The 288,358-nt window shown below is 42.2% G+C and overlaps 2 protein-coding genes and 1 non-coding gene across 9 annotated transcripts; all 3 read right to left on the bottom strand.

Moving 5' to 3' along the window:
- Nucleotides 1-166,946: 166,946 nt before the first annotated feature.
- IARS1 (isoleucyl-tRNA synthetase 1) lies at nucleotides 166,947-251,626 on the bottom strand. Its single transcript, XM_041490009.1, has 32 exons — nucleotides 251,472-251,626; nucleotides 250,822-250,978; nucleotides 250,256-250,375; nucleotides 247,374-247,456; nucleotides 239,537-239,654; nucleotides 236,840-236,987; nucleotides 235,570-235,657; nucleotides 231,737-231,797; nucleotides 230,104-230,199; nucleotides 225,555-225,677; nucleotides 224,020-224,111; nucleotides 219,502-219,600; nucleotides 209,090-209,216; nucleotides 204,265-204,338; nucleotides 203,202-203,396; nucleotides 198,338-198,424; nucleotides 197,579-197,662; nucleotides 193,972-194,119; nucleotides 191,173-191,293; nucleotides 187,409-187,500; nucleotides 186,996-187,073; nucleotides 186,488-186,609; nucleotides 183,808-183,910; nucleotides 183,608-183,691; nucleotides 179,607-179,781; nucleotides 178,600-178,703; nucleotides 178,220-178,315; nucleotides 177,262-177,438; nucleotides 173,685-173,796; nucleotides 172,639-172,764; nucleotides 168,219-168,362; nucleotides 166,947-167,298 (listed from the first exon to the last, which is right to left on the bottom strand). The coding sequence occupies exons 1-32, from the start codon at nucleotides 251,624-251,626 to the stop codon at nucleotides 166,994-166,996; spliced, it is 3,894 nt and encodes a 1,297-aa protein (XP_041345943.1). The 3' UTR covers nucleotides 166,947-166,993.
- A 2,268-nt stretch (nucleotides 251,627-253,894) lies between these two features.
- Nucleotides 253,895-260,584, bottom strand: LOC121365652 (isoleucine--tRNA ligase, cytoplasmic-like). 7 transcript variants are annotated; one of them, XR_005957046.1, is made up of 7 exons: nucleotides 260,522-260,582; nucleotides 258,802-258,889; nucleotides 256,060-256,179; nucleotides 255,410-255,566; nucleotides 254,844-254,963; nucleotides 254,268-254,441; nucleotides 253,895-254,163 (listed from the first exon to the last, which is right to left on the bottom strand). XR_005957046.1 is itself a non-coding variant. In XM_041490014.1 (6 exons), the coding sequence occupies exons 3-6, from the start codon at nucleotides 256,176-256,178 to the stop codon at nucleotides 254,047-254,049; spliced, it is 513 nt and encodes a 170-aa protein (XP_041345948.1). In that variant the 5' UTR covers nucleotide 256,179; nucleotides 258,802-258,889; nucleotides 260,522-260,583; the 3' UTR covers nucleotides 253,900-254,046. The 7 variants fall into 7 exon arrangements, 6 of the variants coding, with proteins under 6 accessions (XP_041345948.1, XP_041345950.1, XP_041345949.1 ...); XM_041490014.1 differs by lacking the exon at nucleotides 254,268-254,441 and having other exon boundaries at nucleotides 253,900-254,163; nucleotides 260,522-260,583; XM_041490016.1 differs by lacking the exon at nucleotides 254,268-254,441 and having other exon boundaries at nucleotides 253,904-254,096.
- Nucleotides 258,128-258,261, bottom strand: LOC121365654. The gene has a single exon (XR_005957047.1). It is a non-coding gene; the product is annotated as a small nucleolar RNA SNORA84 (small nucleolar RNA).
- Nucleotides 260,585-288,358: the final 27,774 nt, after the last annotated feature.

Raw genomic sequence — 288,358 nt, 5'->3', positions numbered from 1 at the left:
TAATTTCTACAAAGCCCCAGGAGCCCTTCTGAAATGTGCTGTGCTGACAGGTGGATTGCCAAACCACATTAGGACATTTTTGACCTTTTGCACTTTCAAATCAGTTGCAGTAAAGATATTGGGCATTTTGCAAGAGGAGCTCTTCCCAAAGAGAATTCCATAAAGAGTTGCTTCTAGGAAAATTTCCTTCTAATTCAGAATATGAGTGACAGGACTACTTTAGAAAAAGGTAAAAATCACAAAGATGAAATTTTAGTGGCCTGTTAGAAGGAGCTGTTAAATCCTGGATGGCAGAGTTACTCCAGATATATAAACGATATTATGGTGAATAATGTCTTGTCTATCAAAATTCACACAACCAGACAACTCCAGCACCAAACAATTTCCAGTCTAATGTACAGCACCACCTTATAAATTCATTTACCAAACAATCAGAGGTAGAAAATTAGTAGAATAATCCCAGGGAATGTACTTAATACATGGAAAGAATAATTAAGGTCTCATGGCAGAGTAGTTTTTTCTTCATACTGAATTGTTTTGGTTCCCTGTCCTCAATTTGAAGGGAAATTAACAGGTGTGATGTTTAATGAAGTTCTATAAATACTGTGGATTGCATTGCCTTAGAGATCCATGGGACTGGCATTGTAAAATTACTGGCAAGAATTCCTTGGCTTTATTAAAGCTTTATTAGGATAAAACCTTTCTTTTACAGCGATGCAGGACTTATGTGGGAATAGCTCATTTCTTGGTGGTAAAGCTGAGCACAAAGCTGCTCCTCATTGACCAGTCCCTGCTTTCCACCCCGCAAACCTTAATCCCTGCCCACCCAAACTCTGAGGAGTTCAAACTTCCTTTTGTCCAGGTAGAAATCCCCACCCAGAGCACAGGAGCACACCAAGAGCGTGTCAGGCATTCTCACAGCGTGGAGAAGACAAACTTCTCCACTCCCTCTTTGTTCACCTCTCAATATTTTGTCAGAACACAGATTTCCCACACCAAACATGTCCCAAGTGGAAGGAGAGCTGTGAAAAGAACTGGAACATAAGAAGTACAAAAGGAAATAATTCTGACAGGATTTCTGCACAGACTTGGAATCCCATCTGCTCACAGAACAAGTGAATATTCATCACTGACTGGTCAAACTGGGCACGTGTAACATTGCAGGACTTTTGCCTGGGTTAAATTACAGCTCCAGCCTATAAACAAAGAAAAAAAAACACTTCCAGCCTATTAAAAAAGAAACCAAAAAAAAAAAAGCCCTAAAAAACACTGTACAGAGATGAAACAAAACCCTTAAACTGTATTATTCACAGCTTGCATGAAAAATATGATTAAAATTGTATTTTTATACATGATTTCTTCCTGCATTGAGAAATATGGATTATTTCTCATTAATCAACAAGGAACCAAGCCCAGTGTAACAAAGTTTCATTAAACTCACTGCTCATTCAAAGCTGCAATAAACTTTTTTCAATACACTACTGCTCTTTGATTGTATATGAGCAAAAGTGCATTTTGTTTCTGTACTTCAGAAATATTCATATAAATACTGTCACAGAATTTCATTTGCTCATAACACCGAATTTCACAGACTACAGAACAGACTGGCAGCGACTTTAAGCCAGAAGCCACTGCCACGAAAATGACACGACTGTTACTCAGTGCAAAAGTTTGATCTCTTTCTTTTTAAATCCCACTTTATAAAACATCTGACTCCTCTCTTTGGAAAGTGACCTTCTCTGGGTGTCTTGTAGAGCTCTAATGGCAGACCTGTGCTCTCCCTTCCTCCTCCATCCCCCCCAGCCAGTGGCAAACAACCCCAAACCCCTTTTGGGAGCAGATCCTGCTGCCTCAGTGTGTGAGAACACGAGCACAGCCTCTCTCCTGCCTGGCTGCAGTTTTCATTTCATTGGAGCTGGTTTGGCTGATTTCCCCTGCAAACATCTGTGACTTAAAGCCAAGTGTGATTTTGCATACTGCCCACAGGATTTCCTCCGTTTCCCACCATTCCTCATTCCTGGGATCCTGCCTTGTTTTTTCCCTGCTGTATTTTTAAAGCCTGTTCTTCCCAAAAAGATCCCAATGACAGTCTCTTGCTCAAGTGTTATGGATTTTCATTTAAATTGCTAGGTGGAGGAGGGATATCAACTCCCATTTTCCCATGCATTTCATGTGGAGCTGCATCCAAGATGATGTGAGTACCCCCAAAATAGCTGCTCAAAATGAATCATTCAAACCAGTTTCCAGCTCCTAACAGACAAGGACTGAGCCACCATCACAAAAACTTAAAATGTCATATAATGAGAGAGTGTTTTGTGAGCACAACAAGCATTTTGTAAGCAAAGTGAAAAATAAAAATCTAAATTATGTGCTTTTTAAATTTGTAGCATGAATATTATCTGTTTTACTCAAATTTGACCACAGAAATAACAAAAGTCTCATCATGTATAAAACTGATGGAAAAATAAATAACACCATCACAGGGGTCAAGGCTTCTACAGCAAAATCCAAGGATTCAAATGAGCCTCCAGATGGGAAACAACTGAAGCTTTTCACAGGTTTAAATCTTGCTGTACCTTGGGGCTGCTGCTGAACTCCAGCAGTGCATGTATGAGCAAGCACACCAACCCCCCTGTGTATCCACACACACACAGAGCTGCAAAAAAATCCAGTGCATTACAGCCCTTTTTGTATCCTCAATATTCAAAGTGTAATGATGATTTGGAGGGGGTTTCTGTTTCTGACATTTTTCTTTCAGATACAGATTACAATAAAAAAAAATTTCACATTCTCTTTTTTAAAGTTTACTCTTTACCCATCCATATCTTACCAAAATTAATTTAAACTCCATGAAGACAAGATAAAAAATTCTCTGATCCTTAATAACCCCGTTTTTGAACTCCTGCAGACTCCTCCTTTAGCCTTTGCAATCCCAATTTGCTATCCTTTAGTCTGAAACACTACAACAGTTGGGCTGGGGCTGTAATTTGATTGCCTCGGGCTGTTTTTTTCCTTCCTTCCTTCTTTCCTTCTTCCCTTTCTTCCATTCCTTCTTTCCATCAGAGGACCCTGCCTTGGGCTGTTGAGCTGCACCACTCACCCTTTGTTCTGACGAGGTCTCATTGGCTGCCCATTCACCAGATTTCCCAAAAAAATCACAACCTGGTCTGATCTGTTCACACAAAGCAACCCCGCTACCCTGCAAAATCCACCAACCAACCTCTCTCCACAATTCCCTGAATCATCTCTACAAGGGACCCCCTCCCAGTGGTTCCAAGCTCTGCTTTAGATGCCACTTCTGATCCAGAAAGTCTGGACATGGAAAAAGAAGTTTCCTTGTTAAACTCTCACCATAGGAAAGAACCTGCTGCTAGTTCTCCTCAAACTTATTTTCAAGAATGCTACTTGATGGGATTTAGGACAAATTTTAAAAGGCTTGTGAGGAAATGAGGATTCAGCAGCTCCCTGAGTCTCCCACACTCCATGGCCATGTCATTCCCCCAGGAATCACACTGAGGGGACAAATGTCTGCAGGCCAAAAGGAAAAGTTCAGTTGAGATGGACACTGATTAAATTCCCATTTCGGTGCTCTTTCTCCAGCACCACTGACAGAGAGGCTCACAGGGGAGAACCACCTGCTCCAGCAGGACTGGGCACTCTGGGGACCTGTGGGGTGATGGAGAAAGGAAGGATTCCTCAGCAGTGAGGTTTGGGGAAAAACAACCCAAACCAACCAAACAACAACAATCCCAAAACAAAACCCCAAAGGAAACAACCAAACAAACCCAAAGGCCATCAGCCAGAGCAGCCCAGAAGGTGACAGGAGTACCTGGGAGAAGGATGACACCCATCGGGGTCATCCTCACAGCTTTTCCAGAAGTGCCAGGGATCATTTCATGGCCAGGCTTTTAGGGTTCTCCTGTCTAACACCAATTTCTACAGACTAACACAGACTCATCTCCCTCCAAGCTGGAATTTATACCCAGCGGCTTGGTAAGGTTAGAAAGTGTAAAGATAAAAATGCCAATAAAGATTATAGGAGATGATTCTTCCCTTTTTCCCTCAGCACTCCCCCAGGCCAGTGCTTTCCCAGCAGAATCTGCTGGATCATTGCATCCCAGACAGAGCAGCAGCTTCACCTACGGCGCCGCTCCAGCTCTGTGCAGAGCTCGCACCAGCTGCTCCAGCAGAGCTCAGCACAAAGACACAAAACCCTTCCTTCCCTCTCCTCCTACAGTGTTTAAGCCACACATCTGCAGTTGCCAAGTTCTCTTTTTGATGCTGGAAATTTACATTTGCCTTCATATACACACATGCTCCTTTATCACACTCTGATAAGCTCAGTTTTTTTCTCATCCCAGATGATGTTGGTACCTGCTACAGAGGAGAAGCTGGACAGCTGCTCCTGCAACAAAAAGTGTGGGTTTTTAAACTGAGTTCATACAGACCCATTTTAATGGACAAAAACAAGATCCATGTTTGCATTTATAAAGCCAGGAGATTGTGTAATTTATGCTGTCTTCGTTTTGGGTCTGGGCAGAAGGATTCACTGCACATCATTCCCAGAAGATTTTACAGTGAGTGGCAAACCTCTGCTAAACGTTGTCATTTATAAAGAGATACTTGAAATTACAACAGATTCTAAAACAGAGGTGTAAAGTTGCTGCAAATAAGATTAAGAAAATGTTCACCAAATTCAAACTATAAAGTTATTATATTCCAGCCCAGCTCAGGTAAGTCACTGATCCCAGCCTTGGCATTTCCAGTGCTCTTTCACTTTAAGGAAAGGGGGGAAAAAACACGACCACAAATCCCAAATAAACCCTACAAAACCCAGCCTTCCACCACATTCTCAGACTGGATTTAGCATCAGCTCAGGTCAGTGCTGGTACCAGAACTGGCACTAAATGATCTGGGCCAACAGAAGCTGGAAGCAGCAATTTTCATATTTATCAGATAATCAAGTTTTGCAGGACAAGTGATGATGATGTGTAAAAGTTCCATAGCAGCTAATCAAAGACAAAACTTGAGGAAGCAGCAAAAAGCTCATAATGAAGAAATATATTCCACCACAGGTGGCAGGAAATTGTAGCTACTGATAACAAGTGCTATGGGGCTCTGGCAAAGAAAGACAATCAGCATAAGCATGAAGGCAAAGTAGTGATAGCACCAATAAAAAAAAAGCCTCAGAGCACTCTCCAGAAATCTATGGTGAGAATCAAGTGACAAGTAATAAATTTGCATTTTCTGTAAGACCTTGCATTTAAACACATTCTTAAATACTTTGTGAGCTTCAGGAGCTGGCTGCAGACCATGTGTTGCTTGAGAACATAAAAAGCAAAGCATCACTTCACTGAGCACTGAAGCATCAACATCTGCAGGGAGAGATTATGGAGAAATCTCAAACGAGATTCAGGAAAAAGCTGCTCAATCCATCCAAATGGTGCAAAGGATGGAGAAACCAAAGAATTCAACGTTTGGGGGTTTTTTAATCCTAATTTTATTCCATTAAGATTCCACTAGGTTTTTTTGCTCTTGTGTTTCCACTGTTGTATTTATGGGGTCCCTCGTGGCAGGAAGGGATGATGAATCTGACTCCACGTTCTCAGAAGGCTAATTTATTATTTTGTGATACTATATTATATTAAAGAATACTAAACTGAACTGTACTAAAGAATACAGAAAGGACACCTACAGAAGGCTAAAAAGATAATAATGAAACTCGTAACTCTCTCTCCAGAGTCCAACACAGCTTGGCCCCAATTGGCCATTGAGTCAAAACAACTCACAGCAGAACCCAATGGAACAATGTGGGGAAACAATCTCCAAACACATTCCAAAGCAGCAAAACACAGGAGAAGCAATGAGATAATTATTGTTTTCCTTTTTCTCTGAGGCTTCTCAGCTTCCCAGGAGAAAAATAGTGGGCAAAGGGATTTTTCAGAAAATATGAATGCCACATTCCACATTGTATTTTAATCTATGCCTGTGCCTTGGAATATGACAGGGACAAGTAAAGGGCAAAGCAGGAGCCTGAAGTCAGGGCCAAGCCTGAAGCTGGCCAAGGTGGTCCCATCCTGGAGCAGTCACAAACTCCTCTCCAGCTGCATTTGAAGAAATTCCCAGCTCAGGGAAAGCTACACAGGAAGGGCAGTGGATCACAGAACCCTGCAAAAGCTGGGCAATGGCAAATACCCATTCAGGATAGGTATTAATACCCCTGGCTTAGATGAATTCTCCAGGGGAAAAATGGATTGCAATGGGAATTGATTGGCTCAGCAAACAGGGAATTCACCCACTGTGCTGCTGTGGGAGAACACAGCTCCTGAATTCAAGGGAACTCCAACAGCCACGACCAAGAGCAGGCAAAACACAGAGCTCAAAGCTGCTGAGCAGCATCTGTGAGCTTAATGCACATTCCAATAAGGACCAGGTGAAAAAGGAACTTGTGTTTTGTCTAAAAGGAGCTCAGGCTGATTTACGGGCAAGGTGAATTGGAAAAGAGAGGAAAGAACACCAAAGTCAAGGAGAGACTTCCCAGCACCTAGGAAAGCAATAAAATCAACTAGGGGGAAAAAAAATCCCCTATCCAGACTCTGCTGGATTTATGCAGTTCAGTTTCTCCCTTAAAAAGGGAAATTTAACACGGAAATGCTGGAGAAAGTGGAGGAATCAGCAAAGCAGGCTCAGGTGGGGTCATGTAAGGAAAAATTCACTTTTCCATGGGATCAAAAGACTTAAACTATGCAAAAAAGGAAATGCTTCTCTCTGCCTTTCAGGGCTGAAATTGTTCAATGTAGAATACTCTGAGTGTCAAGAAAGGCTTGGCACATATCCTTTGAAATAGAGTGTGAATAAAGACAAATGTTAACACACTCCTTGGTGAGATTTGATTTCTACATATTAGCATTTGAATTGTACCCAGCCCTCCGTGCATGTCACATTAAGAAAATTCCCATTTCTGTGCTCTGCAGAAAGAGAAACCTGCAGAAATGTGGGCTCCAGGAAGAGCCAGAAGCCAGTAAAAATCTGGGAGCACACCTACAAACCTTGTACCATCAAAGAGCCTGCCAAGGAAAACCCTAAAGCACAAACACACACACACGAATTTCTCTTCGTGGGCAGCAGCTCTTTATTGATCACAAGCAATTTATTGATATCAACAAGGATTGCTCCAAAGTCAGGAGGAATTTCTCGTTTGCAGCTGCTCCCTGGAGCACTTTGTCTTTCTTCAGAGAGGGAAATGTGTCCAACAGCACCTGCAAGGAGCTCCTGATATAAATCAAATACATTTCTTCCTGTCCCTTGAGCAGGCACTGAAGTCTCACCTGACTTTCCCCCCCCAAAACTGCTCAGTTCCTTGGGACCCTGGGGAGCACAAACACTCTGTTCTCTCTGCCAGAGCAGCCCCTGACACTGAGGCTCTTTGCCATTTTTAGCAGTTAGGTCACACCAAGACAGGTGAGAATTGCTCAAATCCCAGGGTAGCACTCATTAATTAGAAAATTAACTGATATTATGTAATAACTTCATGTTAATCCATCCAAGAGATGATTTGAACCAAACACACAATACAGAATTCAGCAGGAATATGCTCAGTTTTTTGGGGTTTGTTTTTTTTAATTCCTAATTTTATTCCATTAAGATTCCATTAAATTTTTCTGTTCTTGTGCTTCCACGTTGTATTTTAATCTGTTGCTCAGGAGTCTGGTGGGATGTTTAGGCAATAGAACACATGGAGAGGTTTGCACAGCCATGCTGGGCAGCCTCACAGGGCCACAGTTCCCATCACCTTTAAAACAGGAATAAAAATCCATATTTTTCTAATGCACTTCAAGATCTACTGATGAAAACCCCATGCAAGAACTCCTGTCATCTGTTACCCTCTCACTGAGTATGGATATGTTGGAATATTAACCTTCCTGACCTCTGAAAATAACATAAAATTGAAATGAAGCAGTAATTGTATGATTATAAATGTCACTAACATCAGACAGTAGAGAAAGACTAATTAAAGGAAGTTTGCTCTTCAAAGGAGGAAGAGTTCAGATTCATTCACAGATATTTATATATTTAATTTAGTTGTGCAAAGAGAAAATGAATGTACAGGTAGCTGTAGGGAAGAGCTCAGATTCATTCACAGATATTTATATATTTAATTTATTTGTGCAAAGAGAAGATGAATGTGCAGATTTTTGTAGGTACAGATCTGCTCTGCTTCTGCACAACCCCTCTGAAGGAGCATCATCACATTCACAAGTGCCAGAAAAAGGAACAGGCTCTTCTTCCCCTTCAAATGCAGGGACAGAAGTAGCCCAGAAATGCATGGATGGATGGATGGATGGATGGATGGATGGATGGATGGATGGATGGATGGATGGATGGATGGATGGATGGATGGATGGATGGATGGATGGATGGATGGATGGATGGATGGATGGATGGATGGATGGGGCTGTCTCTGACATCACACCTGCAAACCAGGCTTTGCTGACATCTCTCATTGTCTGGGATGAGCTGCTGGATAATTTGTGCTGGGGATTGCAGTGAAGGGAGCCCCATGCTTTGCTCTTTGCCCCCAGTGGAGGTGGCAGAAGTGACAAAAGCTGTCTGCCAAAGGTTCTCACTACTGGAAAAGTTTCAGTGGCTTCCCAGTGCCCTGAGTTTACAGGCCAGGAGTGGAAAGCAAGTGCAGCTACACAAGATAAAACCATTCCTTCAGCTTTCCATCACCAGTTCCAGCTGGCATTTCAGGGCTGAGCAGCTCAGAAACAACAGCACAGCCCAAAGTTTCTCATTAATAACTCCAATAAATCACAGGGACAACAAAACAAAACCAGGAAGGATTTCACATGGGAACATCTTTAGGAGAGGACAACACCTGCAGCTGCCTTTGAGAAGAGCAAATCCTTGTGAGCTCCTGAGCTCAGCAGACACATTCCCTGAGCATTCCCAGAGCACTGGGACCTCCTGGCTCTTGTCTAAAGCTCCCTGCCAAGGTCTGACCACAGCAGGTGCTTCGTGTTCATCAGTGCAGGCAGCAACACCTTCCATGTGTGCAGCCTCAGCTCTGGCTGGGAGGGAAGTTAAACTGAGGAATCCAGGGATTCAGCCCATTTTATTCTGGAATGGGATGGGAGAGGCTGAAGGCTCTAGGAAGGTTTGTTTTGGGGGTTGCAATTTTTTATCTCTACAAGCTCACTGAATTGTGTGGTTGTGCCTGGCAGCTTGCCTTCCACAACAGGAATTGAAACTATTGTATGGAGAAATAGAGAAAATTACAGTATTTCAAACTCTGTTTATTTCTCTGAAAAAAAAAATGAAAAAAAAAGGGACAAAACCTCGGGAGGCTTTTCTTTTTTTAATAGCTGAATGACTAAGAAAGTTCCCTCTCTAGTAAGTCTGTCTTCGCTTTTCAGTCTCTTACAGACATTTAAATGTCTGACAAATAGATTATAGACTACTTGTTTTAAGAGTTTTGGGAAAAATGAAGCTTGAATCTGTATTACTTTGAAAGGCAAGCACAATATTTGGTCTGCACAGCTTGTGGCACCTATTAAAACCTTCATTAAAGCACCAGTGACAAACTGCTGCTGTCAGGGAGAAGTGATGCCGAGCACTCTGCAATATTTGATGGTACAGTTGCCCACACAGTCATTATGACCATGTTTTCATTCTGCTCTATACTGAAAAAATATAGGCACCCACTAGAATATTTTGATAGAAGTTGGGTTAGTTTTAGCTAAAAGAGCCTATCAAACATTTACATGGAGGTGAGAACTGTAGGTGCACTCATCGCCTGAGTGGAAATCTGTCTGGAAATCAGCAGTGGAAAAGAGAGAAACCTTTGAGTAATTTCTCCCTACATTTCCATTACATAATATTTTGAATGCATTAAATCCGTGCAAGTGCCACTTTGTATAATATAATTATTTTTATTAACTTCCTAACACAACAGTTTTTTTCAGGTTTTTCAATATACTGTATAGAAAAATTTATCTAAAACAATTTTGTGCAGTATTCTGCATAGCAGCTACCCAGAACTTAGAGCTCCAATCTATGAACAGCTTCCTTCATTACCCACAAAAATCCAGCAAAGCCTTTTAATCTGAGTTATTAATTTCTTTGTGCTTCTGCTATCAAGCTTTAAGTCTGCTCCACACACATCATAGGAGAGGGAGAGTTCTGTGAGCAGACACCCAAAGCAACAGGGTGCTCTTGCTGTCCTTCCTAGGTTTACCTGCTGAAAAAAAGAGTGTGATTCTCACTCTTCCCTAATAACTTGCTAATAATCTCAATATTTTTGGAATATATTTATTGTTGTCATAAAGCAAGTTTGCTCAGACATCTCCTTGCAATCAGAAAAATGAATACTAAGCTTATACTTCACTCTACAAAATTCTATTTTACAGTCAATACTTACTAATTTTTCTTTATTGGTTCTACTATTTCATAAGCCCAAAATGTACTTGCTGGTGAGTGCTATTTTCCCTTTTTTCTCTAATAGTTTGAACATTATACCTCATTTTCCCTCCTTGGTTAATGAACCTTCATCAACAAGAGAGGTAACAAATGAAAATACAGATTGTACATGCATTGTATCACCACTTGCAAGTTACTAGAATCACTTGCTATTCAAGAGAAAATTCAGAATAAATACCAGCTGGTACAAAACAGTGGAATTTTTATACAATCAGTGGCAGTTGGGCAATGCCATTTTAACAAGATTATGAAGTTCAGCCAACCCAGCCTGCCTGGCTTTCAGTGCAGTTCTAGCTAAAGAAAAGCTGGAGATAATGTGGTGCTGTCCCATACCTAATCGCACTGGCTGGATTCCTGCTCACCTGGGTGGAACATCCTCTAAATGTATGCCTTCCAAAATGTAATCATTAAACCCCCCACCACCTGCTTACAGAAATTAAAGTCTCATCACTGCTAAGGCAGAGCATTTTCACACAAGTGAAAAATGATAAATTAGATTCACACTGCACCAAACATGGTGACAAATGTATCAGCACTCCACCTGGATCTAATAATTTTATTAAGTTGAGCTTATAAAACATAGCTCATTATATAGATCAAAAAAATAATTAAGCCATGCACTATTACTGCTGGAACTTCCATTTCTGCATCCCCACACTTGCATTCCACACTGTAACTGATACTTTACTTGAGAAATTCTAGTTTGTGAGTAAAATTGAGGATTTCCCTTATGAAGAACAAATTTATAATTGCGGGGAAAAAATCCCTGTCTACATTAAGTACAGAGGAATCATTATTTAGTGCAAAACCTCAGGGTCTGGGGGCTGTGGGAGAATGCAGAACTCTGCCAGAGGTACCTGTCTGCAGAGGAGCCAACTCCTCCTGCACCACTTCCATGCTGGGATTCAGCATCTCCTCACACAAGCCACCAGCAGTGCGCTCCAAACAGGTTTGTCACATTCCCTGATCCCACATGTCACATAGCACAACGTACAGAGACAGCAGATTGATCTTCCTAGCCAAGGGAATCTCTCCTTAAACAACCCAAATGAACATTCAAACTATCCAAACACATCTCAGTTCCATATTACTGGCTTTTATAGGACTTATTTGAGGTATAGCAACATCCCTTAAATATTCTTACTCTAACTCAGGTCAGTTCAGTTTGTGTAATTTACCTGGGACTTCCAGGACATGGACACCATTCCTTTGTAAATCACATTTCAAATGTATTGTGAAGGTTAATGCATAACCCAGTGCTCCAGGACCACACAATGCACCCAGAATTCCTCTCCCCTCATGTCTGTGGAAATCAGTGGGAGCTGATTTTGTGGGGATGGAAAGACGGAGCAGCCCAGGGGAGAAGCACTCGGAGGTGCTGGTGGCTGAGAGGCTGGACATGCCCCAGCCGTGTGTGGGACCCCAAATCCCCTGCCCTGGGCTGAGCCCAGCGTGGGCAGCAGGAAAGGGATTGGGATTGTGCCCCTCTGCCCGCCCTGCAGAGCTGCCCCAGCCCTGGGCAGCACAGGAGGAGCTGGAGCTGCTGCAGAGCCCAGAGGAGGCTCCAGGGTGAGCAGAGGATGGAGCAGCTCTGCTGGGAGGAAAGGCTGGCACAGCTGGCATTGCTCACCTGCACAGGAGAAGCTTTGGGCTGAGCTCAGGGTGGCCTTGCAGGGACTGAAGTTTCCTTTCAGGAAACATGGAGAGAGATGATTTACAAGTGACAGGACAGGAGTGAATGGCTTCCTACTGCCAGAGGGCAGGGTTAGATGGGACATTAGGAAAAAAATCCTTCCCTGTGAGGGTGGGCAGCCCTGGCACAGGGTGCCCAGAGCAGCTGTGGCTGCCCCTGGATCCCTGGCAGTGCCCAAGGCTGGACAGGGCTTGGAGCAGCCTGGGATGGTGGAAGGCGTCCCTAAACATGGCAGGAGTGGAATGGGATGAGCTTTAAGGTCTCTTCCAACCCAAGGCAGCCTCTGATGTAACTCTGTGATATTTAATGCCAAGGGATGCACAGCCTTGCACTGCCCCACACAGGGCACTGACAGTGAAGGAGGAACACACGGAACCTGCCTGCTACAAACAGGAACCTGTATAGGGTCCAGTCTGAAATCCCAGTTTCCAGACCCTGTCTACCAAAGAAAATATGACTTTTGGAACAGGTTTCTAACCAAATATTTATTATCAGGCTATACCACCAGGTGGCAAGATTGCAAAATAAAGGAATTTTTTAAATTGTTCCTAAAACCCATTCAGACAGGGCTGCTTCAAGGACCCCTGGCTGGGCCATGGTGATGGTTTTGGGAGGACTTGGGCAAGTATTTAACACGTACCCACATGGGTCTGTAAAATAAAGTATTTTAACTTTTCTCTGTCACTCCTTATGTAGTCAATAGTCAAATGGAACATGAGATTTCCAGTACATGAAAAAAGGAAATTGTGGCCACCAGCTGCACTTCTGTGAAGAACTTCATTTTCCCACTGTTTTCATCCTGCTCCCTCTTTCCCTGATAGCCATTTTAACCTTTTCAAAAGAGCCTAAAACCTGACATGACTGCAGGGAACCACATAATAAAGGGAATACAACTCAAAAAGATTAATGAAATTACTTTGCAAAGAGAGAGCAAGGACTTTACACAGAGTGTACTTACAATCATTTGCATAATTTTTCTCCCATATATTTTCATTTCTTGGGTTATATCCCAATTATCTATAAACCAACACACAGTTCTAAGTTCTGCACTAAAGGTGTGCCATGGACACATGGGCTCAGTTTAAAGGGCTGAATTTTTTAATATGTTATTTTAATTCAAAATTTAGGGAAAATATAAATCTGCAGTAACAACTTGGGAAACTCTCTCTCTACTGCCTTGCCCCTAGATCACAAAGGACACCATGTGAGCACCCAGTCCACATGATGTGATTTACTTCTATCTATACACACACAGATAGGCATATGGCTAAATAACAGGATATAAAATATTAGTAAAGCTAATACTGGTGACCAAGCTGGTGAGAGACTCTACCTGACCCTGAGATATGCAACATAAAAGAAACAATTATTCCAGAAATAGTTTGGGGACTTTTTCCTTCCATTTGTAGTGTTGCACCTGCTCCACAACACACAGATACACTTCACAGATGCTTAAAATATTGTCATTATCCCTGGAGCTAGAAGAAATTAGGTAGGTGTAAAATAATCAGAATGTCAAGCACATTAAATGTCAAGCATAAATAAGAACCAAAATTGGAATCTCTCAAAGATGCTGGTACTCCCACAGTTGGGCAAAAAGTGTTAACTTCAATAACTGCCACCATTTGGGACTTGTATTATTATACAAACCACAAAATTCTCTGCCTTAATGGCATCAGCTTGAAAGATGATTTGGCATTAGAAAGTAGAAGTAAATGTTGCCCAAAACATCAAGAAAACTTCCTACCCCAAAATAGATTTTTATTTGAGACTCTTGAATTCAAACACTCCAGGGTATTGAAATTAAAAGAGAGAAATAAAAAATCCAAAAGGCTTTGCAGGAGAAGGGAGGGATGAGTAATACACGAGCCTGTGTTACATGAGATGGCACCAAAAATATAAACTGCAAAATAAACTGCCAAGTTATGTTCCTTCAACCAATAAAGCAAAATAACTTGTTCAATCAACTTTTAATTCCATAATCCAATCATCATGAAAATTAAAATCAAGCACTTTCCCTAGTGAATATATACTAACTAAATATTTTAAAGATACCTAAAAACTAAATTAGATTGGAAATTCTTTCAAGAGAGATTTGCTTTTATCTAAATTCATAGCATCCCAGCATAGCGTCAAGTCCAGAAATCTAAACTGTAGTTAACTAAAATTTAAACTTAAAAAAAAAAAAATTAAAACCCACAAAGCACATTATGCCATACTTAGAGAATAGCACCTATTGTGAAATGTACAACAAAACCCACACAAGCGTTTTGGGGTATTTTGTCTGGAATCAACATCTCCTTTTCTTTCCACGTTACCTATTTAAATTTCTATTTGAACCACACTACCAAAGCAGCTTTACAGGACATTCAGAGCTTGGGAATGGCTTTGCTTTGAGGGCTTCAGGTGGGATATTTCCTGGGAAGTGTGTGGCCCTGGAGAAGCCCATGGAGAAGCCCACAGAGGAGCCATGACCCCATCACAGAGATGTTCACATGGCCAGAACACCACAAAATACTGAGTGTTTAGATGTTCACGTGCAGGAGATTGACACTCTTGGACAGAGGCAGGATGGAAAGTTTTCTCATCCTTTCAGCCTTGGGGCAAGAGCTCTTCTCTTGCTGGGAAGAGCTGGAGCAGAATCAATGGAACTGACGAGGGGATCAAGAGGAGCAGGGCTGAGGTCAGCAGAGCACTTGGCCTCAGCCAGAGCAATCAGCCCAGGGGAGCAACAACGTGGATCTGATTTGCAGCAAGAGAGCATCAGGCTTCAAACACCTCCCCAGAACCTGAGGAGGGAAAACATCCCAGGGAGCTGAGCTTTAAAACTCCAGCCTTCCTGTAAAGCTCCAGAACCCCCCACACACGTCATAGCTCACCAGCATGTGCTGTGCTGTGCTTCAGATTCCTGGAGCCTGAGAGAAAACACTCAGACTCACAAACTCATCCAATTTTACAATGAATTGATAGAATTAGGGCAAGACAGATTTACTGCCCTGCTTTAAGGAATCAAGGCTCTCTGCACTGTTTAGGACTTGCTAACATGCACTGCTAGGATTACCATGCCAGTTTAAGCCTCTGCTCCAAAGGCCAAACTAACAAGAAAATACAAAGTATAAAGGTATTAATAACTGGAGTTTAAATTACATTGAAGGCTTTGTTGGCTTTCTTCTTTGCCTTATTAAATAGTAAGAAAATAGAAAAACCAATCCAAAATTTTATAAGTAAAATGAGGCAATGCCATATAGGTGAGCACTCTTCCTTGAGGTCTTCCTAAAAATAACATTTTCTCTTCCTAGAGAGTACTGTGATCCAGCCACAGACTCAGGCAACTGAAGTACGTGTTCACATTAAAAAAAAATAATAATAAAATCAAATCCTCTTCATGTTCAAGAACACTCTCTAAAGCACTTATTCTATAAAAAGAAATCTGAGAGAGTACATACACCTGATTTATTTCAGGAACCAAACAAAAATAACAAGAGTGCCACCTATCCTTCATTAGGAATAACAAAACTTCCTGTGGACTGACCTTGCTGCTAAAAACCCTGCACAACAAAACCTGACAGCTAAGAACATATAAAACTCTCCACCTGGGCAGAAACTTGGGGGAAAAAATGCAAAGGAGTGTTGCATGGAAAAGAAAGATTAAAATGAAATACAGGAGGATGGGGAGGACTTGAGAAAAATAAATCTGTTAGGTATCAAAAGTATAAAATCGAAAATATTAAACCCAGGAAAACTCAAGATGTTTTAAAGCTTGAGGCCACATTTTGGATTTCAGTAATAACTTTATGAAAATAAGTTTGTGTGCAACATGCAAGGAGCAAACTTGGTCTAGAAGTACAGAGGCAGCAGCTGCCACTGAACAGGAGACAGGGAATATTTATTCAGTGCAGACAACTGGAGCAGCAGAGAGAGGTGGGAAGGTCATTATTTTATCTTTTTTTAAGTTATAGAAGATAGAGAAGTATTATATACTATATTGTATAGTAATATATTCTATACATTGCTCATACAGATGAGCAGTCCCAGCACCTATACCAGGAAAATAAAAAGAAATTATTGCATGTAGTGATAAACACATAAATATATGTATTATATAAAATATTTTTAAAAAAATATAAATATATGAGATTATATGTCTATAAATATAAATATATATTACATATTGTTTTATATGGTTTATTATTTTATTATGTTTATACAAATATAAACAAATATAAAAATATTTAGGCATTATAGATAAATATATTTTATTAATGAAAAAGGAGAAAATTTTTACTTTTTGGCAAAGAGAAGTCATGGTTCACAACCTGCTACATGTGATGAGGGAAAATCCATATATTTGCATCTATTAAAATCCAATAGATATTTGCAGGCTTTCCAAACTGCATCCCACAAAGGGAGCCACATGAAAACTAAGCCACTGTGAGAAAATAGAGAGGGCCTTTGCTTTTCAGAAAAATCTGGTGAAGATATCTGGTGAAGCAGAGCTCAGTTCTCCCTGCAGAGCTCTCCAGGGAATGTGAAATGGAAAAGGGAACAGCAGCAGAGCCAAGGGAAGGGGCAAAGTTCTTCCTCACAAGTGAGGAGGGGCAGCCATGGGGAAGAGTGAAAAGACCTTTCCATCTGCAGCTGGGCATTAGGGCAGGAGATTAATTTCAACACAAGTCCCCACAATACAATAAACACTTGAAAAAATGAATTTACTACATTTACTGCTCAAATAGGGGAGCTCTGAGCTGATCCCCTCCCCAGAGAAGTGAGGCTGGGATAAAATAGGGACATAAAACACGGCCTTACATGGGACAACATCCCCCCCCCATTTTCACACAACCACACAGAGCAAAAAACAGTCAAATATTTGTCACCTCTCCTATGGAGACAGCCTGGAGAAGGCTCCAGGGAGAGCTCAGAGCCACTCCCAGTGCCTAAAGGTGCTCCAGGAGAGCTGGAGAGGGACTGGGGACATAGGGAATGGCTGCAAACTGACAGGGCAGAGTTAAACTGGATATTGGGAAGGAATTCCTGGTATGAGGGCGGGCAGGGCCTGGCACAGGGTGCCCAGAGCAGCTGTGGCTGCCCCTGGATCCCTGGAAGTGTCCAAGGCCAGGCTGGACGGGGCTTGGAGCACCCTAGGATGGTGGATGGTGGAGTGAGATGATCCTGCGGGTTGGCCAGAAATCTCTTGACGATGAAGCAGTATATTTTAAATCGAGTGGACAGCCAATGCTGACAGCTAAACAATAATCTGCAGTAAATTTCCCAGGGAATTGAGGTGTGAGACACCAAGCTCCAGGAAGCATTGCTTGCCAAGCAGATCTTCCTTGGAGACATGATTTACAGGATAAACAAAATGCAGTGTCATGTTGGAAAGTAATGGAGGTTACCTCAAACCTGTCAAAATTCACAACTTCAACCTCCCCTAAAGTATTGCAACTGCCTTACCATACGAAAAAGGTGGGAAAGAGTCCAAATGAGTACTGCAACCTCTCCAAAGAACACAATGTGAACTCAAATAAAGATCATTCCCTCAAGCTCCCCAGCAGAAGCTCCACAGTGAGAAGTCCTTCTGGATTGATTTACCCATAAAACAGCAAATGATGGTTTATCTATGGAGGGAGCTTTGCTCCAGTGGTTTATATAATATCAGTCCCTAAGTATAATTATAGCTATATAATCAATCAGGGACTGCATGTTGTTTTACTCTTGTACAGCTCTGTTTGGAATCACATCCAAGACATTTAAAATTGTACTCCAGTTACAGCTTAAAAAAAAATCTGCTGTATGGTCTCATCAGAGAAGTTTCAGAAGGATGCTATTAATAAGTATTGAGACAAATACAAAGAATGGCAAAAAAGCAGAAGTGTGAAAAATATTTCCCATTAAGATGTGCATATGGTTTCACTCAAAACAAATTTTCTTGCAAGAAACATGTTTATATAACAATATTAAGTTGTTACATTACCAAACTGGCTGTAAGTTTATAATGGGGCCATTTTGATTTAGGCACTGTAAAAATTTCAGCTGGAAGGCAAAAGTTTCAAATGTATATGGAAATAATGGAAGTAAAGTCCTGGAGGAAAACTGTTTGAGAGAAAAATGATAAAAGACAAAAGAAACAAAGCATTGTTTCTGAGCTCCTAACAGATGACAAAAGCCCAAGGAAAGAGGGGGAGATTGGGATTCAGCGTCTACCTCACACAAAGATGTTTAAGACAGTTCCATTAATTGCTGCCAGTGCAGTTAATCTTAAATTCTTTCTGCAGACTTTCAGTTTTAAGTGATTTTAAGAAGCCCATCAAGCAGCAGGGCCCACCTGTCCCCAGGCATTGTTTGAGCACCCAAGTCCTTGTCAACCTTACCCAAACATTATTTGAGTAGCCAGCTGCAACAGGATTTTTAAGCAATTTTTAATCCAGCTCCATGCTTGGATGAAATAAACAATTTGTATAGAAAATTCTGTTGTAAATGTCAACTTCTTTTCTTGGCATTTACTTGCTTTTGGGATCTGGATTAGCTTTCATGCTCAGCAGGACTGAAGCGGAACTGATACGCGATAATGCTAAAAACGTAATAATGCAGGAATTTCTGTGAGTGAGCATTAACAGGCGAGACTCACCCAGGGAAATTACCCAAACTCTGTGAGTTTAACACTTCTCACTGCAGCAAAGGAGAGACCAACACAGGCCTCACGAGTCTCCCCATCCTGTGAAAGCTGGGAGTTACTTCTGATGGAGGAACAAAACTCCCACAGCAGGCAGGACGCAGTGGGGCTGGTTGGGTGGGGAGCCCTGGCACAGGGTGCCAGAGCAGCTGTGGCTGCCCCTGCATCCCTGGCAGTGCCCAAGGACAGGCTGGACAGGGCTTGGAGAACCCTGGGATGGTGGAAATTGTCCCTGCCTATGGATGGGGTGGGATGGATGAGCTTTAATGTCCTCCCAAGCCAAGAGCTCCAGGAAGCTCAGGGGTTTGAAAAGGCACCTCCCTGCTAGGACAGGTAAACCCCAGAACCACGTGCACATGCTGGTGTTTAGCACCTGCCCCGAGGAGCTAAGCCAGCTTTGTAGCAGTGTAATTCTGCAGTTTGTGGCAATTAAGGAAAGAGCAGGTGGGAAAATGAGACAATGGCTCGGTAGCAGGAATGCTCTTGGAGCCGTGGATTGGAGGAAGCACAATGGCACACCCACACTGCTCAGGGCAGAGTGACACTCGTCTTTGGGGAGGCAGGGATGCTGAAAGAAAAGCAAAAGAGAGAAAACTCTTCAGGATGAAAAGCTGATGCATGAACCCTTCCAGCAGGTGTTCAGTGGTGGGAGAAAGACAGGTGCTCTCAGCATTGTCTTCTACCACGGGTAAATGAGATTGCAAGAGTATTTTTAATTGTTTTCAGAGATCGAGGGGATAAATATGAAACCAGTGTAACAACTTGTTACTCTGGGAAACAAAAGGGGTACATTTTTCAGCAGCTATACGTGTACATTATCATTTCAGAAGTGACACATTAAATATGGATTATTATGCTGGGAAGGAGCAGCACCATCCTGCAGCACCATCCATATTGAAGCCTTGCAGGAGGGCGTCTGAGTAACTGCAGTCAAAAAATCATAAGGAAAAATCCAAACCCATTATATTCAGTATTTATACTTGTTTATGACATTCAATATTTACTCTTTGCTCTCTGATTTGAAAATATCAGATGCAATGCTTATTGCTTCTTATCTAGCAAATACATAAGAATAAAAATAGATAAGATAAATCCCTCAATAGCACCCGAGCTGATAAAGAAAGGGGACAGACTTTCCATATATATAAGAAGAAGCAGGCACAGAGTTCAAAACTCCTCATCTCCCTCCAACTCCAGTCAAGGAAACTGAAAAGGCCACTTGGAGGAGGGAGTCCCACAGCAGCTGATTGCATTGCAGGAAGGGTTTGACACCATTTCCCTGGAAAAGCAGGGCACTCTCCCAGCCCTGAGCAGCAGCATCCTCCCAACGAGCCAAGAGCTCTCTCATCCTCACAGAGTGAGCCCAGAGTCACCCTGGCTGTGGTGCTTTTCCAGACTTTGTCACCATGGGTGTCTAAAGCAGCACATCCTGGACACTGCAGCACCAGCAGTGTGTGAATAAATGTGATAGATGAGTCTTAAAGGTTCTCTGCAAAGCTTCCTTGAGACCAAAGCAGTTTTCATTGTCTCCTCCCTCTTTGCAGCCATTTCTGTGTGCTCTGCAACCCTTCTTTCCCTCACACAATTACCCAAAGTCACCAATAAAGCACAAACTGCTCAGTGAGCTGCTGCAGATTGCTAAATGATGGCCTTGCACAAAGCTCATCAGCCTGACTTGGATATTGCAATCACCAATAATAATTTAGATATTTCATGCAAAATGCCATCCTATTCCCCTCTCAGAATTACCAACCTTCAAAATCTCCTTCCTAAGCCCATCTGAATCAGTCAGAAATAATGGGTTCATTTCTTTCCAATTAATTCAACCTGGCTTAGGAAAAAAAACCCCAAATTTTATTTGCCTCTGAAACAGTGGCAGTTCCAGATTTGTAGTACTTGAAAGAGCCTCTGTACAAGTAATAATACTTGCCCAAGTGTCTATTCCTTTAAAATTAGCACCTAAAATTAAAAAAAACATCTTCCATATCCTGCAGGATTTCCTTATCTACTTAACTCCTCAAGGGTTTGCTGTAAATGAGGTGAAGAAATCTAATAATGGGGCATATGAAAAAATAACCCTCCTGACCTTGTTCCAGGAGGAAAAGATTTCTGAAAGGTACATGCAAGGTACAGAAAGGCACACTGAGAGCAGCAGTGGGAGGCGTGCCAGCTCCCCCAGGCAGGACACAGCCCAGAGCTGTGCTCATGCAGGGGGCAGGCAGGAAGATCCCCAAACCATCAGGTTGAGTTCATCCCCAGCTGGCACATGGAACACCCACTTGGTCCAGCAAAAGCAGTCAGAAAAAGGCTGCGGCGTTGCCCTCTCCCTTGCAGCCTGCTGGGAAGCTGCGGCTGCCTGGCCAGCTCTGTCTGCTCCGTGGCTCCTGAGAGCAGGGGGACTCCAGCTCCAGGTGGCACAAACCGTGACTCCCTGCCTTCCCCAGGGTGTCCATCCTTGTCACACAGCACGGGGATATCCCTCACAGGCAGAGTTCATCCCCAGCTGGCACATGGAACACCCACTTGGTCCAGCAAAAGCAGTCAGAAAAAGGCTGCGGCGTTGCCCTCTCCCTTGCAGCCTGCTGGGAAGCTGCGGCTGCCTGGCCAGCTCTGTCTGCTCCGTGGCTCCTGAGAGCAGGGGGACTCCAGCTCCAGGTGGCACAAACTGGGACTCTCTGCCTTCCCCAGGGTGTCCATCCTGGTCACACAGCACGGGGATATCCCTCACAGGCACTTCCAACAGCAGTTCAAGGGCTCGCTGCTAATCCTTGAAGCAATCCCAGTTTTACAGAGGAAGTTTTGACTGGAGTTGTCAGGCCTACATTTCTCTGCAAAGGATTTAGAGCTGGGAAGGAAAGACAGGAAGGTCATGAAGAAACACTTCTCTGGTGAAAGTGAACCCAGGCACCAAGCAGCCATTTGGGAAGCAGAGAAAACTGAAATTAAATTGAAATTCCTCCCAGTGAGGGTGGGCAGGCCCTGGCACAGAGTGCCCAGAGAAGCTGTAGCTGTCCTTGGATCCCTGAAAGTGTCCAGGGCCAGGTTGGACATTGGGGTTTGGAGCACCCTGGGACAGTGGAAGGTGTCCCTGCCCCATTCTAGCATTCCATATACTCAATATATTCATGCTACAAACTCCCCTCCTGAGCAGGAACATCTCAATGCCAAGATTTGCCCTAGGAAGGAAAATTCTGCTCAGTAGAAACCTTCTCCCATCACCATTTATTGTCCCTAACTCCATTCTGCTCTCAAAGTTTGGACCCAGAGAAGATGGATTTCACATAAGAGTGAAAGCTGGAATGGAAACAGCTCTTTGTAAATGATGGATCTGCATTACACCCTGAAAATTCTTCTTGGAAAATGACAGACAGCTCCAGCTACAGTCTGAGGCATTGGATGGATTGTGTGAATGCTGCCAAAGTGCAGAGAACTCAAAAGGTCAGGACAAAGACCTAGAAGGAAGACGAGGAGGCAATCATATTACTCCTCAATTTTCAACAAAATGAGAATTTCTAAAGTAAATATGATGCATTATTAATTTTCAACTTAAAGACTCTGCAAATACTCAGGAAAACAGGCCTAGTAATAAAAATCGCTTTGCTCTTCAGACCATTAAAGCAACCAAACTCTGGAGTCCTCCTTCACTGCTGCCCCCAGGGAACGCTGGGCTCAGCTTTGCTGGCAGAGCTGTGTGGATTTAGTCCTCACTGCTTAAACCCTGCTCAGCCAAGTGCAGCCCAACAGCCTCGTCCTGGCAGCTCTGACCATCCAGAACCACGAGTCAGGCTCTGTCTAACCCTAACACTCACCTGGAGAGCAACCTAAAACCTTCATCATTTTATTCAGAAGATTGTCTTAAAATCACTGTTAAACTCACTTAATGCAAGGATTATTTTTTAATGTGCTCCTAATTTTCCCTTATCAAGGCCTTAGAGAAATATTTCCAACAATTGTACAAATATAAGCATAGCTTATTTAAAACCAGAACAGACTTGACACAACATTCCCATCTAATTGCAAGTGGCAGGAATAACCATCATGGAAAGAAAGCAAGGCTTGGTTTGCTTATCAGAAAATAAAGCAACTCACCAAACATCTGAAAACACAAAAATGTGTTGGGAATGATACGAAAAAAATTATCTTAATTGAAAAATAATGGCTTGTCTTCTTTGCATCTTTTAAAAGAAAATTCAGACAGCTCTGCACTCACATTGAATCCAAATATAATTGCAGTAGATCATGATGGTTCTCACAGCAGAGATGACATATCAGTGGCAAGCAGACCCTGATGTGGATTAGGATCAGGGGGAAGAGCAGAGCTCTCCCCTGCACAGCATTTTTCATGCACACTGTACATCCCCACAATCAAACACCACAGTCACCTTGCTGAATAATGAATAGCAAAATGAAAAGAAAATTAAGGAGCAGCAAGCAGAGGAGAGAAGATTCAAGCTGACATTTGCAGTGAGAGGAAGTCACTGAGAGGTTCCCAGTGGCTGCTCCAGATGGCTGCAGCTATTTTGGCCAGACTACCTGGCCAGGACAGAGCTGCAGTGAGCTAAGCACAAGGGGACAGGAAGAAGGAAAGGAACAAAGGGAAAAAAAACAAGCACTGAAAATGGGATTTGGAGCCTGCAGGCCACCTGATTCTGGAGCTTGTGAGTAAGAGAAAGTTACAAAATAAAATAGCAGCCATTTAGGAAAAGGAAACCAATTACCACTCGGGATTAGACAGAAATTTCTTTTGGCCGCTGTATGGATTCATTATCTCCCCCATGCCTGGCTTTCTATAAACATAATTAAATTGACAATTTCTTATGAGTAAATCTTACATGTGCTTTAGGCCACATAAAGCATCTTGCCATCTAATTGTATTTTTCATCTGTACTTTCCCCCATCGACCTCCCTTACAGAACTGGGAAGAAAGGAAAAGCCCTTCTGTATAGATTCATCTTTTTTTTGTTTGTTTGCCTCAAGGTCCAATGCATATTCTAGCTGTCAAAAGTGATTTCCCTGCTCACTGAGCAAATATTCTCAACAAGGATTTTCTTTTTTATTTCCTACTATTAAACAATGATTTTACAGACACAGGTAATAGAAATGCAGGCAGGTCAGAGTGCATCAAAGATTTATCTCTGGGCAGGAAGTCAAGTTTCATTAAATATAAAAATGAAGTTTATGTAAGTGGAATGCAGGGTTGCTGCAGTTGGCTTTGGGACATAGGTGACAAAGTTGCAGCAAAATGATGAAAAACACAACAAAAGCCAGTAGGAACCTCACATGACCTCAAGCCTGTATGGCGGGTGAATATTCCACTTCCAGAAAACTGTTTTAAACAATATATCAAAATGTATTTAAAGACCTGAAACTGGATTAAGTCTTAAGTCCTGATGCCTGGTAAAACCAAACCTTTTGTACTCTCTAGCACTGGGCATAAGATGAGAAATAAACCACAAAGTAAAAAAATGTCAAGCAAGTGCAGAAATGGTGTAAATCAGGTTTGTGGCTGGCACAAGGTGTGAGCTGTGTGCCAGTGCAGAAGGGAGCCCAGGGCAGAGCTGGCAGCCAGACCCAGGGATTTGTCTCCAGAGTGCCCAACTCACCCCCAGCACAACCCAAGGCTTTTCCCAGGGCTGTATTTAGGGGCCTGAGTGGAAACAATGCCAGGGTTCTCACAAACCTGCTGGAGCCCAAACACAGCCTGGCATAAAAAAAGGGTAAAGCCTTGGGTAGCTCCTGCCAGAGCAGCTGATGTCCTGCTAAGAGGTCTCCTGGTGAGCAGGCTGATGGTGGAACAGCATTTACAGAGCTGAAAAACCCAGCACATCAGAGTTTTAAATTATCAAAGCAGATAACAAGGACCAGAGGATTACTGCAGAGGCGAAACTGAGCTGGAGGATATTCCTGTAAATGCAGCCAGGAGAAGCTCAATCACGTTTTCATTTAGGAATTCAAACACCCGTGGCCTTCAGTAGTCCTTAGAAACCCAATACTGGGTACTGGAGGTATTTAGGTCCAAATAAGCACTGATTACCACTTCAAGAAATTCCTGTATTTCTTATTCTGAACACCAGGCATCAGCATCTGATGTAGCTGAACTCCATTACTTGTCACAGTGTGGGGTCCCCACTGCAAAACCCCACTAAACTTGATGTATTTTACAAATGCTTAACGTACATGAAAGTTAATCAAGAGAGAGGTCTTTGCAAAATGTCTGAAGCTTCTTTAAAATCCTTGCGATGTCTGAACAGTTGTTGTGAGTGAACTGCTAAACAGAATTAAAATTCACACAAGATCAGATACCAGGAAGGATTATATTCCCTAAAAAGGTCGAATAGAAAACTCTGAAATATTTCAGGCAACTGTTCCCATGTTCATTAAGCACCAGGACAAAACAATAAACCAGACTATGGAAAGCAAAGCATCAGGAGAGTTTAGGAAATTGAGGATGGAACAACATGAAGACAAACAACTTGTCCAGGAACAGACATTTCTCTCACATGAACAAACGTCCAACCTCCGTGAGGTGATGCAATTTGGAAAATGTCTGGATGTCAAAAGATACCAATAAGTGGGAAATTGGGTGTTTATTTAATGGATATAAGAGAAATGCAGGCAATGCCATCCCATCACTAGGAAAATAATGGTCTAAATACAAGAAGAAGGAAAGCACACACCAAACATGGATAATTCATGGCTGCTGCCAGTGTGTCAGAAATGTGAGTATAAAAATATGGCTTTCTGTTTCTTTAATTAATTAAAATAATTAATCCATAAACAAAAACCTGAGGGGTTTTTTTGTTTGTTTTTTTTTAATTAAGCCATGTCTTGGGGTAAACAATTTTAAATACAAAACAAAATCAAATCGGGTTTGTCAAAAGAATTATAAGATATCTGTGTTAAATAATGAAAAATAACAAGGCTTCATTTTTTCATTATTATCAGAAAACATGAAGTGGAAACTACAGAAGAAGAAAAAGTTCCTCCCTGATAAACAAAAGAATTATTAGTAGGATTATTAAAGGAATCCAAATCTGTACAGAAAACAATATTTTGCGATTAAAGTACAGTGTGTAGTTTAGAGCCCATGGATAAGACAACAGAAGATCTGGAATAAGAACAATATATAGGAGACTACTAGACAAGGTCCAAGCTTTCAATGCAAAAACAAGTACAATTCTGATTTCCAATATTGCCAAGATTTCCTGATTATTAGGGAAGCTCCAGACCCTGCATGGCTCTTGCTCCTGAGGACACACAGCTCTGCACTCTGCTGCCACAGCAGTGAGAGTCCAAATAAATTAAGTCAAGCTAAGTTAAAAGTTCAGCCAGACAGGAATGCCAGTAATGAGAAGCCACTGAGAAGGGACCATGAATGGAGAATGGTTGCACAACAGAGAGGAGAAGAAATCAAGAAACCCCCTCTGTGACCGGCTGAGCTAATGAAGCCTCACTTGCTTCTCTGCTCTCTAATTGTATGCAAGATTAAAATGGAGCTTTCTTCCCAAATTAGTGACGTCTCAGGAGATCTTATTCCCCAGCAGCTCTTTGGTATTCAGCAGGGATCATCAGCCTTTTTCTTAGGGCTTTCTTTCCCTCAGCCTGGTCATCTGCTTTCCCTGCTGGCAGGAGCTGCCTGCTTTCTGTCTCTACCTGCCTGCCAAAGAGACTCACACGGCCCAAGGACTCAAGAGTTATTGAAGTGGGGGGGAGAAAAAAAGGGATGAATGCAGAGACACACCAAGAGATTTGGTCTGAATGTTTCCGAGGGGAGCTACTGCCAAATCTTTGCAGCTCCTCCTCAGTCACTTCAGCTTCGCAGTTTTGCATTTTCCCCTCTCCTACCCCCACTCAGAAGCACCAAGTCAGAGAAGGAAATCTGGGTTTTGGGAATGAATCACCTTCTCAACACTTCTCTTCATGAGACTCTTTCCTCTTTGGAAACTCAGCAAGAAATCATACATATGCAACAGAAAACCCAACAAAGTAGATTTATTTTAAGCCCAGGAAAAGGGAATTAAAAGACAAACGCTTTGCAGGAGTTAAAACCGAGCCATTTGCTGATTATTAGCAATGAGGACAAAGAAGGCAAATGGTCACAATAAACTTGTCAAGCCTTCCCAGCACCTCCTCGTGGGGGAAGCTACCCTACTTTCCAGAGCAGTTTTCCTCAGACTCATCACTTTCTGCAAACAGATGGGAAGCTGAAGATAGAAAGAGGCATAGTTTATGCCTAGCACCAAGAGGAGGGGAAAAAATTATCTCAGCAGGAGAGTCTTTTAAAAAAAGATAAAATCAGCAACTGTCCTTCTCTTCAGAAACCAGGGAAGAGGAAAGTGTTGAAGACAAAGGATCACAGGCTTTTCCTGGTTCTGCCCATGTTCGGAATGCCAAGCCCAGCTCCTCCAGCCTCTTCTGCTCTCCTTGCTCCTTTTCCTAATCACCCATCACTGCTCACATAAGAGCAGCAGGAGAAAAAAAGCTCCTTCAGAAGTCCAGCATGAGTTCTATGATCAAAAAGGCTTCCTCATTCTCTATAAATTGGAAGTATGTTTTTGTTTTTTCTGTAAAATCCAGAACATTTCAGCTCATCCTTAATCCTGAATTCCTATCTGGATTCGTTTCTTCACCAAGCAGTCAGGATTTCCCTAACTCAGAGATGGTAAAACTCTGTAATGATCCAGCAGCAGGGCAAATTCTGGGATACACATTGAAATATTGTGCAGTGAAATGCTGGGATGTACACTAAAATAGACTCTTTGATGCAGATTGGAGTTTATAATTTGCCATTGAGACCTACAGATTCCCTGAAATTGTGATGATACAGTAAAAATGTCACTGGTCTTAAGTCACTTAATGTTTCCTTCCTTTCCATCACTATGGACATGTGAGAATATTTATCTGTAGTGGTATTAAAAAGGAAAAAAAACTCAAACACCATCCCCACAACAAATCAAGCTGAACTAAACACCTTTAGATTGTGATACTTTAATACTCCAGGAGGGAAAGACCTTATAGTAATTCAGCAATCTTACCCAGTGCTGGAAAGGACAAAGTGCTAACAATTTTTAGCATCATTTGTCATCATTTTCTAGATGCCAGCACACGCTCCACTGACATTTGCACGTGTTTGTGCATGCATGTGTGCCCTTTTGTGTGGTTACATGAAAACGCACACACTTTTTGGGGACCGTGGCACCAGAAACATTAACATCACATTATCTACACACAACTTTAAATTCGGATTGGAACCCAAACCAAAGAATTTGGGAGTGATTATTTCATTTTCCTGTCAGTGATTTACCAACTAAATTGAGCAGGAGAGAGCTGGTTTGCTGCAGTGCTAACTTTCATTGAGGAACACGAGTCTTGCCCAAACCCTCAGCAGGCAGAAGGAACAGCATTTGCACAATACTGATTTTAGATTTTTTTAGATTTCTCCCCTGTGAGGGTGGGCAGGCCCTGGCACAGGGTGCCCAGAGCAGCTGTGGCTGCCCCTGGATCCCTGGAAGTGTCCAAGGCCAGGTTGGACACTGGGACTTGGAGCAACCTGGGACAGTGGAAGGTGTCCCTGCCATGGTAGGATGTGGAATGAGATGATCTTTAAGGTCCTTCCAACCCAAACTGTTCTGTGATTTCTTTTTAGTTCCAATTTCCAGAGCCAGCTGAGAGAATGCAGAAATTTTAAAAAATTATTGTGTGTATAATTCTTCAAGGGAAAAGCTTCCATTTCTGTCTTCCCTAAGAGAAAAGAGGTCACCAGAATCAGGGTGAGAACATTTCCAAGGAGGTTTGCCTTTGACAGGGTAGGCATGGAATTGCATGAGTGATTCTTACACAGGAGTGTGAAGATAATAATCAAGCTCTAAAAAGGCTGAAATTCACAGGAGGTCTCTACATATGTATAAACCCTGAAATAATGAAGGATAAAGGCTTAGTGAAAGTATCAATGCCTCTGTTATTTCTGAATAGATCCCAGGTGCTTAACAGAAAAACAGAATACAAATATAGAACCCCACACACCCTGTTACACACAAAACCAGAAGTGAACCAGAATGGTTTATTAGAGACATCAGAATATCATCAACTAATTAAGTGCATCTTCTCCCTTTTGGGAAGATAACTGCAGCCTCCGTAGACTTGAGAAATCTACATGGATTTGGATAAATACAGAAAATGGAACTTGAGCTGCCTTTTTAAATGCTGAGTGATTATAGGAGGGGATTTCTTTGGGGTTTTTTTGGGTCCATAATGTGACCATAAAAGAAACTGCACCACAGCAAGTTCCCTGCCATGGGCATCAAGTACCATTTCATCTTGGAATTTCATTAGACCACTGAGTGAAGCACTGAGTGAACAAATCAAAGAGAGGTATTTATCTACAAGCAGTGCAACAGATTAAGTTACCATCAATTACAGATATAAAATAATGCAGACTAGTCTACAATGTGGTTTTGTGAGCTTCTGTTTTGCTGGAGTTCAATTTTGTACTGTTCTTATAAACTGTTCTGTAGTGTCATCATAAAGAAAATTTAAACCAGTTTCTCTCATTTCCCTAAATCTTTCTGACTAGCCTGATACATGCCTTGATTTATAAAGTCTGTGGTTATTTACAGATTTGCCCTCCATCATTCTGAAATGAATTTTCCTTGAATGTTCGTTTCCTGGCTGAAATTTTCTAAGAGAAGTAATACAAGGAGAACTTTCAAGGATAACCTTGACTATGGAATAGTCAGGGAGCCTTTAGTTCAGATGATCCTTGCTCAGAAACTACTGGCACAGTGATGAAAACAGTGAAAGAATTCTGGACAGGCCATCAAGAAAATGCTAAATGAGACTCAAGATGAGCGTCCTCATAGTGAAGACAGGCCTCCCATCCCAGATTTCCTTTGGTTCCCCTAAAGGTCTCTGATTTCTAACTCCCTATGATTTATCACAACGATTACAATGGTTTTGTGAGTGGCTGGAACTTCCCCAGAAATGTTTCCAGACGCAGCCGAGTTCCCCTGGTGCAGAACGAGCTGTTGACAAAAGCGATTGTTAACGGGGAACCCATCTGCTCAGCTATCAGAGAAACCCCTGCAAGCAGCAGAGCTCCTCGGCCCTGGGTCTGCTCCCCCTGGGCACCCAGGGCTGGCACACGGGCAGGTGCCAGGGCACAGCACAGCTGGCACCTCCAGGCTCTGCTCCCTGAGACCTCCACACTCCCACCGTCCCTGTGAAAGCTGACCAAAATCCTGTGGCTTCCCTTTTTGCTCCATTTAAAGTTCATGTATTGTTGGGCATTCAAAACAAGCCCAAAAACTGAGGGTGTTCCATTCTCCCTTGTTAAACACAGGAATGGGCACCACACAGAATTTTCCTCTCTCAAACCAACCCTCAGCCCGTGACAACTCAGTGCTGTCTGGGTGGCAGGACTGTGACAGGCACTGAGGGTCAAGCTCCAGCAGCATCATGATTAGGTTTACAAAATTATTCCTTATTAAAATTATTAAATTATTTCTTATTTTTAAAAAAGTGAGAAAAGCCTGAAGTGGTTTCATTTGGACAAAAAAAAGGATGCTTGATATGCAGATGTTGTTTCATTTCTGATTAAATGAAAATTGAAGGCTATTAAGGTGGGAGTTGGAAGATAAAGTTAACCCGAGTTACCAGCACCACCAACCTAAGATGATTTCACATAAAGCTTGAGGAAATTTTATCAAAATTATGAAAAGAAGATTTAAATATTGAAAAAAAAACCAACAAAAAAAAAAAAACCTTCTTGTTAGCTAGTCTGCCACACCTTATGTTTCAGTGCTTAGTTTATATGTTAGCAAAACAGAGGTAATTAAGTTGGCATTAAATTCCAGTACATAAAAGCTGCTGAAATTTTCATTTGCAGAGATGTTTAACCATCATTTTCTTCACACTTTAAAAGTGAATATAGACAGTCTGCCTAATGTCCTCTTATGTAACACGCACCAAATGCAACAAAAAGCAATATGGAATAAAACATATCTATTTTCAATTTTACTTGTATTTCATACATAACACATTTAACCTGACAAGAAGAAAGGTAAAAAGAATAAAAGTCATCAATTTGAAATAGTATTTTTTGGTTCTAATCTTTAAGCTATGAAAGAAAGTCTAAGTCTCCATGGAAAATGGTCTATTACTAAAAAACAGAAAAACAATATTCAGATAATAAATCCTGAGCAATAGACGTTTTAGCTGCTAGTAGGTGAAGAAATACTGCTGTCAAGTGACTAAAATAAGCATTCAATTCTCTAACAGTCTGAAACATAACAGATTTCACTACAATATCAAAGTGCACTTAGGTACATGAAATACATGACACAAAGGACATCCACAATCACATTAGAAAGATTTTTAAATTTACAGTCCCAATAATAAACCTCCTTTTTCATGTGCTTGATAGAGAGGGCAGATCTATGGAACTGCTTCTCCTCTGCAGCTTGGCACAAGCCATTCCCAAGAGGGAGAAAAAAAGAGGATATTGGGAAGTGCTGTTTAGATTCTGGTGAGAAGCATTTTTGTCTTTAATGTAGTGACCCTGCATCACCAGAGGCACATGCAAATTCCTAACACCTCTGTTTCCTTAAATAAATGAGAATATTCAGTATTGCTATACAATAAAAAGGCTTTTTCCACTACTGAACTTGTATGTCCAGTTATGGGGATTGTAGGACAAACCATAAAAAGCTCCAGCAGTTTTGGCTCCTGCTCCTGGTCTGGGGAATTTGCCTTTCTGTCAGGAAGGAGGGCGCCCGTTTCATCTGGCCAGGACAGACTAAAGAGGAACCACAGCAAACTCCCACACTGCTGTTCCTGTAGCAACACCATCCCCACTTGGATCTTCTTAAGTCAAAGCTTGTCATGGAAAAATGGATGTTCTTTAGGACATGATGCATAAATAGACATTTTCTACCCATTTCTACACTGGAGAAATACCTGCATTGTCCATAGCATTTTAATATAAGTCTGCCTACTGCCTTAAAATTCTTCAATAGATTTACTACCAGCTACCATACCTGGATTTGACTTATTTTAATCACCAGCCTCAAAACCAAACTATTTTATTATAGTTGGACCTGTCACAGCCTCAACATAGCAAGAACTAAATGCCATGTTTTCAGCCAGTCAGAAAATTCTCTTTAAATAGAGAGATGATGATCATACCAGAATACATCATCAGTTTTCATAGTTCAAAATTCCTTTGTGTTGGTTGCAGCATATTACATGGCAAAACAAGGGGAGATAAGTATATTTAAAAAAAAAAATATATATATATGTAAGAATATATATATGAGTTAGGTCTGGAATAGAGTAGCCAAGGAAAATTCAAGAAGACACGGAAGCAAAAGGAAGCCCAGGTGTGTGTTAATTTGCTATTATTTTACACACTCTCCTGCCAGCCCATCCTGTCTGAAAAGTAAGGTGGCCTCAGGACCAACTTCCAAACCTGTCACAGACTAAAGACAACTTGACAGCTGACAATTTACTGCCACTAATTTTAAAAATATCACATAGATCAGCTCCAAGAAGGGTACCATGACCCACTATAGGATTGCAAAAGGAGACATGAAAAAAAAAAATCTAAATTCTCTCAAAATGTATCCCAAAGTTCCTTTCTCTATACAATAAAAAGCTGCCAACTTCTTTCTTCTTAAATTTTTTTCTTCTTACTTTTGTTTCTCCTTTTCTTTCTTGGCTTTGGATATTCAAGAATGGCAAAGAAGAAAAGAAAAAATATTAAACCACATAAAAATATCATAAAAAACCAATAATAATGATTTTAAAAATATAATTTTAAAGCCAACTAAACGATATTTGTAATCACACTTGCAATATTCATTTTCCATGCTGGATCTCCCAGCACTGGTGTTAAGATCCAACCAGCACTTGGATTTCAACACCACTACTGGTCCATGCAGGCATCTGCAGAGAGTATTTTGAAAAGAACACGTATTTGATTCTGTCTGTTGCCTCAGGTTGGAGAAGACAGGATGGTGGTGATAATTCCATTAGAAACATCAAGCTTCCTCCTGTGAAAATCTAATTTTTGTTTGTAAAATCTTGAAAACTTACTCAATAAAGAAGTTGAAGCATGCATTAAATGCTGTTGCTCATCTCAAGGCCTGCTATGTACAAGCTCATTTGCCAATCCTCCCTCAGGGAGAGGGAAATACAGTTCAAGAGGTGCCAAAACAACATTTTCCTGCACTCCTAAGAGGGATGGCCAACACGTTTGGGCCGGCTCCCTTCCCTGGGTGACTGGTAAGGACCTGGTTGAGCTGTAATTACTGCTGGCAGCAGGAGCTGCTTCCTCCTCTCCACAGCTTTTGGAGAACCAATCCATTTCTTTCCAAAGGTTCAGGCCATAAAAGTGAATTCCAAGTATCCCACCTCCTGTTTTATGTTCATTGTCCACGTGCACGGACGCGGTTCCGGAACAAAATCCTGACGTCCCGTTGAGGATCTGTGGCTGAGTCACAAGGCACAGGAAGAAGCTTTAGAGGGACTGCTTTGTCCCTGGGCTGTTCCTACAAGGATTTATGGCAAAAGCAAGCTGCTAAAATGGTAATGGAAAAGGGAGGAATTTAATGTGGGACATAACCTAGCAGTGCTATAACCACGCTGTAAAAATTTCAGCAGGAACCTTTTCTGTGCAGACATTTCGAGGAGCCTTTTTTGGGTTCAGATATTTGCTCCAGCTGAAATATCAGGCACATAAAACATCGAGACAACACCACCACCAGAAGGATAATTAGAGATTTGGAAGAAGAGCTTCATCAGTTGTCCATTTAATTCTCTCTCCTGGCTCCAAGAGTGGCAGTACCAAATGCTCTGGAGCAAAAATGCTCCAAATAAGAGGAATCAGAGCAGTCTGCAATCTGGTAAAACTCTTCCCCGTGGAAAGGTTCCCTCAACTCTTCTCTAGCTCTTCTTATAGAATATAAACAAGTCAAACTTTAATTACTGTAAGCTTTCACATACTAATGGAATATAAGGAGATTTAAAGACATTTGGAAAGCAGCAATTTGCTTTGGAGTGATGTAATTTTACTTAATTGCTTCTAATTAAAATTATTCTACAAATGTAAAACAAAAATGTCTATTAATTCTCTGCATAAACTAAATTTAGGTATCAACTCAGTAGCTTATTCACAGTATTTACTATAATTACTGCAAGACTTTTGTAACTTTGATGATTTAAAAGTTTGGAGGCTTGATACCAAATAATGGTTTCTGCTGCATAAAGCAAAATAATCTTTCAAACTCCCAGTGCCTTTGTACTTTGACTGTGACTCACTAAATTTACATTGTGTGAAAGTACATGTAGGAGTAAAAGCACTTATGTATTATCAAGAAATATGACATTATAATCCCATGAAGTTACTACTTATAGAAAAAAATAAAACTGTTCCCATTCTAGTCCACACCTAAGTGTAAAGTGAATACCTTCCATTAATTTTACCTTGGATTAACTTTAGAAAGAAAAAGGACACTTAATATTTTTTCATGTATTTTAAACTTCACTTTTAACACAAAGTTTTAAAATCAGCCATGAAACATAAAAATTGGAAATATCTTTCAAAAAAAAATTAATTCATCTGAAAATAATTATTGCATTTTAAACTATCCTGTGATTTGTGTCAAATCTGACAAAAAGTTGCCGCCAAAGTTGGGGTGGAAAATTAAACAAAAAAAAAAAAAAGTGAGATCATTCTGCAAACCTTTATATTTTAGAAATAGACTAAATTAAGTCCAAAGACAGTTATTTTTTAAAAATTTCTCCTTTTCATTTATCTTCCTTATTCTCTCTCCATATTTTTGCTGCCTAGATTTTCATTTGGTTCTTCAAACAGCCCAACAAAGCAAATGCAACAGGGCCAATGTGACACTTTGAGGTGAAATTTGCTAACTTGAGTAAAACCAGTACTAAATGCTATTTTCTTCCTACAGATAAGCCATTCTCTTTTCCAAATTCTATACTAATAATCCACAGTCAGTGCATCACAAGAGAGCCAGGCCCGATTTATTCTGTTGGGAGATTGCATTACCACCCAGTAGAGTTTGCCCCACTCACACCTGAGTATGGACCTCTAACAACAAACAGAGAATCAGGAGGAAAGAACCACGCTCAGAACTCCTCTTGCTGTTGGGAATCACAGAATAGTTTGGGTTAGAAGGGATCTTAAAGCCATCCAGTGCCACCCCTGCCATGGCAGGGACACCTGCCACTATCCCAGGCTGCTCCAAGCCCCGTCCAGCCTGGCCTTGGGCACTGCCAGGGATCCAGGGGCAGCCACAGCTGCTCTGGGCATCCTGTGCCAGGGCCTCACAGGGAAGAGTTTCATCCTAATAGCCAACCTAAATTTCCTCTCTTTCAGTTTGTACCCATTTACTCTCTGTCCTGTCAGTCCAGTTCCTGACGAAGAGCCCCTCTCCGGTTCCCTGTAGCTCCTTCAGACACTGGGAAGTGCTGGGGGGTGTCCACACAAGCTTCTCTTCTCCGGGCTGACAGCCCCAGCTCTCCCAGCCTGTCTCCTTAGGGGAAGTGCTCCACACCCTTAGCAACATCCTGGCCTTCCCTGGACTTGATCCAACAGTTTTTATGTTGGAGGCACCATTTGAAGACACTTCCAAACCATGGAGCGTGGAAATCCAGACCCTGGCTTTGTTTTGAAACTTGCAGAGGGGGAGGAAAACAGATTTCTCTTAGCCAACAATTTTGGCACTCTATTACTATTGTTTTCCTCCAAAAAAGCCAGTTCCAAGAGCCTCCTAAGGAAGTCCCAGGCTGCCACCTTTGGGCCCAGCTGTGTCACAGAAACATCTGTGCAGTGCAGGGTCAGCACTTCACCGTTTCAGCAAGGTGGAATCTCTCCATCCGTGCAGGGGCATTTCCCTCTGCCTAATGAAGTTCAAGCCAAATCACCACCAAAGCCCAGAATGAGATTGCTGATGTCATGGCAAAGCAACAAGCAAAATAAAATGAAATTTTAGTGGCAGCAGCACCCAGGAAACAATTTCTCACTAATTTACTTCTTGCTTCACTGTGTGGCACTGACGGCATCCCTTCACTGCATGGATGTCATGGGAAGCAGTTGGTTACACATTTTTAACCCCGAGCTCACCAAGTCTAAAAACAGACTCTTAATTAAGAAAAATCAGGGAAAATAGTCTTTAATAAACAAATGGGTTACATGAATACAAAATGAAGAGGGCATGTTTAAAAATTGGCCAAGATCAAAAGGAGGAATAATGAGTTAAATTACAAAAACAGTTATTAAAATGTCTGTTTTGAATATCTGAAAACAAAAACCTTGAAAATGCACTTTTTCCAGAGAAAATTCTACAGTGGCAGAAAGAGATTCCCAGTGCAACTTGAAGTTTTTTCTTAAATTCAGCAATTCACTAACAAATCATCATTAAAGCCTTGATCCCCAGGGCATCCTAAAAGCACTTTTGCAGCATTAGTAATAGGCCATTTAATTCCCCCACTCTATTTCTAATTTCTAATTAGGCTTTAATTCATCATATATCTTATCCTCTCTTTGTGATAGCCTGTATTTTTAAGGAAATGGGAATTTATCTTTCTAAGATAAAAGTTTTTACACTCAGGATTGCTGGATCATGGTGTTCCTTCTGCTTGTTTGCCATCTCCCTCAAACCATCCTAAAATAAATCTGAGTGTTTATTATTGAAATATCCTGTTTTCCCTTATCTGCTTATGCTGCTCAGCTGGCATTTTAGAAATGCAAGAATTGGTGACATTCCATGTATTGCCACCTCAAACCACATTAAAAAGTCTCTGTCCCAGCAGCCTTGTCTTAAAATAACCTGCAATAATTTCACCATGGAACACTGATTAAACATCTGGTCTCACTGCATGTCACCCAGACAAGGGATGGTGCCAGGGCATCCTTGTCCTGCTTGGACTTCTCCTACCTATGGATTGCTGCACTACTTGACTCTCTAAAAGTTTCTACAGCTTCTTTTATTGTCAAACTAAAAAAAAAAAAAAACCAAAAAAAAAAACACAAAAAAAAAACACAAAAAAAAAACACAAAAAAAAAACACAAAAAAAAAACACAAAAAAAAAACACAAAAAAAAAACACAAAAAAAAAACACAAAAAAAAAACACAAAAAAAAAAACACAAACCAAAACCCATCCCCAAATCAGCTGTTTTTCCTTGTGATCCTTATTCCTTATTCTTAGCTATAAGGTTATCAGCATGATACATCTAACTCCAAGGTTTCTTTGTGATCTTAAGCAGAATAGAAGACCTGGAATGAGGGTAGAGCAAGTGGAGTAGAGCAGAGCAAGGGGAGAATTGGGGTGAGCTGGCCTTAGAGCAGAGCAGACCCGAATTCCTGCACCTGCAATGCAGCACATCCCAGCTCTGCCTCGGTGACTCCAGCAGCAGCAGGAATCTGCTCAGGGGGAGAGTGATCAGCTGCACCTCAGGAATTGCTCCTGCACCCACAAATGCTGTCACTGGGGAGACATTTCAGCACCCTCCCAAGTGCCTGGTCTGGGGACAGGAGTGAGACCCCAGGGAATGCTATTCCTCTGGTTCTTTGTCAGTGGGAAGACGGAGTTTATATCTGATGCCCAGCAGATTTTCCTGTCGTGGTTCGGTTTAATTTGTTTGGTTCTAAATATCAGCAAAAGATAAGAGTTGAGGGGAAAAAAAAATCATCTCCCTGATGTACAGCAGAGCCTGGGTGGGGCTGCCAGGTGACCCCAGGCTCCGATACCGATCCAAGGCTGAAAGCACTGCTGCACTGCAGGGCTTGCATTTCCAATCCCCCCAAACCCTCACAGCAACGCCCGCACCCAAAATCAATCCAGTTCCCTCCAAAGTTGATGCTTTCTGAATGAGCAGCATGCACAGACCATGCTAAGAGAGAGGCTGCTTTTCTTTAGCCTGCTGATCTCATTATAAGCAAATACAAGGGCAATCTAATTTTATCGGCCACAAAACAAAGAGCGTGTTTAAATTTTAACATCCAGCCAAAACCTCTTCTGCTTATAATTTGAGTTTAAACTTATACAGCATGTTCATTACCATAAACAATCTGCAAAATGGCCAGAAAACAAACTCCCCCCCTTGTAATCTGCCATCAGAAAACCACAAAGAAATAAACATTGGCATCTCAGCTTTGCTTTCGCTTTGCTCTCAAGACTTTGGAAAGACCAGCTGAGAAGTTTTCCTTCCAAATAAACTGAAAGTTTTAAACAAACCAAAGAATGCTTCCAGATGTTTTTCTTTCAAGCATATCTTAATAAATGACCCTGAATAAAGAAAACTTCAAGGTAGATAAATAGTGTCTTGGAGGACAATGAATTAGGGAAGGGCTCTAAGTATTACAAAATTATACTAATGTTTCATCTCAATTGATTTTGTCCACCTAATCAGTAAAATCAACAATAACAATTTGACTTTCTTCTTTGTGAAAGGGAACAAAATACTATTTTAAAATATGAGATAATTTCAATTTAATAAATACTACATGTGCAGATAATGGGATTTCCATGAAAAATTCAAAGAGCATTGCTCTTCGTCATTAAATTCAAGTTAATCAGCATATTCTGCTGCAGATTCAATTAAAAACCAATATTCTAAATTTATTACTCAGTTGTAAATATCAATTCAGTTTCCAAGCAAAACAATATGAATCTGCAGTAAACAGCTCAATCATTCTGGAAGTTGTCTAAACACCAACCCCAACAGCAACAGAGAAAACAAACAAGAGAAAAGGCACAACAGCAACTTCTCCAAAATCCAGAATACGTGGTACAACATATTGTACCTTAACAAACCAAGAGATCTGACAGAAAGTGGTGATAACCAACAGGAACAAAGACTGCTATTTGGTTATCAAACATTACAAATTATTGTTTTAAACAGATGTTCCTTTTGAATGCCATATGGGAGATGGGACAGGTCTGTCAAAGCACAATCCTGATGGAAATCTCCTAATCAAACCTGACAGAAAACCAAATCAACAGCTCGACAGCCAGGAACTGCAGATGCCTCATTTCCTTTGGAAAAGCAGCCTGAAAGGAAGGGCTCGCTAACAACAACCACATCTCCTCCAGAGGTGGTGGCAGCACCCACAAACGACAAGATTTTATGGGAAAACAAGGAATCCAGAGAGCACAACCCCCGGAGAACCCATGGAGATGGATCCAAGAGGATCATCTGCCTCCCCTCCCCGTGTGACTCCCTCAACCCCCTCCAGGGTGTCCTGCCTGCTTGGAGAGGAGTCCAGACAGCTCCTGGGGGAGTGACCTCCCTGGCATGGAGGGAAAAAGGACAGGAGCACAAGGATGGACACAGAGAGGGCATGGAATGAGGGCAGGCTGGTAAAACCTGATCAGCTTAGTCCCGGCTTTCCAAACCCAACAACTGCCCCAAAGCTCCGGGCATGGGGAATGGCCAGGTTTGGCCAAGCTGGAAAAAGCAGGAGCTGAGGGAATGTTGGAGAAAGAAGGAGCTGAGGAAAGGTTGGAGAGAGCAAAAGCTGAGGAAAGGTTGGAGAGAGCAGGAGCTGAGGAAAGGTTGGAGAAAGCAGGAGCTGAGGGAACGCTGGAAAGAGCAGGAGCTGAGGAACGCTGGAGAGAGCAAGAGCTGAGGGAATCCTGGAGAAAGCAGAGCTGAGCGAAGGTTAGAGAAAGCAGGAGCTGAGGGAACCCTGGAGAAAGCAGGAGCTGAGGGAACACTGAGCTCCATAGCCTGAGGAGACCCTCAGGACCATCAGGAACATCGCTTCCAGGTCTGAAAGGTGCCCTAAGTAGTTACAGACTCCACTTTAATGTTTCCCTCTCGTCTCCCATAAGTTCCTGTTCATTATTTTCATATTTTCTGTTTGGCATATAGAAATAGGATAATACCAAGTTTGAACTAAATTTCTCCATGACTATAAAAATATATTTGATTAAACAGATGTCAGCAAAATTTTATGGAGTGAAAATTGAGTAACAGATGGTGAGGTTTGTGGAGTTCAAAGAGGCTGTATTTTATTAAATAGGAAATTTGAGGAAAAGAATTATTTTGCTGGAAATATTGATGCAGTGTTTAGGCAAATGTAAAAGCATTCTTACTTGATAGAAAACAGTAAGTTTAAAAAAAAAACCTTAAAATAGATATATTCATACCATGAACCTCACTCAGACCATTAAAAGGGGGACTTTATTCTACCTTCTTTTTATTGACTAGTACACATCAAGATTCTCAAAGAAAAATAATGGAAAAGAAAAAAACCCAGCTACCAAACCAAAAAACAACAATGACCTTGATTAAGCATCCTGAGCAAAAACGCATCCTTTGTATGATACACAAATATTGTGAAAACAAGTTTAGAAGTACAAGACTATGGGATAATAAACAGTTATACCAAACTTACATTATAAGCATTAAACAAAATTGCAAATAATGGCTTATGTGCTGTGGGCAATGAGACAGAAGGATTATAACTCCTGACTGCCATTAATGTATCACCCCTATTCCAGCTTTACTACTTGGAATGGTAGGAGAACATTGCCACCAGTGGAACATAGACAGAGAGTCAATGAAATGAAAAGAACATCATAAATGTAATTATTATTGCACAATATGATTTCTCTCCCTATTCCTCTGGCTCTCAAGTCTTTTCTTCAAGCTGATATTTTAAACATTTTTATTACATCATTGGGAAAAAAATTCAAAGGGCAGAAGTAGTTTCAAATTCATGACCAGGCTCCTTCTGCATCAAAGAGAAAGCTACAGTACCCTGTGGAATAGCAGGCAGGGAGCAGCCTCAGATGTCCAGGGGGAAAAATTGGAGAAATCCAATAGTTCCAGAGCACTCAACCATGCTGAGAGCTGCCTGTTGTCCAATCCAGCCTTGTGTTGGATCACAGGCAGGAGACCCCTCTGATTCCCCCACAGGGGAGGAATTCTGAGGAGGAGAGAATTGGAGCTTTCTGAGCTGACAGAGCCTCTCTCACCTGCAAGAGGCACCAGCCCCTGTGGCCAGAGCTGCACCAGCACAACTCAGCTCCATCAGAGAGCTCTCCTCCTCCCCCCTCCCAAAAACCTGCTGGGAGCTGCTTCTGCTCTGCCCTCCCCCAGCACAGCCCAGGGTTTGGTGCTCCCGTGGATCGGAGCTGTAAGTGCTGATGCCACCAGGAGTGAAACCATCACAAACACAGAACAGATATTTCTGAGCTCCTGTCTCCATTCCTCAGTGACATTTCCCATCAGGTGTTTGGCTGTGCTGTCAGGGCTCCTGATGTGTACAGCCCCAGAGCTGTGGGAGCTGCTCCATCCTCACAGGGAGAAATGCTGCTGCTTTCTCACAGAGTGCTGCGATGAACTCAGCCCCCCAGACTGTGAATGCAGAAGCACAGCTTACAACACACCACTGTGTATGGTTTATTAACTAAGATCATGTCTTATTAGTGGGTTTAAACGTTGATACCAGCACCACAAGAAACATTTTCCCACTAAGACTATATTTTAGGAGAGAAACAGTCAGATAATGTTTGGCAGAGTGATAAAAGAACCAACCAATCCAAGCCTCCACAAAGCAGAATACCCTCCTCGAGTTTGCACTTCAGGGCTCTGAACAAGCCCAAGCTCTTCAGGAGCAATGCTTAGCTTTACAACCCATCCATCCCTCCTTCCTCTCTATTGATCCATTTATCAGTCACTTCCAGGTATCCTGGCTGCTTCACAGGCTCCAAATAAACACATGAGATCGTTCCTGGGTTATATTACTACCAAAGTAACTTAGATCACGTTTAGCACAGCCCTCCAGCCTTCCCAAGGGAGAACTGATTGGATTCAAGCACGTTGAAAGCACATATATGTTGTCTGAACTATTTTCACATGCTTTTAGACCTAGAAATCCTGTATTTAAATTAGCAGAAAAAGGAAACATTGTAGGTGGGTGTTAATTACTCCTATTTACAGGCTTTTTAGCAGTTTCCCATGTTGGTTAAAACAGAAGCTGTATCTTATTTTCAGTGATTCAAAAATCAAGGCAAGAGACAGAAATTCATCAGAAAAATCAGAGGCTACTTTTCCAGAGATATAAAAGAAAATGCAGCTTACACATCTCAGGCATCAGCTTTTAGATCTATCCTTTATCTTCCTAAGGCAAACATGATGATAAATCTATAAAAAAATCCTGAAATAGTCATTAAAAAACCTCCTCTTAATCTTCAGCTGTTCAAGGATATTGCAGTTTTCAAAAGAACTCTTAAGCACAGGACATTTTGGGGTTCGAAGTATTCAATGTTAAGGGCATGAAAAATATCACTCAGAATGTTTAAAAGGGATTTCAAAGCTTGACCCAAGATGATAACCCTGGTTAAGATTTTCATTTCTGGATATTTAAGATAAAATGGCTGAAGACTTATAGAGAGGAGAAACCAGTTTTACAGCAGCATTTTAAGTTGTGATAAGATTCCTAAATATAAATGCCCAAAGCTGATGTGCCAGAATGTTCACCGGGTATTTTTTAAAGGAAGGCACAAGGAATGATCTTAAACCTATATTTAACCTCTACACAAGAGGCATTTCAGCATTTAGGGAGATCTGAAGGAAGGTCTTGTTTTCATCAGATCATCTTTCTTCAGCTTTGGAGGAAGAAGTGCTAATTTCCATTCTTCCCCATTTTCTGGCGTGCTTTAGGACTCATTGTGGATGTGGGAAAAGAAATTATTTGACCTCTTGAATAGAAGGAAAAGGGAAGTGGGAGGGTTGTGTCTGGGGAGAGATCTCTGGTCCCTATTCCATATCAACACTCTGGGGCCTCAGGGTAATTTCTCAGGGCCAAACCTGACAGCTACCAGGGAGGTTTATTGTGAAATGAAATGAGGAAAAGTACTCTTGGGATAATCTTATGGCACCCTCTTTTTATTCCTGCAGTGAAAGGCAGGAAAAGTCCATCTATAAATACTAAATCATTTACAAATGAAGTCAGAAAAACAAAAATTATGTCAATATATGTAACTCCCCCCAAACTGGATGAACTCAATTAGAATAAAAACAGCTTGTTAGAATCATCATTCTAAGGTGCTTTTAAATACCTCTAAGATAATTGTTACCATACTGCAGTCAGAAGTTCCTGAGGAGCTGCCTATTGATCCCTTTCAGGGACAAGTTACTGTTTAGAGAAAATCTCATGCCCACTGTTGGTACTTTTTTGTTAGTATTTTCACAGAGAATGCTAAACACTTTTTAAAAAATTATTTTGTTGACAGGAGGCTGCTCTGTGCCTTGGGAATGCCAATGGGTCCCTGAGTGGGGCCAGGTTACTGACACAAGGGTGACAAGGACACAACGAGGGAAGTGTCTCCCCAAGCACAGCCTTGCACTCAGTGTCTTCTTTAATGCAAGCTGAAAGCAAACTGCTCCAGCTAATAACCAAAAAATAGAAACCAAATAGTTAAGACCTGTCTGATTAATTGCTCTACTTAGCTAATTTGATAAGCCCTCCATCAGTTTTCCATGCCTCCTTCATTGGCTTGATCTTCTCTGTAAATTAATCTAATTATGAACACCTGCAATCCAAAGCCCCATCTCTGCAGAAGTTCAACAACTCTTATTTATACACAGTATTTCTTTAAAGGTCAGTTCTGAATCCTGCCACAAGGAGCCAAGGAAGGGGCACAGCAAGGGGAATATGCAGTAGAGGAATCACTCTGCCTCAGCCATGCTTTATTCCCTCTGCATTCAGCAACATAAACTGCATTCTACAAGAAAAATCTAATAACAATTTACAGCAGACACAAGGTGACAAACAAGTCAAAGTCATCACAGTCTCCACATTGACCAGATCAGCCACACACCAGGAGGGGAATGGTAATGCCAGCTCCAATTCAGGGTGCCATGGGATCCCCAAAGAAACCGGGGACTGCACAAGGAAAGTGCCTACTGCAACCTGATGAAACTATTTCGACAAGTTCAGCATCACCCAGAGTGAAGATGTTAGATAATAAAAGATTAACAGTGGGTTTGTGGTGTAGATGTGTGGCTCACCCTTGATTCCCTAAAAAGCCTTTTTTATTTGCACAGTTCTTCACACAGGTCAGAGCTCTGCCAACAGAAGCCAATCACAAAACTTGGGCTGCAGTATTTTCAAAAGTATGGACTAGTAACTGATTTTAAACCAATTGTATTGATAGTTTTAAGTTATATATCTGATTGTATTGATAGTTTTAACTTATATATCTGATTGCTACTTTATCCTCATTAATTATTGTGAATATAAATTAGAAACAAAAGGAAGCCCCAGGCGGTTTTATCTGGCTATAAAGATTTCTTGCCACTGGATTTGCAATTCCTTTCACAAATTATTTTGTAGGCAGAATTTTTATTACTCTGTTTTAATCATAATTTTCTCCCTCTCAACGTCATTACAGAAAGATTGAACATCATAAAATGGTATTTTTCCATCAAAATCAGAAAAAATTATAGTTCAATTCATCTGGGGCTTTGTGCTATCCTTGATAAAATGTATTTCTAAAGACAAACAATAACACTGTCGATTTGCCTGACTCAAAAGCTATCTGCATTAGTAAAATTTAACTGTAAGCCCTTGAGATGCCAATGGCTTATTGCATTTGTTGTAAAAAATATTTTAGCCAAGCTTGGGGCCTTCTGCAGTAACTGTGGCAAGAAAAATTAGGAAGTTGTGCTTCAGAGAACATCTGCAGAGCTTGCAGGGGATCCCTGCTAGATGGACCTCAAAATGAAGGACACTGCTATCCTACCTCAAAATACTGGTCCAATATTTTAAATTTGAGAATATGAGAAAGTTATTGATGGAGTCATTAACTGTGTCTCTGGGGCTCCCAGATTAGTTAAATTCAGAGTCAGTGCTAGATCCTCACAGCATTTCCAAACCTCCAGCAAGAACCTGCAGAACTGCTCCAAATATCACCACGGACAGCACGCTGTGGAAAAAAGGTCATTTTTCCATTACATGGAAAAGCTGCCAAAATGTCAGAAAAGTATAGAAAACAACACCAAAAAAAAAAAAAAAAAAGTAAAGAAATGCTGGCATTAAAAGCCCTGACAGATGTTAAGTTTTTGTTCTTGCATCATCTCCCATTGCAGAGCAGCAGAGCACTGAGTAATTAAATGTGATGAGTTGCAATGTATTTAGAAGAGTTAGGCCATAGTGTTCACCAGCCAGCCTGCTTCTAAGTTTGTTAACAAAGCCTCAAGAATTCTTCGAGGCTATTAGAACATAAATTGTACTAAATTAAGAAAGAAGAGGCTGAGAAACCAAATACCAAGACCACAAGAAATAGATAACAGCAGACTGTGAAGCACCTGTAGAAGTAGAAACACCTGTACAGTAGAAGACTGTAACCAGTCATACACTCTGAGAAATGCAGGCAGAAAACGAGTAAACAAGACAAAAGCACCAATCAAAAAGTGTGTACTTAGTACTTTGTAGAATCTATAAATATGTGTATAATGTAAAAAATAAACAACCTCTACTTAATCATATTAGTCAGCTGTTTAAAAGCCCTAAATTTCCCACAAGAGTGATGTGCAACTGAGCAAGGGCTTGTCCTTGCCACGATCCCAAAGCTGCCCAGAGCCCCTCACCAGGGGCTGCTGGAGACCCTGCAAGGCAGAGGATTCCCCTGGGAAGTGGGGATGGTTATTGACACCCCAGTGGATGTGCCAGGATGGAACAATTCCTGCAGGAAGCCACAGCACATTTATGGCTCTCAGCAACACCAGGAAGCTCAGCTGAGCGTGGCCATTGATTATCCCATAGCTCAATAGGGCACATCCCAATGGCTGACTCAACTGAGGTGAACTGGGGAAGAAGACTAAAAATCTGTGTTGTTAAAACCTTGGCCACTCCTCTGACATCCCTAATCCCATCAGTGAGGCAAAGCAGTTTATTAACTTCTGCTCTCAGAGGTGGAGGTCACCAAGCAGCTCAAACATCCTGAGGCATGTAAAGGAGAACTTAGAAGAAAAAAAAATTAAAACAGAGAAAAAAAAGAAAAAAAGAGCATTGGAACCACATGAGGATTGCCTACTCCCACTTAAAAGCATGAGGGAAAATAATCAATTTAAAAATATGTATCAGTAAACCCAGAAATACAGAAGGTGTTTGCTACTTGACCCCTCAAAAAAAGGAAAAAAAAAAAAAAAGAAAGAAGAACACAGTAGGAAACCATTTGATAAATGTGAGGCCTAATCCCAAAAGCTGGTTTATTTTCATATCATTATAAAAGGGGCAATCTGCTAATATTTGGAGGAGAAGGGAAAGAGAAGGAACATGAGATGCTGAGGAGCAGCACAGGGGCTTCTTTTGCCTATACAAAATGAGTTTATGAAATATATTTAACTGAGTTATTTTAAGAAGTGCCAAAAAGTTGGCAGCCACAGAGAATTCCTTAGCGTAGCTAAAGAGCCTGAGGGTTTGGAGCCAGGACAAAATGGGATTCACTGGACCCAGGCTGGGCCTGTTGTGTTGCTGTTTGCAGAACTCCTCATGGGAGGACCTGTCAGCAATTCTGATGCCACTGATTACTTGAAACTACAAAATTGGCCCCATCCTGCCTTACCTGCAGTTTTGACCATGACCACTGGAACTTTGAGGCCATTATCAGCTCCTTCACAGATTCTTAAAACTCTTTTTGCACCGGATGTTGTAGAAAACTGGAGATTTGTCACTAATTCAGCAAAAATCAAAGTCTAAACTCATTTCCATGTGTTTATGATGATTTCAAATGATTGGTTGCTAAAATAGCATGCTACCCCTTTGATACAATAATCCCTGGAATGACAACACGGACAAGAGGAGGAGATCAGGCTCACCATGAACATAGCGCGCCAGGCGATGAGATCTTTGTGTCACAGCATGCAAGGCCTGATAAAAACAAAGAAAAAAAACAGTTTATGTTTTGTAAATTTAAATAATAATGGTTATAATGAATGTAAAATCAAAGAGAAAGGTACAATCATTGAAAAGCAGCTGGTTTCATTTAAATCCAAATGCGTTTATTGCACAATTAATAAAATTAATCTTGTGTCTTTTGTGTTATTCCATAACAGAAAATTTAAAAGTGAGTCTTAAAAAAAATGAAGTCTAACACACCTTCAAAAAATAAAATATTACACACCTTCCAATAGAACTGAAGCATTAAATATTGCCTAATTCCAGAAAAATCCAACTAACAATGCACACAAAAGCTGTCACGGTTTTTTTTGCCACTTATTTTGTAGTAGCATTCAGGTCTACAAGTATTCCACAAAACTGATAACCTCAATTTTTCTCAGTATCAAATATCTTGAGGGGAAAATGTTTACTAAATAAATACAAGCATGAATGAGGGCACATGAAAGTTTTCCTCCCTTCCTGTTAGAGATGAAAACAAACATCTCTTCCAAGAATTACATCAGGACAAACACGCAGGTGTCACAAATCTAATGCCAGGACGAAATTTTCAACAAAGAATCTATTTCAAGCCCTTCTGGGGGTGATTTCACGTCAGCAGAGACAGAATCCTGTGTGCAGCACATCCGTCAAGACACAACTTGCCAAAGCAATCAGTTCAGCAGAGCCCCTCACGCTGCTCGGGGAACGTCTCCCTCCCAAACCAGCGGATTGATGCAGGAACACAGCAGTGCCAGCCCTCCCAGAGCTTCAGCACACAGGGATTCAACAGCAATTGCTCTCACAACTCCTCAAAGCACTTCAGAGCACGGCAGAGGGATGCGCAAACAGAATGGACCTTGTGCTATTAAGAGCCAAAAAGGAATTCCCGGAGTCTCTGGGTTCCGCTGCTCAACTGCTCGGACAGAAATTAAAAGGACAACACGACTTCTTTGGGAGCCAAAGCTGACTTAGGGAGGTGATACATCATGAATTAAACTGAAATCTGGCCAAAGAAAAAAAAAACCCAAACCTAACCCACTTGATTGAAGTGCCATGTAAGCACTACAAGTGATAAAAATACCTCGCTCCCATCCTAAGCTGACAGAAGTGCTTGCAGGAGTTCCAAGCCAAACATCTTGTTCCACCACCTGGGCTACCAACATCTCTTTAGCACATTTATCCCAGAGATTCCCCATTGTGGGAACACATGAAAACAGCTAGGAACCAGAGCTCTTACGTTCTGAATTGCACACGCAATGCTGGAGCTGAGCAAACAGCAAGTCCATCTTCTCCAGGAGGTGACAATGCAACCCCTCTACTGGATACATACCAGTCCCAAAAACCAGCAGGTAACTCCAGGAATCAAACAGCAAACAAGGAGACACAGCAGGGGGAAATACCCAAATGCCAGGGCTTTGGAATACAGCAAGCCAGAACATCTCTGCCAGAGGGGATGGAAATGGTACAAAGACAATTAACTGAGTGAGAAGGGGACTCCCAGCAGGATCGATGCAGGCAGGGATGGGAACACTTGGCTCTGTCCTGACTAAATCCCACTTCCAACACCTACCCTTGGAGGCCTAAGCTGTAAAAACTGTTTGTGCACAGCAGCACAGGTGTGTCCTTAAAACTCTTGCCTCTCTTTGCCTCAGCAGTACAGTTGTCCCACTTCTGTGAGATTGATTTTGAGTATAAATTCAGAGGATAATATAAAAGTGCTCAAACACTGGGGTGATAAATTAAAATAAATGCCTCATCAGTATTCTCAATATATTTCTCTAACTCTGTAAAGACTCAACATTTTCAGCCTGGGAAGGATAACAAAACCATTCCAGGAGTAATCAATGCTACTTTTAAACTGCATTTTTACTTTAATCAGGGATTACTTAGACCTCGGCCAGATCAATATTTATTTATTCTTTCATCTGGCTTTCCCCGAATTTTAGAAAATTATAGTTGTCAAAGGTAGTGCCTATTGCTGTAAAATTCCCTGAGAAGGAGTTTGATGTAAGAAAGCCAGTCACTCATGAAAAAAATTAAAGCCATACAAAATTTATAATTAAATAAAAACCTTTGTGCTTCATTCATTTCCCTAAATAGCTTAAACCCTTGCTGGAGCAGAAATTCAGTGTGCCTGCACATCAGTCATTTGCTGCAGCTGCCTAAAAATATGAATTACCGTAAAGAAATTGACAATCAAAGAATTTGCTAGAAAGAAAAGAATCTTAGTGATTTTCAAGACTTGTTTTGATGAGGGAAAAGTTTCACCTTCCCAAAGTGAAGATGGAATTAAAACACAAATATGTAACAAAGTTATAACAAAATTGATGAATTCCCATTTCTCCAATATCCAAAAAATCTGGAAGAGTCACATAGGTGGCAACAGCTGGCTCTTCATCAACAAACCCATTTCCTGTGAAAAGGAAAATAGATTCTCTTTGGGGTACAAGGCCATGGGGGAAACTTGATTAAGTACTACAAGAAACTTCTAAAAGGGGAGGGAAACAAAAGGATCATTTCTCTGTCTGTCAGTCAGCTCTGGGATGCTCAGCTGCTGCCAAACATCCTGAGAACTTTTTATTTACTTTTAAAACAAATTCACAGATACTTCTCTTGATATCTGGGGCTGCTGGAGTGGTTTACAAGGTAAGGCAGAGCAGTCCCAGCCTCTCCCAGCCCAGAGCTGCAGCCCTGCCAGGTCTTTTCACACAACCAGAACCCAAAGTGAGACAAGAACAGAACCACAACAGCTCCAAGCAGAATCTGATGGTGACTGTTTGCTTCATTTTTCAAATGCTGATGACCAAGGTCTAGCAAATATTTTATCATCCCTTGAGAACCCACGTGTAATGCTGCAGTCAAACATTTTAAGTCAATTTTGTGCACTGAAATGGGATCATTTCCCCAGGATTCTGTGGCAATTAGGAGCAGCACTCAGTAGGGTTATTTTTAGCAAGTGCACCTCATTCACACATTTCACAGTGCTGCTCAGGGATCACTGATCTATATGCATGACTGCAGTGATAAAATCTGGCAACACTCTTTAATAACTGTTTCAACTGTTCTAGGCGTGTTTCGAGCAACATACAATTATTCCAACACCTAAAAAGAGCTTTTCCACTTGCAGGATTTTCCACTACTCAGTATGTGCACCCTTGCAGTCGGATAGTTAAGATTTTCCATTATTTCCTTTATTTGATTTGCACCTTTTCAGCCAGTGGACAAAGGTGTCCCTGCCTGTGAAGGGGGCTGGAACTAGATGGTCTTAAAGGTTCCTTCCAACCCAAACTATTCTGCTCATAAAACCCATCCTAAGACGGGATTTGCAAAGGCTGGAATGAGAGATTCTTATCCTGATGCACAAGTTCATGAAAGTACAGCTGAAAATTATGTCGTTCATCAGCACATATTTATATAAATATTGAGAATGATCACCATAAGACCTGTTTTTGATGATTTTGTTAAATTTTAATGAGAATAATGTATTTCACATGCATGACACTGAGCAAAGCCCAAAATTAAAACTGTAGCTTAGTCAGTTTTGCTGTGTTTTTCAATTTACAACAAATTCCAGAAACATGTTCACTGCATCACCACTGAATTTCTTTCTATTTTCTAAATGTCCTCAAGTGGTGCTGCTGTACAGTACCATTTCTTAAGACAAACAAAACAAATTGAATTTATTGAAATGAGCATGGATGGGGATTCTGAATCAAGCATAGCACTTTTGTTAATATAAAAGGTGGCAGAGCTTTGGGTGAAGCAGGAATAAATAAAAGTCAGCTGTGTTAGGACATCTCCAGGAGGAAAAGTGTCCTGCTGGCCATGCTTCCACCCTGTGCAGTGCCATAGACCTCAAAACCCTGCTCCACTTGGCCCTGGCATCCCAGGACAAAGTTTACTCATGTTTGAGGATGGAATGAGTGTGGCATTAGCAAAAAGCCCATCATGAACTGTCAAGCTGCAATTCAGGCTGGTGGAGAAATGAAATCACAAGGGCTGAAAGCCAGAGACAGGACAACAGGAGAGAAACCACAGTGATACTTGGAAAATGCATCACAAATGATGCATGGAAGGAGCAGTAATCACTGCTTTTAAATTAAATGGTCATTTTGAGGGCTTTGTATTCCCCTAAACCCCCTGCAATAGTGGCACACACCTTCACCACAACTTCAACTGCTCCCACCTTTCATAAGGGCAGCATTACTCAAGTTTAGCTCCCAGTGTGAAATGCATCTCATTCTCCCTAAAGTTCTCCAGGATCTCAGTATCTGTAATTACTGCACTACAAAACACACCTGACAGCCACTGTGGCAGCTCTTTTTGTCAGACAGACAGGCAGCAAAGCCTCTCAGGGGCTGTGCCACATCCACTGCCAGCTCTCATCGGGTGGAGAGCTGAAAATCAGCAAGGGATGGCTTCCCTTGTTCTACCAAATGAATCAAAGATGTTCTTCTGAAGGGCTCTTCTGACCCTCAGCCAAGTCCTCACTGGAAATGGGAGCTGGAAACACTGCCCCACGGCACTCAGATTTTGGAACATGCAGACCTTTTATCAGACTTACAGACATTAAAATAAAAGTGACCCCCCGGGCACCTTGGAGCTAGAAAAGGGTTGTAGGCCCCAAACAGACAACACAGCTTTTCTTCTTGGTGATGGACATTCTGGATGGTTATTTAAAACCATCCCATGTGTTCTGGTTGCAGACCTGAGGTGACTGATGCCCTCCCTAAACCAATGGCCTGGGCTGGTGGGAAGGAGGGAACAGCAGAGCTGAAGGTGAAATGTTCCTGTGCAAGGTCCCAGCAGCGCCTCTGTCACACAGGGGTCCTGACTGACACATCACAACGTGCTGGGGGCTTCCTCTGGGGAGGTTTGGTCAATGGAACTGTTACTCTGGTGGAGGAAAGGGGCAAAAAAATTTTGGGATTGGGTTTTGGCTTGGGGTTTTCTGTTGGGTGGGGTTTTCCCCTCTTTTTGTATTTCTTTACCTTGTCTTTATTTTAGAGGTGCAGAGTTGGAATGATAAAAAAAGGTACTCATCACCTAAGAAACTTCAGTGACTTCAATCCTCAAATATTTCATACAATGACTATTCTGTATGTTAATTTAATTTAAAATTAAATTTAAATTAACATAAAATACATGAATGAGCAACTCTACCAAAATCATACAAATTTCTTTAGGTACAGTGTGATTTAGATGTTGATCTGCACTGTCTTTTGTGTGGTTAGTGGCTTAAGATGTGCTGGTGCATCTGTTTTATCCTAAGGCCATCTATTATAGATTTAGAACAGGAAAAAAAAAACAAAAAAACATGTAAGGGTCTTTCAGACAATAAACATTTTGTTCCCTAGAGGTATTCAGCTTCAAAATAAATAATGAAAGAGGGATTTAAGATTTTAAGTGCTGGAATCAAAGCCATGTATTTCAAAGGACTCTGGGTGATGTCCAGCCCTCATTTGCCTGCACACTGCTCATATCCCAGGGGATGGGACTTTTGTCCTTCTGAAATTGTTTCTATTATAAGAAAATGCAGTAGCTCAAAAGGCCCAGTAATAACTTTCCCTCAGTCATATTAGACATATATTTTCTAAATATTCCCTTTATTTCTAACAAATGAGGCTGGATTTGTAGCAGAACTCGACTATCAAAGAACATGATACAATTATCATCCAGCTTATCTGCAAACTCCTTCACAGTTTCTATTTACCAGCTCTTCATAAACCACAGTTATTGCCAATTCCTTTAATAATTTGACTTTCTGATTCCAGGGGATTATCTGGGCCAGAAGAATCCCCACACAATAACTCTGTGATGTTACAGAGCTTTACAGCTGTATTCAATAAATGTGAATGTTTTCTCTCAGAGATCCGTTCAGGGATCCAATAACACTTTTGGACAGTTAAAGGCTGTGCAATAAACACCCCATAAAAACTGATTCAAAACCAAATCATCTTATAAAATCTGAGAAAACATAAATCATGTTTGAAAAACAGGGGGGTTATTAGGGAAACCACATCTTTTCCTATATCTGAAAGCAGGAGTCAAGAACTAACAAAATTCTGCTTTTCCTGCATTCCCAGCAGTGATCCCTCTCTGCAGTCCCTGCAGCAGGCAGGAGATCTGTCCCTGCAGAGTCCCAGGAAATGGGATTTCTGTGCCCTGCTTTGGGAGCAGCAGTGCCTCCAAGCCTCCAAGGCAGAGGCTCCCCCGGGGGATGAGCAAACCCACAAAGCAAAGAACCGGATTTAGCCCAAAATACAAGTTGCTCACTTGTCCCAGAAAGTGACAGGTTTAGAGAGCAGAGGCACCAACAGGTATTTGCTCTTAGGCAGCATTTGGAAATGAAACTGGCTCTGGGAAGGAGGAGTCCATCATTCTCCCTCAGCGGCCTTAAACTCAGCAGCCAGGAACAGTTCCATTATCCCAACCCTGTGGAGAAGCTGTTTCAACTCATTTATAACCCTTCAACATCTTCCCAAAGAGCAGAGAGATCACACCAGAGTCCAAATACTCTTTCCACTGCAGCCATTATGAAATAGCAAATATTTCTCCCAGCTTCCTTCCTGTACCACTTGCCACTGGTACTGCTGAGCTTTAATTCCTCAACTTTCTAATGAACATGGCCCCATTCTCCCCTTAATATATGCAAATGTACTACAAGAATTTTCAAAGCACCGAACAAAACTTGATATCAATTTCTAATTCGAAATCTCTGCAGCAGCTCTGGAAATCTCAGCTTCCTCTCTGTGATTTTGTTTAAAAAAAAAAATCCACGTAAGTGGTCACAGAAATGTGTATTGTATGAATGTATTTTTTTAAATTTATTCATGAAGAAATATTTTTAAAGGCTGCTTGGTGACAGAGGATTTAACACAGTGTTATGCAATAACTGGTTCAACAGCTTCCCCCACCATGTACTTTTCTCTGCATGTAAATTTTTTTGAAGTTATTTCTAAGGCAATAACTCGATATCGAAAGTTTAATTTCAGAGTGTGACAGATGACAAATATCTTCTCCCTATTTAAGTGCTCCCCCCACAGCACTATTCTAGTCTGTGCAGAATATAAATGGCCGACTGAAGGCAAAAAAAAAAAAAAAGCCAAAAGCATTTCTCGAGGTTTTTCATTAAAATCCACGTTTAAGAGAGAATTAATGAGGGGGAAAGAAGTTACCCTCCCTAAATGATGCTGATCAAAGTACATTTCTTCAGAAGCTTCAAAGATTTGCTGAGCAATACATCACTCATATCCCCTCCCAAGGAAAAAACAAATTATGTATTGAAAATTTGGGTGAGCTACAGTTCACTGTAAATACATTTATGACACTGCAATAAAGGAATGCTGCGTGTGCACAGGAAGGAAAATTCCTGCCACGTTTTTCCTGTAAAAAGGACTGTGCTGACTTTAACACCACAGTTCAGTGTGAGCTTAGGTGCTGAACTTGGCCACATCTCAAAAGCTTGCAGAGCTGCAAGGTTTAGTGTAAGAAAGATGAATCAGCCTTAAATTAACCCCAGAGTGTGCAGTGAGGCTGTGAACCTCCTCAGAAATGCAGAGAGAGGTTTCAGCTCTTTCCCTGCTCACATGCTCTGCCAGCAGGCACCTGGGCTTGTGCTGGTACTTTTTCAGGTGTTAGAAAACAACAGGAATTTTCCTTTTTGTGCTTCTTTCTGCTCCTTCATTCTCAGGTGCTGCACACAGGAAAATAACTTCATTCAAGAGAAAATCTCCCTGGAGCACCAGAGAAAGCTGTGTGTTTGCTTTGAGTCAAGCCCAGGAAGAAAAAGGGCTTTGGTTGTGCTCCCATCTCATTTTGCTGGGTAGCAGAGTGAGCATCCTGCAGTGGAAAGGGCACATCCACAGCCAAGGCCTGCCAAGGGCTGACCTGCAGCTCAGCTAAACAGCCCCTCACAGGAAAAGAGCTATAAAAACACAGATTACAGCAGTTTGCCAGATCCCTACCTCAAGCATGAGCACCTCACTGGGAATTCAGAGAATGAGCAGCATCCCCAGCATTTCCCACAAAGCTTTCACTCTTCTGCTTTTTATTTCATCCACATCCCTTCCTTCAGGGGTGGGTACAAGTGCATCCAAACATCCTGGCTCTGACAGAGGGTTTAACACCTCCCCGGTCACACAGCTATGGTTAAACTGCTTTTCTGACAAAGTTTTATCTGCAAATTCATTCATTTTCTCTATTGAGGTCTTCCAAAGCATCAGCAAAATACGGTGACAGCACTGCCAGGCAAGGTGATTTATGCAAAGATGCTTTCCAGCATTTTCCCAAACTAACTTCAGTGTAGTTGTGATGGCTGGTTTGCCCATCACTTATAGTAAGCACACACATTAATTATTCTTTACAAATTGTTATCAATTACACATGTTACAACTTGAACTATTGCAAGGTATCTTGCCAGGATAGTCCAGTTAGTTCCACAAGTTAAAAAGAAAAGGTTAATTTACATTTTCTCTAATTAAATAACATACTGAAATTATTTCCATGTCACATCCAGAAGTGCTTCAAGGTGAATTCTTTTGATCCAAAAGCAATCAGGACATTTTTTTCAATTCAAACATAATGAGATGCCAGTGAAAAAACTTCCTGGTGGTTGACAGGAACCATTCCTAAACTGTTCCTTTTACCTTCAGTGGATGGACCTGGGAAAAAATGCTTACAAGGAAAAATATTGGTTTGTTACTGGGATTTTAAGCTGTGTCAAACTATTTCCTGCAAGACTGTCCTAAAAGAATTCCCCGGAGCACCCCAGGGAATTGACAGAGCAGGTGATTACAAGCTGTCTAAAGGCAGAGCAGGGCTCTTTCAGCACGGTGTGAAGACGTATTTTAAACCATTCCTTAGCTCTCCAGCCTTCTCCTGCACAGCTTTCCCCCACACCATTGTCACAAAAAGGCAGCACTGACAGCTCTCCAGGCTCCAGCAGGAAGCCACCCACACACGGCTCCAGAAAAGCTCTGCCTGGATAAGCTGGGCTCCCCTGGCCTGGCCCAGGTGATGTCCCTGCTCTGCCCAGGGTGGTGGCACTGGCAGGGTCCCCTCTGGGCACCCAGCAGCTGCCCCTGGAGCTGCCCCCGAGCCCGGGATGCAGGAGCAGGGTGGCTGCAGCTCCCTCCATCCCGCTCCAGCTCCTCCCTGGCTGCCCCCAAACGCAACCTGCTCTCTGGAGGTGTTCCCAGTGTGTCCCAGCAGCCAAAAGTAGGACAACTGTGCTGCTTCCCCTCTGGTGGGGGTTTGCTCTACTGAAAAAGAGAGGAAAATGGGAAAAAAACAACTTCATTCCTCAGGGCAGTAGCACAAAAGAAGATTATGCTACCTTAGAGTTTCCCAAAAATCACCTTATCTCAAGATACCCATCAGGCACCACTATTTTCACAACCATCAGGATATATTTCAGCTTAAATTTCCTCTGACAAGGGGGTTTTACCTCTGTAAAATGCCTTGGTTTAAAAGAAAAGTTCCCTTATTATAGATTAGGGAAAAAAAACCACACACACAAAAACCCAAAACCACAAACAGAAAAGCTCAGAACTGCTCAAGTTGTTTAAGAGAAAACCATAAATACAAATTGCTATGGCAAAAAGTCACAAAATTTGGAATATTTTCAATCTGAGCAGAATTTCATAATTAGTCATCACTATTTTCACAGCCATTAAAAGACATTTCAGCTTAAATTTCCTCTGACAAGAGCTTTTTTACCTCTGTAAAACGTCCTGGTTTTTAAAAAAGTTCGCTTATTATGGATTAGAGACTCTTGGTTTTACTGACTGCCTTTCTGTGCAGAGAAAACTGTAGTTTAGGGCACATAGCAGCATAAACCATTTTCCAACCACATGAACAAGTGCTTGAGGAAATACAGAATAAAATGATCCTGTTTTGAATGTTCTAACTCTGTAATATATTTGTCTTCTTGTTCTGATAAAGTATGCATGTTGACAAGAGAAAAATGGAAGAGAGATCCAAGGGAATAAAACTCCTGCCATCAGCTACAGAAAATGTAACTTGATTTCTCTTGTACCAGAGATTAGAGATATTAAATGCAAATAAATGCAAAAATGCTACTCATAAAGTGATTTGGAGGCCTTCAATAACCTTTTTTGGTAAAATGTGTCATTCACAGAATAAATGCAGATATATCACATTGTGAGAGGTGATATAAAGAATTGTAAGTGACATATTGCATTTCTGAGGGATTTTTGGCCCTCATTTGAGACCATCAACATCGAGATCCTCAGAGGCTTCAGCATTCACAGAATCTTAGAAAGGCTTGCACAGGGTGCTCAGAGAAATTTATCAGTGATGGTTAAATGATGAAAGTGCTTTAAGATTACTGCAAATCCCACTTGATGACAAATATTTAACTTTACACAACAAGCACCCACATGCCAAATTAAAGAAGCTGCAAACCCAGATAAAACTTCATTATTAGTCTTCACAACATGGAGAAATGAGACAACAAATACAAGCTGGCAAACCATCAGAACTATTTTTCAGCAACTGCAGGCAAAGGTAGAAATGCATCAGGCTTGTAGCAAGTGGAATAAACTGGAACCAAGAGCTGCCAAAACTCAGCCTAGAACCCCTGCAGAAGTTGCTTATGTTGGTATGAGTGGGCATTACCTATTATTTATGAGTAATGCCACCATTATTATCCCAGGTTTTCCCACATGGGTCCCTCCAGATGACAATTCAAGGCCTTTCCCCAGTGCTGTCATCATTCCTGCAGTTAATGAGCCCTGGGAGAAGCCTCACTCCCAGGTACCTCTAATCCCTGGAATGTGCAACACAAGCGAGGTTTGGTTTTGATTCACTGCCTGAACTGAAAACGACTCCTCAGACACCTGCAGCACTCCCAGAAAAGCCATTTGTGCAGCCTCTAACAGGGCTGCAAAGAGACCCCAAAGAGCTGTGACACCACTGCAATCCGCAGCTGAAAAGCAAGGCACAGCCCTTCTTCCCTTCCACCAAAAGTCATTTACTCCTCTGTAACCCTGCTATCATTTCCTTCTGGGAGCTGGGAAATATCTCTGTGCATCATCCTTGGCTGGGAGCAGTCTCACAAAGCAAAAGCTGCCCAAGAGCAGGATGCTGCTGGTGGGTTCTGCTCCCAGAGCCAGAGCAGCCAAGGAGCAGCACTCACCAGCCGTGCTCTGTGCTCAGCAGCAGGAGGGAATCATAGAGAGGTTGGGGTTGGAAAGGACCTTAAAAATCACCAAGTTCCAACAAGTCCCACCCCTGCCATGGCAGGGACGCCTTCCACTGTCCCAGGGGCTCCAAGCCCCATCCAGCCTGGCCTTGGGCACTGCCAGGGATCCAGGGGCAGCCACAGCTGCTCTGGGCACCCTGTGCCAGGGCTGCCCACCCTCACAGGGAACAATTCCTGCCCAATATCCCATCCAGCCCTGCCCTCTGGCAGTGGGAGCCATTCCCTGTGTCCTGTCCCTCCATTCCTTGTAAAAGTCTCTTTCCATCTTCCTTGTGGGCTCCTTCAGGTACTGGAAGAGCCCAGTTAGGTCTCCTGGCAGCTTCTCTGTTTGGTTTTGGGGTACAGCCTTAAAAGAAAAACCAAACCACGAATAGAAAAGCACAAAACTGCTCAAGTTGTTTAAGGGAAAACCATAAGTACAAATTGCCATGGTAAAAAGCAACAAAATTTTTAATATTTTCAATCTTAGCAGACTTTCATAATTACTTGTTCCCTTAGCAGTAAATCTCACTCCCAAACAGAACCTCCTATATTGTGTTAAGTGCCAAGGGCTCCAAAGAACATATTCCCCCAAATATTTCTCATATGAATAGCACATTATATTTACTATTTGATACATTTATAGTGGCACACTAAATATACACTTATGAAACAGGCTGGATTTATTTCCAGCATATAAAAGGCCATAAAGTTTTCCATCCATAGGGGACCAAGCTAATCATAGCCCATTCAACCATTGGACTCAAAACATTTCTGTGAGACAGTTTAATTATTTCCCACTGAGGACACATGGCCCTTGTCTCCAGGTAAATCTCCAACATGAGTTTAAGGAGTAAAAGGGTTAACAAGGACCCAGGTATTCTGATAAAAAGGCATATTTCTTCACCAGTCCTATTTCCACAGGCCAAAGGAATACATCAAATTTCCCACCAGAGTTACACATAACAGAATGCCCCGCATTTCAAAGCAAGGATGCATTAACTTCATTTACAATTTCTCTACTCCCATTTTAGGTACTTACATATTTAGCCTAAGAGTGGACATTTCGTCTTGCTGCACTCCACTCTCACTTCTTACTCTCACTGCTTGAGACTGAGCTTCACTCATAAATGGACAAAATGGACAATTTTCGGATGAGCAGGGGAGAAGGTGATTGTTTGGGGTTTTTAAGTAAGTCCATTTTCAACTGTCTCAAAATGACCATTTCAAATCAGTAACAAGCTTTACAGCAGGCTTGGTGTTCATCTTTCCATTTACTTGCTTTCATTCCCCTTAAACTAGCAAAATAAAAAGCTTTCAGGGATTTCCAGAGTGACCCATACTCATTGCTACCAAATGGAAAATGTGGATTTTATTGTAGTATCCTATAAGCAGGGTCCTGTTGCAGAGGAATCCTGCATGAAGTACACATTTTCCCTTGGAAGTGGAAAAAGGAATTTTTTTTCCTCTTTTTAAATGAAATCTGCTTCCTTACAGTCCACATACCTAATTTGTGTGATGTAATAATAAACGTTGCTTTCTCAGAGAGCAAGTTTATAGTGAAAATAAACTGTTCTGGAGCATCTGAAGATGCTTTTTATCATTCATTACAATATGCTGTGGTTTTAGAGCCTATGTGAACATAATATAACCAAACCCAGCACCCAGGTTTTCACCCCCACTGGAACACAGGAGCTGTGACAGGGGACCAGGACACAAAAGCTCTCACTTGAATGGCAGCACAGCTTCCTCAACACTGATATTTGTGACTGGAAGACACAGAGATTTGGGACCAGAAACCAACAGGACTCATAAAATTGTTGGAAAACACTTCCAAGGCCATTGAATCCACCTGTTAACGCAGCACTGCCACGTTCACCACTGAGCCGTGTCCCCGAGTGCCACATCCACACGGCTTGATGGCATGATGGATGATCCAAGCACAGCCCTGGCAGCCTGTTCCAGTACCTGGCTGCTTTTTCAGTGAAGAAATCTTTCCCAATATCCAACAGAAACCTCCCCTGGTGCAACTTGAGGTTATTTCCTCTTGTTCTATCGCTTGTTATTTGGGAGACCGACCCCCACCTGGCTGCAGCCTCCTGGCAGGGAGTTGTGGAAGGAAACTGTCATTTATGATGGGGAGGCTGCACACAGAGAAAAAGCAGGGATTCTCAAAGCAGCAAACTGTTCTCCAAGCCAGTAATTTCTAATTCTATAGGACACGGATCAATACCCTTCAGCTTTACGAGCTGATTGGCCCGAGTTATTGTTCCTGCTGCACCTTTAGTGCACAGCAGAGAGGTTTAAATCAAACCCAGGGAACAAAGGAGGGCTGATGTGCCCGTGGGGAGGTCTGGATGAGATGCAGGCTCTGCTGAGTGCCTGCAGCCCCCTGCTCAGGAGCGCTGAGCACCACAATGGAGCAATCAGCAATGCACAGGCTGCCACCAGCAGCAGGTGACTCACCTTGCCACCCACTGCAAGGGCTGCACAAGGGAGCTTGTCAGGCAGTGAAGAAGATAAAGGAAAGAGGAGAGCACCTGAAATCTCAGAATTCCTTTTGGAATACCAGCATTTGCATGGATCACTGCCCTCCACAGAGGAACACGCAAAGCCTGGGTGGTTTGCACACAGCCCAAAGACAAAGTAGTAGCACGAGCTCCTGGGGAAAGTTGCTGAACAGGGAAAGGGAAATGGCAAAATTAAACATTATCTTAGATAATCTGGGCTGAATATTGTTAAAATCTTCTTTCAGCTTTACAATCACTTGCTCTTTTTTTTGTTGTTGTTGTTGTTTTCATTTCAATGGCAGCTTGCAAATCTCACTGAAGTGCAATAAAAATCATAGTGCTTCATGAACATAAACTATTAAAAAAGCTACCATTTATTACTTCAGTGAAACAAGAAATGGAAACTCTAATGTATCCCATCTGTCTCAATGGTAATGAGCCCATGCAAAACTCATTGCAGGGTCAGAATCCAATATTTCCCTTTGGATCATTCAGTGCAAACGAAGTTCATGTCAGCTCTGGTTCCAACAGCAGAAGGAGGCAAAATGAGCTGCAGCTCCCAAGATTTTGTTATGCTGATCAGATATTTCTCAGGGTTTGAAGACTCTTTGGTGTACAGTCTGATTTCACACCGTCAGAATTTGGACTGAGCGTGTTTGCAGCTCTTGTTTCTCAGAATGCTGCTCCACCTGCCTGGAGAGTTTCTCCCGAGGCACACGGGCTTGACTCACTCTGCAGTGGGAACACTGTGGCAGCCAAGACTGGTATTCACTTCAAAATTCAAAGTACATAGCTTTTGCAGAGCATTTTATGTCTTTATAAAGCTTTTTTTAAATCTAAATGTACATTTAAACACGTAGTTTACTAACACTAGATGGAAGCTTTTTTGAAATAAAAATAGTAATTTTTGAGTTCTGAAGATTTGATTGCCAAAGCTGAATGATCAGTAACTACCTGTGTGCTTATCTTAACACAACTGACAGAGATCCAAGCAGCTCCATCTAAACATCTAAACAAAACAAAAAAAACCAAAAAGGAAGACAGAAAACCAAGTAGACAATGTTCAACATCTTCCTTTAAAAAAAATAACAAACAATAACAAAAAGCAAAAAAAAAAAATCACCTATTTTCCTACACTAGTTGACCATAAACTGATTTTGAAACTCAGCTCCAGCAGGCAGGTTTACAGAGCCTGAAAGCAAACTGAGTATTATTTGTTTTCCTTTGCAGCGCTGCAGAACCAGCAGCCGGAGCAGAGCTGAGCTTTGGCTCAGGTTGCTTTGATCCTGGAAAACCAAGTTCTGCCAAAACTGTTCAAACAGCCCTGCAGGCTCAAGGCTAACAAGCAAGGGAGGCTCATCCATATTCAGCAGAGCTGAAGGGCTCTTGTGCTGGGAGCCCAGAGCAAACCTCCACAGATGCTTTCGTGGCCCACACCTCTTGTGATGCAACCACCCACACTGGGCTTGCATGATAAGCACCAGCATATCAATGTGTGATCAATTAATTTCTGAGTATTTAATATGCTAAGGAAAGGGCAGCTAACTCCCTCACTGAGATTAAGAGACTTTTTATCACCAGTGGCAGCTACAGGTACATCTGTGGTCCTGCAGCTCAAACACAACATTTTAAGCCCATAGGCACAGGCATCCACCAAAGCTGCTCACAGAAGGATGATTTATCTTTTCACACTCACTTCCTACTAATTTTGTTACTGACATACCAGTAATTACTGTTTCTAAATGCCTTCCCTACCTTCTTCAATTTTAATTATACTGTGTCAGCACCTAAAAATGTACAAACCAAGCAGAAGACAAAGAAGATGCATTTCCTACAGAGGTTACAGAGCTTTCAAAAGAAGGAATACAAGAGCAAGGCCCCAGTAGGCAGAAGTCACCAGCTTTGCAGAGGGAGTCCCAGGTAGTGATAAAAATAAACTTGAAGTTTTGAAAGACTGAAATAGAGGGCAAAAAGAGAACTGCACAAGAGTTTTCCTGACTCTTACTTGCCATTCTTCTGGGACTCATTTCTTCCTAAGAAATGGCCAAAGAAAAGGTTTGCTTGTCACACCAAATAATACAAAAACAAGGCTCCCAGTCAGCTTATAAAAGTTTTTTCTGTCCTGTCCCCTCCAGCACTTCTACCACATCTGTATTACCCCCCAGCGCCCATTCCAATAACAGTACATCAGAATTTACAAAGGAAGCAACTTTTCCCTGCAGACCTCTTTCCTGAGGAGAAACACATCAGTGAGGGATTTATCCCACATCCAGCTCCTCCTCCAGCCACCTTCTCCACTGCTAAAGGAGCAGGAGACACGTGCAGGTCCGTGTGATCTGCAATGGTTTATAAATCAGTGCAGAACAATCTCCCTGTCAGGGGTTCCTTATGAGGGGGACATGAAATAATGCCTGAGAAGGATTCTGGTGGATCAATAACAATTTGTCTTTAAAAGTAAGCTGAGGTCAGAGAGCCAGAGCCACGAGGAAGATGGAAGGCCATGATTCAAGTTTCTCTGCTGTGGTTGAGTTCATGAAAAGCTTCTCCATCAGATTCTCACCTGTTTCCCACCTCCAGAAAACAACATGACAAGCCAGGGACTCTGACAGGGCCCTTTTGGGAGCCTGTTTTCCCTCTGCCTGTTAAATAAGGTTGCCTTCCAGTTCTCTGCTATTAAGAATTCATTCCCCTTCTCGTGTGAGAGGGAATTACCTAATTCATCACAGCTCAGCCTTACTCTCACAATAGCACCTACAGTCAGGGTCTGTGTCTGCAATGTCTCCTCAGCAAGTTAACCCTTCTCCTCCCAACCCTCACAGTCTCAGAGGAAAAGTCACTAAAGCTGTGAAAAGAAAGAGCTGGAGGCTGGATCCAAAAGGGAACTAAAATCCCACTGGGCAAGGCACAAAACCTGTGCCAGGTTTTACCTCATTTCTTCATTACCTCATTTCTGCTCCCCAAGTCCTGTTTTAAGGACACAGACAGGATCCCTGTGGACACAAATCAGGATACTTCAAGAGACAAGATCCACCAGTAAAACACACAAGTGTCTGCATCTAGAGTCCCTTCCCTGATCTTAGGAACTTCTGGGAAGGGGCACTTCTTTTTGTAAGGGTTTGTAAAACCTTCCACACCCAAGGGAACGTTCCTCAGAATAATTTATCAGATAAAAGGAGCAAGGCCTCAGCTATTGCCTTCAGCCCTTGCTAATGCAGCTCCCACAGCTTTGTTCAGTGCCTTGTTGACTTCCATTTATCTGGAAGATAAATGGCATTGTTCTTACTGAAGCAAGGCTGACACATGAAAGACACTGCAGAGAACTGCTGTAATGTTGTTTTTTTGTGCCATCCACCTAATGGAGGGTTGTACATGTATTTTACAAATAAAAGCCAAAACTGGTTCTTCTGCTTCCCTCTACTTTACATTCTTCCATGTCTCACTAAGGAGCTTTTTTACCAAAGAGATCTCTGCAGATCACAAAGCAACATTTATAAGCAAAGTGAAATTTACTGCTTTGCCCACCAGTGACATTCAGTACTTACACTGTTCATTACTTATTTATAAAAGATTCCTGAGGAAAGAGGGTAAATATTTTGGTCTAATGCCATTTAACATCATTTTAAAATTCTGCTGGTATGGTAACTTGTTGGCTGTGTTACTTACACACTAATTGAGGACACATCAATTACTTAAGAGAGTATACCAAAAATATCTTGCTGGGAGACTTTCTGTCATCTAATGAAGAAAAATACTATTTTTTTTTCAAGCACCACAATCACTTTTTAAAACACAAAACAAACCCCTGTCTCATTAGGAGTATATTATACAACAACAATTTAAAAGCCAACTGCCAGTTTCCCACCTTAGTTCTTACAACAAGGAAAAATTAAGTATTTCTCAAAGCCTGGAGATAATTCAGAAAATGTTTTAGACTAGCATCATTTTTGGGAAGGGTTTTAGCAGCTAAGATTTTAGTAAAGTATCAATTAAACTTTTCTCTATCACACTTAAAAATACGCAGAACGAGCTCCTGCTCTGACTTCACAAACATCCCAACAGGACAGGCTCTAGAAATAAAGCTGTTGCTGCCTTAGAAAAGTGCAATTTTCCTGCAGGCTTTCAGCAGTGACACACAGGAAGTCAAAGGCTTTTGCTGGAGGGTTTTGCTCCACAACAAATCAAAGCAGGCCCCAGTTCTCATCTCCCTCAGGAGCTCCAAAGGCAGCTCCATTAACATTCAACACACTTGAGCTCAGAAAAGGGGAATTTTGTATAAGTATTAATTATGCAAATTAAATAAGTATATGCTTTTAAATATATCTAATGTATGGAAATGACCCACAGTTATATCTTCACTTGAATTATTGTCTAATAATAAAGAGCTGCTGTTGCTGCAGGGCACCTTGCTGCAGGTACAGGCTGTGGGGTGGCATCTTCACTGTGGCCAACATTTCCAATGAAGGGAAAAGAGAAAGAAAGGGGAGAGGAGCAAGAACATTTTCCTTTGCTGGTTTGGCATCAAACCTGAGATAAAACGAGCTGAAATCTGTGTGTTATTGACCAACACTTGCACAAGTAGCTGTGATAAATACAGATATAAATATTCTCTAGGCATCATGCTGGAGCACATTCCTGGGTTTTGGTGTCTGATTCACACGTTTGACCTGCAGCTTAAACCCCACCAAGATGAATCTGCTGCAGATCTGATGGCAAAATCCTGCTGAGAAGGGGAAGAAAGGAGAAGAAAGGAGAAGAAAGGAGAAGAAAAGGGCTGGTGGAATGGAGAAAGGAAAGGACTGAATAGTTGAACACTTTTTATGAGAGAAATAGGAGACTCAGATCATAAACACCTTATTCTGTTGAGAATTCAGCTAAAGGCACTGGAAGTGGCTTTATTATCCAATGACTGGTATTTTCCAGTCTCTAACCAGACCTGGGCAGAACAAAATCTATGATGAGAGAACATAATTGAACTCAATAAATATATGTTTGAGGAAATAATTCATGTTTTTCCCTTAAACCCCTTAATGGCACTGAAAGAATTTTAAAACTAAAACCAAAACAAACTACTTTTAGTGACTCAAACTAGATACCCTTTCTGGAACACATAAATTGATTAACCCATCATACTGCCATTAAAAAAAAACATAATGGAACAGCAAAAAAATCTGGTTTAAAAGTTTGTTTTTAAATTACCAGTGGGATAGCTCCTTTTATTTACCTCTTCCACTTTCAGGTACAGTTAATTATAAAACAAAAAATGCAAGCATACATAGAGAAACATCTGTTTGGGATGACTTCATTACTACCACCCTGACTGGCTCTATAAAGCTGTGCCACAAGTGTCACGTTTTTGGCATTTCTTGCCATGCCAAGCTCACTGTTCAGCAGGATTGCATGAACATTTCCTTGCCTTGCTGACAAACTCTCTGCTACCAGGATGCCACACTTGGTGGGTGGAAAGCAAATTTTTTTTCTTTCACACTCTTCTGGTGATAAAGGCCAAAATGAAATTTTTGAAAATTCCCCTTCTGTTCCTCCAGCACCATCGTTCCTGAACTTCATGGTCCAATTATCCTGCCAGAATTCTTCTCCTTCCAAGTTTGACAGCAGCTTCCTCTCCATGAGCAGCATCCCTCTCACTGCAGCAACTGTCACACAGCTCCAAGGCCCAGGGATGTTTGATCAGCCAAAATAATTTGACAGCAGGAGGAGATACCTCATTTGTTGGATGAAGATGTGCTGTGGTGAACAACACAAAGCCTTAGATGATCTTCTCCATCAAAAAGCACAATCTGGGGGATTGTTTCTCATCCATGAATAAGAAGATAACTCATTGCTGTGACCTGTTTCATGTTTTTCAAACAGTTCTTTCTGCTGAAAAAGAGAGTTCTTTCTCAAACATTAATGTTTCCTCTCTTCCAAAAATCAGGGAAAATGTAGTGAAGAAAAAAACCACCTTACTTTACTCAGGGGGAGAAAAAAGAGCCCAGTGCCTTAAAGCAGATCTGAATTCTTGTTGATTATAAATGTCACAATACCTTGGCTGTTACACAACTGCTAGGAAAATGAAATGGCAATGCTGTGGGATTACTCACACGGAACAACCAATCACCTACTCTCTGAGGGAAAATATTAAACTTAGTTGTAAGCTAAATAAAAATGTGTTCTGAGGCAATAGTGCATTGATGTAACAGCAGGAGTGAAGAGACACCGTTGGAGGTATTTGTGTGGATTTCACTCTGGTTCAGATTTGCTTTTACATCAGTTAGGCTTCCAAATGTGTCCATGAAATATGAGACCTCTGTCACTCACACGGACCATCAGGACAACTTCTGAGAGGAGGAATGCCAGGTACTAACTGCCTTTGGCAAAGGAACCTCCTGAGCAGGACAGTCACAGCAAAGGGGCAGGGGGAGGTGAACTTGCAGCCTTGCATCATTTTTCCCAGTGCCTGGGAAAAGCCTTTGCTTTGTCTCTGACATGGATTGCTAAATCATTGCATCCCCACACAGAATAAAACTGGTGTTCCCTGTCTTCTCCAAGCCATGGGGTTTAAGGTTCACCTGAGCTAAATTACTCCAGGCAGCTCTGGCTCCAACACCCGGCCCCTCTCCAGCTGTGTGACACTTTGGATAATTGACTCCCAAAGCAGAATGGAACAGCACAGTAACCTAAGCCAAATCTCTCAGTAGCCAAAAAATCAGCCACTAAACTCTGTCAACATAGAGCAATAACCACCCCAGCTGTGCACAGGCACCGAGCTATTGGGCTGGCCAAGAAATTTTCAGTTTGAATTTTGCCATGACGACAACCCCTGTACGGAGCAACAAATGACAGACAGGCCCTTCTGACCCCACTCACTTTTTAGTTTCAGTGAGGCAAGGTAAAAAGTTGGGCTGTGCCTTTCACACACAACCCATCCTTCTTCCAAAAGAGCTGCAAGGGTCCGCACGAGCAGGAGCTGCAGGGGAGGTGGTGGAGCATGAGCCAGACCTGGGACAACCTGGAGAACTACCCAGGGGTTGCCTTCAGTTTCTGCACATGGCTGTAAATGTTTGGTGATGCCACAGAAAAAGTGGTGTAGGACAGCACAAAACTACAGTGGGAACAAAATTGAGGTTTTTTTGCTTTCATCCTTAAGTGTCTGACAGAAGGCTCCTCAGAAGAACAGAGCTGCATCCACCCTCCTCAGCACCAACAACAAATTCCAGTTTGAACTTCTGCTGAGGGTTATTTTGCCAGAAAAAGCAACGGGCTTGCCTTGTTTGGTTTGCTTTTGTTTGGTATGGGGTTTAAGTCAATATGGGCTGCAAATAGTACAGCAAAGAAATTAAATAGTTCTAAAGGAAAAGGAAAGCTCTTTAAAAAGCCAACAGCATTCAAGGCTCTGACTTTACCTCAAGGTTCCTTGAGCTGTCTGTGAAATAACAGGGCACGAGGGCTGAGGCTGACAGATAGATCCACCTTGAAGTATTATTAAACTCCAAAGAGCTGCCTCAACAAAGACATTTCCTAAATGAGTACAACCATTCCACTGATGTGGGGTATCAGATCATACAGAAAGCCTTACACACTTCAAAGGGAAAAGCTCTTCATGTTTCCTCTTATTATAATAATAATAATTATTGCTTTTCTTATAAGATGTTTGGAAGTTGCAGGTATCTATGAAATTTCAAACCTGCCTGTTAATAGAGAGGTGCTCTACACCAGAGAGGTAAAAGCAGTTCTAAGAGAGGTCCTGGAGAAAACACCTGCTTTATGAGAGCTCTTCAAAGATTTATCATCTCTGCTGGTTTTCTCCCTGGGTTAAAACCTCAATGTTACATCTCTAGTACAGATGTGTAACACATTTCAGTTTTAAAGGTGGAAAAGAAAACTGATGGAAATTGATTTTAAACTGTTCTCAAGCTGACTTAACTGAAGTCACCAAGGCTTTTAAACAAGAGCAACAACAACAACAACAAAAAATGAACCCAAACAAAACAACAAAAAGGCTGATTCACCAGGAAAGGTATTTCCTGATCAAGCACCACTGAAGTATGTTCAGGACACTCACATTATTTTTTCCTCCATCAGACTCTTTTTCAAAATGCATAACCAAGTCTAATATTGAAGCACTTCCATGATCACTGTGAAGAAGCTGATAAAGTCCAACTTGCCAAAATCAAACTGGAAAAGAAATCTAGCAAAACGTTGAAAGAAACAGTCACAAACAATTATAACTGCTGGAACATGTAATAATGAAGGAAAGTAACAGGCTGACAACACGACAGAATTTAGAAAAAGCAATTAAATCCTAAATATTAAACTCTCTTTGCCTCTACATATCTTGGGATGCTTTGCAATTTCTGTTCAACAATATCAACAATAACCACACTCAAGATAAAGGTTTATTATCTGAGTTCTACAGTCAGGCACCTGTATTTGGTACCTGCATTGTGACATGTTCCTGTTTCCATATGCAAAAACCTGAAAGAAACAAGGCTGCACAATACTTTCACATAAATTAACCTCTACACCTGGTAAAAATATTACTTCAAGTGCTAAAAAACCTTGGAACTCCTAATGCCTAAAGCACTGAAAAGTTTAGAAACTATTAGAAAAAATTGTTCATATAACCATAAAAGATTTCCCAAAACCTCTCAGCTTCTTGCTTTACTCAAAGCAGTTCATGTTCACCCTTGCCTGTCTCTTTATTAAGAAAAAAAGTCCAAACAAAAGCCACTAAAGGAGCACCTTCCAGCTGGGACTTTTCCAGTGACAACATCAAATATTCAGAGCAGTAATGCTTACTGTGTTACATTTAGCCTGGTGCAAAATCAAGGTAAAATAGCAGAAGGTGCTGAGCAGGTGAGTGTTTAAAAAACTTAGCCAAAATTTCCAGAAGCACATCACTTCTGGATAAAAGGGTGTTTCTGCACAAATACCAAAGGGTTTGGGTTCTCTGAACAAAATTTCTGTATGGTAAAATGTCATTGGCAAGGGACAGAACTCCAGTCCATATGATTCTGGCTTTTGAACCTTTTCATGGAGTTAAATCCCTTGCAAAATAATGAATTCTGAATAACTGGGAATAATGCTACTTTTATGCACTTCAGTCACACACTCTACAAGAAATAAGGTGAAATTATTGTGATTCACAGCCAAGATTGAAGCTGTCACCTGCCCACTGCCTTGTGTCACTGCAAGTGGCCTCACAGGTCACTCCTGCTCCAGCCACCCAAAACAAAGCTGTGCATGGGACTGAATAATATGATTAGAGACCAAAAATTAACATAACTCAGCTAAGTCAGCCCTGATAGCACAAGTGTTGTCACTCCACCCTCATTTATTGACAGGATTTGCAAAAGAAGGAACAAAAATTTTTTTACAAGAAATTCTGGAAAACAGAAGACTGATATTGCAAAACTTCCCAAAGGAGAGGAAATCAAAATAGTTTTTGAAATATATGATAATCAGGGCTTGGTTTCTAAGAGTCACCAGTGGACACTCCAGGCTTTTCAAAAGAATCAAGAATGGCAGGCTGAAAGCAGAGGAGGCTCAGGCTCTGGGAGGTCCTGTTGGGAACCAGGGAGCCCTGTCCTGACACCTCCAACCCAAGCTCCCAGCTGGGACCACGGCAACGCCATGGAGGCTCCGTGTGCCACTGCCAAGCCAAGCTGGGCCAGCAGGAAAGCAGCAGTTCCCAAAGGTCTCCTTTATTACCCTTCCAAAAAGATACATTTCCACAAACACTTGGGACTACAATGAATTCGAATTTTTCAGCCAAAAATGTTTTGTCACGAGTCTCCTCCATTCCTGCCACCAAATTAAAAACCATTAAAAGAATGAATTTGTTGTGCAATTCTGGCCAGCTGGATTCTTCCTCTGCAGCTATTGCAGAATTCTTGCATGACTTGGAGCCAACAAAATTTTTCACTGATGCTCACGGATCGCGTGCTGTGCATTTTGTGTACCCAGCCTGAAGCTGCCAGATGAACCTCCCAGCAAGGTGGGGGTTGGAGCCCAGACCAGGAAAGGTCTGTCAAGACATAAAAACTTCTCAAGGGGCTGACACCATTGCAAGTTAATGCTCTTGACAAGGTGACACTGTTAGGCATAGAAACATTAAATTCTCTTTCTTGGCTACCTCGTGGTTAAAAGATGAAGAGAAGTGTGCTGTCACTGACCTAGTGACATCCCAGCAGAGAAGCCCTGGTTCTCTGGCTCTGGTGTTGCACAACGGCCACACAGCAGAGCCATGCCAAAATACAATTAATCTAAGAGAAAAATCACAACTCAGATACCCTCCCCAGACCCTACTAGAGAAAGTGTTACTGCAAATTCCAATGATTATCCCTTGCTGCTGAAGTCATTTCAGAAACAAATGAGTTCCTTTCTTTAACACCATTGACTGGGTGTTTGCAGGAGGAATCGATGCAGGTATGGCTGTACCTGCTGCAGGCACAGAAATAGCTCAGCTACTCACTCACTCCCCAAAGATTGATTATTTGCCAGGCTCAGGGTAGCAGAGTGTTTCCATACTGTGCATTTTACACAAATCAAGCTTCCCAAAAGGTCCTCCAAACCAAGACTGGTCTCCCCCCAGCCTCCTCCCATGTACCACCCAACCAGGAGCACAGGGAGGCACGCCGAGTAATTATTGGGAGAAAAACTTAATCCACCCCATCCCAAAATATTTACTTCAGTCTCTAACAGCTTTGCCATTAGGGAAGGGATGTTAAGTGGAATATAAACCATTATGACACACCACAGTTGGGTGGAACAAGGATTTGAAAAGATTAGTCTTGATTCTGGCAAGCATGAAGTATGGGAGTAATTAGTTATTATCGGGTAATTGGTGTCAGTGAGACCCCACCTGGAGCACTGTGTCCACAACTGGGGCTCCAAACAAAAGCAGGGCATGGAGCTCTAGGAGCAGGTCCATGGAAGGGCCCCAGAGATGCTCAGGGAGCTGGAGCCCCTCTGGAGCCAGGCTGGGAGAGCTGGGGGGCTCACCTGAGAGGAGAAGGCTCCAGGGAGAGCTCAGAGCCCTGCCAGGGCCTGAAGGGGCTCCAGGAGAGCTGGAGAGGGACTGGGGACAAGGCATGGAGGGACAGGACACAGGGAATGGCTTCCCACTGCCATGGATGGGATATTGGGAAGGAATTCCTGGTATGAAGGCACTGAGGCCCTGGCACAGGGTGCCCAGAGCAGCTGTGGCTGTGCTTGGATCCCTGGAAGTGTCCAAAACCAGGCTGGACACTGGGGTTTGGAGCAGCCTGGGACAGTGAAAGGTGTCCCTGCCCATGGCATGGAGTGGAAGGTGATGAACTTTAGGTTCCTTTTCAATCCAAACTGTTCCAAGAGTGCTAACCTCACCTGGAAGCTACAGCTGATGCACAAAACTGCAACACATTTCAAAACAAAGATCTTTTCTCTCTTTGTAGGGGTTAAATGGATCTCCTACTTGAAGCAAATATGATTTTATTAAAGCATTTAATATTTGGAGTAGCATTTACGCTTTCACCTTATACATAATACTGACATTCCAATAAGACAACTGAAAGCAACAATAAAAAAAGAAATATAACTGCATTTACTTATCTGCACTAACAAAGAACAAAACTAATGTTGCCATCCCTGACACTCCATAATGTAATTTTTAGTGTATTCCTTTGGTTTTAAATTAATAATGATGCTTCCTTTCAGGAAAATGTCCCCATATAGAAAATAGAATTTTACAGAGATTTTCAGATATTGAGTCTACTTTCACTCTAATTTACATACAGGTATAATAATAGACAAACTTGCCTATAACAGTAATAATCAAAAATGCATCAGTGTGTGTCTGGGATCTCTAGGCTCGAAATCCAGCTGGGGATCCTGGACAGAGCATTTGACTCCTCCCTTGGAAGAGGACAGTGCATTTTGATGTAACTGCAGCTCTTTGGAAGTGTCTGAGACTAAAACACCACAACCAGTGGCTGAGGATTGTGCTGAAGAGCTCAATCCCTGCTCCAATTCCTGCTCAAGGTTCTGCTCACAAACCAGCAGCTCCTCCCTGATGCTCCATCACAACTTCTGCAACAGAGGGGTTCCTACCCTCAAAAGACCTCTCAACTTCTCCTTATTCCCAAACTAAGGTGGTCTGAAATATCAAGGAAAACAGTTTTTAAAAAATGGAAATTTCTCTCAGAAACTCTAAGAAATCCATTTTTCATGAGCAGAAACCCACGTTTTCTGTAACAAAACATCTTTTGGAGAATGTTTTGACTTTTGAGCAACAGCTGCAAGCCGGGAAGATGTGAGGGTTTAATTCTGGGCTGCAGTATCTGGGGGGAACACTGGGTAACATTAGCAACTGGATTTTACACAGATCCTATTGTGAGTGCTCATTCCCCAGCAAGCTGGGCTCCCTGCTTCCTTCCTGGCCCTGCTTTCCAAAGCCAGCATTGCCATAAGGAAGAAATGAAGAACGGGGTGGTACTCAACCAGGATGTTTTTCCATGAAGGGAGTAACAATGGAGCTATTTTTACTTTTATTCATTTAATAAAATGTTGGTAATTAAGAGAAATAAATAATCAAAACCAACTACCTTCAATGACATTTTAGATGGGTTAGAAACAGCCATTCTCCCTCTGCTCACTTTATCCTAATGGTAAAATTACAGATTCTGTCTCAGGAAGAGTACACTGTTTGGAATATTTCCTTTCACCAAGTCAGATTTTAGACAATACAATAATAATTTTATTTAACTTTTTCTTTTTTTTTTTTTCTTAATGAGAAAGAAAACAAGATTATGGACTAAAAGACAGCAGAAATAGGGCTGTGAATGCAGCTAGGCTGTGTTGTGATGCTCATGCTGCTGTGTCCCCCCCAGTAGTTCAGCACCCCTGGCCCACAAACCCCTGGCACAGGGAACAACTCTGCCCTGCTCCACAAGATCTTCCAGTTTTTCAGTGATTGAGTGACTCATTTTGTCTTTGTAGACAGGAGTGATTCCCTATTTCTCAGAGCTATTGAGACAAGATGTCACAATATGATGGGAGTCCCATAAATTCTGGTGCAAATGGCACAAAATACAACAGAGTGCTAGCACACTTCCACTCCAGGATGCCCCAAAGGATCGAGCTCTGTGCTGGAGAATTCCCTAAGGAATTAGTTTCAGTTTTCTGCAGAACTCCACTGCAGGAAATTTTCTCTAATTTATTGAGGTACATGGTCCAGCTTCCTGAAAGGGACGGATTGAGCTGGAGACAAATTCGCATCCATTGTGGACCAGGCCTAACCTCAATGAAACCCAGGCCTCCTTCTTAGTCAGAACCCAGATACAATTCTCTTGTTTTAAAAACAATAATTAAACCCTCAACAAACATATTCTACTCATTTTCACATTGCCAGAAGTCAGAACCATTCGAGTGCCTCCTGCCAGCGAGTCTGCCTGAAGCCATTGCTTTTTGTGTGGGTTTTAAAACACAAGTGTCCTCTTCGTCTCCCCAGGCCTACTGAATAACCATTCTTTTGGAAGCTTTTGAATTTGTCCAGAAGCTTGCCTTTATGCAAAAAGGATAGCTATGAAGAGGTCTTTTACCTAAATGAAGCAGTCAAATTATCAAAATTATCTGCACACCCATTTTATGTACTTGGACTGTTGGCATGAACGGTCCCAAACACTTCTAGGACCCAGTGGTGCCGAAAAGTGTTGTGTCACATTTTTCACATTTCAGGCTGATTCTGAAGTTACTTCAAAAACTATACTTCCATATTATGTAATGGCCCCTTTTTGAGACTTTTGATGTTTATACCTACAATACAGAAAAAGAAAAAAAGCTCATTTTTCGGATCATCTTTTTGATGCCTTTGGCATCGCACACTTTAAACGCTCAAAGGACGGCGTGGCAGAAAAGCTTAGAGAATGTGCAGCCCTGCCACGGCCAGGAATGCACAGGATTAACACAAGCACTGCTAAATCATGCCTGCCAATATGTTTCCAGGGGAAACAGCTCTGAACAAACTTGACTCAACCTTCAGCAGTTCTGTTGTAAAATGAGGTCCTCCAAAGACAAAGGACGAGCTTTAAAAGCAGCTAAGACAGTCACCTCTAAAAACAGCAACTCAGCGCTCATAACTGACCTTCTTAGACTTGTTTGATAAATTCTTTTGCCTCTGGATGCCAAAAATATTTGGATTCAACACCTAAGGGTACCTGCTGTCAAGGAAGAAATACCAACAGCTTTATGAAGTGCAGTGTTAAAAGGGAATTCTCTGAATATCTCCTAAAGCTTCAGAGCAGCGAGTAAACAACCTTCTTTCACTGCTTGAAAATCCAAGGTACAATCCCTGAATTTGAATATATTATAGTCACTGACTCCATAAGAAACTTATAAACAATTAGAATCCTTAAAATCTATTTCAACTAACTGGTATTTGTTTAGCTTGAGACAGAAAGGCAGCAGCACACCACATGCACACGCACATGATGTGCAGAGAAAGGAAGAATATTTAGTGAGAAGAAATTATATACTTTGGAATATATGGTACAAGTATTTTTTCCTATCAGTTACTGATGAGACATGCAATTATAATATCAGTGGGGATTATTTTTCCCCTCAAAGGGGAAAGCAATCAATGGTTTTCCAACCAGATCAAAGCAAGGTTCATATGTTCCAATGTTAGCATTCAACTTCCCCAGTAAGAGACAGGGAGGGAAATACAATTTATGAAAAGAGAACTGAAGAGGTCAATTTGACACCATATTTCTGTGAACTGCACTCAGAGCACTCCCAGCCCAGCGCACCTCCTAAAAAGGGTTAATAACAGTTCTAAAGTGCTAGCAGACAAGTTTTAAGCCATCCAGTGCTGGTTTTATCCAGCAGTATTAATAACAAATACATGAAATACATATTACCCACAATGAACAGCAGTTTCCAATGTTCCTGCATTTCAAAAGAACAGGGAAGAAATTGTTTTGGACAATAAGCTAAGCCTTCACAGTTAAATCTAAGATTTGTGGGAGAAGCATTAGCTACTGTACAAAACTGGAGAAGGCTAAAAACAAAAACCAGCATATGCCAATTAATCTTGCAGCATGACGACACAGTGCTAAAATCAGACCACTAAGACACAAGTGTAGGCAGAGAAATAATTTGTCTTCTGTTCAGAGGCTTTTTTTCCTTGGGGGAGGGAAAAAGGAGAAATAGATGCAAGAGCCCAAATAGAAATTTTAAAAAAAATATCTTCCCATGCCCTTTTTCATCCAAGGTTGGAAGTATCCCACAATCTTCAAAATAAGTAGAATGTGCTAGTAGGAGCTAAATTTAGTTGCATATGTTTTTCACAACATATGCAAGTACCACTGCCCCCCTTCCTCCTGGGGGCACACACTTTGCTAAGCTGTGGTGCGCTCATTAATCCACTCTCACTGCAAAACTTCTGAGGAATATTCCATCACAGGGACTGAGAACCCATCTGTGATTAAGCCTCGGAACAACACTCTCAAATCAAGAAAGCAAAACCTTTCTCCTCAGTGTCCCCATAACTTTCCCACCCCGGTGGGAATCAGATCAGACAGAATTGTGGTTGCAGCTGTGGCTGAGACAGGGCACAAGCACAGCACAAACCCCTGTCCCTCTTTGCAGGATGATTGCTGCTGCAATTCCACTTCTCACTTGGCATGGACAGTTTTCCTATTCCATCACTGAACAGAGAGAATTAGTATTTACTACTGATATTTGCTTTCTGCCTTCCAAGGATAACAACAACATAATAATTCATTCTCCCCTATATTCCAGGATGTTGTTCACCATCTTTTTTTAAATATGAAATTTGAATTCTACCTGTAAAATATTTCAGCTGCATTCATCAACATTACTAGAGTTACAACAACGCTAAGTTCTCTCTCTTTGACTTCTAGATCTCCTTACCTCTTTGTGATTTCCTGCTCTTGTTCCCTGTGTTAATGAAATAAAGCGAAGTTTCACCTTCTGGAAACCCTTCAGTGCTGTGTCTCAGCACAGCTACAACTGTCTCAAGGTTTCAGTACAGCATCACCTTCCCCTGGAAATGCTGACACAACCAAAGGCAGGCAGGCACAATTCCTTCAAATAAACCCTTCAATGGACAGTGGGGGTTGAACTTGGTAACACCATCGTGAGGAAGAAATCAATTTAAACCAAAAGTGACTTTCAGAGCTACTCAAGAAAGCAGTAATTTCACATCATAGTCCCACTGCCATCACTGAAAAATCAGCTTTATTGTCTTTACACAATCATGGTTTTGCAAGATAATAATGAAAAAATAGGCAAATCAGAAGTAGCAGCAACTATGCTTACCATTGTCAGGTCCTACAGGTTAAATTTGAGGGACTCTATAGCAAATGCAGAACAGAAAGGGTACTTGATTAAGACTAATTTTAAGCAATATTCAACATAATACTCATCAGTGGCATTGCACACAAAAATAGCATTTGAGAAGATCAGACCATAATCCTTACTGGTGCTTCAAAATGTTGCTTATAAGGCAAAAAATTCTGCTCTAAAGAGAACAAAAACATGCAAGCAGTGAAAATACAGGTAGCACTGAAAGGCCTTCAGGGCTGCCGTCCTGCAGGCAGAGCAGCAGCCCAGCAGGCAGGGAACCCCTCCTGACCCAAGGATTCTACCCCAGACCTGCAAATCTGTGCTCAGGAAAGAACATCACTAGTAGCACTTTATGAAAGGCCAGAATTTAATGCTGTAGAGCAGAGGTGGAGCTGCTTTCCAGTCATTATCCAAGCTAGAGGAGTTCATTTGTTATATTTGTAAATTCTGCAAATTGTAAAATAATTTAGCAGGGCCTCATCTATAAGTACAATACTCACAACACAGCTTTCACAGCAAGGTTGGCACAAATCTCTGCCTGCCCCTTTAGGTCAGTTTGTGCTGTTTTTTTCCTTGGATCCTTGATCTCAACTCACAGGCCAAGACACCAGAAAAAGTAAAGTGAAGTATGAGGGAACACTCAAGCTTCCAGGCTTGACTCAATTCTCTCAGCCTGTTAAGCAAAGCTGATACAAGTTCACATTTTATCCACAAACCCTTCCCCTTTCTAAAGATCCTTTCCCCTTCCCATTCTCTTTTACACATTCACTGGAAGTGAAAAAATGTTATTAATGACTTCTGAATGCTCCCAGTCAGACCAGGTTTCCCTGACTTCACAGAAGTGCCCTGTAGATTTACAGAATTATTTAGGTTGGGACAGACTGTTTCCATCTCCCTGCAGTGAGCCAAGGAACGAGGCTAATGTGCAAAATGTACCTGGGAGTGTGGGGAAAACAACTAATGCAGAAAAAGCAACAATTTCTGCTGCCTCTGTGGCTCATACAACACATTGACCAGAACAAAATTAACCATGTCTAAATACCAATTTCTAATTGAAATCTACAAATTGAGAAGAGTTCAATTCTCCAAATGCACAGTTTGGGGAACACCACCACGATCAAATCCTGCCTCAAAGTGTCAGACACAAACCCTCCTCAATTACCCAAAGTGAAACCAGCCCCATTCCTGCCAGTAATGCCCATTAAAACTTGCAGGTCTGAGCCAACAGGACCCTCCAAGAACACTTGCAAATAAAAGTACATTTTCACCCCACATCCAACAAATAAGACTATTAAATTTGTGTCCTTTATGTTCTAGTAAGGAAAAAAAAAATGCCCAAGTAGGAAATTACAAGGAATCAATAGGATGGTGTAATTCTTGAGGAAATATCACTTATATTGCAGCCTAAGCTGGGTGGTTTTGGGGTTTTAGATTTTTTTTTTTTTTTAATTCAGACAACTGCAAAATTTTTTGTTTTGAATATAGCATGGTACAGAGTCTGGCTTAAACACAACTTGTCTAACCTGAAAGTTGAGATGAATTTTTACCTAACATGACCAACAAGTACATTTCAAAAACTCTAAAACACCATTATTAAAATAGCCCTGTTGGGAAATTATTTTTCAATGTTACATTGTATTTGTAGGCAAAATTTTATCTGCAGATAAGAAGCAACTTCTACATTTTTATGGGTTTTGGTGTCTGATGTTCATAGGTCTCAGACACTGGAACAGAGGAAGCATCAGGAAGTTTTTGAACCCAATACTGACTTCTTTGCAAAAGAGATTTTGGGAATTGTGGGAACAGAGGAGCATCTCCAAACAAAGAGAGTTTAAGAACAGCCATAAATAATTTGCTGTGAATAAAGGAAAATTAATCTACATGTATATACACATCCAAAATATTCAGACCGTGTGTACACAAGCACCCACAAACAACGATAACCAAAGCTTCAGGAAAGAAAGTAAAAGTTTTGTCTCAGAAAGGATGAGTTGAAAAATAAAAGTGCAATAGCCATTCAACTGTATATTTTGTTAAACCATTCCCAAAAAATCCTTTCTAAAAATTTTATATTCTAGTTAGGAACGTCACACTGAAATTAGTCCTGGGCTGGATGAAAGGAAACTCTAAACATTAAGATAATCATTGCAATTGCTTTCAGAGAACTACAAGGGAGAACAGTGAAATCTTTCAATATTCCTAAGAACAACCAAAAATTTTGAAAAGGAATACCCAGAATAGCTGCTTCCACTATTATTAGTTTTAACCAAAACAGGGAGTTGATAAGGTTATGTGATTTGTAGACCAATTAGGGTAAGTTCAAATGGGAAATGTTAGGGGACAGCAAATGCTCGAGAACCTTCATTTTGAATAATGCTGACCACACACAACCAGCCCCAGACTTTTTTCAATACTAAATATTTTCAATAATAATTATAGTTAAGAAATATTAACACCATTAACTAAGAGTAAATACATCCCACACACACATATCAGAAAGATTTTGACAGAATAGATAATTTTTACAGTTCTTACAGTGACATCCCAGGGAGGTGAAAACCAAAGGAATCATCAAATTTCGATGCCCTTTAGCTGAGCAGCAGATCCCTGATCTTTCCTCACAGAGAAATGAAAGGTTGTGTAAAGCAAGGAGTCACTGCCTAGGTCTGCCTTGCTCCAGAAGCACCTTGGAACAGCTTCCCTCTTCCCAATGCAGATGATAAGGAGCAATAGATATTATTTATATAAAATTATGGATAAACACTTAAAAACAGCTATAAATCTGCTTACTGAGCGATCTATCACTGTTTATCAATTCTCTTTATTTCCCTCTTCCATCAGCACTCTTGGCAATTTATTTCTGACAACGTCTTTAGGAGGAATATGTCACTAACAGGAACAGGTGGTAACTTATGGTGAACCTATCCCAAAATGTAATTTAGCCTGAAAAATCCCACACACACCTTTATTATTACTGGGGAAAATGCCTCCTCCCAGAACACATGGACAGATGAAAACATTTCTGCCTCACAGGACTGATGTACATCAAATATATGGAAAGGACTTATTCCTTTCTGATACATGTTGACATAATGTACATTTAAATAGCTCCAAGATTGCTGGCAATTCCTATTTGTGTCCACAGCAAACCCAGAACACTGATTTTATTTTTAATTTTTCTTCATTTGATTCATTGGTTGGGGTTTTTTTCCCCAAACTGTTACCCTCCACCCTTGCCAGACACTAAATGCTGAGTATTTCCTGAGCTCCTTCAGAAAGTCGGAGGAAAAGCACTGAAAATTCCAAATGGGATAAAAACCCTATAAACATAAACCAGTTCAAGATTGCTGCCTCAGAGAATTCCAAAGGACAAAGGCAATCCACTCAGAGAAATGCATTTTTCATATATATTTTTAACTACTGCAAAGGGAAAGTTGCACATTTTATTTAATGTAGGTTGAACTCGCAACTCTGAGCATTGAATAAAAACCATAAATAGAGCTGAAATTGAGTCCTCCACGTTTCAAGCATTGGTCTTCTCACTGCTTAGTATTCTCCATGGGTGAAGATCAAGCACAGCACTCGAGAAGCCATTGTCTGCAGGACTTGTACAAGAATCTGCTGGGAGCTATTTTGGGTTTTACAAAAGCCTCGGGAGCAAAAGGCCACCAGGCAGCTCTCGCCATGCTGCTCCTTCTCAGGAATGCAGAGGTATCGAGAGAGCTACAAGCAGGCTGTCCCACCTGTCCACATTTCCACCCAGCTGATGTGTTTTCTTCACGTTCCTAAGTTTGTCTTTAAGATAATTTGCTGAGCATGAAATAAGAATTTTTTATTTGTTAACGTTTTGCCAATCATTGCCTTTGTAATTGCTCCAAACTGAAATCCCCAGGAAAAACTCCAAATATTGGGCACTTGGTTGCTCTCTCCTCCTTCCTGTGCCTCTCTTTCTCCACGAGTCCCTTTCCTTTAGATGCAGCACGCGAGCAGGATTATGCTTAATTTAACAAGACCTCTGAAAACAGATTTTTCACTTTGTCCTAAAGCACAACATGCAAAGGCAAAAGGCCAAGTCTAAGTCACATGAGAGATTTTAAATGTGAAAGTAGTAAACATAAGGGTAACTTGAAATAAATAGTTTACCTTGAGTCGTTAAGCTGTCTAATTAATTTTTGTTTGACATTATTAGTATATAGCAGCAAGCAGCCATTTAAGCAGCTGCTTAAACACAGATCATACAAATATATGAGTGTAGGCTAATGGAAAGAATGGCATATTTATTTAGATTAAACATTCCTGAATGATTTAAATAAAAAAATGCTCAGCTCACGAGAACTGTGTGGCTTTCTGAAATATGCTGCAGAAAAACCTGGCTTGGCTGCTCTGCATGAGGGAGAGCAGCAAATGGAACGTGGTGAGTCCAACCAAGATTGTGAATTTGCTGTAAGCTGTTAACAGACCTCTTTGAAAAGACTTGCATTAAAAATAATTCCTCAGCTTGCTCCTTTTTTAAAGTACATAACCTTTTTTTATTACTCAGACTAATTTTCATCACCGAAAGGCATTGCAGTTTGCTTTGATGCTGTGTAATGCTGCTCCTTTCTGTTAAGTGGTACATAATTATATTCCTCCCCTTCCCCCAGCAGAGATCATAAATTCGTCATCTCCTGACAGCTTCAAACAATTCAGCTTCAAAATATGCAGGTGAGGCAGATGGGTTAGAAGTCATGTGAAGCTGTTAAGCTTTCAGATGACAGAGGGGGTCTGAGTGTTATTTAGTGCTTAACTCCCAAGCTCTGAAGATCTGAGGAAAGTGTCAGAGCCACCTTTGGTTACTCCAATATCTGGAGACAATCCACTTAAATCTAAGGCAATATCAGCACTCCATCCTCTGACCTTTCCGTGCAGCAGCAGAGCCCCGGCAGTGTGAACAGACTCAGAGAAACTTCACGTGGATTTGCTGTCTCATCATCTTGGCTCATCTTGAGTTTTCAAAGCGAAATAATATCCAACTGTTGGATGCAGCAGCACTTCTCAGATCTGCAAAGAACATTCTAGAACCCAGAGCATGCCTGAGGGCTGCCCTGTGTGCCCACGCAGAGCCTTCACAGGAAGGAACACGGTGCCCAGGTCTGTAGGGACCTGTCTTTGGGCACAGGGAACAGGCTCCCCTCCTCAGGGAACATTCCCTTCCTTTCCTCAAACCCTCCCCCAAAATGATGGCAGCTAAAGGGGCCGTGCAGGACGTGCCAGGCGAGGTTTGCTCACCTGGAAAAGCCAGGCTGGGAGGACCCTGAGTCCTTCCCCAGGGTTTGGAGTGGCTGGAGCTGTGTCCTGGTCCCAGTCCCAGCCCTGCCCAGTCCAGATTTCCAAGTGCAGCTCCACTCTCACCTCTCCCCCCAGCACCACCCCACTGAAATCCCCCTTACCAACTTTACTGGGGATGACTTTTCCTGCTCTGCTTCTCGGAGCACAGGGAACCACTGATCCCCATCCTCTTTTCAGAATCCTTTATTTAAAGCATCCTGTTCCCAGCTGATGGTTTTCCAATTCTCTCAGGGTTTTCTTCCTCACAGAGCACTTTCTCAAAATATTTAATTTTGAAAAAATAAAAAATATTCTTTTTTTTCCCCTTATCCACTCTACTCACCATAATTTCTCCTTTGCTTTAACTTCTCTTTGTCATTTTTTAAGTGCTCAAATTAGAAGCTAAGTGGGCCTCCATGAGCTCTGAGGGTGAGCTCAGAGCTGGTGCACATTACAAAGGTAACCCCAAACATCCCAGATTAAAAAATCTGTAAAACACAATCCTGTCATGTTCAAAGTCTGCTCTGATCCTACACGCTACTCAAACCTCCATTCCTTCCCATCTACTAAATTATCTCTTATTTTAGATTTTACTTGTAATAGTAAATAATACATTTCCCTTTTTATTTGTTCTTCAACGGTTTTGATTAATTCCACACCTTTTTGTAAATATCTGTTTTAATTCCACTACTGCCCTGCAAAATGCTTCTGTAGTGCCTTTATCTGAAAGCGCTAAACTTTGCAAATGTTTGGTTTGTTTTTTTTCTATTCTAGTGCCAACCTGTTAGTTAAAAAATTACACATAAGAATCAGGCCTGAAGATATTCTTGAGTGACCCATTCCAAGGAGGGAATGAATAACTGAGAACTCTAAATATTCTTTTAAACTGCCTTAATTGTTTTGCAGTCATTTCACCTAAATCAGATTTTTCTTCAACAGACCACGTCAAATGCCCTCCTGAAGCCACATTTGTGTTTCCCCTCTTTTGGTATCCCTTGCAGAGCCATACAGGAGGTGGGTTCTCAGTAAAACCTAATGAAATCTGTCCTCTCTGTCCTGCAAACTCACTTTTTAAAAACCTGTTCTGAATCTTTCCAAATACCCAGTTAGGCCCTCTTTACCCTCCTACAAAGCAAAGTAATGTTGCTTCCCACCCACCCACAGCATCCAGCTCTCTGGTAATGCTTCCTCCTAACAAATTCTCCGTGTCAAATGGCAGTAAATCATACATTACTTTAAAGAATTCCTTAAATAGCACAGAACGTGCTCTCACTGTGCCTGACCAAGTGGAATTCATCTAAATCACCCAAATATTTTCTAGCATGTTCTTACCTTCAGGCATGCAGTACTATTTTGAAATTGCATAAAGCATCTGATTCTAGATAATCTTTCCTGGACTGGTTAAGGAAACAGATATTCCATGCTTCAGCTTTGTCCAAATCATCTGCTCTTTTCTCACACTCACTGGCAGAATGAGACACCTCCTTCTCCGTGGGCCTAAAGACAGCAATCACTCTGGTTCGACCAGACAGTGCCCATGGAAAAAATCCCAATTAGCCTCTCCAGCCTTTTTAATTGGAGCACAGTTTTCTCAAGTTAATTAACAGCTTGTAGGAAACCAAAACCGTTGAACCTAATTTTGAAACAGATCACTATAACTCAGAACAACTCACTGTCAGTTAAGTGCCTCTAATATGTTAATTTTGCCTTTTGGCAAACATTGTCTGCAGCTATTTACACTACATTGACTGAATGAAATTTCACTTTCTCCTTTTGACAAGCTAATACACACAGAGTTTCTAGAAATATCTGATTTATTTTCTTGAGGATCTTACAGTAATCTCCCATCAGGTCCTAATGCAAATGGTCCCCAGCAACCTGTGTGGAAAAAAACACCCTTACTCAGGTATTTCTTAAAGTATCTTGAATTTATGAAGCCAAGACAGAAATTTCATGATTAACACAAGTTATTCATGGCCAACAGCAACAGAGAATTTCTTTTTCCTGAAATTCTTACACGCTGAAAATTCAAGGACCTGTATTGAAATTATTAATAAAGTTAATACTGTCAGAGTTCAGGAAGGTTTGTAATTATTTAGTGTGATGGGTCAGAACAATTCATAATGTGTTTTTACCTGCTCATATAACTACTCTGTTGAAAAAAAAAATACACAAAACTACAGACAAAACCTTAAAATAATTCAGATGGTATTTACAGATCTTTCAATACCACAGAACATATTCTTTGCTCAGACAAACTGCCCAACAGACAAAAATTCCAGGCAAGAGCACCATTGCAACACAGTTAATTCATTTAGAAAAGCGTCTCTAAGTGGAGCTCTCAGGGTGCTCCAGATCCACGCTCTGAACTCTCCCAGCAGTGGGATGGAGCTGCAGCTATTTAAGCAACGTTTGGCACTTCAAACAATTTCTTATCAGAGACAAAAATCAGGGGTGTCTGCTTCCTGCCTGCCTTTTGCATCTGACTTCTGAATTTACAGCCTGGAGCCCTCTATCACTTGTACTTCAGTTACAAATCATTTCCTAAATACTACAGAATAGTTTTAAATCCTGGCAAATTATCTCAAGTCTCTCAGATCCTCCCCAGTGTGAGGAAGGCTGGAGTCTCATTCTCAGCAAAGCCAGAACCAGCAGAACTGTTGCTGTGCATGGGGCTGGAAATTCATCTGTTAGCACAAAAAAACAGACAATTCAGATCATTATTTTTAAATTATCAGTCAATCTAAGGCAAACTGCTCTAGCACTGGCAGTGCAGTGTCAGCTCCTCTCTCAGGCCTCACCCTCCACTACAACATTAATTTGGTTCCAAAGGATTGGAGCTCAAGTGCTTCTTCCATGCTGCTAAATATTTAAATACCAGGGTGCACCCAGTTTTTGGAAATTTATTAAAATAAATAGTATTTATTCTTTATGCCAAGTTTGGTACCCTGTCTTAATGTGGTTTGAATATCCACTCAGCTATTTTTTGCTGGCTTCTTTGCTAAGGAATGAAACTGAGCTACAGTAACTATCTTCAGTTTATCTGCACTGAATATACCACATCACTGTAAAAACAGGGTCTTTTAAAATGTGCAATTAAAAAAAAATCATTTTAAAAACCCAACCTTGCCAGCATTTTTTTCATTTGTTCCAGCATTCATTCCAACTTCTGTGCACTAATAACGCATTCCCTGCACAGCAAAAAGTGATGTCCAACCTCAGCAGACTTTTTAAGAGGACAGCTTCAAATTCAGAATCAGAGTAACACTTAGCATTTAGTCAGACAAGAAAATCTCTTTTCAAAAGCATTATAAATCTCTTAGAGCATTTTAGTCTGTGCAGCTGGATTTCTATGGAGAAAGAAAGTCATTATTTATTAGCAAGTTAGATTATAATATATATAATTTGAATTACATTAAATTCCTCCCAATGTAAAATGGTTTTAAAAGAGAGTATTTATCTAGAGTACATAAAGGAATAATCCATGGATTAATTCATGTTCTATGTGCCTTTTCTGGTCCCTTCTGGGTGGATAAAGGAGCTGGTTTTAACCAATAACTGGCAGGAGCCTCACAGAGTAAAATCCATTTGCTTAAGCTTCATATTCTGAACTATGGAGTTTAAAAATGCCATATATTGGTAAGGATGCTGCCATGGAAGCCCTCAGGAGTTTTGGTTTCTGTCTCCTGAAGAGATTTGTACAAACACAGAGCACTCAGTGATGTACAGGTGTTGTGGCAGCTGCTGCTGAGCTCGAGTTCCCCGTGCCCCTGGTCCCTCCTGCACAGGGGACAGAGGGGTGTCCTGTGCTAGCAGTGGATTTTATCCAGGGTCAGAAGTGAAAACCCAGTGGGGAAATCCACAATTCCACCCTGTGACACTACAGAGGCTGAAAATAGAAACCCAAGCCATCGTCACCACAGGCAAACCCAGGGAGAGGGATCAGCTCAGCGAGCCTGAGGACATGGGGCAGGCACAATGAAACTGTGCTTCTCACAGCTTTGCTCCTTTCCATCAATCTTTATTTCCAGCTGCATGAAATCCCCAGAAGCACATAAAATATTTTAGGACTCTCTCTTCCAGACTGTCAGAAACAAGAGGAGAAAAGAGAAATGCCTCTAAACAGATTTTCAGGATAAAAACCATCAAATACATGATTGACTACAAACTATAATATTTTATGATCTTCCCCTACAGCTTCCCAGCAGGAGCTATGATAATGCTGTTTCCTTTTGAACTTCACTGGGTTGGAACCTCACAGTGAATGCAGCTGCAAGGGTTGGAAATACAAACCCAGGCTGTGCCATCCTCCCAGCCCTGCTCTGAGGGATTTCATTACTCAATAACCACCCCTCAGTGGGGACAGAAATTCTTCCTCTGGCCTTGAGGGTTGAGCAGCCTTGCTGTCTGCAAGGTTCTGTGTATATGGTTATCAGCGTGGTGTGGAGTTTATAACTTACAGGATAAGACTCCTGAATCCTGAGATAAACTGCAAAAGGAAAACACAGAGCAAACAGAAAATAGATCTTATGGTTTCAATGGGAGCCTCAACTAATGGGCATTCCTTTTGAACAGAAATCCTCTGGAAATGAGGAAGCACATGAGAGAAGTGGCTCAACACACGGAAACACGGGACAAAATCAACAAAGATCAAAATCAATGAAGAAAATCATTGAGAACACCCAGTCTGACAGCAAAGCCTCACGGTCATCTTTGGTGAAGATCTGCAGACTGTGATTCTGCAGGTTCTTTTAATGTCTTGCAATGAATAGAAAAACACTGAAAACACTGCTTTTACCAAATCTGAGCTGGAGCAGGAAAAAAAAGAGGCAGGAGAGAGGTGGGGAGGGATCCAGGGAGGGATCCTGGCCTGATCCTGTAAGCAGTTTGTACACAGCCCTGCCAGGTGTAAACTTCACTTGAGTTTAACCCTGACACACCCAAAACGCTTTTAATATTTCAGAGCTGTATTGAAATAAGCACAGACACCGAAAACTCAGTCAGCTCCCTCAGCTCCTCCAAAAAATAATTAATAAACCTTCTGACGATGATTGCAAGTGATTTTAAATGGACAACAAAAAGTAATAAACCTGCAGGTATGGAACTGTCTCCAAAGGGAGCCAGTGCTGTGCCAAACTGTGAGTCATTAGATTTGTTTAGGACTCGGGTCAGAAGGTCCTTTAACACCTCCATCTATGTCCAAATACAAATACAAAGTCATTGCAAGCCACAGTTTTCCCCATTTTATGCAAATAAAGAGATCAATGAAATCTGATACAGAAAACTTGAGAAAAATGGGCTCCCCTTTTAGTGCCTGAACAAAGGATTTGGTGCCCAAGGACAGGAATTCCAATATTTACACCCTTGGTCATTTAATAGCTGAGCACCAGAGAGGGATTTGAAGCTACAGTTCCCAAAAAAAGGGAACAGTCAAAATCTAATTTTGCTATATATAAGGACATGAAAACCAAACCCTGCTCTGAAAAACCCAGCCAGAGACATCCAGGAGAAACCAAGCTAGGCAGTCCAAGTTGTTCATTTAATAGCAAACTGACTTCACAGAGCACATTTCACTTCACCATAATGTGGTAAAACTCAAAGATAAATTTGGATATTGTTAGCAAAAAGAATCTTAAAACCTGATTAAGGAAAAGCAAAAAACTTCTTTTATTATAAAGTAAATGGGGTTTTTTCTCCTGAACTGGCCAAGTTCAGGCTGGATTACAGTTTTCTTCAGGTAGAGCACACAGAAAGCACAGACATCCCATAGTCTTTGGGATTAATTCCCAGTGCTCCCGCAGCTGCCAGCGAAGCCAAGTGAGTGGCAGCAGATGATGAGCAGCTAAAGGGTGAGGCAGGAGCAGGGGAAGCCAGGGATCACATTACACACATCCTGACAGCATCAAAGCATCAGGTGCAAACCTACACAAACACAAATTACACACAGAGCCTGGCACTGCAGTCAAGCACGAGGCAAGTAAATATTTGACAATTTGAAATGACAGCCTGTGAAACAGAAAAGTATCTGAACCAAATGTAGCAAAGCCCCTCTAATTTCATTGATAATGAAGGAAGGAAAAGCACTATTTAAATTACTGTAGGCAGAAATGGTTGCCACAATTTAAGTCCTGTAATCCTAACCCTTGCCAGAAGGCTGGCAAAAAAAATTCTACATTCATGATTTCCCAGATAAAATATTTCTGGCCTTTTACCCTGAAATATTTCAGTTCAACACCACCTAATTCCAAACATTTTCAAAGCCCACAGTCTGTTTGTCCCAGCATGCAGCGACTTGAGCTTGTGATGGTTCTGGCCAAAGCAAGAGGGGGAAGGAGCACGAGCTCCTTACATTAATTCAGTGTTTAAAAATAATTGAGCCAAGCAGAACTCAAAGTGGAGAAGTTTCCTGTTGTCTCTTGATTGTGGGGGTAAGACCAGCTAAACATCCACGGACAAAGACACCAGTGCTTGAGTTGAGGTTATGAATTCCCACATGGATTAAGTACTAAACACACATTTGGGAAGGGTAAGGAAGATTGCAGGCATTTTTCTCACCATTTCTTAAGGGAATTTGTTAATGCACAAAAGGTAAGACAGTACTGTGGAAATCTTAGCAAAATACAGTGCCAAGCATTAGAGTTCATTGAATGATAGGAGATTTTTCAGAAGCCCAGGAAAAACACCTCCCAAAATAGCTGATTTTGATGAACCACACAGAATTCCAGACACCTTCTCTTCAGCACCATCCCCATTTCAGTCCCACTAAAATGGTGGGAAACTCTCACGTCACAAGCTGAATTTTACAGAATTATTGAACTAACACACATTAAAGAAATGGATCCTAAAGCACAGTCTGGGTGAAAAGGCTCCTTTTTCCTTCAGTGTAATGGAAATACAAGCAAAGATACAATTATGTGCTTGTCAGCACCTCTCTAGTCAGAGGCATCATTCCCCATTGTTCACAGAAGGAAAATCACCAGCACCACCTGTACCCCTGTCACTGCTCATTCTGTCAAATCCAAGGGAATATTCCCCCAGCATTCCAGAAACACCAGGCTCCTTCCAAGAATTATGGAATAATGGCAAGTCACTGATGCTCTGTGTAATGAGAAATAATTTCCAAAAGACAACGGGGAAAAAATGGGAAAGAGAACAGCATCAAGATCCTTCACATCATCCCCTGCTTCCTGTTTAGTATTCACCACACCACGGTGCCTAAATGCCTATCAGAAATATGTACATCAAATTAGAACCTCCAATTAACACTTCATACCTAAGTAAAGCCAGCACACAAAATGCATTTTCATCTGTAAAGGGAGGAAAACTTCCTTTCATATTGCTGAAGAGGAGGTTGCAGCATCCTCCATATCCAAAAAAAACCTCATCTGAATTGTAACACAGAATTAAGACATTCTGTGGAAAGGAATTTAAACCTCCTTTATGAGTTTTAAATAAAATACCTGGGAAATATGCCAGGTCTTAAAAATATCTTACAATGTAAGAATGTGGGGCAAAACCAGACAGGAAAAAAAATATCATTTTTTAAAAAATACTATTTTACAATCCTTTAAGAGAAGATTGGTGAAATTAACTTTATCTGATGGAGCATGTTTTGCAGATATTTGGTTTGTGCTCTTAATTAATAAAAAAAAATATTTATGCAACTAGTTCTTAAACAGTCAAGGAAGATAAACTGAAGAATTTTCAGCAAGACAAATTCTGCAGACTGGAGGTGGCCAATCAGATTTCAGGTGCAAGGCACAAACCCAGAGGAAAACCCAAATGTTCACAAAAGTCACATTCCTCTGTGCTGTTCTAAACATTATTTCTCATTGAATCTGGAGCACTCCAAGAGCAGTCAAAGCAGCCCAGAACATGAATATCCCTAAAAGACAAAAAAGGTTCTACCTGATTAAACCAAAGAGTATCAGAGGGATTTGGAAGAACATACTGCATCTATTTCTGACTGCTTTAAAATTAAAGACTCAAATTATATTTGAAAAATATTTTCAGATGGGAAATATTTCAGCAATATTCTCTATGTACACCCACCCCAGTGAAGACTGAAACTAAACACTGCCCACTGTGCCACAGGCACTGTGCAAAACCACAGGTTCCCTTCCAGCTCCCCAGAATTCCAATCCCATAGGACATCAGGGGAGACCATTCAATAACAATTAAGACAATTAAAAACCACCAACGTCTTCTTGTTAGTGCCCTTACTCTGTTTTGGCCACTGAGAAATCAGGAGGGATGGCACAGGGCTGGGTTTAATGCCCAACAGGGGAACAAGTTCCCATGTCTGTACAGTCCCCAGAGCATCAAGACCCACTGTTTACCTAAAATTTCAATTTTGCCCCCTCACTAACCAACCTTGGAAAGGAAATAAATTTTTTTTAAAAGAAAATACATAAAAAATTTTACCAGACCTTTATAGATAGTAAGAAAATAAAATATATCTGGTCTGGGGGTTTGGGCTTATAAGTATCTTGTCTGTGAGGAAGAAAGGATTCCTTCTGGTGTTTTTCTACCAGGTTGGTTTCTAAGTGACTGAGGTCACAACTTCTTACTCATCCTGGAATCAGCTTTTCAGTTCTTTGCCTTCAGTAAACTCCCAAGAGCTCAGCTTGGTTTCCATGCCCTCGATCTCTCCCTTTAAAATGGAAATCAGCTTGGGATTTCAGCCTTCCTCCTGACACAGGCAGGACCATCTCAACATGCCAACAGAATCATTATTAAATACAAGGTGCTGGCTGTTCACACAGGGATGCATCTTTAGCTCTCGTTTTCCAAGCTTTATGAGCTATTCAATATTTTACTAGAGAAAGGGAATTATGGTTTAAATCTTGGTGTCCTTCTCCTTTTAGCAACCAGCAGTGACAAATCTGTTGTACTCTTCCATGTGTTCCTGAGCATGTCCATGTGTAACTCAGAGGATTCCCAGTCTGCAGCTGGAATTCCTTGTGACCTCTGCCCCTTCACCAGAAAATGTCCAGCTCACCTGGCTCACTGAATTCCCCTGTGATCCTCAACAAACAAAGTTCTCTGGTAATCCCAGCTCAGGGAGAGCAGCAGACGGGGATGCCTTAAGGAATTGTCAGTGTCTGCAATGTCCCAGTTACACTGAAGTTCCTCCTCTGGCCATTGCAGAGCTGGCACTGCACTTCAGCCCTTCTCTCCTACCCCTAAGGACACTTTCCATGGGATCAGTGAGGAAAATATCTCCGTGGGGGTGGCACAAGGGAAGCAGGAGCTGAGAAAGCATTAAAATATGACGCTCTCCAAGTCTCCAAAGAGCACATCCTCAGGATCTGAGTAGGAGACTATTCTGCTAAAATTACATTGAAAGCTCAGGCTTAGAATTAAAATAGGTGTAATAAATGGCTTCCTCCATGCCAGATAGCTCCTTAGAACCACAATAAATCTGCCATTATTGTCATTTTACCCTGTAATGGAGAAGAAGCTGAGCCCTGTCACACCCAGCTCCATGCCTGAGCTCAAACGGGTCTTTCTCCAGTGGCAATGGTTCATCAGTCCCCACTCCCTGCACACTCCAGGAGAGACAGCAACTTATAACATTTAACTGAAGGCTGAAATCCCTTCACACTCCAGGAGGTCAAATTAAAGTCAGTCATTTATACAAATCATGCAGCAGGCAGCGAGTGGCTGCCTGTTAATTAAAATGAATGGCTGCGTGGGCAGGGGAGCAGAGCTGAGCACAGGAGGCAGCACAATGTCCCCTCCACTGCCACAAAGGGACACAGCATCAGGATACCCCTCCAGGGAGGCAGGACAGCAAGAAAAGCAATGTTCAGTCACACTCAGCCTTCAGGAAACACCAAAATCCCTCCCAGCAGCGGGCTGGGAGCCGCTGAGCCCGGCCAGGCTGTGTGACCTCAGTGTGACACTGCCAGCCCAGCTCTGCTGAGGGTGACACACACAACACGGGCAGCACACACACACCTCGCTTGGCATCACTGCTACAAATAGCTCCCAGACTAGCAGGGAGCTCCAACACCACCTGAAGCCACCCCAAATATGAGCATTGCGAGGCTGAATTAATCTTAATTCCAGGACAGTTCTCTCTGCAATGGCAATAGGAGCAGGCCTGGGTAATTCCCAGTTGTAGTTTGCGTGACAAGGTGTGAAAGCCACCACATAACTGGAATATTTTTTAAAGGATGTAGAATTAATGCAAATTTTTATAAGTATGCAACCTGTGGTTAGGAGGTGAACCACCAGCAGCTGGGTTGACCCCATCCTGTTTTTCAGGTATTTTAGCTACAGCTTCATCTCCCTAAAACCCAGTGATGCAAAGTCAGTGAGAAGTGCTGGACACCATCTAGGGCCAAGGCAATGTCCTACAGGTACTTTTGCTGAAGCCAGACCTTCTTGGTAGCTTTGCCAGCAGCTCTGGGGCTGGGTCAGAACACTCCCAGGTGAGCTGGCAAGTGGCAGTGCCATCGCTGGTCACTGACCCCGTCTCTGGGAGCTCCATATTGCCATTTAGGCTTTAATATTCAGCTTTCTCTGGATTTTGTGGAGGGTTACCAGCTGCTGGCTCTTTGAAGTATCTGCCACAGGAGAAGGGACAGGAATGGATGGGGTCTCATGAGGGAAAGTCGAGCAACTCTTAACATTGAGCAAGAAACAGAGAATCTCACTGGGCAATTTTTGTTAGTCGAACCGATTTCATCATAGAATCACGGAATGGTTTGGGTTGGAAAAGACCTTAAAAATCAGCTCGTTCCACCTCCTGCCATGGGCAGGGATGCCTTGCACTGTCCCAGGCTGCTCCAAGCCCTGTCCAAGCTGGCCTTGGGCACTGCCAGGGATCCAGGGGCAGCCACAGCTGCTCTGGGCAGCCTGTGCCAGGGTTCCCCCATGCTCCCAGGGAAGGATTTCTTCCCAATATCCAGTCTAAACCTACTCCCTGCCTTTGTGAAGCCATTCCCCTTGCCCTGCCACTCCAGGCTGTTATAAAGAGTCCCTCTCTGTCTTTCTTGTTGGCTCCTTCAGGCCACAATTCAGCCACCCCTAAACTTCTCTTTTCCAGGCTGTACAAACCAAATTCTTGTCTTATTTTGAACTAAGCATTAAAAGCACCATTAAATTAAGTCAATAAAACAAGAAATACAAGAAACACAAATTCTTCTCCTCCTAACTTATTGCAGTATACAGGCACTGCTTGCACACAGCCATCTGTCAAGCCTCAGAGTACAATCTTTGGGCTAACATGGTCCACCCAAAGATAAGTTTAATTATGACAGAATAAATCAAGCATATCTGTTAAAGGAGGAAAAATATATCAGAAAAAAAGTTATTTTTTCCTACTGAAAAAATAGCTCTGGATAGATATATCAGCTGCACAGCCCTGCAACCTCCTCCACCTCAACTGCAGTGTTGGCAGCAGGCTAAAGGTTCTCAGCTAAAGCAGCAGATTCTGTCACTGCAAAGCTTGCTTTGATTTTGGTCATGAAAAGAAGTTTGATCCAACGGTCAGTGAAAGGGCAGCATTACCATATTACAACAGCCACAGCCACATTTCTCCCTCTCGACAGAAATAAACACAAATCTTGCCTCACATCTCAGATTCAGCTATGGCAAGTTATCATGTTCTGCATTCCTTACTTGCATCCACCAAGGGCTCACGCATATCAGGAAGACACAAGATGTCAAAATGCAGGAGTAAAGGAACAGGTTTTTCTAAGGAAAATATCATAAAACATCTAAAAGCTTTAAAGAAAAATGAATCTTTATTTCATCCATATTTAAAACAATAAAACAAAGCAACCAACCATAATCCTCTCTATGTAGTGCTTGACCTTGATGAATAATTCCCATTTCAGAAATAAACAGGAGAAAAAAGTAAGAAGATTGCCTGATCACCTAATAATTGTCTCTGTAAATCCCTACCAGTGTGGCAGTGTGATCCCAGCAATGTTCATTAATGTCAAACACAGGTCTGGGAGCACAAGTGCAGGGTAAGGAAGAATTAAATCCATTTAATAGTGCTGTGCATATTCTGATGAATGTTTTTAAAGAAGCTAAACAGTGCAGAGGTCAGTCAGAAATAAACAGAACATTAAGTAAATAACCTCTTAAAATAATAAGATAGATGAATTTATTAGAAATACATCTTAAAATAGATGGCTTTTCTGACTACTGCACTTGCTTTCCCTGGCAAAGGAAATGGGAATAATTAATGGATTTGGCTGCTTCTCTCCAGGGACAAAGATAATCAGTCTGTGGGGGAAGGCCTTTATCTAGCACAGAGATAGTGCTGGAGCAGCAGAAGGAAGAGGGGGGAGAGGTGTTGGAGATCTTTTCCTGGCACACCTTCAGAGTTGCTTATCAGCTCTTGCTGCTCAAACTAACTCAGCTCCAGGTATCTGAAAGGCTGGAACCTTGCCAACAAAAATATTCTTTCTTTTATGAACCAGAATGAAAGGGGGTTGTCCCTATTGTTATTACAACAAGCAAAACCTCAGAATTAATCCAGAAGCACTAAACAGACTCCTTGTTCCTTTCTGGCAAACGCAGCTCTTGAAAGCAAGGATCTTTTTTATTTTTTGTTCAAGTATTACTGGAAGGTGTTCCTGCCTGTGGCAGGGGGTTGGAACCAGGTGATCCTTTCTGGTCCCTTCCAAACCAAACCTCTCCACAATTCCGTGCAGTTACAGTAGGAGCGCAATCATTGCCTGACAACACAAACTGCAGGTTCATCAGAATTAAATGGGTTTGGGTTTCAGTTATTTATTTTACAATAGCTCAGTTCATTATCTACTCCACAGCTGAGTAGTTCTTGAAACACAATCCTCTTTTTCAGTGCGCAAGAGATGCAAGTTAAATCATCCCTGCAGTCAGGGAGCAGTGTGACTGAGACCTCCAACCTTCCCACCTCTTCTAGAGCCCCAAAATCTGCACAAACACCTCTGGGAGTGATCATTTCAGAAACCTCATTCTCAAGAGTTCTGCCTTAGGTTTCCACCTAAAATTAACGTTGTCTTCATTTTCCGGAACAAACTAACAGTGACTATTTATATTTATTTTTTTTTTTTTCCAAAAAGCTTCATGATTTAGGATTAAATAATTGCATCAGCCCAAAATGAGCTCGAAACTTACCCTTCATGTTTGTGATTATCTGGCAGAAAAAGAGGAACATAAAAGAAGGTGGTGGGGTTTTTAATACATTCTTAGATAATCACATGGCATTGCTCAAAATAGCATGAGTTGAAAACCTCTGAGAACACACAGGAACTCACAGCTTTCCAAAGCCATTTTAAGAAAAATTAAAATACCTTGAAAGGAATCAGATTCTCCAGGAATGTAGAGACCTCCTTCCTTGGAGGAGGACAGAACTCAGCTTATTGAAATCACTGTACAAGTGGCCTAGAACCCAACCAGAAGAGCTACAAGTGGCTGAACAAACACCACCATAAGGAGCCTAGATTTCCACAGGAAGTTAAACACTTTCCAAATTACCATCTAGCTTTCCTTTGTGAGGTGGGGGGGAGTAGAGTGTGACAGTATTTCATCTATCACCAGAAATAATCTGTATTCCCACTGTCAATCACACGGTGCTGATTAACTCATTATTTCAAATCAGCACAAACAACGAAAAGCTCTTAAAAAAATCTAGTCCTACTGGTTTGTCAGAAATATGGTGACTTAGACTAATGTGGAAAAGAAAACAGACACATGATCTGACTGATGTAAACAAGTGTTTACTCTGGAAAGGTCAAGTCCTCACCTCATACAAGTGTGAGAACCAGCAATGGCTGAAAGCACCATAACATTGGGAAAGAAAACAGAAGGGGAAGAGGGACTGTTCTCTGGGGCTCAGTCTATATCACAGGGTAAATTCTGCAGGAAAACAAGCAGAAAGCAAACAGAAATGCTCAGCAACACCTTCTTAATCAATCCAAATATACAAAAATTATCCGTGTGATCTTGCTTATCTCTGACCCCCATTTCATACAAAACATTTTGCTTCTCAGCCTTATTTCAGAAGCATGTGAGGAAAATCTCTTCATTTTCTTAAGGTGCAGTTGATAATTTCATTAAACCTATTGTCTCCAACGCTTTCAGGAGCAGATAAATTGTTTAGCACCAGGCAGCTAAAAATCAAAGTTTAGTTTAACATTTATTCTTGTAGTACATCATAACTACGTGCTCAAATCTCCCTGTTCTTCCAGTGAATGTTTCAGCAATTAAATTCCAAATTACACCTACTTTTCTTTCTTTTTAGAAGTAATTAGAACAAGAGGAAAATATCCTAAGTAAAATAAAATTTCAAGTCTAGGTCTTGACATGAATACATTGGTTCATTTTGGGCTAGAGAGAAAATTGATTTCTGACCTACATAAGGATGAGTTCTGGACAGGAATGTCAAACCATCCTCATAGAATTCCTCCTGTCAGCAGCGTGATTACATCAAGCAGTGTGCAATAGTGAATATGATTTTTATTCCCCAAATGTCCCTTCTCTGGTCCTTCTTCCCCTTTCCCACATGGAATTGTCTCAGTTGCAGCAGAGCTGCTGTGCCACAGCTGCAGAGCACTCCAGCTTCCTGCAGGGTCAAGGTTAAAATTAATTGGCTGGGCTTGTACAGGTGTGGAACACTCTGGGCACTGCAGCCTGGCCAGGTGACACACCTGCACACCCTGGGCACTGCAGGTGACACACCTGCACACCCTGGGCACTGCAGGTGACACACTGCACACCCTGGGCACACTGGGCACTCCAGGTGACACACTGCACACCCTGGGCACTGCAAGTGACACACTGCACACCCTGGGCACTGCAGCCTGGCCAGGTGACACTGCACACCCTGGGCACTGCAGGTGACACACTGCACATCTCTGGGCACTGCAGCCAGGCCAGGTGACACACCTGCACTCCAAAGCCAAGGAGCCACCAAGTGTCCCTCAGAGCAGCTGCTGCTCCAGAGCACCAACCAGACATTGCTTGCTGAATAAACATGAAGGTGTATTGCATGAAATCTGGAGAAAGGATATTGTTACACCCCCGGCACCGTTCTACCTTCTGGGCTGAAAGCAGCCTAAATACAGTCATTGGAAAGCATTCCCTTCCCAGGACTGAAATCATCTGGATTTAATGGCCAGCTCAGTCATCATTAAGTGCTTTATGAAACTTGGAAGCAGAGGGACAAAGTTCAGCTCAAACAACCCTTCATCTCCTCATAAGCTGGGTAAATATTCCATTGCACCAGCTGTGCTCACGTCCCACTTGCTGCACTCCCTGAAACACCAAGAGGAGCTGCAGTTCCCAGATTCCATCCTCATTTTTCCATACCCATCATAACGTCCCAGGAAATGCACACACCCAAAACAAGAACAGGAGAGGGCACAAAGCCCCTGGAGTTCAGTGGCTGCAGGAGATCCCTGGGCAGGAGAACTGGAGAGGGCAGCAGGCACATCCCAGCACATCCTCTGGTCTTTTGGGGGAAGATTTAATATACACACCACGACAAAGTAAACTCCCTCAGCAGACTAAACAACTGGTGTGGAGGTCTCCCCTGGCAAAAATTCCACATCAAACTAAAAGTTGTTTTATACGTTTCTGTTGTAATGAAAGCACAAAAAAAGTTAAGTATTTGATATTGCAGTTAGAATATCGCAGCTGAAGTCAGGAAAATTAGTGGCAAAATGCAAAGTCATTTTCAGAGTAACAAAAACATTAACACTCCCCCCTTTAATTTTTATTCTTTTTCCCTGTCCTCCTGCCATCTCAGGCTTTTCAGCAGACATTTCACGTCACATTTTAAACAATATACTTAGGCTGACAGTTTTGTGAAAACTGAAATAATTAATTGTTGGCTATTGGAAATAAACTACTGTGTTGGAATTTATTACCACATTTGGAAATAGCTGTATATGGCCTTTGGTTGATGTCCAGCAGATATTCCAGTACCATCAACCCCCCTCTTTGAATCTCCAATGCTTTTCTGGCTGCCTCATGTCTCATCTTGATTCTACAGAAAGTTTGACAAAATAAAGCAAATAAAGAAATCCCTCCCCATCCCTAATCTCCAGTTTTATTTCACTAAAATACTACTGGTTTGGACCAAAGAAACTACTGTGGGAAGTCTTAAAATGGTTTTCCCCCTTACATTTCCAATATTCTGATTCTGTTAAGTGAAATTATTCTGTGGCCTTCAGCCATTCACATGTGAACATCAACCTCATCCAGTGGGAAGAACCAAACTCAGCCACACTTAGGGATACTTCACCTTTCCAAGAGAATTGGAGATTAGACATTAATGGAACAGGTGTAAACAGCACAAATATTAACTGCCATTTACCAACACATCACAAATTATTTGCCCAGCTTGCCAGAGAGCTCCTGTGATCTACCACAAAACCCCCAAAAACTTGAGCATTAGAAGATGGGGGGCAAAAAAATACACAAAATACAAATGAGCACAAAATACTCATCTATTTGTGCCATGCCAAAGACAAACAGTTTGGCTCTAATCCAACAAAGCATTTCATTGTATGAGACAATCTATTGCTAAGCATGACTTCAGCTCCTGGGTGGAGCATTTGGGATCGTGCAGGGCACTTCCATAAATATATATTTTTAGTGCCTACTTTTTAATTTCCAGGAATAATTAAGCAATTGATTTCAAAATAAAAAACATTGAGAAATCTGATATTATTACCATAATTATTTCTTCCAAACACAGTTTCAGGAGTGGCAAAGCTTTGTGATACACAGGCAGGTTTTGAGTGGCTATTAAGTGGTTTGATTTAGGGGTTTTTGTGGTTATTTTTCCTCCCCACAGAATAATTCCCAATTCCACACAGCCAGTAAGACACATCTCTCCACTCAAATTTAAAAAAAAAGCCAAATCTATTTCAGTACAAGTTTATTCAAAGTGTCAGTGGCTACAGGTACTTATTTGGAAAGCTCTCCTACTGCATTAAATTTCCTGGGAAAATTACCATCTCAAGGCTGAGAAAAGCTCAGCAGAGCAGCCCACCTCTCTCTATATATACATCTCTCCATAGCCCATCAGAAACCAAGACAACTTTCAAGTCAGGATGCAGAATCCTGTGCTATATGCAGAGCTTCCTTGCTGCCTTCTGCATGCAAATTCACTGGCTATTCTCTATTAATATTTCCAATTTCCATATGACCTATTATTCTGACAGCTAAGCAAAAGGCTGAAGGACCAACAACGGCAAAAAAAAAACCAAAAAAAAAAAACAAAAAAAAACCCAAAAAACAAAGGAGGGAAAAAAATTACTCCTGTGCTGTTAGCAAAGGCTCTCTCTAAAAAAAAAAAACCAACCCAAAAACCAATTGCCTATACATATACACACGAAATGATGTTGTCTCCTGAATATTTATTCTGTCAGCACACACAGTTTAAAACAACAATCCCATAAAACAGCAGGCATTTGCTTTTCTGGCTGAGATGGATCCAACAAAAACAGGGAAAAGAAATTCTCAATTTAAAAAATACTGCACAACTGGTACCATTAAATTTGTTTATTAGAAGTCTTTGAGGGATTAACAGGGAAGGAAGTACCAGGCCAAAATTCACAAGAACATTATAAACGTGTCAATTGTATTTTGCATTCTGCTGCCACTCATTTATTCAAGAATGCAAGAGGAAAAAAATAGTTTTTGACTGAGGCATTACATCTAAATAATAATTTTTAAAAAATATCCATTTTCAAAGGTATTTTCTGCCTTGATTGACCAGCTTTCCTTTATATGGTGTGTGCCAGTTTAATCCTACCAGTCTGCCTCAACAACTTTCTAAAATAATTCCCCTCCTTACTCAAGAAGAGCTCTGTGAGTATCACACGTTCCCCGCAGTGCCCTTGAAATAGAGCCTTGCTATTCCATCTGAGCAGGAAACCCAGAATATCAAAGATCCAATCTCCACAGACCTAAACTGCAAGGGAAAAGCAAACACTTGGGTTTGCATCACTCTGATCCAAGGGAAAGGGAGAGCTTTGAACAGCATCAAAGGCATTCAGATGATCTCTTGCCACTCGGAATCTTTGGGCAACTGAAGTGAGCACATTTTAAACAATATTTGGTGTGTTAATGTTCATTCCAGAGATGGGCAGGTGACAATTTTGTGACACCTGGAGCACTGTGTGCAGTGAGAGCTGGAGCCAGAGCTCAGGGAACACGTGGGAGTGGAAATGGCAGACAGAGCTTGGCTAACCATTCACCTGCAGTGCTTCTCTCCTGCTCTACAGCCAGAAAATTGCTTCTAAAATAAAAGCACCAAACCTTCCTCATGTTCATCTGCCATTCTCACACTTCAGGCCAGAGAGGAGTTCAGACACAATATTCAGTAAAACAAAGGACCCAGCTAAACCTGCACTAATCCAAGGTGTCTGTCAAGAAGCATCCATGCAGCACAATTATCTTAAATATCAGTTACCATCCCCAAAATGTACTACTACTGAAACTTGACATTTCCAGGAAGGAAACTGCTTAACTAAAATTGTTCAGCTGAAATATATACACTGTCAATACAACAAGTTCTCTGCTCTGGGAAGATGCCAGTTCAATTCAATCATACACTGCTCCACTGCTGCAGGAGATTTTTTTATTTTCCTAGGGGAACAGTAAATAAATAAGCTCAAAGCTCATCCTTAAAATGTTGCTGGAATTTCTGTATCTAGTTCCATGACTATGAGCTCTGTCCTTCTCACTAGTCCTGACTGCACTCCACTGTTGGAAATACCATTTGTTAGAGACATTTGACAGAGCATTATTCACCCACATTCATTTTTTAACTTCCACTGTGCTTTATAAAAAGAGTAAGTAGATTTTGACAAGGGATGAGATGGCACATCTATTGATCCAACACACACGTCCACTCCTCTCTAGTCTTCTCCATTCATAAGAAATCTTTTCTATTCTCAATGGTTTTTTTACAAGTCACCTTTGCAAAGAAAGATTTTAAACAATTGCCTTGTCATACTTCATGCACACTTTTAGAGATTTTCTATACATGGCATTCCTTTCTACAAGGGATTTTGAAGAAATGGAGTTTTTTCCTACATGAAATAGTAAAAGCAGGTGACTCAGTCAAACTCTAAGACATGAGGTCAGAAAATAAAATATTTTGAGCTTTGTATTCCAATAGTGATTACTGGGAGCTGGTCAGACCAAAATGCTGATGTTACAGCCAGAAATAGCAAAACTCTAAACAAGAAAGGTGATCCAGCCTCTCCAGTGACAGAACACTCCACGTGTAACGCAGCTGGAAATTTACTGCCTGGTGGTTTGGAACCTGAGGAGTTCCCACCACAGCTGACTTTGGCATTTTCATCCCATTGACAACACTGTGGCTAAACAGTTACCAAACACAAAAGGACAGGCAACAGATTGGCCCTGCCAAAAGAGCCTTTGTCAAAACAGCTTTTCAACAATACACACAAAAAACTTAAAACTTGGCAGGGGAACATAAGGAAAAAGTGAACATTTCTATTCAAATGTCCAAAACCCCAAGAATATTCATTATTCCATGATGGAAAGAGAAGCAATAAAGAAGTTTAAATTAGTTAAACAATGCACAGGCTTCAGCCAATTAACTCTCCAAAATGAGTTAGCAGCATCTATTATATTTTATGTTAATATGCATTTTCTTCTAGCAGTTCCTAACTCCACTCAATGTCAAAGCTTTCCCAGTATCTCAACCAAGCACCACAAGAAAAATACGCTCATTACTACAAGTATTTCTTTGCTCATTCTCAAAAGAACATGGCCAGGTGCAGCCTGTGAAACAATTCAACATGCTGAGCCCTTCCCTTAAATTCTCATTTCCCACTGCCTACCTCAGCACCAGAACTGTCCACAGAAAATCATCCCGCAGTTGCTAGCAGCCTTTCATAGAAGGTATTAGCATCTTAAAAACTCTTGTAGGGAAAAAAACAAAATAGCAACAAATAAAGAAAGAATAAAATATTTACAAAGGTATCCTTTCACTCCTGTGAATTTTTAATCACTGAATAATAATGCAGGTCTTAAAAAGCATTGCCTGATAAAGGATCACTGCCCACTACAGAGCCTCTCAAGTGTCACATCTGTTAAAATTTCATGGAGGCAGAAGTTTTAATGATGTCTGAAAAATATCTATTTTTAAACACCAAGTTTAAATGGAAAAAGAAAAAAAAAATTACTAAATAATTTTGAAAAAAAGGCACATTCAGAAAAGGGTGGATAAAATCCAAAGCCTCAAGAAGTGGGTATTACAAAAGTGGGTGTTACAAAAGAACTGATGGAAATGTCCATTGGTGACCTACAACTCCAACAACAGAACTCCCATCCTGCAGCACAGCAGCAGAACTCTTCATGCAGAGACTGCTGGCGTCAGCTCCTGCTGCAGAACCAGCAGGAGCTCTGTCTGTCCACAGGGACAGGCTTCCCTGAAAGACATTTGTTTGTCTCAGCCACTCTTGGCACTAAAAATGAAATCAAGGACTTTGTGATGGATGTTGACAGGCTGGGAGAGCTGGGGGTGCTCACCTGGAGAGGAGAAGGCTCCAGGGAGAGCTCAGAGCCCTTCCAGGACCTGAAGAGGCTCCAGGAGAGCTGGAGGGGGACTGGGGACAAGGGATGGAGGGACAGGACACAGGGAATGGCTCCCACTGCCAGAGGGCAGGGATGGACAGGATCTTGGGATGGAATTGTTCCCTGTGAGGGTGGGCAGGGGCTGGGATGGAATTCCCAGAGCAGCTGTGGCTGCCCCTGGATCCCTGGAAGTGTCCAAAACCAGGCTGGACGTTGGGGCTTGGAGCCCCTGGGACAGTGGCAAATGTCTCTGCCCAGGGCAGGGGTGGATTGGGATGGGGTTCAAGGTCCCTTCCAGCCAGGCCAGCCTGTGGCACTGAGGCCAGGCAGAGCAAGGGCTGTGACCCCACAGCCTCGCTGTGCTCGTCCTGCTGGGGACAGCCACCCCCGTGCCTCTCACACAGACACACCTCAGCGCCCCAGCCCTGTGGCCACGTCCCGGTGTCACTAAATAATGCCACAAGACCCCAGCTCCCCACACTCCCTTCAGCAAAGCGTGGCTTGGGCTGCTTTTTTCCATTAAACTTGTCTCAGGCTGCCAGTGTTTAATCCCGTTTTATAGATATAACACATTACAAGACTTTACAAGGAAGGTGCTCCCACATACAGCACAGTTTTTTTATTTTCCTCTCCAAATTAACTGTCTCTCATGGCTTCATAACCTCTTCTGATAGAAAAACAGCCTAAGCAAATGACTCCTCACCCCAACATAACAAAATTAATTCTCTAGCCCAAGGCAAAGGAAAACGAAATGTTAGAAAACAAAACGCTAAAAAAACCAACTTAACTGCCAAAATCAGCTTCTCTTATAAGGTGTTAATAACTACTAGCTTTTCCAAATGAACATATTTGTAAAACATGAGAATCCACTTGACAAATCAGAAAAATAAAGTAAGGAAAAAACAATAACTTTTTATTAATGGAAAAACCTCCTCAGAAAAAAACAGTAAATCAAAAAATTGTGACACAACACCGCTTACAGAGTTTGCACAAATCCTATATAACTTCATATTTAACAGGACGTGTATTTTTATGAGAAAACTGTGGTTTAGAATTAAACTTTGAACAATTTTCTTCTGGAGAAAAGGTAACAATGAAAGGAAAAAGAAAACAAAACCATAAACATTGTAGGAAAGACATAACAAACACACAACACTATTTCCATAATTAGTTGTTACCTTTGTTGAAAATGGGTATCACAGAAAATACTATTAAAAAATAGCCAGGTGAATCAAAAGCAAGCCTAGTGAGATGTGTATCAAATACCTCTGACTTGACAAGCAATTAAAAAAAACCCAACATGACAGCCATAAAACAAACTCAACCCAATCTCAGAATAACCAAGTAAAATAATGGTTACAACAATAAATCTTTAAATGCTCTTAAAAATTTCAAGACATTAACAATATGCTCCATCATTCCAGCAAAACAGTAAAACGCTGCTTGGGAAATGTTCTGCATTCTAAATTAAGTCTGCAGATCCCAGGGATTATTTTATTTTGTGTTTGCCTCTGAGGTCATGTACAGTTTTGCTGCGAGTTATTTTCCTCTGGAACCTATAAGGCTGAGGCACCTCAAACTTTCTGACCTTGAAATACAAACATCTGCAATCAAACACAGAAAACTTTATTAAAGTGGGCAGCAGAAACCATGGAATTAAATTATAGAAACGTATCTAAATTATAGAAACAACATTAAATAGAAATTCCTAAATTCTTTCCTTTTGTGCTTTACCTGCACATAGGAATCATAATGTGTCTATGCCAGCAAATTGAACTTTTCCTTTTGCCCTGGTTTATATCCACTGACTACTCCCAGGTTCGCTCTTTTCTGCTTGTTTCTCTTTTTACAGCCCTTACTGCCTTTTTAAAGGGAAAACTTTTCATCTCTCCCGATTCCTCCTGCATTATTGTGTTGGGACTCCCTGTGCCAGGAGCGCTGCCAGCCACTGCCCCTTCTCAGCAGGATGAGCTCCGACCTCAGACTGAGCTGCAGAGTTGGTTCCACATTTTCACATCTCCTGTGAGACAAGGGAGGCTGCCCCTTCCCTCTGGCTTTGGGCACAAGCTTCAAGGTGCTCAGGAAAACAGGAGAGAAGAAAGTGTTTTGTTTGTCACACAGTTTTCATTAGCAGAGCAGTTCTAGCCTAAGTCCAAGCACAGGTTTGTTACTGGAAAACATAACAACACAAAAAAAAGCTTTTGAAATACTATTGGACTTATTCGGGGTGGGAGAAATATGTTTAATAAAGAAAATTGTTACTATTATTCCTTCAAATGTGGAGTTGAAAATATATCTGGTGACCACCTAGAGACACAAAATCCATGGAGAGAAGCACATTTGAAAAGAATTTCCTCCCTCCAACTTCAAGAGGTGGAGCTCAAGAGGAATGGCAGAGCCCAGGAGAGGAATGTCCCTCCCCACCTGTTCTTACCCCAGGTCAATGCACCTGCCACAGAACCACGGACAAAATCTGCAAGCTGAAAGCAGCCAGTGCCATCAAACACAGACAGCGCAGGGGACAGACGGGGAAACAACCAGAAAAAGGCTTTTCCAGCAAACCTCCAGCAGCTCCTCAGTGCAGGACAAGGGTGCCCAACCCGTGCTGCGTAGACAGCCGGTGCTTCTGCCCTGAAATCCTCTTGCCCAGCTCTGGAGGGCAGGCAGGGCTCTGCAGGCTGTGCCCCAGCTGCCCCTGGTCCCTCCTGCAGCCCCAGGAGCCATCCTGAGCTCTCCTGCAGCCAGCAGGTGAGGGGAGCTGAGGGAGAGGAAGGAATCCTTCAGCTCTCTCCCTTCACAGCCACTTGGGTACCAGCAGGACAGTGCTGGGGTAAAGAGGCTGCTCTGCTTGTTCTGGTGCTCCTGCAGGCTCAACAGGCTCTGGCCCCATCCCTGTGTGCCCTCAGCTGACAGGCTGCCCCCCTGCAGGGTGTACTGCTGGAAATAAACAGGTCCCAGCCACAAAGCTGCTTCCTCATCCTCCTGCAGCATCTTCTTGGAGCTGTTGCCAAGAAGGACCCAGGGCTCTGGTTACTCTCACTCCAGCCCTTCCCTCACCCAGCCTTGGACAGCTGTGTTTGCAAAGGGTTCCAGCAGTTCCAGAGAGAGCTGCTCCAGCAGAGCCACACCAGGCAGAGAGGGGCTGTCCTCAAGGGCCAGCTGGGACCCACTGCCCTTGCTGGGACTGAACACTGGCCCCTCACTGCACCCCTGTGCCAAGCAAAAGGCACCCCCAGGAGCTGCCATCCCTTGAGGAAGCCTTTGCTTCCTGCAGGGGCAGCTGAGAACCAAGGGCCCAGGCTGTGCCCATCACCCGGTGTCAGAACCCAGAACACCCCTCTGGGTCCCCTGGGTGACACGTGCCCCGGGCAGGGGGCTGGGGAGTCCTGGCAGGAAGCCAAAGACACCTGGGAATTCCATCTTAACCCATGGAGCAAATTACCAACCTGGTATGAAGAATCACAAGTCACAAAAGTTTAAGTAGAGTGATAATGAATTAATCATAGGGTGAAAAGTGGAATTTTGGGGATTTTACTATAGGGGGTCTAGGAGGCAAGATGGAGGGATTTGGGCGTTGTCCTATTTTTCTTCCTTCTTCTTCCTAGCCTCCATCTTCTTGGTGATGGTAGCACATTTGGATTGCTTTAGAATAGAAGTAGACAGTCTAACAGAGGTGATAGGTATTGGAAAATAATGATAAATAAAGTACACATAACTCGTAGTATAAAATGTAGACACCAGCCCAGGGGCGGGCAGTGTGCCCTTGACAGACCTGCAAGACAGAGCTCTGCAGGTCTGAAAAAGAATGTTTTAGATAAGAGACAATAAACAACCTTGTGAACCAGAGCCGAAGAATTCCGACTCTTTCTTTGACCATCGGGCTGGGAAAAAGGGACTCTCAGGTCATCCCAACAGCAGGAAACCCAAGAAGCCAGGCTCAGAACTCCCCTCCCAGGCGTGGGGACAGCCCAGCAGCCAGCCTGGAGCCTGGAAGGGTTTTCATCCCGGTGAATTGGCACCAATTCCCAGGCCTGGTAGCAAGGGGGCTGCAGGGGCTCAGGGGGAGGGGGCCCCTCCATGGGCCAAAGCCGAGCCTAAGGAGGAGCCTGCGGTGCCCTGGAACGCTCAGAGGAGCCTGAGCTGCTCCCATGAGAGAACATTCAGGCAATGGCTGTAACTGGAGCATGGAGCAGGGACACCTCAGAGCTGGTGGCACACCTGGGGGGGCTGCAGCCTGTGGGGGCTCAGCAGGACATGACTGAGCAGGAAAGAGCAGGGGCAGAGTGAGGAACAAGGAGCAGCAGGAACTGATCCCAGCCACAGCAAGGGAAGGGCAGGGGTGTTCTGTGCTGAACTTGAGCCTGCAAAGGGGATGAAAGGTGCCTTCCTGGAGTGTTTCAATGTTTGTCATCTGTTTCCCAATCAGTAATCAAATGTTTGAAATCAAGTTTGATTCCCTGAGTTCAGTCCATTCTGCCAGAGCAATAACTGGTGAGTGATCTCCTGTCTTTATTTTGAAGATGAGATTTCAGACTGCAGTTCCTCCTATTTTCTGCCCCATCCCACTGTGGGGAAGTTGTGAGTGAGAAGCTGTGTGAGTGCTTTGCTCTTAGTATTTTACTTTGCGCTTAGTATTTTACTTTGCTCTTAGCTGGGGCCAACCCATCACATCAGGGCAGACTGTCAAGGACTCTGTGGTCACTTCATCTGCCCTAGTCCATGGTACCACCATCTCCATCATTAACAGAGTGGAATTTTAATGGTATGTCCCAGCCTGGAAGGCACCAAGGACGAGAATAAAGCCCAGCTGTGATTTGCTTTGCTTACAAAAATAACGGTTCAGCTAGCACAAAGCCCATTCTCAAACTGCAACAGACAATTCTGCACGGTTTGGAACTCTTCTCCCAAGTGCATGTGCCACTCATGTTCCCTTCCAGCAGGATCTTCAGGTCTTGTTTATCTTAACCTACAGCAATGACTCTTACTTGGGGATTTAAAACTTTTTCCTTTGAAATCTTCAGCTCAAAGCTTTCAGAGAACCACAGAGCAGTCAGGGTTGGAAGGGACCTCTGGAGATGATCTAGTCCAACCCTCCTGCCAAGGCAGGGCTACCTAGAGCAGCTTTCAAGCGAGGCCACCAGCTTTTGCAAACTGTCAAATCTCCCCACTTGGTTGCCTCATTTACCTTTGAATAGCAATAAAAAATAGAGCCAAGTCCTTTGCTCAAGGGGATCACAGCATCAGTAATATTGCTGCAGTTAGCATTCTCCAATTTTAAATTTTCATTGAAGAATTCATATTACTCATAAGCCTATGCAATATTCTAATCATGCTGCATTACCTTTTTCCATTAAGGAGTCAGTAAATTCAGAGCACGAGATCTTTTCATTCTCCCAGCAGCCAGCAGGGACAGAAATGCGTCTCCTGCAGATCTGTCTTGTAGGTTTTTATCTACAGACCGACACCATAAGTATAAATCATTTCTGAGCAAGTCCAGGAAGCTCTTTTTCCAGTATCTTGCTGGAAATCAGAATATAACCTTTTCCCTGAAAATTCATCAGGGATGGATGAGATAAAGCATATGTCATCAAGACTACATTTTATCTGCCTTTAACCTTGTCCAAATTTAACTGTGGCCAGCTTAGCAGAGTGTCCAGCCATGAACACACAGGCCACAGTTCAGCTTTTTCGCTGATAAATGGGAATTGAAAACTCATATATAAAGCACACAGCCAGCCTTGGAACTTGAATGCAAAATGGTTGCATACATCTTCATTTCTGACTTTGCAAGTCTTAACCTTCCTCATATTTACCATCAACTTTTCCAAAGAGCAAACAGCCAAGAACAAATCACTTTGCTGTGTCAGCACAGCCTCAGTTGGAGGGTTAAGATTCAATTCCCAGAAAGACAATGGATGGGTGATAACAGGAAAAAAAAAAATTGGTTTAATTATTTTTTTTGTTTGTTTGTCTTAATTTTTAAAAAGCATCCTTGAAAACTGCTCAGAGAAAGAATCAGCCTCCAGAAATAATAATCTTGTTTTATTTATAGTCAGGGTCGTGGGAAATCTGTCCTGAAACACAAAAAAATACAGCTTCCCAGATTAGTTTTGGTATGGGAATTCAAAGAATGAACAGCTATGGGAAAGTTTAAATTCTCATCAAATACACCTGAGTGTCCCTGTTCAAAATGGTTTGTACTTTCTGTCACTCATTAAGCAGAGAGCACAAAGGCAATTGTAATTGCTGGAACACCCAGCACTAATTATTGTGGTAACCCAGAGTATACAAAAGCACAAGCATCTCTAGTGTTTATAGACTGGAGTCTGTGATCATGGGTAATTACTGCATGATTAGGATATTATTTGAAAGATTATATTTGACAAGGAAAAGATCTATAAAATTACTTTATTAGACTAATAAAACTAATCACTAAACTTTTCTTAAATACCCCATATACCAAAGTCTGCTGTACATACTAGTGAATTAATGGTATCTAGCAGCACTTCTTATCCCTAAAAAATAAAACAATGATGGCAAGAGGATGCTTTCTCTCTGTACTTATTGCTCTGTTTGGTGCTTGCGTGACAAAATTCATCCTCTGTCACTTGTGCTCCACAGTTTAAAACGCTGTTTGTTCTGAGCACTGCATCAGCAAAGTACAACAGGACTAACAAAGCCCCACAGCACCAAGCCTGAGCCCAGGACAGCCTCTGGCCTTGGGGAAATGATCCTGGCTCAGCTCAGGTTGTGCTCCTGCGTGCCCAGGCACTCACCCTGCTGCTCTGCCCGTGCCAGAGAGGCAGCTCTGGTACCACAACTGCAGGGACAAGCTCTGTGCTCTCAAAACAGCTCCAGCTGCACAGCCAGGGCTTCTGACTCCAGCAGAGTGCACAGAAATGCCACCAGACTTGAGCCATCTGCACCTCAGAACTCTGGATTACCCTCGAAGAAACAGCACCTTACTGAAGAATCATGCTCGTTCTTAAATTTCCCTGTGATAAATGTATGCTTTTGGGGTGGATCCTTTCAGGAAATCAATCAGGATCTAAATGTCAGCAGTAAATCCACAGGGTGCCATATTTTCCAAGGCATCCCAGCCACAGGCACACCACTCCTGGAGGCAGCTTTGTGCCAGCCCTTGCACAGTCTGCCAGACTGACCAGAGCCCCAGACTAAAACCATTCACTGAAAACAGCAGAGGTGACATCAGCACCTGCTCTGCTGGCCCTCGTGTCCCACACCACGAGAAGGGCAGTGAGGAAACCTTTGCATTTCTGTCCAGCAGAATCATTCTGTTCTCTGCAGCACCTTCAGTCACCCACTCTGTCCCTGCTGCAGGAGCTGAGCAGCCCCCGGTGACAATGCCAAGCTCTGTCACACAGCTCTGTCCCAGGCACCCACCTGCCCTGAGAGCCTCCGGAAGGAATCCCCCTGGAGCTGACTGCCATAAGAATGGATTTTTTTCCCTCCAGAAATGCTGCAATTATCTTTGTCAACACTGCAGGCAGGTGAAGTGTGGGTGCCAGGTGCCTGCCAGCTGGAATGCAGCCTGGAATGCAGCACCCATGGTCCCAGCTGCTCTGTACCTCGTCCATCACATTCTCAGAGACACAGGGTTGGCCCCCAAAAGTCAATAACTCTTCTAGTAAAGTACATTCATTAAGCAGTGTGAGACTCTGCAGCAGCACTCAAGGACATGTGGGCTCAGATTCTCACAGACACACAAATACCTGCCTGCATCTCTTATTTCCTTCATTATTAGGGTTTCTATCTACCCTTTCTATCCCATTTCTGTTCCCATTTCCTTACCTTTTATAACAAAATAAAAATATATAAATATATAAATATATAAATATATAAATATATAAAAATATTAAAATATTAAAATATAAAATATAAATATATAAACATATTAAATATAAAATAAATAGAAAATAGAAAATAGAAAATATTTCCTTACCTTTTATAATAAAGTATACCTTCTATAATAAAATAATAATGCTTTGATTTGGCTGAGTGCATATCACTACTGTGTTCATATATATGCTATTTACCTATAGATTCTCAAATACAGATATATAATATGCATATTCAATTCAATAATGCTGTCTAGGAACTGCTATCGTAATGACAAAATTTCCATTTTTATTTGCCACTAACTAAAATCACTACTATTTTATTGTGCCTGCAGTTACCCAGATTCAGGGAGCACTGGGGTTTTTCACTGAATTGATTGTTTGGGGTTTTCTGTTATTGTTGTTGTTGTTGAGGGGTTTTGTGGCTTTTTTGGTTTTGGTTTTTTGGTTTTTTTTTTTGGTTGGTTGGTTGGTTGGTTGGTTGGTTGGGATATTTGGGTTTGATTTAGGGTTTTTGGGTGTTGTTATTTGGGGTTGAGGGGGGTTGACTTTGTTTTAATTTTTTGCTTGTTTCATTTTTAATTATGGATTTCCTTAAAAGAAAAGCACAGAAGAAAAAGTAAAACACAGAAAAAAAAAAAAAAAAGTTATTTAAAGCACAGAGATAAACTCCATTTCCCTGAACAAAACCAAAAGCCCACCAGGGGAAATCTCCTCTGTGGACAGAGCAGGGTCTGATCCATGCAGTTCTCTGCTCCTTTCTCCCCATCCAGATCTCCCAGGGTACTTTCTGCTTCCCTCCCTGCACACTGAGCCTCACCCAAGCCCAGCTCGCAGCTTTGACATCAGCATCCTGCTCAGACAAGGAGGGAGTGCAATTCATAAAGGCAGCCCAGACTCAGAGCATATTTCAAAGCCCACATCACGCTCTTGAGCAGCAACTGCATTTGTTTCCCTGCCATTTCAGTGGCTGCAAGAAGCATTGCTTCACTTAGTGAAAGCACACACTCATCCCCAAACCTCTATAAGATACATTATATCAAACCCAAAACCATACAAAACTGAATATAAAAAATATTCAGAAACTATTTCATTACTCAAGGTAGAAGTTTCACAGTTGGGTTTTTTTTAGATGACTATCATTTTAAAAAATTACCCACAAATTAGGTAATTTCAGGATTTATAGGAAGGAAATAAGAGCACTGCATCTCAACAGAGATAGGAGTGAACAGAGGAGTTGGTACCTCACTGCTCACTGGCATTCTGGCCAGGACCAGCACCTTCCAGACTTTGTCTGTAATGCTCTCCAGGTGAACAGGAGAACCCAAACCCACCTGACAAAAGTTCTGATCACTTCACTTGGAGGAGAAGTGCCCACATTAATCAATTAAACATTTCCTAAGCACACAGAGCTGAAGAGCCTCACACACTTTATTATTTCAATATTCAGGCTGACAGATACCAGCGATCATCCCAGCTGCTGGTACTTTATCAGTTCCACAGGAGACCGACACCAAACTGAACACTCATTTTCATCACTTGCTCCTATTTACAGCATAAGAAATTCACACAAACTGCTCCTCCTCCCTGCCCGGGGGAGTAGAGAAACTCGGACAGCAGCACGGCACAATACCTATCTGGTCATACCAGCAAGGGAGCCAGAGTAGCAAATGTTGTGATGTGAGCAGTAATTAATTTCCTCTTTGTCACTCCCACCATGCAGTGAGCTGAGTTCCTGATTTCTATCGCCTCTCTTCCCATACACCTTCATCATTTCTGTCCTTCACACTGCTGGAGTGCTACACCAGGCAGAGGATTTCTCTGGTTCTTGTAGCTGGTTCAGGACAGTTCACTGAGCAAAACCTCTTACCACCTCCTGCTCTCTCTGCTCACACTCAGGGGACTGCACAGAGCCCATGGATTTTCTGCCATCAGCAAAGTCAAGCCTCCTCCTGCTGACACACAGAAAACTTCCCCAGCTTCTGGAATGGGCTGGAAATTACCTACAGAAGTACCTGTGTTACAAAACAAGGCTAGCAGAAACACAACTGAGGTGAATGCAAAGCTTCTCTCAGTCTAGCCAAGCCTTCAGGCTCAAAAGCAGGAGAAACAAACCCATTTCTTCTTGAATTAAATGAAATGGATGGGAAGGAAATCCAGTGGTGCACTGCAGCAAAGCAACAGCCCCCTGGTAGCTTACAGTGGTAGGCTGAATTTTGGACATTAAAGCCTAGGCCTTTAAAGCATAACATTTTGTGAAAGGTGGATCATGTAGGAATCCCAGATTCAGATTTCCTAAGGAGATCATCTGGGACAAGACTTGTCTCATTAACACAGCCATGTCCAGTCTGACCTTCCTTTCCAAAGGGTTGTTCTATGTATGTACAGAAAGCCTTTAGAAGAACACACTTCTTCTTGCTTAAAGTATTCTAAAAATATTACTTCCTAATGAGGACCTCATTTGCATGACAAATTCTCTGTGCAGTGTCAGAAACATCTTGAAATTAAGATGTCATGCTTACAGGAATTATTCTGCACGCAGATGAGTTCTCACCAAACTTTGCTTCTGACAAGTTAATTTCATTTTCCTCATCATGTGCTTTGACAGCAAGATAAGGGAATCAAAGCCTTTCCCCAGTGAGAATCCTTCGCTCCTACATTAATTGGAACCAAGGAATATCATCCACTTGAATTCATCCCTACTTTTCTGGCCAAATATTTAAAATCAATCATTTACTTGATACAAGTTAAGAGTACATATGTTATCCATGCTTTCCACTGTAATTCTTGCAGGAGGAAATGCAACCATTGAGGAGAAACATGAATAAAACAACTAAAGGTTTTTACTACCTCTGCACTATAGATTTAAATTAAAAGAGAGCACAAAACCATTAAGGCTTTAAAATTTGGGATAAATAAGATTAACCTCTCATTTTAAAACAAAATTTAAAAAAAAAACTTTTAAAAAAATCCTAAAGCCAATATTCTTTAGCTATCTGCAGAACACAAAGAAACCCATGTACATGCACTGAGAGGCAGACCTAGGTACAAATCCTCTGCCTCAAGGGAAAGCAAACTCAGGAGCTGCTTCCTGCTCCAAGGCACCCAGAAACATCCAGCAGGGAAACCTCTGCCCAGTGTCAGGCAGCAGAAAGCAGCACAAGGCTGCACAACTTTCTCTTGCTGTAGAAGTGTTCACATCACACCTTCTCCTTTGCTGGCAGAGTTCCTTGGCATGGAGAAGGAACCCTGCAGGTATTCCAGCATCCCTGTGCCCCTGGTAGGAGTGGGTGCAGGGAGCTTTCAGTCACACTTCCCTGGAAAAAGGTGCCACTGGATCCTCAAAAGGTGCCACTGGATCCTCACACCACGTGACAAAAGCTTGATGGAGCAAATAAAATACATTTTTTCCTCTGCCTGGTGTCTGAGAATACATGAGAGCTCTGCACCAGGAAGATCAGACCCTGTACACTCCTTTTCTCTCCTCAGCCTGGAAACTTTGGGAATTAATGGTGAAGTCATGAAGGAAACCTTAAATAGACTCTGTTTTCCACCATCACCAGGCTCACTTTCTCAGATTTTATCTGCTTCAGTTTCCCACTCAAATCTTATATTAGATTTTTTTTTCCTCTTTTTTCTCCACCTCCAAGCATTTCCATTTTCTTACATAATACTGAATAAATATTTTATAGCCAAAGAGGGTTTCTACCTGTTATGTAACTCACACTGGAGGCAGCTTCCCATCTCATTTTTACTGATAGAGCCTTTGGTGAAACCAGGAGCTGTACTGATGGAAGCAGAGTCTGCCTAAACTTAAACAAACAGCTCTGTTTATGCCACATTAAAAATGCTAAATGGGGTGTAATCTCATTTCATCGATATGCATAGGGGGTTGACAATATTGAGGAAAATATTAACATATGTATATAAACAACAAAACTATTAATTGTCACATAATGAGGCAGCAATTTAAGCATGCTGAGCAGATGCATCACAGCTAAACTGGAAGGAACAGTCACATTCTAATTCTGAACTAGGCTGGCATCCCTGTCTGGGTTTTGGATGTCCAGCCACAGATGCTTCCCAGAGCCAGAGAAAATTTTGAACAGTCTCCTCTAAAAAGTGCTCTGAGCAGAGTTCTCAAAAACCTCAGATAAACTTTGCAAATTTTGGAAAACAATATCTGTCCAGAAGCTAAAAACTCTTTCTTTAGAAAGAGTTGGCTACAACTTTAAAAAAAAAAAAAAAAAAAAAAACAATAAAGGTAATTCCACCTTTTTCTGGCCATCCACCTGTTTGTTTACACCATGATGCTGGATATAGCAGGAAGGTGCCTCGATTATAAAAAAAAATGTCTATGCTCATCAATATACAATCAGGTCACCTGCAGTGGATGGCAGAAATTCTGCATAGCAGAATGTTACACATCCTCTGTTACACATTTCACATTCGACAGCCTGATGTTTCCAGCCAGGCCAGCAGCAGTGGGTACAGAAACAGAGCAAGCTGAGAGCAAATCCATTCTCCTCTCCCTCACCATAAGGAACACACTCACTGTTTTATCCCAACAGGATGCCTCATTTCAGAACTACAGTTTTATAGTATATAATAATAATATATAGTTATATATATATATATAAAATTTTAATTAAATTATATATATAATTTAATCATATATATATAGTATATATATATAATAATAGTTATTTCCGATTTTTAAATTTTAATTTAATTATATATATAATTAAATTTTATATATATATAATATATAATATATAATAATAGTTATTTCAGATTTTAAAAATTTAAAATTAGTTGTGGTTGGTTTTCACCCGTTTTAGTTAGGACTTAATAATGTGGTGATGGACCCTGATTGATAACATTTGGGGGAAAAATACATTTCAAAGATTGGCTTTAAGTTTGATAACAAGAACAATATTACAAAGAACACAGGTGTTACACTGCCATCAACTCCTCTCAGGATGTGTCCTGAATGTGGAACTTTTTTAAGAAATGCAAAGAAGACTCCATATAAAGCTATTCAGTTGTAATTGGATTGAATATGATCAGCTGGTTTCACTTGTAGTTTTATGCTAGAAAACAGATTATAGAGCAGAAATGTTCTGTATTTACTCAGTCACCTAATCACTTCAAGGAGACCATGTAGCAATCAGAAAGACCCCATTTCTTCCTTCCCTATGGCATTAAATCAATGGCAACGCTGGGCAGCACAAATTTGGGGTTTCAACACAACATTGGGACAGAATTCCAGGGCTTGCAAAGGCAGAAGCTCTTGGCTCAGCACTAAGGGCTTTATTGCACACCAGGCAAAGCGGGTGTCTGGGAATTTGGGAGGTCACCAACACAAATCACCATTAAGGTGGTGCCAGGAAGATTTATAAACGGGGCAGGAGAGACCTTGAAACGTCTCCTTCCATTCTGGCTTCCTCAGAAAGCTTCCCTTCCTCCAGGCACCCAAACCCCCGGCCTTGGGGTTCTGCCACCCGAGCTCGGGGTTCGCTTGTGCTGCAGGGGGACCCCGGTCCACAGAGGGGCAGAGACCACAGTCAGCGGGAAACAGAGCGGGAAACGGGAGAGGGAAATGGAGTGGGAAAACGGGAGAGAGACACGGAGAGATAACAGAGCAGGAAACGGGAGAGGGAAACAGAGTGGGAAATGGGAGAGGGAAACTGAGAGAGAGGTAACAGAGCAGGAAACAGGAAAGGGAAATGGAGTGGGAAACAGGTGAGGGAAACGGAGTGGGAAAACAGGAGAGGGAAATGGAGTGGGAAACGGGATGGGAGAGAGAAACGGAGAGAGAGATAACAGAGCAGGAAACGGGAGAGGGAAACGGAGCGGGAAAACGGGAGTGGGAAATGGGAGAGAGAAACTGAGAGAGAGATAACAGAGCAGGAAACGGGAAAGGGAAATGGAGTGGGAAACAGGAGAGGGCAATGGCAGAGGGAAACAGTGGGAAACAGGAGAGGGAAATGGGAGAGGGAAACAGAGTGGGAAACGGAGCGGGAAACGGAGTGGGAAATGGGAGAAGGAAACGGAGAGAAGAGAGAGAACATTGTGGGAAACGGGAGAGGGAAACGGAGAGAGAGAGAAAGAGAACAGAGTGGGAAAGGGGAGAGGGAAAATGGAGCGGGAAACGGGAGTGGGAAAAGGAGAGAGAGAGAGAATGGAGCGGGAAAGGGAAAGACTGGAAGTGGGAAACGCAGAGAGAACAGAGCGGGAAACAGAGCGAGAACGGGACGGGAAACGCAGAGAATGCGGCTGTGCCCGGGTGACAGAGCCGGGACTCGAACGGCCCCGCAGCCAAGGTATTTCAAACTGCAGCATCAAGTTGGATGTTGCACAGTAAAAAAAAAAAAAAAAAAAACCAGTCCAAGTTTCTGTATTAGTTTCCCACTGCAGAAAGAGGATGTCTTCAGTCTCTCAGAAAACACCAGCATGGAAACAAACCAGACAGTGTTGATGGACTGAGCCAAAGTAAGCACTGGGTGCGGTGGCACCAGTCTGTCACTCGGGGTGGGTTTTTTCTCTTGTAAAGGGAGAATTTTTCAAATAACTTTCAGCATCTCTAAATAACAATTTGTAATCAAACGAGTGTTGAAACTGCCTGTGCTGCAACACAAATTAGAGCTGCACAGTTCAGCACAGATCTGATAATCTCAGCTGGCTCCTGGTGCCTCAGTCTTTGCATCTTACGTCAGCACGAGCAGAGCGAGCTTATGTTTGTCCAGACACACATCCAGGGATTTTTGGGTGCTGGCTGGGGCAGGGCAGGTTAAGCCATGGAGCAGAGCCAGCCCAGCAATCCAGCCAGCAGTGCCAGCTCCAAGGGTCACAGCTGGGCACAGTCTCTGCCTAAGAAGGTCAGTGTCCAGGGGATCTGTCTCAAACACAAAAACAAGTTTGGTGGCATAGCTCTGTGCATGTGAGTGTAAAAAACTTCTTTGGTGCATGCCATGACAGCAGCTGGTTCTGCTTTCTCACTCCACGGGCGACTCTTCTGTACTAAAGGCTGCACAGAAATCAGCCTCCCACCTCAGCAAAGAGGGGGTTTGATTACTTACAAACAGCCACTGGTGCTGAGGGGTTGGAGATCAAGACAAATTCAGTGCTTTGATATGTGGCAGCACAAGTGTTAGAATTTCCCATGTTAGGAAGAACACTGAGGGGGGAAGTCTCAAATTACACAAATTTGGCACATTATCACTACTGAGCAAAATGCAGCAAAAATTCTGACTAATCATGTGTATAAGGCTGGCACCAAAGAACTGGAAGCTCATACAAATGATCCCTTGGTCCTTTTTAACTGCCACTTTTTGGGGTTTTATTCTATGAGAAGACAAAATGCACTATAACTAAAAATTTTTGGTCCAAAATAGAAATTTAAGAAAGACATATAGCTAAAAGTCAAGAAGAAGCATTTAAAGATCTTTCAAAGCTACAGAAATGAGGTTTTTAGTCTTCTTTCTTGCTCTAGTCTGCTTCTGTGAGAAAAAAAAATATTCTAAGCATGAAGTGTTTCATAGACTATATTCCTGAGAGTTAAATTTTGCTCTGGTTTTTTGTTGGTTTTGGGGTCTTTTTTTAAGGCCAACTGTATGCTCTATTTAGTTTTGCCTTCCCACTCACACACAACACTTTAAAATTTACAAGTTCCAGTGATACCAACTGCTTCCATAAGATTTAATCCTTCTCCTGACAGATCTTGCTGCTCTTGAACCTCCAGCCATTGCAGTTCCCATCAATCCAGGTTTCTGGCACGCCCTGGAGTCCAGCAGAGTGCACAGAAAAGGTCATTTGGAGAGTTCCAGGAGCAGAACAAAGCCAGGAGGTGCCGTAAGCCTGGCGGGGGAAGCTTTGCCCACGCACGTGTCTGGTCGCTGCTCCACGAGCAGATTTCGGAAACATCTCAGAGCCAGCAGCTCCTGCAGCCACAAACCCCGGTGTGCCCCAGGAAAGGCTGCTGGAGCTGGCACTCAGATGTTTGGGCAGAAAAGTCACCGTGCTCTTGACAAAATTTTAAGGGTTTTGTACGGGAAGCTGAGGTGTTAAAGTGAGACATTTGTGATGTTCACGTCTCGGTGTAAAAGCAGTTCAAGCCCAGCCATTTCCAGTCCAATATTCCCACAGCCTTCCTGGTCAGCACAGACAACCCGAAATTCCACACTTGGGGAAAAGGGACAGAAGAGGAGGAGAAAGGACTCAAGACAGAAAAAAGCTTTACTCTGTATTTCTGTGTTCCAAGGAAGGCTCCTGAAGTATCCATTCTGCTTTCCCAAAGTTACACCAACAGGCAACTTGGAGTTCCCCTTGTGAAATGTGGGCTAACTTTAGGACAGAGGACATGCTATAAAGTCAAATGAAATTATGCCCATTTACACCGAAAGTGAAATAAAATGTGCTATTTTAGGGTTTTCAAGCAAATATTTGGTTAAACTGATTTACAATGATGCAGTAAAAGACAGCATAAAATAACAACCCATCACTTTTGTCACCTACAATATCCATTTAAATTATTTCACATAAATAAAAGTGCCTGAAAATACCTGCAGCAGTCCTAGCTTAGAGGGGTTTGAGACATCCATAACCACGCAAAGTAAAAAATGTTTACTTTTTTTCAGACAAAGCTCCTGCAATATGTATGGCCAGTAGAAACACCTTTGCCTGAAATCAATTGAAACCATCCATCTGGAGCAAACAAGAAAATTAAGCACTTAAGAAAAAAAACTTTACAGCTTACCACCCTCAACCCAGGGAGCCTAAACCTTATTTTACACAATAATTCTCAAGTATTAATGTTGTCCAGTAGCATTCTATAAGAGCAACTAATCTCCTTAACTGAAATCCACTGACTGGAAACACATTGAATATACTGTGGGAACAGTCTGAAATTACAACCTAAGCTGCCCAGGAAAACAATGGCAGTGCCATAAAACATTGTGTGAGTAGAGAGCTGGACAGGAACGGCAGGGACTGGACCAAAATGAGAACAAAAAAAGGTGAGTCTCAGGAATTTTAGCACTTCTTGGTCGTCTCCCAAGGTCCTCCCATCCCTTGGGAAATGGAATATGGCATCTTCTGCACGTCCTTCTTTCATCTTCTTCACAGCCTGCACTCAAGCACCTCCAAGTTTTGCCAACTCTTTTGAAATGGCCACTATTGCCTCCAAATTCTACTGCCTCTGAATGACTCTGCTTGAGCTCAGCACAAAGGCTGCTGCTCAGGTTCTGCCCCTGCTGGGTGCCAAAGCCTTTTCTCTACCAGCACTCACTGAGAGCCACCAGAAACAGGAGAAAGGGAACCAGTGGGAGAGGGAAAAGCAGCCTGGCTGAAATTCTGAGCCAATTCAACTCAGCTCTGATTGATTTAAATCACTAACGAGCAAAAGCAACAAGCCTGATTTCCTGTTCTAGATCACTCGGTGAAATAAAATCTTTTACCATCTAGATCTGAAGAACTTTGGAGTGTTTTGATTTCTCATGGCACTTCCCTGCCTCAGAAGCCAGATATGAACAACTGGTAGCAAGTGCTTGTTCGTGTCTCAGTGAAGTGAGCTCTCAACATCAAACACATGGCCTGCCAAATACTGTCTCCATGGCTTTGCTCTGGTTTTTCAAAAGTTATTTTTCCATGTTCTGAGCAATTACTCCTCTGACAGACCCCAGCGGCTCACCAGGCTGGTTTCTGCTCACTGTGATGACTAAAATTCCTGTTCTAGGGAATTAAAGGCAAATCTTCCCCAGGCACAGATACTCTCTGCTTTAGTGCCCTGGCTGACATCTGCGTGGGGCTGAAAATGTTGCTGCTCTCTGAGCACTCCCTGTTTGCTCTCTGGAAGGACATCCCAGGGAGCATTTCCAGAGGAGTACATGCCTCTGCATTGCTGCTCTGCCTGCAGCTCTCTCCCCTCTGCCCACATTGCTGGCCAGGCTTCACTTTCAATCTGCTGCACAGAAAACCTGTTAATTCACAGTATCTTAATTACTGTTCCTTTTTTTCTTTAGCATCCTCAGTTTTCAAATAATAGGGTCAGTTGAGAGCACAGCATGGCCCTGCTGTTGGCCTGAGAGACAAATTAAACCTAATTTGACTCTGCCTTCCCTCCAGAGCAGTGAGGACTCTCAGGTCTGAACTCTCAAACACCCCCACCTCTGTCTCTCTCAAGTCCAGCATCACTTCTCCACTACAAAATAAAAGGCATTTAACTGGAACTTCCAGCTGTCACCCTTATAAAAATACTACAGTCCTATTTGTTCTTTGTAGGAAGAGTAAGGAAAACTTCAATATTTGTATGGTTTGAAAAAGTTTCACATTGATCGTGTGAAATCCATCTGAATAGATGTGATTAAACTCACAGCTGATGGCACTGAGGTCAGCACTGGGGGATCAATGCAAATAAACCTTTCCTGCCTCTAGAAATCAGTCATATCTACTCAAAGATAAAAATGTTCAAGGCAGAGCCACCAGGTGATTTATAGCTGGTGGCATTACTTCATTTAAATAAAACACTCATCTAGTATCCCAGCAGTGATTCTTTCAAACTGAACTTACTTTTCTGTAAGAGTTATTAACCAGAGAAAAAATTTTTCTCCCTTCAACCATACTGCCTCAATCCACTTTTTTATTTGTATTTTGTTTCTGGTGGAAAAAAAAAAATTCTCCTATAGACTAAAATTCTAGAAAAATAGAAATTTTCATATAGAGAAAATCTTGTATCAGCAAAATACCAGCTATCAGGTAATGATAGGAGAAGAACTCAAGAGGAACATTAACTTTCACTGTCTCTGAGAGTAGGTTTCAAAAGACATTACCTTCCATCTGCTATGGTGTTACCTTAGCACCAGAGACAAGGCAAGACAACAGATTATTCAGATTATTATGAATAACTACAAAACAGCAAGAAGCTGTGCACAGGAATTTCATAGAGTTTAGGAGAGCGTGGTACAATACACCAGGAAAAAAATCACGTTCCCATCAGAATATTATTTCTTTTACATTAATGAGCGTGGATAAAAAGTTTCCAAGTTGAATCCATGGTAGTGCAAGTGAAAATTGAATTTGGGGGCAGGGAAAGGCATGCAGGGAGTGTTTTTTGTAACGTGGACTTTTGTCACATTGGAAGTGGCCCAAAAGGCCAAGTACAAGCTGTGAGGAATGGTTATGACTCGTGTCCCTGCTTGCCAGAGGATGCCAGGCTCTGAGGGGAGAGTACCTGGGAAGAATTCAGTGCTGGGATCACCATTTTCCATCCAGGGGTTAAAACAGAATTTACCTTACAGGACAGCGAGTCCTGCACTTTCTCCTGTTTCTTCTGAACCCAATCTGAGACAAGTTTGACCAGAATGCTCTTTGGTCACTCACAGTGTGAGCCAGGATCACAAACACAGCAGAACAGCTCAGCTCTCTCTCAGTTACAGAGAGAAGTGACTGAGGATCAGTCTCACTGCTGAACCTTTTCAACCACAGCATCTGGAAGTGCTGCCATTGATTCCTTTCTCCTCAGAAGGGTTCTGAGGAGGGGAAGGAGTCAGCACACAAACCCTACACAGGCAGCACAGGTTATGCTGGAGAAAATCCAAGAGCAGAGAAGGGAACAAAATGCCTGTTCTGGCACCTGTAACACTGACCCCACGTTCCACCCCGGCTCTGACCCTGTGCATAACATGAGTGCCTTCAACAGCTGCCACAAGCCTCAGCACTCAGGCAGTGTAGGCAGCACTGGGAGAATCTGCTTCCTGAAAAAACCTTTTCATGAGAAATCTGCCACTTGAACTCCCTCGGAGTTCTGCTGTACCTGGCTGCATTTTCTAGACCAGTTCCAACAGGACTGACAATCCACACTGAGCAATCTGAGGTGCAGCATCACCCCAGGGAACAGAATGTGGGGGGTTTATGCCTCCTTTGAATAAGCTGAAGCAGTAAACTTCATTCCAGGCAAGCCCCAGGTTTATAAAAACACCAAGAAAAACTAACGAGCAGCCTGTTAACACAAACCACTCCTGCAGCCCAAAGGCACAGAGCACTCGTTTGGAGGATGGAGCAGCTGAGAGGAGCTGAGCCCCAGGAAATGCACTGTATCCTTCATTCCTCCTTGTGCACAGCCCAGCAGACACAGAGCACTCTGCAGGTGCTGCTGGCCACAGAGATCCAACCCTCCACAGGCTCTGTGCGTGGGGACAATCACTCAAAGAGGTCTGCAAGAAAATGACAGAAAGGGCAGTGCAGTTCCCATAAACAAACAAATAAATCTCATTCTCTCCAGCCACTCTCCCCAGGATCAGACTTTTTAAACTCATCTTCACTATGGCAGCTCCTAATTGTCCCTGTGCTTTGTCACTCCCTTAGGAAGCTCCAGCAGTGGCACATGCTGCACCTGGTGTTAGAGCCCACAAATCAACACACATCCCCCTAAATAAGAAAATAACAACTCACTGTTTAAAGAAAACACACGTGCAGCCAAATTAGGAGAGTATTTTCCATATTCCCACTCCAGCCCTCTTGCAATAATTGTGTTTCACGTACTGCAAGAACCTAAGGAAATTGAGCTCCTTATCTATAAAAACTACTGTACTTCTTTTCTCAAAGATTTGTCTCCAACAACAACCAAACGTCACATGAGTGAAAGTCTGAATGATATTGCACTCATGTGATTCTGTTTCTATGCAGGCTAAACCTCTCTTTTCTGTTTTGCATGACTCCACAAGCTTTTTTGAGATTTAAGAACTAATCCTATTTCACCAAAACTTTTTTTTTTTTTTTTTTTTTTTTTTTTTTTTTGCCTCAGATCCAGTTCTCCCCTCTCTCCTTTATTGGCAGTGAAATTTTGGATTCTTTTCAGTTTGCAGGCAGAGGAATATGGGGAAATGCATTTACATTTTTCAAGAACTTTTGGAGAATAAATAAAGGACATTGCTTAAAGCTCTTATGAGAATTTTAGCTCTTTAAATCTGTCTCTGTAGGTGTTGTGTTTTGGAGATGAGGCACTTCCAGCAGTGTGGCACATTAGAGGAGGGTTATTTCCAATACTCATGAAAAAGAAATGTATCAGCATTTACTAGAGCAAGCACTCACTGCCCACCACACACTTGTGCCAGGGATTTTTTCTGACAGCTTCCACTTCCACTGTTTGGGAGGTTTGGGAAGAATATACAACTCCCCTACACTTCCCTTACAATCCTGTTGTTCCATTCTCTGTAACTACCTTCCAACACAGAGGCAATCCCAGCAGCATTTTGCCATAGCATTTTCTGGGTTATCTGACAGAGCTGGTGGTCATTCCTGCTCTCTGTTAGGCCTAGAAATATGTCTGGGAAATATTTCCTGAAGTAAATTCTAATTCAGTCTTCTAGATAAGTCATTTATCCTCGGCTTTTCTTGTGATAGTTCAAATATGAAAAAGTAAAAATCCTTTTTCTTTTGGATCTTGGTGTAAAACATACCTGCAGAGTCTGAAGGCACCAGCAAAACTCTGGTCTCATTTCTCCCATGTATCACTGGGAGGCAAAGTTAATTGGAAGGCTGGGTGAAAAAACCCTGATAGCCAATATTGATCATCTGCAGCAGTTAGTCAGTGGGCTTCAAGGGGTGTGGAGAATTCTCAGCAGAACTTCCTCTATATAATTCAAACTATTTCTCCTTTCTTTCGTATTTGGAGACCTTGAGCAGATCCAAGGATGAATCATTCTTAGAGTTGCAGCTACATTACAAGACTGTGGCAATCAGTGATGCCATTTCAGTGATTTACACAGGCAATTCTTCTCCAGAAGGAACGGGGAGAGGAAAAGTGCTGTGATGAGCTCATTGCACAGCAGAAGATTTTAATGAAAGGAAAAGAACGAGAAGCCCAGGCTGAGCCAGGAATATGCCCAGATGAATATGCAAATGAGAAACTTGTGGGCAGACATTTTCTCTTGATTTTTTGACAAATAGTATCTGGCCTGTGAAAAGCCTGCTTAAGAGCAATGTTAGGCAGGGTTGTGGGAGAGCCTGGAGATCAAAGCAGGGAGATTTTGCATTTAAAACCAGGAATGATGATTAACATTAACAGATGATCATTAACATGCACAGAAGTCTCCAGAGCAAATGGCAGAAATGCCACTGAGCACCCTGGTCACTGGTGCACAAGAGGAGGCTGAAGCTCTGTACCTGCACCTCTTCTCATCCTCTGCCACCTGAAATTTAATTCCAGCCACTCTTCATAAAGTATTTCTTCCAAAATTAAGCAATGTTAATTCAAGTCTGCAATGGCAGAATTTCTAACTACTATCAAACAAACAAACAAACAAAAAAAAAAAAGCCTTTAGACTACTTATCAGATAAAAGCACATGTGTTGCTTTTCCTATACACATCATAAATACCACATACAGCTACTGCAATAACCAGTTGGTGGGAAATGTCCTGGATGAAGAAATAGCTGCACTTATTTCAAATGAAAGCCCCTGCCACAGAGCACAGGTCTGCTCTAATCTGAATTATGGATGTGTGCTTTTCTTGATGAACCTAAAAATAATACACGCTTTAGACTTTAAATCCATTTAGAGAATTAGAATATGAACAAACAAATACAGACATCTTCGATTTTCCTCCTTTCACTGCTTAGGGAAGGACTTGTCCATATCACTTATCAAGCAGCATGCTGGAAGCAAATGGGCTGAGTTTCCTTGAGAAGCCCAACTGCAGCCGACTGAGAACCTCAGTAAAGAGCATGACACTCCTCCAAATGGCATTCACTTAGCACAGGAACATCTTGCAGAAGTCAGTGGGATCAGTGATAATACAGCCAGCAGGAAAAATTAGGGCTGTCTTGGGGAGAGCTGGGCAGAGCAGGAGCAGGAGAGAGAGGTCACGACTAAAACCAATTCCCGTTCAAGTCGTATTTGACCAAGAGGCTAAGCTGGAAAAAATGTGAGAGCAAAAGTTGCAGAATGTAAAAGATCTCATTTTGAAATCCAAGCAAAATGCTTCTTTTTTGACAATTTAATATTTAATGTTATAAAATCTTTTATACTGTTAAATTTTCATTTCAAAATTCACCTAAATTCAAGGAAATCTGAAAAACATTTAGTCTTAATTGAGCTGGTAAGTATTTGAGGCTGAAAAGCAAATCCTTATGCAGTGTTTTGCCAACAATTCTGTAATTGTCGTTTCAGTTCAATTCTGGTTTTGTTTCTTTCAAAATTTTTGTTTCAATCACTACGAATATGAAAGCAGACAAAATTTACCAACTTTATCTGAGGGATAATTCACAGGGATTTTAGCCCAGTGTGGAATGCAAGTCCCTGCAGGGCCCATTCAGTAAGCACAGGAGCACAGTCAGTAGCTGGTACCTGTGCTGGCAGGCAGAGCTGACAGGAATATCAACAGCAATATCAACAGCAATATCAATAGGAATATCGGAATATCAACAGGAATATCAACAGGTAGACAGGTAAAAGTGTATTCCAGGACTCAGGAGCATTCACCTTCTCAAACCCAAAGTTTCAGCAGGGATAACTAAGGCAAAGGACTTTAGTTATTAAGAAAAGCCATTCCTAAATAGTTACAGTATTGAAAGGGAAAAATATAAAGGCTTCTGCCTCTAAGCTCTTAGTGAGGAATCCAGAGGAAGGAAGGGCCAAAGAAACAGCTAAAGAAGGGACAAGAAAATAGCCAACATTGCTGGAGGTTTTCTTGGTATAGTGAGTTCAGAGCTCTTCTCTCACAGCCTCCTCCTTCCCCAACAATTAGCATTTGTACTTTGATTCCTTTGTGCGTAGTCTGGAATGCTGAAGAGAATTAATATTTCAGCAAGGCTAAAAGGTTGTACAGCCTGCAGTCTCCTACTTACCTAGAGCAGGGGCAGTCCCCAGAGGGCGGGCAGGAGTTCCACAAAGAGCCCTCCAGCCCAGGAGGGGAAGGGCCCCTTCCAAGGATAAGAAAGCAGCTCAGTCATTATTCATTTTTATTGCAGTGGTACTCATGCACCACATAAATATTATTTTTGTCTCAGCAGTCTCTTGCTCAACCTACAGGATGCCCATTAGTGATCACTTTCTAATCTTATTTTTAGTTCTCTGCTTTAAACATCTATTTACTGGTAAACTGGCCAAGGTCCCCTTACCCACTGAATGGGCCAAACATTGCATTTCACAAGAGCTATATTATATTTAGTCTTTCTGTTAATAGCCTTGAAGCAAAAATGTGAAAACCCAAAACAGATAAGGAAAACGGAAATCTAGATACACATATACAAAAGTCTATGTCCACATGCAAACAATAAATATGCACAATATTTCTATAGTGTCTAGGCAAGATAATATTGGTGCTGTATATATAAATGTCAAACATTTAGCAAGATGCAAGGGAGACACACAAATCAATCTCATACAAAACAAAATATTTAAATGCCAAGAGAGTGTAATGTATTGCTAATTTTCACAGTCACTTCCACTATATTTCTGTGCTCAGACATGAAATGACATCTTCCAGAAAAACACTTAACCTACTGCCCCTAAAACAAACCAAAAGAAGAAAACATTCCTTTTGTGCCCCAGGGCACAGAAAACAGGAAGATTATTTGCTCTGGGTAGTAATTAGATGATACTGAGGACAGCATGTGTGTGTTTATGTGCATGTTCACATTCACCACTTATCCCAAGTGGTAATTAAATGATTTTGTGTTTCTGTGCACACACACTTATCTTGGCCAAATCAAAGAGCCCTGAAAACCAGCTCAAACAGACAGGAAATCAGCTAAGAGCAAGACCAAATGCACCAGGTTTAAGCTTTCCTAAATCTGTCATGGTTGAAAAGTTTGCAATTAATACTTGGTAACTCTTCAAACAGCACAGTCCTGCCTTGGCAACTGTAATTCATGAGGCCTTTGAGTCATTTGAACACTTCCATAGAGGTTTATCCCCTCTGCTCATACAAGCCATAATTCTTCTCATTCACATAATTTCCTTGAAAGTTTGGCATTTCTAAATTTGCCTGCGATGCCGTGAAACATTTTGAATTACTGACGTGGGGTTAACAACGGGACTGGAGCAGCACTAAACCAAACTAAGGTTACAGACTTTGCTAAAAGGCACTGACAGATTTACAGCAAGCCCTAAAGCTTTGCTGTGCTGGGACTGGTTGCACTTCCGAGCCAGTTCCTCCTACCCAGAAAATCAATTTGAGAGTCAACGCACACCATCGAGTGACTCCATGGAGAATTCTTGTGTCTGTCTTCAAACCCATTTATTTATACAGCAATTAAACGTCTCTATAATTACATTTTATAAATGTTTATAGCTCATCTTGCAAAACAGCTACATAAAGAGGAACTATACTGGAAATCAAAGGTACTTAATGCACACTAAACAGCAGAAACTGAAAGGAAAGTTTTTGGGGTTTTTTTTGCAAGAACTGTTAAGGAAGGAGAAACAGGCTGTCCATCTGTACAGACTCAGTGATTGGGTCACCAATAAAAATAAGATGTAAAGAAAACCCTGTTTACACATATTCAATAGCTTGGAATTGCATTCAGCCCTAATTGCCATGTTCCCACCCTACTGCTGTTTAACAACTGTTTTCTTCTCTGCTTCTTTGTGGGAACTACAGAAGATCACATCATCAGGAGGGTGGGCAAAAGAAGAACAACGTGCTGAAGTTTCCCAAAAAACATTTGTAATTAAGATGTGATTTTGACACACACTACTAATGTCTCTGCCTAACAATATCAATGTTTTTGGTAACAGTGTTTATTTTCAGGTAAATATTTTGTTAATTGTATACTTTAAATACTATTTGTCAAAGATAACATTTATTCATATTACTTTTAATTTCTCTAATGCAAATACATGGAAGTAGATTGTTAATTTATGCTGCATATTGACCTTATGATGACTATTTATAAACTACCAGATTAGAAAAACACTTCTGCTGAAGAAAGCACTGATTTATCAGAAACACCAGAGCACATAAACAATGAGGAGATATCAAGCATGCCCACCCAATTCAAAGGCACATAGGAATGTGCCTTTTTCTGCATTTTGCCTGCAGTCCCCAGGACACTGAAGAAATGGGAAAACCATACCTGGAGTGAGTGTGGACACGCAGAGAGGAGAGCAGCTGCAATGCACACATTTCAGCTCCGTTTGTCACTCTCCCCACAAGAGTCTCTTAAGCAGTTGCCCATCTTCAGTTACACAGGAAAAAGAAAACCCAGCACAAAAATAGCTGCAGATAAACCTCTGCCACTCCCCTCTGCTTCTGTGAGGGTTTTTTGTGGAGTTTTAGGCATGATGGCCAGTGAAGGCTTTGCCTCGTCAGCTGCCTCTTCCTCTTATTCTCCTCAGAATTTACGCATGTCAACAATTCAATAAAGACATTTTCAAAAGGTTCTCAACATCTATGACCTTGTTATCTTTTTAACCAGTTCTTGGAGTAACTGGGCTATCTTCTATCTGAGCTGAGATTAAAAAAAATCCAACAATAACTAAGAATATTTTCCAGCCATCTTACACCACCAACTTTCTCTTGGTCAGGGCATCTCCTTCCCTTGCCCTGGCCTGGTTGCCTCAGGTAAATACTCAGCTCCTGTGGCCTATTCCTTAATCCCAGCTTTCTAAATACTGATTTTTTTCCAGTTTCCAGTGCTGCAAGTCAGGGGCAGTGAAGCTGGATGCTGAGGGATGCAGACACTGGACATACTCTTCCACACCTGGGAGGAACTGCAGGCTCAGCCAAGGATTTCCCTGCACGCTCCTCTGGAAGAGCCCTGGGAGCACAATTCGTTTTTTGTGCCTTCATCCACTTCACACAGCCATCAGAGCTGAAACTTCTCTGCAAAGACCCCCAATGCACTGAGCTCTGCTGTCTGCAGAGATCCTTGTGGTGTTTGTAGCACAGACAGAAATCATCCAGGCTGTGCTGAAAAACCTGCTCAGCTGGGATCCTGCCACCCTCGAGGCTGCCCAGAACACAGACACTATAGGGACTATCTAATTCACACCCTTACTGCTCCTTAAAAAGTATTTTAAACATAGAAAATGTTATTTTTTAAAAGGTGAATCCTCTGAAAGTTTAAGCCTGCAATTAGAGTTACTGTTTGGAGGATTTATTCCAACACCAGTTTCTGCTTGTCATAATCACACTGAAATTCCCTGTAACACAGCTGATAAGAATGGTTTATTCATGGGGCTTCAATACTAAGTTTGAGATTATCTAACAAAACTTGGGATTTAATTTCTATAGAAAAGAGCTCTCTTTTTTTTTTCTTTTTAAATACAGGAAAATACTGAATGCTCCTCTTGATTTCTGTAATCTGCTCCAGTACAGCAGCACCACAGAGCACACCAAGGATTCAACTGAATGTGCAGTTTCTTCATTTTCAGCTACTTTTCTCAAGTTCATTAAATGATTCTGTGTCTGTAAACCAGCTGGCAACTGGATACTCCACCTTCCTGCACTTCCTGCCCCAGTGAGTTTAAATGCTATTTTTCACTCTCAATTGAACATTAAAAGGGCAATGATACACTCTAGGAATTTCATGCAGCTGTATTAATGCTGACTACTGTAGCAGAGAACTGGCTTCCAAAGCAGCCCCAGAATTATCTTGTAAAGACATTATTACCAAGAAATCAAAAAAAAGAAAAAAATCCTAATCTGGTCATTCCTTATAAAAATGAGAAGGAAGGAGGAAAAATTGATGGTTTGTTTCATTTTAAGTCAACATCTGAGGCATTTCAAAATATTTTTCTACACAGTTACAAAGGACTTTTTAAAAGGAAAGTCAAAGAAAGAAAAAAAAAAAAAAAAGAAAAATGTGGTTTTGCAGTATTATCTGATTCCAGGAACTACAACTTACAGGAAAACATCACATATGATGGAGATGATGCAGAGAAAATCTTGTGCCAGAAACAGAAAATTAATCAATTTAGTAATCTGTGTGTCATCAGGGCCAAATACTCATCTATAAAAAGCACCTCCTTGGTGCCTCATTGGCTCCAGAACTCCAGCACCATCCTCACTGAATGTGGTGTCTTCTAAGATCACATCTCCAGCCTGCCTTCCTATTTATAGCTGGACAGGGTTTCACAAATATTTATAGATAGGAAGTTCTTCACTTCTATCAGGAAATTCCTTGTAATTCCTGCTTCAACACACACAAAAACTTATTTGCCCCCAGAAAGCCAGGACATTATTATGCATATTAATAAGCATCTTAGGAAGTATATATTTAATATACGATGTATTTAAATATGAGTCATGACCTTATAATGCTCTCACACAACTATTCATATAAACAACAAAAGTTATTTATATGAATAGTTATTTAACAACAACAGTGCTGTGTTATTTCTACAAATCCAGCAAAGATTTCCACAGCTGGACTAATCTGTGAAGAACTTCAATTCCTACCAACCCTGGTGGTGCTAAAAGAGCATCTTGGACAACAAAAAGAAAAAAAAATATTAAAGAGAGAGAAAAAAAGAAAACTTGAAAACACAGAGTTTCTCAGACCAAAGCTATTTTGAGCACTGTCACTGCACCTTCAACAAGTACAAAGCTGCTGGGTGAGGATGAGAAAAGTGGGTACAAACAGCTGCCATCAATGTAAATCCTACAGCACGAGCCGAGCACAGGCACACAGGAGCTGGAAGGCGAGTGTGGCCAAAGCAAACCTGCCTTCCACACTCAGGAGGAGCTGGGGATGAGCTGATAAATTGCTCTGAGTTGACAGATCCATTTTTCCTCCCTCAGAACTCTCTGCCTGCTGTTCCCATGCTCGGCCCTGTGTGTGCATTTCCAGATTCCCTTGTAGGTCGTGTGGGGCAGGAGGGAAGGATGGAGGGAAAAGCCACGGCCCTGGATTTGGGGGAGGGAGCACTCACAACCAAACTCCCGGGTCACCACTGCTGGCAAGCTGATTACTGAACCCAGCACTAATCTGCTGCACAATGCAATTTGATTTCAATTTCCCCAGGAGCTGGAGGAAGGGAGAGAGGTCAGTGGATCCAGGTGATCAAGGCCTGCTTAGGTTAAAGTCTGCTGAAAGCTTTCTGCAGAAAAAAAATGCACAGAAGGCACTGCAAAGGAATTAATGACTGATCATGTTTCCCTGATGCTTTTTCCTTTATTAAATATTTTTGTTAACTAAATAAGCATGACCATTTTGTTCAACTTTATTTGCAATACCCCCTAACACATACAAAATTCTGTCTTTGAAAAATGGGGTTTTTTTCCTAAAAGGAACAGAAGGCAATTCCATTTCTTGGACAATTTTTCTTATTTTTTTCGATAAAAATTACGAACATTTTTGTATTGAAAATTATTAATATTCCATTTCTTGGACAATTTTTCTTATTTTTTTCGATAAAAATTACATTTTTGTATTGAAAATTATTAATGGTACTTTATATATAGCTTAGAATATTTTCTATTTTCCCTTCTCCTGGAGGCGAGACTTGAAGGCCTCTGGCACCACCATTGACCAAATAATGAAAGAATTTATTTGCCATGCAGCTTTAACAAAACAGCTCCGGAAGATTTAATTAAAAACGCTGCAGTCCTTTTCAGCAAAGAGGAAGCCTGACAGAGAGTTATGCTTTGCAGAACTCCCTTGCTTCATTGCATGCACATTTCAACATCAGACCATCAAATACTTCATCAGTTTATTTCCATTCTAATCTGTCATTTCCCTGGCAATATCCTACTGGAAGTTACTCTCTCTGCATATTTCACAAAGGCCAGCTCATTAGTTTCTTGTCCACCAACCTGCTTAATTACATCCCACAGTGAAACTCCATCAATTTTAACAGAAGTTATGTGTCATTCTACAGCCTGATTTTGGTGTTTTGATCCCGTTTCTAACAGAAATTTTGATCCTCGCTACAGAAAGTGCCACTCATACCCTTTGAAGCTCACAGAGATAAAGCCCATTTTGTGTAACTCAAAGTGCCAAGTGCAGCCCACGGAGCCAGAGCCCACCCTGACACTGGCCAGGATTTGTGTCATCCCAGAATGGCCCTTCCCCAGTGCTCTGTCTACCCTAATCAAACAGAATGCAAAGCAACAAGGGACTTTCACTGAAATATTTAGAGGGGTGTTTTTAATTATAGAATTGAAAAATTTCAACTATTACACTGGGGAGATTTACATGAGCTTATTATGACTTTATAAACTTGATCTGGTTTAAATTATGAAAGCCTTTTATGACTTCCTACATAAGGATCCAGATTAGAATTTCTTTAATCAGCTCAAATGTATAACATTTGAATTAACCATTCTTACAGTGTGCTTTTCCTGGTAGAGATTTAGAGCACCCCCACAAAACAGGTACTCAGATTTGCTCAACAGGGAAACAGTGAAGTAAAAAAACCCCAGCACTGTGACTGACAACTAGCACCAGGCATGATTTGGGCTCCACAGACTTTTTAAACAGCCACAATTCTTCAAAGAATATTTTTGAAAGTGGTCTTCTAGATCCACTTGACAGATATGTGTGTGTTTGTGTGTGTGTGTGCATATATATATATATATATATATATGTCTCCACTAAATCATCATGGTAACTCTATTTCATCAAAACATCAGAACGTTTTTCGGTAAAACCTTTGCTTTATCAAAAGCCCAACCACTCATTAGTTCAACCAGATTTCCATTGGAAAGAAAAGTTTTAAGAATTATCCCAGCTGTGAAGATGAAAGATAACCAATATTCTGAAATGCATTTGGGAAATCTTGGGCTGATTAACTTTGAGTGATCTGAGATGTGAAAGCTGCACTGTCAGTCAGAGCAGGGACTCAGGGCAGGTTTCTCAAAAGCCAATCTGTACCTCAGAATCCCTGATGAGGGACTGACACACTGAAGTTTCCATCTCAGTGGAAATGTAAGTTTTACAACCTTCACGTTCCTACAAATGAAAAAAAAAATTCTGTTTCGCTGTATATGTCCATGCTGTAAAAAAAAACAGGATATATCGTATTTTCATTATTTTCACCTGATTGAGATACAGTTTTTAATTCTCACTTTCTGATGGATCCAGCCAGCCACAACAACCACTGTGGAATTTATGTGGAGCCTTTCCAGAGATAAGATGACTAAAAATAGCTGTCAATAGTCAGGATCCCTGTAGAATAGTGGGCAATACTTTGAAAAACTGAAATGGTAAACTAGATTTCCTTACAAGAAAAGAGATGGTATTTTCTGAGAAATTAGGCCTTTGTAAGAGATTTTATGTAGGTAACTCTAAAACTGAGATCCAAATGGTTTTTAGATGTACCTGAAGACTCCTTGAGAGTGTTAACTGGGATACCTGGATGGAGAAGTCCATCCTCTGAACTCCTGAGTGCAGCTGCCTCACTGATGTCAGGAGGAAAATCCTCACTGCCTCAGTTTCACAAAGAAAATGGAAATTCACTTCAGTGGATAATACAGGTCCTACTATCACCAAAGCAGCAGTTATCACTAACTCTGATCAATTGGCAAACAGCACGAGAACACAATTGTTGGAATATCAGAAGACAATTGCTCTGCAACACTTCCATGCCCAGCAGTTCTCCAAGTTAATTGGTTAGTGCACAGTGTCAGAAATTTCCGATAAAACACTGCCCCACAAAGGCTCCCAGCACATCGGGGTGGGGGGGAAATCACCCTTCTCTGGGGTCAGAAATGTCCTGTAAAGGCTCCCAGCACTCCAGGGGCTGTGGAGGAAGCCACCCTTCTCCGGGTCAGTCTGTCCCCACAGCCCCTAATCCCACCCAGCACTCAGGCCTGATGTGTAGTGTTTTATTCCAGCAGAATTCAAGTGCACATGTAAGTGCTTTGTTGAACAAGGAGGGATTTAGGCATGTGCTTAAGTACTTCACTGAGCTAGGACCAGGCTACTATTTATAGCAAGCTTTTTGTTCCGGTTTTATTGTTCAACACTTAAAGCCATCCTATGGCTTTTCCTGCTGTATACCCTCCCCTCACACAGCAAACCTTCTAGGGCTGCAATCTCCTTCCAGAAGTCACAGGTTTAAAAGCAGAATGGATATTATAAGCTTCTCCACAATTACATAATTTGTTTACATCATATTTACACAGAAATATGAAAAAGAAAAAAAAAAAAAACTTAGGCTGAATGGTAGGAAAGTCATGAAGCCAAAAGTTGTATGCAATAACAGGATGAAAAATCCCATTCCACCCCACCCCCAGCACTGAAGCACTCACAGAGGAACCAAACACTAATGTGTGCACCCACAAGTGTTCATTCCAGCTTCCCCAAGTGTCCTTTGCTGTGCAATCCTCTGTTCCACAGCGAAATTCAGGCAGAGTCACATCTGATACACGATTTTATTGAGCTTGAGAAGCCATCAGTGCTGAACAGCCCTTGCTGCTGCAGAGGCAGACTGCTAGCAGGCACTGAGTGCTGTTGTGAGGGTACAGAACTACTTCCAAATGTATTTGGAAGTATTTCTGTATCCAGTTCAACACTAGCACCTCTGTGTTTTCACTTAGAAAAATAAATTTCTCTACTGCAGAGGCATCTGGACCTATCAGCTCATCTTTCAGTGTTAATGAACCTGTTTTCACCAATCCTCGTATTGATTAATTAATGTCTTTTCACAGATATTGGTATAATAACAAAAAATCCACATCTCCTCAGAAATCCCACAATATTCCATCTGCTTTTTTTAAAATACTGTTGTTGTTTTACAGGTTTCATGCTCCTGGGTCTTCTGTTTTCCGTGTGCTCCCGGGATTCCTGAAATCCCGGCTGGAGAGACCGGCCGGTCCAGCTGGCAGCGCTCCCTTAAAGCCGCCGGGAGCGGCGCGCTTCCAGCCGGAGCGACAGCAAACGGGAGGGTGCTGGGGAGTGGGAATGGTTTACAGGGAAAGGATTGTGCCCGTGTTTGTGGAGAACGGAGGGAGAGAGGAGAGGAAGACGGGGAAGGACGGAGAAGGAGCGGTGCGAGCCAGCGGTGGCTGCGGCAGCGCCGGGGAGGGGCTGCGGGGGTGGGAGATGGAGGATGCGGGGATGGGATGGGATGGGATGGGATGGGATGGGATGGGATGGGATGGGATGGAGGATGCAGGGCTGGGATGGGGGATACGGGGATAGGATGGGAGATGGAGGATGCTGGGATGGGATGGGATGGGGGATGCAAGGATAGGATGGAGGATGCAGGGATGGGATAGGATGGGGGATGGGATGGGGGATGCGGGATGGGGTGAGGCTGCGGGGACGGAAGGGGAATGCAAGGATGGTATGGAAAGGGATGGATGCAGGAAGAGGAGGGGGATGCAGGGAGGGCAGGGATTACAGGGCCGTGCAATGCAGAACCCGTGCTGCACAGCAAGAACAGCCACTTCCCACTTCCCAAGGAAACCCACCGCCGAGCTCTGCCTGTGGAAATCTTCCACCAAGAAACTCGCTTTGCCCGATTCCTCCCGCGCTCGGGAGGAAGGATCTTGCACATCCCTGAAAATACTGGCACGTGAACGGCACTAAAGAAGGCTCCAGCATCCATTTCTCCTGTAATTCGTGACTTTCAGCTCTGACTGCCAGATGTATTGAAAGGGGCAAAATCATCCCTCAAAAGCACATTATTTCATCAGAGTGCCCAATAACCCAAAGCCACTAAAATCACAGAGAGAAGCTTTTCAGGAGGTGCTGAGTCGGACTGCAATAACCTCCAGCTGAATTATTAATGGTAACTTGTAAGCCATTATCATGGAAAGATCTCTATTAGCACCAATTTACAGTGTTATTTTCAAAAACATCCAACTTAGGGACGCACAAATCCCATTGACAAGCCAACGGGACTTAAAATTCCATTTGACTTCCATTCTTCCCCTTTTTAAAAATCCTGCCCTTAATACATTACACCCTCCTACTACATTATCTATAACTTATTTGACAATCAGGCCATAAATGTTACTTGACAAGAGCACAACCCTTGGTGCTAAGTCTACAAATTCTCTCCGTGGGGCTGGATGAAATTTTAACTACAGGGCATTTGGTTCTGGGCAGGTTCTTCTACTTGAAATGCAAAGGTTCTCAGAAAGGTGTCCTCAAGAACAGCAGCAAAAACACCCAATATTTTCATGTACAGAATAGACTTGGTTGGTTGTGTATCTGTAGAACATATCACACTTCACTTCCACATAAGTAAATGGCTTTAATGCTCTTATTCAATAACATTACAAATATCTTGCACATACAAACAGAGCTTTGTGCTTACAGCAGCATTTTCTATCCAAAATTCCCAGCAGCTTTGCAAGCAGTGATTAATTAACCCTTGAAGCAGGCAGGTTACGTGCACTCTGTAAGAACTGAGTTGTAAACCTGAAGCAACAGCCCACACGGACAAGCAAAGAGTATGGAGGCACAAAATGCCCCCTAACAAAGCAGGTGACAAACACAATTTGTTCTCCCGTCCCATGCCACAGCCCTCACACATCTGCATTTTTTAGCCTTTCCTTGAGGAGGAATCACGGGATATCATCGAGGTGGAGCTGTGCTAACAGGATAAAGGCATGAGCATGGCAGCATTGCCAAGGCTGCAGCTGTATTTTATTCTGATTAACAGGAAAGCATCGTCTGGGATCTTAAGGGCAGCAATACATTTCAAGTAAGCATTATCACAAGTCAAGAGAACTGACCAGTGACACATTGAAAGGAAGGTGTGAAGGAAGCACGAGAAAGAAGTGGAATTCAGGGCAGCAACTTCAGCAAACTCAGACAAATGATTTGTAAGATCTCTTAAAGAGAGGATCAAGGAATTCAGGAAAAGTGACAATTACCAATGAAAAGCATATAAAGTAGTGCAAGAGATTATCTCAGTGCAGGGGGAATATAGGAAACACTGGAAGAGACTGTTACACCCAGAATCTTCAAAAGCTTTGACTAGCAGAAGAGATTGTACAAAAGGTGAAACAAGAACATTTAACAAAGAACAAGGATTAGAATGGCACAAACTGCTCAGTTCTGATCCAGATGAGCCAACACACAAAAGGATCAACAACTAATGAGGGACATAAAAAGGCAATAGGAAAAGGATCTATAAATACAGCAGAAGTAAGTGGGAGAAAGAGATAAGCAGAGGTTCTAGTATTTAATGGGAGAGAAAATAACAGATGGCAAAGAGAAAGCTGAAGCATTCAGTACTTCCTTCATATTCTTTTATGTTTCCATCTAAAGGATAATGAAAAGCAAAAATGTTTCTAAAGTGATTTTCAGGGAGAAGACAGGACTAGAGGCCTGAAGAAAAGAAAGAATAGGCTAAAAAGTATCAAAAGAAGCCAGACATTCTCAGTCTGCTAGAGAATGATGAAGTTCACCACAGAGTACTTAAGGAATTACCTAAAGCCATCCCCAAACATTAGCTATTATATTCAATAATGCACAAAGGGAGGGTAGAGTTCCCAAAGGACAGTAGAGATGCAAAAACAGCATGCAGCTTCAAAAGGAGAAGCAAGGCTAAACTGAAGAAACTGCAAAGCCAACCACCTCCCTTTTATACCACAGAGGACACTGAAACAAGATAAATCACCATGTAGGTACCTCAAGGATTAAGTGCCTGAAAATAATCAGAATGTCAAAGCAATGAAATTCCTTTTGGATATGGGAACAGGGCTACTGCAGAAGGAAACCCCAGTACCAGGCAGGTTAAACTGGCTGCAGTAAGGCTTTCTGTGACTGGCCAATGTGATATTTTCATGGGGTTGAAGAACTGATAGGAAATTGCAGTTCAGTGGGTGTGGTTTCTTCAAAAAAAAAAAAAAAAACCAAAAACCAACCAACCACCCAAATTAAAAGTGATTACTAAAACTCACTGGCAATTGAATTCATCTCACAACTCGCTGCACACATTAGAAAATGCCAGGAGAGAAAAATGTGTGTGAAGGAAACAGGCAGGGTTCATATCACCTCCAGCTCACAAGCAAACAAGATCAAAATTCAAACTAGAACTTGAAGCATTGAAGAACTTGTTGAAAAGTGAAGTGTAAGCAGAACAAGTGCAAATCTATACATCAAGAAAAACAATAAATAGAGATCAGCTTGGTTCTGTTGGAAGGGTTCTAAAAGCCACTATAAATAAAAAACAGTATAATGGTATTTTTAAAAAGGCATATTTCCTGCCAGGATGTCTAACAGGACTGCCACTCAGACAGTAACCTTTCCATTTTTCTCCACTGTCCAGAAACTTGCAGAACATGAGTGGGAAAAAAAATCAGAAGAAAATTCACAGTAAATGCAACTCGGTCTTGTCATCCTATTTAGCTGGGGAGCAATAAATGTCAGCAGTGCCAAGGGGAAATATGAGGGGAGCAGCGCTGGGTCGCACAAAAAGCAGTGTAATAGTGTATCTTTGGAGGGAACACACCCATTAACACCAACCTTCACAGGCCATAATGGCATTTTCCTGTTCCTACTGCTCTCAAATCCTTTAGCACTTGACATGGAACCACCACGGCTGCTGTATATAACACATTAATTTTTCAGAGTATTTAACCTTTCTAGAAGAATCATTCTACATCTTCCAGATTGATTCTTGTGACATTTTGAAGCTTAACTAAAAAATGGGCCTAGTTCTTGTCAGGGCTTTTGGACATTTCCTGTAATTAAGAAAAACCCCATGATGTGGAATAGATCTCTTCCACGTAAAATTTTAACATTTTGTCTTCATGTAATTACTTTCTACTGTCTATAGGCCAAAACTCATGCCAGCCTTCTATTTTTACTACACATAAAGTGATTTAAAGCTTGTAAAATACTTCACACATGAGAAAAATGCTGGTGGACATGCAGATTTTGTAGACTAAAGCAATGCATTAACACTGCATTTGAACCTAAGGCCACAAGTTGAATGCAGCAAAGCAGTTGTAAATACACCTAATAATGCCACCAATTCATTTTAAATAATGAAATTTCTTCTCAAAACTTCCATTGTGCTTTTCCTGTAACTGTAGGCCAGCACCTAAAAATGCACATATCCATTTCCTCAGATGGAAAAGAATGTAAATCTTAATTGTGCTGGAGTAATTACTTTAAACTTCAGCAATTGCAAAGAAATCTGATGATAGCATATCTTGATTATCATAAATCTCCTCATTCATACTTCTGCTTAAAAATATTCTGAAATGCCTATTGGGATACTTTCTAGGAGCCCATCATCAACCTATTGGAAGTTTTCAGTGTGGGATACAGAGAACATCCCCTGAAAACACAATTCCTATTATTGCAATCCTCTTAAACAGTATTAACCTCTTTAAATAATAACAACAGTACAAAAAAAGTTTAAAATACCAATAAATTACGTGAGTCACAAAAAATGGAGTGCTGGATCATCTAAAATATGGCCCCATTTTGTCTGTGCTGTGCTGAATGCAATCACACCTTCCAGGATGGAAGATTTCCCATCAGTGGGAATAACTGCCCCTGATGAAGAATGGCTGTTCAATAAGCAGGACAGAATATATAGGATCAGCAAATACTTTCAAGGTGACTTCTTCTGCACAGGAAAGCTATCCAGAGGCTTGGAATCTCCTGCTCATAATGAGATAACAAAAGGAATGTGCTGGGCATTAGGCTCACTGATAAACCATCAGGAGAAATCCTGTTCACCAGGAAACTCCTGAATCCTAAAGCATTCCATGAAGAGATGCATCTGGAGTGGACAGCAGCTGCAGTATCTTGGAGCAATCTTCATCCCTGATGGATGATTTCAGAGTAGGTATAATTTTCATAAGTTCAATACAAGCTATTTGAGCCTTTTTAATAAATAAGTCAGGCTAAAGGCAATTCCCCAAACACTGTGGAATTAATGATTTATCAATCTGAGAAATAGAAACACTGAACAGAGACAGCTGCATTATTCTGGCTTCACAACACACAAAAGGTTTTCAAAGCTTGAAATGTGCATCCAAGGTCACTCTGCTGTGGAGTGTGAGGGGGAAAAGTGATTCAGTCTTGCAGCTCCAAATCCCATCCCCTCAACAATTAACATCAATCCTTGATGAACGTGCAAGCCCCTCTGACAGTTTCTGTGTTTACACACAGTGAATACAAATCCCACAGCTACAGAAGGCAGAAATACCTTGGAGCACCCATGAAATCTGGCTCTGAAAACCCCACTGCTGGGACTTTTTAAAGGCATTCCACCACCCAGGGAATAAGCACACTGTGCAAACAGAGGTTCCTGTATTATGGCAACTGTGCAACCCAACACACCAACCCAACACACAGCCCCACTGCTGCAGCTCTCAGCTCTGGCACCACAGCCCTGCCTTCCCACGCCTTTGGCACCCCAAACGTGGCAGCCTCAGAAGCTGAGCAGATCTTGGGATGTGAATAGGAATGGGAGTGATGGAGGGACTGTAAAACCCAGCAGTGCAAGCCTTTGGATCAAAGGAGAGAAAGGCTGGAAGCAGATAAATAAGCATTGACAACAGAATTGCTCTTGAGGCACTGAGGGCACTGACCTGAGCAGGCTCTTCAGAAATGCCTTTTCTGCACAATTAAAGGTGTTTGGTGAACTCTCCAAAACACGCTTCCTATTGCACTAATTAAAGATGTAGCAACCTCTGCCTCCTAGAAATATTTAAAGCTTCTTTTGGTTTACATTCCAGCGTGTGGAGTGCGCCCCTGCAGCACACCAGTTGTTTTATTTAGATGTTACAAAATACTCAAGAATTCTGAGCATAACTTCCAAAATAGGTGAAGACACAGCCTTTTACATAATGACCCTTAGATACAAGCCCATGCTGCTGGATCTGGGGTCATCAGCAATGTGGGAGTCACACATCCCTTGGGAAATGCTGTCTTAGATCACATAGATGTGAAAAATTGGTCACACCCATAAAATGGAAGTCTGAAATATTTCACTACTAAATTACTCCATTTATGAAGATGAAACTTTTTTCAAAGTAGGCTTTGGTAATAAATAAGCCATTATGATTTAACTGATAATTTTGTAGCATGAATATACTGAGACCAACCTGGACCTCAGTGACTGTGACACTCATTGCTGTCACCTCTGTCATCCTATTACACACAAATATTTCTTGTTTATTCTCACTTTTTCTTTCTCAAATATTTTATATTTTTCTTTTCAGATAATTAAACTATTTATCCTTTTGCATTTGTCAGTTCTATACATAAAATTTTTATTTAACTTACTTTTTACAAACTTCTTCTTTCAAAGGACAACTTCCACTGTGAGCTTTGCAAGTTGCAACCATTTACTGCACAGTGTACATTAAATGTAAAGCTGTTTGGAAACAGAATTCTTATGTCTGACACACACATTCCAAGGATAAGCATCACCAGAAGTTTGAACTTTGTTCAGATGTTTGTTTTAAAAGTTTTCAGCAGCTACACAATTTTATGTAACTCTAAACATTCGCTCTGTTCCCAATTATCTCCTCCGCTATCATCTCCTATCAGACTGCCACTAAAACAATCACTTATCTCTTGGCTTTTTCGCCTGGTCAATGCAGATGACTTTTCCCCAGCTGTAGTCCTGAACCTATCCTTAAGTTACAGTCCAAGTTTTAGAGTGTTTTGAGTACCAGAATTTCCTTTTCAACCTCATGTGCTACCCTTTAAACTGCCTACAATAACCAGAATATGCAGGTTTTGTTGATGCAGATAAACTCCAAGCACTTAGAGGATTATCAATATTCAGACAAACAGTCCAGCTTGCCAGTCACATCAGTGAAGTTTCTGTGGTAAATGACCTGAGGTGCTTTATTCTTGGCTCACCAAGGATAAGGAGCCAGACAAACGCAGCAGGTTTGACTCAGCCAGCTCCAAAAGGCAGCAAACGCTGCCAGAGGTGCCCCATGGTGCCTGGTGTGTGACACGGGACACAGTGGAGACTCACAGCCCTCTGAACAGTGACAAAGGCCAGGAGAGGAACCCTGAGGCATCTCCAATAACACCAAACACCTCTTTGGGGAAACCAAACCAAACCCAGCCCAACCCACTGGCCAGGATGCTGCTCCATTCAGCCTCCTCCCTGCACTCCTCCAAACCAAACCCATCAGGTGACAGCATCACAGGACACCATATAAATATCCCAGTTATCATCCCATGGAGCTTGTCAAAAACAATACAAATGTACTTAGCATGATCAGGAAATAGCCAATTGAATGGTTAAAAGATATGGTTGGGATAATGTTGCAGCAGAGATGGCCACAATACACAGAGTGGCCCCAGACAATTTCAGAAAGCTTCAAGCCACACACAGCAACACCAGACCACTTCAGAAGGCTGCAAGCATCTACTCCTCTTGTTCTTTGTCCCAGCCTTTTATCCCCTCACGTTGATGCATTGCCCCTGTGTGCCCTCTGCTCCCCTTGGTGGTTGCTCAGTGCCCTGGGCTCTCCATGGCTCATTGCTGGCAGTGCTGCTCACAGCTGTGCCACTGGGGATGGGGCTGGGCCAGCCCCACTCACAATCACCACACACTGTGTGCCTACAGGAGAGAGAGACGTGCCAGACATTGGGATCAATGTCACACTCAATAGCCTGGGTAAGCAAGAGGCTGTGGTCCTGGATTTACAGCATGTGAGCAAAGGACAGTGCTGGTAATGGTATCAAATAGGAATTCAAGGTAGCAGAATACTCTGCATTCATTCCATTAAGTGTTAAAGTGACTATGTTAATATTGGCACTAAACTGAACATTTCATCCATATTCTTTTGCTTTAGGAAGAGCTTGCAGCAATGTTCACTTTGAAAACCGAGCTTAACGTCAGATGAAGTCATTGCAGAGAATACTGAGCTGCTTTCTTAGCACGATACCACAGACAAACCACTTCTCCACAGAAAAGTCATGAAAATGCTGAATCCTGTTTGAGTCAGCATATGAAAATTAGTCACGTGTAGGTGAGGGGACAGGGTCAGACACCAAGTGCTGCTGAGAACATGACAGTGTGCGTGCAGAGCCACTCAAAGAACTGCTTACGTAATCAGGGCTCGCAGTATCTACCAGCCACACACAGTATTCCTTAAAAGATTCCCTTTTACTCTTTGGGAGTTGAGTTACAGCACTATCAACTATCACACTGTTTAAAAACTTACGTTTTAGCTTATTTTGGGAGCAGTTAAGTCCTACTCTACATTGCTTTCAGCTTGCCTATCTTCCCAGCACCTTATCTTGGTACCCATGCTTCTCAAATAGCACTTTACTACAAAATACGCTTTAATCAGAAAGAAAGTAAAGAAAGTATTAGCACAGAATCGGGTTGGTGTAACGTGATAAAACTGTCCAATAAGATGGGGGAGAAAAAAAAAAAAACGAGCAAAAGAATCAGCAAGAAATACACAGAAAGAAATAAACTTTTGGACAGTTTAATTCAGCAAACGAGAGGTTTCCTCCGCCTACAGTACAGGAGGCCTTTCAAAGATACAGAACGGAAGACAGTGCCCCTCCTTTCACGTTTCTAGTACAGTCTCCAAACCAAGGTTTCAGCAGAAGAACCCGTTCTGTTCAGTGACGGTAGGAAAGCACATCTTGACGGCATCCATGCCAAGGTGGTGGCGACCGGGACTACAGCGGCACCCCAGCCGGCATCCCGGGCAGCCGTGCGGGCTGGTGCGCTGCGTGACCCGCAAAGTTACCTCCCGCCGCATTCTGCTCGGGCTTTCAGCCGCTCCAAACGCTCCGCTGCACTACTGCGAGGCTTTGCAAACTACTGCTTGTAAAGCGTTTAAATCCCCCCGTGGAAAAGAAGAAGAAAAAAAAAACAAAAACAAAAAAAAAAAAAACCCCCAGCCCGGCCGCAGCGGAGCTCAGCGGCACCGCCGGAGCTGGGCGAGCGCCGGGGACACGGCGGGGACGGAGCTCCCGGGAGGGCTTCTCCTTCCATCACCCCGCCGAGGGAGCGGGGCTGCGGGCAGCCACCTCCTTATGACTGTCTCAAATTCATATTTCTCGGAGGAGCGGCGTTCCCTCCTTATGACTGTCTCACATTAACATTTCTCGGAGGAGCGGCGTCCCCGGGGCCGCGGGCGGGCAGCGCGGGGCTCCGCCGCCGCCTCCAGCCCCCGGCCGGGGCAGAGCGCGGCCACCGCCGCCTCCCGACCCGTTCCCGTCTCTGAGAGCCCTCCGGGCTGGAGCCGGACTGAGATCAGAGGCTTCCCGCAGCCGCTGCCGCCGATCCGCCCGCCCCGCGGAGCCGCCTCCATCCCCCGCCCGAGCGCATCCTCCGGCCGCATCCCGCTGCCCCCGGGCTGGGCTCGGCCCCGGCAGCGCTCCCGCCCCCCTCAAGGTCACCGCGGCTCGGAGCAGCCCCGGGGGTCGCCGCTGCCGCTCCTACCTGAGCCGGCGAGCGGAGCGGAGCCGCCGCTGTCCCCGCACCGGCGGCAGCGCCCGGGGACTCGGGCCGCGCACGGCGCCTCCTCCTGCGCCGGGGCCGCTGCGCTGCGCTGGGAGGCGGCGGCTCCGTCAGACTTAGCGGGGAAGCCCTGGGGGGGCGGGCAGCGCCTCTCCCCACCCCGCGAGGTGCCGGAGCCGAGCCGAGCCTCCCCCGGCGGGGCTGGGGCTCCCCTCAGCGGGGAGAGGCTGCGCCGCGCCCCGCTCCGCTCCGCACGGCTCCCGCGGGCTCGGGGGATGCGCGGCGGGGCCGGCACCGCGCCGAGGCTCCGCGCAGTGAGCGCGGCCCCGGGGCGCCCCGGCCAGACGGGGCTCGGCCGCGCCTGTTCGGCACCCAACGCTTGACACCAGCACCTGCCTTTTGCTTTTATTTTCCCTCAACGCGCGGCAGTTTTCTGACAGAATTCTGCAAAAACCTCAAGGGGAAAGCCTGGCGCGGATTCTGAGAGCTGGAGAGTCCCGCCCTGGGACACAGCGCCTGGGGAAGTACAAAAAATGGAATTATGATGTACGGGTGATGTGCGTTACATAGACTGAGCATCAGCACTCCAGATTTAGAAAATTAGTAATAAAACCCCGCCCCGTGACTTAGATTTGAAGATACTACTTTTATTCACAAAGAGGATGGCATCTTTGAAATGTTGCCAGAGTAGTAATGCCGGGTATTTAACCAACACGTTCTGGTTTTACACATGGAGTTAAGTTAGATTTAACAACAGTTGTCTTGTGCCACATAATCTGTTCACCCTGGGAGTTAAAACCAGTTACCAAATGTCCCCAAAGCTGAACGGAGACAGAGGGGATTTTGAAGAGCAGAAAAGTGTATTTGGTAGGTGGGGTGGGGGTTGTGTGGTGTGAGGGATGCACACACATCACACAGCACCTGCAGACTGCCACAGCGAACAACACCAGCATTTTACTTGGAAAACTGGAAGTATTCCACCACTTTCTATTGGTGAATAGCAGCACTGCCCAGCCCTGGTTGTTTGACAGATGATACACTGTTAATTATATTCTGATTACTATCTTGGCTTCTTCCTTAACGCCATTTAAATTCCAGTTTTAACCTTATCTCAGCAAGGACTAAAGGAAAAAGTAGGACAGGCAACATGAAAGTACAAATCCCTCCGCATCTTTTAAAACTCTTTCTAACTTACTGAAAGCCAGGAGAAGATGTTACGGTATATTTGTAGAGCTTTCAGACAAGCTTGTTAACAAAATCCAGACTTGCAGGTCTCATCAAGTTCAGTTACCAGATTTGGAAGAAAATCAGAAACCTGTAAGTATTCTGCAAATATCTAGATTGGTTTTCTCGTCTGATCTTAAACCACATGCCTACTGTCAAGTGAGAGTGAACACGGGTGCTTTCCCCTGCTACATTTCCCTGGATCATGAGGAAGATCAAACCAACTGAGGAAAACTAATCAAGAATAGCAGCATTTTTTGTTTTGACAATGCTTAGAAAGATGGCAGAGAAAGCCTGAATGAAAAGTTTACAAAAATAATCCTGCAAACATTAGGTAAATGCGGTGCTATTTTCAGCTTGTCCTTATTAATCATTTAAAGCAGATGATTGGAGTGCCATTTGAAGAGCATTAGATGTGCATCCTTACTAGCTGCCTGCAAATGCATTTCACTGGTAATTCTGTGCTGCACAAAAAAACATTTCATCCCCCAGACTGTTTTCACAGAAACACTGAATTCCACACAGAGCTACACCTGTTAAACACCCAGGCTCACAGTGCAGAGCTCAGGGTTTAAATCTCACACAGAAGGACATCTCCATCATGTGATTCTCACATCAGAGCATCCTCAGCGGGTCAGCTACTGCAGCTGGAATTAATAGCACCAGAGCAGCACAAACAAATGATTGCTTTCCTGGCTTCCTCTCCATCTTGAGGTGTTTAGCCCCTACAGCTGATTTTGTCAATCATGGTGAAACAGCAGAAGTGTCTGGCTGTTTATCACTTGTGATAAGCAATGAATGACAGAGCAGATTTCTTCATTTTAAGATCTCCTGCCTATGATAATCTCTCCCCATGAAGACAGTGAAGTAGAATTTTGTACGTTTTTGCCAACTTTAGAAGCTGTCCCCATGTTCTTGTAGAGTACACGACAGGGGTCTCAGCACATCTTTTCTGTTACTACAGCATTTCTAGGAACTCAACCTCTTGCATACAGGTTTTAAAAACACTTAAAGTGTGATGTTAACAGTAACAACATCAACTAATGACTCAATTTAATACTTCTTACTATATTTTACAGATTAGGACCGTTTGTGTTATGTTTTTCCCTAAATTCATTGCACCTCCTCTCACCTAAGGTGACACTTAGAGATTCCTTTAAATTCTTCTCATTTTCCTGGTTAAAGGGGGAATATGTGCATAATGGGGGTCATCTCCTTTTCCAAAAAAATGTAAAGGAGCAGAGATCATGTCATCACTACCTCTGGCACTATGCTTGCCTCAAGTTGGAATAACCTAACAGTGACTTATCCTTCTCAGACTGCTCTTCTTAGGTTTTGGCTTCACATCATTTTCACAACCTGGAGCTAATTTCCACACCAACAAAACAGGAGAGGATTTTCAAGGAAATTCCAGAAAGGAAGTGACAATGGATGCCAGTTCAGCAGCCAGGATTTTGGCTGCATTACGTTAGAATGGAGCAGCTATTGGTATTTCAGCCTGCTTTAGGAAATTTCTAAAACTAGAAAAAGTGTGTGTGTGAAAGAACACAGCTGCAGTGTCTGGATACCACATATAGGCAGAACATCTTCCACCCCCTGAGCCCTCCTGCACTCACAGAGTTTATCTTTGAACTGCTGCTGGTGCCAAGAGGCGACACCGAGAATGAAAGGGAAGAGCACTGAACCTGCCAGAACCGCAGCAGTTTGTGCATCAGGAGAGCAAAGTGCAGCCCCAAAAGCTGTCCTCACCCTCCAGGCACAGAGGTGCTGCCAGGAGTGGTCACCCCACCCTGAGTGAAACACGAGCAGCAGGGAGGACATTTGGGGTGCCCACACTGGATTCCCAGCCACCAAACTGGGGGTTTTCCAACAAATTGGAACATTTCATAGCCAGAATGTTCAGGCCTGGCCATGGTTTCTATTGAGGAAAAACTCCCATGGTATCAAATGCCACCAAAGCGTGGCACAAGTCCAGCATCTGATAGAGTAGAAAATGTATCCCTGTGAATCGTCAGTGAGATCTCCTGCAGTAATTTCACACCCTCACCCCAGCCTGCCAGGGAAAAGCCAAGCAGCCCTAAATATCTGCTGGTTTAAGAGCAAAAGTAATGCCAGACAAAGGCTGTGTCAGTAAAACACTCTGTGATACTGCCATGATGTCTCATAGGAACCAGCATGAGGAAACTGATTTTTGCATTTAATGTTTCAGTGTCACATGCACTACAGGAGAAGATAACAAAGACCTGCCCTCTGCTTTGTTTGGAAAAAATACAGGTTGACCAGAGGATTATTAGGTATATTGGGATATTCTGGAACCATCCTTTTGCTGTTGTAATTCAGTATTAAAGCAAAAAGAGTCAAGTGCAAAGGGCACGTTTTGTTTGCACTGACATGAAATGACCTTGCTGTGGCCCAGCTCCAGCCACACAAAAGTAGAGGCACTTCCACTTCCACCTGGGCTTCAGCAATTCTTCAGGTCAGACACAGAGTTCCCATGCTGCTGGTACTGCTGACCCTGGCCAGAAATAAGACTGACTAAAATTACCAATGATTTCTCTATCAATGCTAACAAATATCGAAACAAATCTGGTTTTTCCCTGGCACAAAGAATTCTCAAGCTGTAATTTGTTAAACATGGCATAAAGTTGATGATCTTGCAACCAAAAGCAGGAACAGCATGAAAGGCCATTTTCTCCCACATTTAGAACTCAAGGGATGGAGGTGCCCACAGCACCTTTATTCTAAAAAAAAAAAAAAAAAATTAAAAAATTAAATTTAAAACCCTGACCAGTCAACCTGAAGCCACCACAACAAAAAAGTCAGAATATGGTGAATACTGACAACATGATATTACAATTATATATTTTCTGAAAGGGCCACAAGTTAGTTTTGCCAGATGCATAATCCGACTTGGTTTGTCATAATTTGCTAATTATATGTGTATAAAAGGGGGCAGGATAACTTTTTTGACCCCTGCACTCCTTAGCAGTCACACAGCTCTTTTATATACACAGGGTAAATTGTGCAAAAGAGCTTTTTGCAACATCCAAACCTTTTTGCAACACACCTGGACAATCCTCTTCAGTGATGCAGCAAAACTGCTGTAAAAAAATCCCAACTTTTATATACCACCCATCCCACAGATCATTGTGAGAAATCAGTTGGCAAAAGTAAAAGCTTTAGTAAGGGTGACATTGCTTTGAGAACAACTTAGATATTTTGTTTTATTTATTTATTAAAAAGGAAGTACATGAAGGAAAATGCTCAAGTGGACCCACTGTTGGGTTAAAAACTCTGAAAACACTGAGAAAGCCAAAAGATGGTGAATTACCAAAAGTTAAGTCATAGCAATGTTATTTTACAGTTAAGAACAGAAAAGACAACTTCAAGTTGTCTTGTTATCAAGTTTTTGATAATAATCACAAATAATCTTAATCATGGTCCTCTCCTTTTGATTTTTCAGCTATTTTTTTACTTTGCTTTCCAAGAAAAATCATGATGGATTGAAATAGGCACCAATTTGCAAAATTAATGCAAGTACCAAGGATGCTGAAAGTAGCAGAGCATTAAATCCTTGGACATGGGATGTAGGGCATTTCAGAACCAAGAGTAAAATCAAATTAAAAAAAAAAAAAAAAAAAAGAAAGAAAGCAGTGAAAACAAAGCAGCAGCTAAAGGTCAGTACTGGAAAACCAGCTGAGTATTGGCAAATTTGTCTCAACATTCCTATAAATTTAAAAGTCAGTCCTTTCTTTCTACAGCAGCTTCCCAGTGGGAAGGAGAATAATTGATTTAAATACTTGTCGTCATCAATGGTTGCAGCAGAAGTCCCCAGAAAAATACTACACAAAAATACCTAAAATATTTACCAATAACATAAAATTCATGTTACAAATAAAATTAATAGCAAGACAAACCAACCTAGGTGTGGTCCCAGTGGTCATTTCATAAATCCCAGATTTAACTTGCTGCTGTTTGGGTAAGAATAATTCACTTGCTTGGAGAATAACAACATTTCACAGTATTTCCTTTGGACTGAAGGCTGTAAATTACAATCCTGCTATTTTTTTAGGAAGCCCCCTTCCCTTTCAAACTTCAAGTCTTAATTAACACCAGCACCAGGGCAAGGCAAATCTGTCAGCATGAATTTTTGGTGATTGCTTTAAGTCCTAGATGCCAGGAAAAACAATCAGGAAGCCCTTGGATGCACTCAGGAGACCCACGCCACTGCAAAAGGAAGTTAACAATGCTGTTAGGCTGCTCTGCAATCTATCAACAGTGAAATCTGCTTTTTCACTTCTCCAGCTTCTGGCCAAAATTCCTGCTAATGAACCCAGTGCTTATTTCTCACTGCGTTTTATAAAAAATCACCATGGATCTCCTCACAGTCACTGCAAGCCAGCCCTGAGGTGAGATGAACACGTCAGACTCACGTACCATGCTGCAAAACATCCCCAAATTAACCCCACAGTCGCCCAGCACTCCCAAATTAATCCCAGAATTACCCAAACCCTGATGGGCTGAGCTGTGCCAGGGCTTGATGCGGTTTAACTCGTGTTGAACAGCAGCAGAGAGGCTCAGCAGGGGCACACCTGGCATTTGTGTGGCCTCACCTGCCGCCTTCAGCTCTGAAAAGAGTGGGATATATTTATATTTATATTTATATTTATATTTATATTTATATTTACTCACAGACATGTTTATGTTTATGTTTATGTTTATGTTTATGTTTATGTTTATATACACTCACAGACATAAAACAATGAAAAGGTAAATAAGCACACCCAGATGGCAATTCCAGATCTCCTTCAGTATCCCCCCTTGCAGCTCTCCATTATCTGGAGAGAGAATTTAAGGTGCCTACACACTTAAATAATGCACTTAAGGATTAATTAAGTATTAACCTCTGATATTGTTTTATAATTAAATCCATATATCTGTCTAATGATCCTGGGCATAAATTACAGTGATGAGTGCAAACAGCAGAAAGGCAAAAGTGTGCACGTGGATTGCAGATGGATGAGTTACAAACCTTCTCTTATTTTTCATTCAACCTTCTGTATTATCATATTTCAGCAACATATTGATTTAAATTGATTTAGAACTTTTAGACAAAAAAACTACTCCCAGTTAAAACTTACTTGCTTTTTTCTTTTCCTCAGCCAACAAATTCTAATTCTTTCTTATTCCTGTAAATATTAAAATTGTCATTTAAAGCTTTAAACCTGAACTTTGTCAACAATAATATACTGATACAAAAAAACTACTCCCAGTTAAAACTTACTTGCTTTTTTTTTTCCTTAGCCAATAAATTCTGATTCTTTCTTATTCCTGTAAATATTAAAATTGTCATTTAAAGCTTTAAACCTGAACTTTGTCAACAATAATATACTGATTTTTCTCTCAGTATAACTTTCTACACAATTTTTAATTAACCATGGATAAACAGGGGATTAATTTTATTTTAAAATGCTTTTCTGGGGTGGTCTGAGTTTCTGCAGACTTGTTGATACTCCCTTATTTTTAGTGTTTCCCAGTGATAGTTGGATCAAAATTACCTCGGGAATAGTGTTTGACATAGAATGCCAATGCATTGTACAAAAACATTCCCCCAGCCCCTGAAGTTTTAAGATTTAATTACCTCTTAGAGATGGATTCAACTTTTTGTTATAGGTAAGTGAAATCCCAGGACAAACAAGTTCTTGCTGGAAGTGTTATTCTCTCACAATGGGATTATTTTTATATAAATAAATTATATATATATATATTTTTATATACACACACACATACATATGTGCGTATATATACATATTTATGTATACATATATGTATATATGTATATATACACATATATATATATACACTTATATACATATATGTACACATACATACACACATACATACCCCCATATACACACATAAATATATGTGTGTATATATATATATAGATATATTTGTATATATATATATATATATATATATATATATATATATATTTGGGAAGGGTTCAGGCTTCTCTGCAAATGGTCTCGTCCTGCTGGGCTGCTCTCACTCCCAGGCTGATGCACACCCTGTCCTCACTCACAAACACTTCCTAGCAAGGCAAATAAAATATAAAATATCACTTTTATGTATCATATTACCGTTTAAGACTCTCACCAAAATAAGCAATTTTTGACTGAGTAGGAGAATTTAAAAACAAAGAAATGAACCTAATGTCCCGTCTTTCCTGAATGTGGGAAGCACAAGTGCTGCTGCACACAGGCAGCTGTCCCAGTTAGGCACAGCAAGCCGGGAGCTCAGCAGAGGGCTGAGCTGGGACCTGCTGGAATACAAAAGCTGGGACAACACTTGGGAAGCTCGTGGTGGGTGGGCTGCCAGTCCTCCCATGGCCACTCACCAGAACAGAGCTGGGGTGACTGCACAGGCTAAAAAGTCCCTGGGTCTTTCAGAAATCCTCCCCTTTGCAGCTCCATCATTTGTTTTTCCCTGGAATGAACAGGCTGGGATAAGCACCATCCCTTTCTCCCCAGCAGCTCTGGTTTCTCCAGAATTTTTCTTTTCTCTGTGAGGAAGAAGGGAGTGAGCTCTTTGCACAGAGGGAGGTCCCAAAGATGGACTGTGCTGTTCCCAGAGGAAGGAGGCAGCCAGGCCTTGGTCCTGGAAATTAAGTTATCTCCGTTTCCTCTTTCAGTTCTCTCCTGTCTCTGGTTTATTTCTTGGTTAAACCAATGCTCATTAGTTGTGTCTGCATTTAGTCTCCAACAATTGGCAAAACTGAAAATGCACATTTGACTCAGCGTTAGGGGAGCTTCAGTAGGGAAAATCAGGAATTTCTGCACTAAGGCAAATGTTCAAGGTTTACATGAGACAGCAAATCAATTCACAGAGTGCAGAGCAGCACCTGCCCAGAGGTTACAACCATCCTGCAACCCCCCTATATGCACAGAGGACAGGCTTAAGGGCATATTCAGTTATTTCAGATCAAAGAAAGCAAACCCAGGTATGAAGATACAAAATTTTTTAAAAGGTTGTTTTATTATACAGGAGTAAACCCATATCAGAAAACAACCACCTATATATATATATGGGAAAGAAAAAAAGGAAAAAAAAGGGAAAAAAACCCACCAAAACAAATTAAACAAAACAGAACAAACAAACAAAACAAAAAAACAAAAAAACAACAACAACAAAACAAAACAAACAAACAAAAAATAAACCACCAAAAAACCAGGAAATCTTCATCTACTCCCTAAAACATCTCTCAGACTCCACACACGTAACTTACTTTTAAGGGGCTGCACTGACATGTATTAATCAGAGAGTCTCTGCTGAAGCAGTAATTATCCCAGTTCTGAGGGGGTGTTGAGGTAGATGTACTTAGTACAGATTAATATTCCTTTAATTATGTAACTTTCTGGGATCTGTGAGTTGGCAGGGCTGGTGGTTTCTCAGTGCTAGGCATACATGACAAAGCTTCACCAGTCTCTCATCTTTCCCCCCCTCTCTCCTTTTCATTTATCATATGGTTGGATAAAAACAGCAGGGAAATGAATTATGCATGGCTTTAGCAGACTGAGAAGTTAATAAAAAGTTACATACAACTCACATGTGTGATTGCACAAAGCACTTAGGTGACCTTGCTAAGCTTGAACAGGCTCTAAGATTAGCCTGGCATGGATTTCAAGTGTCTGAAAAACGCAAAATTGCTTCTTAAAACACTAGTACAGAGTGTTTCATGCCTAAATCTTTGCTATGTGCAGTGTATTTATAGGACATGACTCAACTTTGAAGTGTACAAAGACAAGTAAACTCTCCTTCCTCGTGGCAAAGAGGGGCTCGTGTGTTCAGACGCTCCTTGCCAGGCTGCAGCCTCCAATAAATCCTGGTGTGCACAGGGAGGAGCAAAGACTCTGCAAAGGTTCCCAGATACCAATTTTTGTCATAATTATTGTGAAATATTGCAGCATTTTATAGCTGAGCAAATGGGAGGGATAGGACAGAAGGAGGTGAAAAAGGGGAAGGAAAACCCCAACCCTCTGACCCTTTTCAGCTTGGAGGTTTGCACACAAACCTGAGGGTTCTCCAGCTCGCTTTGCCCTTCCACCATTTGCTACAGCTCATTTTGACAGGGCAAAGCAAAAAATAAGCGAATAGAGATACCAAGGATAGAATAAATGCCCATTCCAGCACCACAAAGAGAATGTTTTATTCCATTCTTCATTCCCTGTCCTTGTGTAGCAATGGAGAATGTGACAGTGCAAGATCTGACACACCACGGACCAGCCCTCCATGCCCACAAGGAACACCAAGGTAAGAACTGCTTCTCTTTATCCATTTGTAAAAGAGGCAGTAGTTTAAGGAGTTGAAAAAAAAAATCACATTATTCTTTAGCAATACCTGAAAAAATGCTGTGTTTCTGATATTAAAAAGTTACTTCAGTAACTGAGCTCTGCTAAGAACTCCTGGACAATGTTTCACCCTCAGCTGACAGAAGCAGATCAGGTTTAAGTTTTCCTCACAAATTGATGCAAACAGTGAAAGGATGAAGGATGTTAGATTGTTGTCTCCCAAAATGGTAAATTCAGGTAAGCTGTGGGAAGTGATTTTAAATACCATTCTTATATTGGGGAAAACAGACTATGGAACAGAAAACCAACTATGACACTCAGACAAGTGCACATGTGCCAGTAACCACAACTCTCAAGTCCTTCACCTTTAATCCTTAATTTTAAAATATTTTTCATTTGTGGAACTATTAATTTTCCTTGCCTTAACGTCTCCTCACCTGTAGAGTCTTTGTGTTTGCACACATTACTGTGTTGTGTTGCATTATTACAGAGCTCCTGATTTCCAAAGGATAAACTCCGGGTTTACTCATGTAGGTCTGACCAACAGTTATAAAAAATTATTCCTCCAAATGCACCTCTTTTTATGATGCTCTCTATTTTTGTCTGAATTAATATAACACATTGCAGCTTTTCCATGGTTTTACTGCTGGGGAATAATACATTTTTTCAAAGTGATTATTCCAGCAATAAAAGGCTTTAAACTGGCAATACTTTGGGCATGTTATTACAAAGGTGTATAAAACCTGTTTGATATTATTGCCCCATATAAATTACTTTGGCCTCTTGCAACTCTTAATACTTAAAAAAAAGGAGAAATAAAGAGACTCCATGCACTCAGTGTTTGGTGCCCTTATCTTCCCTTTCTCTTTATTACATACACTTGTATGAAAATCTTTCACTTTGCCACCACTTCATTCCTTTTCCCTTCCCTCTGCTATTGTGATGGAAATTATTCAAGAATTAACCTGCTGCCACTGACTCCTGGGTCAGTTTCTCTGTTGCTGTTTTTACATCATCTAACAAAGATTAATTTGAATACAGCTCTGAATGGCAGCTCTGGGAGGATCCAGCAGCCAGAGCCTGCACTCTGCCACTGAGCTAAGGAAAAACAGGACAAGTCTCACAGGCTTCAAGTTCCTGTGCTCACTTCTAAAAGTGCAAACTTACAAAATAATCAGCGTATTTCTTTGCCTTAAAAGAAATCCTGGGTTTGGATTTTTTTCCCCCTCAATGAGTTCACTGTTTATGCAGGATGTAATTAATGAGTTTATCAACTTTTCTTTCTGCAAAAAAAGAAATCTGAAAGTGGGAATTGCCTTGGGACAGACCAAGAGCCTGGTCTTCAAGGAGGCACGTTAATGTTTAAAAATCTAAATACACATTATTGAACTGTCAGCTCCAGCATGCCTTTCTGGCAAACAGCAGAGTAAAATAAGTACCAACCTTAAGAAGTTCCAGGTGTGTCACTGATGATGGGGAGAAAAAAAAAACCCCAAGGTGTCAAGGCTGGACCCTCTGGCAGCAGTGACAATGTTTGTGCCTCTCTGTGTCAGCACAGACAAGTCCTGCTTGGCAAATGAAGCTCTGAGTGAGAATCCCTGGAGTCCACACACAAGAAATTGGAATGGAAAGGCAGGAATGAAAATCCAGTGTGCCAGAAGCAGCTCAAAGAACAATATTCCCACGTGCAACCAGAGAAACAGGGAGCAGGGAAACGCTTTGGGATCCGCAGGGCTGTGCTGTGCAGCCCCAGGTTAGCACATCTATCAGATCTCCCCAAGACAGGCCTGTGCATCCACCAGGAGACCAGCTGAAAGCAGAGTTTCACACAATAACCCAAGTCAAACTAAACACTTGACAATTTTGTGCAGCTCTGTTTGGCTGACACTGCTCTCGCTCTTCCCAGTGAGCCGTTTGTGTCTTGTACGTGATGGTACCAACAGCAAAATGGGATTTGGAAACAGACCATTAAGTCTCTATTTGCAGTATCTTTTTGTAGGTTTTTCCATTTTTAAAATGATGGATGTTACTGGTTCTTTGCTCTTTTCCTCAGGGGGAGGAAGGCATCTCTTTGGAATATATACAGCCTGAAATAGCCAGTGTTTTTTGGCTAATATACACAAGTGCTAAAAGCTGATGCCTTAGCATTTTAGCTTGTATGTTTTCCATCTATTTGCAATCCTGCAGCTCTGTGATGTAGAACTCCAAACCCCACACTCAGTGTCAGCTGCAGCTTTCCCATTTTGGGCAGACACAACAATTCCTCTCCAGGCCTGGCAATCAAGGACACCTCACTGCCTCAGGGCCAGAGATGGGAACAAAAGGGACTTGGGGGAGCAAACCTGGGGTCAATGACTTCATTACCTGGAGCTGGAATTGGCAGATGAACCCCCAATTCCTCTCCAGGCCTGGCAATCAAGGACACCTCACTGCCCCAGGCCCCAGAGATGGGAACAAAAGGGACTTGGGGGAGCAAACCTGGGGTCAATGACTTCATTACCTGGAGCTGGAATTGGCAGATGAACCCCCAATGAGCCCAAACTTATAAAAGCATAAAAACCTGTGAGCTGTGGTCCATTTTGGGTGTAGCCCTGGGGGGCTTCAACTGCCTGAAAAGTACCTGAAGGCCCTTCAATAAATAGAACTGCTTTTTATTCCCTTAATTCTGACTGGCCTCTTTTATTCCCTTAATTCAGACATGACAAAAATAGAGAGCATGATACAAAGCGGTGCATTTGGAGGAATCATTTTTTAGGTCGTCCCAAAAAGGCATCAGAGCAAAAGCACAGGTTTGCAGGGCAGTGGCTCAGCCATGGAGGGGAAGAGGTTTGAGGCATTCTGTAGAACTGAGATTCAGAGCTCTGTATTGTAAAACTCAGGCACTGGAGTAGCAAACAGAGGTGAGAAAAGAATCCAAGTGCTGCCCATCAATAGAGCTGGAACAAGTCAATGGAGATGTGCTGGTACCATGGCACCAGTGCTTACAGCCCCCACCATGGCTGTGGCAGACACACTGCACAGCTGCTTTGGGACTTTTTTCCTCAAAGAGATACTCAATTACACCTTAATTTAATTTTAGGTGGAGGAAATAGAAACACCTGTGGCTGTTTACCAGCTCATCTCCTCTGTTAGTATTGAACTGTGAGTTTACGTCCCTGAGATGAGGGCAAAGCAGCAGAGAAAGGCAATTTTACAAAGAGCATTTAAAAGGGGGAACCTGAGACACCTTTCTAATTAATTTGCAGAATTAAGATCAGGAATAAGCTCCTGCCAAGTCCACAAACTCATCATCCAGGGATTTGCAGCATAAGGGGAATGTTCCAGTTTGGGTTTGTCCCCTCCACTGCCCTTTGGGGCAAGCAATCATCACACAGAGAAATAAATATAACCTGTGTTGTTCTGGGCTTTTAATCTCCTTTCTGTGCTTTATTTCTGTTACTTTGATTCCTCTTACAGAGCTGCTCTAAGTTACATGGTGTTTAACACCAAGTGAATGACAGAAGGTACCCAAATATTGCCAGAAAAATCCATTTTTGCATCTGGCTTGCGCGTCCAAGAGGATGATGAGGATGCCACAGGGTGCCACAGACCAATGTGATCAACACATTATTGTAGATATCCAAACAAAGCCACATTTTAGAACTAACAACCGGTTTCTTTCCTTGTACCCAGCAATTTTTATGGGTGAGCTGATGTCAGGCTGAAATTTGTCAGGATTTTTTTTTTTTCCAAATCCATCATTTTAAGGAAACAAAATAAATTTTAAAAGTGAGTCAGAAAAACCCTGTCACTTTCACAGGCCACCCATCCTAGGGACAGATTAATTCTTAGGCAGCTTCCCCTCATGTGTGGCCTAAATTCCCATCCCATGTCACTGCAAGACTCTTGAAAACTTGATCATTGCTATTCTCTTTGCAATTAGTATTTATTTACTGGAAGTCTCCTCACATCTTACCCTCAGACTTCCCTGCTGTAGAATAAACATGCCAACTCTTTCAGTCTTTCCCAAGACATCTTTGCCAGACCTTATTCCTGATTCTCCTCACAGGCCTCCTCCAAATTGTCAACATCCTCCTCATGGCAGGGCTCCCAAAATTGGACACAGGGCTGCAGGAGGAGCCTTATCAGTAACTGAGTGGAAAGATTACTTCACCATCTCCCAGACAATCCTGTTTATGCAGCACAGCACTTGCTTTTTTGGTACTTGTGTTCTTTGGCAAGAAGATGGAATTATTGGTCCTTGTTTAATTACTAATCCGCGGCAACTCCCTCTGCTGTAAAGCTCTTGGTTTCCAAGAGCCTGAGCTTGGCTTTTGGCTCATTCAGCTGACACAGTGAGCAACTTCTCTTTTTCATCTTACCAACACTGTCTTCAGGAATATTCAGGATCCTTCATCCTTGTTTAGATTGTATCAGCAGCAAGATTTGCAGTCTAAGATGTCAATTTTTCCACATTGCCTCATCTCCTCCCACTCCACTGCCTGGCACACGACAGCCATAAGCAACGCAGTCCCAAAGATCCCATGATTTTGGGGGGTGCCAGCACATTAATCACAGAACACACGTCCCAGGTCTGCATTTTGATAGTCTTCACCTTTGCAAACCTGCTGACTTGAAAACTAAAGGATATTTGTCCCCTTCAGGCAGACCACAAGTGATATCCCACGGCAGCACCCTCGGCACAGCTGTCACACGTGATCAAACGCAGCAAATATTAAGTGCCAGGGTACATTTTGCTTGTCTGAGAGGTTTCAGCTGTTTTCACTGTTTTGAACACTAAACACAACTAGAACAAATTGCAGAAATAGGACAGTGTTTACAGAACTCCCAAGAAAGTCTTAAAAATTAAATATCTTTAGGAACAACTTTAATTCCATCTACAGGGAACTTCAGAAGTCTTCTGAGGAGCTTCGTGACCCCCTAATTAGAACTTTGTACAGACACAGACTGGAAATTAACTGAAATATCCAGACATACTGAAATAGGAACCTTTTTTTCCCCCCCAATTACATAAAAGCTGTAATTATATTTGTTACATAAACATTTTAACTGGGGAAAACATTAGATAATTGACGACAATCCCTCCCTCCAACCCCAGCTGCCCACCACTCACAGCACAGCAAGAGTAAAATTAACTCAGCAAAGTTGTGCTTCTCCTGCAAAGCTGTTCCAGTGTGTGGATGGTGCTGTGCTGCTCATGCTGGGGAAGCAAGATGTGAAAGGAAATTATCTGAGGCTATTTTGCAGGCCACCTTTTGTAATGCAGCTGCAGACCGTGTATTTTCAATCTGTTTAATCAGTGTTAAGAGTCCAGCTTGTAAGAAATCAGATAAAGAGCAAGAAATTATTTAACAGATTGAATAATTGCTTTGTGCTTAACCAGTAATGACGAGGACACTGAACTCCACTGCTGCTGGAAGAAATCAGAAATATTCTGAGCTGCAAAAGGGCTGAAAGGTTGATCAGCTGCCACTCAACTCATTGCAGATGAGGAGAAACCTGTTCATTTTTTCTCTCCTTAAAACCATTCTTCTCTCTGGAAGTGAAGAGAACCTGCAGAAGAACTGCCTTTCCCTGCACTGGGCAGGGCAGAAATGCAGCTCTGCCTGCTGTACCCACCCTGGGGAGGCAGGAGGTGACTCTAGGTAGAGCCAGCCTGGCCCCCTCAGTGAAGGGTCCCGAGGAACGACAGGGACTGCGCTGGCAGGGAGCAGTCCTGCTGCTCTCCTGTCACTGAACTTTGCTGGTGCAGCTCAGCCAAGCCTGAGGATTTCCTCTGTCCTCAGCCTTGCTCAGTGCCAGGCCCTCCCCTTGCCAAGGTGCCAACTGGGATCAGCTACAGAATGCCAGCCTGGTGGAATTGGGGCAGAGCAAACCCCTTGGAGCTCAAACCAGCTCCCAGAGATTCAGTGGGGAGGGACACAACTCTGTGCATGTGTGACGGGGGATGTCCCCATTTTGCTGAGCTCCAGCGCTGATTTTTGAATACAACATGGATCTGGGTTGTGTCAGTAGCTCCTGCTCCCCAGCAGCACAAAGCTGGCTCAGCAGCCCAGCTCCTAGAGGCTGCTCACGTTCCAGGCAGGAGAAGAGCTGGAATGCCACCAGGTGACAGGCAACATCAGGATTCAAGGATCCAAACTCCTCCAGGTACAGCAAATGCTGTGACACAGCTCTGGGAGTGCCCTGGTCATGGCTTCTGTAGGCAGCAGCGGTCTGGGACCTCATTTGTGTAACAAGCTATTTAAGAGGGAAGCTAATTGAGGTACATAAATCCTGAAGAATATCACATCAAGCCAAGAGACTATTATTAGCCCAACCTAGATAATGTTATAGAAGTGCATTAAGAAACCTCAATAAAAAGATTACTAGGAAACATTCCCCACTTCAAGATCCCAAGAGATAAATTCTCTTATGCAATGATTAGACATTATCCAGAATAATAAAAAAAGGAATACTAAAAATGGATGTGGAGAAGGAAGGTAGAGACAGCACAAGTTCACCCAAATGGGTCACAGCCTGTTCCTAACATTCATGGCTGTGGAGGTAAGAGATCACAGCCATCTAACAGTGGCACCTGAAAGGAAAATTAAACCCCAATTCTGCCACCAAATTATTTTTTTTAATTACATGCTACTTATGTTGATGTACATGTTGATGTAAAATTAATGGATCCAGAAGCATTTCCAGCAGTGTCCTCTGACCACCTCTGGTCTTGTTCCTCCATGACATGTCCTAAGTATATTGAATTTTCCTCTCTGCCAGTTTCCACTGATCCTACCAGACAGAAAGAGCATCTATGTGCATTTCCATCCTTGTGATGTGAGCAGGCTGGAGCACACCTGGGTTTCTGTTCCAGTCACCACAACCCATGAGGACTGTGCTGATGTGGAGAGAAAGCTGAGAGACTAAAAGCAACCAGGTTAAAAAAAAAAAAAAAACCTAAAACCAAAACAAAACAAATGAAACAACCACACATACACACACACAAAAAAAAAAAAAAAAAAAAAAAGGAAGAGTGAAGTGGTGAAGTGTGTGCAGTGAAGAAAGGACAGTGAGATGAAACAGGACAAAATGCTAAATCCCAAATAAGTCTTTAAAAATGCAAGCAGTATTGTGACCTTAGACTGGATCATTAAGAGTGAGTTTAGGTTGCAATCATTTACCATCTCCCTTTATTCTCCATCAATAATAAAGCAAAATTACTTCAGGAACAGCAATCTTGCTTTCACAGAAGATGAAACCTGGACATTTTTTTGATGTGACAAAGAAACCCCACAAACCAATACAAACAGGATTTCCATGTCACTATGTCACTAAAAACCAGCTGACTTCCAGGTAAAAGTAGAGGGCAACGTCCAGTATTCATTAACCTGAACAGGCCAGTGATTCAGGAGGCACAGCCATTTTTAATACTGATAAAATAATTTTCTTTAATCTGAGTGCCAGGAAGTTGGTTCACTTCAAAGGAGTCCTTACCATTTTGGTACAGTCCACTAGTGCACAGGAGTTACACAAAACAGCTATTTATAGTTATTCCAACTAATAGGGAGTTACCATGAACCAGCTTTGGGTTTTGTTTCAAGATGAAGCACACAGAGCAATGGCAAAACGTTCTCAGAAGTGTCTGCCCTGCCAGGCTGTCACTGCACCGTTTGCAGCGTGTGTCCTGTGGCTCCCAGCACTGCAGGCAGCAGCTCCTGCCCAGCACAGGGCCAGGACAGCCAAGGCTCACTCTGCCTGCCCCAGGGAGGTGCAGAACCCCAGGTGTGCTCAAACCTCCAGCTGAGCCAGGCAGAAACAGCCCAGCACTGCCAAAGGTGGGCTCTTCCTTCCCCTGCCAGCAGGACACGAGTGAACACTGAAACACTGACAAGCTGTACTGGGTATTACAGAAACTAAAACCCCAACTGTTTTCAGTCTGAAACTGCTTCTGCACCAGAACAGCTCTCCCCCAACCCCCCAAACCTGTGAGCACCACAATGCAAACAGCCAGTGGTGCTCAGCACTGCCACGTGTCAGGTGTCTCTGGCTGCTCCTGATCCATATGGAGCTCTAAGAGGTGTCTTCTTCAGAAATCCTGAGGAAACAAAGAACTCAGAACTCAGGGAAGCAAGAGTCAGGAGATGAAGCAAATTTATTGTTCCAAGTGTTGAAATTAGGGAGTATTTGAAATCAACAGCCACACACATGACAAAAACCCAGCAAGTATGAATGAACAAGTCCAGATAACCCTTAAATAAGTTACAAAGCTGTTGTGGGAGGGTGGGAATATATCAGAGAGCCTTGTAGGTAAGCCATGGTTTAGAAAAGATGCCCTCTGCACAAAGGACAGGCAGAGAACAGCATCACTGAGGTACAAGTCCCATTTCTCTCAGGCAAATTACTGCATAGATATCTAAGGTTTCTGAACAGCTTTTACAGCATATTAAGATAACATAATGAAAATACATTGTATTTGAAACCAAAGAGCAGCATATTAGACATGCACTGGTAGAAAACATCCTGTGTGCCACCAGAGATGTTAAAAGTACCATACACAACTTGGATGTTCATCTAAAAGCATAATAATTTCCTTTGACTTCATTTTTTGTGGAAAAAAGTCTACATGGTCATAAATCTGGAATTCTCAACATTCAGCTGTGGTGGGTATGACATGAACATAGAGGGTCTTCATGTTCAGGTTCTTCATAGAAACATCCTTTGTGATCTCTGAATGAAGGAAAGAAGAGAGAAACAACAGAGTTAGTGCTCTTGCTTACCAGGAGAACTATGAACTTTTTTTTTTTCATTTGCTTTATTCAGACATTTTTGATGGTTTCACCACAGTGGGACTGGGACAGAAACTGCTCAGCTGAAAATTCCTTCCTGTTAAAGCCCAGGGCATGAAAGAAAGGGTCACCGCATGACAGGAGTGTCTCTGCAAGAGCAGCAGAGCCTGTTTTATGTTCCAAAGAACTTTTTGAAAGTCTACATCAGCCCACAGCTCTCACCTTCATGTCCTGACAGAGCAGCACCTAGTTCAGAAAACTCTAACACGGTGATATGAAGTCAATATGAACAGTGGAACACAAGGCACTGAAAGCCAGAGTCCCTCATAAACAGTTTCCATGCAAAGCAAGGATTGTACCAGTACCTGCTGAAGAACTGCTGGAATCTTGTTGAGTGTGCCTGAAAACTTTCTTACCATACAGGATAATTCCCTAAGTCTTCTCACAGCTACATGCCCAGAGTTTGGGATAGGAACAGGATAAAGTCCCAACAAACCCCTGAAGGACAGAGCATGCTTCCATCAGGCTGACTCAGTGGCTGTAATTACTCAAGAAACACAAACACAGAGTAATCCCACTTGTGTCTAGGGAAAGTCACCTGCAAAGCCTGCAGGAGCTGGAAATCTTTCACTATTACATTGTGAAATGTGAATTTTTTTTCCCAAGAAGCCTGGTGCTTGGTGACTTTGCTTCCAGCAGCCACCAGCTGCCCCACTGAGAGCAGAGTGTTTCGAATATTGGGAGCTACAGCCTTGGAACAAAAGTCACCCCAATATCAAACACCCCGGAGGCCTCTGCACTAAGAAAGCTCAGAGTGATAAGAAACTTGGCAGGTATAAACACAGAACACTGGGAAATCCAGATGAACAAGGACTGACTGGGGTCACGGTGTCACTCTCACCCTGGAACCCCTGCAGACAACCCCAGCAAACACAAGATATTGTAAAGATCTGGCACCAGTGTTAGCACAAAGGACACATTAGTAACACCCAGAGTGGCTGGGGGTTTTCAGGAGGAACCCTTTTGCAGTGTCCTGCCCCATCCTGCTTTGAAAAATGTTTCATTTTCAGACTAAACACACAGAATCTGCACTGATTTTAAAAGCCATCTGTCAATTACAGAACTGAGAAGTCCTCATGGATCACAGTGTTTTTTAGGAGTTCTCTTCCATTGTAATACTACCCTTAAAGCAGCTGAATATCCATGCACAGAGCTATAATCCAATTCAGCAATTAGGGCTTTATTCCCTCACTAACCTTCCTTCCCAGGAACACGTTCCATCAGGATGTAAAAGAGTCTGGTCTGCAGAAGCAGCCAAACCAATTGTGAACTTGGGTCTCCAAGTCTCTTATTACATATTTATTTATAAGATCCTGAAAAATGAGGAACTTACATGAACCTATTTCCAACAATATTTCTCACAACAATTAGTTTTAAAACCGGCAATTTGATTTATCAACAGACTGTAGGGACACCTTCCTTTCTGTGCCAATGGCTCCAGGGAAGGGCTTTGCAGGGAGCACATGAAGTGTCCCCACCATCCCAGTGTGGAGCAATCAGGTACCTGGAACTTCTGTCTCTCCAGCTCAGGAATAAGCAACACTCACCACTTGGATATTTGTTTTTGAAATGTTTTCCAACATTACAAAGGGGGAGTGAAAACCACGTTTGTTTCTGAAAAGCTGGTGAGTTTCTGTGCAACAGACAGCAGATGCCCAACTGCCTGGACCAACAACATTTATAAAAATAATCTCTTCAAAACCAATAACTCATTTTCCACCAAGTGACTGTTTTTCCTTTTAAGTGAACAGGCACCAATCTTCCAGTTTGTGGGTTATTTTCATCAAACATTTCAAACTGTTAACAGCAATACATTTTTATTTTTAGAATAAACCACAGAAAACCTACTCAAGAGACTGAACTTTGTTGTTCTGAAGGCAAGACCTTGAACAGATTGATCAGAAGATGAATGGAAGATTACAAAGCTGCAGCAATATAGATAATCATTAATTGACCTAATGTTTTCTAGAGGCATCAAACTGTTTTGTATGCAGCACTACTTCGTCATACAAAGAGATGTGAAGATAAAATACAGCTATGCCAGTGTTTAAACTTAAAAAATGTATTCATGGAGGTGAATGCTGAGAATTAAATCTGAGATAGCAGAAGTGTGGCTACAAGGCATTAGGGGACCAATCTCTCTGTTCTGAGTTTAAAAGAGACCAAATCTGTTGTTCTGGCCTTGGAGGAGTTATCAAATCTGATCTTTCACATCACTGTGAACTGTCACTTCATACACTTTAATTAAAATGTAAACCGTTCTAGAGAATCCATGCTACAAATGTTACAGTGATTTAACCCATTTCACTTTCAGGTGAAGGCATTTTAAAAATCCTCACTTCAACTGAGCCTTAAAAACTGTTTTGCCTGTCTGTACATTTTCCTGTCCTGTCAGCTCCTTGCCTCTTTCAAAGCTCTGCAGTTTCCTAAATGGTTATTTCAGTGTCTGAACAGAATCATCCAGTGCTGAACCAAAGAGGAACTGTGCCTAACATCCCTTGTTCCTGAGTGCCTGAATCCCTGAATCCCCAGGTGGGCAAAGCTGCACACAAAAATACCTTTCAGTTCATGCAAACCAAGTATGGTTCATCTTCTTGGTTTTTACACCTTGTGCTGAAACACTCCAGGCTCCAGTTCTCTGCTGACACCACTCAGCACATTATTTTTGGCATTGGCTCAAACTATCACTACAAAGTTTCAACAGCATCTGAGAGCCATTTGAATTACAAAAATGGCTTTTGAATAAATACACTCCAGGTCATAAGAAGCAAAAATTAAAAAAAAAAAAAATCACAACCCCAAATAGCCAAAAATTCACAAAAAACCATGACCACTAACCCTTGCTTACATATCCCACCTGAATCCTTACGGGCAGCTGAGTGACCCCAGTTCTCAGCAGCTGCACAGAGCTGCCCCCTCCTGCCCTCCCCACTGACAGCACCTCCTGAGGAAGCTCAGCCACCCTGAGATGGGCAGTTTGAGCAGGATGTCCAGCTTCTGGACAGGTAATGTGTGACAAGCCAATAAATGTCATGGATCTCTCCAAACAGCCTGTAAACCACATCACTTTGACACACTGCAGACAGAGCCCTTAACAGAACCCATAATTTCATTCAGAGAGTTGAATTCTCCTGAACACAGGAATCCCTGCTTGGAGTTGTTTAGGCTTTTACCATGTAGTTTGCAATCCATTCTCTCTGTCAAATGAAGTCCCAAATCACTCTGGTCCAGTTTTTCAGCACCACAGGTGGCTCAAGCTTCAGTCACACCTTCCTCATGAATCAGAGATTTTTGTTTCCCATCTGCCAGTGGTTTTGGGGGGTTCTTTAGCATTTCAGATTTGTGAGCATGTGCTGAAGCTTCCTGCTTCCCAGGTACCCCAAATGGCTGGGCCCTACTGAGTCTAACCTACCCACACTGCTCTAACAGAGATCCAACACTCTTTTTCACCCACTACAATCCTTCCAAGAAAATGCAACAATATGAATGTTACAAGTTTGAACAGATTCTTAAAATATTCCTGCGGTAGATTCACTTCCAGGAGGAGATTCCCTGTTCAGTCACTCAGCAGGGCACTGCCATTCCCACTGCTGACTGACCTTTACTGCAGGAGGAAAAAGCTTTCACAACAACTTTCCTTGGCCATTGCATGAAGGGAAGGCATTACAGCTTGAAACTTCTACAGCTGCATGTTTGCTTAAAGGATTTTGTTATGCTAATATTGAATTACTGGGCAAAATTACAAACCAGTGTGTGAATAGTGTGGATTTAGTAATTAAACTGGATCTCAGGTTACATGAGCTGCTCCTCAACAACAAATTCCAAGGATCCTCAGATGAGCAAACCAAAGGTTTGTGCTTACCATGAGTTAGTGCTTCATCCAGGAACAACTTTAGCCTCCTGCTTCTGAGCCCAAAAACTTTTGCTGTCTCATGCAGAAGACCGTTGTAGGTTAATCCATTCTGACCAACAGGGTTTTCCATTAGGAGAGTTCCCACTGTTCCTTTCTGGCATTCTGGACAAGATAAAACAGCTGAGTCACTATTGGTGAGAAATGAAATTTCTTCATTTATCTGGGCAAATTGAAACTTAGGATTTCTTCTTCCATTTCATCTCTATTTCTTCATGGTACTGAGAGACAAATAAGCAATACCAACCTACAGATATTCTCTAAGTTCATGAATTATAGAGCCAGAAATGTAAGTGATGACTGACAGCTGGACCAACAAAAGAAAATTTCTTTACATGGGTCAACAGGATAACCCAGAGTCTGAGAAACATTAAATATTTCAACAGGACATAGAAACCACTGTGGGCAGAAGCTCACCAAGCACGTACTGATGATCAAATCCCCTGTAAAAATCCACATTTTTGGCTCCTGCAAGCTCTCAGCGGTGTCAGAAAGGGCTCATACCAGGGCACAGGGTAAGAGCAAGTTACTGAAACAACTCAGCTGCTCCCACATGAGCTTTCAGAGTGCCAGATTACCAGGTGGGAAACAGAATTACACACACATATATTTATACTCCAGACCAGATGAATAATACAATTCACTTAGCTTTTAAATAGCACTAAGAAATGTTTCACAGGCTGTTCCCAATGTCCTGGTAAAGAGCTGCCTCTTCATTCAAACTTGGTCTGTTTTAGACTCAGCCTTTTACAATAAGCTGCACAGTGAGCTGATGGTCAGAAACAGGGAAACAATGTCCAGGGGCTCATGTTTAACTGCTGCCCCTTATCTCAAACTGGCTCTCCTTTTTCTCTTAGGAGAAGAGGGAGAAAAGCTAAGTATGAACGTTGTTTTTATCAGAAAGTACACACTAGGAAAAAAAACAAACAAAACCACCATGTAGCAATGAAAACCTACACCTGTGCAGCAGAACCTGCATGACAGCAAGGCCAGGCTGTGAAGGAGCAGCCCAGCAGCCCACGTACCTTGTGGCTTTGCATTGATCAGCTGCAAGTTGATGTACTGGCAGAGCAGGGCACCAGGGGAGCTGGGCAGGGCAGGGGCTGGCCCTGCTGTCACGTGCAGAGTCTTCCCACTGAGGCCCAGCAGGTCTGTCTGCTTTATCAGCTCTGCAAAAGAGAGTGACAGCAGTCAGGCCAGCCCAGGAGCTGACACGGAGGCTGTCTCACACCTGCCCCACTGTCTCCTCTTTCACCATCCTGTCCTCCAGAAAGAGGCTGTCTGATGGAAAAATGGGATTTGTACAGAAATATTTGGTTTTCATAATAACACAAAGTGGGAGCTTCGTTTGCTGTGGAAATTAGCTCCTATATAACATTTCTTATGCACATAGTGACTTATGCAATAAAAATAGTTAGCTAACTTCAAACGAGCAAGAAATTATTCAGCCAAGCCAACCATTCCTATCTCATTGCATGAAAAGCTGTGATCTTTGCTTTCACCCAGACTTCCCTGGCCAAAGCAGCACTGGGAATGTGTTACTATGCAACATCAGGATATTTATTAATATTAAATATATTGAACTCCAGAAAAAACAAACCAAAATAATTCAAGTCATGGCTCACGAATAAAGCCCCGTACACAAGTATCTGTGTGCAATACCAGCACAGCTCATGACTCCAGCCAGGCAGATGGAGAGAATGGGGGAAGGCCAGACCCAAACCAGGAGCCCTGTCTCCAAGGACATCAGAAGCAATCCCTGGAAGTGCTGGGAGGAGAAGCTGATGAGGTTTCTGTGACAAAAATGAATCCTGCAGCACTGCCCGAGCCTTGAGGTCAAACAGAGCCACTGATGGGCATGATATTAAAGATACACAGGAATAACATCACTCTGCACTGCAAAGAGCTCCAGAAATCAAATCCAGGGAGAGCTGATGCATTTAATTTCTTGTCAGAACTGTGTGTTCCTGTACATATGGAACAGGCACACCTGTCAGCTCCAGCCAACAGGTTTTCATTCCACAGCAGCCTTATTCATATGTCAGGGAGCCTAAGCTTTACAAAGCTCATTTTCTATAGTTCACCTGAAAATGTCAAGGGGAATAATTTATAAATGTATACTTTTTGTAGGTTTATAAACTTATAAATTAAAAAAACCCTAAACCGACTGCCCAACTCCCAAAAAAAGCCCCAAACCCTCAAAAAACCTAATCCCACAAAAAGATGAACAGCAATCACAAGCTACAAGCTCTCAAAATTCTGTCAAGTGCCACAGAACAGAGTGAGATGCACTGGGAGCATTTACAAGATTGCTCAAGGAAGCAAAAAACCCTCAGGCTGCACCTAAGATTCTAAAATGTGTATTTTAAATATCGACTTTTATATATTTGTATATAAATTTATAACAGTTTAAAGAAAAAAGAAACCAAAAGCCAAGCACTGCTCTGGCCTGTCTCAAGCACAGGAAGGGGATTTGCTTTTGGTTTTATTTTCAGGAAAGCAAGAAAACAACTGAATTAACAAGTGGAGAGGAATTACCAAGATTCCATCCAATGGAAGGGAGCCAGGGCCAGTTTTTTTCTGAACCAGCACCATTTCAGGCCACAGGAAGAGAGAGCACAGGGGGAGACAGAGCTGGGCACACCTGGCTCCAGGAACTCCCAGTTTGCCATTCCCCAGCTGGCAGCATCCCTGTGGATCCATGCAGGGCAAGGAGGCAAGAGCTGCAGTAATGGGGGTTTGCCCAATTAACAAATGAGCATTTGGCATTCCAGGAGCACTGACATTTCCCAGGGAAGAGCTCAGGCACAGGGCTGTCAGAGGAGTCTGTTCACAGAGCCCTCTCATAAGAGCAAGAAAAAATGGATCATTTTTCCTGGATATCAATAGACTTGAAGGCAAGCAGGTATTACAAGTGTTCATCAAAATCACTTTAAAAGTCAGTTCTCCCTGCAGCTGGGGTTTAAGTGCTAATGCTCTCCCCTAAGGTACCTTACAGCTTCACAGCCTTTTAAAAACTGAAGATTAAAAAAATCAGCCATCTGAAAATCATAAAGATGAAATAAGGCATGGATCATGAAGTTTGTAGGGGGATTTTTCCCCACCTTCCTTGCCCCTCCCTTTTTTTTTTTTAAGCCCTACATGATCTACAGATGCATTTCTTCCCATAAACATACTGAAAGTGTTTTAAATAAATCTTTTTCATTATGGGCTACTTTTTTGAAAGCTGAGTGCAAGTCTACAAGCTTCCCAAAGAAGCTTAGAGAGTTTTCAGCAGTCTAGAAGAAAAAAAAGTCACAGACAACTTTTTTTACCATCTGACTTGAGCCCAGCTTCTTCCCTTTGAATTTTATTTTTTTTTAATGGAGAAAGAGACAAATTCTATTTTCAGTTTCTGAAGGTCAGTACAAGTCCCAGAACCTTGTTTGGGGGGTGCAGTTCCTCAAAATACCTTGACACGCTGTTGGGGAGGAAATGTTTATCTCATCCTTCCAGTGCTGCACTGAAAAGCAGGGACAGGACCCATCTGAGCCTCCCTTAACAGAGGAACTGCCTGGTCCTGTGCCACAGCACAACCCTAAGGAAACCTTCATTACAACTAGAGAACAAGATAATAAATTACTGCAAGTACAGTGGACAGCCCTAGAAACCACAGGAAGGGAATGAGGAGCCAGAAACATGGTTTTACTGGATCCCAATTTTATTAACACACGTGGGAACTATTCAGAAATCACTTGTCTGGAGTGCACACGTTTCTCTGCAATTCCTCTTGGACACAGCAGCTGATTCCAAGCCCTGCTCACCTACAGAGGCCCTCGAGTCACCATGAGACCTCCCCTGAGGTTACCCACACCAAAGCAGATGGATTGTATGCAAAGCAAACACTGGAATTCTGGTTCTGTTCTCTGACACCTTCCAGGACTGCCTTGCTGGCACATGCCTTGAGCTGTGACTCCCCAGGGAGCCACATCTGCTGACCAATACTTGTTTGAGACGTGTCAAACTGCAACAAAAGCCCATTTGATGATCTGATCTTTCCAAGGGAATTTCCATATGGTTAGTAACTGGGCAGGGAAAATACCCTGCTCTGCCCAGACCACTGACACATACTGAAAGGTGAAAATCAGCATGCCAAGATGGAAGTCCCAAAATGATTCCTAAGGAGCAAAAGTGACATGGAAAGGAAAGGAATAAAGATTTTGTTATTACAGCAGAGGAAGAGGGAAGGTTTCAACTTTCTCCCTTTAGAACTTCAGCATTAATGGATTTGTGCTGCATCTTTTTGTGCTATAAATGGCAGAAAAACCCCAAATATGGAGTCAAACTACTTCTAAACTTAATGAGATGGGAGTTTCCCAACTCTTCTGGGCCTTTTGAAGGTCATCTCTTACTGTCTGTGGTGCCAATGAACAATACAGGTACAGATCCTTCTCTGCAGACAGAGACCTCACTGCTATCCCTCCTACTTGGAAAAGGATTTCAAGGAAAACCATTTCCTTCTTCAAAACACAACTGGAACTTGAGGAATATACCGAAGGATTTCCTCTAAATCCCCGCTGACTGAAAGCAAAGACTAATCCTTTTGTATGACAGGACTGAGCTGAGCACGACCTGAAAGATTTATCACAGGGAGCTAATGGATGACACCAGATGGGAAACCCCCAAAATCCTCCCAGAGATATTCTCAGAACAGGACAATAAGGAAACTGAGGACTGAGATGGCAACAGTGACACAAAGACTATTTCTTTATGGATGTCACTGGTGGACATGAGCTGGTGATCCTCAGCAGCCCTGAGGGCGCCCCAAATCAGCCAACTCAAGTACCGCCCCCTCAGATGTGCTTCAGTAATATTTCCATGAAAAAAACTACTAATAAAAGGTTTTATAGCCATCCAATTAGCATTTTTCTAGAGTTCTGGGTTTTTCTTCCATTCTTTTGCCTTAACAAAGTTCAGTCTGCAAAAATATTCAATAGGTTTTTCTAAAAAAAGAAGAAATGCAGAGCTCCTCAAGGTTCTCCAGGGTGGAAAGGCAACATTTTTCTTCTACACATCACAGTTTGCATTCAGCTTAAGTTCTCACCCTGCCTACTGAGCCATTAGGGAAAGCAGGGAAAGGCTGATGGCAGCTCGCCATCACATAGCCTGGGCCCAGTGGAAAAACTGAAATAAATCACATTTTGTCCTGATGAGAACTGCAATGGAAGCAAGATAACAGATGAGCACCATTTAGCAGCAGCTTTTGGAAACATGTTGATGTGACTATAAACACAGTCTCATAAGCTAAGTACTATAAAATGGAATATTTCCTTACCCATTTTCTTGTCAATTGGATATAGCTAGCTAGATAGATAGATATAAATTACACAGTAAATAATTATACAGTAAATGACTCCTAGCTGGTGCTAGAAAGACTTTCAATTTTCCTTGTCATACTCCATTTACCTGTGTTTCCATTAAAAACTGTCAGTTTGGAATTTTTAAGACCAAAAATACAGGAGACAGCATCTACAAGTCCAGTGAAGTTCAAGGTATTATCTCCTTTTGGATTTTCTAGGAGCAACACACCATCTAAAAGGAAAATTAAGAAATTAAAATGCAGTTTGGAAGCAATATTCAAGTGTTAATGATTTTCTAATGATGCTAATTACTTCCAGTGAGTTTCTAAGCCAATTTACAACTGGCAACACTGCATCTTTCCAGATTTTTTTAGTGGGAAAGGGAAAAGAAAACAGAGAAACGGACTGATGTGTACTTCAGATTTATGGTGTATAAGTTATATCTGCTTTTATTAACAAGACAGTCCTATTTGTGTTACTAAGGTCCAACCCAGTATTATATTAGTTAAAATCTGAGACTGTGCCCTCTGAGATGGTCACCAGCTTTTCCAGCTGGATTCCTTCTCCTTCAGGGAGCAGCTCTGTGACCAGAAGAACACTTATTTCCATACACAAACTGGCAGTACATGCAAGAAAAAACCTCCCCAAGTGCATTTAGTTTTCTCCCTTCTTAATATATAACTCACCCTAGTAACAACATCACTGCATCCACATCCACTGCCCAAGACACAGTCAGGCCATTATCTAGTTTTAAGTATGATTTTCATCTCTGTACTTCACATCTGAGCTTTTCAGACTATCTCCTCCACATCCAGGACTCACCTCCTGCACAGTGGTACAGCAGGGATTACAAACTCTCAAGCACAGCCCCAAATCCAGAGAGTGCACTCCTCACAAAGATACTGACACACAAATTCTCCCTGGAGCAGGAGTAACAACTCTGTGCACACGGGAGCTTTGCCCTCAGAAGAAATCATGGACAGGTGTGGTTTTGCTTTGAATAAACTTATTTTCAATGATTATTTAAAGCTCTTATTGGAGGGGAGGCTGTACTATCTTTCAAATGAATTCAGGCTCCAGCATTCACCACTCCATTTCCAAACTGTCCCTTCCAGCAGCCCTGACAAACCAGGCTGGGATGTTCATTCCTACCTTGCTCTGTCCCATTGACACAAACTTTGAGGTTGACGTAGGCACAGGCTGGGCCAACAGACTGGCACACCCCCCCTCTGACCAGTGTGATTTCCAGCTCTGATCCCTTCAGCTGGGGAAAGACAGAGATTAGCATCATTTCAATATTGCTTATTAAACAAACACAGCAAAATGTTTACCTTCAATAAACAACACAAAGATCTTGCCTTGTTATACTAAATGTGATTTACCATAACACAGGGATTGTTCCTACAGTGACATTGCTTCAGACATGAATCTGCCTGTACCAGATGTCAGGAAAGGAGGGAATAAACAGCCTGATTTTCACAAGTCATGAGCAGTGATGACATCCTCCCAAAATACAATCCCAAAGCAAATCTGCCTGAGAGGAACACTCTTGCAGAGAAATTCAGATTACTGACCAGGGCCCTGCTCTCAGTCACTGCCTGGAGAAACCTCCACTATCCCTGGGGGACCACTGAGAACCCCCTGGGTCACAGCTGCCTTGGTACCAGCAGCCTTTGACTATCTCCCCAAGAGGTACCAGGGACCCTGCCACAGGCACTCCAGGAAATCCAACATGGATCTTCCAAAAAAGATCCAGAAATCACCCATACGAACAACTGGTACTAAAAGACCATTTAAGCCATTTTGTTTTGTAAATTTAGAGATGGTCTTTAGCAAGAGACACAGTCCAAAGGGTGACAGACAAATTTAGAAGTGCTATTCTTTACTGAAGTCCTATTACAAAGTAGGGAAAAACACTTATACAGCAACAAATGCCATTCTGTGTTTATCCATTCTACCAACAACTCAAAATTTGTTTTTCAAGTACCAGCTTTTCTGCCCCAATAGTTTCTGAGAAACTGCCTTTTTTTGTTGTTGTTGTTTTTGTGGCTTGGAGCAAGTCTTTGGGAAAAGAGCACAGAATTAAAGCCTTGTATCAAAAATTGATCCAGGATAATTTCCCAGAAATAATGATTTTAATGTAATCACAATAGATGTAAAAAGAACAGAGTGCATTTCATTTTTTTCCAGTCCTCACATATATTCAACATTAAGCAGACTCCTGTTACTTCTCTAAATAACTTCGAGAAATTTGGTACAATGATCCTGCCACAGCTGACTTAACTTACACACTCACATGAAGGATTTCTCAGGAAGGGCTTTCTCATGTCACTGCTCTCAGTGTGACAAAGGAGCTGCAGCAGAACAGAGTCAAGCACCTGCCCTAAGCAATCCATCTCTGCAGACCCAGCAACAGAAACTCCCAAGGAGCACTTGACAGTGGCACTGGAATCTCAGTCATCTGCTTCTCCCTGCAACATCTATTTTGAAAGCTAAGTGTGTGACAAACAGTTCAGTGCACAGCTAGCCCATAAGCACAGAAAAGGCTGCAGCAGGCACAGAGCTCCTCCACAAGGAGGTTCTCTGGGGTGATTGTCCCTGTCCATGGTAGGGGGTGGAACTACATGATCTTCAAGGTCCCCTCCCAAACCCAACCCATTCTGTGATCCTGTAACTGAGACTCCTTAAAATAAAATAATGATGAACAAGTGCATGACTTCTGTTCTTCTGTGCCTCTATTTGCCACACACCAACTGCACTCCCTCAGCACTCAGGACTGGCAGCTTGGTTGGAAAGTGCTTTACCTTGGTGACCATCTCATCCCACTCTTCCTGCCACGGGCAGGGACACCTCCCACTATCCCAGGCTGCTCCAAGCCCTGTCCAACCCAGCCTTGGACACTTCCAGGGATCCAGGGGCAGCCACAGCTGCTCTGGGCACCCTGTGCCAGGCCCTGTCCACCCTCACAGGGAACAATTCCATCCCAATATCCCATCTAGCCCTGTCCTCTGGCAGTGGAAGCCTTTCCCTGTATCCTGTCCCTCCATCCCTTGCCCCCAGTCCCTCTCCAGCTCTCCTGTAGCGCCTTTAGGCACTGCAAGGGGCTCTGAGCTCTCCCTGGAGCCTTCTCTCCTCCAGAGAGAAGAACAAGCCCAATTCCCTGCTCAGGGTTTGTCTGAAACACTCTCCCTGCCAAAGTTTCAAGGCGGCAGGAGGCCCTCTCAGCTGGATGCCCACAATGAGACAACTGAATTTCTCTAAACTGAGCTATCAACACCCCACAGATCTGGCTGGCAAAACAGCGCTATTTAGTGAAGATTTCTGTAGATTTTCTCTGTCTGAAATTCAACATTTGTACAAATGCGTGGCCTGACCTACAAACCTCTTCCAGGGTCACACACTAGCTCATCATCTCCACAACTGAAAGGACTGCCTGGTTTTTGCTGACATGCAGATGACAGCCATCAGTTCTATCCATAAAAACCAGGTCAGGTGCCTGCTGTCAGAGGAGGATTTCATCTCTAACACAGAGCATTATTTATGACTAAATCAATACACTCATCTTTCCACAATGGCTTTCTTTACTAAATTATATTACATTAGATTTAGGTAAGAGTAAAATAAGCATGGGGGTAACCATAATTGCACAGGAATTAAAGTTTTCATGGAAAGCAACAGTGACCAGCACTAAAGCTCAGGTTCAGGTGATTTCAGGCAGGCAATCAGACAGGTGATTCCCAGCACTGTATTTCCAGCTGCTTTTACATTCCAATTCAGATTTGATGTTGTCCATCAGAAGTATCAAATGAGTACTTAGAAGAAACTTAAAGATTTTCAGTGATTTCTCAACCACAGTATTTACTTAGTGCTTTCCCCCGTCACTAAATGAAACTGATAGTTTTGAAAAAAGGCCAAACAGGGCTTTGTTTCAAATCTGTTCAACTTCAGAAGTGCCATTAATAACTATAAAACATTTCCTTTACACACACTATTAAGATGGATGAGATGTGCCCTTTCCTTTCAGCTATTCCCTGCCTTCCCAGCCATTCTGTAAATCAAATTTCAAGTCTGATAGATCCTACACTCTTGTGTGAATTAATCTTTGTGGTCCAGCAGGACATTTATATTGAAGAATAGTTCATTCACAGTTCTGCTAGGAATGTCTTTTGAATAGAGTAAGTTTCAGTAAAACCATGGTAAAACTATCATCAAATATGTCAGAAGCAGCAATCAAAGAAAACAACAGAAATTGCTGCTGATTTGAAATATGAAACTACACTTTTACAACAGAAAACTTCAGCAACACAGGGCACAGGAAAAAAACATCCTTAAATATTAAACCAGTTGGTCTTAAGCCAAATTTAGCCTCAAAGGAGTAGTTCTAGTACGAAAGTCTATTAATCTAAGAAAATCAGAGCAACAACATTTTGGCTGTTCAAACAACACACTGATCCAAGTACAAATAACTGTGTATTAAGTTCAGACAAACAACTGCCTCAGTTATTTACTTTGGTATCCAAGCAGCCTGATTTTCAAAATCACCAAGCATACAGAACCCAACTCCTTTCTTTTATAAACCAAGGAAGACTAATACAGAAAGTTATAAATAGAAAACAATATCTGCTCTATTCCACAAATAAATATTGACACCATTATTCTTTAATTGGAGCAGCTTGTTGGGTTAAAAGCAAGTAATATGAACTATGCAAGCGATGTTTTTCCTCCTTACTTGGGTTTTTTCCTGGATGAGAACTTCCTTTGAGGTAGGCACCGGGTAAGGCTTCAGGTCTGCCTTTATTGTGGCAAAAATGAACTCGGCGTGCTGCTGGATGACAGTGTCCAGGTATTCCCCCTCTGGCACGGCCCTGTAGTACACTGTGATCTCATCTGTAGGGACCAGGTTCCTCTGCAGGACACACAGACACCATTACTGACAGCAAAACCACACATCAAGAGAGCAATACTTGTCAAGTTAAAAAAAAAGGTAATTATCAAGCAGTTGTTAAAAGCCTACACAAAAGACTTAGAAGAAAACAATCCTTCTACAAAAACACCGAGAACCTTAAAACGTGGGAGTTTAGGCAAGATTAAGTATATTGACATTCATTATAGTGAAAATAAATCATGGCTTTATGTCATTACAGAACTGAATTTAAATCCAGTAACACATGGGAGAGTTTTCATGGCCACAATCCTTCCTGGTTATATTTTATACAGAAATAAATCCTCAAGTTCTACATATGTAAAAAACATTAAAATATATAAATCTACATAGGTGCAGATATGTATATATAGTCTCAAAGACACTATAGGTGTGTATATGTATATATATACGTGTAAAATCTACACTGATTTTAATACATATAATGCAAAAAATATCTATTTTGGTAAAAATTTGTAGTTTTTCAGTCTTATGCTGAAGGAAGGTCCTTTCCAACCCACACTGTTCTATGAGTATGTGATTTATGCAGCCTTAACTGCACTGATCTTTTCCAAAATAACAAGTCCCAGGAAAATTTTCTTTACATGTCCTTTAGAGCTCTTGCAAGGGAATCCAATCAGAAAGCCATACATGAGGAGTAAATGACACAGGGCTTCATGCTTAATTAAAAATGCAGTCTCTGCACATTGCCCAGACTGCTGGAAAGGGAATGGAAATGCCTTGTCCCACCCCACTGACTGCTCACCTTCTTGCGAAGCTTCTGGATGCGATTGATCACTTCCCGGGCCACTCCTTCATCCACCATGGACTGGTCTGGGGTCACATCCAGCAGCACCAAAACCTGAGCAAACAGACAAAACACTGATGAACAGGTGACAGACAAACTGGAAACAAGGTGGAAGTAACACAGTCAGGAGCTCAGGATGCCTTTAGAGAGCTCTTCACGTACAAAATATGATGGAGAGAGCGTTGAACAGCTCCAGGATTGACACACTCCTGAAATGTGCTGAACTATCTGAACTAACAAACCCAAGCCAGCTTTTACCTCACCATTTTCCAACTGCTTCCTGAGGAACACTCCCCTTAATCAAAAAAAAGAAAGAGAGGAAACAACCAATAAAATACCTGAGCATCAGAGTGTGCCTCAAACTGGGCAGATCCCTCTGTCATCTGATACATGAGACGGAGATCTTCCCCATGGAGTTCATGTCCTTCCACAACAATGCTGCCTGCAGGGTTGGCAGATGGAGAGCATCTCTTACCATCCAAGTGAAATCCCCAATTTTAAATTCAGAAAGCTTTAACCAAGTATCAGCCTTCAAACACGTGCAATGCAGTCAAACAGCAGTTAAGCACTAGTAAGCAGCAGTGAATTATCCCACATTTCCGTTTTTCACACAAGCACTTCTCCAGGCAGCAGAGCTCACTAAAACACAGGCTCTTCGGAAGCTGTTTGTGTGGAACCATCTGAATGGAATAAAACTTAAAAATAACCTGTATACTCCACCACCTCCAAATTTCTATTTAAGCAGTTTGCTAAACAGATATAGCTGCAAAATTCACACCCACTTGTAACTGCAGAATCAAAGGAATGCTTTTAGAATAAAAGCTACTGCCCAAATACTCAGTTCCAATCTGATTTAGTCTCACAGAAAGCTTATTCTCTGCTTCATCTTGGCTTTACAGTAGCACTTAAAATCAGAGAACATCCTGAGCTGGAAGGAACTCACAAGGATCAATGGGTTCAAATCCTTCATAGACACTCCTGCAATCCCACCCTGTGCATCCCTGGCAGCGCTGTCCAAACTCTCCTGGAGCTCTGGCAGCCTCAGGGCTGTGACCATTCCCTGAGGAACCTGGGCAGTGCTCGACACCCTCTGGGGAAGAACTTCTCCCTATTATCAATCCTAAACCTCCTCCGACAGGAAGGAACAGTTTAACAGAACAGTTCAAACTCAGTGTCCACGACCATTTCTAAACTTTTCTTGCCAAAAAAACCCCAGAAATAACAAACCCAAATTTCCTTCTTGTAACAGCTGAAGAGGGATAAGAAGAGGCAAGCAGGCCTTAAGCTCCCCTAAGCCCACAGAAAGACACCCTGCCACCCTTGAGGGGTTTGTCCCACTACAGACCTGTCTCCTGGAACCTCTCCAGCTGCTCGCTGCTGAGCTCCTTGATGGCAGCCATGAGGGGCTTGAAGGCGCCCTTGAGGCGGCGGCCCAGCACGGTGTGCTCGGGCTCGGCCCGCAGCCGCACGCCGTACCTGCCCTTGTCCGCAGACAGCGTCAGCGCCCGCACGTTCAGCTCCTGCAGGGACGGACAGCACAGCAGCTCAGCGGCAGGAAGCCGCACGTGTCAAGGTGCAAGGCTTGTCTCTGTGGACCGAGGCATTGGGAGAGCAAACAAACCCAGCCCTGAGCCCACCTTCAGCAGCAGAGCCCATGCCCACCTCAGCCTCCAGGCTGCTCTTTGTTATCAACAGGCAGCTCTCCCCTCATGCAGCCCACTACTCAGCAGTCCTTTTGATTTCCCCCTCACAGCTGCCCAAGAGCTAAACCCCTTCCCTCTGTGTGCAGTGGTGGAGCCAACAGCCTGGCAGAGCTCAGGAGAGAAAATTCTCCTGGAACAGTCCTTTCAGAACACACAGAGCCAGGAAATCATAACCAACCATTTTACAGTTGAGGTTGTACAAAATGGCCTCATTTTGTGTCCTTCTTACCTTTTCATTCCAGCTCCTCACTGCACAGAAAACCACTCTGCTCAGAAAAGCTTCTGGCTGTGTCCTGCAGCCAAAACAGCTTTATAAAACCTGCACGGACTTTAGGAGGGGCCCCAGACACTGCAGGAAGGTGTGTGCCCATTTTTCTGAGTTGCGCATGTGGGTTTTGTTCCCATACCTGAAGGGAACATCGTGGTGCTGTGGGCAGTTTTACACAACTGATTGAGACGAGAACATTGTTTTCATATGAGGGAAGACAAGACTGGAACTCTTTGGAGAGAAGAGAGCTGAAGGGGAATATGGCTGGGGTTGGAAAACATGAGGCACAGACCTGCACGTACACTTCACTGCAGGTTCTGTCTGCCAGGCTGTCCAATACTTGGAGCATTTGGTGTTTAATGCCCACTGGATGGTGGTGAGAGCTCCTATCACCATCCTACAGCATCACCAGGTGCACTTGGCAAACAAGCTGCTCCAAGGCATTTAGGAAGCAGAAGTAAATGGCAGCATCAGCATGACAGGACTAGCAAGTAGCCAAACATTTGGATTGAGAAATAATGCTTAAATACAACCTCTGAGCTGCAGCCTAATTCCCTAGGAAGTCCTACTGACATGAGGAGCCAAGAACACAACTGAATCTAATTTTATTTAATACATCTTTTAGGAAATCTAATGAAAATTACGCACTTCAGAAATTCAGTTTCAATGGGGTGCTGCTGGAAATGAGCCCATGTGTTGTAAATGACAACCTCGTGGGGGAAAAGAAATAATAATCCAAAAAATAGCACAAATTGAAAAATTACTTTGGGCCTGATTAGATAAATCAGAGAAGCCAACCCCATCAGGACAAGTTTTCTGTACTAATTAGATTAGGAAATCATTCTTTCGTACACATTATCCATTTAAAAACCCAGAATGAGTCTTAGAAAAACAGGCAAATCTGTATCTTAGGTCTGTTTACATCAGTCTCAGAGCTTTGACTTAAAATAATTCTTAATTTTATCTTCCTAATTACTCAAAATTAGCTCCTTAACACATCTTTCAAGTCTCGTGGGGACATACTGAGGCAACCAGCCCTTCCCATCACCAGCTGAAGAGCTGAACATGGAATGCCTGAACACACAAGAGCCTTTAGCTGGTGCCATGTGCCCCAGCTATGCCCAGTCCTCAGAACAGAGACAGAAATGTCAGAAATGCTGTGCTTCAGCTGGGCTGGGCTCTCTAAGCAGGCAGCCTAAAAAGGAAAATAAGTACTCATTATGTAACAGTGTAAGAAATGAAAAACTGCTGGGCCCCCCAGCCACAGCTCCTGTCAGATAATTCAGCCCTGTCACAGGCTCGGTCCTGGCTTTGATGGAGAAGTCAATTTTCTGTTTTACAGCAGCCCTGCACAGGGCTGGGGGTTGGAGGAAATACAAAGGTTGGATGGAAACAAGATTCTGACTGTGCACAGAGTCAAATTTACACAAAGAAAATCTTTCCCTGGAAGCAGCTGGGAAGAAAAGTCCTGACCCAGGCTTGTAAAAGGCCTCAAATAGAAATGAATAAAATGCAACTGTGTCCAGTTGCTAAAAGCTTCTGGGTTTATTTCATTTCGTGAGCTTGGCTATTTTTGCATGACAACTCTATAATCTGGCAAGTTCTAATATTAAAATCCATTTATTTAAATGACTTGCTGTGTTCTGAAGATGAGAGAGGAGCACTGCAGATCAAAGAGAACAGCTCCTTCTGCAAAAGCGATGAATGAAATTTCTGAGGAATTGACAAGTATATTTTTCCCATTCTTTTGTCAGCAACTACACGAAATTAAATAGTGTAATTCTCCTTACCCATTACCTCTGGCATCTACAAATTTACTATTGGCAATCACTGAAGGTTCTAAAGCTCTGAATAGGGAGGAGGTTGATGAACAAAGCTGCAAATGCAGCCCAAGCAATGCTGCCCAGCCTGCCTGTAATCACTGACCTCTTTAGCTCTGCACCATCCAGTAAACAACAGGATTGATTGCCATGCAGTACAATAAAACACACACTAAGCTCCAGCAGCAGCTTGTTGAATTTTAAGACACATAATAAAACCAGGACAATAGACAGTACTTTGTGTTTGCGCTTCCACAAAGGCATCAGAGTTTGTTTTAACTCATCTCTCCAGAAGAGACACTTTTGTCTGCAGTAGCAAAGGACTACAAATCAAAACATACTAATGTACAATCCAATTATGTAATAATTTAAAAATTGTTAGCTTCTTTTGTTACCTTTCATTAGCTGTAGAAACTGACAATAAATTCTAGCAACTACTCTTTTGGAAGTAATTTGAGGAAGCAAACCTCATCTTCCTTAAAACTGGATTCTCTAGAATTTAAAATCCATTTTTCAGATCCAGAAAATGGGACAGACATTAGCCTAAATTTCACAGAATTCTGCTGTTGAAGAGACTCAGATATTGAAATTATTATAATTAATAATAACAGCAATTCTGAAGCAAGGGATTATAACTGCCAAGTCTAAGAGCAATAATCAATTAGTTAACATGACAGAAAAGCTTTACAGTCCCACTTGCAAATCAATTACTATTTTTTAAATTAAAATTCCTCTAGTGAATAATTCTTAGGCATTTAACTCCCACAGTAACTAAAAGCAAGCAGATACAGCACTGATGTAGAGGTCCTGTGCACTGAGCTGTGGCTTCCTGAGCCAGTGCTCATTCCCCCAGCAGAATTTTTAGATATTTTCATAGATGTGTAATTAGGCTTGGGAAAGGTTAAATTGCTGGAATTATATGTAACACAAGTTTCACAGTCCCTCCTCTGCTTCATTTCCTGAATTCCCTGACTGACATGGCTGCCCTCAGCAAGACAAGTGAGGTGAGCTGATCCTCTTTGGGAAGATGCACATTTTTGTTCTCTTTGTCAAGGTAAAGCAGCTGACCTTGACAATGGCAACTTCAACCACAATAGGATGGCATATTTTAGGCACATGAGCAAATGTGCTGCTACAGATGGTTTACTGAAGGGAAGAAGGGATCCTTAAGCTGCCAAGAACAGGCACAGGATAATGAACAGGCAAAGAAATGGACACGCCATTTCAGCACAAGGGAAAACCCCCCAGATCCTGCATTGCCAGTGCTCAGTGGGAACAGAAAAAGAATTTGGTGCCACTGATCCTTGAAGATGGATTTCATGGCTTTAGAGAATGCAAACAGGTCAGATTCTAACAGCCTCTCAGTCCAGTGTGGTCGGTTTGTAGGATTAAGTATTTCTCGACACTAAACTGCCTTTGGCACATGACCCACTGACACCCCTTTCATTACAGCTCTCCTGGAAATTCATTTCACCTGTGACTTGTTAATGTGGTCAACAGGGGAGGTTGTTCAGGGAACCAACAGACACAATCCCCTTAAACATGATGTTCTTACCTCGAGTACATACTTCTCTAAAGACCTGATGTTTTCCAGAGCCTCGGGATCCTGGTGGATAACTACTACTTCTTTCAAAGGGTACTGGGGGAAAAAAAACAAAACAGAAACTTAACTATTCCGTTTCCCCAGGTTCATCCCAAAGTTACAAAGCTGTTACACATTCCCAAGGCATGATAGGAGATGTGAGGAGTTCTAACCTTGACTGGGATGGTTTTTCTGTCTCTGATCACTCGCCCCAGCTCAATCACAGACTGCAAACAAGAAACGGCACTTTCAATTTTTTTGTCGATGAGATCCTCCCTAGATTAGAAAGGAAACATTATAATTGCTGCATTTTCATCACATCTCTTTGAGCAGATGGAAAACATTTTACCCCCTTCTCTGACATTTCCTGCAACAGGCTCAATTATGCCCTGGTTGGGGCAATTTGAAAAATGAACAAACAGGCTTTTCCTCTCTCTTTGTGGAGAAGATGAAGAGGAAATAACTTGCTGAAAACAAATAGCAGAGCTATTTTTACCTCTTTTGTTAGCACCTCTCACAAGGTGCAGAGGATTGAGTCATACAACCTATTCTAGTAATAGCCAATAAAAAATACAATTTACATTAATAATATCATAAGAAGATGCAGAAAGATATTATAAATAGGGTACTTATAGCAACAACGAATTCCCTGTAACAACAATTCACTGGATCTCAATTTATTCTCTTTTCCAGAAACTGCAGGTATTTGAGCTTCATGTTTTAGAGTTTTAACATGTTTCTGGGCTCAAAAATTTTAACACCCTTCCATTTTGAGGCTAGGCAGGGTTGGGGTTTTTTTTGCCTTTTGGGGTTTTTTTTGAGGGGTGGGGTGGAGAGAGGATTGGGGTTGAATTTTTGGCCTTTATTTTTTTTTTTGGTGGCAATTGACATTTACATCCTGTTTCAAATGTACAAGCAGTGAAATGTTCTGAAAATGTGTTTCTCCTGATTTGTTGAGTAGGTGCACTAATTGGGCAGCTCCTTTAAAACCACTCAGGTATCAAAGCAAGAGCAGAGGTATTGGTTAAAAAGACAGATATGAATAAAATTAAATGAACACAGATACTTGCTGTAATCTAAGGAGCAGAAGTACTGGGATGAAAAGCACAACTCCTGTAAGGACTGGCCAGAAAAACAGAGCTGGTGAAGCAAAACTTACAACTGAAATATGCCCATTGCAACATTAAGGCTTTGAGTTTGTTCTACCTCTTTTGAAGCTTTTGTTCTTCCAAAAGCCAGTCCCTGAGGATGATCCTCCAACAACTTGGAAACGTGGAAATTACAAGATGAAATATTTTGTTCCCAGAAAGCTTCATACAGGACTATGTGACACTGTTTCAGTACCACTGAACAAGACTGCAGAGCCACAACATGAGAGTATTTTTCAAAGACTGAATGTAAATCCACAAAATTTAATGCAACCACACTGAGCAACCAAGCATGACTTCAGTGGGGTCTTAACACAGGTGTTGAGTCAAGCTCAGCTGTGAAAGTGGCCAAGTCCTTCAGCTTTATCTGCACTCCCCATACTGGTAAAGTGGTATTTTCTCTAACTGCATCCAAAAAATATCTCTTCCTATTAATAGACAATATTGTCCTTATGCTGTGTCAGAAAACTGTCGAAGTAAATGCAGTGATGTGCTTTGCAACTCCAGGTGAAACTCCAGCAATACTCTGGATTTGAAAAGGCTTTTTTCTCTGAGACAAAGGAACAACTGATACACAGGGGATCCAATAAATTCCACAAACTAGTAACAGACCAAAACCCAAACAAAATGCAATACAGAGAAAAGTGCTGCAAGCCTCAAATATATCCCACATTTGCATGATGCAGCAGCAAGTCAGCATTAACTGCAGTGAAGAGTGACTAAGCCACTTTTAAATGCTCGTGCTACGCCCATGCCTGAACTGAGCCCCTGCAAACAGCTCCCCCCATCCTTCCCTGACTCCCTTCCACAGGAGCCCAAACCTAATCCTGGCAGCTCCCTGATGAGGATGGCATTCCTTGATTACATATTCTTCACAGCACTTGCCCAAGGAACAGAAAATCAGCACCATCATTATGTCAATCTCCAGCTCCCTGTTGCAGTAACTCTCACTATTAAAGCTCTCACAAAGACCATACACCCTCCTCAAAGCATGCAGCAGCCATAAAAAGATACACCATTAGAGAAGGCTTAAATTTTTAAACTGTAAAATATCAAGGTCAGGTCTCCTGTCCTTGAGGGTTTTTACACTGAGCTGCAACACTGAAGGGAAGTTTTTTCTCTTATTTTCAGATACCCAGAGCAGACAGTGCTGCTGGAACTAAATCCACTGCAATACCAGTGATGTGTCTGATCCTTCAGGGCCTTTCACAGTTAGGCACTACAGCTTCGAGCCAACACACAGTTTGAGGAGGAAAAAAGGATATTCCTGCCCACCACAAGAAAATATTATGAATTGGGAACATGCATTCCTCCTAACTGCTTTCCTTCCTATCCCCAGTCTTTTAAGCTAACACAAATCTACTGCCTAAATATGGAGAGAAAATTCTCAGCTAAAATTGAGGGTGGAGTGTGAAGTGTACTGCAAGGGAAACGTTCTCCTACAGCAAAGAGACTAAAATTGATCAGATCTTAATCGAAATATAAACATTCTGTGCTCATAGAAAAGAACATGTTCACTAGCATCCTAAAATTTTTTCAGAGACAAAGGAATATTTACATTATTAAAGCAGTTTGGTTTCTTGTTATGCAGTTTTAAACACAAGTGAAATAAAAAAAAAAAATAAAAAAAACCAAACCAAAAATGAACAAAAATCCCCCAATAAACAACCAAACCCCAATTTTGCCCTGAAGAGCTGCCTCTTACCTGACTTGGGGGAGCATGAGGTAGTGAATGCTCTCAGTGTTCTTCTCCTGGACCGAGGCTGGATCAATGAGTGTTTTCAGATTCTGGTACATCAGCTCAGTGATAAATGGAGTATATGGTGCCTGTAATGTTGCATTCAATCACCAGCTTTCCTTTATTGCTTGGACATTATGAATCAGTAATACCATGAATTACATAAGGGCAGTTCAGCAAAAACAATGCTTACACAGAGTCTGCAACTGGGATGTTATTCAAAATGCAGACTGAAATAAATAATGGAATTCAGACTACTTATTTACCTCCCGCCTGATATTTAAATGTTATTTTTGAGCATCAGGGAATAAATTATAAAGTGTCCTTATCAATAACGTGATACAGGCCTTCTGTTTACTACCGTGGGCCAGATAAGAACTCAAAGGGAAAGATGGAAAATGGACTGTGCTACACAAACATGATTTTGTGTTAACTGCTTTAAAGTGTTATTGAGGGTGGGGCGTAATTCCCTTACCATAAGTCTGCACATGGAGAATAAGACACTAAACAAAGTTTCCAAGGCCATAATGCAGTCCTCAGTCCCATTCTCGCCCTAAATGAAGAATTCACCAGGAAAAAGAGCCATTTTAGGATCAGGAAATGCTCTTCAACAGGCTTCAAAAGTTTACCATAATACAATACACTTGTTTTCCAAACTGTATTAACTTTGGTCGATTCCACTCAGCAAGTGCAGCAGAATTACTGGGCATTTTGGTTGGTTTTTCCCACCAAGCAGAGAGGAGAGAGAACAGTTAATTTTTGTGCCACTCTCAGGCAGAAAGTGACAGCATTTAAAGCCAAGATGTTGTGTGGAGCTGCCATGAATGCCATTGCCAGGGACTGCCAGGACTCTGTTGCCAGGGCAGGAGTGCAGCAGCTGATCCCTACCTTGAGCCTCCTGCGGTTCATTCTGACGTACCAGTTGGTCAGAACATCCACAAACTTCACCAGCCGGGGCACCACCGTGTACAGCCTGTAAGCTGCAAGGGAAAATGGGTCCTGCAGGTCAAATCTGCCCTCTGCAAGCTCCTCACTTAGAAACCACATCATCCTTTACAGCCCTAGTGTTAAAACACAGCAGAAAGCTTCAAAAAGTGACCAAATATTGATCATTTTACAGCTGTATTTTGAATATGCATAGCCTCGCTCTCATGCTCGAAACAAACACATTCCCCCTCCCAAACTGCTTCCCTAATCCCACACAAACAGACATTATGGGAGCCTTATGCTTTTATCTGACTGGTAAAGAGGATAGTGGATAAGAGACTATTAATGGCAGGGGATTGGGCAAATCCTCCATTTGCACATGCTGCAAACACAGCCAAGGCACTGCAACTTGAACAGAAATTACTGCAGAACCAGAAAATGAAATTTTCTTAATTACTGCCAACGCTTCCTCCTTTTGCTCAGCAGATTTACAATGAGACACCTACTTCAACCAAGTCTCCCTGAATTAATTACAGTTTTTCACTATTTTTCTAAGTAACAGGGTAAGCTAAAATGCGAAGTAGCAGCAAGGCTGATGAGTTAAGAGATAAACAGAGCTGTATTTTCAAGTTCTGTGTAAGTGAAATCATGGAAAGCTGCCAGCACCAAGGTCATTCCCAACATCACTATGCAACAGGGAAACAAATTTTAGCTGTTCCTGAGAAAACTGGGGGATAAGGGGGACAGACCTTACACAGGACTCAATTTGCTAAGCAAAAACTTGTATTTAACTTCCCTAAAAGCCAAGACCTTCTTGAGCTCCATTCTGAAGCAGTTTCATTAATCAAGCAGCTACTGAGTAAAATGGATCTTGGCTTTAAAAGCTCCACCATACTTTTCACTGTTTTTTTGTAGAGCAGAAGTGTTTTTAAAGGCAAAGAACGGGGATTTAAACCTAAAAAGGAAATGCCCAGAAGATTCACACCATGGTGGGGAAGACATTATTTATAGGGGAATTTGTATTTCTAAAAAGTCCTAACCTTTCCTCTAGCTATGCATTATTTAGTTAGGAGACCTCTTGTAAACAAAATTTTAAATAATCAAAAATCCCACCCTTCAGGGACAGTGTATCTTTAACAACAAATACAGTATTAGCCTGGAAAAATGCATTTCTGTTCTCAACAGCTGTGACCAAATTGTGAAATCTGCTTTTTTGTGACTCAGGAAAAAGCCATGGATGCACATGGAGACACTACACACTTCATTTCAGTCATTAGGAGAAAAGATGTTTTACTAAAATAAGTGCTTGTATTGGGAACTTTAATAGAAAATTAAAGCCTAATAAGGCTTATTGATTTTTAACACAGAATTTTAACACCCCTGAAACACATCAGGTTTCTACACAATGTAACTTGTGCCATTTTCCAGGAATATTGGGAATGGGGCTGGGTTTTCTCTTCTCCAGATGCACCCACTCCTGGAAGGCAAAACTCTTCCCATGCAGGACCAGCAGAGAGCTCTTCCTCTTCTCTGGAGTTTTTCCAGGCTCTCTCAAGCACCCCAGAGTTGGAGGGAGCAGAGGCTGAGCCCCTTCCCTGCCCCTTAGCCCATGCAGGTGAGGTCAATCCCACAGTGACCCCACCTGGGCTGACACTGCCACCTCTCCAAGCGCCAGCAGAAACCGGGGCAGAATTACCATAACTTGGGCTTAATGGAAACATTTTTCCAGAGGCGGGAGCTGGGTGTAAAATTCAGCTCCACTAAAAGACACTGGATGAAATGGAAGAAGCAGAGCCAGCTGCAGCATTTCCCTGGTCACTGGGGTCTCCTCAGCACTGCCAGTTTCAAACCTGTGTGTTCTTACACCCCATGAACTCCAGCTGCAGGAATTTATATTTTTATTTATCTCCTTTATCGAGTATTTGACAGCATCAGGCACCATTATAATCTTCCCTTGTCCCTTCCTAACGTTTTTCCTACTTGAAGTGATACAAAGTAGAAAATATTTAAAAAAAAAAATCCCAAAATAGGTTTGTAAAAGAGATTAGAGTATCATGTCACAGTACACAAATTCACTTCATCTCATTAAGATCTGCCTGACTGAATCCAGAGTTTATGCAGAAAAATAAACTGAAAAATTCTGTTTATTAATCCCTTCCACATGAGACTGCCACTCATTTGATGAGCGCATGATGTTATCTTCATCTAACACGGGACAACAGTATTTCCTACCAACACTACTGCCTTGGAAGTCTTTGCATTGTCATTTGTCAACAGGAACTCTCTTCTCCTGCTTGGAAGGATCTTCTCAGTTTATAAAGGTGGTCACTGACACATCAGCTTCATCTTTCTCTCAGAAGTCCAGAGCAAAGTAATTCAAGTTTCTACCCCCATATTCACCTTCCTAGAAATATTTCTGTTTAAATCATGCACTAATCCAAGATCCCAGGTTCACAAACTCACAAATGAATTTTCTGCTGTCCTTCAGAGTATTTTCCTCTTCACAAGCAGCACATAAACATAGGCTCTGCTTATTTCTGCTTGGCAACACATGAAACTCAACACAAACCACCATCAAATTTCAAGGACAACAACTTGCAGGAAGAAGCCACATTTTCACCAATGAGAGCCAGCTTTTATCATATTGCTAGGTTGGGTAGCTTGAGGATTCCTTCTTCCTTTAAATGAAATGTTCTTAGATGAGCTCAGTGAATTCTGCTGGTGCCAAGTGACCTGGTTCACCTGTCACAGCCAGATAAACTCCCCGCTCTTGGTGAGAGTGACCATCACACCAGTCGGGGGGGAAAGCAAGAGATGAGTGCAGTGCAGGACTGTCCTGTGTCCTGCTGAACTCACTACCTGTTATCCCACTTAACACCTTCCTTCCCAAGCCCAAGGCTGCTGAAAATTCTTCTGGGGGCAACTTAAGATCACAGGCATGGAGGGGGGTTATTTGTTTATTCATGAACAGGAATGACAATGGACAAAGCCACCTTCTTTCCAATATCTGGGCTTCCAGTGCCCTCAAATGCACCAAAGCCTCTTCAAATCCCAGCTGCAAGTTTATCAACTACTTCAGGGGGTTCTTGCAGCATCTCTTCTTTGCAATTAAGTGTCCCAATGTAATCCAAGTATCAAGAGGTATGGGATGATGAAAAAGACATCATGCAGGAGAAAAACCTGGACAGTATCTTCTTACAGCTATCCTAATACCATCCACTCTGCTGCACACACTCCCACAGCATGATTCCAAAAAATCCCTCTCCATGGAACTGTACCAGGGAAAAATTTATTGCCAGTGCTCATGTATCCACCAAAATTATTTTATTTAGCTGACTTGAGCACTGCCCATTTTATCCCTTTTTTATACAGCTTCTCCAAATTCTATTTGGCTTCCTTTTCACTGCTGTCTTTCAGTGACTATTATAATATTATTAATTGTTCCAAGCACTGCAGACGTTGTTACAGCAACAAGCTCCATCACTGAGCTCACAGGATTAGCTCTGACAAAAAAAGCCTCATCACTTTTTGAAATCTCATGAACAAGCATAGCAAAATCTGACTTAACACCCATGAAAGAAGCATTCCATGGATTATGGTAGCTGGTTAAAGATTTCCTTCCTTTTATCAAAGTCTCTCACAGAATTTGGGAATCTTTGTATGGAAAGGCAAGTTCTGCAATCAAACATGAAACACCCCCAGACCCCCTGAGCAAAAATGCATACCTGCCATTTCAGCTTTGAAGAACTGGATGAGGGACTGGGTGAAAGAAAGAATCCATTTATCCATGATGTTATTGCTCTCCTTAACTGTGTTCTCATTGTAAAGGAATTCTCTTCCCTCATCCTATCATCAAAACACAAAGCAGATTTCCAAGTCATCAGGGTATATAATCAAACCTCTGCATCCAATTACCTGTCAGCTACCACTATTTTGGCATCTTCCCTGAGTTGTACTGGTTTCCCAGCAGCAAACATTAAATTCCAGACACAGGTATGTAAGAGCAGGAGCTGTGGAAAACCTGTCTCACTGCTGCCTCTCCACCACCTTTAACTGCAAAGGAGGCTGGTGACTTAGGCCTGTTAAAGCAGATAAAAAGCAGCACCAATCCCTTCCCCAGCCTCCAGACACAGGCTAGGATCCTGGAATTTACACAGCTCCTTCATCCAGGAGGGTCTGAGGCATTTCTAAGGAATTCACTGTGCAGATGGATTCTATTTGAAGAGCAGGCCTAGAAACAAGACCATTACTTTAAGAACGTGGGACAATCTCAACACATTGAAACACAGATGAATGAAGCAACCTGAAAAAGCAGGTGGAATTTTTAGCATCCAACATGCACACAGTGCATTTCTGCTGCTTTCCAGAGCACTGATGTTTGCAGCCATCTGAGAAATGGCAACACTTTGCTGGTTCTGCAGGGCCTTGCAAGCAAGACCATGTCTGAGTCTTTCCCACATTCTTACAACAGGCTGGAAACAGGTTTTGGGGTTTTTTAAAAATTTACTAACAGTATTTAATAGCTGGTTTTAAAAGCCTTTAGACTTTCTCTTTTCTAAGAGTCCAGATGAAAAAATCTGCTTGGATTATTAAACCCAGACACCACAGATCCACTTTCACAGTACAAAGAAGAAGATTCATAGGAAAGAAATGCAGAAGAGGAACAATCCCAGTGTGAGGTCAACAGTCATTAACCAACTACAATTAAAGGGAGAATTACAATAAGCATTAAATCATTATTATACCTGATCCAGGACACTGGGATTTTACTTGTACTCTTTCAGGAAGCAGAACACAATGAAGAAGTTGCTTAAACCTGTGCATGAAATCTAATTTAAGTTTTATCACATCCAATAGCACATTCTTTTGCCTAATATGGTGCACAGGAAGGATTTCGCTATTTAGAAAGAAAAAATCCATCTACTGAATTACCAAACCTGTCTCCTCAAGCACCTGGATTTTCCACTGGGGTCTTCCATCCCCAATTGAGCTGACACTGCAAGATTTAATGGGATCACAGCAAAAAGCTAAAAAGTTCACTTTAGACAATTCAGAGGTCACCCAGGATAAACAAGTGTGTTTTGGGGGTAACACCTAAGTTTGTCTGATGAATGCTGTCTAGGGATCCTAAAAATAAGACTTGCTGGATATTAGGATCTGGAGTTAGCAAACTTTCTTTCCCAAAGAGGTTGCTAAAACAGATAAACTCAATTGTTTAAGTCAGCTGTTTACTGATTTCTGAATTCAGCTGCCTTTATTGATTCAAATGACAGCTCTCTACAGTGACCAGGCTGCCACTGCAACTGCACTTGTAGCACAAGGTTTGGACTTTTCATTCAGCTCCCACTCTCATAAAAGTCTGCACTAAACCTGCTGTCATTAATTTCAGCTGAAAGATTAAAATTGGTTTCAATAAAAATTATACAAAATACACATCAGATATTCAATTTTAATGAAAAATTACTATAAGAAAGAAATTTTAATCTTGCTTTCACACTGAAAGTGTAGAAACTGCTGTCACTCATCTAGAATTTTTAGCAGACTTCAAATGTAATCTACAAGTCTAAAGCATTATTGCTTTTGTGACTTGCCTTTCTTCCCATTCCATTTCTGAATCTTTTTTCTAAGTTGCATTTAAATATAACTTTTTTTAAAATTACTGTCATGTTACAGAAGACAATCTCCTTGCTGTGGCTAATGTATTCAGGACTGAGTATTCCCAAGTTAAGCATTTTAATGCAGATTCATAATTAAAGTTCCTGTAAATGCGTTAGCTCGAGAAACTGTCACAGCAGCCACTACTGCAAATAACTCTGCTGACTGATTTGCAGTTCTGCTCAGTGTGTGTGGTGCTGAGCACTGCTCTCGGTGCAGAGGAACTTGCAGCCCAAGTGACAGATCCTCCTGGAGAGGGGCTGTGCTGGCCACACCACACAGAGAAACAGCAAGGAAGAAGCAGCAGCATTAAGTCAGGATCAGTGGGAACTGCTGCCTCCAGCTGCTCTGGAAACACCAGCAGGAAAACCCAGCCAGGTTCAGCAGGGACATCTCAGAAGGATCCCCTCCAGTACACATGGCTTTAACTGGTGTTCCCAGAGGAGCAGCAGGTAATTGCTCAGTGTGTCCTGACCCCACAAACACCAGGTCTGGAACTCCAATTTCACAAGTCTGAATGCAGCAGCAGCATCCCACAGATGTGAAATAAAAGGGACTCAACTGCACTCTAATCTGAGAAATGAGAGCTGTCATCTCTTGGCAGTCCCTCACCTTCCTCTCCCCCTTTCTATTTGATTTTGGTCAAGAAGAGAAAGATGCAGGTGATTACAACTTTACAAAGCATAGTACAAACAGCAAATAAATTAAGAGCAAGTATAATATACAGCCTGATCTAACTTAGACCAAGGAGTAAAGCCCAGATGACCTCCAGAGTCCAGCCCTCCCTTCCAAACTGAAATTCCCTACAAGGTGATTCCCTTGAACCCTGAAGGAGCACAGTCCCCTGCCCTGAGCCCCCAGAGCTGTACCTTGTGCTGCAGGATCTGAACGTTCTGCACCAGGAAGCGATAGGCGTTGTACCAGGGCAGGAACACATCCTTCAGGATATCCCTCACCCCCTCCTCCTTAAACCTCAGGTTTTCTGCTCTTACCACGGGAGAATTGATCAGGTACAACCTGCAAAATAAGAGCACAATACTTCAAAGCTTAAAACTGCACATACTGATAGGGTTTCACACAAAAAACTCCAAAGATGACTGTACTGTAGGCATGTAACAAACTGAACATAAAACCATTCACTAGCAACTGCTCCAGGAGTTTTTCTAAGATGCTGCACAAAGAATTTGGATTGAAATTTTCTTTTTCACTCTCTGCGCTAACACATGCTCAGATGCCATCATGGTGTAAAACAAGCAGAGGTTGCTTGGTTCATCTTTAGGATTGTACCTGTTGTTTTGGTAATATTTTGAATTCCTTAACCACTACCCAATATCTTTCTATTCAATCTTGTTCATCTCCTCAATTATAAAAAGTCTTGGCAGAACTAAGGAGCAAAACAAACCAGGCAAATCCAAGGGAAAGAGCAGAAATCAGCATTTTCAAGAAAGACAGCCCCAGAAGGGAACAAAGGATGTACCTCCTACAATACAAATTGTATTGCATCCAGAGGCAGCTCTGAAGGACCAAAGCAGAGGATCCAGGTGACACCAACGACTTATACAAGGGACAGCAATGTTCCTCAGCTTCTTTGCTATCTCTGGGTTAAAAAAAAAAATCCCACCTTCTTCCCCAAATAAACATTCTGTCTTCGAAATAAACTGGAATCTATCAAGTTAACTCAAAGAGAAACCAGGCCTTACTCAGGTGTCAAAAACACTTGAATACAAACTTGATTTAGATACACTTCATTTAATTTTCCAAATATGAAAACCAAACCAAACATTTTTTCATTTTAACGATTATGACATTTTTCAATCCAAATTTATCAACCAATTTTCTCACATTTTTAAACTTTTAAAATCGTGATTCTCAACTAATATAACTTTACAGGCACTTCCTTTAAGAGGCTTTAAAATCTTAATGATATTTGACACAGCACATTCAAGAATACCAGACCATAAATTCCTCAGGAGAGAGGGCTTCTTACATTAAAACTAATAGATAAAAATAGAGCTGCCAGAATAAACAGACAGTAATGCAGGACAGAAATTGGCTTTTTCAGTACTGGATTAAAAAAAAAACACCAAAAAAAAAAAAAAAAAAAAAAAAAAAAAGAAAAAAAGAAGAAAAAAACAAAACAAAACAAAAAAAACCAACCAACCAACCAACAAACTAACCCTAACCACAAATTTTAAACACAGATTCATAAAATGGCTTGGGCGGGAATGGACCTCAAAGATCACCCAAGTGAATTCATACCCGAATTCAAATTACAAACTTGCACAGAACAATTAATGGCAATGAACTAGTAAGTCCTTAAATGAAACTAGAATTTAGGTCAATCCTTAAACCACACCTTCCTTCTACCACAATTATTTATGTGCCATAGTTTGGTGGTGTTGTATTATTGTTTTTTGGGAGGGTTTTGTTTGTTTTAATAAAGCAGCCCTACTCTGTCTTATAATATGTAAATGTTAGAAGAAGAGCAATTCCCTCAAATACTCCAATTCAAAGACACATTTATTGTATGGACAGAAAAATAAGGCCCACAAGAAAACCAGAGTTCCATCAGTTTAGTTACAGCCATTCAGTTACCCACTGGGCAGAAAAGAAAACCTTCCTCAGATCAAGCCAGCGTTACGGAGTTTGCTGACAATGCACGAGAAACAGTGAATTATCTCCTCTTCATCCCTCTAAACCAGCAGCTTGTTGCACTATTTCTCCTGCATTTGAAGACCAGGTTGAGAGGAGGATGCAACTTCTCCCTTCTAACAGCAATCCTCACCCCAGGACAGAGGAAAGCAAAGGCTGGAAATCCCAGCAAATTCTTTCTGACATAGTTCAGCTTGGACAGGTCACCAGCCCAGGTCTCAGCAATACTGAAATGTAACTGTTTTGGCCCTTGTAACAGATTTCACTCAGGATTCAAATTTCATGAAGCCTCAAGTTGGGTTGTTAAATTTACTGTGGTGTTATTTCTGCTGTTTGCCCTTTCTGCTCAATTCCATATTCATTTCACCAACTTATATATATATATATTTTCCACTGATCTATTTATTAAGCTACTGCTGAGAATACTTCAAAGCTGGAGTTAGAATATACATATATATTTGTGTACTGCAAAAGCTAAAGTAACTCTGCAGGGAAACAGTGCCAAGGAAAAAACCTCAGTTGTAGCTTTTGCTATAAACAGAGAACATCAAGCACCTCAGAAAAGGCAGAGAACTGAATTGCAGAGCTCCTTCCAGAAATGAGCCCAGGCTGCAATGCTTTTTTACTCTCTGTGTGGGTGTAGGTATAAATAAATGTGACATTAAAGAATGAGTACACTGGCAGAAAAATGAATTAGCTTCTTAGAAATTTCAAAAAAAAAAACAAACCATGAATAATGGAAGTGTAACTTCTGGTGTTTGATATTTTTTTGGTTTGTTTATAAAAAAGGCAAGGTTGGGTTTTTTTTTTCAACAGAAACATCACCTGTGATTTAAAAATCTCCAGTATGAGTAACTCCAACCCTTCTCACTCTTATTTTTGCAGCTACCAGCTCAGTGCTACCCTGCTACCACACCTTGTTTATTTGTAAAGAGCAACTCTCCATTGTAAACATGTACTAAGTCTTTTAAATGCTACAGCTTGAAACAATTAGAACTTCACATTGATTCTGTTAAATTATCTAGAAGCAACAACCATCTTCCCCAAACAAACACTCAGCTTCCATTCAGCACATCAGTTCTGTGTAGCTGTAACACACAACATGAGTTGAAGGGTTTCTTATATACACAAGAATTACAGGACTCTAGAGAAATGTCCAAGTAGTGCATTCCTGCAGTTATTAAAATGTCTTTTATGTACCTTTACCTCAAGGTACCACCTGATGCATGCAGTCAGTGCACCAAGTCAGAGTACCAAGTGACTGTGTAATTACTTCACGTGTTCCTGTAATTTTAATGAACCAGTTGAACTGGGCTTAATCTCTGTTTGAGCAGGACAATTTATCTACACACATTAGGTTGCTCCCCTTCTGCTCTTGTGGTGCCACTACTATTAGGTGCAAATGATGTACTTACATCCACAAACACAAAGCACTTTCTCTCTAGAAAATGTAGAGTGCAAACAGGATATAAATGTTTTGTGCATTATGCAGAGACCCTCCTTTAAGCCAGTGATTTAACAGTGACCTTGTAGAGTTGTTATTAATTATTTTATTCCCATTTTCACTGGCTCAGCTCAGATCATCAGTGCTGGAAGAAGTAGATCCCCTGGGCTTTAGGGAGGGAGACATGCACTGCATCCATTGCCAGTTCTTTGGAGTCATCCACTCTCGCAGCTACTTCTGTCACAGTGGTCTAGAAGCTTCTAAAATTAACTCTCCTCCTGCTGCTAATTGCCAAACTCCCCCAAGCAGCCTCTTGGTGTGGATCTGCCACGAGCAGGGAGCCAACACATCCCACAGAACACCCATGAGAGAAACCCCACCTGAGTGCATCAGCTCCGTAACTGTTCACAATGTGCATCGGATCGGGATAATTCTTCTTCCTTTTGCTCATTTTTTGGCCATCACTAGAAAATAGCAGAATGTAGGCATCAATTCTCAGCTTTTAACACTTATTTTAATGGATAAAGAAGAAAGGCCCTTCAAATCAAGCTCAGTTTTTCTGTCCTGGTATGCTCCTGGTGGCACAGACATAATTATATGTATCTATATATGAGCACATCGTTTCTGTAGGACCGCTGAACCTACAAAAACAACTGAAAAAACCAAAACCCAGCCCAGGAGGCTCTAAGTTACAAATCTAGGCAGGAAATCTGTCCTTCCTACCCAAGCTGAGGAAAGATGCATTTGTTTTGGATCAATCCCTCCAGCCCACTGATTTTTTTTTTAATTTTCATTCAAAAATAAAAGGAAACAAATATAATTAACTTTAAATTACATCTAAAACTACATTTATCATCCCCTTTACTTTGCCCAACAGGTGCAATTTCTTTCCTATTCTTGTTATTCATTTTGTCTCTCCAGGCAGGACTAGCCCTGCTGGAAAGAACCCAGTGCAGCAGATGCTGGGATGTGTGAGCCTCTCACTCTCAGATGCCTCTTATCTCCTGCAGCACAGATATCACCCTGGCAAGTCTTAACAGCTCCCAAGTCCATTTCACATTCCATTCACAATTTGCAGGTCTTATCTGAAACATTCTTTGACTAAAAACCTGCGCAGGAAGGAGCTGATTGACACCAACCTGGCAAGGACAAGGCCGTTCACAATGACATTCTTGAAAGGAGGCCTCCCAAAAAGAGCAGTGGACAGCACCAGCAAAGTGTAGAACCTGAAACAAGAGACAACACAAATGTGACTTTATAAATACACCAAGCTAAAGCCTGCATGTCTTCATCACAAAATAAATGCTTCATTATGCTGCTTTCCACTGGCAAAGATAAAATTTAAGTCTGGGGAACATTTATGTGGCAGAGTCAGAAGAGTAGCTTATGGAAAGTAGATCTTCCTATTTGAAGCACATCATGCTGTTTGCTGGGATCTACTGCTCCAGGAAGGCAGAAAAATTCTAATAGGAACCATTACGAAGATCATGAGGAAGAAAACTGCAGCATTTTCACTCTTTAGCAGAAAAAAGGGAATTCTGCCCCTGAAAAAGTTTCCTATTTGCCCACTGCAAACCTGTGACCAGTCAGGACTGAACAGAGCATCTGATCGTGACCAGCACACTTTTGTGTGTTTGTGTGTTCATTGTGTGTTCTTCAGCCTGCCAGACAATGGAACACAGTAGAAAAGTATAAAAGCAAGTTAGCAAAAATGGGAGAAGCCTCCTTCCATGCCAAAGGATTGACTGGAAGGAGATTGTGATTGCCTGCTTAAATCAGCCACCATCAGGAAATAAGAGAAGGTTCCCCCAATAAAGGGCAGTAGTGGTTCCTCCCCATTCTATTTGATATGTTTACAATCACTCTGTAAACTTGGACACTCTGGAAATCAGTGCTGGAGCAAGCACAGGCACCTGTTGTTCACAGGCTGATATATGATTATATCAGGGAAATTAAGTGGAAGTGCAGGATGATGTGATAATTTCACACTCAGGAGCCAGAGCCTTCACCAAAGGAGGGCTGTGTGAGCTGCTGGAACTGCACTGTTGGCAATTACTTTTAAGAAAGTAACTGGAGGGTGGGCCACAGCTTTCCTGGTTCAAAACAGGCATCACACTGACAACTGCTTAGCAACCTTCAAAGAGAAGGTGATTATAAAAAAGCTGTAATAAGGCACAGGAGGTTATGTCTCAGAACTATGTATTTGCATGAAGATTTAGGGGAGAAACACTTCATGGGGGAGAAAAAAATCCATCTGCATGTTACAAAGTTGATGTCTCAGAACTATGTATTTGCATGAAGATTTAGGGGAGAAAAAATCCATCTGCATGTTCCAAAGTTCTTTTTATCAAAAAGCAGCCTATAATTGCAAAAGCATTATTCTGACACTTGAGGGTCCTCTGCAGAGGTTGCTGTGTGCATTTATTAAGTGACTTCCATGAAAACTCTGATGCCTATCTCAGACAGGCCCCTAACTCTCAAAATCACCTCAATTCACACTGCAGGATGCAAATTCTCTTTATTAAACTCAGTTTAATTTCATTAATTTTAACCAATACTCCTCCACCTGCACACAAACATTTGTATTCAAAATCCCAAACATCTTGATTTTTAACTTTCTTAAGAAAACCCCTAAATACAAATATCTAACTATTTACTCAGGTGACTGACACCTCAAGCCTACAGAGCTGAAAGTTCATTACAAACACAGCAGTTTTTCCTCTGTACTTACTAAAAAGTCCCTCATTGACAAACTCACACCACTTTCTGCAAACTGGTCATAAATTCTCCTATTAGAGCACCTGAATTTGCAGGTAAAAAGCATAAAGCAGAACCAGCTAGGAGAGATTTCAATGTTCTTTAGGAATTCCTAATTCCTTGTATTAGCAAAGTTGCACAGGCAGACTGTGGGCACTGAAAAAATGCATCCAAGGATACATCACAAATTTTATGTTCAAGTTGTCAAACCCAAAGAGTCTCACCATGAGGTGGCTTAGCTGATGACAGCTACAAGACTGTCTCTGAAAACCTGTGATCCACATATTCTGATGGAACTCTTCTGATTCTTCCTCAGGTTGTGCTTTTAGAATTCACCTCATTCACTCTGAATATTTTAAAGCAGTGTCTTTCTGCAACTTATTTTTGAAATACGTTGTCCCCAGACACATTTGTTTCCTGAAAACTTCCTCAATTTCTCTGCTGCTTCCCCTTCCATTCACCAAATCTCAGACTGTTCCTAGGTATGTCCTTGCAGATAAATAGCTGTCACTCAGCCAACAGTGAAACAGCCATAACAGGGACAGAAATTCACTCCTTTGCTCTACTTTCCACCAGGAGAAAACAGGGCAGGAATCTTTTCTCCTTTTTTTCTTGAACAGCTGTGGCTAAATTCCTGATCCTGTGGTTCACACCAAACCCTCCAGCTGTGCATTCCCTGTGGGCCACCACATTCTGACCACGAGCACAAATCTTGCTGCATTTCCCTATACGGAGGCAGAACCTTTCCTACCACTCTGCCTGAACTGCCAGTCTTGCAACCCAGCCACTCTAAGATTTTGTCCTGTAGCTTTAACAAATATAATTCAGCTGTATCTCTATCCATGCAGAAAGTCATCAAAAATATCACTTTTCCTGGACAATCACCTTTGTCACATTAATTTTCCCCTTGTCTCCCATGATTTTTTCTCCTCTTCTGTGGAGTGAACCAGAAGCCACCAGACCTGCACCTCCTGAGCCCTTCCCCACCTCCCTGTCCTCACTTCACAGCAGCTGCAGTCTCTGACCTGACACAAAACCAATCTCCATTCTCAAGCTTCACACTCTGTACAGGATGTGCCAAATACAAATCCCATCCTGTGCTCCCAACACTTCAGAACTCACCTGCTCCTTGTTCTCAGACCTCACACCTTAATTCCTCTTGTCCCTCACAAATCAGAAGTGCTCTACTACAAATCACCCAACACTTGCTGGTAGCAAAGCCCCAGCTCATTAAAAACCTGGGAGAGGTGGGAGCAGCAGGAATTGAGGCAGTGTTTTGATTTCCCACCACAAACAGGTGAAACACTGTGGGTAAGAGTCCCAGGAACTCTTACACTCATGTTGAGAACAAAAAGAAATTTTCCCCAGACTGAAAAGGCAAAGCCTCCTCTTGCACCCTGACCATGGCACACAAGTCTGAGGGCTCACACCAAATGTCTTCATCCTGAGTTACTCCATTAAAAAAGAAAAAAAAAAAAAAGCACTATTTTCTGATTTTTTCCAGATAAAAAGAATAAAGAAGAAAAACTAAGTTTTTCATTCTCCTTTTGCTACCCAACAGTATTTGACTGTTATACTGAGATATTAGACAATTTTTTGCATCACAATTAAGGGGCTGAAAAATGAAGACATTTCCCCACAAGCATGAAATCTAGTTGTATTAGGCATCCTGCCTGCTTTGGTTGCTTTGATTTGTTGTGGGGGTAGAGGAGCGGGCAAGGGGAAATGCCAACTGTATTCCAGAGGAATTTATTTAGCTCTAATACCTCAAGTTACTGGATGGAAAAGTTCTGCTTGGACACAGTCAAACTCACTAATCCAGAAAACACAAAAATTCATCTTAATCTGTCAATTTTCACAGTCAACCTCAAACTTCAGACATGGACTAAACACTTTGCAATGCTCGAACTAAAGCTGCATGTAGGCATACAAGTATGTATGAGAACATTAACCACAGAAAATCAGACAGAATTTTTCACCAATGATTGAAAAGGATTTATCTAGAGTGAAAGAAGCAGATGTTGTTTACAGCTAAAAACTTTGACTTTTTTGCAAAATATATAATCTTAACAACATAAGGTTTGATTTAATTTTTTTCTGCACTCACCCAAAACTCCAAAATTCAAGTTTAGTCTTGGGGTAAAAATTACCAGGCTATATACATTGGCTTGAAATCCTCAACACATTGACTTCTATTTCAACTGACTCAACTGCAGCTGTGTCTCTAGTAGATAACTCAAGTTCTGTGATCATTCAGCTCCTGAAATTTTTACTTACCAGGTCAAACATGTGCCCTATTACCTAATCATGTCTTCCATAAAAGCTGGGAAGTTTTCTTGCTAATATTGTATTTCTACAACAATTTTTTTGTCAACAAGCTTTAGACTACCTTGTGTTTTAGTTTAAAAACAAATTCTACACTTACCTGTACAGAAACAGTCAAATTATCTGTATAGCATTAAAGATGTGAAAGCAAATGCATTATAAAATGCTGTTAAATAAATGTATTAATTATTAAAGTAGATAGTAAAGCACTGAAGTGCTACACAGGGCGATAACCTGATGTCTCAGGTTTAGCTGGGTGTGTATTCAATTACCATCTGTTAGAGGTGGGGCAGTTACCTCTGTTAATTGGGCAGTTTTCCTTATCTCTTCCACAACCAATCCTCCCTCCAGGAGATCTCTTCTGTTCATGGCCAGTGAGTGTCCCTGCATGGCTGATAAAATTCCATCATCCCATTGGGAGATGCCCCACCCTGGGGAGGAGCCAAGCATTCCTACCTGGACAGAATCTGAGAGTTTGGGACACCACATCAGCCTTTGTCCACCGCATTCCCAGAGCAGCAGCTTTCTTCTCCACTGCATTCCCACAGGAAGACCAGGCCCATCTACAGCACCCCTGGACCTTCAGAGGAAAACTCCAGCCTTGCCCAGGATCCTTGCTCCAACAGAACCACAGCTGGCACTGCAGGAGGGCTGAGCCACCACCCTGACCCACAGGGCGTCAGCTCCTGCTCTGACTCTGGCAGTGGTTTTTTGTATTACTGCATTTTATTTTAATTTTCCTAATAAAGAACTGTTATCCCTATTCCCATATCTTTGCCTGAGAGCCCCTTAATTTAAAAATTGTAATAATTCAGAGGAAGGGGGTTCACATGTTCCATTTCAGGGGAGGCTCCTGCCTTCCTTAACAGACACCTGTCTTTTCAAACCAAGCCACCTGACATAGTAAGAGCAGGAAATTACCATCCTCGTGTCTGGTCGATGCCCTCGGCGATGAAGTCGGCAGGGAAGGCGTCCTCGAGCTCCCTCCTGTTCTGGAAGGGGTAGTGCACCTGGGCGTAGGGCATGCTGCCGCTCTCGAACCAGCAGTCGAACACCTCGGGCACGCGGCGCAGCGCGCCCTTCCCGCAGCGCGACGGGATGCTCAGCTGGTCAATGCTGCACGACAAACACCCCCGGGGGGAGAAACCACTGCTTGAAAAATCTGTAAGGTGTAGTCAACCTTAACAAAACTACAACAAAGGGACTAAGTAAGGAAAAGCAGGCTTGGGAGCTGCCCTTGTGGCTGCCTACCACGCGGCTGGATCATCTTCAAGATGGATGCTTCACTTTTTATACCCCTGGGGGTTGCATCAGCCAACCCTGGGCCCTCCCAAAGTCTGTCAGTCAGCTCTTCTGTGCCATTTATTGCTGGAGGTTATTGCTTTCTTGACACTTTACTGGTCACACCTCCCCAACCACAAGCTTTTCCATTCCCACGTGCCCCATGCAAGGGACACATGCGCATGCCTTCTTTCTACCTGTCCCAGACAACCCAGGCTGTCTGATGGCAGCAATACAGGAGGGGGAAAAGGGAACTATGGGGAGAACAGAGAACATCTAAACTACAATAACATAACTATACACCAATAAAGATTCTCTTAATATTCACCCCTTAATTGCGAGAGCAAATAATCTCATTATCCATCTGTAACACCCAGCAACCCCCAACAAAACCAAGTCAGGAGAAGTTCATGTCATGCTGGGATATTAGGATGGCAGCAGTTGTGCCTTTCATTTTATTGACTCTTTAAAAAGGTCCTGCAAAGCATTTCCTTTGACAATCTCCGTAATTTTTTGTATTAACAGTGTTCAACAAGTGTTTTTCAACAGAAAAAAAGAAAATTTCTATGTTTTAATCATAAGTCCCGTTACAACTTTTTTATTCCCTAAATCTGTTTCCCAGGGTTTGGGCAAAAAAAAAGCAGACATAAAAAAACTTGGGCTATCTATTTCTAATACCCAGTGGAGAGTCTCTGTGACACACCTTTCTCGATGCAGATCCGTCACTTTCACTCCAGACAGCTCCTCCAATTCTGCCATTGATCCAACACAAACCACCTGTAGGAGAAATTCAAGAAATTTAGCCAGTTATTTGTACACAGCAGCTATTTTTTTTAATATCAGACAGGAGACTTGCAATATCTCTTGTAGTAGTTGATAGAGCTGAAAAAAAAAAAATACAAAATTTTGTACAAGGGTCTCCTTCCTCAAATGACCTTAAAGAACACTGCCCTGATTTTAATACAAATCATGTTACAGGAACTGGAGACTTGGAAGCAGCAGCATCTTGGCAGGTTATCAAAAAATAATCTGGATTTGCTGGGGGGTTTCTCCAAAACAGACAAAACCTCTGAAAATTCAATGACTGACTTTTACACAAACAGGAGTTTCAGATCCCAGGTTCTTCCCCTAAAGTAAGCAGCTCATTATCCGTAAGGGTTCCATCCCAGGTAGACTAAACTGTACATGTTAAAGGCTTTTTATTTAAAGTGAAGAAAGCATCACAGCTACCAGAGGGGTTGCTAAGAAAGTCTTTTTTTGGTTTTGTTGCACCAACATGCTATTAATAATGCCGATTTCCACGCCAGACTTGCACTGACAGCATGAAACCAGGATTCTGAAAAACAGTTTGAGAAAGCAGAAAAGCAATGTTTTACTTTTAAAGGTTTTACTGAAATGGAGCCCTCCCAGAGCCCTGTGGCCTCTCTCATCTGGCAGGACTCACGAGCCACAAGCTGCAGTACCTGGATTTTGGAGATGCTGTCCCACATGCCATCCTTCCCTTTTAGAATTGCAACAGAAAAACCCCAGGGTCTGACAGATCTGACAGGGAAGGAGTTAAATGTAGCACCATAAAGAAGCTGTAAATAGGCCAGACGTTTTTCACATGAAATAACTTTGGAAGTTGCTCTTAAGATACAAAAAATCAGAGCACTGCTCAATTCCTTCAGCTAGTCTTAAACATATGCATATGTATACACATGGAAATTGTGACTAACTGAAAGGTTTTGGTGTATTTAATTCCAAAAAATTGTCATGAATTACAGAGAAGACAGAAACTCAGTCTGATTTGGGTTTTAAGACATGATTTTCCCAGTCTGATTCAAGTGCTGATCTGCATTACTAATCACCATTTGCTATTGTTAAAGTACTTTGGAAATGTGATGTTTTCATTACTTATCTGTCTTTTTTTTTTCTGTAGGAAATGAGGCAGGACAGTGATTCCACTAGCCAGGTACAGCAGCCTGCAGAATGCACACAAACTACACAAGGGGACTGATTCCAGGTAAAAATACATCTTCATCAACTAGCTATATTTAACCCAGATCTGTTCTTCATTCATGTGGCCCCATAAGTAAGCACAAAGGCTCAAGTGAGCAGCAGCAGGTGCTTAGTTCAGCACTGCTGGAGGAAGAAAGGGTATTAATAGAGAAATGGGTAAAAAAATGCCCTTGGATACACCAATTACTTCACCTTCACAAACCTCTGTATTTGAATATACTTTCACACTAAGCTCTGGGAGAAAAGCTCCTCATTATTTGGTGCTTTTTGAACAAGTACTTCAATGCTAAAGCAAAATTTTGAACATTGATGCAGAACTGCACCCAGAAATCACTCATGGAAGAAATAAACCCAAGTTCACATGAAAAATTCACCAGCCCCCAGAGTAACACAGATCTCCCCCGCTGAGCAAGACTGCCTCTGTCCAAGGCAGAAGGAAGGAGCTCCTCTGTCCCAAGGGCAGCTCATTAGAGACTGCAAGGCAAGAGGAGAAAGCAGCAAACAGATGCTAATCAAATTCCATCCCTCATTAGGCCGCACCCCCTGGTTTCTGCAAGGAGCACACACAGGCTGATGGTCCCCAATTAAAGCTCCTGCTCTGGATCCATCCCTTAGGAGTCATGGCTGCCCCAACAGCCTGGACCTACCAGGCATTTGCTCCTCCTCCATTTTAGGGTTCACATCAGCTACAAAAGCAGCTCTACCAACATCAGCAGCAGCTCAGACTGCAGCAGATGGGCTGTCAGCACCTCCAAGACCTAACGTGAACCCACAGGTCAAGGTTAACCCCTGCCAACAAAATGAACATTACATCCAGGATTATCCATGTCCATAGGAGCACAAATCCATCCAGCAGCAGTCATGGATCTCAGCATTCCTGTGGCACAGCCCTGCAGTCCCTGCTAGATAAAATTGTTTGTTTTTGTGGGTTTGCCATTTCAGCTCTGCTCAGGACCACAGCTGAGGAGGAAGGAGTGCCCACAGAAAGGAAGAAGCCCACACAGTGTGTCAGAGAGATGTCTGGGATCTCCAGAAAGCATCTCATGAATACTGAACAGGACAAGAAATGACTACTACAGTCAGCCAGAAGTGGCCCAGAAATGCACCTGGAGAGGCTCCCTCACCCTCAGGAGAGCAGAGCCAGAGCCCTCTCCTTCTGCTGGGCCAGACTGAGGGCACCCAGCCCAGGGCAGGGCTACCATGGGTGACAAGCCAGGAAATAATCAGGGAACTTCCACAACATCATTGAATAGTGAGCACTATAATTCGTATGCAAGTCCTATCAAATGAGCCCATATCTGCTTTACCAACTTGGGTGTTAGATTAAAAAAATTTATTATCTAATCCAAATGAGATGTGTTCCTCCACTGAGGAAATCGTTGGAATTTGAAAGCTTAAAATGATGAACTGTCTGCAAAAATGTGGCAATAAACACAAGCTTCAGAATTTAGCTTCCATTATGTGTCTCTACCTGATAATTATGCTAAAAGAAAACTAAAATAAAACTGTGCAAAACCAGTTATTGATCTGTAATAAAATTCACTTTAATACCAATTAATTCACCTTACTGTATATTAAATAAGGAACTGTTATTACTTCTCCAGGATTTAATATGCAAAGCATAATTGCATGCAACAAAGTGCTCTTCTGAGAGCAAGACATGAAGAGGCTGCTGTGCAATCCCACACCAAGCTGCAGTAACACTGGAGTCAGGGAATTCTGAGGGAATATCATTACTGACAGAGCAGATGTCACCTAGGCTTTAAGTTCCACATCAGTTGCAGTCCTATTTGTTTTTCAAGCCATATCTCACACACACAAAAAGAGAGATTTTTTTAAAAAACCCTAACTTGAAATTTAGCTCAGTTCAGAAGCTGTACTCGGCTGTTAAAGCACAGTATTCAGACTCTGGAGCAAACAGAAATGTGTAAAATCTATGGATAGAAATACTAGACCTGTTGGTATTTCCATCATTATTCAGAACACCGAGCCCTGAGGAATATTTGCAGCTCGTTTCAAAGGAAAGGTCAATCTTCCAAGTTAGACATCATTTTGTTATTAAAAACTAACAAATCAAACCTAGAAAAGCAAAAAAATCAGTACACACAGGAATACAGATAGGGGGAGACTGGACAGAAAATGAAATATTATTAGAGGCAAGGAGTGGAAGTAATGAAACCTTTACACAGTCTTTTTCAGCTGTAGAATGAAATACTCAGCCACAACACTGAAAGCCTTTTTATTGCCAGAAAGAAATTGTTATATCAAACAAAGGACTTAGCAATGTTGGATGAATGTGAAAAAATTATGTACAAATTGTCAGTCCTCAAACTAAACTTGAACTGTTATATGAGAGACAGAAGCATTCGGTTTGTCTGTAATTTACAAACACACTCACAGCACAAGTAGAACCCAAATGCTAAGGCTTTCTCAGATACTTAAATCCTAATTGCAGGAGTAGCTCCCTCCCTCTCCCAATATCTCCCTGCCTACCAAGATTCCCAGTGAAGAGGAAATAAAAAATGCTTTATGGTGCACATCTAAGCAATGACAAGTTAAAGATCATAAAATACTTCTCTAGCAGATGTTTTCCTACTCGAGGTCTTTCAGATCTAAAATGAAGAGTAAAACCTTTTCAAATCAAGAGAGAGAAAAATAAAGGCTTGGGATGCTGCCATCAGTATCTCCCTTCCCTGCACACACCCTGACACTGAGTACCATTTCTTACTTCTAGCATGAGGGAGGCTTTTCATGTGTCTAATGGAACTAACCCAATTAAAAAAAAAAAAAAAAAAAAAAAAAAAAAAAAAAACAAACAAAAACCCCCACACAAAAAAAAAAAAAACTAAACCCATTCTACTTTTTCTTAGAAAGAGTTTTAAAACCATCAAAATTGTGTTAAGTGTTCACTCGTGCCCTCTGCATTATGCTACCAATGCAGGGTACCTTACAACTTGACAAAGCTCATTTCTAGCATTTCCATCATACATTTTCATCATTCCACTAGACTCATATTTTTACAGTCTACTACATTCACATTTGTGGCACTACAAATATGAATTCACTGTTCTGCTGTAGTGGACTTGCTTTTATGCCTTCAGCAACTCATTTGGCTTGAAGTAACCAGCCACCAGAATATCAAAAGCAGACTTAAAGGAGTTACGATAAAAAATAAAAAAAAAATCTCCTCCTTGCCATTTTCTCACTGCATTTATTATTTCCTTCAGATTTGCCATCACTGCAAATTCTTCTGGGAAAGACAAGATTAATTTTAATGTAAAAACCAAGAAAAATTGCTTGCAGTTCTCAAGCAAAAGCAAAGAATACCTGTAGAGGCACACAAATGCACCCATAAATATGCACAGACCTATCACCTATTACACACATACAGATGGGTTATACAGATATGCTGTTAAAACATGTAAACAGGACTGCAGGCTGCAGCAGCCAAAGATACACCAAAACAAGCAAACAACAAGTACAGGCAGGGTTTTTGCCAGCTGGAAGCTTTCATGTTGCTCACTCACCTCTTCCAAATCCTCGCTGACCCACAGAGGGATGGGGGTGCCCCAGTAGCGGTTCCGAGAGATGGCCCAGTCTCGGGCGTCCTTCAGCCAGTTCCCAAAGCGCTTCTCCCTCACGAAATCTGGAACCCTGTGCCAAAAAAAACAACAGTATTCATGTACCACTAGGTTCCACTTAAAAGAAAGCTGATGAGAATTGGTTATATTTGATTTTATCCACCAAAGAAGTTCATTTCAGCACTGATTGACTTGGAGCACGTTCATGTTACAGCTCTGGCTGCTGCAAGGCCTGTGGAGGTGCTGCCAAAAAACACAAGACTGCCTTCTTCTCATCTCAGGTAAGCTGCAGAAGTGAAAAACACCAGATTCATTTTACCATAAAGTAACTCAGGAAAACATGGCAACATAAAATAGATTCGTTAGGGATGAAACAATGGCCAAAGTCCTCAGGACAGTCCAACACTGGAGGATTATGGCTAAGAGTGATCACAACACTACTGCTTAAATAACATACAGAAAAAGATTTTGAGGTTGAAGGAAATTCCCATGATTAAAAAGCCTGGAGCAATAGCATCAAAAGACATCTTGGATTATGTGTGGGCATCCAGGTACATGCACATTAATCAGGCTGACAGATCATACAAAAAATCCTTTCCAAGCTATTTATCAGCTCACTTTGAATTACCTGATTAAGAAACAAAACACAGCCCCCAACCACAGAACCCTATCAATGCTTGCTAAAACCTCATTTTGAGCACTAATGGGCACCGAGGGATGTTAAAGACAAATTTTCATTGTATGAAAGTGTCTTGGAGCTCAAAGGTTAACGCCAGCACCTGATGCCCTGCGAGGTTCCTGGTTGTGCTAAGTAGCCTGGTGGTTTGATTAGAACCATTAGAACCATTTTCTCCCAGGATGTAAACAAACAAATAACTATTTACCCAATGATTATATGCAGATGAAGGAAAGCAATCGGTTTCATAGTCAACAATATGCTCCCCTCATGCCTAAAGGTGGATTTCAAAATACCAAATTCAAATGAAACTCACAGAAAGAGCAACCTTAAGACAGTGTCAGATAGACAGAAGTTGTGAATGAGCAGCTCACAACAATAAAGTAGCTCTGGAACTGAGCTTTTAGCAACCCATGGTAGTTTTGCTGGGTTTGTTTTTCCAGTCTAACTAGAAAGGCCCTTCCCAAAGTCTGAGCTGGATTGGGAGAGCCACGGTTTCCAAAGGGGGAGCAGCCAAGCTACAAAGCACACAGGGTCTCTTCCACCTTTTCTTTCAGAAGCTCTTGGTCCTCTTGTCAAGTATTTCTTTTAAAAGAACATTTTTAATCACAGATTAGTCCCAAGAGTAACAAATATGAAAGGCTCCTTTAGAGGAAAAATTAAAAGAATGGATTCATATGACACATTGGGGTAGGGTTTGGTCCAGTAGCAGGAGATTTATGAAATAAGTGTGAACAAAAAAAAAAAAGGCAAGCTATTGATGAAAATAAACGTCACTCTCTTTTAAAAGTTTTATCCATGATGATGCCATGTGGAGATCTAAAGGCTTCTTGATGCCAGTGTTGTCTCAAGTGGATAAAAAGTACCCTTAAAAGCCTCACTAAATATCAGCCTCAGGTTCCACAGCTTCCCTCGCTATTTCTGGAGTTACTTTCAGCTGCAGAGTTGTCTTCTGTAACACTTCTCGAACAAAAATCTAATATAAAAAATTTTTAAACAAACTCAGTGACTCATGTTTCACATGACATCTGTAGCCCTGCTTTGAAATGTAGAACGTATACAGGCTTTCCCAATTTGGTTCAGCGTGGGATCATTACTATTAACTTGCTGTGCTGACCTTAGGAGACCCTCTCTCCAAACACAAGTGGAAACTGTACAAAGTTCATTAGCATTTGCCCAACGTTCCACTAATGTGGAAAACTTCTCTTTACATCACTCCTAAACTAGTTTCCATTTTTCAGAAGTTGTTAGACACTGATTAGCTGAAATTATTAGTCCCATTTAACATAGCTAGAGGCTGAGACAATCCCCCAATGACATTAAAATGCTAAGAGTTTCAACTCTGCCTCCTCAAAACACGCCTGAAAAATTAATTTTATCCCCAAAGTGGACATTAACCACAAAAATGTATGTGGTGTGATCTCTCTCTCTGAGCTATGAAAGCATATAATTTACCTCTTCTGGTAAAATTGTCTGACCCTGCTGCCAGTTTTCAGTGGAACATAAAACACAAACCACTTCATCTCCTATGAACCACATTTGCAACAATGATCTGTGGCTCTTTAGAGGTACAAGGCAGGAATAACAGTGGCACAGGCATCAAGTCAAATGAAAAGAGCCTGCATCTCACAGCCATTCTGAGCCCATCACTCAAAGAAGTGTAACTTAAAGCAGTTGGGTTTTGCCTCTCAGAGATGCTGCCCATGGATGCTGCCCAAGGGCAGACACAGCCTCCAGCTGGGATCAAGCTGGAAGAGGGATCAGCAGCAGGAACAGCCATGCCAGGCACAGCCCTTCCAGTCTGGAGCCCATTTCTTTTACTTATTCTCACTAGATTTAGCTCCAGATAGCTCAGCTTAACACTTACCTACATATCACAAGGGAAAAAATAAAATCAGAGGCACCTTCTACTTAAGTATTTTATTAGGCTAGGAAAAAAAAGAGTATTCTCAGTGATGTTGTTATTAGCACCTGATCTTTATTTAAACCAGGTTAGTGTTCTTATAGAGTTTGTCAGTTCCTTTTCATCCTGCTCTTAGGTATTTTCTTGGTGTATTTCTCGTGTTAAATTTTCATAAAGACACCATCCTGCCACAGGCATGTATTAGTCGAGGGAATGTTTTTTACTCTTCCATCTACACAAAGCAGCTGGAAGATAAATGAAAAGCCCTCTCCCATGTGCCAATGCACACGTTTTTCATGTTTAACCCCACACCCCTCACAAACCCCCTTCAGGCTGACAGCACAAACCTCAGGTTCCTGCTGGTGACCACTGGGTTTGGGTGTGACCAGAGGGTGCTCAGTTCTGCCTGTTCAGACCCCCTGGACTGGCACTGGACACCTTCACCCCTCAGAGAGGATCAAGCACCAGCAACCAACAGCCCCATGAGGCTGCAAGTGAAAAATCAAAGCAGTCCCATCTCTCCAGAAGCCATCGTGCTGCAGCTCCTCAAACTGAGCTGTGACAAACAGGGTTTTTTTATTTCCCAACTGGCCTACAATTTGTTTGACCTTCAAATTTCTCTGCAAAATGACACAGATAGGATTTCATACTTCTTTCTCTGACATTTAGCAAGGTTAAGGAGGCTGCTGCCTCAGCAGGTCAGGGAGCTCTTGATTCATGGGTGTGGAACAGTGTGGGGCAATTTCAATTTCTCCTCTTGGCACCCAGGACAGGGCACTAAATAACCTTCAGCATGCAGACACTGCAGAAGTTGGAAAGTTCAGGGAACTGAACTCCACAACACAAAGGAATAAATATTGTTTTGCCAAATCATAAATTAAAAAGATTCTGAGTCAAAGTACATCAGTTCCAACCTGTTTGAATGTTCATGTCTATCTTACTTTCCCAACATCAAAACTCGATCGTACAAGTCAGAGATAATGAAAATTATTCATTTGCTGCAAATTTCCGTGTCCATTTTTGACTGTTTGTTCCTATTTTTGAAGCAGATGTGGGGTTTTGCTTAATTCATGCATTGCTAAGTCCTCTGCACAGTCAACTCCCACATCCTTTCTTGGTAGCTACTCATTTTCTTCATGTCTAAAATAAAAATTCCATTTAACAAGCGAAAAAAACCCATGAAGAGCAAAGCAAAACCCAGTCTTTTAACAACATTTATTAACTTATTACAACAGGAACCGTCTTCTTTGCCTTCTCAGTCTATGCACCACTCAGCATCCAAGTCACACAAGCAATGTGGGCATGGATGTGAAAAGAGCAAATATTGACCACCTTCAACCCCAGAGCAGAACTGAGTCTGCTGACAGTGAGCTACCACAGGCTGAGCCAGTGGGTTCTCACCACTAATAAACACTCAAGGAACAGCATCAATTAAAAGAAAGAAATTTGCTTTCTGACTCTTGTCTCCAGAGGAAAAATGTACAGGATGCAAATAAAAAATATTCTAAATTATTACATAATCCAGAAGGAAACTTATTAAAAGGATGAAGACATCTGCTCCTTTCCTATAGATATATTTTAAAGCATGTTTCTTGTGCTCATAACACAACTGCAAATACTGAACTGAGCCCCTTATTCCATCTGAGAGCTCAGATGTTCTCTGAGCTGGCTCACCGTGCCCCAGTCACGGGATGCAGGAACTGCCTCAAAGCAGCACCATCCCTCTTTTCTGTAAACACAAACAGCACTGCCAAAACAAAACACTGCCCCTGCACAAGCCTCGTGTTTCATCATCAGCTCAACGTGAAAAGCTGTTTCAGATATTACATAAAGATAGGCTAATCCTTTCTCACTCTTCATTGTTCTTCTCACCAGCTAATTTTACTCATTATATTCTCTGCAAAACCACAGCACTTTTATGTATTGGGTAAGATTCACTTCATAATTGCTAATTAAAGGAGTTAAGACTGTAAAGTTGATAAACAAAATATTACCTTAAGCAGTGGGAATTAGGGGACCTAATACCAGATTAAGAACTCTAATACAGCTTTGGTTCTGAGAGGATGGTCCCAGATCAGTCTTGTCCTTTGGCAAGCTGGTAACTTTTTAAGTGCCACCTGAAATCAGGAATCAGTTTTAAGACTGGAAAAGAGAAAGTTACTCTTCCAGAAGACAGCTGAGTTGTATAAACAACACCAAAGGTGATGAAGTAGTTATTCTATGTCATCTAACTAAATATGTACAGATTTATTTAAATTCCTAGCATACCAACTGGGGGGTTTGTTTTAGGTGTAGAATTTGGCTTTCTTTTTAAACATTAACCAACCCTTAAAAGACAAAGGCTTAAATTCCATTATGTTAATTTACTCTAATAACAAGCCTCCTTCAACATGCCCTCAAATTGATTTTTAACGGTTTTTAATTCAAAGAGATAAAATAAGCAACTATTCATGCCCTTTTGGCACTTTAATTAGCGCCAATCTATATCATGGACCTAATTAAACATGGGGGGAGGCGGGAGGGAGGAGAGGGGAAGGGAGGAAAGGTCAGTGTGTGCCGGGCAGAATTTCCACTGCAGCAGCTCTGCTCCTTAGCCTGGGAGAGCTGCTGCAATGGTGCAACCCCACACACCCCACTCGAGCCTGGGCTGCCTGCACCGCTGCATTTTCTGCTTCTGGTGCAGCTTACAGGGGCTAGATAAGCTGTGCTTTCAATCATTCTGATCTCCCAATGTTTCTCTTGCCTCTTTTCTCCTGGTTCCCATGGCAACCCCCACGTTGTGGTGCGACTGCAATGCTGCTGCAGACGCAGCCCCGGCACCGTCACCGCCGCTCCTGGACGCAGCCCTGACCTCCAGCGCTGGCACACACCCACCAAAAACCCTGCTGCATCTCCCTTCCACCACCCAGGCACCCTGCTAATTGCTGCTCAAACTCTTTATCTTATCAACAATCCCTGCAGCCCGAAGCCAGGGAGAAGGGAAGCTTCCACTGTCCTTCTCTCTGCACAGTTTCCTTGGGAATATTCTAACATTTACTGGCACAAAGTACTTTTGTAGGGCATCAGCACTCAGGATCCATTTCAATCCACATATATCAATGCATTTGCATTCCTGTGACAGTGGCAGACATTCAACACACTGCTCATGTCACAGATTTATCAGCTGCCCAAGAAAATCACGCTGGAGTTGCTTAGTGAACTGGTATTTGGGAGTTTATTTCATAAGCTTTTCCTTGAAGGAAAAAAAAAAGCTTTAGGTGACCCTTCAGTGGGACTGGAGAGGTACCTCTGCATTCATGGCATCACCAGCAACCTCTGCACAAGAGGCTCAGAGAGGAAACAGCAAAATTAAGGCACAGCAGAACACAAACCATCAAAATCCAGTGAACAAGCCTCCAAATGCACTTTTAATCCTCAGCCATGTCTGATAACAGACAGTAATAAAACCTTCTCTAAATTAGACAAACACAAGGCTAACCCTGCAGCAATTTTTTTCCACCTCCTGCTGTAGGCAATGGCACTAATTTTGATTTTTCCTTGGGAAATGTTGCCATCTAGTGACTCCATATTGCTGTACACATCACAATTGCTACTAGAGGGAGGATCTCATTTGTAGTCACGATTCCCCAGTAAGAAAAGCATGACTGATGACTCAAAGAGTTACGATTGCATGGAGATACTAAAGAAAACAAAAAAATAAAAAAATCTGCACACACCATACATTTAAAACGGTTCAGATGATTTACATTAATATTAACAAACTAAGAAAGAAAATGTCCTCAGATTTTCTATAAAATAAAAATAAGCAGCAAAAGAAGGAAAAAGGACTCACTGATTTCCTTCCATTGCTCTACAATCCTGTTATGATTTAAAATTCTGTTGCCCTGCTAAAGACTCAGATTCCTCATGTGAGCAAAAATGACAAGTTCAGTAAAATAAACATTTGCTTTCTATTGTGGATGGGCTCCATAGCCCACACTGCACAGCCTCAGGGTTTCTGACACAAACAGGCATCATTCCTGATCACATCTCACCTTTCCACAGGTGGGAGACAGTTTTGTGGTCAAAGATTAAAATGACCAGGATCAAAAGCTTCTCCAAAGCTTGATGTGCTCGATGGACACATAAGAAGACACCTGGGCTCACCCAGGAGCTGCAGGGAGTGAGTGCAAAACTCTCACTTCAACTTCACTCACAGAAATGTGCTGTAGGTGGCATTTCCAGCAAGCACTAACAGCTCAAGTCATGGAAGTCAGGAAAACAATACCTTCAACCATACATCAAGCTCTTTATTACAGCACCTGAGTTCTTCAGTGGTGAGAAGATGCCAGAACAAAAGGTTTGGCTTCTTTGAAGTCCCTGACTGTCTCCCATCACTTCTTTCCTTCCACTGATGCTCATTTTTCCACTCCCCCAAGTGCTGCACATCTTACGCAAACAATGTCAGAACTGCACAATGTCTTTAATATTAGAAACTTGGCAACAGTTACAGGTCAATGTTTCAGGAGTTACTGAAGGAGAACTTTAAGTGAGGGAGGTTTAAAAGAAAGAAGAAGGAAAAAAAAAAGAGTTCAAAGCTGATATTTAAATACAAACTACAGAGTCTTTTCTATCAGTCTGCAATAATGGAAATAAAACATCCACTGCCAGAAGGATGAGCTACAACACTTTGGAATTCTCATTAGAAGTTGCATGGATTTATTGCTTACAGTAACTTATAAATTTTCAATTTACACCAACTTTGAACACTGATGACAGGAATTAGTCCTATATTGTAATTACAATCTAAGGTGGCCTGGTTTAGTCTGTGGGTACATAAAAAATGCTCTTTCAACAAACCATTTGAGAAAATGATGGTGACAACAATTAAGGCTGAAATCCAGACAGCACCTTGGTGCTGCATCCAACTCTCCTTATCAAGAGAATAGAAAGCCAAGATCTGACAAAGTCTGGATTTTACAGCAGCCAAATCTGCCCCTCTTCATCTCAAATACAGCAGTAGTGGGTGCCTGAATGCCAAATAGAAGATAACCTTTTTAATTTAAAATTTCTTTAAATAAGATCTCAGTTACACAGTAAAGAACATTTAGTAAGGGAAACTTCAATTAAAGGATGAGCACAGCCCCCTTAAATACTGTTCCAATTGTGCATTTTCATCAACATGCAACACAACTTAATTCCCAGTCTGACTGAAATAAGGATGCAACAGAGCAGAGAGGGTTTCTTGGCTTCTGGTTTTACAAAAATGCTGGCACATTACTCATGCAACCATTATTGGAAGTGATAGTTAAATTCATTTTGAAAAATGAAAATAGAGTTACTGGTTTTAATAAATTTTGAATGACTGTGGCCTTATAAGTTGGGTAATTCACTAAAAAACTAATTAGAAATGCAATCAGGTTGCAAAGTTTGTCCAAGTATGTTTAATCTATTTCATCAGAAAGGATATCTATCAAGAGGGCAGCTATTCTTAAGGGACAACATACCTATCAGTCATTTACAGGAATAAAAAAAGCAATGCAGTCAAACCCATTTTGTAAAGGTTAATATAGTCTGAAAAGCATTTATCCCAAATTTTCTCATTTTCAGGACATGCTGAAGCCCCAGAGAGTCCAAAAATAAATTTTTTAAAAGCTACATATTATTGCTGTGACACTTTCAGAGATCAAGTCTCTTCAAAAGCAGAAAAAGTAGGTTTTGGGAAGGAAGGAGTTCCCAAAATTTAAATAAATTAATACTGCAGAAGGCCAGCAGTCTCAATGCCCAAGCAAAACTGGCATCAATGGAGAATACATGAAGAAAACCTCAAAAACACTCCCTTATTTTTTATAAAAGCTGGATTTTAAAAGCCAACTTCAAGATTACCCAGTATTCAAATTACTATGAAATCACACACTGGAAATACATATTATTTATTAATAATTCTGTGATCATACATCTCTACTTGTAGCTATAATCCCAACAAACACTTCCCAAAATCCTTAAGACCACACGGTTTTAAGAGGAGTCCTGAGGAATCAGTTTTATGTTCAGTTATGGAATTGTGTTCAGACTCAGGAATTGCCTAAGGGACAAATGGTTCCTGTAATTCCAAACATTTTGAAAATTGCCAAATGATGGCATTGCCTGCTCTTCTCACCAACCTTTGCAACAGCAGCTCCAACATTTGCTACCACTTGTATCCCTACTACTCAGCACTAACAAAAAGCACCACTGAAACCCCAAATATGTGCATGAGGCAGGGTTCAAACTGATCAGTAATTCTTACTAATTAGTGTCTCTTGGATGAATGAAGGTCACTTAGCAGCTCCTTCCTGAAGCTCTGCTTCTGGAAAAGCAAAACCCATCCATTCAAGCACTTCTTAACAGGATCATTATATTTTTTCTTCTGTTCATGTGAAAATTAAATATGCAGGTCTACTGTCATCCCAACAGTGAAAGCATCTTGAGGAAGCTAATTAAAGCTAAGAACAAACACTTTCACCCCCTCTCCAGCTTATTTTTGCCCCAAAGGAGGATCACAGTATGTTCTGCTATGGAAAACAGAAAACAGCATTTACTAATCTCTAAACTCTCCCGACACAGGCAGACTGGGCGAGTGCTGCTTGGCAAAGCCAGGCTGCAGCATTGCTGGGCAGGCTCCCTTCTGGATCACTGACTTTTCCCACAGATCCCAGGATTTACACTGCCTTCACTACGTCAGCAGTTATGCAAAAGCTGCTCATGGAGAATTTAATTGCCAGCTACTGTCCATGAAAAAAAGGCAGCACAAGCTGTAATTGCTCACTGAAGGTTGAGTCACCTTCTTTATAAGAGGCAAATGAGGTGGGAGAGGGGTGGAATCCCAGCTCTCCCTGCAGCCCTCATAAGGAAAGACTGAATGAGGTTGTAATCTCCAAGTTTTCCTCGCTCACTGGGAGGTCTCAGCTTCCCAGGCACAAGTGATGGATGACAGGAAGGGAAATACAAATGCAGCTTATGAAAGTGCAGAAGCTAAGGTCCTTTTGTTACTAACACACCACAAACCCAGCCCTGACTCCCTAAAAGGCCACCTGCAGCAACAATTCCCTCGTACTGCACTTAATAATGCATTTAAGTTGTTATCTAAAGCTCATCTGCTGTTTTCTACACAAATCTCACACAAGTATTTTTCACACTCCGTATATACATGTCAAGATTTCATTTTTGCCATTAACAGACTTTTTTTCTTTAAACCTGTGTAACTGAGTTTACCTACAACAATTAGGGCAGCTGGGTTGAGCTTTTTGTCGCTTTTTGAGGGGAGAGTGGGCGTGGATTTTTTCTTCAAATGCACCTCTAATGAAGTAATCAACCTTATCTGTAATAACTAGATGAAAAAACCCACAACTTGTCTAAAAATTAGTTTAATTTAGAACAATATATACACACCACTAAGCTGCCTCTATTACTGTCTCAGGTGGAGGCTTTTGGGAAGCACATCCTTGCTCCTGCAGGATGATTCTCCTCTGCAGTTTCTCTCATGTGGAATTGTTTAGGTTTGCAAACCATGATTGGAGGGCACTTTTAATGACCCTGTAGTGTATTTCCCTGTAAATTACTAGGAAATATTCAACCTTGATAGAACTGAGATAAAACACTGTTTAGAACTGGTCCCAGTAGCACTGTCTGAACAAGAGAGGAAATATGAAGCAGAGTGAGCATAGGAACAGGGGAATAGCTTTGGAGAGCTCCAGCACACACCCCCTACCCTCCAACTCCAGGGAAAGGAATAAATCAGATTTCTGCAGGACACATTACCAGTAGCACTGGGCATTATTCTCCAGCAGCTTGTCCACCATGTGCTCCACCCTGACAAACCAGCTGGGCACAGCTTTGTAGATCAGCGGAGTATCTGACCTGTGCAGGGAAGGGAATAAAACAAACAAAAACATTTTTAAATGCGAAGTTATTTATAAAGTGCTCTTTAATATTTATTTTTGCACATGACAGTCTCCTTTTCACAGACTGAGTTCACTGCTGCTGAAATATTATCACAGTTAAAGGTTGAGGTTTGTTTGGTTTGTTAAATTACAAAAACTGTTACACTTAGGTGCACTACTATTTTGAAATCTAGTCCTGAAGAAAAACTTTACAGCCTTCAAACCCAGTAATTCAAGGAATTTGTATAGCAAGAGCAATCATGAGAATGTTCAAACAATACCTGAATTTGAAATTTGTGCTCCTACATAGTACAACATGATGAACTTCAGTAACTATTAAAATGAGTCATATTTCAGTCTTCCACATGAGCTCATTCTGCATCACTTTTTATGTGTACATGGGCCTGAAAAGCCAGGGAACATTATGCTGTGCTTTTACTACTTGCATTTAAAATAATAATCACAAATCATAAAGAAGTAACAGTACCTAGGGTTAACCAGAAGGAAATGCCATTCCAGGAGGAGAGGGAAAGCAAGAAATTAGCATATAAAAGAAGTTTTAAATATATCTTAACATATTCCTTACTTCAATAAGGAATAAAAGAAAATCCTTATGGGGGGAGAGTAGTTTCACAACTTGGGATTGCTTAGAAAGGGAGACACAATTGGCCAGAGCACAGATTGAGCAATTTCCTACATTATTTGGGAAAATCGGTATCTCCAAGCATCTGACTGCAGTGCTCCAACCCAGTCCCTGATTTATCAGTTCTATAATAACTGCTTAAGGTCTTGAATAACTGTTCAGGCAGCACATCCTTCTAAAGGATCCTGGGATCCAACAGTGGGCACAGGTCACTAGCAGGAGCTCAGACATTTCTCATCCTTCCCATCCATCCCATTCTTCCATGATGAGGAGGGAGAAGAGCCCTAGAGGATGGGATCTGTGTGTGTTGGTACAGAGAAGCAAACACCACTGAGATAAGCTCATTCTCCTTTAGCATCAATCAACCCAAAACATTAGAGGATGGGATCTGTGTGTGGGTACAGAGAAGCAAACACCACTGAGATAAGCTCATTCTCCTTTAGCATCAATCCACCCCACAAAATGTTTCTGAAAAATATTACTTTTGTTTAAGTCACTTTGGTTCAGAGCTTGGCAATACACAAAAATTCACCAGCAAAGACTCTGGGAGACTCCTGTTATCTCCCATGTGCAGTCAGCACTACAAACAGCCAAAGTTTAATTCATTTTACTTATATCCACAGCAAGAACACATTTGAAATCCAGCAACTACTGCAGATTATGATGCAAATTAAAATTGCTACTGTGCCAGCACTTGCTAAAGGTGCACCTGCCTGACCCACAAAAGAAAGAAAAACTCACAGCAAAGGTTGTTCAGACCTTAAAAGCTGAACTCAGAGTGCACAAAGCCCAACAATAAAAAGCACATTGTTTCTTTTAACACTACGTTTCAAAAGACTTTTCATTTTAACTATAACCTGTATGTTTCCACGTGCTTAAGTGTTAAAGTACCTATAACCTTAAAGGAAATGCTGAAAGCTCAAACTAATAATAATGTAGCTGTGTCCTAGCTATTAAATGCAAACCTACTGATGGTTTGCTAACAAATTTAAGTCCTAACAACTAAAAAATGGGAACAGTTGAGTTCACTGCTCATACAGCAGCAAGATCCCAGTAAAAAAGAAAGCATTCCCCAAACTACAAGGTGTTCTGAATTCACCAAGTATCTTGTTTCAGAGGCGCTGAAAAGTGATAAATTGCCATCACAAGATCTTGAGGAACTGGAAACAAGGAGAATAAAAATTTTACATTAAAAATTGATATTAAAAATTCTCACATGGTCTTAGCGTGTTGGGAAAGGAAGGTTGGGATAATGGTGGCAGCCCAGCTCTGTGAGGAGAGCAGCAGGTGGGGCTGGCTGGTCCAGGGGCAGAGTGGCCTCAGAGGCAGGGAGATCCATGACAAAGGCCCAGCAGGGGAACCATTCCCCAGGCTTTCCACCCAACACCAAGGTTATAACACCTCATAACCTCTAAGCACCCACAGGGCTCTCAACAGTAAAGGGGAGAGGGCAAACTTTCCCTGAATATTTTTCTTCTGTCTGTACTACCAAGCAGTGCCTCAGCAGGAGACTGGAGAGAACAAAACAAAAACTGCCCAAGCAGTGACACCTCCCACGTTTCTGCCCCTCATGACTGGTGAGAAGGTGGAGGAATCCAGATTGAACTGGGTTTTACTGTAGAATTAAATGAGAAATTCTCATTGCTGGGTTTTGTTTTCCATCAACACAAGGGGAAAACCACCCAGACAGACCTTAAGTCAAAGTCTGATGCTCACAAAGTTCCTGCCTAACCATTCCTCTCTATCCCAGTTGAACTAAGTTTTGTTCTCCTTACAGACAGGTCATTTAGAAACACATCAGAAGAATAAAATCACTTTAATTGTGATCCTCTTCCGTTTTCTTGTAATTTGGGAATGAAATTATCAATAATTGAGCCTGTGCTATAAAGATGCTTCTTGGCTTTGCCTTCTCTGGCTTGGAAAAGTCAAAGCTCCACATCTGCCATCTTCCCAACACTGTTCCTAAAGGAATGGCAGGCAGGAGCTGTGAGGGACACCCCAGCTGTCACGTCCAACAGCTGCTGAACTGTTGCCCAGACGAAGACCCCCAAGATCTCACACGTGCAGAGCGCAGTTTTGACCATGTCCTCCATTTTCAGCAATAAAGACAAATTTAACTGAAAACTATCTGCTGTGTTCTTACCTAGCTGTTGTGTTTTTCATATTTTAAAGCTTAGTTGACAGAAAGTTACTACACAGAGAAGGACCCTGATTTCATATGTAAAAAAAGAAGGCAAATTTCTCAACATCCCAAGGATTCAACAACTGCTTGGTTTCAGGGAAAAGCAGTAGTACATTAAGAAGAGTCTGATTGCAAAGTTTTCTTCCATTAATCAAAATAACTTATAACTATGTTCAAAGTTAAGAACTACTCTTCTACTTTTAGCATATTCCAATTATGGTTTGATTTGTGATGGCAGTGAAATGAGCTTTTCAAGTAGAATTCATTGTTCGGTTCTTCCCACCGGATAATTTGCTGCTAGGTGCTGCCTGCAACTTATCATCCATCAACAAAAATGTCAACAGCGTGGCAGGATTAAGGATCTTCTACAGAATCAGCATTTCTGCATCCCTGCTTTTGTCTCAGAAGGCCATGACTGGGTATTTGAGTTGTTGCACAAGAAAAACACAAGCGTTGCTTGATTTTAGTCCTGCCATTTTTCAAAAACTGTCCCAAATCATCAAGGACGTAACACTTGAAGGGCAATTTCCATTCCTCCTCCAGGCAGCTGCTAGAAACAAACCAATCCTGCTGTTCAAGAGCAAGCAAAGGTTATTTTTGCTATAAATTAAAGATAAATGTACCCTGCTAGAACACTTCACCTGGCAGTCAGAGCCAGAGCCAGACAGAGAGATGAGCTTTTATCACAGCTATTTCAGTACAGGTGCTGTATACATCAGATAGGACTCAAAATCTTCAAGCCATTTCAGATAATTAAATTAGATATTTTAATTTAAGTGTGTCTTTGCTCATAATAAGAATTTAATACTCTACTAAAAGGTTACTGAAGATTCTTTTTCTTAATTTGATATTGTTTGGTGATTTTTTACAACATCAACCGTGGAAATTTCAAACCAGGGAGCACACTAATAAAAACAAGCTTCATTTCAAGATTAAATCTGTCTAGCCTGTATTCCTCAGAAAGAAAACTTGTTTGTTCACTGATACTGAAGGGCCATGCAGAATTCCACATGGAGACTTCCCCCAGAGACATCCACCTAGGGAGATGTATCCACATTTTAAGCAACTGGGATTCTTTGAAAGAAACAAGTCATCTTACAAGGTTCAAAAGAGCTGTATTTTAGCCATTATATTCAAAACATACGAAGCTCTAACACAAACATCTAAAGACCTTCTGTGATATGCTTATTTGGATACAATTCAAAGGGTATGAAAAAAATCCTTTTCCACCACTCAGCTGCTTCAAAAAATAACCTTTTTACAAGAGGTGGTTAGTTAGGACTTCTACACCGAGAAATGAGCAACACAAACTACAAAAACACACATTTAAAATCATAAATAGAAACTAAATTTCAGCACTACACCTAAATTCATCAGTTTTATGGCAAAAAAAAGAGAAAAATTCCTTGACGACTAAACCAAAACTGGAGCTCTCCTGAATTAATAATCTCAGTTTGTGTTACTTTTAGTTTTGTCAGGAAAATTAAGTAAGGGAGGGGGAAAATATGGGAGAAAGCTGAAGAATTTCTCAGTTAGAAAGCAGCTCAAGGCAGGTGCAGGTGTGTGCTTACCTCCAGCAGAAGGGGTAGCTGTGCTGGAAGGTGGTGCTGTGGATCAGCCGGCCCTTCTCCTTCAGCCATCTGATGATGTGCTTATCTGCATCCTAAAAACACACATGTGCCTTGGACTATACATTTCACTAAGCTACTACAGGATTTGTCTCAGATACTCAAATTAATTTTTAAAAAACTATGCATAACCCAGCATTTACACACACACATAAAACTGCTATCAAGTTTATACATTTCCTGCGGGGCACTGTAAAACACTACATTTGCAAAGTCATTTGCTCTCCAAACTCTGTTTATTTACAGTGTCTTCAATTTGTCTCTGCTATATGGATAAATTAAAATTTATACATTAAAGCATCAGTCCTTTTATACTCTTAACTCTCTTCACACGTACACACAACTTCAGAAAATTCAAATTTTGTGAAGAACCAATACAAGCCAGAAACATTATTTAATATCCTAATGACTGAGTCTTCTAATTTTGTGGCAGGAAATCACATAGTGCTTTTTACCTAATATTTAAACTTCCTGATACCACATTCCTCTAAAGTGATTGAATTCAGAATTTGAAACATATTTCACAGTACCTCACTAATGAACTGGGATTTACGTGCTAAGCTGGAAGTGAAAGCTGTATATTGATAATTTAAGACAATCTACTGAACATACGAGTGTCAATAGAACATTAAGGAAAAAAATATACAAATATCTATGAGTGAAAAATTCAGTATCACAAGAAAATTTTCCAAGAGCCTTAAATTCAGATTTTTACCAGCAAGAAGCTAAACATGGAGCCTCCAGTGTCCTCTTATTTGCCTTAATGCATAAAGCAGGAAAGAAAGATAGTTGATTGAATCCTCAACTTAACTGGAAAAGACTGTAAAATCTTGTATTGCATTTGTTTACAGGGACATGCTTTATATCAAACTGGAGCAGCAGGGCTAAAAGCAATTTGTTTTCTCAGGACATTGAATTTAAGAGGCACTCCCTGCTAGGGATTTGCATCTGGAGCAATGTGGAGTTCCTGTGGGTTTTTTTTCCCAGGGATTCTCCTGCATCTGCTGGCAAGTAAATTCCCACTGCAACACAGCCCACAAGTGGGGAAATGACTGAATTTCTCCCTCCTAGGGGTCACGTTACATTAACTGGCTGGGAGAAACTTAATGATGGCACCTGGAAATTCAGAGTCATCCAGAGGTGAGGGAGGCCCTGCACGTGTGCCTGGAGACTCTGGACATGACATTTCTGTCAGGAAAAAGCTCAGAGTGAGTGAGAGGCTCTCTGGAGCAGCTGCAAACAGGATGCTCCTCTGCCCTCTCACCACAGATAGATAACAATACTTGCATTTCAACTTTTTTCTCAGCTGCTTAATAAACAATTCCAACCTTGTTGCAAATGTTAAAACACATTTTAATTTTTCAAGATACTAGTCACACATTGAAAACAAGCCCACACAAGGAAAGAAAAGAAAGCTTCTACCATATATAAAATATATCTTGATTAAAGTAGTAATTTACTGTCTCAGGCCCACTGACCTTCACATACTGCCCAGCAAAGTCAGCCACTTCTGCTGTGAAGCAGCCTGATGCATCAACAGGACACACAGGCACAGAGTCCTTCTGAATGATATTAAAATCCATGCAGACTCTGTAATCATCCTGCAAAAGAGACAAGCACCAAGCTGTAAGAATACAAAATACTGGGTAAGATATCCATGCCTTGAAAGTGAAATGAAATATTGAACAGAAAATGCGATGACTGGACAAGAATAGCAAAATACTCAGCCTTCACTAATCCCAAATACTTATGAGGAAGTCCTCTTTTAAAGGATTGTAGTTTTATTCATGCAGAAAATTATGATTTCTTCAGACTGTCACCTAGTACAGGGGATATGTGCATGTGTTTCTATGCACATCAGTGCATATACACACACGTATTTCATGTATCTAAGTACACACACACACACAGAGTGAACAGCTTCAGGCAACCATTGCATGGCAAAGGAACTGCAGCCACTCCATCCTGCTCCTGTCCCAGCCAGAGCCTGGATCTGCCCAGCTCTCCAGCCAACAGGGCATGTTTCAGAAAGCAGGTTGTTTTAATCAATCTAATTCTGGCATTTCACGTAAGCAGTCCCATTTTCTGAATGTCTCAACAATCCAAAGCCTTTAAACCTGTATTTCTCAATCTTTTTTGGCCCATAGGCAATGCTACTGACCAAGAACCACACATGGACAACATCATAGTTTTTTTCCTGGCCAGACTCCATTTAGATTTTTAATTTCCTGTAGCAGTAAGGGAAAAAAAAAAACAAAACCAAGAGTTGCTTCAGACTTTCCTGAACATGACTGAACAAAAATGGCATCAGAGAAAAGATTAAAAGAAAATAAGTAGGGGGATAGAAAAGTTCAGATTTTACCTTCCAGTCTGAATGACAGTAAATCTGTATCTTACCCAGTCACAGCAATGGCTGACAGGATACACAGCAGCTGTTTCACAGGAGCTGCACCTAAAGCACCCTCTGAGGCTGCCCAAGGACAGGGTGTAAATACACATTTCACAGGCCAGTGCTCCAGAGCTCCCTGAGCTCTCCTCCCCTGGCCCTAACCAACACAGGTGAGCCAGCTCTAGAGTGCCAGGGCAGGGCTCCCATGTCCTGGGTGGTCTCATCCTGTCCCTCCAGCTCTCCCCACTATCCCTGAGGCTCCCAGCTCCCCCAAGCCAGCCCTGCTGTGTTTTACAAGGATGAAATTCATCCACAGATGTCGAAGTTGGCTGCTTCATGGACCAAAGCTTTACACATAGAAACAACAAATCCCTGCAGCTCCAGCACTCCCACCCGAGCACAGCCCTGTCCAGCAGCTGCAGAAAGCATGACACAATTACTCCCCCTGTCCTTGTCACCCAGCTCCTGCTGTCAGGACATGGCTGAGATCAGCCCCTTCTCTGCTGGCCTCCCCTCAGAGGCACAGGGAGCTGTGGGGTTTAAAACACAGGCACGATGACAGAGCTGATGGCAGCCCTGCTTTGGCAGTGAGCTGTTCAAGGCTTTGAAGCAGCAGCCAGCACAGACCACAAAGCCTGGCACACTCAGAGCCCTGCTAGGGATGGCAGCACAGCAAACCCTGCCCTGGGCAGCACCTGGCTCAAGAGGTGCTTCAGCTCCATGTGCAGCCCTGCTGCAGCCAGCGCACACAAAGGGCTCTGCTGCTCTGCCTGAGCTCCCTGCTCCTCAACAACTGAACTCCAATGGAAGCTCTCCAGAATGAGCTGCCATTTGATTTCATTAAGATTTCCCTCAGTAACCACCAGGCAAGAATACATTCAGGCACATATAAGGAATCCACAAGAGCTAAGCTCAAATAAAAGCTAAGATCAACATCAGTTGTTTTCAGGATAGGAGCTAGAGTGGTCACTCTTGTACCTCAAAATCCCTCAAAAGATTACATACAAAAGTTGTAATACGCAAAATTAGTAAGTACAGGTCGTTTGTGAGAAATCAAAAGCTTTTTTATGTGAAATTTTAACAAAACCACGGAAACACGAAGTCAAATGTTCACCTTCAGCACTTCTTAGCAAAAATCAGTATCACTTTTGCCAAAAGTGTCAGGTACTGAAAAAAAAGTGCATCAGTAACAGATCTATGAAACTTGTGTGTCACAGCATGAGCAGGCACTAGCAGTGCTGCAAATTAAAAACTTCTATGCAAATTCTAGTGTTACTAAAGCTTTTTAAGTTGACTGCAGGTACATCTACATATGATGAAATACCTGAGCAGTTGAATTTTAGTGTCATGTTAATCTGGAGGTACAATGAGTTTACAGTGTTTTTAATACAGGTTTGTCTTGTTCTGTGAGCTTTAATTTTGATGTCTTTTGAACTGAAATAATAGAGTGCTCTGATATGGTGTGGCAGCTTGCATTTGGCAAAGGCATCACACAAGACAATGAAACTACATCTGGAACTAAATGAAAGTGAATTTTTACTTTCAATTTTCTTGGAGAAGGATACATTGCTGAGCTATCAGCAATACAGAACACGTATCAGTAAGTAGGATTTTAAATAAATAAGTAAATAAAACCCTGCCTTTCCAACGTTATTTATCAGAGACTCACTTATATTGATGGGAAGGAACAGAGACAAGACTCGAGGCTTGATGTGAAGGACTGTGCTTTATTTCTTCACCTCTGACCATCCTGGTGCAGTTATTCCTTTTCTATTTTCCTTCACCCCAACAGGAAGGTGCAGAGGAGCCAATTAACCAGGAACACACCCCTGTCTGCTGCCGTGAACCATCTCCCTTCTTTCAGCTAAGCCTATCTGAAGGCCTACAAGCAATACCAGCAGTATTCTACACAGAGCCTCCTGTGTAATAATGAAATCCTGAGCCTACACCATGACCTCTGGGAGCTTTTCTGAACAGAAATGATCCAGGGGCTGTCAAAACTGAATTACATGCACCCCAAAAAGAAGGCAGCAGCTTTAAGTGCAACATACACTCTGCACTTTCCTTGTGAAGGCAGCACAGGCCATTGACTCAGGCCTCTGCACCAGAAGTTATCTACTCAAACCTCTCCTCAGCTGATGAGTGCAAGGTTTTCTTTGTGATGTCTTTTTCCTCACACAATGTTTTATGTATTTTTTTCTTTGTGAAGCATTTAACTGTTACTCTCAAGTCTTTTCCTAAAAAAAAATGTTTTACAAGTAATTGCTGATTTCCCAGGGGAGAGAGAGAGAGAAATATTTTTTCCTCTGTGTTTACAAAACTCAATGGGCTTATTAAAAAAATCAAATAAAACAGGGCAGATAATCCTTGCTCTAAGAGGCCAGTCAAGCTTTCCAACAAGCTGTTTCCAGTAAGTTTAACTGGACTGTGCAAACACACAAACCACACTTAGGGCAGCCCAGGGAAAGCTTCTTCCAGAGCTCCTTCCCTGCTGGCAACCTCTTCCCCTCCTTCCCTCCATCTCCCACAGCAAGAGCTCCTGACTCTAAATCAACTCTCACCCCTCTGGAACATCCAAGATTCAGCTCCAGGGGAGAGTCTGAGGAGCAGAAGTGGGACAGGATTTACCCTCCTGAGGACACTTGACCAGCCACCACCATTTTCTTTATTAACTGCTAACACAACCCATTCTAATTTTCTTTATTCAGAGCTATATTAAGCTGGAACATCTTTTCATATCAACCATCATCCTGACAAGGGAAACACCACCACAATGGATGTTCCCTTCAGCAAAATGCAGGGGGAAAAGGATGGAAGAGGATGGGCTATTTCACATGAATACAAAGAGGTCTGTTGCCAATGCCAAGTTTCTCTGGAAATTATGACAGAGCTCGTGGTCCAGGGATTGCTAATTGCTAGGCACTGCAAGTTTTTTGAGGGCATCTTTGAATAATGGCTGAAGACAGGACACTCTCCAAAAAGGACAATGAGCCTAAACTAATGCATTTAATTCAAGTGTCTAAAAACTGAAATAATTAAATCCATGACAAATTATTCCTCTTAGCCTTAAAAAAGAACAGACTGAGGGAAGGGACAATAAAGACAGAAAAAAAAAAAAAGAATGGAGTGCAACAAAATCCTTTCACACCAAGGGATGAAGTCTCAGGACAAAAGCAGTGAAAGCATTTTCTCATTCTCTAAAAGCCCAGTGAGTAATGAAACTGAAACACTGAAGAGGGGCAGTGTGCTGAGCAGAACTGCTGTTCCCAACCAAAATCACCACTTAGCAAAGCCAGTTTTCACTACCAATGCTACAGATCAGCCCTTCCCAAAGCTCCAACTTCAGACTCTGAGAAAAGCTGAGCTCAATGACACCCAGAAGACCCAGTGGTGAGTTCAGCTCACATACCACAACACAAACCCCAGAGTGGGACACAAAAATCTCCAGCCTAGCACAGGCCCTAAGTGGAAGAGCTCATGAGAATACAAAGCTACACGATATTCTTAGATTTTTAAGCAGCAAATGGGAAGATTGTTGAACAATCACCCTGAGAGAGTCCCCAGGAGCTGGAAAGCCAAGCAATGTGTGCTGGCCAAAATTAACATTACAGGTACACTACAGTGTAGTTGATACTTACAGCACCAAAATAGGGAGCCTGATGGACAACTCCTGTGCCTTCCTCCTCCTTCACATAACCATCCACTACCACAGTAAAGGCACCTCTTTCTTTGCACTGTAACACAAAAATACCATTTTATATAGATATTTCTATTTTTATAGACATATACTTACACACACAGCAAAACAGAGTTGCTCAGAACCTGGCAGAGCCACGAGCCACACAAAAGAGGAAAGAACTGCATCAAAAATCAGTGACACAGTAAAATGTGACATCCCTAACATGACTTAATGACTTCCCATAGCCCAGACACCTGTGTACTTCATTTAAAGAGTGTCAAGTGTGATTAAATCTCACACCTCTCCAGAAGGCCTCCAAGTCAATTACTCTTCAAGCCACAGATCTTCACACAGTTCTGTGCTTAACAGACTGCAAATCAATACACTCCTGAAAGTGAGGACACAACCAAGAAAGGTACAGAAGTTTCCCTGCATTTTTTATGTCCCCTATACCTCTGAATTAAATAAAAAGTTTGCTATTATAGTCACACATTTTCCGTATTTCCTCCAGAGAATAAGGGCATGGTAAATACCAACTAAAAACACAGAGGAGAGAAAATCCAGAAAAAATTTGCTAAGAAAAGATCTGACAATTTTCAGAGTGTTCAGTATACAGATAATGAAAAATAAAGGGTTATTTACTATTCCTTAAAACAAAAATAGTAAAAACAAAAATTACTGGAGTCACAGCTGAACCAAATGTGTTATAAAATATTAGGTTTGGCTTGTTCTGAAGGGAGCTATTTTGAGATAAGATCTCCATTCTAAAGAAAAATTTGTAGATGCCCCCATCTGCTCCTTACAAGTACAGCAGGACTCACAAAATTTATCCATTCCAGCCCTCAGATGCACAGTCCAATATTCCAGATTCAGCTGTGTTTGACTTTCCTCTAGAAATATCAGAGCTTACCCCCTACAGAGGTTTTCCCACCTTTGCTGACTCCTGCACATCTTTCAGAACAGGAAGTGTCTCAAATGACCAAATCCCTTACAGAGTTCCCAGCTGCCTGGCCAGCAGTGCTGCACCTCTCCTCTTTGAAAAATATAACCAGTTTTTAATCAGTTAAAAAAAAAAAAGAAAAATTCCCTAGGCACTCTCCTATTGCTACATATTCTTTTATCATCTCTGAGCCAGACCTAATGCAGTGCTTAAAAGCTGCACCCAGATAAATCTGGTACATCAGTAGGTTTTTAGCAAAGGCTTTTAATTCTTCAGTGGGAAACTGTCTGTGATTGTTATCCCTTGTGAAAACAAAGGTGGACTTAGGAGGTACACAACACTCACCAGATGAGAAAAGGAGAGAATATTGGTTAATATGTACTTGTTAATACGTATTGAAGTTTCTCTGCAATCTGAAATCAAACTTCTATTTATCATCCATCTGAGTATATTTAAAACTTAAAGGAAAAAAATTAGAGAAAAAAGTCAACACTGTTTTTCAAACTTTCACTAGAATTTTAAGTACTTTAAGACAATCTAGAGTTTGTTATTAGAACCTAAGATCTTTTTATAATATAAACAAGGAATACTCAGAATGAGTTTTATTTTTGTCTTTCTATCCTGTATCAAACACCAAACTGGTTCATCTTACCTGAATAAAATATTCGAAGAGTGGTTTGTATTTCTTGCCTTTAAGAACAATACCAGGAAACCTGCGGAGAAAGATTTACAAGAACATAAATTAACAACTTGAAAACTGGTTTTTTTTCCTATTTGCTTCTTTACCTCCCTGACAGAATTTGATTTCAGAGGATGAAAATAATTTCCTTAAGTTTACTTCCCATCTCTGTGGTAACTTGGACAAAAAACAATGTCTTTTCATGCATCTCTGCTACCAGTCAACAACTTGTACCTGATGGACTTCAGTCAAATAATCAATGTAAATTAATAAATGAATTAAGTATTAATGACAAGTTCCTTATGGTAAAACTGGGCAAGAATCTTCTGGATAAAACACAGCAATCATAACAAGAAAGCCCTATAGCTCAGCATGTCCAAGAGCACGAAATAATGATCCAAAACACCTGAAGTTTTATGTACAGAAGACAGTGGCACACGGTATTGCAGCTTGTGAAGCTCAGATGCCTCATTCCTTATTCTACACTGAGCATCCAAACTCTCCACAGGCATCTCAGGGAATGACCCAACACAGACAGGACTGGCTGAGACCCAGCTGAGCCAGACAAGGCATGGGAGGCAGGGATGGAGCCTGGCTCCCTTCAGGCCCTGACGGCAGCTGACAAAGGCAGTGATCAGGTTGGGATTTGCAGCTCAGAACTCCCCTGAAAGTGCTTAAATCGTCCAACTTCAGGGGGAAAATCCACTAAAACATAACTTAATGTAATAGATGGGCTGGCTCTCTGACTGTGTCCCAGCTGTGGTCTCTCCCCACTCTGTCCTTGACCTACAACTTCCAAACAATGGCCAAACCATAAAACACTTGACTCCTTCAAAGTGGAGGACTTTGCAAAGCTGTTCACTGCACAGGAAGGACCTGCAGAAGCATTTACTGCCAAGTTCAAGAGCACAACTCCTCAGCTCAGCACACACAATATCCTCTAGGAATAGGAGAGATTTCTATTTCAAGCCCCAGCTTTGCAGATGGTTTATATGTTTTAATATTACAAACAGCCTTAGGAATGTTTGAGGTGCTTAATCAGGATCAGATGAGAGAAAAGCATCCCAGTGCTCAGGCACGCAGATGTGGGAATGCTCAGATACAGAATGTGAAGCACCAGAATTGGCTTTAAAAAACAAGAAGTTATATTCTTATTTAACATAAGTCAGAGAAAGGTAAAGGTTGTGGACCACATTCCTGATTTTAATTTTGAGATCTGAAATATTTTGTTTGTCAAAGTCCTGAACTTCAGGTTGAAAATTTATACAGTGGTACCTTCTTGTGACCTAAGTTATAGTAGTAACATTTGTTTAAAATCACTTCAGCAATCCTTCACTCTCAGGAGATCAGAAATCTCTGGTTTGCATTCTTTAGAATCCAAAAAGAGACAACGAGGAAAAACAGTGTTAAGAAATTAAATGCCTAATATACCAAAGGACTGAAATCTAACACAAGAGGATGGAAATGCTCAACAATCACATCCTACCAGTGCTAAATAAAACAAGGCACTCGATGGCCAAAATTGGGGCAACACACCCAGCCCAACTCGTAAGTGCCCAGCAGCCAGTTCAGGGGACTTCAGACACTGAACATTTTCCTCAGACCATTCCCTGACCCCAGCCTGATGCCTGCTATAGATTAAGTTGCATCAATTTCTCCCTCAAGGGCCTGACTGCTTGAGAATTTAAAAGTGAGCTAAAGAAAAAGATTAAGAGCAGAAGTGGTGAAGTTCATTTCCATGAACGTAGATACTCGTAGATCTAAATCTTTCACAGATCCATTCAACTGCCAGCTACCTTTTAATTGTCTCACATTTCACATTTGAGAACATTAATTATTACATAACAGAAAAACTGGAGCATGACCAAAACCAGAAACGAAATCAGCCTGAAAAGAGACCATAACACTAATACAAAAAGAAGTAAAATATACTGCTCTGCAAAGAGATTTGCTAGCACCCTTATAGACGGGCAGAGGTTTAAAAAAAAAGGGAAATTTAAAAAATAATAAGAGATTGGAGGGGGTGAGTGGTGGTGTTAGAAATACCATTAGTCAGGAACATAAATACAACACCTGAAATAGGTATGATTGCCTTAAAGAGCAGACTCTTCAAATTTCTGATGAAGACACCACATCACAAGAAGGCCAAAATGTTCTGGGCATTCCTGGTATAGAATGACTGCAGTCACACTGAAGTTAAATTTGTAGTATTGCATTAAAAGAAGAATTTGGAAACAAAAGACAACAGATCAACAAATTTAATATATGAGCTAGCTTGCTTCTTTTTTAAGCCCAAAGCAAATGTATTGAAAAATACTTAAGAACATAAAATGGTTTTGATAGACGTTTTTAGACACTCTGAACAGGTTTCAAAAGACCAAAAAGGAACAGAGTATCTGTATTTCCCAAGAGAACTGAAGCACTGCTGGACCTAAAAACCACTGAGACAGGTCTAACAACCTGATTCAACTTCAAGTGATGGAGAGTCTTTCATAAGAGAAGTGCTAAAGAACATACAATGTGAATTTGTCAAGAACAAGCCAAAGAAAGCCAAAATTTTTGGGGCTGACTTGCCAGCTTAGATAGCAAGCAAGCAGCTTAATGTTAGTGAGAGCTTTGACACTTTATCATTCCAATACACACAAATACTGGAACTGGAGGATACACCACCACTTCAAGAGAAAGTTGTTGTTAATTCAGTATCAAACCAAAAGAAAATTCCCAGTGGGCTCCTGGCAGTGACACTGTTCAGTGGTTCCACTGATGACTCAGAGGGGAGGAAAAAACTCCAGAGATCAGAAGTTCAGCCAAGCCTGAAGAATGAGAGCACTGAACATCATCTTCAGAAACTGAACACCAGCTTAAATTGGTACAGACCAAGTGACAGATTAAGAGCATTCTCATAGAGGGGGGAAGGGCAGAAATCAATGCAGAAAATATAAAATTATTCAGCTGTCACAGTATGAGCCATCAGAACAGGAAACATCTTAAACATTCCTGCTCTGTATTTCCCTAATTTAATGATTACATGCAAGTGCTTAGCTGAAATATCCTCTATTTTTTCAATTTAAAGCTTTCAACTGCTTGATAAAAAGACAAAAATAGAAATAACTGACGCCAGTGAAGAAGGGGTGTTACTCTCAAAAGCATTTCCAGTCTTTACTTTTTTTATTGTGGATATGTGGGGTTTTGTAGGGTTTTCTGTTTGAATAAAGTGAGCAATCAAATATTTGTTGTATTTGACCTCTTTAACAGGCTGCTGGTTTATACAAAAGTTTAAGAGATGCCAAGACAGACATTTTGTCTAAAAGATCTATAGAATTCAATACCTGCACCCCCTGCCCAGTCTGACTTCTTAAATAATTCCTCTTTTTCCACCTAATCAAGATGAATACGCACCCTGCAGAAAGCAATGACTGTCACTAATTAGAGAAGTAATATTTATTTGCTAAAAACAATGGGATTGTTTTGCCCATTTCCCTTTAAATCTTTACATAATGTGTAGAAGACAGCATCTGGACCACACCTCCAGCATTTTCTCAAACTTTTACCTTAATGTAAACACAAAGGAGGAGAGGGGGTGGACAATGGAACCTTTTTTCCCCACCACAAGACAAGGACCCAATGAAACATTTTCTCTTTGCAGCTTCACATACAAGACCAATTTGTTCCAGCAAATTTCAATTCCTTTTATAGATTTCTGCAATATAAACACAGATGCAGGGAAATCCATCTTCTTAACAACATTTAACTTCTGATCTAGAAAAAAACTGAAAGCTAGCAAGTATAATAATTCATGTACTTGCCTGTCAAGTATCTGATATTCACTGTCAGATTTGTACAGTGCCACCAGCCTGGACTCCATCAAAATGTAAATCTTCCCTGTGGCTTTATCTAGAATATAAAATAAAACAGGAGTTTCACAAATCTCAGTTTAATCCCCTCATTTGCACCATTATGAAACCTTTCAATATATGCAAGATATTGTAACAATAAAACTGCCCAGAATAATCCTTTACTACTTTCCAGCTATTTCCTCCCCACACAGCCAGTTAAGGAACACTTTCCAAAGGCTAAGTTTAAACAGAAACCACAGGATAAAACCCAGGCCACTGATTTTCAGTGTGTTTTGTTGTTGCAGAGGTAGAAATCCTTGTCTATTATTGTTGAGTCAAATAAAAAAGCAATTAAGAAGTTTCAGTAAATTGTAACTGAAACAGAGGGAAATTATTGGAAGATGGACAATGACTGCATAAAATCAATATTATTAAGTAGTAAGATAATGATAGCACTTCATGCAGCCTTCCTGAGATTAGCTATTTCAATTACATGCTTGCATTTCTTTATAAAAGAAGTAGACGCCAACAAAGGAAGTTAACATGAAAAATTAGTGAAATGTTATGAAGAAAACTCATTTTCCATCCCAAACCACCCTGATTTCCTAATTTCAGTGACAAATTTTATTCAGGTTGCTACCCAGCCAGCTCAGGATCACTGTCCTATAGCAGTGAGCCAGAGACATCCAAACCCAACTCAGCATCTCAGGAAAGTGAGGTTATTTTTGAAAATACCTAGTATTTCTTTTCAAGATGACCAAATTTATGTTAAAACTTTTGAAAACTGAAACATACTTAGTTCTCTTCAAAGAAAGAAAACCCAAACACGTGGAGTTCACTGCAAAGTCCTGCACGACCTCATGTTTAACAGACAACAGATTCATGTGGTTATGCTGAAACTGGAAATTCCTACTCACTATTTTACTTATAAAAAAAAAAAAGGGGGAGAGGTGTCTGTAGGTGAAGGTATAATTAAAGACTACAAACACACAGAACTTTTTTTTAATTATTCTTTATTTCATCTATCAGTATTTTGTAAGGAATAGTCCTCTCAATTAATGTTAAATAACAAGAGCAGAGCAACTGGAAATCATCAGCCACATCCAAAATGGATCTTATCCTTCAAACTATCGCTGGTTCAGCCCCAGAAAAGTTCTGTAAATTTAACATAAACCAGTCTAAAATAGAAAACACAAGTACATATCCATAGGCACTGAAGGAAGAGGTGTTCAACACTTGCCTCTCAGTTTTACATATTGCAGCTCTGGGTTAACACAAAGGGCCAGATTGCTGGGCAAGGTCCAGGGAGTCGTGGTCCAGGCAACAAGAGAAACACTTGGATCTTCTTCCAGTGGGAAGCTCACGGTCACTGAAGGATCCTGAACATCCTGAAAAACAATTTAACATGCTATGTTCATCTGTGATGTAAAAGGTGAAGTGGCAGCATTAAAGTCAGAATAGAGCACCAGTCACTGAGTTCCTCATTACAACAGTGCAGTCTGCCAGTCCAACAAGGCCACAGGGTCAAAATCTCCCATTAGCAGGCAGATTTGGGGGATTTGCTGCCAAAATACTGAAGAAAGACAAGCGCAGGTCCTATAGGCACCTCTTACAACCCTATTTTTGAAGTTTAGAAGCAATCTCAAGAGTCAGGAAAATCAGCAGCTTCTCAGATACTGCTAAATAAAGCCTTTTCCACATTTTGTTCTGCAGCCAGGGATTAGGAAGAACAGCCATCACGTAAACAATTCATCTCCAATTAAGAAGCTGTTGTTAACAAGGGGGGAAAAACATTTGGGGTACTTAAAAACAAGAATATGTCAATGTTTAAGAGTAAAAAAACCTCAGGGAAGGAGACCTTTGTCAGCTACTCTATAAAACTTCACCTTCCAATGAGTCCTAAAAATGCCCTGAAAAGAAGTTTTTCTTTCAGCAAACTACAACCCTATTCAGTCACTTCACATTTTACATATGATGAAAAGCTGCTTGTAAAAGCAAGTCTAGCCCTGCAAATGTGAAATTTTCCCAACGAAATTCCACATGCCAGCTCAGAGGGTGCCATGCACCCCGACCCTAAGCCCTAAAATAGGTCCTGTGGCCTCGGCACGTCTCGTGCGAGGCGCTCTGGTTTCCATCCAGCATCATGGAACAGTTAATGGCATCATGGGACAGGCAGCTATTTATGTCTGAGCTGAGGGCTGCTCCAGAGGGAGTTTTCTGTGAACATCTGGTGCAGTCAACAGTAAAACATAAATATTACATAACCCATGGCCCAGGCTCAATACCAGGCAGAGATGGAGCTCTGGGTTCTGGCGGTACCGAGCACTGCAGGCTCCTCACTTTGCTTTCTGAAGCACTGATCTCACCAAGGAGATAAAAACAACTGGCAAAGCATAAGAAATACCATCCAGGTTGACAGGTAATGATGTTGTGTAGTGTTTTAGCTGGTAGAATTCCACCTGCAGACACCGTTTCTTCAGTTTAATGCAATACCAGCTGCTGGCACTGATAACCCAGGTGTGCCTTGCACACCCAGCTCTGGTTCTGAACATGCTTCTTGTGCTTCTGATCCGTGTCCCAGCTCTCAGAGGATCAATAAACAGCAGCCAAGGGCAGCTTTCCACTGTAAGACAGGCAACAGCTGCCTAACACTCAGAAATGACTGCGCTCACCAACAATAAATCCTGTCAGCTCACAGACCCACAACTTCCAAACACCATTTCTGGCAGATGAGAAAGGTAATTTTTGCATGGAGTGGCAGAGCGTCATCCCACCCACACACACCTCTGGCTCTGGGGTAAGAAACAGCATCTAAATATTTCATTAAGACTCAAGAAAAGTGCTTCAAGCTTTATGGAGAAAGAAAACATAGATACACATACACACCAACCCTCCAAAAAAGTCTTTGTTCTAAAGAAAGCTCATTTATCTGAGCCTGTGTGAAATGCCAGCCAATAAGGGCAAGAAAAGTAATTATTTCAGTTGTCAGACAGGCACAAATATCAAGACATCTTTGCAAATCTCTCTTTCATACATCACAAATCGTTTTTTCTTCAGTATAAATACCCCTCAGCAACACTGAAAGCTCTGGTATCTCTCTGGTATCTGTGGGCTGCATTGTACTCCAAGTCTATTTAAACATTTATTTTAAAAACACTATTTTTGGCCAGAAAATTGGCCTTTTTTAGGCAAGATAGAGAGACCAGATGTACAATCTGTGCTAGCTCTCTGCTCTCACAATGCAAGTGGAAGATTTACAATACAAGGATATGGAGGCCTGGGTCAGGACTGGAAGGGATACAAAACCTCTATCTACAAACTAATGTGGAATTTGGAAAATTGGGACACAAGTTCTGCCTTGACATACATGAACATGAGTTTGTTGCAAGTGAGAAGCTGCACTTGCTTCATCTTGTCACTCATTTTTAAAGGAACATTTTGTAAACCACAGTAAACCCTGCATTATATTAGGTAGAACATTTTCTGGTGTTTCCCAATGTAAATTGATGATTCTTAGACGAATCATTATCCTACAGCTACAGAGTCTTTGACAATCCCTACAAATCTCCTCTCAGAAGATTCAAACCCTGCCAAAGACCCTATTCTTTTCAGATGTGCACAGACAGGGACAGCTGCAGCTCTCCTCTGAAAATTCAGCACGAAAATTTACCACTGCAATAAAGCCTTGAGAGCACAGAGAGGGAAGAGTTTACTACAACAAAGAAAGTGTGTACTTTAAATATCTGTAAGTAATAACCAAGAAAGAACTCTAAGATCAAGTGATACAAACTAATACAGCAAAATACTATCAAAATTAACCCCTTTACCTAGATTTTTACTACCAATTTGGAGTATAATGACATGTTTAGGTACCACCAAGCAAAAAGTGCTAAAGCTTTTCAAGTTCAAACAGAAGAGAAATCTGATTGCAACTTACCTTGTAGTTCTGATGGGATTCAAAGTTGGACAGGGGGGTGTTACATGCAGTTGAAAAAGGCATGACCTTAACCCCTCTATACACCAGGCCTTTGTCATAGAGCTGCTTGAAAACCCACCTGGAAGCACACAAGGAACAAGGACTGACTTGGTGTTTCACATTTAGTAAATAAACTGCAAAATGGGGTTTCTGCTCTAGCTGGAAGTTCTTTCTAAATGACACCTTTTTTAAAATAATCCACCATAAACTAAAGACAATATTTGCAAATCAAAAGGCAGAGATAATTGATTGCAACTGCATTTCTGGCATATTTTTAGCTTTGGCTGATACCAGCAGCTTGGTGTTCCATGCACTGGCTGCACAGAGATTAACCACCAATATGGATTTGTGCTGCATCTATATCCCTTCTCAGATGTCCCGAATACAAAGATCACCTGAAATTTGAACAATTGGCAAGGCTGAAATCAGTCATAACTTAGAGAACAGCTGTAGTGACATGGCTGCTCACCTCTCACATGATCTTAAGTCTCTGCTGCAGCAACCAGTGTTACAGCAGAGACACAGATACAAATCAGTCACCTGCAACCCACCCCAAGTAAATCCTGATCATCTGAAAGCATTTTCCACAGGAGGCCACAGTTAACCATGAACTCACTTTTCTGGTGCTGCAATTTAATGTTGTACTTTGAACTCAGATCCTCACCAAGACCATAGTCTCACACTAAGGTTTAACTCTGCTTAGGAAATCATCAGTTCAGCCTGGAGCATAGCTGGATCCTTATCTTTTCTTGAAATAATCAAGTCAGCACTTAATATTGCAAGTGACAAATTGAGTCAATGCTCAAGGTGAATGGAAGCTGGAAGAGAAACTCTTCACACAACTCAAGGTGTCCATGTGATGGACAAACCCTGAATGCTCCAGGGTTTCCTCAAGGATCACCAGCATTCATCAGCTTCTCACGTCTCGCTGACTTGCACACTCAGTGCCACAGCCTGCAGGCTGTGAGGCAGGAGAGGCCAAGCCTTAAATAATCCTGCCAACTTCAACTCACAAATCAGAGCTGCAGCAGAGCCTCCTCATTTTGAATTTCACAGCAAAACTGTTAAACTCTGCTGACTTTAAAAGCTCCTTTATTCAAACTATGTTTTCAAACCATCCTGATCCCTTTTCTGGGTCCCTTTGCAGATAAATAGCTCATTGCTAAGCAACCAACCCAATCCTGGCAAGCAGCACTTCTTTCTGCAGGCTGTCATTTTGTGCTGGAGAATGTGGACCTGTATTTCAGTCAGTGTCTTGTCTTCTATGCTTGAAATTATCATCTTCAACAAAAGACACAAGTAGACTATTGCACTGATTTTATATGTGGCCCAAAATATATCAAGAGACATGCCCTGGCTTGCTGACATGGAAGTCCTGTAATGCCTTAATCAGAATAATTATTACACTGCAGATTAAGCAGCTGGAGAAAATCGAGAATGTCACACAGAAAAGATGTGCTGTCCAATCAGATTCATCCATGGGCCTCCAGCAGAAGTCCTAAACTCTCCTATGAGTGGTCACTAACACCAGAAATATTATATCATCCAAAGTCTGAGATGGAAAAAGATTCTGAGACCTTCAGCAGCATCAAGTTCTGCCACAGAGGAGCCAAACCCAGGAGTCTCTCAGAGCTCTGCACTTCTACAAAGGTGCCTTACCTTACACACAACTCCAAAGAAACCTTGTTCAACCAAAAAATGACACCAAGATGACATTCACATAGGCAAGATGTGGCTGCCTGATCCCCAACCCAAATCTGAAACATAGCAGTGAGTGACTATTTTACAGTGGAGAATTTCAGTTTATCAACTTAGACTTATATAAATCTAGATCAGTCTTTTATAAAAATGATCCCTGAATATAGTTTCACCAGCTTTCAGCATATAAATTTGAGCTGGCTAACTGCACAAGTTTTTGTGGGAGTTAAAGTAACTTTAAATGTATGCTTACCCCCTCATAGCATAATTAATGCAGCCTGTGACAAGTGACAGCATTCCTGCTGAAGGTGTTCTATTTGCCTTTCAAAAACAGTAACTGAAACACCTATAGAAAAAGGCTCCACTTTACTTTCTATAGAACACTGCCTACTAACAGCACACAAAAACTACTCCGAGAAACACTGAATATTTAATTCAGCTGTAAATATAGCTGTAAACTCAGGGAGCTGCTCAGGAAAGGTGAGCACTAGTGGAGCTGCCAAGCTCCCAATGCAGGCCAGCATCTCCCTCCTGTGGCAATCCCATCCCACTGCACAGCCCGGGCTCCAGCTGTGCACTCAGAGCAGGGATGGGCTTCAGAGCACAGCCCTGCCCTGAGCACCACCATCCCTGCCCTGAGCACCACCATCCCTGCCCTGAGCACCACCATCCCTGCCCTGAGCACCACCATTCCCTGCCCTGAGCACCACCATTCCCTGCCCTGAGCACCACCATTCCCTGCCCTGAGCTGCTCACTCTTTGCAGTTTGTCACAGCCTCTCCCCTCACACAGCCATTCCAGCAGAATAAACAGAATTATAGTTTAGTCAAGACTGCTATTTGATGCCATAGCCCTCATTACCACTACACAAGCTCTTTTGTTATCTTAAGAAGCACCTAAAATGGTTTCCTTAACAAAAAAGCTGCTGGTGTGTGACCAGCAGAGCTGCAGAGATGATTCCCAAAGAGCTCCCTGCAGCAGAGCCCACTTGAAACACAGCACCTGCCAAAGATGAGATGGTTCTAACACTAAGAGTCACTTACAGGTGGGGATCATGTTTTGATTAAAAAGTCATCCCAATATTTTAGACAATAACCTCACACAACATGGTTTAATCCTTATGTTTGAAAAATATTGACACTTTGCAAGAAAGGGGCCCCAGGTTTGTAAGCCAAAATTGAAAATGCAGTGCCTTCTGAAAAAAAAATAATCTAAGGAAACCACAGAGCTCCTTTCTAATGAGAGAAAAAAACCATTTACTTAAAGAAGTGAGAAATCATATGCTGTTCCTCTAATTCTGCTACATTTCTCCTCACACAAATAAATTCAGTTGCATCCTCTTGGCTGTGGGAGCAGCACTCAGACCTTTACTGAAGAAAAACGCAGTTTGGGAAAAGGTGAAATTCAATGCATATTTCAGCTTCTTGTTAAGAGAGAATCTGGTCCCTAAAGGTGCAAGGAATGCTTAACTTTGAAAGTGGTAAGAGTTTGTTATTCCTGAAGTGTCATGAGGTTTGAGCCCAGTCAATAACAAAGCCTTGCTCTCCCCAGAATTCCCAAAAAACCAGAACCTTCCTGCAGAATTTGTTCATCCAAGTCACACACAGCACACAAACACCACACAGATATAACCAAACTCCTGCAAAGGGAGTTTGCTTCCAAAAGATATTAAATCAGTCAATGCAGCACTGCAAACACCCCTGGCATCCCACACAGCATCCACATCTCTCCCTACCCAAAAGCAATCTGCACCTCTCTAACACCTACATCCAGCTCACATCAAAGAGAAGGATTTCATCTTGGAGCTTCCCAAGTCCTTAATGCCATTCCTTTGAGGGATCAAGGGGCTCTGTTTGCAATGATCTAAAGTTTTCTAAGGGTTTGAGAACTGCAATCTTTCCAGACACCTCATAACTAATACTACCCAAGTCCTTAATGCCATTCCTTTGAGGGATCAAGGGGCTCTGTTTGCAATGATCAGTATCTAAAGTTTTCTAAGGTTTGAGAACTGCAATCTTTCCAGAGACCTCATAACTACCACTGAGATTTATTTTCAAACACATATAAAGTGTTTTTCTTCCTTTTTTTGTCTTTAAAGAAAAAACAGGAGGAACTGTAAACAGTTCTGTGACCACTAGGACAGCAGGATCTAGAGGTCTATGATTTCAACATATCCATGGTACTTTAGGTAAATGGACAAAATTATTGCTGTGTGACCTCACATCAGTTCACATCAAGATAAAAGGACAATTTTATAGCCTCTGTAGACCTACCAAACAAATCCAGGCACAAACACCACGCTATGTAAGAAGCCCTGTCATTTTAAAGCAAACACTGCCTCCTAACAGCACGATGGGAAGCAGAGCTCCTGAGGAAAAGGTTTTCCTACAACTCATGGACAACACTTGAAAAACAAGAGGAAAGTAAAATGAAAGCAACATGCAAAAACAGATGCTTAGGGACAAGAAAAAAGTACTCAAAAAACACTGGATGTGAATCAAAAATCATAAGCCTAAGTGGAACATGAATTCCAATAACAAACACAACCTATCTTTAGAATAGCATCTTGGAAAGACAGCTCCTGAAGAAAGTGAGGAAAAGTATTTCTTTGTTCCAGGGCCTAGGAATTGTTCAGTACAGAAGCTGTCATATTCTGTGTTAAACTACCACCAAAAGCTTTAAAATCCTGGCATACAGAGATCATCCTCTTCCAGGTCCACCCTCCAAGCTGTAATCTTCAGAACTGTGTGTTTGTTGAGAGATTCTGGATCAAGCCAGAAATGCAAAATACCTGCATAACAGTAAATTTGAATATCTAAAACTGATGCTAGACTTATCCCAAAGATCAGCCATAGGACTGCAGTGTTTTCCTTCTCCAAAATTCAAGTAAGGAGATACAGTAAGACTGGAATGGTGAGAAGGTAACAAGGGGACTAGAGCACTTAATGCACAAAAGAAATACAAGAATGAGGAAAAAAATACAGCTCATAGAAAAATGGACACACCACATTTCTTAACACCAGTATCTCTCTAGAGAATCATTACTCATGGAACACACAGAATACAATAGTGATTTCTATTAGGAGAAATCTATTTCTAGAAATCTATTGGGAGAATTTCTGTTCAGAGATCTGTTGTTGTGAGGTCATTCTGGTTTAGTGCTGAGCGCTGGGCCGGTCTCAGGGCAGGCTGGGAGTGAGTCCAGCTCTCCCTGGCACCTCCTCGCAGAGCTCTGTCACCGTCTCTAACAGGCTCAGCCCGCAGTTGCTCATTTGGGCACTAGATGGTGACAGGAATCTGCTCGAGCCACCCTTCAGAGGAGCAGGAGGAGAGGCCAAGCCCTGGCATCGCCCCGGGAACAGGAGAGCATCCCCTCATCCAGGGAGAACTCACACCCAGCACACACCTGTGCAACAGCCCAGCACTGAGGACAATCATTTATAGTTATCCCAACTCCCACAGGTTTCTTTCAGACCACCTCAGTAAGAAGTTTAAGCTCCCATCAAACTCTTCTCCATTTCACTGGATGTGTTTTGACTGTACAAAAAAAAGGCAAGAACAAATTTCATGTTTGTGCCACGCCAGCTCAAGAACATCACTCACTGCACTGTTCCAGTGAAGGGCACTTCTTAACGGAGATTGTCCTAGCTGCAGGACAAATTGCGCAGAATTAGAACTCAAAGTTCTATTTAAGTTATTCAATATGTGCACAGTTGACTGGATCTTAACATGCAAAACCAGTGCAGTTTCATCTCTCACTGATACCAATTTTCAGTCCTCCCCTGAAAAATTCTGCCAGGATACCACAATTCTACCAACAAATGTTTTGTTGTAAGTCAAAATTTAGCAGGTTAAAAATTCAGTTTAGTCAGTCATCATATGACACAGTATCAAAATGCCAACAAAGTAGTCATTTCCATCAGACCAATTATAAAGATGAAAAAGAAATGCTGTCTAGCATTCTGAGCTTATTAATATTGTTTTGTAGAGATACTGCACAACAGATGTATTTGGTGTCTGAGTCCTAAATACTTCAAATATAAATGATTTGGATCAAATCAGCCCCCACTGAAAACAACATTTATCACAAGTATTAGATTATCTCACTGAACTCAACAGAAACAAGGAAGAAAACACCACATGTCACAAAGAAATTCCATTGAGGCCACTCCAGAGCTGCAGGAAAAGCTACAGACCAGAAAAAAACAACCTAAACAGACTGGTTTAGCTGATTATATGACTAAAGACAAACTGCTTGCCATATTTTAACCACAAAACCTACAGCTGCCATGCCCACTACCATTTTCATAATAAGTTGGGTTTTTTTTTCCCTGGGCCTAAAATCAGCATTGTACTCCCACAGACAGAAAAACAACAAAATAAAACCACTGGACAGGCCAATATCGTCTCCAGGGCACTCAATGCAGAAATTAAGCTCAGTTTCTCTTTTGTACATAGCTGGACACTAAATTTTAAAACTTTTTTTAAGAATTTCAAAAGGAGCTCACAAAAAATTGAATCAACTGTGAGAGAAGCATGCTAGAACCTAGAGCTCAAATTAACACTCCTGATGGACAGGCAAAGTAACTTCAGTAACACCTTGTGGGTCTGATGATTGCTTGGGTAACCATCCAAGTTATTTAATTTTTAGAGAATTGTACATTACCCTGCCAAAAGCACCACTCTAAGTGCAGTAACAGAGCTCTCTTTAAGCATTATCTCCTTCAGCCCTGAGACAGTCCTAGGAGACTTTCCAAAATAACCCCAATTTTTAAAAACAGAAAATGTGTTTCATTACAAGATTTAACAGAAACTTAACAGCCAGGAAGCAAAAAAAGTACAAAATTAAGAGGCTCTCTGCCTACATACTTCCTGAAATCTAACTGAGTTTTCAGATCCAATATAATTTAGAGTTTGTATCAAAGCAGGCATTAGAGGAGGTGATCTCTGTAATACAGGTCAAAGACCAGAAACTGCCTTTTAAAGAGGTCGTGGGAGAAACAAACCACCAAAAAAAGGCTTGGGCTGCTGAGAGAGACCCTGCAACTAGCTCAAGGCAGGTTTGGTTTTTAAGCTGCCAGTTAAACAGAATTTGAGCTGCCACTAGGTATTTTTGTAATTTACAAAATGAAGGTTTCCTGTCAGTTTGGGCTTTATAATTATGCAGAATTTCTTCAGCTGAGTGAGTTAAACATCTGCTGCCTTCCTACCATCTTTCCAAAGCTCACTGAAATCTCACTGGCACTTCAGCCCTCTGCAGTGGCTTCAGGGACATCTAAAAGGTCTGCCAATCCAGTGTGATAACCTTATGAAACTAACCATACAATTAAAGCTGATTAGTAATGCTAGTATTACTAAGTATTCCTTAATACTTTCTTATGCACATAATTTGCTTTTCAATAGCTTTTTGTCAGCATATATTCTGCTAAAGCTCTCCCTGCAATTCACCTTGTCATTCTATCACCCAAAGGACTCACAGCTGCCATTTCTTCACTGTGTTAAACCAACCTGATCATCCTTAACCTGTAAGGTTGTCTTGTCTTTTGAAATCCCAACAGGCATCCTGAATACATTGCCAAAACACCCAAACTTTATTAAGCTCTGCACCAGGAGTCCAAGACAGTTGTCAAACTGTGCTGCCAAGAAAAAGATAACAGCAGATTCACAGCCTCTAAAATCAGCCTTGAAGAAGAGGTTTGGTGCTAAACTGAGCTTGGACAGTTTGCCATTTACAGCTGACAGTGTGAAGAACATCAAGAATGCAGAGCTAGAATGTAACTTCCTAAACCAACTAAGGACCATATTAATAGATCTTCAGAACTGCTTTTAAGTAGGCATGGAGCAGTGAGATTTCAGGGCTCATTAAAGGCAGTCTTGGCGCACTTTATTTTGCAAAGCCCTGCTATCCTGGAGAAGGAAAAAATGGGACACATTCATCACTTGAACATCAAGAGATTTCACATCACTTTAATTCCTCTGCCTGATGTTTTATCTGCATTTGGCATTTTCTGAACCGTTCTAGTGATACATGGACCAACACATGCTTGCAATGAAGCCTTTCTCGCATTTCAAATCCCCAAAGCAATGTGTGTTCACTTACCACACAGACTCCATGAACTCAGGGTAAAGAGTTTTATAGTCATTTTCAAAGTCAATCCAGCGTCCTAATCTGGTAACACTGAACTGTTAAGACACAAAAACAGAGATTGAAAGGCATCTTAACAATGTATTGTCACAATGCATTACCAATATATGTTCTGTAAAATAAAAATCAGCTGGTTTTTAAGAGCAGTGTTTGTCCCATCTCAATGTATAACATCTATAAAGTATTTTAGCCTGACAATAGTTCCAAACAGTGCATTCATACAGGCAGAAATAAGGAAGGAATGAAACCATGAACAGGGTTATTTAGAACCAAGGTCACACAACAGGCAAATGTGTTCAACACAGCAAAAACAGTAGATGACTTGGATCATTCATCAGATAGAAATGGTGCATCACTCAAGGTTCAGCCAAGGTTCAAATGCCTGAAAATTGCTTTTCATTACAGTGGTCTCACTTCTATTTTTAAGACCACTTGTTGCAGAGACAGTGAAAACCCAGAAGTCTATCAGCTTTCAGTTCCATGAAAACATGATGTAACTTGAAGACAAAGCAATGCTGAAAGAAATTGATACAGGACAAGTTATCAAACTCCTCCAGGGCCAGCTGCCTTCTCTGACTTCCCAGAGCCATGAGAGGGCTGCCAAAGCCACAGGAGTGACAGGTGCCAGCCCCTGGCGCAGGACAGGTCATGGTCACATTCAGACACCAATGAGGAATGAGCCAGCTGTGGGATTCACTGGGACAAGTGGGATTTCACAGCCATCCAATCCCCCCAGCTCTGCAGAGAGCCAAGGCAGGGACACCTGTCCTGACACTGTTACACACAGCCCACACTGAATGTCAAACCAGCAAAGTGAACACAAAACACACTCATTCCCTCACCTCCACACTTTCTTACAACACCTGAGCTCCTGACATGGATCAGTTTCCATCCTGACCTTTAAGCCACTCTGACACTCCACTAATAAGATACATAGCCTAGGACTGATCAGCACCAGGATCCACAAAGTTGGAGCATTATGTTTGGTCTCAGCGTTGTAAGATCTCACACAGCCAAGGAACCTTTTCTATTTTTCATAAGGCTCAAATATTTGCTAACCACTCCAGGCAGAAAATGAACACTATCTAACAGGAATGCTGGTAATTCCTCTCCCAGCACTAATCCAAAATAAATTTGAATTTATTACAAGTCAAAAGATATTTAAACAAATTTCATTATTTTTATTTATCATCTAAAATACACACATACATGCACAAGTTTATGTACAAAACAAAATACAAAATCCATTTACCACCCAAAAAATCAAGTGCTTGGACTAACCAGCACTGTAAAAACACCAGTTGCTGAAGCACAGCAAGTTAAAAGGGATGGAAAATGAACCACAAATGTTCCAGGTGTGGCTGGGATAGAGTTAACTTTCTTCACAGCTGGTATAGTGCTGGGTTCTGGATTTAGGATAGGAATAATGTTGTTAACCCATTGCTGGCTTAGGTGCTGCTGAGTCGTGCTTGCCCGAAGCAAGGAGTTCTCAGTTTCCCAGGCTGTGGCAGCCAGGAGCTGCACAAGGAGCTGGGTGGGAGAAGAGCCAGGACAGCTGATCCCAAGTGGCCAAAGGGACCCTCCATAGGACAGGACATTGTGCCCAGCAGGGAACTGGGGGGACTGGGCCAGGAGCTGTGAATCACTGGGCAGAGACAGGCTGGGCATCACTCAGCAGCCAGACAGGGCATCACTTGGTTTTCCTGGCTTTTATTGCTCCCTCTGTCCTCTTTTACTATTTTTATTATCATTAGCATCATTATAATATTTTATTTTGCTTCAATTAAACTGTTTTTATCTCCACTCATTGGTACTTGGCTGCCAGCTAAGGTTAAACCACCACAACAAACCAGAATGAATCTTGCTTTTTTTATTTCTAAAAGCAACAAAGAATTATCAATGATGGGTTTGAAATACAACATTTCAGAGTGCAATTTGAAAAAAAAAACTGTCTGCTTTTCATCCAGCCACTCACTGAGGTTTAGGCCACAGTTTCTCTACCCAAGGCACCTCTGGTTTCTTCAGACACTGGCCATAACTTCAAAATGGTCCCAAGGGCAAGAGGCAAGTGATACTCAAGTAAGAAACTCCTATTTCCATGAAAAGAAATACAGCAAGACTAGAAACATGTAGAGGAGTGTGATGAAGTAGAAGAGCCTTTGCAGGAGGAAAAAAATTAAAATAATTAGGACTGTTCTGCCTAGGAAAAAAAAAATTAAGGTTAAGATAAAGCTTTATTGGAAATAACTTTAGAGAACTACCATTCTTCAAACTTGCAGACAGGAACACTCTCCCTGTACTCCTGGGATGAAAAGCTGACACCAATATTCTCTGGGAAGACTGAGGGTTTACCCACACCTCTTGTGGGTATTTCTGTGAGAATTTCTGTTCTTCCAAAATTACAAGCTGCTGCCCTGCACTCTCCAATGAAAAGACTGTGGGGAAGGAGGAGCAGAAAAGCAGTGAGGTTAATGTTAATTTTCTTTAATGGCTCCATTAGAAAACCAAAGTCAGCTCTTTCAATTTCCTATATAAGGGAAGACAGAAAAAGAGACACTATTCAACATATCTGTTATTTGTTCAGTGTAGCTCATTAGACACTCTGAGCCCCAGGTAACCTGCAAGTAACCTTCTCTTGACAGCACAGCAGTGTGTTCCAAGCCACAAAGGTACTCTTTTTGTTCCCCTTTCAGGATCACAGGGGAGAAACAGGAGCTTAAAGACATGAGATTTATGCACAAAATCAGACAAAAGGATGAAGTTCCCCCCACCTGAAACACTCCTGCACAAACACATTTAGAAATGCTCAGCAGAACGCGGACTGAGCCTCCACTCACCTCCCACTCCTTGGCATATCTCATCACAATCCCTCTGCACTCTTTGTTGTAAGCTTCAATCCCCATCTTTGCCACATCCTCTGGCCCTTTAATGCCTAAAGTCTTGTCAATCTCATATTCCTGGGAGCACGGAAAACAAACAAACAAAACATGCTGTTATCAAAAGCTTTCAGGATTCCCCTGGATACTTTGTGTCCTATACATTCTAATGAGGCTCAGGGGCCTCCTTTAACCTTTTGGATTTCATGGGAGCTGCACCTGAGCTAGGGAGGGATTTCAAAGGCTCACCCTGGCATGACTGTTTCTTTAGTTTCTTCAGAAAAATAAACAAAACACCAGTTTCTGAACTATGAACCAAATAAATACAGGTTCATAGCAATGACCAGTAGGAAGCTCCTGAACTCACCAGACACAAAAGCCAGAGAAACACACTGGACAAGGAACTTCCATTTCTCTTTTAGCAACAATGTCAGGTATAAAAGCAACAGAAATATGAGTGATAAGCAGGGAACAACAGGGAAAGAGGAACCTACAGAAATATCCGCAGGTAAATTCATGACACATACCACAGGCAAGCCATGGCAATCCCAGCCAAACCTTCTGTCAACATGAAAACCACTCTGATGAGCAAATCTGGTCACGATGTCTTTGATGGTCCCTGCAAGAATGTGGCCATAGTGGGGGAGCCCTGTGGCAAACGGGGGGCCATCGTAGAAGTTAAACCTACAACACAAAACGTTCCTCATTAAAGCAAAAACTGAGCAGCAAGCCTTCAGGCAGGGTGACTCCATACTTATACTACTTGTGTTTCACTTGGAAAATGTCCATTCCTTCCTCTTCCATCATCAGGCAGCACAGGTGCCACGCTGGCAGTGGCACTGAAGGGAACATTCCAGCCTGTTCAGCTCCTACCAGGATTCCCATGGCACACCCCAGCACGCTGCTCCACAGCTCCACAGTGGGAAGAGCTCTTTGCTTACCTCCCCATTTCTCTTACAAACCCACCAGGCAGGAAATTACAGGTTTATTACAACTGTTTGAACACTGCTGATTCTTCATCAAGTGAAATATAAAGGGACAGCAGCATGAGCCAGGCCTGCTGCTGGCAAAGGGAGCAGCTGCTGTTTACAGAACCAAGGAAAAACAAAGAGTAATTACAGCCAAGCCAACCCTGCACTGCCACACACAATTGCTACAGCTTTTAACAGATTCTTACCTAGGTCTGTTCTTTGATTGCTTCAGGCATTCCTTGAAACAATTAAGATTTTTCCAGAGCGTCAATATCTTCTCTTCCTCATTTGGAAAATTTATGTTTTCTGGAACTTGTTGAACCATTCTTTCCCAACCAGGATCAATAAGAGAAAAATACATTTTGAACAGAAGTGAGAATAAACAACTCCACATATATAACTTACATCTTTCAAATCCATATCACCAATCCAAAGAGCCTGATTCATAGCAGGCATGGAAGCAAGCACTCCCTTCTAAAAAAAGCCTAATTTCGACTGACTCACACCAAAGTTTTGGAACAGGAAAAGGATTCTCCATTCATTCAACTATGACTGTTCCCTTTTTTATCATGTTTTTATTTCTGTTTCCTAGAGAAAACAGTCAAAGGGCAAATTATGTTTTGGTTACAGGTTTGGGTTTTTTTCTTCAAGAAAAGCTTCCAAGTTCAAATAACCTTCAGCACCAGTTTATATCAGAGAGTTTCACTTTAAACTACTGAAGAAGGGGCTCCTTTTCACTCTACATCTATTCACAAACTGTTTACATGCTTAAAAGAGCATTTTCCATCAGGCTGTGCCAGCAATCTCAGATGCCCCTAAAAGCAGCCAGACTGCAGAGAGCACAGTTGAAAAACTGCAAAGATGAACATGAGTGTTATAAGTATATTACAACTAAGCCTCAACAGGCCACTTCCATGCTGTACAAGCAACACAGGGAAGAGGAATTCTCAAAATAATTAGGAACACACAGCAGTTGCCTGGTTCCAGACCTGCTATGAGATGGAAAGGGGTCAGATTTCAATAAAATGCCACAGCAAGAACTAAACAAAGCTCTGAGAAATAAGGGTGTTCTGAGACAGCAGCTCCCTAACAGGAGAAAATTGGTTATGAAGGCTGTAACAGATGATGCCAGAGAATAAAAGGGTTCTTCCACCTCTCAGTGCTGCTGCTCCTGAGCACACTTACACCAGAAGTAGCTACTACAGCTTTGAGCTTCGCTCAGCATTAGAGAATTACAAGTAGCAGCACAAGGCCTGAGTCTTGGGATTTAACCATAAAGCAGCAACAAAGGCAAATGCATGAAGACAATTCTTTCAGTTACAGCTGAAGCTCCAAAACATTTGCTTAAATGAAACCCAGAACACCACAAAAATTGCCAGCTCAAGGCTTGAACCCCTATGATGCTACACATCAACTCCACCACTTTTGTATTCATGACAAACCATACTCTCCACTAATAAACCCAAATTATGCTTTACCATATTATTATAACTGAGAATCCCACAACCTGGTGCACAGGCAACACAGCATTTGGAGGGGAAATCAGGGGCTGACAAGGAACACATGGACATGGCCTGGATGTATTTTAAAAAGTAATAACCAGCCTGAGCACAGTGAGTTACTCTACACAGAACATGTAATAGTTTTCACCATTCTGCCTCCAAGCACTGATTAGGCTGTGTCCTTTCTCAGTGACTTGATCACAGAGACAATGGAAATGATAAAAGAATTCAGCCTTAGAGCTTTTATCTCCCACAAGCCAGCTGACCTGAGGTGTCACAATATTTTTATGAAAAATCCCTTCACCAGGATTTTTCTCCTGAGAAGCCTCAGAAAAGAAATGTAAACAATAGCTATCTGATTGCTTTGGAATGTGGTCTGGAGGTTGTTTACCAACAGGTGCATCTTTGATTGGTCTCACGTGAATTGTTTTTACTTAATGACCAATCACAACCAGTTGTGTCAAACTCTGAGTCTGCCACGGGTTTTTATTATTCAATCCTTTTCTAGCCTTCTGAGGTATTCTTTTCTCTCTATCGTTTAGTATAGCACTTTCAAGTTAAAAGGGATGGAAAATGAACCACAAATGTTCCAGGTGTGGCTGGGATAGAGTTAACTTTCTTCACAGCTGGTATAGTGCTGGGTTCTGGATTTAGGATAGGAATAATGTTGTTAACCCATTGCTGGCTTAGGTGCTGCTGAGTCGTGCTTGCCCGAAGCAAGGAGTTCTCAGTTTCCCAGGCTGTGGCAGCCAGGAGCTGCACAAGGAGCTGGGTGGGAGAAGAGCCAGGACAGCTGATCCCAAGTGGCCAAAGGGACCCTCCATAGGACAGGACATTGTGCCCAGCAGGGAACTGGGGGGACTGGGCCAGGAGCTGTGAATCACTGGGCAGAGACAGGCTGGGCATCACTCAGCAGCCAGACAGGGCATCACTTGGTTTTCCTGGCTTTTATTGCTCCCTCTGTCCTCTTTTACTATTTTTATTATCATTAGCATCATTATAATATTTTATTTTGCTTCAATTAAACTGTTTTTATCTCCACTCATTGGTACTTGGCTGCCAGCTAAGGTTAAACCACCACAACAAACCAGAATGAATCTTGCTTTTTTTATTTCTAAAAGCAACAAAGAATTATCAATGATGGGTTTGAAATACAACATTTCAGAGTGCAATTTGAAAAAAAAAAACTGTCTGCTTTTCATCCAGCCACTCACTGAGGTTTAGGCCACAGTTTCTCTACCCAAGGCACCTCTGGTTTCTTCAGACACTGGCCGTAACTTCAAAATGGTCCCAAGGGCAAGAGGCAAGTGATACTCAAGTAAGAAACTCCTATTTCCATGAAAAGAAATACAGCAAGACTAGAAACATGTAGAGGAGTGTGATGAAGTAGAAGAGCCTTTGCAGGAGGAAAAAAATTAAAATAATTAGGACTGTTCTGCCTAGGAAAAAAAAAATTAAGGTTAAGATAAAGCTTTATTGGAAATAACTTTAGAGAACTACCATTCTTCAAACTTGCAGACAGGAACACTCTCCCTGTACTCCTGGGATGAAAAGCTGACACCAATATTCTCTGGGAAGACTGAGGGTTTACCCACACCTCTTGTGGGTATTTCTGTGAGAATTTCTGTTCTTCCAAAATTACAAGCTGCTGCCCTGCACTCTCCAATGAAAAGACTGTGGGGAAGGAGGAGCAGAAAAGCAGTGAGGTTAATGTTAATTTTCTTTAATGGCTCCATTAGAAAACCAAAGTCAGCTCTTTCAATTTCCTATATAAGGGAAGACAGAAAAAGAGACACTATTCAACATATCTGTTATTTGTTCAGTGTAGCTCATTAGACACTCTGAGCCCCAGGTAACCTGCAAGTAACCTTCTCTTGACAGCACAGCAGTGTGTTCCAAGCCACAAAGGTACTCTTTTTGTTCCCCTTTCAGGATCACAGGGGAGAAACAGGAGCTTAAAGACATGAGATTTATGCACAAAATCAGACAAAAGGATGAAGTTCCCCCCACCTGAAACACTCCTGCACAAACACATTTAGAAATGCTCAGCAGAACGCGGACTGAGCCTCCACTCACCTCCCACTCCTTGGCATATCTCATCACAATCCCTCTGCACTCTTTGTTGTAAGCTTCAATCCCCATCTTTGCCACATCCTCTGGCCCTTTAATGCCTAAAGTCTTGTCAATCTCATATTCCTGGGAGCACGGAAAACAAACAAACAAAACATGCTGTTATCAAAAGCTTTCAGGATTCCCCTGGATACTTTGTGTCCTATACATTCTAATGAGGCTCAGGGGCCTCCTTTAACCTTTTGGATTTCATGGGAGCTGCACCTGAGCTAGGGAGGGATTTCAAAGGCTCACCCTGGCATGACTGTTTCTTTAGTTTCTTCAGAAAAATAAACAAAACACCAGTTTCTGAACTATGAACCAAATAAATACAGGTTCATAGCAATGACCAGTAGGAAGCTCCTGAACTCACCAGACACAAAAGCCAGAGAAACACACTGGACAAGGAACTTCCATTTCTCTTTTAGCAACAATGTCAGGTATAAAAGCAACAGAAATATGAGTGATAAGCAGGGAACAACAGGGAAAGAGGAACCTACAGAAATATCCGCAGGTAAATTCATGACACATACCACAGGCAAGCCATGGCAATCCCAGCCAAACCTTCTGTCAACATGAAAACCACTCTGATGAGCAAATCTGGTCACGATGTCTTTGATGGTCCCTGCAAGAATGTGGCCATAGTGGGGGAGCCCTGTGGCAAACGGGGGGCCATCGTAGAAGTTAAACCTACAACACAAAACGTTCCTCATTAAAGCAAAAACTGAGCAGCAAGCCTTCAGGCAGGGTGACTCCATACTTATACTACTTGTGTTTCACTTGGAAAATGTCCATTCCTTCCTCTTCCATCATCAGGCAGCACAGGTGCCACGCTGGCAGTGGCACTGAAGGGAACATTCCAGCCTGTTCAGCTCCTACCAGGATTCCCATGGCACACCCCAGCACGCTGCTCCACAGCTCCACAGTGGGAAGAGCTCTTTGCTTACCTCCCCATTTCTCTTACAAACCCACCAGGCAGGAAATTACAGGTTTATTACAACTGTTTGAACACTGCTGATTCTTCATCAAGTGAAATATAAAGGGACAGCAGCATGAGCCAGGCCTGCTGCTGGCAAAGGGAGCAGCTGCTGTTTACAGAACCAAGGAAAAACAAAGAGTAATTACAGCCAAGCCAACCCTGCACTGCCACACACAATTGCTACAGCTTTTAACAGATTCTTACCTAGGTCTGTTCTTTGATTGCTTCAGGCATTCCTTGAAACAATTAAGATTTTTCCAGAGCGTCAATATCTTCTCTTCCTCATTTGGAAAATTTATGTTTTCTGGAACTTGTTGAACCATTCTTTCCCAACCAGGATCAATAAGAGAAAAATACATTTTGAACAGAAGTGAGAATAAACAACTCCACATATATAACTTACATCTTTCAAATCCATATCACCAATCCAAAGAGCCTGATTCATAGCAGGTATGGAAGCAAGCACTCCCTTCTAAAAAAAGCCTAATTTCGACTGACTCACACCAAAGTTTTGGAACAGGAAAAGGATTCTCCATTCATTCAACTATGACTGTTCCCTTTTTTATCATGTTTTTATTTCTGTTTCCTAGAGAAAACAGTCAAAGGGCAAATTATGTTTTGGTTACAGGTTTGGGTTTTTTTCTTCAAGAAAAGCTTCCAAGTTCAAATAACCTTCAGCACCAGTTTATATCAGAGAGTTTCACTTTAAACTACTGAAGAAGGGGCTCCTTTTCACTCTACATCTATTCACAAACTGTTTACATGCTTAAAAGAGCATTTTCCATCAGGCTGTGCCAGCAATCTCAGATGCCCCTAAAAGCAGCCAGACTGCAGAGAGCACAGTTGAAAAACTGCAAAGATGAACATGAGTGTTATAAGTATATTACAACTAAGCCTCAACAGGCCACTTCCATGCTGTACAAGCAACACAGGGAAGAGGAATTCTCAAAATAATTAGGAACACACAGCAGTTGCCTGGTTCCAGACCTGCTATGAGATGGAAAGGGGTCAGATTTCAATAAAATGCCACAGCAAGAACTAAACAAAGCTCTGAGAAATAAGGGTGTTCTGAGACAGCAGCTCCCTAACAGGAGAAAATTGGTTATGAAGGCTGTAACAGATGATGCCAGAGAATAAAAGGGTTCTTCCACCTCTCAGTGCTGCTGCTCCTGAGCACACTTACACCAGAAGTAGCTACTACAGCTTTGAGCTTCGCTCAGCATTAGAGAATTACAAGTAGCAGCACAAGGCCTGAGTCTTGGGATTTAACCATAAAGCAGCAACAAAGGCAAATGCATGAAGACAATTCTTTCAGTTACAGCTGAAGCTCCAAAACATTTGCTTAAATGAAACCCAGAACACCACAAAAATTGCCAGCTCAAGGCTTGAACCCCTATGATGCTACACATCAACTCCACCACTTTTGTATTCATGACAAACCATACTCTCCACTAATAAACCCAAATTATGCTTTACCATATTATTATAACTGAGAATCCCACAACCTGGTGCACAGGCAACACAGCATTTGGAGGGGAAATCAGGGGCTGACAAGGAACACATGGACATGGCCTGGATGTATTTTAAAAAGTAATAACCAGCCTGAGCACAGTGAGTTACTCTACACAGAACATGTAATAGTTTTCACCATTCTGCCTCCAAGCACTGATTAGGCTGTGTCCTTTCTCAGTGACTTGATCACAGAGACAATGGAAATGATAAAAGAATTCAGCCTTAGAGCTTTTATCTCCCACAAGCCAGCTGACCTGAGGTGTCACAATATTTTTATGAAAAATCCCTTCACCAGGATTTTTCTCCTGAGAAGCCTCAGAAAAGAAATGTAAACAATAGCTATCTGATTGCTTTGGAATGTGGTCTGGAGGTTGTTTACCAACAGGTGCATCTTTGATTGGTCTCACGTGAATTGTTTTTACTTAATGACCAATCACAACCAGTTGTGTCAAACTCTGAGTCTGCCACGGGTTTTTATTATTCAATCCTTTTCTAGCCTTCTGAGGTATTCTTTTCTCTCTATCGTTTAGTATAGCACTTTTTTAATATAATATAATAATATAATAAAACAGCCTTCTAAGAAATATGGAGTCAGATTCCTCTCTTCCCTCATCCTGGGACCCAGGAACACATGGACACTGAGGCTTAAGGATCTGCACGTGGTACTCAGCTCCAGCTCAGCCCTCCCACATCAGCGAACTGCACAGGGTTTGGAGCCCGGCCAGCTGCCGGGCCTGAGGAAAGCAGGCAGGCTGGGCTGGGCTGTGCCTGTGGCAGGGCTGAGGAGGCTGCTCACGGCTCACAGCCTCCCTGCGTAGGTCACAGAGTCACTGTGGGCCCATCCTCCCAACTGAAGCACTGCACGGGCACAGCAGTGTCCAGCAACCACAGGGCACAAACCACCCACTCCCTCAGCAACAGGCCTATTGCATCAGAAGCAGGGGGGAATAAATACTGTTGGGAATTAAGGTGCAACCATCACTACCGGTCATTTTGTCCAAGTTACAAACCTGAATTTTATGGGAATTTAGAATTTTAAACAGACTGACTTAAAAGGCAAAAGCACACTGAAAATCTTGCCATGGCTCAACCTCAGCTGAGAAAAAAAGCCAAGAGCTAACAATCATTTTATAGGCAGAGGTATGAATATCTACAGCACAGAAAGAAAGCTCTTTATAAGCAATCTGGGTATTTTCAATCACAAAATAATGAAGGACAACTTCATTACTTTGAACACAGACTGAGCAAAAACATCACAAACCATATTACAGAAATTATACAAACACATCTAATAAAACCCAATTTTCAGACAACACTTCACATCTACAGAGCTCAATAAACACAGGAAGGGTTCTCTGTGCATTTTCTGCTGATAAGAAGTGTCAGAGTTTAAGACAATGCACCATTAAGCAAGTTTTTATTAAGTACACTCACTTTTCTAGAGGATAACATTCACTAGCAAAGGTGTCAAAAGTTTGGAGATTGTACTACAGCAGTCTGAGACTTAAGCTGGGCTTCTTATCTACAAGAAAAAAAAAAGCATTAAAACCATAAAAGCAAGTTCCTGTGTACTTTTTTAAAATATTAATTTTTAAAAAAACAATAAAAATTCAATTACAACACCATTATGAATGAAGTGAACCCACATTTGAGAAATATTGTACTTTCCATAATCAGATATACGATTAAAACAAAGTGGACTTCATGATATTAACCATTTTGTTGACTGAGAAATAGTAAATATAAAAACACAGGAGGAACTAAAGGTGTACAAAAGGTTTCTCATTTCCAGGGGTTTATGATCAGTCTCTTACTCTTGTTCCAGTCACCTTCTCCCACAAACTATTTTGTAAAAGAGACCAAAGCTCCCTCCAAAGACAAGTAGCTTCCTTTCCTCACCTACAGCTGCTTTCTCCAAAATTAAACAATGCTCTATTTTCCATACACACCTGGCCCCCCATTTCTGCCTTTTTCTGTTCTGGTGTAACATCAGTCTAAACCGTTCACCTGATAGCCAAAATTCTCCATTTCTAGAACGGGTGGAAACAACCAAGTTTAAAACAAAAGGAAGGAAGGATGGGAAGAGAATGCTGAGCTACAGAACAAACGTTGCTTCTGAAAATCCTGTGCAAGTGTCTTATAAAGGGAATAAAACTGCAACACTGGCCCAGCTGTCCCCCTGCAAGGATTTCCTTTAACACTGAAAGGCCAATTAAAACATTGCCAAAGCAATAAGCACACTCATCAATGCTGTCTTGAGATACAAAAGCTTCATGCTATGCAAGAGCCCAGTTTTACACTGTATCTTGTGATGGCTTAAGAAATGTTTGTTGCCATCATGCTACCTCGATTAAAAATGTAACACATCATGGTGAAAAAAAGAAATCTAGGTTATCTTGAAATAACTTTGAATTACGTCTTTTTAATAAAAAGTCAGGAACCACTGTCAGCTGAGTTACTGAACACTGCTTTTATGTGACAACTGAATTCTATTACCTGACAGCTGCTTTCTAAGCATGTCACCAGCAAACCGAATTAAAGTTTCCAAAAGGCTCCCGGGGTGTGGAAGCCAAAGATTGCTGGAGATATCAAAGTCACCGCAGCTGCAGCAATAAAAAGGGTGCATTCATCAAATCCCCTATTAAAAAGATGCTGAAGGGAATGCTTAAGACATACTACACGTTGTAAGGGACCTTAAGTTCTTTGTCCAAATAACTAATGAAACCAAGAATTGCTAAGCATTAAGCCCTGAAATACAAATAAGTAATGAAACCAAGAGTTGCTAAGTATCAAGCCCTGCAATAAGGCACCTGGCTAACCTTTAAGAAGTACCTCCTATAGGTAATCCCTAAAATGCCGAAAAAGCAAAGAATCCGTACAGCACCCAGGCAGTAAAACACGCACATGAAGGTGACGCTGTACACACAAAACACGAGCTAACAACGCTAAAGGCCGCGGGGGAGCTGCCAGCCCGGCCGGACCCGCTCCCGCGGTGACAGCACCGCCACTGCCGGCCCACGAGCCGCCGCTCTCCCGCCACACCCCGAAGGTGCCGCCCAGCACCGGCTCCCCCGGCACGCCGCTGCAGCCGGCGCGCCCTCGCGTCCCGGAGCCGCAGGAGCTGAGCCCGGCCGGGCCGGGCCCCCCCGCTCACCTCCGTCCCGCCATGATGCAATCGCGCCCGGCGCAGCATGGCCGGAAGCACCGCCGGCGCCGCGGCCAATCAGCGCGCGGCTCTCTGCGGTCGCACAAAGGAGCTTTGTAAGACGGCCGCCCATTGGGAGCGAGCTCTCCCGGTGCGGTGCGTCACGGCGGCGCGAGGCAGCTCGGGAAAACCTCCCCGCGCGGCCGCCCCGTGGCTCCTGATTGGGCGGGGCGGGGCCTCGGGGAGGGCCCGGGGGTTCCCTCAGGGGCTCGCGGGGAAATGAGCCCGGTCCATGGCCCGGGCACCCTTGAGCCGCGGGCCCCGAGCCCAAACCCGGGCACGAGCCGTGCTGGCTGTCCTGCAGAGCCCCATCCGGCTCTAACCAGCGAGGCCAGGACGCTGGGCTTCTCCCGGTAACTGGATACCGAGGGCCTCTACCGGACTCCTCTCGGGAGCTCTACCTTACCACCGTTAAAGGGATACTCTTAAATATCTCAAGATACCAATTCTTAAGGCTGTAACTACAACAAAAGTCCCTCCTCTGCTGCAAAAAAAAAAAAAAAAAAAAAAAAATTTAAAAAATACAAAAAAAAACCCCCCCCTCCTGCGAAAAAAAAAAAAAAAAAAAAAAAAAAAATCTTAAAAAGTTTAAAAAACCAAATTGGTAAATTTGATTCCCATGTCAAAGGAAACTTAAGGGTTTGAAAAAATATTATTGCTGGCTGGCAACCACTGAGAAATTACAAAACATTTCATGATACATTAAAAAACATTTCCTTCGCTTTTCTAGTGCTGCAAACGGCTGTGAAAAGGCTCTCGACATGGAAAAATAGAAGTGAGGCAGGAAGGTGAGGGAGGGAGATTTCCCAGCCTGCACACCTGAACCCTGCCCAGAACAGAGCGTGGGGAATGAAGGCCAGGTCAATAATGGCACAAACACTTCAGCTGCCTCCAAGTAATGATTTCAAATTGCTCTAAAATCTTTTTACTCATAGAGATGTAGGTACCAATGAAGGTTTCAATAAAAGCTTTAGTTGTTAATTCGCAGGACTGGGTACAGGATGAATTCACTGGTCTGTGCAGGGCAGTGGCAGTGGGTGGATTAGAGATAATCCAGATGTGAAGGGAGGCACATTACCTGGAATTCTTTCCTGCACAAAGTAGCACAAAACTCCTTTCTACACAAAATTTCCTACATCCTTCTAGAACAGCTAAAAGAAATGCAGACTCAATCTGCACCCAACTCAGAGAAACAGAAGAGAAAATGGGAACTGAGGCCAGACTGAGCTGGGCTGACCAGCCAGGCAGGAGAGACTGCATGCATGTGGTTGCCAGGGGAGAGTCCCGCGTACAAACACAGAGTTCTGGGATGTTCTGTATCCAGGAGGGAAGTTTGGAGTGGTAGAAGTTTATTCAAGCCACACTGCTGCCTAATACATCTGTGACAAAGCCTGTGACAACTCGGGATGTGGATTCTGCCACATGATGTGGCATTTCTTTACAAACATCCTCATGAACTCTGAAAGCGCTGCAGCCTCCCCCTGCTCTCACATGCCCTCAGATCTCGGGGGATGCAGATTTTAGACAGCTGCTGCTTGCTCCAGTGCCAACCCCTTCCATTTTGGCCTTTAGTTTGTAAAACACACAGGTGATAACACCAGCTGAGTTTAAATGGAATTCCATACAATTCCTGAATGGAATTTGAAACAAACACTGCTTAGAAATACACACTCTAGAGCAGTGAAACATACGAATGTGGGCAGTTTGGTTTTGGCAACGTTGACTCCGTACTTAGCCCAAATCCAGGCCTTTACCTTGTCTCCCCCTGTATATTTTGTACTTCTTTGCCCTTCACTGTTAAATTGTAATAAAATGTTACCTGCATGGGAGTTGCTACCCTTGTTCACGCACAGCCTTTACTTGGGAGCATTTGGGCAACACTGAGCTTGTTTTCCATGATCAGGTTGGGAGGAGTGGGGAGGGCGTGAGCAGGGAAGTCACTGTCAGGTTAGTCACATACAGGGCAGAAAAACGCCGCCCAAAACAGATTGGAAAATCAGGGGAAATTTGTAGTAGAGGGACCAAGGCCCAGCACAAGTAACTGGGACATTCCCCAAACTACAAGAATGAATGTCTTTGCTCTCATTTTTCACTCTAGACTGATGAAAAAGCACCGATTCCGCTGGAGAAGTTAAAGGGAAAAAATAAAATAAAATAAAATAAAATAAAATAAAATAAAAACCACCATGAAGCCTCAGGAGGGGACTCCCCTGCCATGAAGCGTCTGAGGGGGAAGGCACGGGCACCATTTTGTGGGACCCGCGGGAAGGTCACCGCTGCCCGGAGGTGGCGCCGGCCGCAGCATGGAGCAGCAGAGGAAGGGCGGCCGCGGGGACTGGCACTAAGCGCCGCGGCTTCTCTAGCGCCCGGTGCCGGCCTCAGGCCGCCCCTTCTCCCTTCCCGCTGCCCCCACGGCCATTTCACCACCACCCCCCCACCCCACCCAGCGCCCCTCACGGGCGGCGTACGCGGTTTGCGTACAGCCGCTGCAAGGGACGGGCGCCCCCCCTCACGGGCGGCGTACGCGGTTTGCGGAGCGGTTTGCGTACAGCCGCTGCAAGGAATGGGCGCCGTACGCCGTTTGCGTGGCGCCGCTGCAAGGGATAGGTGCCGTACGCGGTTTGCGTGGCGCCGCTGCAAGGGGCAGGCGGGCAACGGTGCTTGCGCGGGAGCTGAGCGTAAGCGGTCTTCGTGAATAGGGCATGAACAAAATGCGCCCGCAGCTCTGAGCCAAGCCAAAGCGCGCCCAAGGGGGAAGAGATCCCGGGATAACCCGGGATAACACGGGAGATACGAAGGCGCGGGCTGCTGTGACGCGGCGACCCCGCGCTCCTCGGGCGCGGAGGGCCAAGTTTGGAGGGGACAGGCCGGCTGAGGAGCGGCTGTGCTGCCCCGGCCCTCCCCCGCGGCGCGGCGGCAGTTGGACTGCGCCGGAGGTCATAAGTAGGGGTTGCGCGGAAGCGCATCGGCAGTGGGCGCGGGGCGGCGGGCGGTGCGCGCGCTCCCTGTGCGGTCCCTGAGCCTCGGCGCCTTCCCCTCCCCTCCCCTCGCTCGCTTCGCTCCCGGGCCCTGCCCCGGCCCGCCGTGCCCGGCGCAGCGCTGACAGCCCGGCAGCGCCCGGCCGGGGAGTAGGCGAGACCATCTCCGAAGAGGCGGCTTGGAACCCGTCAAGCTGCCCCGCAGCCCGCAGCCGTTCAGCCAGGCTATGCGCTGCCAACGGGCTCCGCTCAAGAAAAAAACAGAGCGGATCGTGAAAAGGTAGAGGCGCCCGCAGAGGCCCCCGCAGGGCTCTTGGGAAGCGGCCGCTCAGCCCGGAGAGAAGCGGAGGACGCGCCGGAGAGGCGACGGCGCAGGAGCAGCGCGGCGGGGGCGTCCCGGCGGCTCGGAGCATGTGAGAGGCCGGGGGGCCGCGATGCTGCGACGCGCGGAGTTCATCGTGTGCCCGCCCTGGGAGCCCGCCCGCGGCGAGGGGGTGCCGGGGGGCGCCTCCCCGACGCCGCTGAAGGGCGGCGAGCCCCGGCGGGGCGGCAGCCGCTCCCGTTGGCCGCCGGGGCGGCGCGGGAGGGTCCCCGGCGGGGCGCGGAAGCTGCTGGGCAGCCGCACGCACAGCCACTTCCAGCACTACCAGCACCAGCAGCTGCAGCAGCAGCACTGCCGCGCCTTCCGCCGCTGCCACCGCCCGGCGCGGCCGCGGGTGCTGCTCTCCCTGCGGCCCGTCAATGTGCTGGGCCGGCGGGCGCCGGGCATGCGGGCGCCCCGCAACACCAACCAGTTCCTGATGCGGGAGAAGTACCAGCTCATGCACCTGCGCTCGGACTCGGTGGGCACCGAGAGCGGCGGGTCGGACTGCGAGATGGACCCGCTGGACATGGACTCGTACCTGGGGGTGCTGGAGAACGCCCGCGGAGCGCTGATGGAGTGCGCGGGGGAGCCCGGACCCGCCGCCCGCTCCCCGCCCGCCCGAGCCGGGGCCGAGGCAGCCGCGGGTTCCCCGCAGGAGGAGAGCCAGCAGTACTTCCCCTCGGAGGACGATGTGATCGAGAGCGAGCTCTTCATGGAGAGGGACTTCGACGAGTTCTGCAGCAGGATCGCCTGAGCCCCGGGCCGGGGAGGAGCAGAACCCCGCTGGCTTGGAGCCTTTCCGCTTCGGAGGGGGGGAGAGGTTTATTTATTTCTCAGCCATTCCTTTGCGTTTTTGTCAGGGGGGTTGGCTAATTTTACAAATGTGCGTGTGTAAACAGGGGGGAGGCCCCGGAGCCCCCCTTGTAAATAAAGTGAACTTTTCTGAAAGCGACTTTTCTCAAAGCGGATCGCGCTTTTTGGGTTTTGGGGGGGAGCGGGGGGGCCGCAGGGACAGGCAGAGCCGCCCGTCGGGGGCAATGGAGAGACCGGGAGGGAGGGAGGGAGCGGACGGGCAGTGACCGGGCAGGGGGGCGGTGACGGCCAAAGTCGCGGCGGAAAAGTTTCACGCCTCTCTGGCGCTCGCCCCGGTTCTGGTTTACGACGGCGAAGTCGTCTAAAGATCGCGGAGGGCGGCCGAGGCAGCGGCCCTTGACACACGGACACGGGGGGAGCGGCAGGAGCCGGAGAGCCACAAGAGCTCGGAACTCAGCGGCTCCGGGAGGGAGCCTGCCCGGCCCTCCCGGCTCGGCTCGGCTCGGCTCGGCTCGGGCACAGCGGGGAAGGGAAACAGCAAAGCCATTGATCGGCCCTGCAGGTCTTTATTGACCCTCCCTCGCTAGGGAATGCTGGGGGCGCTTTGGCCGGAGCTTCCATGGCTGCTCCGTGCTCCTGAGAGCAGGTTTATTTCTATTTTGCCAACTGCAGCAGAGGGAGAAATGTCTAGAACGAGGTTTAAAGGGCCACCAGCTGAAACAACTTCTCCAGAGCCAGTTAGAATTATGTTTCAGTACCGTGCAGGGAGCAGATCTGATCGACATTAAACTCACCAACCCCCTGAGAAGGGAGTGAGGAGGCATCAATTCCAGCTACAAATGGTTAAAAATTGCAGGAGGTAGCACATTCCTGGCACTTGTTGCCAGGGGAGAAGAGAGGGACATTGTTTTAACAGGTCTGAAACAGGAGATGTGGGGCCATCATTTCTCGTGGTGCCTCCTGCTCCCTCGGCTCCCTGTCACGGACCTTGTGCTTTCCCCCACGTGCAGACACGGTGAAATCAGAATGTGCCAGAAGGACAAATGGAAGATAAATTTGCAGATAAAGGTGTCCCTGACCATGGCAGGGGGTTGGAACTGGATGATCTTTAGGGACCCTTCCAACCCAAAACATTCTGGGGTTTTGTGGGATGTTTCTTGCAATTACAGACACGGAGACAGGAGTTAACTGTTACCCTTACAAAGGAAACTATTTTAAAACAAAATATTGGAAATCTGTAGTACCTCAGTTGCAATCCTATGAAAAGAAATGTCCAAAGACACCATTTTCTTTACCCTTCTTAAGAAACAATGCTACTGAACACATTAAGACCAACATCATGTTTATTTTCTTTGGAATTAGCCAAGTGGTCTATACATGCTTATTCTGGGAATTTCACTCCATGGGAACTTCCAGGAGAGGCACAGGGAAAAATAAACCTCTCACACGGGTAAATGAAGCCTAAGTTTGCACCAGTTTGGTCATCAGCAAGTTTGTATTTTATTAATGAACCCAGATCTGCACTAGCATGTTAAATTAATGGTTTGGATGCATGTTTTCTTTTTTTTCCCTGACTTGTGATTTGAACAAGTACGACAAAAACTCCCTTAGGAACACTTACTTGGAACTCGGCCTTCATGCTGCTGGTGAATTTGCATCATAATACGGATGTGCTTGGACACAAGCAAAGTAAAGCAGGAGTGTAAATTAACAAAAGAGCACAGGGCCATAATTACAGGTCACAGAGAGCCTGACAGAATTACAGAGATTTTCCACTGGGGAAGGGAGCTCTGTGTTCTCTCCACCAGACAGAGACTTGCCATGAATGATCCATTCGTGTTCAAGCGCTGGAAGTTCCTCCAAGCACCGGCCTTGCTCCCCTCCCAGAGGGAATTCTCTTACAGACCTTTCCTTGGTGTGTTACTTGTGTTGCTCAGATCTGGCTTAAGTGTAATTTTTTTTTTTCACTGTTTCCTTCCTTTCTCACTTGAATTAGGAATTTCCTGAGTGTTTGGAAAGTATTTGCCTTGTAATAGATGCAGACACAAATAACACCTTCCTACTAGATTTGAAAGTACTTAACAAAGCTACAAATTCAAAATATAACCAAGTTCCTCAACATCAAGGCTGGGAAAAGAAACCAAAAGCTGTTGCTCCAGAAGATCACCCATCAACCCCGTGGCCGACTAACTTGCTCAACTCAAACTTTACAAAAACAAGTTTTATACTTGTTACTTTTTATACTTGTACCTAGGATTTTTCCTTTATAGACACACTTCTCATACAGTTGAGATTTACAAATGTAAGCAAATGTGATGACCACAACCTTATATATGAAGTCTTTACATCGGTGAGTTTTTGTTAGGGGTCCAGCTGGAAGTCATTTATAAATAAATACAAATGACTGGGAAGTCCAAGGCAAACAGGAAGAAAAATTAAGGCCTTTGTTACAACACAAAGGGTTCTGTTGTAACCTGTGTAAGGTATTTATGGCCAGTCTGGGCACAGGATGACTTAGGATTTTGTAAACTTTCCTGGAGAAAAGAAGGGTTTGGTAATGTTCTGAAGGAGGCAGCAGCATTTATTATTCATTATTGCCATTTCAGCACACGCTGAGCAGGTGCATTAGCAGTTTGTGGGGCTGGTGGAAGTCCCCAGCATGGCAGGGGATTCTTGCTGAGGAACAGTGATGCTGCACAGTTCCTGAAATGTCTTCAGCCACATTCCTAGAAGAAAAGTAACCATGAGTGGAAGAAAATGGTCAGCCTCTCACCCCTCATTTCCAACTGTGCATTTGTCATGGATCTGAGGATGTTCAATTCAACATGGGGTGATAAAAAAAAAAAAAAAATTAACTGTCTGCTGTAAAAGCAGTGACCATTTTGCTGTCATATGTTCCAATTACATTCAAATGTCTCTGGTTAATTTTTCTTATCTCTTGTATTCTTTTCCAGGCAAAAACTGATGGCTAATAAAATTCACCGTAGGTGTAATTTATTTCTGCTGGGTGAGGAAACCATTTTTCACCATACAGAAAAAAAAAAAAAACTTCAATCGAACTGGGTGCAGCTCACCACCACTCCTGGCTGTAGTGCTGCTACATCACAGCCAGCCACAACAAGCCAGTTTTAGCTGGGGAACAAGAGAAATAAAGTATCACATCAAGAGAAGCTTCCATCTCCTGTCAACAAACACTGGCATTTCATATTTCCTTTAATGTTAATGATCCTTCTGTCCTGAAATTTTACAGTGAAAAAAGATCAAATGTTTTATGCAATTCAGAACAAGGTAATGAGTTCAGAATAAAATTTTGATTTATATGCCACTCCTCCCTGTGTTTCTTCAGGAAAAGAAACCCAAAGTCTAACAGCAGCACATTGAAACTGAAATAAATAAACACACTGTCTAGCAGTTATTCCCAGCCAGTTAAAGGTCTTTTCCAGATGATTAATCCTTTATTTAGTAGCAACAATTTAATCAAAAATTGGTTCAAAATAATTAAAATTCCAAGCGCCAGAATAGTTCCTTTCAATATAACCAGCAACTTCTGCCAAGAAAAAAAAGAGCTTCCTTCTGGCATGCCTGAGCACTTCAGGCAGGGTGAGGAGACTCAAAGAGGGAAGTGCTACAGGATTCTCTGTCCCATCAACATCCCTCGAGAGCCCGGCCCAGCTGGAAACTGAGTCACTGATCTTTGCTTCAGTAAAGTGTCCAAGGCCCCAGAATATCAAGGAAATGTGCTAATTTTGCTGTTTCCAGGGTTCTTGCAAGAGTTAAGCCGGGGGTAAAAAATGTGCCAGATCCTCACAAGTGAGTCAGGGCAGCAGTGCTGCTGCTGCTGCCAGGAGCAGGGCACAGCAGATTTTCCTCCTGGCTGCTACCACAGACAATTGTCCAGGCCAGCATTTCCCAACTACCCTGCTCCACCCCTTTTCCCTCCACAAATGAACTCTGTCATGCAGTTCCTGTCCTTACCAGCCCCAAAGCAGGAATCCTGCAGGCAGTGTGTGCTGCTCCCAGCCCCAGGCCTGCTCCCCGAGTGCCCCTTGGGCCATCTGCAGCGAGGTGTGCCTGCTCCCCACCCTGGGAATCGCAGAGAACATCCTCTGCCTCCTGTGTTTGCACAACTTGTTGCCACAGGATCCTCAGCACAGCTTTGAATGGAGCAGGGCTGTCAGCTGAGCTCGTTTACCAGATCAGTGAAAGATTCTGCTGTTCCCCTGCCAGGCACAGTGAAACCATCCTTGTCACCCTGGGCCTGTCCGCAGTGCCCACCCTTGCTCTTGGAATCTGTCAGTGGAGCAGGAAGATGGATGAGCACTCCCCAGCTATGTGGCACCTACTTGAAGTCTCACTGTGTTTACTGCAGTTCAAATACCCAGCAGTCTTTCTGCACAGCAAAACCACCAAAACCATGCTCCAAATCAGCTGTGTCCTCAGCACATTTCTATTCCCTCTAACACCTCACTCCCTCAAAGCAAGGAGACTTTGATATCCTTTGGGAATAAGCTCCCCAAGTTCACCCTGCATTTCCCCACACACTGACTCCATCAGGCTTGTGCAATACCTCCAGAGCTCTTGTGTTAGAGGAGCTGCTGAACACCCAGTCTTTATCTCATCTCACCAATGGTTTTATAACCTCTCCTGCATTCCAAGTTGTCTCTTCTCTGAACTGAAGGCTTCTGGCATAATCATCTCTTTCTCACACTGATCAGCCCTGGGATCCACACAGAATTGTTGCAAGGGTTGCATCTCCTCCTGCAGACTCTCTAATCAGTTTCTCTCTGAGTCACCCATGCTATCTAAACACTCATTATCTACAAATGCAATCTTTGTGTTTTGGCTTGTAAAATTACAGGTGACTTGCACCTGAAAATGTCTTGCCCCTAGGAAGGTCATCTTTTATAACTGAGATCACTTCATTACAACCAAAAGTTACTTGGTTGGTAAATTAGTTTTACCATAGATCAATTCCAATTAATAAATGTTTCCCTTTTTTTTAACTGTCTCCAAGAAAATGCAACTAAGTGCAATTCTAAATAGAGAGCATTTTGGTTTCAGTACTGGGAAGGAAGGAATATTTCAAATGTTGCATGCTTGCCAGGTGAAAAACTTCTTGTGGTTAACTGAATGTAGGTGCTCAGTTGGATTTACCATCTTCTGTGTTACAGCATAAAACTGGATCCAGCAGTTTGTAAACAAGAAAAAAGGACTTGCTTCCAAATAGGAAAAAAACAGGAAGGAAAATAAGATCACAACTCTCAGGTACTCCTCATCAATACCCAATATAGACAGAAAACCCAATTATTATTTCTAATAATTTGAGAAGCCAGAGGGGGAATGGGAAGGGAGGGCAACACTTCCCTGTCACACTACAGTCCCAGAGTCACATCACCCCAGCCTCAGCTGCTGGAAGAAATGCAGTGCTGACCAGAGTTCCAGCTAAAATCCACCCCTGGAAACAGCAACCACTGAAGCCTGCTTTCCAGCAGGCTCATGCCTGGTTGTTCACTGAATTATTTTCAATGTTTTTATCACAATTCTGCATCACAAGTTCATCCCTCTCTGATGACTGTCTGAAAACTGACAGAGAGGAGAAACTTTAACTGAAAGCTAAATCTGGGGCTTTCTTTTGTGGGTTCTTTGATGCACAGGTTGTGCTCATACTGCATTCTTTAATGCAGCACCAGTCTGTGTATTTCCCTGTACAGAAAAATGACTGATGTGTCCTACCTTTGAGATCTCTACACTTGGCTCCATAAATTATTATAAGGGACAGATGAAAGGACACATGAAACAGCATGATCCCTAAGAGACAAAGCTAGGAAAGAAAAATAATCAATAATACATATTTCAAAACATCTGCACAAGTGTTATTATCCTGTAGCTTGTGTTAAAGTACTTCCAGTGTTCAGCTTTATGAGCACACACAAGAAGGTGCCATCCCTACTGAAACCTGCTTTTTCCATGGATTATTTCATTATTTAGTCCTGATCCATCTACACCAGCACTCAGTACCAGAGCAGCTGCATGTGCACAGGGACACCACATACAGGAGTAAAGAAACATTCAGAGCAGGTCTCACAAATACCAAGGAAATGCTGGATTAAAAGAGATTCTTTTATGCTGCTTACATCAGTTTTCCTGCACCCCTATTTCAATGACACATGAGAAAAGACAAATCATATTTCCAGACCTGCTTTAATCCATTTTGGAGATAAGAAAAGCCCAGTTGCACATTTCAGACCATCAAGAAATTCTCTCTCTGCACAAGAGAACACATTTTTTTCCCCCTCATGTAACCAATTACTACAAAATTCATCAGGTATCAGATATCTACATGAAAGAGCAGAGTAAATCTACCAGAACACCAGACAGCTTCACACAGAGGTTTGATGTTTCCCATTTTTGTTCAGAGAGGAGAAATGACTCAGGCACTCTTGACTCTGGTTTGCCTTTGGATCTCAGACATGTACTATTTAATTATCATTAAAATCGTGCAAGCATGAAAGAATCCATAAGCATGCATGGATTATTTCTTTGCTAACACTTACACGAGGAAAGTTGGTCCTGAAGAGCTTGGAAAAGTAAAGCCAGAGATTTACTCTACCTTTGCCATTCACACAATGCAAGTGTTGCTGTGTTCCAATCCCTTTATAGGCCAGGATTCAGCATGTCAATAAAAATTCTATAATTACAACAAAACCAGATCTGGACACTAACAAAATCAGAATATTTCCTTTTAGTATTTATTTTACACTCATTGATTATTTTGGGGTACACTTGAAGAGGAAGCTTAGAAGTAATTTCCCCCCCTTCCAGGGCTCTTTTGAGGGATAACTGCCTAAATGTGTGCCACTGTAGGGGTACAAATCCAGCCTTCAAAAGCTGAAGCAAGCCTTCTCACTAGTGATCAGAAGGGATTCCTCACATCTCTGTTTTCTGGAAATCATTTCTTGTGTTCACATTACTCCATTTGCTTTAGCATCCTCCTGCTCCAGCCTTCTCCCTTCCCTTCTGTTCCTAAAGGCCCCATTTCTCCCCTTTCCTCCACATTTCTCATTGTCTTGTCCTCCATACAGTTCCTACACACTAAACCCTTCTCTCAGTGGGACTGTAAGAGAGGGGGATCATGAGAACAAGAAACAGCTTCCCCTTCCCACTGTTTGGATGTGAGGATCAAAAATAATCACAAGCCAGCCAAGTTTAAGCTAGAAGCACATTACTGGTGAGAGCAGGGCTCCTTCCAGCTGGTGTCTGACTCCAGGAGGAAAGCACACATCTGCTTCCTCATATCCCCCAACATGCGCATTGTTATGCTAAATGTTCCCATTAGGTTATGGATCTGTCATCACAAATGTGGCTCATCCCTGATTAGACCAACTGATGCAATCTGTCCCCACCTCTCTTCCTGGGCTCTGTGTGTACATTACTTTTTCTGAACTAGTCTAAATTTAAGCCCCCACTGTGTTCTGCTGTTTTGTGATTTAACACACTTGATAGTTCATAGAGGAAACACTAGAAACATTCAACACCTATCAAAAACACGGAACTGTTCTAAAGCTGCTTAAGTATCACCCATTTTCGCTCAGTTCCTTAGGCCAGGAAAGCTTTAGCAGTCTCGTAGCATAGCCCTGTGCAAGGCAGGTCTGCACTGGTGCCACGGCAGCCTCACACCAAGCCTTTGGACCTCGTTCAGCTCTGCCCGAGCGAGGCAGAGGCAGCAGGAGCTGTGCCTGCACTTGTCAGGACAGAGCCTGGCCCTGTATTCCTGCAGCTCTCCAGCCTCTGCAGAGCCCTCCGAAATTCTCTGGGCTTTGGGCTGGTTTTGACCAGGAGGTGAGACCTTGTCCCTGCATCTGTCAGCCACAGCCTGGAAACAAACACCACTGCAGAGCTCTGCTTTGTCAAGGAATATACAACTAACTTCTGCTAGACTTTTTTTTTTTTTTTTCTCTTTTTAGAAATAAATCCATACTTACATTACATTCCCAACACCTCAGGTTCTACTTCAACATATTTTGTATTGTCAAGAAATATAAAAACTAACAAAAGTAAGAGCTTAATTGTGCAGTAGTATAGCGGGAAAGGAAAAAAGTTAGAGGTCTGCATTTAAGCAATTTCAGCTTCTCTGAAAAACTTCTTTAAACCAAAATCCTTGCACAAACGAGTTTCTTCCTTGGTAATAGATGAGTGTATTCTAGACAGCTGATGATGGCCTATCTAGTAATATTAGAATTACAGAAGAGATCTAGGCAAATCAATTTCTGGAGCTATCTCGAATTCTGTTTATCTCTAACCTACTGCTCTGCTTTTCCTTCATAAATGCAGTGGCCAAGCCCAATGCAAGCTAAATGTGTCACCCGTCACAACAGAGCCTCTGCAGGCCGTACCTGGAATGCAGAGCAGCGTGCATGGCCCGGGACACGGAGGGCAGAGCGGAGCACCGGCTGCTCCCGGCGCTTCCCGTGCCGGCTCTGCCCGGAGCTGCAGGCCACCAGGGTTTGTCCGTCTGCACACAGAGCAAATCCCCGCTCAGCAGGCACCGCATGTGCTACAGCTCACTTTCGGGTCAGAATCCACTCCTTCTTCTGGAAACAGCCCGCCTGTAACACAAACAAAAGAACAACACGACCTCTAATTTTAGAAGGTGGCTTGCATGGGATCTGCACGCGCTCCCGGGCAGTGACCTGCTTTTTATGTGCTGGGCCAGCGCTCCCTGAGCCGCTGGATGTTTGGAAGAGTTTTTGGAGACACTGAAGTGAGATGGCACAGACGGCAGGGAGGCACCAGGAGCCGGCGGAGGTGAGGAGTGGGAAGGGGCGATCTGCTCCCCCAGGAGCTGCAGTCTGTGCCCTCCATGCTGACCCATCCTCCAGCCTCTGCTGGGAAAAAGGGGGGAAATATCCACAATGCTTTATCGTATGTTAAAATACAGCTTTAAAATCTAGTTAAGCACGAGCAAGAAACAGTTAAGTTCACATCGAAAAACAAAAAAAAAATTGGCTTCTGATCAGAAGGAGGAGCTTGGCTTTCAGTGATTTTGAATGAGAAGTAAATCCAGGCTATGGAGAAGTAAATCCAGGCTTCCCGAGCCTGGCCGCCTCAGGGATCCCCTCAGCAGCCCCGGGGTGGCTCCCAGCACCCCTCTTTAGCAGCCAGCACCTTTATTTCCATGGCCGGGGGACACAGCAATCCTCACTGCCACAGGCAGAGGCACGTTTTCAAGCCATTACGGCTTTAATCACTAATTTATTTGACTTGTGCAATTGTGAAGGGATTGTCTGTGCTGTAAGAGGGGGCCTGGGGAGCCTGCACAGAGTCCTCCACTTTGCCAGAGCTCCCAGGATGGCATTTTGTGAGACACATAAAGGCCACACGTTTTGGAAGAGTCCAACAGGTCCCAAAGGGCTCTGCATTGCAGAACCACTGAGGTTGGGAAAGACCTCTGAGGTCAAGTGCAGCCATTTAAGCCCTGCAGACATGACCCCAGTGCAGTTCAGATGTGGCTCGGGGCCCTTGGCACTGGGCAGAGCAGCACCAGGGCTTAGGAAAGGCTGCTCCTGCTGTCCAGTGGAATTGAAATCCTGCATAGGGATTCCTGCCAGGAATCCCTGTCTCACGTACAGAATGCAACAGAGCTCAGTGCTGTACACCATTTCACCTCCTGACTCGCTGCCTCTGCCCTCACACCAGTGTGACCAGATCTGTTAATGTTTGCAGGGTGTTTTCTCTAGAAATAACTCCTGTTGCTGCTGAGCAGTGTTACCCTTTGAACACCTGCCTTCACCCTCTCCTCCCTAAGTAACTCTGTGTTTTTCCCTCTCACATCTTCATTCCTGTTTATCTCTAACCTACTGCTCTGCTTTTCCTTCCTAAATGCAGTGGCCAAGCCCAATGCAAGCTAAATGTGTCACCCGTCACAACAGAGCCTCTGCAGGCCGTACCTGGAATGCAGAGCAGCGTGCATGGCCCGGGACACGGAGGGCAGAGCGGAGCACCGGCTGCTCCCGGCGCTTCCCGTGCCGGCTCTGCCCGGAGCTGCAGGTCACCAGGCTTTGTCCGTCTGCACACAGAGCAAATCCCCGCTCAGCAGGCACCGCATGTGCTACAGCTCACTTTCGGGTCAGAATCCACTCCTTCTTCTGGAAACAGCCCGCCTGTAACACAAACAAAAGAACAACACGACCTCTAATTTTAGAAGGTGGCTTGCATGGGATCTGCACGCGCTCCCGGGCGGTGACCTGCTTTTTATGTGCTGGGCCAGCGCTCCCTGAGCCGCTGGATGTTTGGAAGAGTTTTTGGAGACACTGAAGTGAGATGGCACAGACGGCAGGGAGGCACCAGGAGCCGGCGGAGGTGAGGAGTGGGAAGGGGCGATCTGCTCCCCCAGGAGCTGCAGTCTGTGCCCTCCATGCTGACCCATCCTCCAGCCTCTGCTGGGAAAAAGGGGGGAAATATCCACAATGCTTTATCGTATGTTAAAATACAGCTTTAAAATCTAGTTAAGCACGAGCAAGAAACAGTTAAGTTCACATCGAAAAACAAAAAAAAAATTGGCTTCTGATCAGAAGGAGGAGCTTGGCTTTCAGTGATTTTGAATGAGAAGTAAATCCAGGCTATGGAGAAGTAAATCCAGGCTTCCCGAGCCTGGCCGGCTCAGGGATCCCCTCAGCAGCCCCGGGGTGGCTCCCAGCACCCCTCTTTAGCAGCCAGCACCTTTATTTCCATGGCCGGGGGACACAGCAATCCTCACTGCCACAGGCAGAGGCACGTTTTCAAGCCATTACGGCTTTAATCACTAATTTATTTGACTTGTGCAATTGTGAAGGGATTGTCTGTGCTGTAAGAGGGGGCCTGGGGAGCCTGCACAGAGTCCTCCACTTTGCCAGAGCTCCCAGGATGGCATTTTGTGAGACACATAAAGGCCACACGTTTTGGAAGAGTCCAACAGGTCCCAGAGGGCTCTGCATTGCAGATTCGTCGAACCACTGAGGTTGGGAAAGACCTCTGAGGTCAAGTGCAGCCATTTAAGCCCTGCAGACATGACCCCAGTGCAGTTCAGATGTGGCTCGGGGCCCTTGGCACTGGGCAGAGCAGCACCAGGGCTTAGGAAAGGCTGCTCCTGCTGTCCAGTGGAATTGAAATCCTACATAGGGATTCCTGCCAGGAATCCCTGTCTCACGTACAGAATGCAACAGAGCTCAGTGCTGTACACCATTTCACCTCCTGACTCGCTGCCTCTGCCCTCACACCAGTGTGACCAGATCTGTTAATGTTTGCAGGGTGTTTTCTCTAGAAATAACTCCTGTTGCTGCTGAGCAGTGTTACCCTTTGAACACCTGCCTTCACCCTCTCCTCCCTAAGTAACTCTGTGTTTTTCACTCTCACATCTTCATTCCCTTTTCCCTTTTTGATTTTTAAGTCATTAGCCTCTGCACTGGGTTGTTCTTCTGGTTTTGGTTTCTTTTTCTTATTTTTCCCTTCTGTGCTTTTGTGAGGACATGAAAGCCAGTGCCTGAGAGGTTTACAACAGAAATGGCTTAACAACCTGAACCCGATTTTTTGCCTCTGATTTAGTGGTGAAAAAGGACATAGACTCAGTAGGGCCAGAAGGAGGATGCTCATCAGCTGAAACACAACAGAGGAAAGTTATACTTACTGAGACCTGAGCTGTTTAACCTTACTGAGGTACTGAGAAGTGCTCTCCAGCACTAACTTTCTATTGCCTGTTTATTTCTCACACTGTGGCCATTATTTTGACTGCCCCATTATTAAATAATCTACAGTTCTGCTCCTTGGATTCTACTTTGAAAAAATACTTTCGGATATCAGAAAAAAATGGCATGGAAAAAAGGGTTAGAATTTAGACAGAGCAAATGTTTAAAAGCTTCAGGAAGCATTTCCTTTCTAGTGAAAGAAATAAAAAGCACACAAAGAAATGAGTTTTCTGCTTGTTTCTCTGGCTTATTTTCTACTTCTCCAGGAAGTAGATTTTTTCCAGGATTCCAATAGCCCTAGAGGGTTCAGTAGTACAGCTCTGTCCAGGTCTGTCTTAGGTGCACAGAAAGTCCACTGTGACCTTCCAGTACCTGCAAGGAGCCCACAAGAAAGATGGGAAGAAACTTTTTACAGGGTCCTGGAGAGACAGAACAAGGGGGAATGGATTCAGACTGACAGAAGGTAGGTTTAGATCAGATATTGGGAAGAAATACTCCCTGTGAGGGTGGTCAGGCCCTGGCACAGAGTGTCCAGGGAGGCTGTGGCTGCCCCTGGATCCCAGGAAATGTGCAAGGCCAGGCTGGATGGGGCTTGGAACAACCTGGGATAGTGGAAGGTGTCCCTGCCCATGGCAGGAGGGTGGGAATGAGATGGGCTTTGAGGTCCCTTCCAACCCAGGCCATTCCAGGATTTTCCAGTTCTGTGGTGGCTGCAAAGAGATCCTTCATGCCAGGGAATCTCTCCAGTTCTGGAAGTCCTGGCCTCGGCCACGCTCCCAGAGCGCACCCCAGGGAAGGGTTTTGTTCAAGAACAATTACAGAGAGAAGCAGCCCTTCTTTGGCTGCACAGTGCTTGCACAGCAGCTGGTATTTTTATAGTATTTTTACAGGCACCAGAGCTGCTGCACATCTGTCACCTCTGCGGTGTCCCTGACGCAGGTGCTGGGTGTTCCTGGTTGCACTTGTGGCATTCCTGCTCCGGGATGGGCAGCACAGCCAGCTCCTTCCAGAGGCACCAGCCTGCTGCTCCTGCCTTACACAGCTCCTCTGCTCGCCTCCTGGCAATTCAGGGCTGCAGGACAAAAGGATTGTGTTCAGAAAGCAGAAGAAGAAAGGTTCTGTTATTAACCCCACGAGTGATTAGGTAACAAGTGGCATCAAATTCAGTGCATTGTTAGAAATCAGAATCCCATATTTCCAGGTGTTCTGGACTGGGCAGCAAAGGATGGAGTATTCAGAGACCGACAGTCAGTTGTTTCCATCTCTGCATCCTGTGTTCAAATGTTGGGTCTACAGTAAAGGTCATAAAAATCTCCCTTGAGTGTCTCTCTCTTTCACTAAGGAGGAGATGTACATGTCTGAACATGGCCCCAGGAATCTAGAATTAATGAATATTTTATAGTCACATTTTAAATCAGAGGCCAGCCTAACGGATATTTATTCAGAGCTGCTGCCATAACAGGAAACCAACTTAATGAAAAACATCAGCAACTCCAGCTAACAGGGGAAGGGGAACAGATAAATACAAAATGTACACAACTGTTGTTGCAAACTTTCACTGTGACAAAGACAAGCACTACTTTTCCAGCCTACATTGGCGCCCTAGAACATTTTGATGTGGATGAATTTACCCATTATTAAAAATCAAATTAATTTACTCAGCTGTTAGTAGTTTGATCAAAATGTTAACAAAACCCTGTTAACAGATCAATTCAGGAGGGCTCTGTAGCTCCCTGGTAGAATAACAAAAGCCAGAATTCCAACTGGAGTTTTGTGAGGCAATTTATATTACCAGTGTTGCCTCAGATGGTATTTGTGACCCTTAAACATCTCCCTTAACCTCCCCAGGCCCCACCTGGAAGGCATGGAGGAGGTTATTTCTGAGGAAGTAACATTTGTTCCAAGCTGGGATCTCTGAATGATTGTTTGTGAAAGTCTTTTTTTTTAATAGGTTTTGATTAAAGCCATTCTCACAGTACAATACTTTTTAGTCCATTCCAATGAACCTATGAAACAAGTTTGAAAAATGCACTCAGAATTACAATACAGTAATTTGTAACAGATTCTCAGGTGACAAAAGAAGGGGGAAATAGGGAAAACACAACTTCCCTGCTGGAGGACTATTTCTAAGGTATCTTCCCTCAGTGATCATGGGACAGACCTTGTTACTGCAGACCAGGAACCTGCTTCCTAGAACAGCCACTATAAATATGACATCACATTAATTAACCTTTTTTTTTTTTTATTCCTCTGCCTGAGTGACATTACAGTGGAAAGTCTAAGATAATGCGCTCATTAACTTTTCCATTCTTTGAAGCAGTAAACTGAAACATTCAAGCAGAAGTACTTGAAACAAACTCCACTTGTCTCATTTTTTCCTGGGTTATCTGTTCAGCCTAAGAGACAACTTGTTTCCCATGCATGAAGCAACAATTCCATAGCAAATACTAACCTGAAACGTTCTCTTCTGTACCTATTTCACCCTCAAGTGGCTCATTCAATCACAGGAGGCTTTTAAGCAGATAGTGGAGCTGCAGCCATGACTAAGTGACAATAATGAGACCAGACAGTTTAAAACCTTGATATTGTTTCTGCCTCATACCCAAGCTGGCACCCCACTGAGATCCTTCCACATTTGCCTCCCTTTATGATACTGCAAAAGGCACAGCTCATCAGAAACAACAACATTAATGAGATTTCTATTGGGATTGCAGTACATTTTTCTATTGGGACCATTTGGACACTACTATTTGCCTAATTATTCCTCTCCTAATTAATTCTGCTGGCAGTTGCAGATCTTCAGTTACGTAAATACTCTCCTGTGTTTGTTCAATTAAGTGGAAAGATTCCTGTAACCTAATATATTAACATTAGGATAAAACAGCTGCATAATCTCCACCCAATACAGAAAATCGTGGAGCTCTCTAAAGGAAAAACCTCTCAAAGTTCCTTAGAGAACTTTTCCTTCCTCTTACTTTTTTTTTTCCCCTGTAGTTTCTCATAATTTTCAAAAGTATATTCTAAATATTTTCTTCCATTCTTCAGAGCTGGTAAAATGTATTAGACTACCAGTGAATAAAAAAAAATAGCATTTTTTTGGAGAGCTACATGGCAAAGAGCTTTACTACAACTTTACTACACCAAATGATACCACTTAAATCTTTTAAAGGCTTCAGGAATAAGAGTTCAGCACTCTGCTACATTATCCAGCACCCACACACAGAGCTGGGGATGACAACAAGAGTTCTGGTGTATTTTGTCTTCCTGGCTTCCATTCCAGTGGGGACAGACAGAACTCATTTACCCAATTCTTTGGAGGAGCCACTGTCAGTCCTGCCTCAGCAAATGGGGCCAAAATCCACTAATAGGAGACCCACAGAAAAATGGAATTTTCCCAGCAGAAAAAATAATTTAATTGTGTAAAAGGACAAACTCTCTACAAGTGCCCACGTGTCCATGTCAGTGTTTCCTGACTGTTCCAGCTCCTGTGCTGACAGGCCACTTCCCATGCCAAGTTTTCCTACCCAGACAACCCTTCCCTCCTCCAACTTCAAGCTACTTCAGACTTGCACCTTTTTAAACAATTACAAATACTGTAGAAGAACATCCTCAGTAATTCCACGTCAGTGGTTTCTGTGCTTTCCAACGTGTGCACAACAGCCTGTTTGCTTTGGTTTATGACTAGTGATTTACATTGAAAATTGCCTTTCAGGCCACAAAGGACATGCCAGCAGGTAAACACTTAGCACTACAGGCAGAATTAGCATTTAGGAAATGACAATCTCAAATTTAGGGATGTATTTAGGACAGCCAGAGTTACACGGACTGTCTCAGGAGGCCAGCTGGTGGCTGCAATTCAGTTATATCATGGATTTGATATCTAAATGTTCTTATCAGGAAAGTCTGCCATTTCAGCAAGGTAAAGTAGAACAAGTGTTTTAACTCCAGTGGATTTTGACAGTTCTCATGATTACTGCACTTCTAAAACAAACACCTCAGGGCACATGACAGGCTGCTCACAATGCCTGCATTGGCCCTCCCTTATCACAGACTTATTTAAGTTTCCAGTTGGAAGCCATCAGCTTGGAGAGAGGGGTATTTTAATGAGCTGCTGACTTGGAACCCAGTTTTAATACTCAGAAGGAGTAACAGCTGGTAAGTACCAGCCTTCAAGGCTACATGACACACATTACTTTTTCAGACTATAAACAGGATTATTGAGTGTTACAAAACAGAATTAGACTTTTCATTCTCTGGGACTGTAACATTATTTCAGTGTGGTTTAGCTTTAGGTTTTTCAAACATTATCTAAGTTACAAATTCTATTCAATGCAAGAACTTCCAGCTGTGTCAGTTAAGACAGCAATTAATAAAAAAATCATGCCAATTAGCCAAAGAGCCTCACAAGATAAAGATGACACTAACTTCTTTCCAAAAGACACATCCCAGTTAATACAAAACTCCTGTTTACTTTTTCAGCAATGAAGTGCCTCCTATGACTTGGCATTCCTGCTTATTTGGAGTTGTACAAAGAGAACTTCTCCACAGTAGGTTTGGCATGAATTTGACATTAGTAAATAATATATGTTAAATATTGAATAGGGATGCAGCAGATTGTACTCACAATCAACAAAAAGAAAGCCTTGGATTTTTATCTCAGTAGTTATGAAGCAGGCGAAAACTTTGATAGGAGAAGGATCAGGATCCTTAAAACCAGATGGCAGTGAAAATATGGTGGTGGTTCAGATGGTTCAGAATGTCCTTTGGTCTGTCTTCACCACAAAGATGCAACCTGGTTTCCTAAATCCAGGTGAAGACACTTCTTTCCCCCTCACCTAATCTAATCCCTGGTATTCAGGACACCAAGAGAACTTCTCTGCAGGGTTCCTTTCCACACCTTTTAACTTCTGCAACCACATTTTCCCTTCCAGTTCCTCATGTTTGGAACACAGCAGGTTTCCAGTGCAGTGCAGAGCACAGGCCAGGTGCCCTACCTGCCAACTTCAGCCTTCCCCCCAGAACTCAAACCCCCTCTTGAACTTCTCCCTTTCACCCAGATCACCACAGAATCCTCCAAACACATTTCAGCAGGAATGACAAAACTCAAACTCAGCTGGAAATTTTTAATTAGAAGGCTTATGGCAAACACCTGTACACTGTATTAAAATATGCACCTTTCTTGCCAGCCTCATCTACCTGCCTGAGATAGTCTGACTGGTGTACATCTAAATAAAATGAGCTCAACATGGATTTGATCTCAACTGTTACTTAACTTTTAAGTAACACAGACACACAGAAGGGGCTGGGTGGGGAAGGATCTTAAGTACCATCCAGTGCCACTTCCAGTGCCACCCCCTGCCAGGGGCAGGAACACCTTCCACTATCCCAGGTTGCTCCAAGCCCTGTCCAACCTGGCCTTGAACATTCCCAGGGATGGAGTGTTCCCACTCCCAGCTTCTCTGGGCAACCTGTGCCAGGGCCTCACCACCCTCACAGGGAAGAATTTTTTTCTAATATCTAATCTAAAACTCCTCTCTCTCAGTTTGAAGCCATCTCCCCCTGTCCTGTAACTCCAGGCTCTCATAAAAAGTCTCTCTCCATCTTCCTTGTGGGCTCCTTTCAGGTGCTGGAAGGCCACACTTCAGTCACCCTGAAGCTTCTCTTCTCCAGGCTAAAGTACAATGATTTTGTTTAAGAAGGCTGAGGGAGGTGGATCTGAGAAGACACTGGTGTGTTTTTCTAATTATACCAGCTGATTTTCTTTTTCTAAAGACATATCTCTATTTTTAGAAAATGCTGTCTCCCCAGTACATGCACTGGACATGTAGTCAGTGAATAAATAAGTACCTGGGCTCTTGCTTCATTCACTACTGAGGGAGAAGAGGCAAGGATATTCCCTTGTGCTGTAAAATCTCAACCTGAAAACTGCAATTCAGATACAGTTCTTCTTCCTTAAAGGAAAAGGAAGAAAAATAATTCATCTGATGACCTGGAAAGAGACCAGCAATTTGTGCTGGGATAAAACCAGTAGAAAACATTCAGATATATCCTGAATTGGAGCTCCTGCTGTCCCAATCATCAAAATGAAAACGTGCATGTTCCCAGAAGTGCAGTTCTTCTCCAGCCCCAAAATATGTCCTGTCCTACCCCATCTCCTCTAAAGAACAGAGGACAATCAGTGGTTAAACAAGCATGGGTAAGAACGTAGTAGCACTGCTATAAAACAAGCTTTAGCATGGTCTGCTGATAAATCTGCTGCAACACAAGATGTAAGAATAGCCCTTGTCCTGAAAACACTGGGACAAGTAGCTCTAAATCTTGTACAGAGTGAAGCTGAATTAGAAAACAACCTTAACCACGTGAACTTGCCACCTGCCTCTCACCCAGGCCCTGCCACCTTCACCTCAGAGGCAACAGAAGAGCCCTATCTCATCACTCAAAGGCTCACCCAGGTTAGCTCAGATCACCAACTGAAGTCACAAAGCTGCTCTGGCTCACTTTGCCCAGAGCAGGACACTCACATCATCCCTCTGGATGCCTTGCAAAAGGCAGCTGTTCCCAATGGGCAGAGGATTAGGAGAAGCTGCAAGTCAGGGGGAAACAAACATCCAATTCCAGCTTTATGTATCAAATGAACATTTCCATAGCAACCACGGACTCAATCAGCCCAATTTTCAGCATTGGATTTTTATTTATTAAAGAAAAGAAGCATAAAATGTTCATTCTAGGCTGTTACAAAAGGGAAATACTCAGCCTGTTGCAAGAAACGCTTGGTCATACATTAAGAGCTATAGTAGATGAAAGTGTTTGTATTTGTGCATTTCTTTGGGGCTATAGATTTATTCACTTCTGTGGATGTGATCTGTTCAAATATCTCTGCACTCAAAAATTTTAAAAAGTTGAATTTTAACTAAAACCTGTAAGAATAATTCAAAAGTAACAATTAATTACCTTTTTAAAAACCCAAACCTGATCAAGTTTGCAAGCATATATTCTCCCTCATTTTTCAAGGTTTGTTGTAATTATCCATCAGGAATGAATGTGCTCCACAGAGTTTAAAAATATTGGGGTTGGACTAGATGACTTTCAGAAGGCCCTTCCAACCATTTTCTCTATAGCTAAAGGAGAGAACTGACTGGTTTGTATTTTGTCCAGCTATTTGTTAATTAAAATACATACCAATGACAACATATTAACCAAACTTCCATTGTCACATACTTCAGTAATCACCATTACAACAGGTCCCTTACACATTAAATTTTAAAACACTTCAAGGTAACAGAATTTACTGGCAACCCAAGTATTACCAAACTTTACATTCCTAGAACTACAGAAGATTATATGAGAGCAAAGCAAACTCTACAGATCAGATTCCATGCCCAGACAATCAGATGAAGGCAGGGAATCACACTATCACAGCATCAACAAGTCTTCAGCTGAGTTTCTGCCGTTTATATGCTGCTAAAGGAACAAGTCAGAAAGCACAATGCAAAAAAAAAAAAAAAAAAAAATTCAAGATCTCCATAATTAGCTGATAATTCAGCTGAAATGAGATGCCACTAGCAACTGTTAGGTGTTTAGTTTTGCTGTCTTCCCTTTTAGCAGCAGCACAAAAGTCAGCATTTCAACAACTGCTGTATTTTCCTGTCTGAAACCTGGCTTCAGAAACGATTGCAGGGCAATGATGGCTGTTTGCTGTGCTCTGGAACAACTGGTATTCCACAGAATCCTTGAAAACCTCTGGAGTAAGTGGTTAATGAACACATCCTTGAAGGCTTTCTGGGATATTTTAAAGCTTTCACATGCTGCAGGAGAGAAGCTGGACTGTGAAATGGACTAAGACAGCATTTGTGGCTATTGCTGTAGGAGGTAATATTGTAAACATTCTCTGTAAATATTCTCTGTGTGCTCTGATGTCAATACCTCTTACATGCCAGCAGTCATAGGGTTCAGTGGATCAATATCTAGTCCATTTATTTGTGAAAATAAGCAGCTGGAATAACCCTTTGATTCTGATTGCTTCTCCAACAAGAAGGCTGGCGACCTGCTCATACAAAAGATCTGCTCATTTTCAGTATTTGCACATTTTTGGGGCAGTCACTGGAGTGGTTATTTGTGGCTTGTTGCCCTGGTCTGGGATGGAAGGACGAGCAGTAAATTGACTCAGGGTCCTGTTTATAAAATAATCTCCTACAAAAACTTAAATGGGGGAGGCCTGGTATGAAATAGTTACAGTACTTGTGATAAATGAACAAAATTACAAAATTGACACTATCTTCTTAGACGTCAAGGCTGGCACCTTTGCTCTTTGTACAGGACAATTTTCACTTTCTGATCTGATAATAATTTAAAAAAAACAAACTGCAGAGGAATAAGATAGAAATCAGGGACTTCAGATTGCAGAGGATAGTTCAAATAATACTACCAATTATTTTCTAGAATTAAGCAATATGAAATGCTATTGAGATAAACAGCTCTCTTTTTTCTCTTAACAGTAGAGATTAGGAAGAAGTTTAAAAAAAAAAAAAAAAAGTAAAAAGAGGAACCAAGAAGGGCAGCTGAGCACAAAAGTCCACTGACAGCCTGCAGGAGCCTGACACCTCAGTTTTATTTGTATTCTTAAAATCTACTCCTGCTGCCAAGGCTACGGAGTTGATGTTCTCTATTTACAGCAGGAGAAGCCAGAGCCCAAGACAACTGCAGCACTGCCAGGCCGGGAGGTGAAGGCACTGCTTTGTTACAGGGGCATTCCCGAATCCTCAGTGAAGGAAGAAAATCGCCAATGGCAACACCGCTGAATAAACACAAAGCACATTTCAATGGCCAGCTGAAGTGCCCAGAGGAGACAGACATTAACCACCCTCACACTCATCCTCAGGACTGGTTTGTGTCCACATTTGACAGTTCTTCTCTTGAACGTTGTTTGGTTTTTTATAATTCAGAAGCTTAAAATAACAGTGCCCAGTGTAGTTATTAAAGCCCAAAACAGTCCTCTAACAATTGCTTAATTTATTTCCCACTGTCATGTCCTAAGACTTTTATCTTAGGTCAGAATAAAAGAATTCCAGCCTCCTGCCCATGTTAGACAGAGAGAGATTTTGAAAGGATATAAGGACAACCATTATTTGTTGGGAGGTTATTTATGAAGAACAGGAAGTTCAGGGGAGATGGAAAGAAGTCAAATTGCTTTTCAAGAATAGGAAGAAAAGCTTTATAAAACCAGTATACTTTGCCACTTTATCGTTGCTTCTCTCCCGAGACAAAAGATTCTGTGTTGTGAGTTTATCACAATTGGTTTTGTATCTAGAAAATTAAATGTCATTGCTCTCTAAAATGATAAAGCTGCAAAATCTAAAATTAAAAAAAAAATAAATAAAACAACCAAACAAAACAAAAGTATTTTTCTATTCAACTGCAAGATAGATAAAATGCTACGTGCCAGCATCAGTTGGCAGGTTCTGCCAGGGTGCAAAGGCTTCCAAACCAGCATGGCATGCTTGAAAGAGTCCTGTGTGGACTCCACAGCAGAGAAGTTTAGCAGGACTGAGCAAATACACAGATCATCGTTTCAGAAATCAGATACAGGAAACAATTCCTTCAAAGCTCTCTGGTATGGTTTCAGTTCATTACCTACCAGAAGAAAAAAGGAAAACAGATCTTTGAAACAGACTATCAAACCAATAGTGGAGTTTTCAAGAATGAGCAATTTTTTCTACTCTGTGGGACTGGGCTTAAGCAGATCCCATCGCTGAAGGGAGTCTAGGAGCACAAACACAGAACAGGCAATTCCACCCTGTCAAGAAGAGGAGCTGCTCTTTCCACTCTCTGTGGTCATACAGTCTGTCTTTTCCAGACTGGGAGGTTGGAAATTTGTTGTTAAATTACATTTCTAACAAATTTAGGAGCTTTAGATACTGCTTCAATGCAAGCTATTTTTATTACATCTCTTTTCCTATATAAAAACTATTGTCTTTAAAGTTTAAAGCACTACTGCAATATAAAAGAAGCTTTTTTTAAAAAGTACTTTATCCTCTGAAATACAAATAAGGTTATATAAACAGCATTTGTTACCATACAGAATCTAAGAAGCCTTTTGTCTCAGTTATTGTCTAATTTTTCTTTTGTGTGTGTGTGTAAAATGCTGACACATTTGGTAGGTGCAAACAGGTTGAGTAATCCCACAGCAGCTCTCTTTTCACTACCCACCATTACCTTCACACCATGAAGACTGTTTTTTGTCAAAATAAATGAGGCTATTCCACATGACAACACATTTTCCCCCCCTAACACCAACAGCTGTAACCTGAAAACAGGAAAAAAAAATTAACTGCCAAGTTAACCCCAAAACTTTTTATTCATTTAGAATTTAAAACAGTGACTGCACCACTTGTTTTTATGCTTTTCTCTCCCTCATCTTCTTGTCAGTACAAAACACATACTTAGAACCTGGTATGTTCCCAGTTAAATCAAGGAACATGGCAGCATCCAAGCATCCATAGTCACCTGCACTGAGACATAAATGGATCATCATTTATCAGTCACTTTGCTTATGCAAAGTAGATAACGCAAATCACATGGATGATAAGAGGAGTGTGTGCAGAAGGTGTCTAGGAGATAAAAATCTATGTGGATCTAGGGCAGAAAACATGCTTTTAACCTAAAAATGAATCAAACCTCACAGCTGCTTTCGAGAAACTACAGCATGTCAAATTCAGCTTCGCTTTCGCTTAGATCATCTCTCTTGGAAAGGCTGTAGATGTTGGGGGTTTTTTTCTTCAAATTTAAGCTTTTTCTAAAACGGGGCTAGGAAAAAACTGAGACTGCACATGTACATCTTTGACTAGAATTTCCTAGAGGAAACAACTTCATGTAAGAAGCCTGTGAAGATGATGTTGAAATCAGTGGCTTCCCTGCTTCCTATGCCCTTTCCCTCCACCATGACTGCACTTCATTTACCTGTATTAACAGCACAGATGAGAGCCAACATAAGAGAAGGAATTAAAAAAGCTGTGATGTTTTCTGTCATTACTTCAAGTGCCACATGCAAACCCAAGCTAACAGCCCCCTACTAAACTCAGGGGAAGTAAAATAAGATCTTGCACGCTGGATGTCAGGTAGGAGTGAACATATTTGTGAAAATTACTGTAGATTATGTACTGCATCACAAGTACAAAAGTGCAAAAATTCCTTCCCAGGGGGATTCCGGCAGGGAGAAGGTTGCAGACACTTGAATTGGGTTTTCAGGTACTGTGCAGTTTATTGGCAGCTAACCCAAGGGGAGAGCTCCCACACACATATACTTTGGAACATCTAAGCATGGGAATGAGTGCTCTGGCTTGCTAAAAAACTCAGTGTTCAGTGGCTTGCAGTGGGGGGTGTTCTTAGGGTGCACTCAGAAATAAACCAAAATTAGGCCCATTATGGCTTTGGGGTTTAGTGTTTCTTGGGGTTTGTTTTGTTCTTTCGGGGATGGATTTTCAAAGATGTGTAGAGAAATTCTAGTGGCAAGCACTTTACATTATCAGACCACACTAGTTGTCTTATCACTGGGCACAATTCATTATTTTTATCTGGATTTATTGGTGATTCCAGATGTGACAACGCAAATATCGTAGCCTTACAAAAACCATGTGTGGTTTTTTTCACATTCAGGTGAAAAAAAACCCCACAAATATTCTATTCATAGAAATGAATGATAAGTTCATCATTTACACACTTGTTTTTAAAAAAATCAAAGGGGCAAAGGACTAACTTTCAACTGATACTCCCCATTCTTAAAAAGAAAAAAGTTGCCAAAGGACAAATGTAACACTGACCATTAAACAAAGTAAAGGTTCCACCTTTCTTCAGAAAAGCACTGGAAACACCACACATAATCAATCTCTCAGTGAGCTTATTCTTTGGAAAGGAG

This window comes from Pyrgilauda ruficollis, unplaced genomic scaffold, assembly GCF_017590135.1.
Source record: "Pyrgilauda ruficollis isolate IOZ18807 unplaced genomic scaffold, ASM1759013v1 scaffold97, whole genome shotgun sequence".
NCBI classification, from domain to species: domain Eukaryota; kingdom Metazoa; phylum Chordata; class Aves; order Passeriformes; family Passeridae; genus Pyrgilauda; species Pyrgilauda ruficollis.
This window is presented reverse-complemented; position numbering and strand designations above follow the sequence as displayed.

Bases quoted from the DNA above. Each gene is read 5' to 3' on its own strand.
- IARS1 (XM_041490009.1), bottom strand. From the start codon at position 251,626: ATGTATTTTTCTCTTATTGATCCTGGTTGGGAAAGAATGGTTCAACAA. The intron at 183,911-186,487 runs GTAAGAGGCAGC...TTTCTAATCTAG, and splicing joins CTCATGCTCCCCCAAGTCAG to GGAGGATCTCATCGACAAAA. The intron at 167,299-168,218 runs GTACGTGGGCTG...TATCTTGTCCAG, and splicing joins GATCAATGCAAAGCCACAAG to AATGCCAGAAAGGAACAGTG.
- LOC121365652 (XM_041490012.1), bottom strand. From the start codon at position 256,178: ATGGTTCAACAAGTTCCAGAAAACATAAATTTTCCAAATGAGGAAGAG. The intron at 254,964-255,409 runs GTATGTGTCATG...CCGTGCTCCCAG, and splicing joins ATTGCCATGGCTTGCCTGTG to GAATATGAGATTGACAAGAC. The intron at 254,722-254,843 runs GTGAGTGGAGGC...CATGTCTTTAAG, and splicing joins GATATGCCAAGGAGTGGGAG to CTCCTGTTTCTCCCCTGTGA.